This window comes from Ochotona curzoniae, unplaced genomic scaffold, assembly GCF_017591425.1.
Source record: "Ochotona curzoniae isolate NIBS_2020 unplaced genomic scaffold, NIBS_Ocur_1.0 patch153, whole genome shotgun sequence".
Classification (NCBI taxonomy): domain Eukaryota; kingdom Metazoa; phylum Chordata; class Mammalia; order Lagomorpha; family Ochotonidae; genus Ochotona; species Ochotona curzoniae.
This window is the reverse complement of record NW_024466699.1, coordinates 115-288,472: the sequence shown is the minus strand read 5'-3', so window position 1 is coordinate 288,472 and position 288,358 is coordinate 115. Positions and strand designations below refer to the sequence as shown.

The window sequence follows — 288,358 nt, the reverse complement described above, 5'->3', positions numbered from 1 at the left end:
ACATATTTTACAAGTACAAAAAGGAGACACAGGTACAAGATTTATAAGATTCTTATGGAAATATGTATAAAATTTGGTTCTGAGTTATTAAAGTGGTGTGAAAGCCAAAAAGTTGCATGAGCATTAAATAAACTAGGAAAACTTTACATTTCATTGCATGATTGCAATAGCAGCAGGAGACCAATTCAGCTCCTCTATGGAAACAAAGGATGATAATTTTTTAAAAAGATTTATTTGTTTTTATTGGAAAGGCAGATATACAGAGAGAAGGAGAGACAAAGAGAAAAAAGATCTTCCGTCTGCTGGTTCACTTTCCAAGTGGCTGCAACAGCTAGAGCTGAGCTGATCCAAAGCCAGGAGCTTCTTTTGGGTCCCGCATGCAGCACAGGGTCCCAAGGCTTTGACCATCCTCTGCTGCTTTCCAAGACCATAGGCAGAAATCATGATGGGAAGTGGAACAGCTAGGACATGATCCTGCATCCATATGGGAACCCATTGGATACAAGGCAAGGATTTAGTCATGAGGCTATCATGCCAGGAATGAGAAAATTTTTAAACACTTGGATAAGCTGGCAAAAAAATTAAAAGATAATCTCAGTACAGAGGTTAGTCTATAAGATGTGTGGAGCAACGTGATCTATTTCTGTGTATGAAAATACGTTTCTCTGAAATTACATAATTTGTATTTGTCAATGGAGACTCACAGAAGTTAACCTTCTAACATTACACAGAGACTAGAAGAAAGAGTTGCTATCTCCTATGATTAAGAGATGGTTCTGGGTTTTAATAGCGCGTTCCCAAGGTTATCAACTGGCAAGACGTTGTGAGATTGATTTCAAGAGGGTAGAGAGATGTTCCAAGGCGAAAAGCAAGTCAAGGTCCTCAAGTTCACAAGCAGTCAGTCTAAATTAGTCAAACTGATGTTGCTATTAAGGCCCTCTTAATTAAAAGATACCTAGTTTCATGAATTTATTAATAAATTTATACAGCTAAAAGAATGCTAGTTTCACCGATAGTTCTTTACACTAAATAGTAAGAAAATTAAAAATATCCTTAATAGAATATTTATGGTCATTCCTATCAGAATTACATAGAGATTTTCCTCCAATATGGTAGGGAAGAATTAGACAATAAATGTCAGTAACTAGAGTTGAAAAGAATGGGGCATAGGTGACCGTTTTCAATGGTTCATCAGATAAAAGTGAATGAAGTTCCTGTCCCCAAAGAAACTTTTAACATTTTTGCATAGCCACATGTTTTAGAGCCACACTCCTACAGACTTTAGTGTTGGCTACTAGTTATGTGCTGAGGCTGATACTTCTCCATGACACTGAGAAGCCAAGCCACAGACATGCCTACAAAGAAAAAGAGCATCACTGCACTGAAGAAGAAAATAGATCATCGCATGGATGCAGGAAATATGTACACAACATTTCCTCGGCCTCAGACACATTGCAGATTGTGTCCCTTAATACTCACAGGAACCCGTTGGGTTCAAGTCTTTATGGGGCACCTCTGACAGTTTCTCTTAGATACTTCAAAGCAAAACAAAGTCGCATGTTTTCATTGAAATACTGTTATCACCTGGTCAGTAAACATAAACTTGGATTTGAATCCAGATCTTTCAGACTAATTTTGTTTGATTCTCCTCACTATAGGGCATCACTATTGGAACCATGTAATTTCAGAGGAAGGTCAGCAATATAAACACACATTGTCAGCCCTGTGCAAGATACAGGAAGGATTATGAAATATTCCTTTTTCCTTGTCACAACAATAGCAGAAATAACAGTCTGCAAAACATCCACAGTCAGTTGTCCTCAGTGTTAGGATGAAATAGAGACTGTTGGGACTGCAATAAACCGTAGGAAAGATGACCTCATATCAGCCAAGAAAAGATCCGCCAGTGAAAAAGACAAGTCCGTTATCTACCAACAAAATGAAGTCATCCAGTTCCAATTAAGAATAAAATATTGAGAATTTGCAGGCAAGCATTGTATGAGTCAAAATATATCTGTGAACCATCTGTGGCCATGCAGCTGCCAGTTTGCTACCTCTGTTAGGAAAAGTCACTCTATAACACTTAGGTTTACTAATGATAAACACTTCACAGTGAGCCAAGCAGAGTCAGCATTGGGATAAATCAGCTCAGTGTTCCAAATGTATCCTTCCTCTTCACATTATTCAACAGACAAGATGTAAAGCAACAGTTAGCATCTTTTAATGGAACGTATAAGTACGATTCAGTAGATAGTTTACAAATTAAAAGCATTTATATCCCAGTTAAGGAACACATTTAAAAAAAAAATAAGTATACAATTTTGAAGGTAAAACTACACAAGGAATGGCATTGTGGTAGGCTTGTTATTAAATGCTTTCAGCAATTCTATTTTAAATAAAGACAAAATTCCACAATCCATATATCGTAATGATTTCATATAGACTTTAAAAAGGCATAGAGGCTGGCCCAGCATGGTAACTTAGTGGCTAAAGTCCTTCACTTGAACACGCTGGGATCCCATATGAACACCTGTTTGTGTCCTGTTGGTCCTGCTTCCCATCCAGCTCCCTGCTTGTGGCCTAGGAAAGCAGTCAAGGACAGCCCAAAGCCTTGGGATTCTGCACCCACAAGGGAGACCTGCAGGAGGTTCCTGGCTCCTGGATTCAGTTTGGCTCAGCTCCTGCTGTTGCGGCCGCTTGGGGAGCCAATCATGGGATGGAAGATCTTCCTCTCTGTCTCTTCTCCTCTCTGTATATCTGACTTCCCAATAAAAATAAGTAAATCTTTAAAAAAACAAAAAAAGAGCTAGAGGTCTTTCTTAAAATGACCATGTTACAGAAAGAGTTTCTTACATATGTCAAACAACTAAATGGAAATATATGCTGTAGCTGCAAAAAAATCAAGGAAACATGATTTAGAACAGTCTCTTTTGTTCTAAAAGTTATGAAATCCATGCATTTTTAAAATTTTGTACAATTATAGAGAGAAAGATGTTGCATATTTCACAGAAACAATTCTAAGAATATAATGATAATTGTGTCATGCTCCCAACCTTCCTTTTTTAATATTTATGATAACATGCTAATTACTTAATAATCAGTAGCTTAATCCTCCACAAAATAAATATTTCAACAAGAAAAAGAAGGATCACTGTTACACAAGAATATAGACAAAGGCTTAATAATTTTCCAAATTTCACTCATATACTGAAGGATATTCTGGTACTCTATAGTGTACCACAAATTAAAATCAGAGAAAATATTTGATATTTGTCTTTTGGGATTTGACTTATTTCGCTTAACTTAATGGTTTCTTGTTGCATCCATTTTGTTCCAATAAAATTGCCTCCGTTTTTGTGGTGATACTTAGGATCTTGTTCTTGTTTTGTGGTTGTACATTATTATTTGGGGTATACATATTATATTTTCTTTATTTATTCATCAGCTAATGCAATTCTTGGTTGATTCCAAACCTTGGATATTGCAAATTAAACTGCTGTAAACATGGGGAACCTTTTCATATGTTAATTTCATTTTCTTTGGATGTATTCCAAAAATGGAAGGATTGCATCATGTGGTAACTTCAACTTCAGATTTCTAAAGGATTTTCATACTGCCTTCCGTAAGGCTTACGTCAGGCTACAATCTCACCAACGCTACTTTAGGGTACATTTTTCTTCCTCTCTTCACCAGCATGTGTTAGTTCTTGAGTTTTGGATGATAGATGTTCTAACTAGAGTGTTGTAAAACCTCATCGGAATGTGCATTTGCATTTCGCTGATGGTTATGTACCCTGAGCTTTTTTGTTTTCATGTGCCTGTTGGTCATTCGCATTTTTAACCAAAATTCCTGTCCATTATTTTTTTGCCTATCCTTTGTTTTGTTGCTGTGGAGTTCTTTGAACTCCTTAAATATTAACTTTTTCCAGATGCAACATTTACAAATATTCTCTACTCTTATGGTGGTTACTTTCATCACTCTCTCATGCATTCCCTTTGCTATGCAAAACCTTTTTAGCTTAACATAATACCAGTTATCGAATTTTGGTTTTTTCTGTATTTTCTTCCAGTACTTTGATGACTTTAGTCTTGGGTTTAGATCCCTGACTTTCTGTGAGTTGCTTCCTGTGGAGGGTGTAGAGAAGGGATCTTATTTCCCACTCTTGCATATGGTGATCCAATTTTCCCAGAATCTTTTGTTGAACAGACTGTCCTTTCGCCAAAAGGTGATTTTATCTCCTGTGTCAAGTATGAATTGGTTGTAGACGTGTGATGTACTGTTGAGGCTTCTGTTCTTTTCTATTGGTCCACATGTCTCGATTTTGACTAGTTTTCTCACAAAACATACTCTCCGTGAAGTTTCTGAATATCTTTGATGTACACATATACCATTTGTAAAATCTAATTCCAACAATTTCTAAATATTTTATGACATTTACTTTATACCTAAAGTGTGTTACTTTAATAGCCTTATAGTTTTTTAAACATTTACTTATTTTAGTTGTAAGAGCTGGAGAAACGGAGAGAGAAATCCCACACATTGATTCTCCTTTTAAATGGTTACAACATCCAGAGCTGGATCAATCTAAAACTGGGGACCATTAGTTACTTCAAGATATCCCACATGGGCACAGGGGCCCTAACATAGGGCCATCCTCCGCTGTGATCCCAGAATTGGAAGTGGGGCAGCCAGGACTTGAAAGAGCAACCATATGGGAATGTTGGCACTGCAGGCGGCGGATTCGCTCGTGTCTCACCACACCATACACCTGCATTATATTATTTTATGTATGTGGTTTGAAACTGCCACAGCTGGCTTACAGTGCAGTAGCAACAGTTCAAGTCTGGCTGACTCTCATACATGTTCAACAAATCCTGTGTCCACACATTTCCACATTTTATGCTGCATCATGGCTGACACAGAACAGCTACTCAATAGCTATCAACTAATTGAATAAATAGTTATATCACACGTGTGCAAATGCTTGTCTCACTGTCCAGCCATTGAAAGATTTGTGTCAATGTCAAAGACACCATGAAACAGGGATGATGTATACACATGGATATAGATTTTGAAAATTTTAACTATATGGAAGTCAGGTTTAGTATACATAAGAAATTTGCTTTTATAAGTAAGTAAGAAGATTGTGGTGAGGACATGGAAAATGTCACATTTCAGCATACAATTTTTCCTTCCCTTTTCTCTGAGATGATCTCTCTTGTTTTAGATAATACTTTTTTATTATTAAATAATGCCTACAGCATTGTTTATGATCTGGCAGCATGGATCACTATTCAGCCTGAAGACATGTTTATCTTGACAGCTGTTGACTAGAAATGCACCGTGTAACCTTGGCACATCACAAGATACACTGTGCAAAAGTTAGGAGCCAGCAGTGTCTTCCACTCTCACAGTCCTGTCCCTTTCAATGTGTGTTCTTCTTTTTTAACCACATGTCTAGTGCAAACCTTAAGATTGTAGATTCACAATCCCAGCCAGCTTTTGTGAAATTGAGATTTGTTATGCAGCACTAAGTTCAAAACACCAAAAGGCCCATTATTTCTCATATATATCCACCATGTAACTGATGGAAAGAAAATATTACATTTCTTAATGTTGAAAACATACAATCCCATGTGTCTGATCTCAGAAATCCTGGAAATTGTTGGGAATCCCTGGGCTAAATCAGTCACCCCGAGCTTTAAAACCAACAGATTCATTGGCTCAGGTCATTGTGATCTCTAATAAATGCTTACTGGGGGAAAGGAATGAGGAAAGAGAAAATCAAAAGGTGAGAGGAAGTAACCAGAGGGGAAACAGAAGTAGAAAAGGAGAATAGAATTAAGGAAGGAAGTGTACTTATGTGAAAATTTGGGGTTCACAACCACAAAAAATATTTTACAAATATTTACTATAATGCACATAGTAACAAACTTAACAGTTTAAGATTGACATAAAACATGTATACTGGGCACTGAGTGTGTTAGCCTAGTGGCTGAATCCTCACCTTGCAAGCAGCAGGATCTCGTATGGGTGCTGGCTCATGTTCTGACTGCTCTACTTCCTATCCAGCACCCTGCTTGTGGCCTAAGAAAGCAGTAAAAGATGGCCCAGATCATTGGGATTTCACACTAACTTAAGAGACCCAAAAGAAGCTCCTGGCTCCTGCGTTCTGATTGGCTCAGCTCCAGCGCTTGAGGAAGTAAACCAGTGGATGGAAAAATCTTTCTGTCTGTCTCTCCTTCTGTAAATCTGTCTCTCAATAAAAATTAAATAAATTATTTTAAAAACTTTTGTGGAGCATAGAACAGCAAGAAAATCACAAGAGAAAGATTTTTTCCTTTATAGTCTACCATCTTTCTTCTAAGCACAATCATGAATTCTACAGTAGGCTATGTTATTATAGAGTCAATACACTACCAATAATATTCATTGGGATTCTGAGTTGAAGATAATATATTAAAAATGTGGTTCTCAGGGTTTAAATGTTTTGAAAATTTTTTGCCTTTGTGGATGAAAAAGTAATTTTGCTCTCAGGTTTTGGGGGAAATGAAGAAAATCTCTATACTGGCTTTGAATTATTTACAAACAAAATGTGCTTACCGTCTCGAGATAGCAAAAGTATGTTCCAGTGTGGAAGTAAAGCAAAGACTGTGTTTATCTTTCCTGTGAAGACAGAAGATATGTAGGCTACACTTGTTTCTAGTTTTCCTTCCTTCAATGCTCCTTCAACGTTATATTACTTAAAGGACACACTGTATGTGCAAACACAATCTGTGAGGCTTTTCAAAACATGTGTCTGAAACAGAGCTGTTTAGTTTGACAGAACTTCACATGCAGAGACCTTCCTGCATGAAAAAATCAATTTCTAAAGTGAGGAACTAAAAGGTAGTTGGACAGGCTTGAATATTGACGAGGCTCAGGCCAGCATTGTTTCCAGACAACTATCCACACACCCCAGACTCCGCTCAAGCTTCCCTAAGTGATGTCTTGGGATGTCTTTCTTTGACTTTCTTATCCTGTGTATGTTTCTTTAAACACATATATTACACATTGTGAATGTATTACATAAGTGATTTAATTTGTAAAGAATGGAAAATGTAAAAATGTTTTCTTCCATTAGATGCATGTGTTCCGGTCACACCTATAGTGTAATCGTTGGTGAAAGCTGGATAGAGAATGTGGAACTATAATAACTGTAATGCTGGCACACTTTGAATAAAGTTTAAAAAAATAGAGTATGTTCTTTTCTTTCATGTAACCCCCAGAGCCTACCACTAGGCTGGATTATAATCAGATCTTTATATATAACAATTAATTGATATAAATAAACAAGTCAGCATACAATACAACATAACATTACAATATATCACAGACATACAATAAATCTAGAAAAAGTTATCTCTGCTGAAAATTCACATGAATGTAGGTGATTTACCAAAAATGCACTTGGATTATGAATCTGGTGATGTGGGAAAAAGGATTATTCAACATCATGTCAAATTCTAAGGCTGACATTCTCATTTCAATTTACAAACACCAGGCCAGGAAGCACAAATTAACACACCATTGTTATTTTGCTTTTTAGGTTTTAGGTGTGTTGCATTACATAAAACTAGAACAATGAAATGACCACCTGCAAAGGATAACCAGTCACATTGCTCTTTTTGGAGAGAGCTAGAGTGGATGTCATTATTTAAACTTTCCTTTTCTCCCATGAGACGGGTTTTCCTGCCTCACCTACCCCACGCACCAACACTATGCCCTGTGAAATCTCGTACCTTCTGAGTCAACAGTCAAAATAAGAAAATTGTAGATTGGTGAGCCCACATCCCAAGAAACTGAGGCAAGACTTGGTTAGTTGTAAAGTGGAAAGACAGAAAGAAGAGAAAGTGTTAGAAATTGAAACAAAACTGAAAGAGGAGAAAAGGAATAAAAAAACAGAAAAGGAAATTTTCTGAATTGCTTGGATGAACCAACAGCTCTAAGAATATTCAGAGGAAAGGCGGGTAAATATTGCTATATAACATATCAGGTAAAGAATTTATTTTGATATATTAGGTAGCATGCTTTCCTGTAAGAGCTGATATCTATTCCCCAGATCTTCTGTTTACTAATTTGGACAACAGAATGCCTCTTATTGCCAGCACCCCACTGAGGAAATTGTATATAAACCTGTTCCTGAATGTGAAATAAATGGGCTGGCACATCATGAATACTTATCCCCCATCTCTCCACAATGCTGAGAATCAAAAGCTTCTCACTTCATTGGACAGCTTTAAATTTTCTACTTATAACTTTGCACACAGACAAATTTATATCTCAGATCTCTGAAGCCTAATTAAGCAAGGATGGGAGCAAAGGATATGAGTTTAAACTACAGTCAAATTCTTTTACACCCATTTGAAATGGTAACATGGCAGCAAAAACACACCCACTCTGACCACAGGCATCAAGGCATCCTTAAGGATAATGCAATTTATCTGGAAAGTTTATCCTTCCCGATAAACTAATTTTTCTCTGGCTAATTACAGGTAATTACATCACTAGTAAGAAATCTGTGAAGAGAGCGATAGTTCACATTGCAATGTCTGCTTGATGCAGCTCTGCTCATTTTTCATTTCTCTGAAGCTCTGACTTAACTGTGAAACTCCCACTTCGCTCCCTGTTTCCCAGAGGATGTTGGGGGAAGAGCCCCTTTCAGTGTACCCCTCTTGCACTGGGATACATCAATGCACAACATCACAATCCCACTGTGACTGCTCACAGCTGTGCTCCAGGGTCCCACATCTGGTTGATGCAAATCTCTATTTTGTAAAATATACCCGGGTATGAATGTCTGCAGGACTACCCTGTCTATACCCCATGGATAATGTTTTAAATATTAAAGAAACATCGAAATTATATTTCAGATTAATAACATTATTAAGCTAAATCTGTAACTGTCTCCATCAGCTTTCATGAAAGTATAGATGATACTATAAAGTATAAAATAAGTATAAAGAGTTTCATCTTTATCTGGTGCCTCAGATGAAACATTGCATTTAAGTATAAGAAAGCACAAGATATTAGTTCCAGAACCATCTAGCACTTAAAAATGATTGATATTAACACACACATGGGATTTCCAGTTTTAAAATTAAAACACTTTATCAAGATGATGGGACACTAGGATCCTTTGGGACACCTTATCTTGTTGTGGTCACACAGTGAATATTTTAGAGTGCCCTTTCCAGAATTAGAAATCTTTAATTTTAATTTTTGTTTCACTGTGTACTACTGCAAAAAATTGGCCAAATGATTTGACCTGAAGGCATATTTACTCACATGGAAAACAATGATGCTTATAGAAATCACTTCAGAAGACTGTTATAATGATCTAAAATTTATAAATTACAGTGACTGTGTAAATATGAGCAGGTTAGATTGTCTTGGAATAGAGCTCAAAATAATCATTTTAGCATGAGATGCAACCGTATTTTGGACTAAATACTAAAGATTCTATTCCTGGTCCTTGGTATCATCTTCCATAACAGGTGTTTGAGAAGATACTATTTTCCTTGCTATGGCAAAAAAATTGTCCTATATTTGCCTCTTCAGATAGGATGCAGATTGAATGGTGCGATAAAAAATCACATACAGAAGTTCTAATTCTCATGACTTCAGAATGAGACTGTATCTAGAAATACAGAATGGATGGACCCTTAATTCAAGAGGAGTGCTTCTTCCCCAAAATTAAGAATCTGGGTGAAGAGGCACATCAGAGATAATGTCACATAAAAAGGAAGGAGGAGAGCCCAGCACGGTCGTGTGGTGGTTAAGGTCCTCGCCTTGCATACACTGGGATCCCATATGGATGCCGGTTCTAATCCCAGCAGCCTCGCTTCCCATCTAGCTCTCTGCTTGTGACTTGGGGAAGCAGTCGAGGACAGCCCAAGGCCATCGGACCCTGCATCTGCATGGGAGACCCAGAAGAGCTCCTGGCTTCGCATCGGCACAGTACCAGCCGTTGCACTCACTGTTGAGGTAAATCATTGGACGGAGGATCTTTCTCTCTGTCTTTCCTCCTCTCTGTATGTCAGCCTTTCCACTAAAAATAATAAAGAAATCTTAAAAACGGGGGGGGGTGGGAAGAGGAAGTAGGAGATAATGCAGCAAAGCCAGGATGATCAGAGATGTGCGGCAGGCCTGCAGGTGCTCCCGGTAGAGATGCTTCCCCCAACCCCCGGCCTCCCAAGGAGCCTTGATGAGAGGATTCTGGCCTGACAACTGAGATAATGAACTCGTGCTGCTGAAATCTCCAAAAGCAGAAATATGTTTATGATCGCCTTAGAAACTTGCATTTGAGACTCTCCACATTTTAAACAACGTTATGTTAGCCTGGATTAGTGTTTTCTTTTTAAAAGAAATGACACATCCCTATTCCAGTTGACCAGCACTTTGCATTTAAATTTTCAGAAAGTATATGCATCAAAAAGGAACCCAATAAGAAACTGCTGAGGAAGTTTTTTATTCTTGTTTTGTTTTGTTGATGTTTTTGTGACAGAACTATCTCCACAGGATGGGCAAAGCTAGTATCATTTCTCATTAGGATAAAAAAAAGTAGAGTCACCCGTGCAAGATAGAAGTTGCTGTTAGGAGGCAAGAAATGGCCAAAATGATACTGCATCAGGGGTACAGTTGCTGGTAGGAACAATGTCTCGGATTTGTGAGCATCTCCCCCTTAACAGGTGCCAGTGTAGACAGCTAGGCAGGAGGCCCAGGCAATGGATCTTACCTGGTCAGCCGTCCAGACCACACGGTACAGGCAAAGGGAGAATAATGGCAAACCAGCACACTGTGAGCTGAAAAGTAACAACTTCCATGACTTCAGCCAAATATAATAATTTTTACAATTTGTATTTCAAAGTCTGGTTGCAGAAAGTTTCAGAATTGGGTCAGAAACTCACTGATGATAGATCACTAGATCTGCAAAGTCTCCCCCTTTCTCTCGTTGATCAAAGACAGCTGAAGTGTTATTTTTTAGAAGATATATCACTTATTGACAAGATTTGTGTCACATTAACCACCACCAATATTATCATTGCCAAGGAAAATGAAAGCATCGTATTTGTCTTAATTATTCATATTCTGGATTATGGGACTCCTGATTCAGGAAGGAGATACCTATAATATAACAGTGCAAAACTGAGGTGAGAAAAACAGGAAGAAAAGGCAATTATCATATTTCCTTATTTCCAGGCATGCAAATTCAGAACCTAACTAAACCTTCCCATTATGGATAATACCTCCAAACTCTATTCTTTGTCTTTCAAAGCTCTTATTATCTTGAAGTTCAAGTTGAACATTCATCATGGCCCCAGAGGCAAAACCAAACCAAAGTTAAGTAAAGTAAAATACTACTTTGGAGCTCATGGCCTTAGCAATCAAATCGTCTCCTTCCTTCTTGATTTGCTTATTTTTGAATATAAAGAAATGATCCAAATTTTCACAATAACTCCACAGATTTTCTTCTAGCATTAATATATATATATATATATATATATATTTATATATATTTTTAAAGCCACTCAAAGCTAGTGAAATGAAAAGAATTACAAGATAAGTAGCCAAAACCAAGCTCTGGTGTCATTTACTACTGACCTACAGTGTAACTTTGATTCAGGAAAGGAAGTCTTCCAAACTCTCCAAGCATACCCATTGATTAGATGAAAATGTTAAGTTAGAGTGCCGACTTCCAACTACCTAACAGAATATTTGTTAGCACTTTTTGATGTTGTTGACACTCCGGAACTTAGTATTTATAAATAAAAAATAGTGGTTAACATTTGTTTACCGCTTTTAAGCATATTAAATAGTTCTCAAGAGAAGAGAGGAAGTAGGATTGTTGATTTATTTTTTAATACCTTCAAAATCGGGAGTTCTACCTGCCTTGAGATTTTCCACTGTTCCATTTGGTAAATATTAATGGACCAGTATGCTTGCCCTAGTTTCCTAAAACACAAGCTAGCTTAGATGGGTTAGGTTTATTTTCATTTGATGTGTTAACCCCTCGATACTTGTAGGCTATTAACTTGAGGCTTACACTAAAGAGCAGAGACTATGAATAGAAAGCCTTGCTCCATACTGGCTGTTATTTCTTCAATATGTTCCAAAACCCAGAGGCCAAATGGATGTCCTCATTTTGAGAAAAGGTTACCATGAATTTTTGGTCTGATGGAAATTTAACCTCAGAACAATTTAAATAATTGACTTCTATAGCTACATTTTGTTTTGAAAAGCTTGAGAAAGTTGAAAGTGTTCTCAATTGCATATTCCTAAGGTTTCCTGAGTGAATGCACTTCCAGTTCCTTCAGAGCTTATAATATTTTCATGCTATTAAGCTAATAGACTCCAAAATGGTGTAAGGGAAATACTTCCTTCTTAAAAGAGTCTTTAGGGTGATCAAACATGACTTCCTGCTAAAATGACAACTGATTCGTTTATTTTTACACAAAACAAACTACGTGTAAAAAAGCAACTGAGACTGTCATATTTTCTCATCAGAAATCTACAGTGAAAATCAGGATATACATAGCTTAAAACATCATTTGGCACATCCAGTAGACAGCTGAGGCTCCATCATTTTTCACAATAAGCCCAGAAATACGCACATTGCATTAGTGGACTATGTGACAAATAGAGTTTTATAAGGCTAGGGGATCTGCTCATTGCCTGTGTTTCGTAAAATATGGAAATGAGCATCAAGCAGGATAACTTACGTAATCTTTAAATGATGAAAAAAAATTAAAGAATCTTTAACACTCAATGTGGATATGTTTAACACCCTCTATACAGACAACCTTGGACTGAAACAATTTAGCTTCATATATGCATGATCAGAATTTGTGTTCCAGAGGTATTTCTCAGACTGAACCTAAAGAAAATTTGCTGCATAGTTAAGGCTTCTTATAATAAAGGATGCATGTTTATCACTAAATGAATTAAATTTTCTCACTGGAATCATGCCTGACATTGACCAGCGTGATACAGAGGTGAGCCTGTTGTGACAAACATGTCTTGAATCCTCTGTAGAGAGGGTCAGCATCATGTGCTCAAGCATCACGCACAGTCTGTGCAGTTTGACTAAGTCACTACTGGAGTTGTTGGAAGATCTGAATAAATGAGCTCTAAACTCAGTCTATTTCATTTTAATATCTTTTTTACGCCATTAAAACAGTAATGCCTACCTATAACTCTATATGTCTTAACACTCCTCCTCTCTAACTACAAAATGAGTGAATAGATCACTTCAGGAAGGGAACAAATCCGTTTCTTATGCAATAGAGTAGGTTCAAAATCCTCTTACTGTGTTTGATCATCAAAGGACCTGCTATGTTAAAAGAAAGTCAAAACTGAAAGATGGAAAATATGTGGAACTGTCGTTATGCAACACTAAGTAATAAATGAGATTCCTGTGAATATTTCACAGTTCCATAGATTGTCCAAGACGCTCCACTCAAATATGATAAATAAACTAACATTATTAGTCCTTGGGGTTTATTTTCTGTTGAGGACCACAAAGCTAGGAAACACAAGTTGACAACAGAACTGCCAACAGCAATCCACACAAGATGAGCGTAATGAGTTGCAGTGATCACAACATCCTCTCATGACTTGCTTGCCTACACCCTGGTGTGTCATCTCAGAACACACGTGCAGAGATAGAGAAACCAGGGCTTGGTGGTGAGTTGGCTCCTTTCTTTCCAACACAGATGTTTGGCAGCACTCAGGAGACGGCTTTGCGCTAATACTGCGCCACGTTTATTTTTGTGTTTATCTTCAAATATATCTAACTGGTTTGAAGCCATGAATTTTTTACCCATAATCACAATTACAGCTCTGGGTGACATTGTAGATGTTTTGCTATGTTTCTAAAAAGGTGGAGAATTTTGCTTTTGGGAATTGGTGAGTGAATATAATGATTCTAGAATCAGCAGTATGCATCATAAAGAATCCAAATCAATATTTTTATGGTGGAAGTTGATGTGTTTGTTGCTGTTTATGTTTGCTGCTGTTTCTGTTTTTGTTTTTGTCCCAAGTTAAAAAAAAACAGCTAACATTTGCAAAAATGGCTGAAAAATATAAATGTACAAGTGCTTTCAAAACATAACAGGAAGTTACAAATTTGAGAATCCACACAGCAAATACTCTTATTTGATAGAAAATAAATCACAGTATTGAGGCCTCCAAAGACCCAGACAAATGGATTCTTCTTGAATACCCAATGTGTTTCCAGAGTGACTTGAGACTTGGAAGAACAAAACAACAAAGAAATAATCTGAGAATTGATTTTTAAAAATCATAAAATTTAGGTATCCAGATCCTTTCGCACTACAAGGACTTTAAATAGACACATTTCGAACGCCTTCGACAAATATCTTTAATGCTAAGTGAAGCCAACCTGTGCCACATGAGCGCTGTGTAGCACATGTTGGCCATATTATTAAGACCTGTCTCTTTCCTGAGTTTCTGGCAGGAAAAAAACAGGCATCACAAATGTTGAGTGGATCGTCTAAGAATTCAAAGTTAGTAATACTAAATGGGTATATAAAATGCCAAAAGATTTACTCTGAACAGTTTTATTGAAATCTTCCCAACCTATTTAACCACCTTAGCCATTCAACTATAAAAAAAAAAATGTGCCTCAGTGTCCAGCACTGTTTAGAATATTGTATGCATCCCAATTTAATAAATTAATGAAGAAACAGAAAGCAGAAGTGACATAAAAATTCAGGAAGCATTTGAGTAATTAGTGGGAGCTGATGTCATCATTAGAATACCTTTCAACCTAGAAATCTTACTGTGCTTTTCCTTATGATTTTCTATAGTTAATTGGCACAACTTTGGAAAATCATAAAGGAACTTCAAAGAACTCTGAGTGAAAAAAATACATATTATATATATATGTGTGTGTGTGATTCAATCAGAATTTATTTCACACTATTTAGACAATTCGCAACTTTCTTTTTTCTTTCTGATTTCTGACATGAAATTTTGTCTGAATTGAAATTGTTGGACACCTGTTTTCTTCTGAATTTTAACTTTTCCTGGTTTCTATGTTACTATTAAAGATCATGTCTAAAGTGTGTAGTTATCCAAAGGAGAAATAAGTACAGTTGAATCTGAATGCTACTTTATTATTTACAGATTTCCTTATGTATACATGTGTATTCAGTTATAGAAAGATTTGTGTGTATGTGTGTGTGTGTTTCATTCTCTTTCCCTTCATTTATTTTCCTATAGAGCACTATAAGTGAGCAAAACCAAAATTTTGAAACAGAAAAATCAGGAATCTTTGAGGATAAAGTGTGATTTTTGACCTTCCTATTTCTTTGAAGTACTCTCAGTTCAGGAGGGCTTCCACAGGTAACTCATCTATCCACTGGTACAAAGTTGCACATTAATGCTAGCATTGGTAATTTTAACTAGCTCATGAATGTTTTAACCTTTTTCATTTAGTTAACAAATGACTTAACCCAAAAAATGTGGCTAATAAAAGGAAAAGTCAGAGAATAAAAGGGTGTATCAGAAATTATAACAGCCCAATTCCATCAGAAAAGATACTTTCACACTGAAACAAAACTATGAAATAAAAAGATACCTGTTGAGCCTGGCGTGATAGCGTAATAGTTAAAGTCCTCACCTTGCAAGTGTTGGGATCCCATATGGGCACCAGTTCTAATCCCAGCGGCCCTGCTTCCCATCCAGCTCCCTGCTTGTGGCCTGGGAAAGCAGTCAAGGACGGCCCAAAGCCGTTGTGCTCCCTTGGGAGTGAACCATCGGACGGAATATCTTCCTCTCTGTCTCTCCTCCTCCTCTGTATATCTGCCTTTCCAATAAAAATAAATAAATCTTAAAAAAAAAAAGATATCTGTTGAAACTTTTGAGGTTGAACAATTTTACATTTTTGAAGAATCCTAGTTTTCAAGCTTTTACACTGAAGTTTCAGGATAATTCCTCTTGCAATTTCTGGAGCCTGATATGAATCACTTTATATACCAAAGAAACAGGGAAAACTAAAACAGGAATTTGTCAAATATATTAGAAACTATAGAAATTTTCAGGATATGCATCAGTCTAAAGAGTCCAGAAAATTTGTTTTCAAAAGTAACTGCTTACAAGAGAACATTTTCCTTCCTAAATCACCAAGAACCAACTTTATTGGATCAGTTGAAGCAGCTCTTCATTTTTTTTTTTTATCCTGGCTGATCAGAATTTCATTAAGCTGTTCTTTAATACTCCATGACTTTGTTTGCTCTGGATTTACATTACTCAACCATTTCCCTTAAGCTTAATTAAGTTTATTTGTTCATGCTTCAAGTCCTTTTCTCAGCTCTGCAACAAAAGCAGGTAAAATCAAGGGACACACATTCATCTGTAAAGCTGTCAGTCCATCATAACTTGAATATTGATCTTGGGGGAAGTTGTGATGTTCCCTGGGTGAGCATGTCAAGCTTGTTGACAGAGAGCCCTCTACTTAATTGAACATGATGTCTGTATGGGAAGCAGTGAAATATGTCAGTGATGTATACATTTCCATTCCCACTGTGTGTGCAGTGGAGGGCACCGTTATTCCATCGCGTGCTGACCAGAGTCCATTTGCCTTGTCATACTGCTTCAGTACTTTGTCTTTTAAAGACCTGGGAACAATACAGTTATTCAACCAAAAAATGATTATGCATTAAAAAAAAACTTGAAGCATGAAAAGTAAGGTGGGGATCATCATAAGTGATTTGCCACATGAGTAATAACTTTAATTTGGTCACTAAACTTGCAGGGCCATTTTACTCATCTGTAATATGGGAATAATGATCATCCTTGCTGTCATTAACTACTTCTCAGCAGTGTTGTAAAGATTCATTTATGGTCATTAGTGGCTTTTCAACTGAAAAGTGCAGTGTAAATGCTAGTTTCTAAAGCCTAGCCCTTTCTGGCTGGAGCTGGCTTTGTCTCTAATTATCATGTAAGATGCTATATGAGAAATCAGATTTTGCTTGGATAATAGCAAAAAATATTTTATATAATTTTGAAAGAAAATAAGAAACAATTCTCAATATTGCAACAAAAATGAAACAAGAGGTTAGCTATATTAACTTAGCAAACATTATCTAAATAATTACTTTGTCATTTATTACTATGTGATGGAAAAAAAATAATAGCTTTGAACCTAAGAAATTGCATTTTATTGCACCAATCAATTATAAAAATTAGCCTGAAACCTTTCCATCTTGTAATGTATGTAAAAATATTCTACGGCAATATTTTGTAGTCTGATTTTCCAAGTTTTCATTTTGTTCAAATAGGCATTCAAATGACTGGTCATGATGGTCTCTGGTTATTTCATATCTGGCAAAATAATACAGTGCAGATATACATATGAATAAAAAACAGAGATAATTGTCAAACTGATAATCATTAGCATTGCTCTGCTACCAAGTAACTGAGTGGTTCTTAAGAAATGATAACATCCAAGCTGCCTTCCTTCTTGCTCCTTTTATGATTGAGGGAAAACCAGTGGAATGTTGGGTCTGCCTGTCACTTTAGCTGAGTGAATATGTCCTTACAACTTTTCTCCTACTTCCGTGAAGAGTGGTGGCTTACTTCAATTATTGTGTTTAGGAGATTTGTCTAGTAGAAGGTCCTTAGGTCACTGGGTGTGGCCTTGGAGGTAGCTTTTGAAAACAAGTCAGTTATATAAACCCAGGATGGCATCACTTCCCTCTGCTTCCTGCCTTGCCACACGGTCTTCTTACAGATATTCTGACACTCATCACCTTCATCACATACTAGAAGAATGGAGCCACCCATTCCTGGGCTGTGCACCTCCTTTCCTAACTTCCTCCTCTTTTTTTATTTTTGATAATTTTTACATATTTGATTAGGGTGCGAAGGGTCAAGGGCTAGAGGAAAGTGGGTGAGACCATTGTTTTGACATTCTCTTTTTTCCTTCCTGTATCTGGTAGAAAGGGAGCAATAAGAGGAAAAGCCACACCCAGCCTCCCACCTATCCCAGGGTGATGTGGCGCATGCTCCGAGAGTCCTGCTCAAGTGGTTTTGACAGTTTGTTTTGAATTGCTGCTGATCTTGCCACTCCAGTCTCGATAAAATCTCTCTAGACTCCACCGGCTGACATAGTCCACCTTAGAGTTTTCGTTTGCCCGGGTATTCTCTACCAACTCTGCTGGGGTAATTGATTGATTTGTTCTGTCCTCCGTCCTCTGTTATGGTGCCATGTGTCCTCTGCAGGCTAGAGTGTACTGCCATATTCTCCATTTAACTTCCTCCTCTTGCGCATTCATTCTAGCAGCAAAAGCTGACCAATAAAGTTGTCATAATAAAATACCCAAAGCAAAATGTTTTGTAAAGGGAAAAAAAAAATGTTTATTTGGCTCACAGTTCTGAAGGCAAAACTCTAGAGGTATCATCTGTTGATGGTGTTCTTGCTGGCAGATTCCCAAGGTGGGGCAGAGCAACACACACCCAGAGATAAGAGAGGCGCCTGTCTCATTTCAGTTATGCTTCATAGACACAAATTTCTTCATTCCTCAAAGAGTTCTACACCCATCATTGTAATTAGTGAGGGAGAGACAACTGAAGGCCCACTAATTTTTTTCTGCTCTGTGTATTAATACCATTATCTCTACCCCAGAATCTTTATGACCAAACATTTCTAAGACAAAAAGGGAGGTTAGAGACCTTAGCAAAACTAGCTGTACGGGTAGCAGCTCTAACATCAGACTCAAGGCTAGTTTGCCAGTTAATGAAGAATTCCAATGACTGATGGCCACACATTTGCCTTGCCTGTCATTTCCACATCTCCTTGCAAATCAAAACCTAGTGGAAGATGAAAGTATAGCAGAGAACAGTAAGTCAATATCTATTAAGGGCCAAAAGAGTAGAAATTAGATAAAAATGAAAGATTCTGAGCGGAAACCTGGTTCTAAATTCAAAGCTCTCAAACTTGTTAGGAAGGACCATATTTCCAATTATTGCTTCAATCAGCTTTAATATGAAAGATCCCCCCTTCTTTTATAAACCTACACCATATACCCAACAATGCTGCTACACACACTCACACATTTGCCCCTATATTAACAAAGAAAAAGAGACTTTGAGGGAATAGAAAAAGCAAATGGATTTTTTTTTTTTAAAGTAGACAAGTGGAAGGCAAGAGGTCCGGGTCATCTGTAGTACTAATGAATATTAGACAAAAGTTTAAGACAAAAATAAAGAATCATGAGGTTCTTTTAGCCAATCTTTCAGGGAGAAAGAAAAACGAAGTAATTTGAAAATAAGCATAAAAATCAAGAAGTAATTTTCCTGATTTTCATGCTTGGATTTAAATTTAACTTTTAAAATTTTCCCTGCTCTAATAGTTTTGACATTTCAAAAAAGGAAAGAACTTTTACAAAGTACACTCTTTCTTATTGCCTTTCCGGCACCCTTTGTGTTCCACTGAATGTCATAATGCCATTAAGTCCCTCACAGACATGCAATTGCATCCACTTACTGCGGGTTCTTAAAGCAGTCAGTGTTTCAGGCAGCACAAGGCAGAACAGGAGGATGGGAGAGGAGAGTTCACACCCTTACTCTTCAATGTTAATATTACATCATTACGAAAATAATTCTCAATTAGTATGGTATTCACCTTGATTTAATTCTTACGAGACCCTCTCTTGAAAATTTTCACCCGTAAAATACATTCTTTTCATTGGTAATATGTTTAAAAATTAATACCTGAAAAATAGCATTTTATCATATTGCTTTCATTATATGACACAAGCAACTCTGTTGCTAGGCAACTAGCTTTTAGAAAAGCGCATACTTTATAATAGATTACTTTAGAGGCACTTTTTCAAAACAAATAGAACACAGTTATCTGAAAGCATCTTCTGAAAATCTATGTGGAAAATGCTTTTAAAAAAATTATCTCCCAAAACAAGGAAATGGTCCTGCTTTCAACATTCACATTGACAAATCTTAAATTTCTTCTTGTAAGTATCCAAATTGGTCATGAGAATGTTCATGGTAGATTATTCAGTGTGTTTATTTTTCAATCAAATACTTGTATGGTAAAGAGAAATATAATTATTTAAAGGAACAAGAATTATTATAATTATTTAGAAAAACCGAACTAAAAGCAAAAAATACACTTAAATGAATTTAATTGGTACTACCTCAATGCTGTCTACTGGTTTCCTAACTGCTCATTTATATACAGAAATGATTGTCCACCTTAAAAGAAATGACTCGCAATGACTAGCGCCAGTCAGAACCATTTAATTGAGCCTTGGGGGATAATTGCATTGGGTGGAAGTTTAGAATGTGTAACATCTAAAGTCTACTGTAAATTTAAGTTCCTATGTTGCACTTCATTCTTTAATGAAATACTTTAAATTGCAAAATGTTATAGCAAAGAAATTCTATGAAATACAGAAGACTATTAGAAAAGTTTTATCATTCTTTATTTTAAACCTAGGAACGGATGGTTTTGCTGTGTTTCAATACAAACAGAGCAGATTTCATACATTCTTTAGGTACAGTTCCAAGAGACAGGCAGAACTAGCTCCATCCTTCCTCCACTTCAGGCCCCCTCCCCCACTGTCTTCCATCAGGTTTTACAGATACATAATTTTAATCCAGTCTATATTCACATTAATATTTGGATAAGCATCTTAGAATTTATTTATATTTTGTATTAACTGGATTATTTATTTTTGTTTTTGTTTTTATTTTTCTCTTCACCAAATTAATATATCCATTGTATATCACAGAATCCTAGCTTTATAGCTGACTTCTATAAAGTCAATGTTATAATGTAAACATTCTCGCCTGTATATGCATTTTGGAAATATATTACTTGGTAAATGAGTGGCAGCCCACCACATGGTTATAAGCATGATTTACTTAGTGATTCACTCATATCTAAATTTTTCCACCAATTTTTCATTATTGTAAATAATACTTCAATGCATGTCCTTCTTCATAAATTATGATTCATATCACTGGAAATTTCTTTAGGCTGTCTTGCTGGAAGTAAATTTACTGAGTTAAGAAGTATACATTAAGTCTAAACCTACATATTTCCATACTGTTTTTCAGGAAGACTATAAAGGAATTTATTTACTTGAAAAATTTTTTAAAAAGTCCAAAAGGCAAGTATACAAAGGTCCATATAATCTTATTGAGTATATTTTAAGCAACGTTTTGACATTTGAAAAGGAAGGAATAAATTGCATTTTATGATTTTACTAAAATTTAATATAATTTTTCTTATACTTGGATCCATCCTTGTTTTTTTTTTTCCTTTTGTGAATTTGAAGCCTTGAACTATTTTTCAGTGAAAATATTCATACTTTCTCTTTTCTGGTAAATTCCATGGGTTTTTAGATCATGCATACATCTTAGAGCTAGGATCAACTTGGGGTCTTCTCAGTGAAAATGAAATGAAGATTTGAAGACATTTTAGGCTTTTCTATAACTTAAGCAAAGGACAACTGTCTGTCCAGCCATCGTTGTGGTTCCAAGCCCCCTTTACATGCCACCAATATCTCATTTTCAGTTCTGCTGATGGAGACACTCTCATTCTCCACTTGCCAGTTGGGGGATAACTATGATAAGACTAGGAGAAGTCAGAACCAGGAGGCAAAAGTGTTTCAGTGCCTCAATCTCCAATGGAAATACTGCTGCCCCACACAGAGTCGCACCCTCTTTCAGTTGAAAACTAACCTTCTTGACTTTTGAAGTTTCACAGATACTGGCTCTATTCTGGAGCAGTTTTGGCTATTTCACTGATGCACCGCCCATCTTTCATTCCCGATCAAAACTCATCTCTCCTATCTTCCAGTCTACACAAAGGTAAACCTCAGTGTGCACTTGACCTTGTGTCTCCTATAGCTAAGCTCTCTAACAACACAGTCGTCTAAAAGTGGGAAGGTGTTATGACTTCTTGTCCTATTTGACCCTGTGACAACCATTCACCCTCATTTTATGATAATCATATTGTAGATCCACTATGAGGTCTTAAAGTTAATCTCTCTTAACTCAGTAATATTTTTAACATCTTAAAAAATCATGTGAGAGGCATAGCTACAGAGATGCAAACAGGCAGCAATAGCGCAGACCCTTTGTTTCATTTGCTAAATGCCTACAGTGAGCATTGCAGAGCCAATACCTGGGAATTTCACCCAGGTAAACCACATAAAAAGAATCCCAGTTGCTGGGGGCCATCATCATTGCCTCCCTAAGTTAAGTCTGCAGAAGGTACTAATCAGAGCCAGGTATCAAATCTAAGAATTTTCAGGAAAAACATGAACATCTTAACCAGTGTTTTAAACCATTCAGCAAAATGCCTAAACTCCTCGTAACATTTTAAGAGAGAAAAATAATGAATGGGATTTTGAAAAAAATTTCAAATGCTTTATGTTCTTGCCTCTAACATATTATGCTAACTTTTGCTAAATTTTAAGTTTAATAGACAATGGTCCCAGTTTTCCCACGGGCTTTCAGTTGCTTAAGAAAACAATGAGAGAAATAAATGGATATATAATAGAGAAGTAAGCTCAGTTCTGCTAAGAACAGTGTGATTGACCATGACCAGAACAGTTGAGAACTGTATTAAGCTATATGTAATTGTTGCCTTAAAAAACATCACAGTATCGCTTCTTGGCTTTTTGTCTAAGATCAAGTGTAGAAAATACCACAGCAAGCATTTCAAACTATTTGATTGGAGGAGCTATACTCGAATTCTCTCTGCAAAAGTCTGTTATATGGCTTGAAGACACATATTCTTCATAACTTGTCCAGATATTTCTAATGTGCATTTAATTTTGAAAACCACACGCTTTGTTATTTTAAATGGTATCAAGTAATGTTATCGACTTGTGCTAGTACTTGAGAATTGCTGTATCTCTATGCCATTTTTATTGAAATAACTAATTTCTAGTTATACATTAATAGCCTTGCTGCCCATCAAAGTTCCTCTTATAGAAGACTGTTTATCATAAATCTCACAAAGTTTTGTTACTCAGCAAGCATTATTTGAATGTCACTTTATCCTGGATTTCCTGCTCATTACACCTGGTTTTTTTTTTTTAATTTTAGATCATGTGCTTTCCTCCTTGAGGTACTTACCCTATTATGTTTCCATCAGCAAGACATATCTCCAACAATTTTGTTTCCTGTGAACATCCAGGTAGTATGATTTCCATGGCCTTGGATGTCAGAGGGCATCTTTCCCCTGGCCTTGCGAATACACGATTGCTGGGCCTTAATCCTTTATAGCTGGTGATATTGCTGTATCGATTTTGACCCTTAGTGATCACACAAATAAAACCTACACAAACTTAATCATGTACTTTGCAAATAATCTGTCCTCCCTGTTGGATATGTGAGATGACTTTTTTTTTAACTAGATTTTTTTGAGTTTGCTATTCTTTCTGATCTGATATCTCAAATCTATCTTCAAATCTGAAAATTTTTACATGCTTAATTGAGATTACTTCTTCCCCACCTGTTTATATCCTTTTTAAATTCTGATTCAGCATATCAGTATATTGCTTCTTCTGATTTCTTATTCAATATCCCTCAAATCTTTCTTTCCAAATACATCTTTTTTTTCCTGCAAAATTCAGTTAAATGATTAATATCTCCTTAATGTAAAAAGTATATTCTTATTCTCTGCCTTTTTGCTGCTGATCCAGGACTCATAAAATTATGTTTTCATGAGTGATAGTGGTGATAAGAGCATCTTCTGTTATGATGTTTGATCTTGGTCTCTGGTACCTTCATTTCTGGTACAAGAATTTTACAAATAATTGGAATTTCCAGAGTGATACAAACATCTGTTGTGTGTTAAATGAGAAGACTGCTAGCTGCGGTCCATAGACAACTTCAGGATAGGAGTTTTTGTGAAAAACCAGAGTATATGTGATGGCCTAAAAAGTTTAACCACATCCATTAACCATTAAGGAGGGTGAGCTAAACAGCAATGGCCAGTAATTGAATCAGCCATGCTTAGGTATGAAATTTACACTAAAACTCTACGTGATGGGTTTCTGAGAGGTAGCAAGTAGGTGAATGCATTTGTTTCCTGGGAGCTTGCTATGTCCAACTCCATTGTCCTAAAGAGAACACTCAAGGCCCTCTCAGATTTTACCTGATAGAATTCTTATGGCTGCACATCTCTAACTGAAAACTGGTAACGTGGCTAAAATGTTTCCCTCAGTGCTGCAATTTATTGTTAGAAGCTCCAGAAGGAGTTCCTGGGAAGCCCCACGCTATGGCCAGCTCAGATAGGAATGTGACCTAGAAGGCCACCAGCCCTTGGGACTGTTTTCTGAGTGTTGGAGGCAATCTTGTGACAGTGAACTCACACTTGACCTGTGGAAATGAGTTAATATGAGTAGCCAACATCAAAGTCTGATAAAATTGCAGTAAACCCAGATGTTGCTTGCAGAAAATGTGAAAATCATTTGGTGTGGAAGCCCATACATTTTATGAAAGAAGTGTGAGAAACAGTTTTCTCCTATGCCTACTTTAAATTTTACCATAATAATTTTTACATGAAGGTTTTATTTGATGATTTTAGATTTCCTTCTTTTGCATGTTAATATTCCATATTTTATTTGTGAAAAAGACTGGACATTCTATTTCAACCCCCTAATCCTTTTAGTGATTCTGTTTAAATGTATCCACCCTGCCATTTGTGCTGTTGAATTTTCCTAAGGTCATTCTATGGATGCATTCAAGTTTAATTGCCATGCCTTGTTTGGTTTTGAATCATGAATTTAACAGATGTGTTGACTCTATTATGATTTACAAGTATGTCCCTAATAAAACCCAGATGCACGCATGCCCTGGTTGTTGCCCAAGCCAAGTCTAAGAAAAGCATTACCTGCAAACAAATAATTCATGTTTGGCTATTGAGAAAGCATACCAATTACTCTTGTGAATGCTTACATTTAATTTTTGGTAAGTTTTTCAGTAATCAACAGCAACATAAAGCAATAATCACTGAAAAACTTTCAGATTTGGGTAACACAGAACAAAGGTATTGTGAATAAAATTTGATGCATTGAGGTAAACATCCTACCATTTTAGAATATTTTATAATCAAGGATTCAACACTTTATTCAAACCATTTTTAAATCAATATTCCACAATTAACAGCTCTTCTGAAAAATGACTTTAAGAATTTGCATGAAGAATATTGCTTATGTAGATGAGCTTGTTTATTTGCATTTGTAATTGAAAGTTAATATTCTACAAGTACTATCTTCCCCTTTGTGTAATGGTTAAGAATAGTGTGTTCATGGAAACAGACCTAGATTAATATTCAAGATGCAGTACTTACTGGTCCGTGTAACCAGTAACAAGCACCTAACCCCTCTGAAACTCAACCACTTCATCTATAAAAGCAGAAATAATAAATTATTTTTAATGTGCTGTTGTGTGGATTTCTAAGACAATGTCTGTCAGCACTTGTCAAAATCCCTAGCATTTAAAAAGAGTTCAGTTGGCAGTAAGTCTCTTTATTATAGAACAAATATTAATGGGATCTACCACTCAAGATCACGTACAAAATACTGTAAACAGTTGCAAGTGAAAACACATCACCAACAGGTATATCAATCAAAGTGCTCAATGTGCTAAGAAAAGTTTTAAGCCAGTAAATGATTTTTTTATTCTTCTAAAGGAACAATTATTTAAAATTTTGAGCAATACTTACTTTTGCACTTATTTAAAAGGCAGAAACATGAGACAGATAGACAGAGACAGAGATAGCCACTGACAAAAAGACACAGTTGCCGTTGGGACTGCAACCACTGAGGCTGAGTCAAGCCAAAGCCATCTGCTTGCAGCTCAATCCAGAGCTGCCTTGTGGTTTGCAGAGACCTGACTCCTTGAATCATCTGCATCACAGTGTGAGGTTAGTAGGAAGATGAAATGAGAGCTGAGCAAGACAGGAATCTAGGTTCTCTGATAGCAGGTGACCCACCCAGTATCTTGATGACCACAGCAAACATTTGCTCCAGGGCAATTTTCTATCAAAATTAAAATATAACAAAATAGAATGACACATTTCGCTAGGTCTTTCATATCTCTTGGGAAATTTTACTTATATTCTTTTCTATCCACAAATGGCCACAATCTACTAAATTTAAAGAAAGTTTGGAAATAGTTTTATTTTTGTAATTTGCTAGCACTTAGAAAGAAGTATCTAAATCCAAAAATATGGTGTTCTCAGAGACAAAATTCTAGAATCATAAGTTTTTATTTCATTTCCTCATTGTCTCATATTTATTTTAAATTGTTAATGCAAGAAATGGACAGAAATAAGTATCTGTGGGTGAAAACATCATGGTACATTGAATACACATACTAGGGTTCCTAAGCTTTCACTATCTCCTATCTTCCTTCCTTAGTTTACTCGATTGAGAGAAGAGCAGGCAATACAAAATCCATAAACACAAGGAGAAGCAAGGTCTTGTATCTCCCCTACAGATGACATGCTGACATTTGGTCTTTTCTTGAGGAATTTCTTTTCCAGAACCACAGACTCCAAAACAAAAGTAACTACCACTGGAACAGAGCTCCCAGGTAGGGGAGTCCACTTTGCCATCATCAACATTCACCAAAAGACATGATATAAGAAACTTCATGGTAGAGAACCATCAGCGCTGCAGATCTACCAGGAACTTGGAATCAAGCTGAATAGACATTTCTTGGCCCCAACTTCAATTCATACTGACTGGGGAGAACCTGGGAAGTCATTGATTGCTGCCTGGCTCCTGACTACATTTTTAATGTGCACATGCTGTCTTCCATCGCCCTGCCGTCAGTGATTGCTTCACTGCACATTGCTGAACTGATCCAGTTTGGGAGGTTTTACAGCAACTCCTCCAACCAGTTTTGAGGGCATTCTATGACATGAGGAAGAATGGTTCATATATTGCTGAAAGTTAAATCAAATAATATTGACTTATCAAAGTAACAAAACAGAGGTAGAAATTTCACCTGCAAAGTTGAACCAATTTTTTAATTAGAATGGAAAAATCATTTTAAAAATATATGATAAGTAAAGTTTATATACCTTTTCAAAATGTTTGGCTATGCAGAGAAAAAATGAATAGTGGAAATAGACTTCTTATCTCTGGAAAACACATTTGTTAGGCTTAGAAACAAGATATAAATTATGTATACCATTGCTGCAAAGAAAAATGTACAATTGTTGCTTGAAAATTTTAATAGACTGTAAATAAATTATAGGTAATATGAGTTGATTACCTAAGAAGTTTGGGGAGATTTTAAAGTATAGGTGATAAATAGAGCTAAAGTAGGCCATGTTTTGACAATTTGTCCAATACAAAGAGGAGAATCACACAGAAAGAGAAAAGGGAAAGGATGGGGAAACACAATAACATTGTTTAAAAGTAATTTCCAAAGGAAAACTACACAAACAATAAGTGAGTATGAATTAAAGTTACAATTTTCATGTAATCTGTGCCAAGTAATCTAACACTTTGTCTTTAAAGGAGAAACTAAAAAATTGGAAATTGATTTTAGGGAACTAAAAATTACACAAAGCAATGCAAAGAGCTTAAAAGGCACAGCAAATGTATAAAAGGCACGAGCTGTTGGCATCCTGCCCTCCTAGCACGCTCTCGTTTCACAATTAAGTGGTACAATCATAATGATGGTATCTAGAACTGTCATAATCTAGACCAAGCTGCCATATGGCCCCCATCATGACATTGTGCCTATAAAGGAAAGCTACACAAGTCACAATATTTTAATTTCACAGTGTAATGGCACAATCCCTAGGAGAGAGGAATGAACAGAGCAGAAAACAGAAAATAAAGATGACTGCTGAAAACGGTTAGAGACAGGCAACAAAAGCTGAAATGCAGAGGAACAGAGCTACTGAATCCTGACACTTGGAGAATGATGAATATTCTTTTCTGCATCCTTTGCTGGACAAAGTCTGCAATTGGGACCATTAATCACGACTTGATTACAGAATCTCATGAACCTTAAAGAGACATCAAGAAAGGATCAGAATCACATTTATAGTTCTTTTGGAAGACACGGCCTTTGGATGTCATTTCTGTTGAGAGATATCCACTGCAATTTATCTTTAAATCTGTGTTGTTTAGAAGCTGACATTTAGATTTTCTTAATAAATATAAATCGCATTTCATTTTGACAGTTATCACATTAGCTTTTCCAGAAATATTTTTCAATTATTGATTAGGTTTCAACAGAAGAAAAGCCAAGTTTTCTGTATCTATGTCCAGATTTTAGTGCATAGTACGCTTGTGTTTTGTATTTTTCTTGCTTGAAACAATTTATATTGAATCTTTGAAGATCTAGCATATTTATCCTTTTAAAGTTTTTCACTTCTTATCTTATCATATCATCCATGTTATAAAATTTCAGTAAGAAATGAGAATTTCAATTTGTGTCTTCTGTTTCACAGAGGCATAAACACAAAGACATATTACACACTTTTAAGCAAAGCATCAAATAAAGCAATATTTTGAACGCCCTGATAGCACATCAAGATTGAATATTTCATTGTGGGAAAAAAGCATTATAATTCAGCATTAAAAAATCTTTATCCTTTTCCTGTTGTATCATGTTGGGCAAGATGTTTAACTTTTCTGTGTATATTTTTTCTTTGATATAAAGCTATGCCATCTTTTGTCTGTTGTAGTTGTGGAACAGTAATGAAATTCATGTGAGATAACAAAAATGCACTTGGAAAAACAAGCACAAGGTTACTGCTATGTTATGAAACTTACTATACACTGAAGACTGTAGAGCCGTCCTCTCTAAAAGAAAACATAAGGCAAGAATTCAAGTTTGTGTTGACCCATGGTCTGCTTGAATGTACCACTGAGGCCTCAGAACTGGAACTTTGATCTAAGAAAACCTATTTCACCATTTTGTTTGTTCCTTCATTACATATCTGAGTTCCTGCTTAGAAATTGTGTTATCTTTGGAAAATATTCTATTCATAATAACAAATTGCTTCTTTGTATGCATGGAAGACCCAGATACAATTCCTTTGTATCTAGTGCCAGAATCTTTCAAATAAAGCACAGTCCTCAGTTACTGCCAGCAAGTAGGACACACCAGAAGAAAGTGCCTTACCACCATTGAGCTGGTCCTTTAGATTAGAAATATCTCATCTTCTAGTCATGATGTATGTAACTTAACAATGACCTTCAGGGCACCACACCTTTACTGTAGAGCTAATTTTCTTAATAACAGCTGGAGATTTCGCTGATTAATAGGTTGTTTACAACAAGCAGTGGAGAATCATGAGCAAATAAGGTCAGACACAGAGTCAGCATATCACAATGGCCATTCCTTATTCTGATCATCTGTAATGGGAATTTATAGGAGTAACTTGCCAGTAAAAAGGAATCACAAATATGGACAACTATGAAATTCCTTATTCTTTGGCTTTTACTTTAAAGACAGAGAGAAAGGTGCAGGAGGCGGAGCAAGGTGCATATGCTGATAAAGAACCAAAGAACCAAGAGAACTTAGTCTATGGTACTGAGGCTTAAAGTTCTGGGTCCATGACAGTGAAGAAGAAAGATTAGATTATGGAATGAGCACTCCTTAAAGACAGTGTGGTTGCTTTGGAGAAAAAAAAATTAACTTATCTCTTTTTTAGATTTCTTGAATAACCTTTTGATACATAGTTTAATGAGGTCTATAGCACAATAAGAGAACAAATCAGGGGAATAGGTTCTCTGCTATATACCACTACTCAGCAACCCAATCCAAAATGGAAGAAAATGGTTGTAATGTGCGTCATTGGTTTATAAGTCAATAAATGGTTAGGACTAAGCTAGGTGATTTTTTGTTAGGATGGGCATCCATTAAGGTTACTTAACGGATTTCAGCTATTGCCTGAGTTGGTCTTGAGGGTACAAAATTGCTGGATGGAATAAAAGTCTGGGGACACCTAGGCCCTTTCTCTCCATGTCACATCAGGGTTTCAGCAGATGGTCTTTAAAGTAGGATTTACTGATTCATTTATTCATTTGAAATAGTGGTGGGGAGAAACAGGTAGAAAGACCTTGTACCTGCTTGTTTACCCTCTGAATGACTGCAGTGGCCATGGTTAGACCAGGTCAAAATCAGGAGCCATCCAGGTTTCCCAGGTGGGTGGCAGAACCAAAGGCATCATCCACTGCCATCTCTAGCACCATACAGGCAGCTGGATTACACACAGAGCAACTGGAACTTGATACACAGTGATATGGAATGCTGGCATTGCAAGAGGAGGCTAAACTAATTGTGCTGCAATGTCGGGCCCTGCACATGGTTTTTCTAACAAAATAGTTTGAAAACTTGTATGAAAACATTTGGTTTCTTAAAGACAGGGAAAATAAAGTGTCTGGCATCCCTTCCAGAATATTTTAATGGTCAAACATGGAACCCAGTGCAATTCAAAATGAGAGGACATAGACTACTCCTTCAATAAGTCAGATTGGCATTTTGACATTTGTTTGTTTTTAGCCTATATTTACCCTCTTGAAGAATAGTAGGGTTTTTTTTTCACTCACTATTTATTGATTTATCTAATGGCGTGTTAAGTCTGTGATTGCTGAAAGTATGCTATTGTAAAATATTTTTTATAAATAATGAAGAAGGAGAATGGATGGGGAACATGAGCAGGAAAATAAAGGTAGGTAGGATAAAAGCATCAACTTACTCCTAAAATTTGCTGCAAAATATATAAGTTTGTTTACATAAATAAAAGTTTTTAAAAAGAACATGTAGTCATCTTTAATTGTCACGTAGGGAGGGTTCTTGATAGTATTTCTTCTTGTCTCATCATTAGGAAAGCAACAGCACTCAGAAGACATTGCCATTTTTCTGTTAGTCCTTATAAAAATATCTAATTTAATAATCAACTTGCAATGGAAAAGTTACCTTTGCTATTCCTTGATTTCAATCAATCTCTTGCCCTTTCCAAAATATTAAACCATAATTTCTCAAGTCAGAGATATTTGCGTTAAAATGTCAGTGACCCCAGATGACTTTTTGGCAAAATGATATGTAAGAGAGTTCCCAGAGATCAGAGACAATAAAATATGTTTTCTAATTTTAACTCTATTATAACTTAAAGTCAGTCTTTCAACCTGATTTTTGTTTAGTTAATAAGTCATTTCCTATCTAAAACAGAAGTGTGGCTAATTTATAAGGTCATGTTTATTACCATCTGTTGAATTTTACGTATGAGGGAACATTATGAATGAATTCATTAAGATTTCAATTTCAAACATAATAAATTTACATATGAAGCTTCAAAAGATGTGTTAAATGTCCAAAGTGGAAAAATACATAAGAAAATGAAGTTCCTGATGCTTTTGCTTTACTGTTTCTGTTCAGAAATGTCTTTTTTACACATAATATTCCTTTAGATTCTCTTTTGCTGTCTTACTCAATGTAGACACATGCAGTAAAAATCATTTGGGAAATTTTCTTAAGTGCTCCTTAAAGCAAGAGAGATGTTTTTGTATAATAATAATTTTTCTTCTTAGACATATGAAGCTTCTTTCTGTTCTAAGCAGAGAATGTTAAATTATATGCAGTTAAGTTTCTCAATTTTTGGCACTCCAAATCTCAAAAAAAAAAAAAAAAGCAAATTATATCTACTATGTTGCTTTACCAATGTCCAAACCTGTGGCTAGAGAACTACTTTTTAAATTATTTGTTGCACCATAGTGGGTTAGATATGTGTTAAGTAAAATATGCCTAGAACAACTCCCCTAGACATATCTAGTTTATATAAAATTTCCCTTTATATATTTAGCTTTCATTGATTTATCACTCACTAATAATACATTATCTTTTGAAAAATTGCTTCTCAATATAGACATGCACACATCTCAAATCCTTCTCATATTTTTCTATAGCTTCTCTTCTTCCATTGTTTCAAATGACTAATAATATTCCATATAACTTAAATATTTAGTAAATTGCTTACTACAATTCTCCTGTCCTTTCTATAATGACATGCCATGAATTCAAATGTACAAAAAAAAATCTTTAGAATCATGAAAAGAATATGATCTATTATTGTTTAGTAACAAACATGTGTAAAGTAATCATGGAATAGTTTAGGCCAGAAATAATTAAATAAATACAAATGAGACCATAGCATAATGATTTAGAATGTAGTTTGCTATGGCTGCCATAAATCTAGAATCTAATAATTTATTCATAAAAAATATTCCTTTTGATCTCGAATTTCGTTATAAAATCCATTGTACTTGGAAATCATCATTCTAAATTGGTGCAATAAGAAAAATTAGATAAGCTGAAATTAATGAGTTTTCTTGAATCTGTCAGAGAGTTGGGACTATGGGACAAGTTACCATGTTAAAATCTTGAACTTCAAAAGTCTCAGCCAAAATCATCTTAATTGTACAGATGTCCCTGGAGCCACAAGCTCGTGAGAAGACTTCAATGGCAATGTGGACAATCTGGTAGAAGCTGAGCATGGACTAGTGAGAAAATGAAAATTTCCTAGTGCTGTAACCTTAGAACATCTTCCTCACTTAAGAAATGTTTTGCTGTAAATTCCAAAAACAGAAGGAAGGGAAGTAATCATTGTGGGATATTCCTGATGCGTTTTTCATAACAAAGAACTACTTTCTAGAAGGGGAAAACTCTACTAGAGCTTCTTCCCAACTGGGAGAAAAACATTTTTATAACTCCAGTCCATTGCAGCCTTCGTGACTCATTTAAGACAGAGGGAAATGAACAGACATACAGGCTTCATAGAAGTTGACTGGAGATGTTATATTCATGGAAGAGAGTAAAGATCTGGGAGGACAATAAGCCGAATTCCAAAGAGAGATGAATCCAGCAGCGCAGGGAAACATGTCTAAGAAAAACTCAGAATGCAACAAAAGGAGAGAATTCTTCCCTTCCTGACAATTTGCTTCTACACAAATATGCAGATCCTGAGGATGAATCACCACCCAAAGAGCTTCATGACTTGGGTTCTTCCAAGAGAACCGTGGAGACACCTAAAGCTAAGAACTAAGACACACGCATACATGAGAAAAATTAAAAACTCCAACACTTGATATTCCACTAAGCACTAAACATGGTCTAACTCCTAATTCCCATTTAAATAGCTATCAATCCCCATACAAAAGGACTACTTAATGCAGTAGAAACGCAATGCAAAATATCCACATTTCAACAAAAAAAAATGATGAGGCATAACTAAAGGACAAATAAAAATACATTATCGAAGAGACTAAGCAAGTAATAGGACTAGACTGATAAACGGCACAGCTGTTATGGTTGTCAGACAATTCAGAATACTATGATTTGTATTTCAGCAATTCTGATGGAAAAATAAACAGCATTTAAAACTAGGTAGGTTATATAAACATAAAGACAGTAAATTTAAGAAATTATGAAAAGGAAATATATGGAATTAAAAAATGACAACAATATGAAAAATGCTTTGGACAGACATCAGAAGGTTGGAGATGACACACACAAAAAAACTTCAAAAATAATAATAAACACCTAAACAGCTCCAAGAAGCTCAGAAGATTTCAAACAGGAAAATGTCAACAAAACTCCACAGTGGCACTTATAAGAGTCAAAGTGGGTATGGGACAGGCTGGCCTTGGAGTAGCCCAGGCAAGACTGGGCTATATCACCCACTTATTAGAACCAGAATGCGTGCAAGCTGGTCAGGCAGAGTTGCAGTACCTGCTGCTGAATTCTGAGACTGGAGTCAGGCCATGTCAGGCTGGGCCAAGCATCCACCAGTATGCACAAGGTCTGCTTCTGGGACCTGGTCTAATAAGAGAACTTGGGGAATGCCCTTCTTATGTTGCAGATCCTGCTGGTGAGTGTAATAGCCAAGACTGGGGGTAGCCAAGTCCAGGCTGGGCTGCAGTACCCTTTGATATACATGTGGGCTGGGTCTGGGGGTTAGGGGTGGGTCAGCCTGGGCCAGTTCACAGCACCCACTGACAGGTGCAAGAACCAGGACTAGCACAGGCCAGGTTGGGCCGCAACACCGACCAGGTCACATGAGGGCTGGGACTGGGGGCTGGTCAGGTTGAGCTAGGCTGCAGCACTTGCCAGCATGCGCTAAGGTAGACTCTGTCAACCGATAGACCTTGGAAAGATTTTCTAAAACCAGGAGCAATGAAACCAACATGTCAGAACTATCAAAACCACTCAAGTAACATCCTTGGAACATTCTTCCCCACATCAAGGTATTTACGGCGTCATTAAATCCCTATCCCCCATCCCTTGGGTGCTCATGTAACTTGGCAGAAAGGGGAGGTCTCCTTCCCCTTCGCAGATACAGCAAGAAAAGACAAAAAAAATAGAAACGTGTTAATTTCACCTTTCTCAATGCCTCACACCTCCACACCCTAATTAGTGGCCCAAATGGACATACATCCTTCTCAATTATGTAATCAGCATTGACAAATAAAACAAAATGAAAAAAAAAGAAAATTGTGCAAGCTTGAAAAAAATATAGAATGCTATTTGAAGGGTTGAAGGAACACACGTACACAATCTAGAATTCGAAGTCCGGAAATGTCATCTTCAAAAATGAAAAGGCAATAGGTTCACAGACAGAAACTGAAAGTTCATTGCTAATACACTTCCCTTGTAAGAAATGTTAAATAATACTAAACTCAATGACATCAAACAGGAAACCCATGAATTTAAAATGCCACCCCCCCTGCTTATACAGTAACATATGGATCTCTGGTGAAAGTTCCCAAGGGATGAGCTCATTATTTTGAAAACTTCATATTAAATGGAATAAGTCATTCTTTTATATTGCCTTTCCTGAACAGATTCAGCTATAAGAAAATAGAATTTGTGTAAGAACTTCTCTTTAAAGAAGTATTCCAGCTAATAAATGCAAAAGGCCTGGTAGAGTTGTTTAATTATATCTTGCACCATGTAACAAGGTAAGAGAGCTTGATAACGGTGATTTACTAAAACCATGAAATGAGATTTTCCAAGAAATTCTACAAGAAAGATCACTTGGCATTGTCTGAAGCTACGAATCAAATAAAGCATCTTTAAAAATAAGGAATTATAGCATGCAACTCCTGGTGTGATGTTATATTAAACATTCTTATTTCCCTTAAATTGAAATAAAATCTAATCAAACCTCTCTATCTCACTTCTAGTATCCAGGCTTTAGAGGTGATAGTAGTGTAAGATAAATGACATCACTGAAAGCAATAAGCCGACTTTGGGTTACGTTACAAGGATAAATGGCATAGTGTCTCCCAACAAATCAATGACCTGAAAAGCAACAGAAAAACAATGTATATTGAGATCCTGATTTTAACACATTAATTCCTAAATAATAGCTTTCAGACAATTGGGTCAATTTAAGTACAGGTTATTATTAATAGAATTAATCAGTTAGTTTTAATTTTGCCTAGGCAATCACACAATATGCTTGTTCTGAAGGCTGGATAGGTGCATGCTGAAAAACTCAGGCAAGAATCGTATGTGAAGTTCGTTTATAAGTACTTCTGCTGAAGAAGGAAAGAGTGAGCAACAGGGCCCATCACCTGTCTACTGAAATGATAATCATTGCTCTGGCAAGGTGATAGACACAGAGCTGTAAGTACTATTTTAGTATCAAATATGTTACAATATGATGCTTATTAAAGATTTCTAAATGATTCTTTTCAGAAGAAACCATAGAGTATTTATTTATCTAGTAAAGATTTAAGGGTCAAAATGCAACTCTAACTTCTAGGCAAAAGCCTGCCATATAGCACTGAGAAACCTGGAAAAGAAATGGAAAAATCCTGTACTTCTATGACACAAGAAAAGTGAACTTCATTTAAGTCTCATCCAGCAAAATATACTAATGGAAATCAAGAAGTCTGAAAAGCCAAATCTGTCATCCTTTGCTTTTCTCTGGTTTGAATGTATGCCTCCTGCAAATGCAGGATGACATTTATTTGCCAAAGCAGGTGTTTGGCCTGGTATTTATGCTTGGGAACCCACAAAGTGCCTGGGTTCGCGTCCTGATTCTGTTCAATATTCCAGTTTCCTACTGCTGTGAGTTCTGGAGTTGAGCATGTCACAGATTATTTTATTTTGTCCCATCACTCACCTGCAACATGTGGACTGAGTTTTAGCTGACCAAGTCCTGGCTTTCCACAAGCATATTATGGAAAGTGAAATAATAGACAGAATCAATCTCTCTCCCTCTCTCCTTCTCTAATGCATAAATCTTAGAATTTCATATTATGCAAAACTACATTAAAATGAATAGATTACTTTCAGAGACATTTCCACATTTCCTAATTTATACGTGAAAGTCAGAAATACTTACACAACTAGAATCCAAACTTGTAAAAACAACAAAAAAGGTATAAATAGATGTATATCAGGTATCTAAAGACATACAAAATACATACATATATACGTAATTCCTTTTGAAAAATGAAACTATATAGTTGGCATTGTATTAAAATGGCAATAATTTTTGAGTAAATTAATATTTCATATTGCTTTTTTCTATAGTACAAACTGCTAAATAAAATTTAGATATTCCTTCATTTCTTCATATGCCAGAGATAAACATTCTTTTTATTTATTCATTTTTTAAAGTTTAATTTATTTTTATTAGAAAGGCAGATCTACAGAGAGAAGAAACAGGGAGGAAGATCTTCTGTCCTCTGAGTCACTCCCCAAGTGGCTACAAGGGCTGCGAATGAGCTGAGCTAAAGCCAGAAGTTTCTTCCAGGTCTCCCATGCACGTGCAGGGTCCCAAGGCTTTGGGCCATTCTCAATTCTGCCAGACAGGCAGACAATGGCATCCCAGAAGAGAAAACTTCATTTTACAGATTAGAAACAGAAAAACAGGTATTTTTTTTCTTAGATCCATAGTATTTTTTATTTGAAACTATAAGTAATAGATGATATTTATTTAATAATTCATTTTATGCTCCATTCAAAAAACTATCGGAAGTGGTATATTAAATACCTCCTGTTTATAACAATCTTGGGGGAAAATCAGTTCCATTTTCAAGAGCGAAGTGTTGAAAGATAGAAGCAACATTCACAAGGTCAGAAACAAAATTAAAGCTGATCCAAATAGTACTCAGAGAGGTTCAATCTTTTTATCCTTTGTTTCCAATTCTAATTTTTTTATTGGAATGGTGAAAAATTATTCATTGTTTCTTTCACTCTTCCTAAAAATGTGTTCTGAGCTAGAATTTAATCCCTACATGATATCTTGTGAAGTTTATTTCATGTTTTTAAATGCCTGAGGATATTAAATATGTATCAATTGAATGACTTCTAAACCACAACCTTCAAATACCCCTTTAGATTCTTTTTTTTTTTTTTTTTTGAAAGGGAGTGAAAGAGACTGTCAGGTGGATCTCCCATCTTCCTTTTACTTCTCCGACATCCACCACAGCCAAGGCTGCATGTTCAGGAGCCCAGAACTTGATGCATGTCCCCTCCACTGGTGGCAGGAAGTACCTGGGCAGTCATTTGTTGTTTTCAACATGGGCAGGAAGCTGGAATCAGAAATGAATCCTGGATCTAATCCAGGTGCTTCAATATGGAATACAGACATGCCAAGTGACATCCCAAGTGACTCTGCCAAGTGCTGATCCTTAACACAATTTCAGAGAGAAAAAAAAAAAGACAGGATGTTATTTAGGGATTTTATTAAATGAAGATGATTTCCCATTTGTTTACACAGGTACATGTTTTTATAACTTCCTTCATCCTTTTTTTCCTTTCTTTCCATCAGATTTTCACCAAAATTGACACATACTTTAAATGTGTTCAGTAGTATTTCACTGAACTAAACCAGATTAGTAAATCTAAGTACAAAATATACAGACTTAATTCAAGTTCTTTTCCCAAGTGGAGCACCATTAGCTACCCACTTGGCCACTCAAATCCAAGTTTATTGTTCTCAAACTTTCCAAGGTTCAGCTCAACCCTCTGAAAGCAACCAAAACCTTCAATTCAATATTCACTTCTGGCTTCCATTCTTTCTTCTCATTTTACCATGTTACATTGGGCTTGATTTTTAGTTGCTCAGTTCTGAATTCTTGATGCTTTTGCTGGGATTGAACAGCAGCCCATGCTTGGAAAAACCTTACAGAACATGTTGAAAAGTTTTTGCGTTTGCAGGGGATTCTAGTCACGTGAGTGAATGCAATTTTGTAGCTCCTTCATGACATCCTATGAAGAAAAATTAGGTGTAATTCTTCCAACAGTGTGTATATTTATGTGTCAATAAATGTGAAGAAAGTCCTGAACGGTGAGTTAACTTCAAGTATCAGTGATCGAAAGGAACATTTGCCACCCATACTGAAAATTAAATGGGGAGAAGCTCTAGATAACAATATAAAGCTTAGTCTCTTCTCTGAAACTTCAGAGTGCAATTAAGGTATTCTGTAGGCTGGAGACTGAAGATAGCAATAGCTAAAAGAAGGAAATGCGAGATTCCTTATGTAAAAAGATGAAGCTGCTAAATCTGGAAGTGTGAACTTTCTTTTAAGTATAGGTATATGGATTTCTAATGGTTTTACTATTTTATTTCTTCATATTACCATATAGTATTAATTAAACCTGTTTGAAAAGGACTAATACTCCAGATTTTACTAAAACAAATTTAAAAGATCATAATTTGAGGTGGAACAATTCTACAAAATCTCCAAAGATGAGACAATCAGAGGAACAGCACATGTACCAGAACTGTTCCATTGTATCATTCTACTATCAAGGTAAAAATAAAAACAAATAACCACACCTCGATGCAATGAGCATTCTGAATGCATACATGTTGAAAAGAGGTCAAGAGCTAAAGCAACATATAGCCCTTAGTTATAAAATGCCACTGTTTATAGACTGAGCATGGAAAAGCTGTATGGGCATTCACATAGTAATGATCAGGCACCAAGGAAGCAACCGTCAATGTCACTGCAATTTTTATAAATAAGTTTAGCTTCTGAAAGTTAAACCAGCAAGAGTAAGGACACAATGTATGAGAACAACTGTGTTCAAACACCATTTCAAAAGCAATTTTCAATACCAAGGTAGGTATTTGGTGTAACCCCTAGGATGCACTGGGAATGAGCATATCCCACATGAAAATGCCTAGAACATGTCCTGTTCCCTCTGCTTCAAATTAAGCTTCCTGCGGTTGCACACTCTGGGAGAAAGCAGGTGCTGGCTCAGTACCTGTTTCCTTGCCTCCCACGTGGGAGACCAAGACAGAGTCCTGAGCATCTGACTTCAGTCTGACACAGCCCTAGTTCCTACAGGCATTTGCAGCATGAATCTTTGTATGAATATATCTCTCTCTCTCTTCTTCTACTCCTCCTTTATATCCCCCATTTCAAGTAAAAGAAAAATAAACCAATAAAAATTATTTTTAAAAAGATACATAATAATGGCTGAGTCCTAGGACAGAAAGATGGGGTCCAGAAATCTAGTCAGAACATACAAACATCTTACGTGACATGGCAAACATATGCCTAGTCAAGATTCATAAAAGACTACACATGGCAGATGAAGTCAAACTCTAAATTATCCTGTGGTATGCCATAAATAAACCAATGGGTAGTTGGTTCAAAATCCAAAACAAAGATGCTTTAAAAATGGAGTTTAGAAGTACATAGGTGGCACGTGACTCTCTCCAAGTCAGAGGCACCCTCCTGATCCGCTCACGAACCAAGCAAGAGCAGCTCAGCTAGTGCTAGACATGCCAGTCAGCTCTGATCTGCTTGCTGGCTCAAATTCAAACTTGCCTACCAATTTCCAGAGCTCAGCTTGGTTTCCTGTATAGACTTTCCAAGTGTCACATTTAGATTCTTCCTGAGGAGGTAACATAAATGCTAGAATTTCTTCCCAGTCATGAAGTGTGAGAAATGACTGGATTGACACGAGGATTACACCTTAGCCTTTCATGAGTTTTATTTAAGTGAGTCATGGTTGATTTCTGACTCACTCCGAAATAAGTGTCTCTTGACCTTCATGTGCAAAATTGAGACTGGAATTGCCAAGATATACAAAAAGAACCTTCCTGGAACACTCACCACTTTCCATTTCTTATTTCTTCTCTGTTATTCATAATGGATGTCACAGTTACACTTATGTAAATCAATATTCATTTCTCGAGCACAATAATGGTAAAGTGTAGAGAACAAATAGATGACATAAGTTGCCATGTATTATTAAAAGGGTTATTCTTGTAACTTGAGGAGCTGAATATGTAACAAATAAAAGAGAAAAAGGTAGAGAAGGAAACCTTAAACAGGAAGACATTTCTCAAGAAATAAGTGAAGGCCTAATCTGAACATGTGTCAACAACCTCAAATATAATAAAACACATAAGAAGTCAAATGTGTTAGTGCTACTTGACAATTCTATGCTGAAATGAAGCTTCCTTCTACACAGAAATATTATCAAGTCTATTATGCTCACTCCTTCATAGGGCTCAGACACAGGATCCTCAGGACAGGCAGCACTCAGCAGTATTTTGACAGCAAGAGATAACAGATAGCAGGTGAATATTACTCTGAAATGAAATATAAGAATGAATCCCGACATTATTTTCTCAGAGTAGCTCCTAATTTCATGTGCAATCAAGTTGCCCTTGGCAACTCAGGGAAAGTTAACTTATCTCCCTGAGTTTAATACAAAGAATCCTGTAGGGTTTTCTCATAAAACATGTATTGTCTTGCTACCAGAGCAGATATTCTCATTTGGTTCTAAGACATCACATTCCATAGCCAAGGGTAACACACAAGGATGAGAGAAAATAGAGCTGAACATTCTTTTCTTTTTTTTTTAAGATTTATTTTCTTTTTTACTGGAAAGCCAGACATACAGAGAGGAGGAGAGACAGAGAAGAAGATCTTCCGTCCGATGATTCACTCCCCAAGTGAGCGCAACGCCGGTGCTATGCCGATCCGAAGCCAGGAGCCAGGAACTTCTTCTGGGTCTCCCACATGGGTGCAGAGTCCCAAGGCTTTGGGCCGTTCTGGACTGCTTTGCCAGGCCAAAAGCAGTGAGCTAGATGGGAAGTGGAACTGCCGGTATTAGAACCGGTGCCCATATGGGATCTCTGGCGCATTCAAGGCAAGGACTTTAAGCTGCTAGGCCACCATGCTGGGCCCTGAATATTCTTTTCTAAGCTCTAAGCATTCTAAAGATGTAAATTATGATGTTAAACTAATTTTTCCTTTGATATCACCATGTATATTCCTTTCAAACTAGGGATAACAACCCACAGTGACAGGGGCACAGAGTCCCCAGGAGAGGATCTGTGTTCCACTCAGATGCCCTGCATTCTCAGTCATTTCTCTGCCCCTCTGATTTCACTGCCTGTAATGGTAAAGGTTTCTGATGCCAGTACAGCCAGCAGTCTGCAGGAAAACCACTGTGCTACTCCCTATGCTGGAAGACACAAGTTTTATAAGATTCAGAATGCAAATAGGGAATTTTCAGGAGTGTTTCGTACTGCTAAGACAGCAAAGATACTCAACATTAGCAAAAAAAAAAAAAAAAAAAAAAGACTTAATTAGAAGAAATGTGGAAGAAATGAATGCAAGGCTTCATTTACTCATTGGAAAAATGTCCAAAATATGCTGAAGAAAATGATCATTTCAGAGAATGTCACCCATATCTGACCCTTCTTCTATGCATATTTAGTTGCATTTAAGCCCATGATCAAGAAGATAAAAGTTTTCTTTGAGATTTGGAACTGAAATGAAAAAATGTAACAATTTAGTCCCCTGCAAAAACTCCTTCAGCTGTTGGCAAACTTAGGACATTTTCCTTGAATTTCAGCTTCATTGTTTAGTAAACCAGTGTGTATTGAAAGTTGTAAGATTGTTGCATTTTATGCAAATGTCCTCAAATGAGCTCTTAACTCCAGTCTCATAAATCAGGTAATAAATTCCTAATACGAAATTTTTATTTCAAGCTGGTTAACAATCAGGATAGCCTAGGTAACCTCTAACAGTTCTTAGGCCTTAGCCTAATTTCACTGAATAACAGTTAACCACGTTGAAAACCAGAGAGTTTGCATTTTTTAGAAGCTCCTCTAGGGAATTTCACACTATTACAAGATCTGCAGACTTGCATTGAAGACCCAAAGTCCAAGCGATCCTTACAAAGAAGAAAAACAAGTATTACTACATATCCTCGACCAGTTACTAACCATGTGCAACCAGGTGAAATCACAGAGATTCTACAGTATGGAAATTCAGGCTATCAGATGTCAAACATTTTCATCAGAGCACACTTGGAAAGTGACTATTTTCTCTTACCTAGCTGTCTGCACTGAACACCGTATACTTCATTACAAAACCGTCTGACCTGGTGCAGTAACCTATTGACTAAATCCTCCCTTTGCATATGTCGGGATCCCATGTGGCCACCGGTTCAGATCCTGGCCACCCTGCTTCCCATCCAACTCCCTGCTTGCAGCCTAGGAAAGCATAAAGGAGGGCCCAAGGCTTTGGGACCCTGCACCAGTGTGGGAGACCTGGAAGCAGAGTCAGGCTCCTCGCTTTGAATCAGCTCAACACCGGACAGAAGATCTTCCTCTCTGTCTCTCCTCTTCTCTATATATCTGGCTTTCCAACAAAAATAAATTTAAAAAAAAAATTTTTAAAAACCCTGTCACTTCTGTCTGTTATCCTTCCTGGTACACCTAAAAATATTTTCATTTAGTGGCGGGCATTGTGTGTGGCATAGACATCTAAGCCGCCTTTTAGATCCTTTCCTGTCATTTGGGAGAGTTTGGTTAGTGTGGGCTTTGTCTGTGATCAAGCTTCCTTGTAATAAGTATGATGGTGGCTAAAGCACTGGGAGCCCACGTGGGGGATGCAGATGGAGTTCTTGTATGCTGACTTCACGGTGGCCCAGCCCAGATGTTCCATGCCTTTGGAGACTGAACCAGTTGGAGGAAGCTCTCTCTCTTTCTCTCTCTCTTCGGCTCTCTATTTTCCATCTCTTGCTGTCATTCTAGCTAGCAAGTAAAGAAACTAATCTCATTTAAAAAGAAAATTGCATGTGATCAAATGTATTATACATCATATACCATCTCAATTATTAGTGGTGGAAGAGAAGGAAGCAAGTTCCCTGATTTTAGCACAATGCTCATTTCTTTCCCTTAGCGAGGAAAGCTGCCCATCTTCTAAAATGTCCAACTTCTTCAAAAGGCAGCTAGTCTAAGCCTTCTCCAATTCTATGGACTTTCCCATCGGACATGTACATGCTGCTCTGCACACTTTAGAAGTGATAGGTAACTTTTATGTCCATGCCAACTAAAAACAGTATAACCACATTAACATAGCACCTCCTCCATGGAGATCCACATAGGTAGATTTTAATAGTTTATGACAACACACATGATTTTCGCAAAAGGCCTGAAGTACCTATGCTCTTTTTTTCCTTGAATATTTATTAGAATAATGCACCCCAATAAATGAAAGCTAATTAAGCAGCAGACGCGGGACGTGTGTTTTTTATTCCCTGTCCAATTTTACAATGGAAGTTCGGAGTGCAAATATCAGGTCACATGCCTGAAATTCTAATATCTAGAGTGGTGGCAGTGATAACAATTCCATTTGTGCAGGTCATTGATTGAGCAATTCCTTGAAGGAATGCCTATGAGAAGACTCCCTAGTACCTTGTGTTTGGCACCCATGATTCAAAGAAGTGATAGAATGAATGACGGATTTTGTAAATTTCACCATGAAAAAAGGAATGGGAAGAGATTCTTGGCGTGAAGAAGAACTGCAACACTTTTCAAATGGAGTGTATTTGTCACATTTGTGGACTGTGTTTCAAGAGAAAACACACGGGCATGCAATAAATGGAAAATGATCACAACACAAAGCCAATTCAGAGGCAACTCATGGAAGAAATGATTGTAATAAGAAGGGCCACTTAATCTGTGAGAGAAGGAAAGCTAAAATGGTCTCACATCCAGCTGGCTCTGGAAGGCAGCCTTAGTTCAACAGGGAGAAAGCCAAGAAGGAACAAACTTGCGATCAGTGTGAATACATTATCTTTCAAATAAGCTGTTCTAAATTGGGAGAAGCTACTTACCACGTATTACGTAGCACATTCTTGTCACTGGGAAGGATAAACTGAGAATGACCTGCAGTCAGAATAGAAAGCTCAACTCCACTAGATGATTTCTTTGGTTCATTTTGAATACACATCTATTCTTTGGTGGAGAGTTTGGAAAACAATACCATATGTCGACAGAAAACATGAAGGCATGGGATTTGCTGTTTCACAGACACTGGCAGAAAGGATGAGACACTGGAGTCAGAGACAAAGGCAAAAGGAGTAACGAAACCCTTACATTTGTTTGCATACAGGCCCTCTGTGCTCCAAGGCCCACAGGGAGGACGCCAAGGACCAGAGATGGATGCTTGCATCACAGAGGGAATATGCTGAGCTTGGAGGAATCGCCACTTTGGTGGTAATTGAAAGTACACCAATTCTTTTTCAGAGTGAGAATGCCCTCATCACTCCAAACACAGTCTTGAGAGATGGCCCCAGGTGGGCAACCATTCTTGGGATTCCAGGAAAAATGTGCAGGGCTACTAGGCCTCATGGGAAAATGCCTGTCTCCACATACTTGGAAAAGCCATTAAAATTGTGTATCCCTTGGCCCAGCTGGACTCTGATTATCAAAGAATGCAGATAACAGGAAGAAAGACAAATTCACTAACGTAAGTCCCATTTAAGACAATCCCCAAACAGTGAGAAATAGATGAGACAAAAATAATTTGCTTCTAAACCTATTGAATCCAGATGCAAGTTACACGTCATCAACCTTCTTGTTGTTATGCCCAGAAGAACTAACCTATTTGGTGCAGGCTTATTTATAAGGTTTCTAATGGCAAGAAGAATCCATTTTTCAAGTTCAGAATTGCTCAAATCAGCTCTTTCCTATGCAAGAATTTTCATTAGATTAAAAAAAGAAGAAAAACTGGAAAACTCTTGCTGTTTTCAAGAAGATAAAAATTTCTGTTCAAACTGAGTAGATGAACCAACATTGCCACCTAGTGGAAGGATTAATTCAGCCGATGACAACATTTTCTACAACTCTACTTTTCCTAGGGTTTTTGTCAGGTAAGCTGTTTAAAAGCTTATTTTGCTTAATTTGTCTTAAAAATTTAATTATACTTTCCTTCTTATATATTTATTCTGATGTATAAATTGTGCTTCTAGAATAGATGAACTTTAAGAAGTATTAGCCTTAAGTTTGAAGTTAAGCTTAAAATTTCTGCGAAACTATGAGGAAAGCAGAAGTTCATTAGAGAAGAATTGAAAGTCTAAATAAGTATTCGAAAACAAATCTTTATTTCGCTGAAACTAATAACTCAAAATGTTTCTGCAAATTACTGTAATTATGAGTCATATGATTTTCAGTCCCAACTTTCTGTGTGATACAAATGAAGCACTTCAGAATTAAAAACAACATTTTCCTAATCATTTCCAACTAGAAAAATAACACATAATTTCAGGTTTTTGTCTTTAAAAATATGGGAATTATATTTCAGTTCAAGCAATATTCATCTTGCAAAAAAGCATGACAAGGATTACAGAAATTAAAACCATTTTAGCACCTGGATTTTCCAGTAGTTTCCTTAATCCTTTTGGCATCATGGTCAAGTTCCTCAGGAGAAAAAGGAGACAGAAAAATGAAAGAACAAACAGTTCAAGCAAAATGTCCAGGATACGAACCGATGCCCAGTTGGCATCCTGGCACATGCAAGGCGAGGGCTTTTACCACTCTACCTTCACACCCAGCCCAAGTTGATTTACTTCAACAAGGTAGAGTGTTCTTATATTTTCAGTGGAGACAATAACACATTTCACTAGATGATCACAAGAAATTAGTGGAAGAAGTATCAGCTATTGCCTAGTCACGATCCAGCGTACCACAGAGATACAATGAATGAATGCTGGAACGAATACCTAGTTTCCAAAATTTATTTTGATGAATATGGAAGAGAAATGCATTTTTCTGACTGTAAAATATGAAAATATGTGAGCAGTAAATAAGAAGTTCACGGTCCCTCAGTGCCTCTTTTTGGAATTACTCTGTCTGTTAGAGTTCCTCCCTAAAGCCTTCTTCAACTATTTGCATCAGCCATATAAACAGCTATCCATGATAAATTGTTTTCCAGCAAATTAGATTAGACACAGGTAGGATGGGTCCCATTTGGTGGTTGCTTTCTTTGAATTAGATTTCTTTACCTTAGCTCTGTGTTCAAACTGATTTCTTCCTTTGATGTGTAAGCACATGCCAATAAAATGTGCTTCTCACCACTCTGGTTTTCAGCAAGAGTCCATTAAGAAGAAATAGTCTAGAGAAGCTATTGCTCTGTATCACCAGGTTTTAAAACAATCTACTATTGACTTAAAACAACTTAAATCTGTTTGTGGGGCTGGCACCATAGCTTAACAGGCTAATCTTCCACCCTGTGACCTTAGTAACCTGATTGGGTGATGGTTCATGACCCGGTTGCTCCACTTCTCATCCAGCTCCTTGCTTGCGGCTTGGGAAAGCAGTGGGAAACAGCCCAAAGCCTTGGGACCCTGCACCCACGTGGGAGATCCCCAAAGTAGCTCCTGACTCCCAGGTTTGGATCAGCTCAGCTCTAGTTATTACAGCCATTTGGAGAGTGAAGCAGAAGTCAGAAGACCTTTCTCTATCACTCCATCTGTTGTGAATCTTCCTTCAAATAAAAATAAGTAAATCCTTTTTAAAAAATGTTAATTCCATTCAACATAGTGATTGAATTAATCATATCAAAAGAATCACCTTCATTCATAAACTTTTAGGACAACGGAGCCATTTCACACATGATACCAATTTCCTATATATTTGAATATATGGAACCTGTTTCTGGCAATAAGGTTTTTTTCCTTATTAGAATATAAACAAGAATGATCATGGGGAAACAGAAGATGGGTAAAATAGAACCAATGCAGTTTGGTCTTTGAACTAGAGCTGAAAGTAGGAAGAAAATTTATTTATGATAGTGCCCAAATATACCACTCACTGGGAATTAATTTCAGCAACAAAGGAGGCAAAACAGAAAATCTTAGCAAAAATACCCATTACAATTAGCAATTGAACTTGTGATCATTCCAGGATATAATTGTTAAGACCTTAATTGTGCTCCCCTAAATTTACAAATTGAAGCCCTAACCCCAATACCTGACCAGGGCTGATGTTGGAGTTACTGTTAAAAGTAAGATGAGGTTATTCCGGATTGGAATGAGTACTTAATCCAACATGATTGTGGCTTTGTAAGAAAGAGACATAGATTTACAAGGAGAATTCTGAATGAACTGAAGGCAGAGATGCAGGTGATATGTTAAAAACAAAGGGAAACCAAAGATCTTCATCAAACTATCAAAAGCCAGGCAAAGGGCACAGGACAAACTTTTTGCCAACCCTTTCAGAGGAAGCCAGTGCCTGGCAACACCTTGATTGTAGACTTGTAGCCTCCAGGCCTCCAGGAACATAACACGCTTATGTTTAAAGCATTTTGTTCATTATACTTTGTTACAGCCACCCTAAAGAGCTGACATAATAATTGAAGCATTTACCTATTGTTATTATCGAATATAATGTGGCCTTCACTAGAAACCTGGAATCACAAGCAAGGTCAAGAAACAGGAGTCCTGAGTGAAATCATAATGTTGATGATATTGATTCAGTCACCCAAGCTTCATTCCTTTCTTTCCACTATTGATGGGGCCCATCTTTTCCTTTACAGTCAGGCCACTTTTCTCACACCTGGAGTATCTGAGAACCAAAGTAAGTTCACGTTGGGGATAATATTTTTCCCTGATTGGACAGATCAAGCTGGGTAATCACAATAGCCAAGAAGCAGAAATCCTCTAAAAATCAATCCCCTAAGAAATATATAAAGTGTAAAATGTCACATACTTCTTCATATGGGCCCAAGCTGGTCCCTGAAATCACACTCAATGTGTGCAGTTAGCTCCCCCTAAAGGCAGTGAAGGGTTAAGGCAAGGATGAGGGTTAGGGTTAGGGTTAGTTAAGGTGAACTGAAGTTTTATCTAAACACCATGCCATCTTCTTAGGCAGTGAGTCATTTTTAAACGCATTAGCCCTGAAGTACGTGATAGATGAAGCAAAGGAAACTGCCTCAGGATTGGAGGATTAAGCAGAAAGTGTCTTTTCAGAGCAATGGCTCCATTTTCAGTTTGCTGCTTTCCAGGTTTGCAATGATCCCTTTCCCATATGGGGATGGATATAGTAGAATTTTCGGGAAAAAAAAATGAGGGAACTAAAGCAGTTGGGTAGCACCCATAATGATGCCACGTGAAGATGATCTCTCCTGCATTTTCACAGCGTTACCATCTCAACAAGACTATCTGAGGAAAGCACTAGCGCCACTGTTTTGCAGTGCTTGCCCCATCACGCTGCATCAGAGCCTGTGTTCCCGATCCAACTTCCTTGGGTTACAGATAGGAAAACTCGGAAAAAGATTTTCAGTGTATTTACGTGTTCTCATCAAGGCCATCCATACAGTACCCAACAAAGGAACACTGATTTTCTTATTCCACTCCAATGCTTCATTGCCAGAACAAATTATTCTGCCAGTAATGGAAGTGCCACCCTCCTATTTGGTTCCCTCTAAAGTCGTTGACCTGAAAATGTTGAAGCCATTAAAAGCAACAGTAAGTATGGCAAGGCATTTTCTCATTGCATCTTAAAAGGATGTAGGCTACCTCCCACATCAGTTATACAAAAGGTCACCTTGTAAAACCACTGATTCACTGTTGGCCAAGCCACGTAACTACCTGTTTCTTTGCCCTACACTAGTTTCATTACAAATACTCTGTAATAAATGCTGTGCATTTTCTTCAGAAGTACGTTTTAGTTATCATAATTATCCACTTCCTGTAAAGCCCTTTTGTATTTTTATTCTGTTTCTGTCGTTTTTTCTAAATCACCTAGTTGATAATGTGAGTTTTAGAGGGCAACATATAAACAGCAATGGGATTTTGAGATAGCTCGACCCCAACAAAGCCTGACAACCTCGGGGAATAGGAAGAATATCCGTTAGCTATCACTATCTTCCACCTGTTTAATAACTTTTGGTTTTCATCAGATGGGACATTGCTGTTACTATTCTTGTTTTATAATTTTATTATAGCATGTGGAAAAATTCATCAGAAATTAAGATATTATTCAAAGTATATGGTTCATCTTATTGCACATACAGTAGGCACGGGAGACGTGCGAGAATGTTTCTCTATTCAGCTGTCTCACTGTCAAATTCCGTAACTAAAACCTTAGCCACACCTTCAAGGCAGGTGCTTTTCCTTAACCTCTTTTTGCTACATCCACCTCATTACTTGTAAATAAAACTTCTCTGTCTGCAACTTATTACCACTTTTTCATTTTTATACTAAATTTAGGAAAGAATTCACCATGCTTTACTTTTTATCACACACCATTTGTGTCAGGACCTCATAAAGATAACATAAAGAAGTGACACCCTAGAGAAGAATATGTAACAAACTATACAAGATGAGCAGCATGTTTCCCAATAACATAGCTTTATTACTATGAATACCATTTTCCATCAGTACAAAAAAATGTGTGCATTGAATCAGTGGAAAACTTGAAGTAGTGAAATCTAGCAAAAGAGGCATGGGCGGGACACAGGAGTTGTTAGATAAGCATAATCAGCTTACAGATCAACTACAATTTGTAGACAAAGACAATAATCAATATCTATAGATGGACTTGCAACCTTTGCAATCAAAGCATAAGAAGACCTAAAACAAAGAGCAAGTTTGCACTGGAGTTTAAGCTACAGCCAAAGTCAGAACTTTTGGAAGAGCTACAATCAGATCTCAAATAGAGTTGCACCTCAAGCATGTCCTATTCTCCTCATTTAAAAAAATAAAAATCACAAATCTGAAACAACCAATCTCTAATCAACTGTTAACAAGTAAAAATTTATGCCCACATCTCTTAACTCAATAGACTGCCATACCTGCTGAGGTTCCTTCTAAGAGCTGGCCCTAGGCTTCCCCTCATACAGCCTCCCTGCTCTCAGAATAACGACCGTTTAACTCAGGGCTAAAATTTTTCCCACAACTTCATCAGTGCTACATCCACATTGATAGAAATAAAAGCCCTGGGTTGGAATGGAAGAGGTGCTTTCCATATTTTCTTCAGGGAAAGTGCTTCCCCAGCCAGGATCCAAGCTGAAAATACCTTTCCCAATGGGAGTAGTTTCTGGGACAGAGAAAATCCAATCTTTTCTGTCTAACCTCTGTTTTTATTCTTTAATATTCCACTGGTGGGGAGTAAAAATGATATGAACCATAGCTGAAAAACAATGGAACAAACCAAGTATTAAATACTATTCATACCAGATCTGATATCCTAAGAATTCATCAAATTTGGTATTTTTCAGTCAAGAACGCATAACCTGAATCAAACCTAGGAAATATCAGAAAGATGCAAATTGAGAAACATTCCACAACAGCTAACCCGGACTGTCACAGAAGGCAAAGAGTAAGGAGCTCTTCCCCATTGGAGACTAATACAATGCGACCACTAAGTACAATATATGATCTCCAGCTTTACTGGGGCGGTAGGAGGGACAGCTACTATAAAGAACATTGCTTTAAAATTTAGAATATGACTTATGGAATAAAATGTCTGTGTTATTAATTTGGGGGAAGAAACCAGACAGCTGCATAGTCATTGCATATATATTCTTCTAGGAAGAATTCACATTGAAATATTTAGGGACAGTTGGCTGTGATGTATGCAAACTACTCTCAAACACATTCTTTAAAAATGTTTTTCTTTTCTTTTTTTGTGGGTCTGACATTTGGCACTGGAGGTTAAACCATCTGTTAGGGCTCCCGGAAGCCTCGTTGAATCCCTGCAGCTCTGCTTCCCAACCAGCTCCTTGTTAGTGCACCTGGAAACAGCAGTAGACGATGACCCAATTCCTTAGCCCCTTCCACCTACAGGACAGATCCTGCGGCTTCAGCCTACCTCAGGACCGTTAGAGGAGTGAACCAGGACATAGAAGAGCTTCCTATTTCTCTCTGTCCTGTCACTGCCTTTCAAATAAATAACTGTTACATATGAAATAAGAGAGTTACCTTTTAAAACTCATGAATTCAGTGTGACTTAACAGATATTATGACATTCTGTGGGGTTTTTTGACACGCATTTCAAATCCATTTAGAATTTTGATATTTTAAATAGTTTGAACTTACAGAAAAAGAACGCAAGATTGCAGAAATCTTCTGTGTTAATTATATACATTCTGTGCAATGTAAAAGCATTCTGTATAGACATAAAAATTTTGTCATGTTTTGTCATCTTCTATCCATTATATGTTACACCACTTTATATTATGATAATGTATTTGTTACCTAATATACTTAATAATATATAGCAGTTAATGTATGTTTTGTGTCTCCTCTCTGTTATGTAATTTTCAAATATTTATGTTATTTATTTGAAACACAAAATCACAGTAAGCAAATGAAAGTGAGACATATCAGGAATCTAGACTGGAAGTGGAGCAGCCAGGACAGAAACCCTTGCTTACCAACCATGCCACAATGCCAACTCCATTGTTATGTCTTTTTATTGTACCATTATACATTGCATTATACATAATATATACCATATGTTGAATTTCTATTTCATGTAATTCCTTGTAGCACAAAGAGAAGATACACACATACAGAATACCCTCTTTAAAGAAGGAGCTCAACTTTCTTTTTGGAGGTTTACTTAAACAATTTACAGAAACATGAAATTAATTACACATGGTTAGCTGTTCATTGAGAAAATGAAAAGAATATGATCTCAACAAATGTATGTTTGCAAAAAAAAATCTATCCAACATTAAGATGAGGATGGGGAAGTTGAGCATATCGATAACTGCGTTTATATGGTCAATTGCACTTGCTCCACTAAGGTGAGTCTGCATGCAGTTATTAAGAGAAAACAAAACAAAAAGCCAGAGCTGTAATGTCAAAGCTACTTACAAATCCTTCCAGATCAGTGAAATGTTCACTGTTAGGTGTCTCGGGTGCCTTTCGTTCGAGGAATATAGAAAAGCCCAGCACATGCTCAGCAGCGTGTAAATGTTCATGATCCAGCTGTTTCTAACCAAATCTTCATTTTTTCTCCCCATTTTTCATTTCCTCCTTTGAATCATTCCATTGCAGTCCAGGTTTGCAAGGTTGAACGTGCCTGCCAGGCAAGCTTAATTATTTCTTTTATGTCTTTTAGCAGATACTGAAAAGGTTACTATGTTGAAAATGTTGGTGTATAGGGATTGAGACAATCCTTCCTCGGGTGTAAACCAGAATGTGGCATTTCTGGAGGTGACACAGCCGGCTAATAACCATAAATACTGAGTTATTAACCTGTTAGTTGTCAAATACACTCCCCGGAATGTATTATTTAAAGGAGTTAACTGACTCATACCTTAAGTAGCATTCAGCATAAGTATGTTGAATAAAATACATATGGATGTTTGAAAATGGTCATGGAAAGGTGAAAATTTAAAAAGACAAACTTAATTTGATACAAAAACAAAACCACACACACATATTTTCCCAGAAACATTTCAAGGTGTTCTCACATAAAACAAAATGGTCTGAGTTTCATCTACAATCTGAGATATTTTATACATTGCAAAACATGTATCTCAATCATAGCAGGACCTCATAGCCTGACAACTGTTCATGTGATCCTGCTGTGCCCTGCTTCTCTGACTTTCCTCAGTGTCTTGTCCCACAATTTTTCTTTGTCTTGCTGAAATTAACTAGATTTGGATTTCAGCGTTTGGGATCAACAAACTTCGGAGAAAAAGAGTTACCATCATCATCAACCTCTATGGATTTACTGAATGACTAAACAGTAAAGATAAGATTGTGGCAGCAATTCAACTATCTTTTATTTAAGGTGACTTCTGCCCTGGTGGGAAAGTGACAAGCATTGCTAATACCCTTCAAAAACTAAGACTGAAATGCTCCCTTGATTATTTCCTTTGTGATACTAGCTCCCATTTCTAAAATATTTTGTCCAGAAAATATGTTCATAGCCCCAAAGTAGATTTTTGGAAACTACAAGAGAAAATTCTTTCTCCTATTTCAAAAGATGCTGTATTTGCATTTGAAAAGTTACTATTAACTTCACAGTATTTGAAATAGCGTTTGAAAAGGTTTTGATTTTTGAAAAGATTTACAATTTGAAGAAATAAAATTTGAAAAGTTCTTAAGTTACTCAGAACTGAATCAATGAGAACCTAAAACAGGGCATATTTTATGAGAATATTTTTTCATCTAACTCATCTACTTACTACAATTAATTTCTAATTGCGGAACATCTGGACGTAGGGTCCAAAAACTATAAATTTAGATTATTCTAAAACTACTAGCACAAAATCATGACAATACATTTTTAAAGATATTTATATTTTTACATTAAGTGGCATTTGCACACAAGTAGATGGATTATCAGTGACACTGTCCATACAGACATAACCTCTTTGTAAAAAAAGGTTTCAAATTCTACCCTCTATTGATCCTTCTTAACTACAAATTGTGTAAAAAAAAGGGGGGGGGAGGAACTAGAATACATGTTGCAAAAGTATTTTGCAGGTATTTTAATATATTCTTCCAGTGAAAAAATATAAATTAATCTAAAAAAATTTAACTCATATGAAACAATATAAATAAAAGCATTTTTATTTGTAGCTCGCTGGCTTATACTATTGGCAAATATGAAAATTCCACAATTTGTGCCTCATACATCCACTAATATACAATAGTATGCAGGGCAAATAGACAAAAGAAAGTCTAGAAAGTATCAAACAGATGCTAAGAAATTAATCATAGCCCATAGCTAATGGCTATTAGACCCCAAAACACGCATTTCTAAAGAACCGATATAAAACAAACATCATAGTTGGGAACATACACTCCATGATGACCTTAACCTTCTCATTTTAAAAGAAAATGGGGCCAAAGTGGTAGAAATTTATTTATTTATTTACCTATTTATTTGTTTATTATTTTTATTATGTTATAAAGTAATTTTTTATTAAGAAGGAAAGCATGCAAAATTCATTAGAAGTTTTTCCGAACGCGGTGGCAAGATTTCTTAAAAATAAAAAAAAAAAAAATCAAACTACTAACTGGGTATGGGAGATTTTCTTTATTTTTAGTTCAAAATCTGTTACGAAGGAAGAGTTCCAGGGAAAAGAAATATAAATGGCAGCACCAGCTCTCCAAAACATTGCAGACTTCTAACACCTCGGGGACTGCACTTGTCTCTTCTGCCTACAGATTTCAATCATGTCTACAGTCCCTGTCTTCAACCATCTGAGGACAACTCATCAACATAACTGATAACACACCCAATCTGTGTTCTGGAAGGGAGAGTTAATGGTAAATATATTCAAAATACCATTTATTCCAGAAGACACGCTGACACCCTGGAGTTAAGAAATATGGTCTCTTCTCACAATATCTCTTCTCACATTGTGAAAAATTGTTGACTACTTTGGAGTTTAGCTTTTTGATTGCAATTTGAATGATAAATTGACAGGTACTATTGGAAGGCGTCTAGAGGTTGTACATATGAATGAAGAACTTGCCATGTCTATAGTATAGTATATAGATTTGTATACCATTTACATGATTTATAAACTATTATATCATTGTATAGATTAGAAAATCACATAATGTTCATTGTATAATAATTTTATATATTATATTGTACTTAATATAGCAATTATCAATATTTAAAATGTACCTTAATGTGATATCAGTGTCTTATTCTGGTTTTGTATTACTTTTCCGATGCAAGGAGCTGTGAATGAAGCAGAGAATGAAAAACTATATCAGAAAGAAGGCAAAATAATTTTCTATCATTCAACTCAAAAATCACTACCCCACAAAAGAAAACACTGATGCATTTGGAATAGATAATACTCATGTTTTGCTACGATTCATATACAAATTCATAAAATGAACCACACAATGTGCAGCCTAGATGAGGAAAGCAGGGCCTCTGGGCAGCTGGCACTGTGGCACAGAAAATTAGCCTGCTGTCTACAGTATGGGTTTCATTTCGAGTCACAGCAGTGCCACTTCCAGGCCTGCTGCCTGCTAGTGTGCCTGGAAAGAAGTAGAGAATGTTCAAATCCTTGAGCCCCTGTGGGAGACCCAGAAGAAGCTCCAGCCTCTTGGCTTTGACCCAGCCCAGTTCCAACCATTGTAGGCACTTGGATTGGATGGGAAGTGGTGAATCCACAGAAATCTCTGTGTGCCTGTGTGTAATCCTGACTTTAAAAAATATAAATAAACCCTTCTTAAGATTGAATCTGGAATTAGTTACATAGATTGCATTTGGGTTGAATTACTTACTGCTGTATAACTTTGGTATTAAATCTGTAAACATGCAATTTAAGAGTAGTAATGGACATGCTGTGACAGCCTAATGGCTGAAGTCTTCACCTTGCATGCACCAAAATCCCATATGGGTGCTGCTTCATGTTCTGAATGCTTCACTTCTCACATAGCTTCCTGCTTGTGGCCTGGAAAGCAGCACAGGATTGCCCAAAGCCTTGGGACCCTGCACCCAAGTGGGGGACCCGGAGGAGGTTCCCCAGTTCCAGCCATTGTGGCTACTTGAGAAGTGAACCAGCAGATGGAAGATCTTTCTCTTTGTCTCTGATTCTCTCTGTAAATCTGAGTTTCCAATAAAAATAAAATTTTGAAAATCTTGAAAAATAAAGTAGTGATATTTCTAAGGTTGTAAAAATGAAGCAATGAGTAAATACGTTTAAAGCAATAGAAAGCACCAACTCACCACCACAGCTACGCGGACATTTGCTAGCATATTGCATATTTGCGCACACATGCAGATCAAGCAGGCTCTCTCACAATCCTACAACACAGACATACCAAGTACAATTAGTATCACTGTCATCTGGAAACAAAAATTGTGTCTGGAGGTATAAGATCCGAAATAGCTCCTGAAATCAGCAGTTTGTACACGCCGAAATCCAGCGTGTCGTGATTTCTGCCTATTTCTCTCTGTCCTATAACTGAAGTATGTATTAGCTTCACAAATCACAAATAATTCTCTCTGATTTACTCTGGATACTTCAGTATCTTTTTGGCAGGAGAGCTCTTCAAAGTTTATGGCTATTCAAATACTATATTAGCAAGGTAAATCCTTCAGGTTTTACTGTCATCTTACTAGTTTCATTTTAGAAGTTCATTCAGAAACAATGGGAGGCAAACACTGAGACTGAGACAGGTTAGTCTTGCACATGGAAAATGGTTTCAAACTGTAGGGTAATGGAGGGAAAAAAACAAGCAAACAAAGCCAGTGGGTACCGTCAAATGTAAATATTCCCAAATACTCTTTTCACCTTCCTTTCTGCCTTTCCTATTTGTATTTCTTTTCAAGGATGTGTTTACACACAGAGCACAACATTACTGATTGTATGGCACATATCTATTGAGAAAACAACTGACCTGTTTATCTTTATAGTCTAAGGGAAAGCCAAGATTTTTAGGTATTTACTTTCCTGACTTTGCTAAACTAGTCAGTGTGTCAAGGAACGTTTTAAACACTTAGTACATTGAAACTATAATGAGAAGTGTTTTCCATGGAAAAAGGGGAAAGGTGACAGAATCAAAGGTTAGAATCAGCAGTAAGACTGAGATTTCTAGGAATAGGAAGAGATGGATATGCATGTATCCAATGATGAATGGTTAACAATGCTCTAAACCCTATTCCCTGCACTCCAGCAGTGCCTGGGAGAGAAATGCTTCGGTCCTGGGGTAATGGTCTAGCAGTCTGTCTGAGATTCTACACAAATTGAACAAAATCAGCAGAGTTACAGTGATCCTAACACATCCCACAGTGATGAACTCACCCAAAGGATGCTCGGGGGGGTGGGGAGGGTTACACGCACATACCAGATCTTCTTAATGCTTTGGGATGATATGTGACAAACTATTACTGTATCTTACCGAGGACTAAAAGCTGCAAAAAAAGATTGTAGCTAGAAATCCCCTCCCTACTTTATTTTTTAAGTTTATTTATTTGAAAGAGTGTAAGAGAGAAGGAGAGGAGAGAGTAAGAAAGAGAGAGTACCTCCATCTGCTGGGTCACTCCCCCAAATGCCTCACCTGGACCAGGCCAACACCAGGAGCCAGAAGCTCCACCTGCTTCTCTTATAGGAGGTGGGGATCCAGATACTTGAGCCATTGCCTGCTGCCTCATGAGGATGCATCCGCAAAAAGTGAAACAGAAGCAGATCTCAACTCTATCCCAGACACGCCAATAAAGAATGTACAGGCCAGCTCTGCATCACAGCACTTAAACCTCAAAATTCTGCACTTCAGAATACTGGAGGTTAGCATCATACTTAGTTTGAATCAGAAAGAATTTTAATGCATTCATGAAAACATCTGTTTCAGTTCCAATATATACATACCACAGTAACTCTCTTTTTAAACCTCACAATAACAAAATGCTAAACAAACCAATCTTTAATGATTTTACTTAAACTTAGAACTGAGTTTGTGGGCGACCTACAACTGTAAAAACTTGGAGAGATGGCTGAATTCAGAGAATTGCAGCAGGAATGTAATTAACTTGGACAAATGCCACTGAAGCTAGAATCTGATGTATAGCTAATATGGTCATTTTAAACGAATTGCTGGAAGCTGAGGGTATTTAGCAGGAATAAGAGAAATTAAGACCATGGTACTAAGCTAGCCCCAATATTTTCATTCCCCTGTTCAGAAGCATCACCAGGCTCTCACAGTGAGAATTTATGAATGCCCCCCTTCTCGGCTCTGGCATGGAAAAGGGAAGAATATGTAGTTGGGAAATGCACACAAAACCTTCTTAAAAACAAAGGTTTTCTTTAAGGAAAACCTTTATCAGTGGTTGGGCCAAGACCATGAGCAAGGTTCCCTCTAGTTCTTTTTCACCTTTCTCTTGGGGCATAATAAAGAGATTATAAAAAATTCTCTTCCAATAATATACTACCATACCAACCTGCCTCCAGTGTAGGGAGGCAGAAGATAGACACAGGTGTTACATACACAGGATTTCTCTGGGGAGTACTTAGAGAAGCCTGGAGAAACAGTACATGAGAAAACTCTGAAGCATCCAGCATATATCAAATAGCAAACATTAAACACAACCCGATTTCTCATTTGATTAGTTCTTGAGTTTAAGCCTCATTCTCTTAGCTCCTAATTTTGGAAAAAGTATTTAATAGCCCTTGGGGCAAAAAAATGCAGCATCTCAAAGAAGTTACAGATGAAGAGACAAAAATTCAAAACCAAACATGATTAAGACACAGATATTATCCGTTAGGAAATTTAAACCATGTATGATTCAAATATGAAGGGTTAAAATGGAAAAAGTAGATAACATGCAAAAACAGATATGTGATGAAAGCATACAGATAGAAATTAATCAGGAATAAAAAGTGATGCTACAAATTAAAATTTTCTTATAAGAAATTAGGAATCCAATTCTTACTGCACTTTGCATAGATGAGGGAAAAAGCAATATCTTTAAAGTAACATCAATTGGAACTTACAAAGTAAAATACAATGGAGTTTAAAAATCAGGGAAATCATAAAAGAACATGAAAGAACTCTAGAAGCATTTCAAAATATATAACCATAATTGGAAATACTGAAAGAAGTAGGGAAGATAGGGTCGAAGGTCTATTGTAGAGATAATTGTCAATAATTTTTCAAAATCAAGAACCTACAATAAATAAAATTAAAGAGCCCGGAGAATACCAAGTAAAAGAAATATGAAAAAGAATTTATCATACTCCTGCACATCACAGTCAATCCCGGGACAACTAACAGCAAGGAGGAAAATGTGCAAGAAGCTTGAGGATGGTGATGCACCAGATCCAAAGAGGAACAATGGTAAGAATCACAAACAGAGAAAAACATTGAAAATCTTGAAAGAAAAAGACTGTATTTATGGAAATAAGCCTAGCAAAGATATCAAGCAGTGAAGACGCTTGTCTTCCACTAGTCCCTGGGTTTGATTCCTGGGTTTAACTCCTGGCACTAGCTTCTGGCAGGTATGATAAAAGCCAAGGTCACCCAGGTGGGAGTCTGGATTGAGTTCCGGCCTTGTTGCTTTGGCTCCAGTTAGGCCTACTGTGAGCACTTGGGGGTGAAGTAGCAGGTGGAGTCAGTGTGTGTGTGTGTGTGTGTGTGTGTGTGTGTGTGTGTCTCCCTTCCCTTCATGTGAGCTTTTTGTATGGAGGAAGATTCTAGAGCAAACCAAAATCATAAAAAGTTCATCAGCAGTAGCCATTTGAAGGAAAAATATTATTCTTTCTAGAAAACATTCAGTTGACCTGAAAGATACCATTTCAAAACAATGACTTATTATAAAAAGGAAGACTACTTGAGAATACTCTGCTATATAGTGTGCACTAAGCATGAAGCAGTGCAGTAATATTGGAAAATAGATTTAACACTAGTTATAAATGTACATTAAAAACTTTTTAAAACCATTAAAAATTCTTGCGTAAGAAGATAGGATCTGAATGGTATATAAAATGGTAAGCTAAAATTAAAGAAGGCAGAACAGATAGGGGTATAAAAACAAATAAAAAGTGAACTTGTTAATGGTGGTTTCTAACCTAAATAAAGTATTAATAACTCTAAATGATAATAGTCTAAATATATCAGTTTAAAGAAAGATAGTCTCAGGGATATGAAAATACCAAAAACCAAATATGTGTTCTTTATCAAAAAACCCATATCAAATATAAAAGCCAAAGAGGTTAAGAGTACATAAATGGAGACAAGATATATCAGTGTTAACACTAACTGAAAGAATAGAATGGCTATGACAATTTCAGGCAAAGGAGAACCAGAAAAATAAAATTTCTTTTTTAAATTTATTTATTTCATTATTTTATGATACAGTTCCATGGGCTCTGGGAGTTCCTTTTCCCCTTCTCTAAGCCTCCCCCCTCCCATGATTTCCTCTGTATTAGTATGATAGTATAGTCCTTCATAATCAGTCATAAGTCCATCACTCTGCTATGTAAGTGTATCCTGCCACTGTAGCTATGGACAATGGCAGAGACTTCAGCATTCTATTGTCAAGATTCATTTAACAGTTTCATTAGGAGTCCATCTTTAATTTGGAAGTAGAGATGCATTGTGTATTGTATCTTCACATCTGGATATGATCATCTCTATTACATAGTCATAAAAAATCATAAAACTTTTTACAAAGTCATAAAACAAAATCAACATCAGGAACAGCAATTAAAAATTTACAATGCCATTAAGTTAAATAACATGCTACTGAATGACAAATATGCTGCTGAGGAAATGAAAAAGAAATGAAAAACTTCTTGAAGCAAACGATGCTACTGTATGACCTATGAGTCAGTGAATAAATTAACAAGAAAAGTGTTCATTTCTCTGGAAAAATAAAATTTTCAAGGAGAAACAGTGGCAGTGCCTAATCAAGAAGTTGTCAGTTCTCCAAAATAACACTCCTGTGAAACTTACAACAGAAGCTCAGAATACCTGAGACAAAAACTGTTAGAACTGCAAGGAGACTGTAAATGGAAACATCATCAACTCTATTTTGGTAACTGACAAATGAACATGAGGTAGCAATGAGGTCAGAGACAGCTGCAATAGTACTACAAATCAGCTTCACCAAGTTGACTTTCAACAATAAACTTCCTTCCTGTGATCACGACAGGCCAAAACACTGCTTTGCACACAACATATCATTGTGTTTCAACATGTGTATAATTAAATCCATTATAGACATAAAGAATCATGGCTGGTGCCATGGCTCAACATGCTATCCCTCTACCTGCAAGTACCAGCAACCCATATGAGTACAGGTTCATGTACACTTGCTCCATTTCTGATCCAGCTCCCTGAGAAAGCAGAGGAGGATGACTCAAATGCTTGGCTCCTGCACCCAGGAAGAAGCTCCTAGTTTAATATTAGTTCAGCACCCACCATTGCAGCCATTCAGGGAGTGAACCAGCGGATGAAAGATTTTTCTATATCATCTTCTTTCTGCAAATCTGCCTTTCTGATAAGAATAAATAAAATCTTCACGATTTTTGAAAGAACCAGACAGAATAGTTTCAATGCCCTAAAATTCCTATGTACTTCATCTTTTTATCTAACTAACCGTACCACAACCCGAAACAGTTACTGATATTTTTCCTACTTCCGCCATTTGGCCTTTCTCAGAAAGTCATTTGACTGGAATTATGCAGCACGTGTCTTTTTCAGATTGACTTTCTTTACTTTGTCACACATCAAGTTTCTTTTAAGTTCTTCCATGGCTTGCTAACTCATTGCTGTATGGTGCCAGATAACATTCCATTGCATGCAGGCACCTCAGTTTGTTGTTTGTTTTGGGTTTTTGTTTTGCTTGTTTTGTTAATTTGCTCATCTACTAAAGGACACATCAGTTGCTTACAAACTTGGCAAGTATTAACACATAGAAAAGAGACTAATTTATGAGACATACGATAAGGATAAATTTATCTTTGTAAGAAGCATCCAAACATTGTTTCCACAGTCTGTATCACTTTACATTTCACCAGCAATGAGTGATAGTTCCTGTTAATATATAGTCCTGCTAGCATTTGGTGTTGGCAGTGTTCTGGACTTTAGCCATTCAAATCAGTGTGCTGTTGTGTCAAAGTATTTAATTTGCATTTCCCTGATGACATATGATGGAAAGTATGCTATCGTAGATGATGAGTTCTTAAACACGACATCTAACCATGAAAATAAAAATTTATAAGTTGTAATATATTAAAACTAAAAGCATCATCTCTGCTGAATATGATGATGTAGATAAAAAAGACAACCACATGATTGCATAACAAATTTCAAAGGAGTCATATCCAACCTGTATTAGGAAATTATAATTTTATCTAGCAATAATACCCTACATTTTTATCCAACTAATTTGAACATTATATCCATACCAAATGCAGATACAGATGCTGTAGCAACTTTATTTACAAGCAATACAAATTTTTCAATAGAATTAAAAAATAGAATAAAGATAAAATTAAAAAAATATATATTCTCCATACAGAAATGGAGAAAAAAGTGTCACTTTGCAGTGACAAATCTGGCAATCACTGCCTGAAGTCAGGTAATTCCAGTTAACACCAACAGTGATTAGTTCCATTGCTGGTATGTAACTCTTGATGTGAAATGATAAGGAGAAAGGTAAATTACCTTCGTGTTGTTTCTCCCTAAACCACATTGTCCAAGTCTATTCCTGAGAAAACATGCCCCAACTGAGGAGGAGTCTTGCAAAATACCTATCATTCCTGAAAACTGTCCAGATCAGGAAAATCCAGGAACACCTGGGAAAACAGCAGCCAAAGAGGACCCTAACACCTGACTGCGGGGTGTAATGGGGGATACTTGATCGCATCCTTGGACAGAAAGGGGAACCTTTCTAAGTGGATAAAGTGTGAACACCAATCAATAGGAGTGCTTTATTAGCTCATTCATTACAAAAGTTTCCATACTACTAGATTAATAATAGGCAAAATTGGTTGCAGACTATGTTGGAACCCTGCGCACTCTCTCAACAAGAATTATGTAACTGTTAAACTGTTCTAAAATTAAAATCTCATTTTTAAAATTCCATAGAAACATATATGCATGCGTGTACTGCATGCAAGCATGGCGAAGTTCTCATGCGGTTCATTCATGTCTTGCCTGTTTTTCTCCAAATACACTACACAGCACAGCTCAGAACAAGCAATCTTTAAAATATCCTCCACTGGACAGGTCCTCAAAATTCTGCATTGCCCCGGTAAACCTTTCTTCCTCCCTACTTCCCTACTTCCCTTAAGACTGCCAGTCCTTCATTGAAGAGTTTAGAAAATCTTACTCTAAAACCAAGCAAATCAATCAGTATTTTCCTGCCAATTAGCACATTTAGTGTTTTTGTCCCAGTTCTCATGGTTAAAGGAGAAATCAGGTGAGACTTCCAGGTTTTGTAAGAAACACTTTTCTGTCTCAGCAAACACATCTCCTTGCACCTCGCACCACCATGTAATGTTTGTAACTGATGCAAAACTTACGGCCAATGTGTGAAGTCATGGTGAAGATGCTGCTTGGGAAACACATCCCGTGATGGAGAGCCTAGGTTGGACTCCTAGCTCATTTACATTGCCAGCTTCCTGCTGCTAGCCATGTGGAAGGCAGCAGGTCATGGTGCCGGTATTTATATCCGTACTACTCAGGTGCAGGACCTGGTTTTAGTCCCTGGCTCCTGACCCAGCCCCAGTTCCTGAGGACATTTGGGAAGCAAATGAGCAGGTGGGATCTCTCCCTTTTGCTGTTTTTCAAATAAAGTGAAAACCTGTAGTTAAAATGAGTTAAAAAGGAACAGAAAAATTCAAATACACAGGCTTACACACACAAGTATATACAGTTTATCTGGAAAATCTTCTTAATCTTTCAACACTGTTATCTTGTTTATTGTTGACTTCTTAGTTCAGGGGTCACATGATCCAAAAAGTTTTCCTTGAATTCATGAAGCTTTTAAGTGAGTCCTTACCATCCTGTGTCCTTGAACAAAAAATTATATTTGTGTTTATCTCTCCCACTGGTCTGAAAGTGTCATTCATTTTTGTGCTTTTATAATTAAAAAGAGGTCTGATATATAATAGACTGTCAAGAGATACTTAATGAACTGACTTGAACTGGACTAGCCAGCAATTTTTCTTTTGAAGAAGCAGACTTAGATTGGAGGTTCTATTTTTTCCCAAAAGGGAATGGATTCATTTGGAGACTGAAAGAACAAAATTTCAAAGAAAGTAGCAGCAAATGCCCCTGGCAATTTCACTTTACTATCAAAAGGACTAACCACCTACAACTAAATGCTCTAGCGCTTGCTTTTTAGAAGCCATGCATTTTCATCCAAAACCTGAAAGTGTGTGTGAGAGAGATGGAGACAGATCTACTAAGAAGTAATTTCAAGGTAATTCACAAAAACAATTGGCATTTGCATATCTTCTAAATCTTACATCTGCAAAACTAATTTAAAATATAGTAATATAAGAAAAAATTTAATTACTAAGATATTTATTCTGATTAGGGAAATTCATGAATTATTGTTTTTATTGTTAATTTGACCCTGATTTCAAATACTGCACAAATAAAGTACAAATGCCTAATATTTTAAAGGACATTTTTATCTCTCACTTTTCATGCTTCCAGGATAAAAATGATGTGGTATATTCTAACTTGCTAAGTAAAATTTAATGTCCCTAACATTAACTTCAGGCTTATGTAATGTTAATAGCTTTCTATTTCATTTTCCGATACACTTTGAATTAAATATTAATTTGGGAGAAAAGTTTACCAATGTCACATAAAATACTGATTTTTAAAACTAAAAGCATCAGCAATGACTAAATAAACCTGGATATTGTGCCAAAAAAGATTTTAATAACAGTGTCATGGTCACAGAAGCCTACTGTTTAAAAATTAATTTTTAGCTAGAAAACATTGCTGGCAGAACCAGGAATACACGAAACATATTCCCTCAGTACCAGCGATGCTGCTTAGAGCAATGCCAAGTGTCCCCAAAGTAAGGACAAAGAATACTTTGAATACTCGAAGAAAATTGACATATGGCTGAACATAGGCACAGATGCCTCCAAATTATGTTCTAAGCAAAACTTTTGACTAAAATAAAAAATAAACACTTACTTGTTCTATAGATCATCATAATCTATAGATAATCTTGAGGGTTTTTTGTTTGTTGAGTACTTGCATTTGAGAAAGTTCTTCTAGAGAGAAAGAAAGTCTTGTCTACATTAGCATAGGATCTTTAGAATAGTTGTCTCTGAATGAATGCCTTCATAGGGCCGTATCTGAGCACCCACTGTGAACCAGGGCTCGGGCTGGGGGAAGGATACAAAGCAAAGCCATTGACCTCCAAGAGCCCTTACTTTGGTGCAGGGCCAGTCAAGAACATGAGACTCAGCTAGAGACAACCCATGCTGTAGGGCCAGTTCAAACCAGCCTCTGTGACAGCAATGGCACACCACAAAGAAGGATATTTGCAAGACAAAAGCATTTATTACCTACTTTAAATATATGAAGTGGGGCCTATAACGTATTGAGATATGCTTCGCCCCAAAATATTTGCAAACTTTTGATTTTGCTGAATCCACTGACCATTAGCTCATTGATTCTGTTTTGTTTTTGTCTCTGATCCAGATACTTTATTATCCTACACAGATGAAATAATTTTACAGTACACTATACTTACATAAATAATCCTTAAACATATGCATTTCTAAATGTAAATTATATCTGACTGAATGAAATTGATTATGGCCCTGTAGATATTCAAGGTTTCTGCCAATTTACAACCATTTGTAAATCTGTTACAGCATCCCTCATCTGACAGCAAATACGCATCTCCTCAAGTTCCTTAAAAAAAACCAGTACTGATACTGCATTGGCTTACTGTGTAATTAGTCAAATAAAAATCTCAGGCATACGCTTGCCTTATCAATGCATGGAAATGAGGATGATCTCTTATTTTTTGTAAAAAGATTATCCTTTAACACGTGAATAAAGAAAACTTTAATCAGAGTGTCTCTGTGTCCTGGAGTTCCTTGTACTCCAAGAGTGATTCAGAAGTCGCACAGGGTTCATCTACTGTGATGGATGGTGCTGGTTGGCATCTACTCCATTGGAAGCTGAGAATGATGAGTTAAACCCATGGGTTCCAGGAGAAGTCTGCCCCTAGCCAAAAAAGAAAAATGTGGAGACAAAACAGCATGGTAAATATTTAGGATGACACTCTATGATTACCAGCAAAATTTATTCTGACCAAAATGATCCAGAAGACTGTGTGTGCTGAAGGATGTGAAACATCCTTTTATAAGCATTCCACAGTGCTGTGCCATGTGTTCATAATTCACAGAGCCATTTTAGGGATCTCCATTTGTTGTGAGAGTAACAACACTTTTTAAAATAAATTAAAAGTCTGGCTATTTAAATTAAATCACTCTGTATCTTAAAATACAAGGAACCGGATTTCAAAACGGAAGAACACAGGTTTTGCAAGCTTCTGGAGCTCAATGAAGCATCCAACTACCAGCAAGTCAGCAATATGGTTCAAACAGCTATAGATAGGTGTAGACAGAGACACAAGCAACAAGCACTTAAAATGAAGTTTAGAATACATAAGAACCCGCAGTTTCCAACATAATAATGAAGTTAATGAGATATTGACAAGGACGAATTAAAGGACTTTTAAGTGCCATGCCACATGAGGAATATGAAATGGTTGAGAGATCAAGGGAAAATAAGAAGAATGTTAAAGAAAATTCATTTGAGAGAGCTGTTCTGGGAGAAGCATCCTGCACCTCACAGAGCAAATGCTAATGATGCTTCCTGCAAACTACAAGTAAACAGAGGCTTTAAAGAAAATACCATTCACATGCTCCTTTAGTTTGAATGTCCCAACTGAACCTCATGTTCAAAGCTAATTCCCATTGTGAGGTATAAAGGCGGAGGATGGTTTTAGGAGATGTGATCTGTGGGGGGAAAATTAAGGTTCGATAATGTTGTGATGATGAGACCCTCATCCAAAAGAATGGTGGCTTTCTATGAAGAGCTGGGATACCCGAGTTGTGAGAGACTGTCACAAGTGGATGCCCTGCACTGCCCCCTGACTCTGCAGAGAATCCCGCACCAGCAAGTAAATATTGACAAGCACAGTCCCTAGCCTTTAGAACTTTCTAGCCTACTTGAAACTGAAAAGTGACTCAAATAAATCTTTACTGTTCGTAAATTACTTAAGCTGTGGCAATCAATCATAGCCACAGAAAATGGACTAAGATGAAGTTTTAATATGTATCCCCCTAGGAAAAACACAATAGATTTGTGTCAGCCTTACCTGGACAAATACAGGCAAGAGGAAGGCTATCTGTATTTATAGTGAAAACAAAAATGCATTTCAAAATTTGTCACTTGTTGGACTCCAAAGATTTTGGGAGGGAAAAATACCATTGCTGGAGCCAGAATTGTGGTACAGCCTGGGCACTTGCTACACTGACGTCCATACAAGTGCCCAGTTTGTGCCTCAGTTGCTCCACTTCCAATCCAACTCCCTGATAGGGCCGAAAAAAAGCAGCAGAAGATGGCCCAGGTTTTGGGATCCCTGCAATCATGTGGGAGACCTCAACCTGTCCCAGTGCTATTCCTTGCAGCCATCAGGGGAGGGAGCCAATGGAGGCAAGAGCTGCTCTTCTTGGTTTCTCCCTCTTGCTTTGAGTATCATTGCTATTCCTGAGGATGACAGGTGTGAGGGAAAGATGACCGACATTAACTTTTATTATGTCCTGCTGTCCAAAAGAGTCACCTGGAAGATGAGACAATTCTCAGAGGACAGAAGACAAAGGAAGAGATATTTTGCAATCATGATCAAAGGAGTAGTCTGAGTTTAGAGGATAATATTTTTAGGAAAAGAACAGAAAGAATCTTTTCAATTTTATGATTCTATCACCAAAAAAAGAACAATACACACACACACACACAATTCTTATATAAACATGTCCTAGGACAGGTTTAATTCTATTTTCATAAATACCATGCAAAATAATCTCCTTTAAAAACAAAGGCTCAATGGGAGGGCATACTGGAAGGTTTGCGATTACAAAGTTTTGGGGATAACAGCAAAATGAAATAACAAAATAAAGAAATATGCATTTCCTAGAGAGAACATATGGCCAAACCCAGCCGAGGGGGATAATCTGAGGTGTCTGAACACTGTACTTTATCGCAATTAAGCTAATGGTATACCTCGTATTCAACTGCTCTCATGGTGGTTCAAAATATGAAAATACTGGAAGACAAAGCCTCATATAACGTCTTAAAACTTCTGTTATGTTGACACCATTTTGCCGCTTACCAGACCGTGCTACTGAAAGGTGTTACAGAAACATTCTTTCCAGTACCACAGAATATCTTATTAGAATACTAGTGTCTGTGGGAGGAACAAGCAACCAGTGGCTTCAGCGTGTTCACCACTCCTAGTGAAGCTATAGGAAAAAATGAAATACAGAATGCTTTTCAAACTCCCAGGTTTACAGAAATCAGTATCAGCTCACAAAAGCAGCCATTACAGGAAAATTTCCCTTCCCCTTTTTAATTTCTTCTGCCTCTTCCTGCTTCACACTGGGAGAGGAGGACGGCTGTTCAGATACTTCAGCATACAAAACGGGAGAGCAAAAGCATTACGTATCTATGTTTGAAGAAATGCCCTTCGTGACTTTGATGCTTCCTTATATATTCCAAAAAAATCTAGGCCAGCACTCTATACGCTATCACATAGGTCTTAACATTTTAATTACTGCCTGCACATATGATGAGCATAAAAGTCACTGAGCTGCTCCATCTGGGAACAAACGAGGATTTAACCTCACTAAATTAATTTAGCAAGATAATCAATGACAAAATAGTGGTACTTCATGTTGGAACCTATCGGCCCTGCTATATGTTTCAGGAAGATCACTGGGGATGACATTCAAGCTCTCAAGTTGTCCGGATGGCATTTTATAATATATGTACAGCCTTTAAAGGAAAAGCAAATTCATTCTTTATATTACTTTTCTTGTAGACTATTCTGTTCTTCCACTGGCTTCCATAAAAAAGAGCAAAATTTATAAAAATGTATTAAATTGCTTGTTGTAGAAAATACTGCTATTGAAAAATTATAGAAAGAAGAAAATGGATAAACAAATCAAATGTTGCAAATTGGGAGTATTTCTTAAACTGCATAGGACACATAATCTAAATGCACTTACCCAAAGCCATTTCTCAAGAAAGTTTAACTCAATTAAGTAAGCTGAGGTGGTGAAAGATTTTACTGAGTCGCATCTGTGGCAAATTCAGGCTTACACTGGCTTCAGGCATCAATTGAACCGGATAATCAGAAGATAGTAGCAAAAATCTTATTTGATCTTTCAGCACTATTGTTCATTGACAGAATTCATTATTGATAGAAGGAAAAAAACAAGGCAAATTAGAAAATAGTCTTATATCCATCTTACAGTTACTAATTCCTGTGAAATAATGGTACCTTTCATTTAGTGGTTCCGCCAAAACCCCAGAGAGATGTTTATCCATTCTAGCTGTCTTGTTTCATTTGTTTTTCTTTAAACTACTGCAGTCACTGACTGTGGCTTATTCATGTATCCAGAACTATGGGAGTGAGTATTAACTACTTGCAATGGACTGTACAAATATAAAAGTATCTATTCACCAAAGAAAGGAAGAAAAGAAATCTTAAAATACTGCATAAACAAAATCATTAGTCATTCTAATCCACTACAATGGCTACAATAATATTTGCAAACATACTTGAGACTGGACAATCAAGATATTTTTAAATACATAAGATGATCTATTACATGCATCTATAAATAACATGTTTTTTCTACCAATAAAAATATGAATAAATAGATGACAATATATTAACAGGCTAATAGGAAAAAAAAACATGTCCAAAGTAATAACAGAGGTTGAGTCTGGTATTAAACTTGTGAATAATCTATTTCCCTTTTCATTCTGTTTTTCTTCATGTTTAAAATTTTGAACATACATGCATTTCTTTCACAGCCAGGGAAGTTCTTAACATAAGTAAACAAAGCAATGAATCAATGAAAATAATTTGTTATGTCTTGATTGTTGCCATCTTGTTTGTTTATTTATCTGGGTACCAGAAGCTTATAATAATAACCCCTCTTCTTTCCTACAGTTTCATTTTTCTGGCTTTCTCTGTTTTATGCATTCACAGGACCTCACAGCTGATAGGGGATTTTGAGGACATCTATTCCCAAATCATTATTTTATAAATAAGGAAAGTCTAGCCCAGAGTATTTGCAAGAGCTGGCCATCAGTCAGCAGAAACCCAGTGGTGGAAAAAGGACCAGGGTCCAGCTCTCCTACTTTGAATCATGTTACCCATTCATCAAAAGGCTTACATTTGGACCATTCATTATTTCCACATTTGTACGTGGTGTTTAACATTTGTAAAAAATGGTGCTAATGTACTGTGGGATGTAAAAGGGCAAATTATATCTAACAGAGAAATCGATACAAATTTACACATAACACAAATACAACATCAGGCGAAAAATGCTAAGGCTCTTCATATGAACTTATTTTAGCAAGAAGAAGAGAAATTAGAGAATGATTCTCTGGAGACACTGAGGAGCTCATTATTTGGGAGACTTCGTAATCTGAAACCACAATACACTGCACAGAATATACAGCTTCAAAACCGACAAAGCACAAACCGTATTCCTTGAAGAATTGAGTTTTAAAAAGTGCTGCTCAATAACTATTATAACTTGTACTGTAAATGAATATATTATCTCTTTCTGAGCCAAACCTCAAGTAGGGTTGAGTGGTTGCTTTTGGAATAACATATACACTTAGTCACAGGTCATTTCCTTATTCCCTAGATAAAAAAAAAAAAAAAAGATCTCTAAACTACTCCACCACAACACCAAATGCATTTTAAAAAGGGGTTTTTTGATGTGAAAATCAGAGGTAAGGCATGAAACACAGATAGAATCATACATGCATTGGTTCGCTCCTTAGGGGAACACCATGGCCAGATCTGGGCCGACTTGAAATCAAAGGCCAGGAACTTCATCCATGTGCCCATGGGCACAGGGGTCCAAGCAGTTTGACCAACTCCTAAGCTATTATCAGGGACCTGGATGGGAAATGGAGCAGCAGGGACACAAACTCGGGCCCATAAATGTGACCCAATAATATGCATACTGGAAAACTCAAGGGCAAGAGTTTGGAAATAAGAATAAATCTTAGAAATGAAAGAAAAAAACAACATAGACAAATAAACAAGAAGCACACAGGGGCCGGCACAATAATCTGATGGCTAAAGTCGTTGCCTTGAACGTGCTGGGATTCCATATGGGTGCTAAGGCACGTACCAGCAGCCCTGTTTCCCATCCAGCTCCCTGCTTGTGCCCTGGGAAAGCATAGGAGGACAGCCCAAAGCCTTGGAACCCTGCACCGCATGGAAAACCTGGAAAAGCTCCTGGCTCCTAGCTTTGGATCAGCTCAGCTCCAGCCGTTGAGGCCACTTGGGGAGTGAATCAGTGGATGAAAGATCTTCCTCTCTGTCTCTCCTCTATGTATATCTGACTTTGCAATAAAAATTTTAAAAATGTTTTTTTTTTAAAAAAGCACACAAACGAACTCATGATCACAAAATATGTATGTAAATGCAGGTTCATCTTAGGCACTAAAAATATTTAATATATAATTATACCTCTATCAGATATAAGCTATAAACATTCTCTCATAACATTCTCTTTCATGCAAAAACTGTAGCTTGCCTTAGCATGAGAAGAGGTTTCAGATGAAGAGGACCTGAGGACTCAAATACTGAGGCCATCGTCTGCTGCTTTCCAAAGTGTATTGTCAGAGAATAAATCCAAAGAGGAGCACCCTAGAATCAAACTGCAATTCCATTGTGGGATATCAGTGTTATTGGAAATGGCACAATGCATCACCCACTGAGCTGCAGGCAGGGGTATTTGACTGCCAGCCGACCCCCTGGAAGCTCGAGTGGAGTTCCAAGACAGTCCTCACTGTTAGTCACACGGATCTTCCGTGCAACACACCAAAGGTCTCAATCTCCCTCTCTCTTTCTGCCAGCTGTTCAAATATTCAAATAAATAAAACAAATATTTACTCCTCCCTTGTCACCAAAGGAGAGTAAAGTGAGAAAATATTCTTAAAAATATTTTCACATCTAGGGAAAGTTCAGATTGAAAAACATGGTTAAATATTTCTGAATTGTTATGATAGGTGATATTTTAGTTCTAAAGTCGATTTATTTGAACTTCAGAGGAAACTAGCTTCTTAATAACTTCTTTGCTCAAAAGATTGTTGAGAAATTTATATAGTTATGCATTTCCAAGCAGTATTTTTTTTCTCATTGGAAATTATGTTCTCTTCAGTTTTAAAACTTTTGCTTTTAGAAATAGATATCCACTGTTTTAAGAATAATTTTCACACTCCTCCTTCTCCTACCTGCATCTCTACATTTAAAAATAAAGTTATTTGGGTTATATTCTCACTTGACTTTTGTAAGTAAGCATTTCTCCCACTAGCTCTGGGATTATAATACTGTTTGTCCACAGTTTGCTATTTTATCATTTTCTGATTTCGTGATTTTCCTATAGCTAATGATGCATTTCTTTCCTACTTACTGTGACAAAACAAAAGTAAACCAATTCAAGCACATCACTCAATAAAAGCTGGTATGTACAGTTCTTTGATTATATAGATGATTAATATGTCTAATCCTTTCCTGTTTTATAATTAATTGTTGAATCTTTGCCATTTAAACTTTAAATCTTTAGTAAAAAAAAAATCTATAAAAGGAAGTAAACAAATTTCTTCAGGACCATGATAAAATACAAAGTCAAACGGAAGAAAGCAAGAGTAGAGCAAGAGGGATGAGAATATGGAAACATAAAAGGGAGGACGAGTAGATGGGTAGAGGAAAAAATGGGTGATTATAAACCTGTCAAACCAGAGGGAATCAAGTCAGAAGGAAACAACTGACAATGTAAGACAAACTACGTGGTTTTCTAAGCCAAAATTACATGAACTAGCTCTCCACAGGGCAAGTTGGCCAGACATGTGGCAGCATCCTCATCTACAAGTCACTGTTACAGTGAATGCTACAACCACAAGGACTGGATCATAACCGCATATGGGCATCAGTGAAGCAGAAGAGTAAAAGCAAGCAATCTCAGCAGGCGTGAACTTTCCCACAACTGGCAGACGGATGGAATCACAGAGTTCGCATCTTACTACTGAGATCGGTTGCAGAGATGCTCATCAAGTTTCTGAATCAGTTTGTGGCTCAGTGGCCTCCCTCGTGAAAAGTCAGTAAATACTAGGAGCTAACTTTTAGGATCTGGGGACATAAAAGGGTCATGTTTTAGGGAGCAAGTGCACACTAATAAATGCAAGCTCCTGTTGTCTATTGCACATAACCTTTTACCTGATGAACTTCAAAACTTTAAGGAACGCGTTTCCCAGGTTTCCTACGGAAAAAAAAAAAACTGCAAATTTTAGCAAAAAAAAAAAAAATTGTCCTTAGCACATGATGATGTCAGGAAACACTAGTAGCCTGGAGAATTCAGAAACAGAAAAGAGAGCAAAGTAGGGTGTGTAAACAATGAGATATCACACAAAGGTCCCTGAGGCTCAGTCCGGTTTGGGACCTCAAAATAGCACTACACGTCTTCTCATTCCAGTGATCTTACGGGTGTTGTTCTACTGACTCACACCTGACAATGCACTAAAAGATCCTATTCTTCCCAATTGTCTTCCTGCCTCCAAGGAGCATCCCTTCTCCCAAAACAGGGGAAATGCTCGATATAGAGAATTGCAGGAGTTTATAATATGATGGAAATACACAGAGAAGCAAGGGAGAGAGGAGTGTAATGACAGGTCCCTAGAAAGGTCAATGACATACTTCTGTATGACATAGGTATTTGTGAGCATTGATTATACTCTGACATGCATGGTACTATGCCTAGCAAATAGGAAGTATTCAACGAATGACCATTTGTCAGCAAGGCAGATTTTCAAAAGCTGTTATTCTACTGCCATGGAGATTATGGAGTTCAAAGTTGGTGGAACAAAATAGCTGATTTTTATGAGAAGAGACTTTACCGATGAAAGAGGTGGGTTTAGTGTTTTCTACTATCCCTCTCCTCTCCACAGTTGGGTCAGTTATTTTAATTTTATCAGCATCGCTGATGCCCGCCTATCTCATTTGTAAAACTAGGATAAAAATACATGGGAGGCAAGTGAAATCCACATAGACAGAAATCAATGAGAAGTATGTGGAAGGGTATAATTTATGCAAATAAGAAAAGATATGTGTCTTCTCATCATCTATGATGTTTCAGTCAAGATAAATCCAGACAAAGGCCATCTACTTCATGAATATTTTATCAGTGTCATAAGAGCTATGGCACAGGCTGAGCTGGAGAAGCCACTAAATATAAGCCATGAGTTTATTATCATAATAAAGATCAATTCAACACAAAATTCTGGATTTCTACAGAAAAAGGTTCATATGGAACCATTCCTCTCTCTTTTTGTCTCTCTCTCTTTCTCTCTCCCTCTCTCTCACACACACACAAATCTTCCCTCATTTTCTCCAAAACTCCTATTTATTTATTTAGTGAAAAATTATAGAATATAGAAAATTGCCCTCAGCAGATGTGTCAGTCCACTCATGTCGCTTTTAACAAGACATAAATTCCTCACAGTTCTGGAGGTTGGAAAGTGGAATATCAGGGTGCCAACATATGTGACTTCTGATGAGGGTCAATTCTAACTCACCAGTTTGTTCTTCCCTGCTGTCTACACACTGGAGTAAGGGGATGATGATGGAGGAAAGGGGAAGGGAACTCTCTGGGGTTTGTTTAAAATACTTGGGGCTTTATGTTGATCTAATCACCTAATCACCTCCCAAAGGTGCTGCCCTTTTATGCATCATTAACCTTGATGATTATATTTCAGTAAAAACTGTAGAGGGATATAACACCAAAGAAACCCAAGTTTCCTGCCTGTTGTTAAACTCAACCTCAACTCAACACATGTTTCCAAAATGGACGATTATTATCTGTGCTTCAGTTACCTTGGAAGTCAAACATATGCTTGACAATATATACAAAAGTGAAGTACATATAGCAGACAAGTATATATATACAAATACATATATATGTGTATATATATATCTTCAATTTAGTATAGATAGTATAATTTACATATAAGCCCGGTATTGTAAATTAGAACGACTGGGCTCCCCACATGCTCATATGCTAACATTCTGTCATTTTTCTCCTGGAGCATGTAATAAAATATAGTGATCCTTCTATATCTATTGGTTTGATACCTGGAGATTCCAAAAAAAAAATTGATAATAGTAGTTTTGAAAGATAATATGTGTCTATAGTACATACACAGGCTTTCTTATCTTCTTATTTCCTAAGAAGCATAGGAACATTTATATTATTCACATTGCACTTGGTAGCCCAAGTACTCATCCTGTACCTGGCCCAGTGCTAGAGGGAGAAACTATCTTAGCAGAGAAATGAGCAGCATGTTGCTTGCTCTCACGAGGCTGCAGGTCTGGGGAGGACATGTTTCATTTCAAATACTAAATGAATTTCTGTAAGTAGCATTGCTATGAAAGAAAAGCGTAACTTATCATAACAACAAGCAATTAGGGAATTACTGAATCTGTTCACTCCCTTCAGTGTTCTGCTAAACTGCTACTTCCTCAGACAGGTTTAGTCCTTCCTTCCCAGTTCCTTTCCTTCTTGGGGCTGCATCATGCTTTTGATTCATCAGCTTTACAAATGCTCTTATTTGAGGGAGTGGTTGGTATTGAAACCAAAGTTCCATGAGTAAACATGAAAGAAAAACATTTATAAATATGTATAAATATTTTATCTGTTTCAAATAACAACTTGCTTGTCACATAACATGTTTTCTTTATACACCAACTGAAATGCTTTTTTATTTTAAAATGAGATTCTAGAATGCCATTTCAAGCATGAACAATTCCAAGGAAGAGTATCCAAAAATGATATTCCATCAGGCTTATTCACAAAAATACAATTTTTTTCCCTGCACATTGTTCTGAAACTCTTTCACATAGTCTAGAGAAAACATAGAAATTGCATCATGCAACCTTAAGGAACTAGCTTCCCCAATTATTTAGGTTAAAAAGATAACTAATCATAATTTTCCAATTCATTGATCAGGGTTTCACCTGGACAACGAGAATAAAAGAGAAAAAATTTTAGCTGTATTGTGAATACCATTTCATGTGCTTTCCTGACATCTTTGAAAATGAGTTCCTGGAGTAAATAGAACCAGTGCGCTAGAAGTTCCCTAACCCTGCGAGAGCCAGGGACGTTAAATCGGTTCCTAGCCTTCCATGCTCCTCCACTTCCTTACTGGAACTTCTTGCCAGTTTTAGAGATTATGCAAGAATGCCATCATCTCTTCCTGTTTTTAAAAGCTACTATTATTTCCACGCTGTTCCCAAGGCAATCCCCAAGCGGTCTTGCATGAAATGAGGCGACCTTCTCTCCCAGGTGGGCAGCAATACCTGACTAATAAAATACCACCTAATCCACCAAGATCTGGGGTTCCATGCGTGCTCAGCCATCTTGCTGAGTTTAAAGATTGTTTTCTCCACAAGAGGGTGAGTGGGACATGATCAAAATAGAAATCGTGGCTTCTTCAACAAAGAAAGCAAACAAACCAAAAACCAGAAGTCCTTTATGTTTGCAAAGCTCAATGTGTCTACGCTTTGTCTTCTACCTAAACCATGTCCAAGTGTACTCAATGACACCAATAGCACCAGAAATATGCATCTAGGCTGTTGCACACAGATCCCAGGGAGAAACTGCATAATGACAAAGACATTTTTATCTACAATGTTACAGTACCACAGTACAAATGAAGTTGAATTACAGCTAGAGATACAATTATTAGTTTTAAAAGTCACCAATTAAAAAACAGATGCAGTAAATTTTAATATTACAAAATACTTAGCCCAAGTTGTATAAAATTATTGTCATTGTGTAATCAACGCTTAGAGAGTCTTGCTTACTATTGTCTCCAGAGTTCAGTGTGGTAAGAAAATATTTAGCCTAGTGACTTAAGGACTCCAGAGACTCTGGTGTGACTCCTGACTCGAGCTTCCCGCTGATGTACCTCCTGAGATGCAGCAGCTTTATAACTTCAAATAACTTGCTTTCTGCCATCACATGAGAGACCAGGAGTTCCTAACTTTGATTTAGTTCATGCACAGCCATTGCATCCTTGTGGGAAGCTAACCGATGGAAGAAAATGTTTCCTTGCACCTTTTTCCTGCTCTCTCTGCTTCTCGATTACATAAAACTACAATTCACTATGTGTTGAGCAATACCTCTTAACTTTGCTAAGGTCCATCTTGAATGTTGAGTAAATACATAAAGCAGCACTTCCTAGAACATATTTAGGGAGAATCAGCTAGAATTCATATTTCAGCTCCAGTTCTTAGTTCTTACAAGCAATGCACATTGGGAAATTCTCCAACATGACTGCTCGGTTTCTTTCCATGGAAAGATGATATTCATTTCTGCTTCACTGTGTGGTTTTTAGAAATAAATGAGTTAGTGCTTAAGAATAGTACCAGACATTAAAATTTGTTAAGAATCTATGAATGCTACAAATAAGTACAGCTATAACAGGAATACCACTTTCTTATTTTAGTTCTATTTTCTTTCATTACTATGTGTGGATGGAATGGATTACAGTTAATATTGATGAAATTGTAGACTATAAGGATACTTTCCTTTACATAGATGCTTTCCAACTAATCGGATTGTAATTAAATAATATCTGATCAGGTTTTGCATCACTTCTTCCCTGTCAATTTTGTGACATAGTCAACAGTCAATGTATTGATATTCTGTCATTACACTTAAATACCTGAAGCAACTAAATCATCAATAAAAAGATGTATCTCACCCACAAGTTTGGAGGTTCAAGTCCATGACTGGACAGCACCATTTGATGCCCTAGAGTATCAGAGAGCAATGCTGCAGCATGAGCAAAGTAAGGATCATATGACTTGCCAAGAAGCAGGGAGATAGGCTAGACCCACTTGTGCTTTATGAAAATTACATCTTTATGAGAACCAGCTCTTATGCAAATTATTGTGTGAGGGAACAGCCCAGATGCCCTGAGTCTTTCCTCACAGGCCTTCCTTAACACCATATTTGAATTAAGTTCCTACCATCCTACTACCATGACAATGTAGCAGTTTTAATATTTGCATAATTTTGGGAGAAAATATTATTCAAATCACAGTATCAAAGCTACTTGATGTCCTAAAAACTCAGCTCTCTTTTCTACAAAATTGGATCTGCAAACTTCTTGCTATTCCTATGCTATTCAATGATGGTATACTGTAAGGCACTCATACAGGGCTGTCCCTTAATGCCAGAATTTCAAGGAAACTTATATCTCTGTATTCAATTCTTTTCCTTTTCTGTCAACAACTTTCACATTTTGGTGTGGTCATTGTTTACACAGAAATAAGAACAATTTGCACTGCAACTCTTTTTTATTTTATTTTATTTTATTTCATCTGTTTATGCATTTAAATGTAGATGCATGTACTCATATCCAGAGATGCACACACAAAGATTCAAACAGACGTATACAACTGGCAAGACTGGTAAGGAACATCTGGCTTGAGAAGATACTATCAGATCAGTTCAAGGGCTGTTTCATTGTTGGCAGATGAGAGAGAGAATTTAAGTTGTTCGATGATTTCCTCGGTCACATTTGATTTACTGAAATGGTTAAAAGCAGAACCTGAACTAATGCAGGTCATTACATTCTGTTTGAAACTAATTATAGCGCCTCAAAGTTCTTACAGCCGTAAAAACTTTCTTCTTGGGTTTGTACCAATTATATGATATTCATTTTGGAGTTAACTTCTAATGAGCATCTACTTTGGGATTTTTAGATTTCAAATGTTATTGTACATTGAGTAAGAAGTATAAGAAAAAATTGAAAAGACTTGAATGTATTCCAACTAAAAGAGAAAGCTAACTGGTATATACTAAGTAAGCCTTTAAATAAAATCTTAATTGTAGAAATTCATGCTTTTAATATATGAATAGATCAAGAAAACTATTAAAGTATTTGTGCTTATTACAATTAACATGAATTATCCAAATATCCTTGAAATAGCAGTTTACATCCTGGTGTATTTCAGTAAAAACCATGAAAAATTCAAAAGGGATTAGTTCCACAGATTAAATACTGACACTTTTAACAAATCTAATTTCAATCTTTCGCTAGTCAGCACTGTCAACCACTAGATACATTGTCAGTATATAAAGTCTTCCCTTGAGGAATCTGCACAGCACATCTTGTTAGCACAGGAAATGATACATTCTCAAAATAGTTGTTTTAAAATACCTAAATGTTTCATCAAGATTTATGTAAATAATTTATGAATGAATTGACCAATCTAGGGGCAATGGTTCTTGGTTATTTTTGCTGGTATACTTCATTCTGATCAATTCAAAATGTATGAACCTTCTCCTTAAATCTTTCGCTTCCCAATTTTAATTTAAGGTAAATAATTTATGATTAACACAGACAAATATTGCAGACTTTCAGTTTTACTAAATGGCATTGACAAACTTGGAAGAAATATGTGCATGTCATGAACTATTTATAGTAAAGAAAATATTAAAAATGTTAGTGATTAAATCATTCTTAACAATGTTGATCTAGAAATTGCTATATTTAAACAACCATATATGTGTCATGAACATATACACACAAATGCATACATTGTGAAGAAATGACAGTGAATAATAATGCTTTGTTTCTTATCCCAAATATTTCTTATTGGAAAGAGTTTATATGTGACCACATAATTTTAAAATGTCTCTTACCAAAATTAATATCTTGAGTGAAAATAAATATATAGCATTATGTTGTCAGAAACCCTAGACTAGAAATGTAATACCATGAAAGGAACATTATGTAATCATTTGATACACACCAGACACCAGAGGTATCCAGATATCAACACAGCACATAGGAAACATAAGAAGCAGGAAAGCATGGTACCTCCAAAAGAGCACAATAATTCTCCAGAAATAGATCCTGATCTGAAAGGAACCTGCGGAAGGCCTGAAATGAATATAAAATAGTGATTATTAGGAAACTAAACAAGATGAAAGAACACTCACACTGCTTAACTAAATGAGGAACACAATCTATGATACGAATGAGAAAATCAATAAAGAGATAGCAATCACTAAAACGGACCAAAGGGAAATACTGAAATTGAAAATGTCCATTGGTAAAGTTAAAAATATTTAAAAGTTTCAACAGCAGGGTAGACCAAGTGAAGGAAATTTCAGAAATGAAAAGTATGGATAAGCCTAGACAAGCCCAGGCCAGGAGCTGGCAGATAATTGTACTTTTCTGAGGAGAAACTTGAAAAGAGAATGAACTATCCTAAAATACAAAGAACACAATAAAAGACCCCAAAGTTTTAATCAAGGAGTAGGTTTTGATTCTATTTCTATTGCTTATTCTAATCAAATAGTGTCTATTTCAGGAATTCACAAAGATACTGATACATTTTTCATAGGAATTACTGAGAAATGCAAACAATCTCATTCACAAATCCAAGTTACCATTGTAAAGAGACACAGTGAGGTCCTAGCCCTTGAGTTATGTCACACCAAGATACTTTACTTACCCCCTCACCCAAGACACAGTATTGGATCAACTGTTACAAAGTCCTTCAAATGTTTCCAAGAACGTTATTTAAGGACATTGAAGGATTGCATTTCATAGCTCTTGTGAAATCCCAAAACTATCCAAGCACCCTGAAATGAGCACTCACTGTCTCATGCTTGTTCATTGTACAATACTTAGATCTAGGACACTTAGTTGCTTTTCTTAAAATTAATTTCTACATAAAGTTGAATTTTGTTACACCTATGTTGGCTGGCAGAAAATTAGCAGATTATACATGTGTAATTTTATCAGAATTTAAGTGTTTTTTGATTACGTGCAACAACCAAAAGTGACTATAAAAGCTATTGAAGAAAAAAAAATAACTTTAGTTACCTGAAGAGTATACACTTCGTGGATTATATCTTTGAATTTACTTAGCTATCTTCTGCTCTCCAGTAGTAAGTAGTTCAATGAGGAACAGATTTTGCAAAATAAATAGCATGAGTTTACTGAGTGTTTATCATTGTTTTGAAAGATTTAATAAGATGTTTTGAGTGGTGAAAACCTTTCAGAAAGAGCTTAGTGAACAGGAAGGATTAGATAATATTTGCTCTAGACTCATGGCTAAACTGTTAAATAAATAAAATAAGGTGCAAAAATCTTGTTAGATTGGTGTAATGCACAACCACCTACTTCTGGCAGAGGATAAAGCAATGTCATACATCTTGCATAATTCTTCCTCTCTGGTAAAATTAGTTGATAGCACAACAGATATCCCTTAGCTTTACCTGACAGAAACTTGATACATCTTCCAGCAAGAGCAATTTTTCTGCCATCTTCAGCAAGAGTCGCTTCTGATGGGCTTTCTTGTCTCATTTCTTATTCATCAATCTCCAAAAGACATGTTGGAAACAGCAAAATGTAAATTTCTTTATAACTAAATTAATCCAATTCTTTTCATTTGTCTTTTCTGGGACAGAGTCTTGTCATCAGCTGAACACATGTAACAAATGTCTGTCATTTCTGAACTCTCAAAGAGTGGGATCAAAAAGAGAGATTATATCTTTTGACAAATGTGTGTCAACATGAGAAACTACCTTTTCCTGCATCAATGTAGTTGTCGTGCATTTTTTACTTAATAGTTACCCAGAATCTGTGGGAGAAACCTGTGAAAAATCACTGTTGTTATTATTGTCCCAATGTGTGTATTTCTAGTTTCTTTATTTAGCATGTTGTCAAAATGGATTTTAAAAACATAAAATTATACACATCCAGGATTTTTTTCTTAAATATTCCTTTTAGCATAGTAATTTTTACCCCCAACTTGGTTTTAAACCAAAGCCTTGTACCACAAAACATAAGCAAGTGACATATTTCATAAAGCAATATTTCTGTAAAAACAAATTTCTGTAAAAGATCATGCTAGGTCTGTGGCATATATTTTTTAATATTTGACACTTAGAAATTTTCCTAAGACAGTGTCTATAGAAGAATTTTACATGCATGGCAATAATTTATAGATACTGAATATTAAAATTCATTGAAAAGGAAATTAAAATGCCACTATTGTGTAAGTGTGGTGCTTTTTTGTATTTCAAAGACATTAAAATGTTTTATATGAATAATTTTTAATATTTGATAATTATCAAAACAAGATAAGCAAAATATTGAATTTTAACTGATTTTATGATAGAGCCTATAAACTAAAATTGCTTTATTGACTAACACAGATTAAACTTTGTTTCACCAATTAAGGACATATATTTGATTATTAGCTTTTCAATTAAGCTTGAAGAATCTTAAAATTTGGGCTCAGCATAATGGCTCAGTGGCTCTGCAGTTTCCCCTACCGCTGCCCAAATCCCCTCACTGATTTACCCCATATTATTCTGAAAGTACAGACCTTCATAGACAGTCACATGTCCATCATTCTGCTATTTAAGTGTAACTTTACATTGTAAGTATGGACAATGGCAGAGAGTCCAGCATCCTACTGTCAAGACATATTTAACAGTTTCTTTGGGAGTTCATCTTTGGTTTGGAAATAGAGATGCATACTGCATCGTGTCTTCACAACTGGTTATGATAGTTTCTATTACACAGTTACTATACTTCCTCTTAAATGAAAAGCCCGAAACGAAATTAACAACATGAGCGCTAACAACAAATTTACAACACCATTGACTTAAATAACATGCTACATACTATTGAATGGCCAATATGTCGCTGAAGAAAAGAAAAAGAAAGAAAGAAAGAAAGAAAGAAAGAAAGAAAGAAAGAAAGAAAGAAAGAAAGAAAGAAAGAAAGAAAGAAAGAAAGAAAGAAAGAAAGAAAGAAAGAAAGAAAGAAAGAAAGAAAGAAAGAAAGAAAGAAAGAAAGAAAAAAGACATGGAAAGAAAAGAAAAGAAAAGAAAAGAAAAGAAAAGAAAAGAAAAGAAAAGAAAGCTTCCTAAGGAAAGCGTTGCTACTGTGTGTCCTTTGTGTCACTGAAGAAATTAATCTTAAAAAAAAGTTTTTGAAGAAATGAAATTAAAAACAAAACTATCAGATCCATTAGATGTTTCAAAAACAGTTTAAAAGGACATTTATAATATCTCCCCTCCATTGTCCCTTGTGTTTTGCAGTAAAATAGTCCATGGACTATTGTCTTGACTCCCAAGTTTCAACTCTACATGGATCATGGCATTTTTGGCATAGGCAGTGGTAGAAAGTTTAGTAATCTATTGACTAGGTTTACTTAGAAGTTTCATTGGGGGTCTACTCATATTCAGTTGTAGAGATGTATTCTGACAGATTTCTTTGATTCCTGTTACTCTGGGACCATTACATCCTTCATTAGTGTAATTACAAATGTATGTTAGTTATGTTAGTTTATGTTTTACATTCCTGATAGAGGTTATCCTATATTAGAGCAAGCATATGGTATTTGGCCTTTTAGGATAGGCTTATTTTACTGAGCATAATGGATTCCTCTCTGTATATCTGACTTTACAGTAAGATTAAATAAATCTTTCAAAAAAAAAAAGAAGAAAGAGATAAAGAGGAGCCATAGTTCATGTAAAATTAAGGCAGAGATTAAAGTTGATAAAAGTAAAGAATGTCTGGAGCCACTAGAAACTAAGTAAAGAGGAAGAAAGACATCACCAGATTTTCTAGAAAGAACGAAGTTTTGCCAAGTGTTTAAGCATTCCTATCCTTCATAATTTTATATCAGATAATAATTTGTGCTATAAGTTACCAATTTAAATGTAACTGGCTCTATTGGCCCAGGATAATACAAAAACTTTCTTCATAGATTTGTCAATATGCTGATGAAAATAATAAGGTCCACTAGCACTGGAGTCTCAAATTAAACATGATTTGAATAAATACACCATACCTAATTTGCTGTGCCACAGTGCCAGCTTCGACACCACACTTTCTGAACAAGTAAAAATAGAACTGAAATAATAACGTGCTTCTACATAAACAATCCAATGAAATCAATCATATTTAACTGAAATTTTCAGCATGAAAACATAAATAATCAGAATAAAAGGCATAGTCTATTGAATTCATCTATAAAGAATCTAAACTCTTTAAAATGGTACCTTTTAAGTGTTTGAGAACATCAAATGCTGTTCTAACAGAATAGAGCGATAAAGGAACTCCTTAGAGATGAAAATTGATTCACACAGTAAACCTCCTCCTCCTTGTTAATACAATTTAGGAGATCCCTTGAAAACATTTGCTTGTTCATTTATTAGTGATTTAACAGGCAGACAGGTAGCAGGGCAGACACAGCTCCTGTTTGCTGCTTCACTCTTCAAATGCCTGCGGCATTTAGGACCAGGTCAGGTCGAAGCCAGATCAAGAACTCACTCCAGGTTGCCCATGTGGATAACGTGCACCCAATCAGTTGAGACCTAACCTGCCGCCTACTAGGTTGTGCATAAGCAGGAATCTGCAATCTGAGAAGAGCTGGGTACCAGACTAGCCATTCTGATATGGAATGTGGGTGTCCTTACAGGTGGCTTATCCTCTAAGACAAAATACCATCCCTCACTCTCTTTTTTTTTTGTGATCATAGATGAAAAACTGCTAAGTAGCCCAGACTCTCACATTCACATTCTTTCTTCCCCTGGGATTGTTTTTAAGGTTATTTACTTTGATTTGAAAGGTAGTTACTATATATATATAGTAACTCTATATATATATATATAGAGAGAGAGAGAGAGAGAGAGAGAGAAAGAGAAACTTTTACTCACTTGGTCGCTCTCCAAATAGCCATTGGCCATAGCTGGGTGGATAGGAAGCCAGGAGCTTCTTTCAGGTCTTCCACAAAGGTTCAGTGCCCCAGACGTTGGCCCATCCTCCACTGCTTTCCCAGGCCATTAGCAAGGAGCTGGATCAGAAGTGAAGTAGTAGGCACTTGAACTGGCACGCATATGGGACACAAGTGCCACAAGTGGAGACAAAACCCACAATGCCAAAGCATCTTACAGTTTATTTTTTCTCTTCTGTTAACTTTGTTGTTGCCATCACCTTGGTCTTCAGTGTGCTGTATCCACAAGAGCTCTTTTTTTGTGCTTTGATCCCAAAATCAGTAGATAGGAATTTCTTCCTTTGCTGAGAAACAAAACTGAGATTGGGAGTTTTTTCAGCAGAATAGTAGCATGTATACAGTTGGTTATATGTTATAAATTATATGTTACTATCAAAATGTATATATGTTTTGTCTATTAAATAGATACTGTACATAGCAATTGAGACAGGTAAGCATTTTTCACAAGAAAACAATATAGACATTATTATATGAAGCTTGTAATATAATACATATATAGTATGTAAACACAAAATGAAATACAGAAAAGGTAGTCAAAATTAACCCTTGACATTATTTAGAATAATATAATCCTAATATTAACTAGTACCATTTCCAGAATTCCGCAGACCAATTCAATATGACCTTTTGTTGATTTGTCTCTTATGTCTTATTCTTAAGAGAAATGACACTAATTTGCCCTCAAACACCAACTTCCTAGATATCAAAGACTTTAAGGTTTATAATAGATGAGAATTCTGTTACCGTGGTGCTATTCTGGTGCTCTTGCATCCAAATTATGTGACACCCAAATTTTTTTTTCAATCCAAACTATACAATAAATTCTTTGTCCTTCCAAATTCAACACACCATATAGATTACTGGACATATCTCTGAGCCTCTGAGAATGATCATTAATTTTGTCTCCAAATATTTCTGGCTTTCTTTTTGGGTTCCTGCCCTCTTGTGCTGGAGTCGAAAAAACAGATTGTGTATATTTCATAGATATCATTCTAAAACAACCACACTTCCACCCTCTTCCTCCTCTCTCCTTCAACCCATCTCCCTCCTTCCTTTTCTCTTTAATTTTTGCAAAAACATAATTCAATCAACTCTATAATGATAGATTTAATGCACCATTAATCATAATATTCAACAAGTGAAAATTAGACCACAGTTGCTCAGAATATTTTTTAAAAAAAGGCTAAAAGGAGCAATCAATTCATCTTTGTTTGATGTTCTCTATGCTGTTGCTTTATCCATATACATATAAGTGTGTCTGCATATTTCAGTGTAAATCATAACATTTTTTAGTAGTTTGCCTTTCACATCTTGATCCCAGCCCATGTCATGTCACAAAATCTACCCCAGGAGCACATGCAGTCCACATGAAGTTTCCCATCCACCCTTATTTTTTATAAAAATGTTAAGCTCCAAAGAGATCAAAAGAACTGTTTCAAAAGGCTGTGTATTCTTTCACTGTATTTGTTGACATTTCCAAAGGGCATGCTTCTTCATGCTGTACATCTGGTTCCCCTCCAGGAAGAAAGGAGATCGCAAGGTTTCAGAGCTGAGTGCACACCAGGTGGTGCTGCTGGTGATCAGAATCCTCTTGGGAATGTATTTTTTTTTTCTTCTAACCTTGGTTCTTTCCTGTGAAGGACCTGGATCATTTTCTCAAACACTCAGGCTACAAACCTTTTTTATAACATCATGAAATTGTAGATAATTTTGTCTGCCTCATTGTGATAGGTGTGTGGATTTAAAATGAACATAAATAAAATACAACAATGTCCTAAAGTTTCCTTAGGGAATACTTTCTTGTTGCAACAAAATAATATCTTATTTTTAAAACTTTTGAAGCGCTAATACACACATAACATGTCAGGTATTGAACTCATTTGTAATTTAAGACAGGCTTATTCTCCATAAATGATTATTTTATTGATTTATCAGCATTGTGTTTTAGGGCACAGAAAAGCATTTTTCAGTGAAAATCCTCTCTGTAAGTTCATATTTTAAAGTATTGAGCTGTTTTGAGCACAATATGTTTTGTAATAAAATCTGATCATGTTATTATTGCTATAGCAAAAAATATGAAACACAGGACAATGTGATTCTCATTTATAGGACTTGAAAGAGTTTCCTTAGCAAGTTTCTTGCAAATTTCAATTTGTCACCTTTAGTTTTCTTCTTTATTTTAAAGGTGAATCAAAGAGTGAGAGAGTAAGAGAAAGAGAGAGAGAGAGAGAGAGAGAAATTCCCATCTACAGCTTGGCTCTCCAAATATAATACCAGCCATGGCTGGTTCAAGGTGGAAGCTGACAGGCAATCTAAGCACACACAAGTTGGTCAGGCACCCAAGTATTTGAGTATTTGAGCACTCATTGCTTTCTACCAGGCACTTTGTCCCGATTTAAAGGAGAGACAGATGTATATACAACACTGAAACAAACCTCAAAATATACTAGTGACTATGTACTGTATACAAACAAGTTTACCAAGCATTGGTTACACAAATTTTATAATCTCCAAACTAAAACTAAGGGTAAATGCTACATTTTCTTTGCTGCTTTGCACAGTGTTTGGCTTACTAGTTATCAGAATATGCTCAGAAAATTAAGGCATAATAATTGTCCCCACCAAAGGAAATAAAATCAATTTTATGAGCAGATGCTACATGTTAATTCTTGCAAGAAGCAACAATAAAAATTAGTAAAGTAGCAGAATATAAAAAATCTTTAGAAATCAAAGGGCAGGACTCTCTCCATAGAGTTAGTATTTTATAAGATGAAAAAGATACCAGGTCATCTTTTTTCTTCCTGTCCCTCTCTCTTTCCTTTCCCAATGCAGTGTGAGGATACAGTGCAAAGACAGCTAAGAGAACACTCACTAAAACTTGGTGTGCTGCAACTCAGATTTCAATTTCAAACCTCCAAAGCTGTTTAATCCAGCCTGTCTATGGCATCGCGTTCCATTATTCCAGACTTCTTTGGCTATGCAGGATCCACTGTGGTTCCACAAAGTATTTATCTATTTTGTTCGTTCATTTTGGGAGAATTGTCACGTGGGTCTGATGGTTTATATGGAACCTGGTTATATAACTTGGAGCAGCACACACATTCTAATGATGTTGATTTTTCCATTCCTTGTGTCCCTTTCAATTTCTTTGGTTGATGATTTGTACTCTTCCATGTACAGATCTTCCACCTCTTTGATTCAATTCATTCCCGGCAGTCTTTAGAATCATGAGAAGTGAGCATGCCTTCCTGACTTCGTTTTCAGATTATTCACTATTTATGCATTACAACACGTCAATTTTTGAATATTGACTTTGTATTCGGAAATTGTGCTGATTTTGTTGATTAGTTCTTACAGCTTCCTCACAAAATCTTTAAGGCTTCCTCTATGTACTAACATGTCAATTATAGCCATCGACGATTTGACTTCCTGCCTTGCAATTTAATGCTCTTTATATTTTCCTGCTATCTAATTGCTGTATAAAGGACTGCCAGTTTTATGTTGAGTGAAAATGGTGAAATAGGGCATCCTTGTCTTAATCCAGATCTTAGAGAGAAGCCCTTCAGGGTTTCCCCCATCTGATATCACTAGCTGTTGGCTTATTACATTCACACTTTATTATGTTGATACATGTTCCTTCCATACCTAATTTGTTCAGTTTTTGTCATGACAGGATGGTGAATTTTATTAAATATAACACTTGTGCCTCCATTGAGATGATAATATGGATTTTGTCATTCTATCTGCCATGTATCATATTTATTAATTTGTATCCTTAGAATAAATCTCACTTGATCATGGTGAGTGATCCTTTGACTGCATTACTGGTTTAGATTTGATAGGGTTTTGTCCAGGATTTTTGCATCCATGTTCGTTAAGCATTTGGCCTTTGCTTTTTTTGCTGGCATGCACCTCCCTGGTTCGTGTATCAAATTTATGATGATCTCACATAATGAAATAGAAAGAAATCTCTCCTTTCCTATTTTGAAATAATTCAAGCAGGACCAGCATTAATTGCATATACAGTTTTGGGTAGAATTTAAGAGTAAATCTATCTGGTCCCGGGATTATCTTTCATAGATTTTTAAAAACAGATTTAATCTCATTATTTGGCATTCAGCTGTATTCTATTTTTTCATAATTCAGTCATGAGAAGTAGACATCTAAGAATTTGTCAATTTATCTATGTTATCCATTTTTTGCCATCAGTTATACAAATTAATATCCAACCTTATTTTGTATTTGTAGTGTCAGTTATAATGTCCCAATTTTCCTTTTTGATTCTATAGATTCTATATAATCATTTTAGGATATTATAAGGGTTAGTCAATTTTATTTTTTTATTCAAGCTCTAGCTTTTCATTCCGCTTATTTCTGTGTTGTTCCTTTAGCTTCTATATGATTTTGTATGGTCCAAGTTTTATTATTTCTTTCCTTCCACAAATTTTATATTATATATTCTTGTTTCTCTAGTTACCTTAGGAGGAGTTGTAAAGTTTTTTTTGGAGTTTTTTAAATATTTATTATCTTTTTTATTGGGAAGCCATATATATGAGAGAAAGAGAGACAGAGAGGAAGATCTTCTGTCCTTTGATTCACTCCCCAAGGGGCCGTAACAGACAGAGCTGCATCGATCCGAAGTCAGGAGCCAGGAACTGCTTCGTAGTCTCCCATAGAGGTGCAGAGTCCCAAGGCTTTGGGCCGTCCTCAACTGCTTCTCCAGGCCCAAGTTATAAGGTATTTATCTGAGATTTTGTTCTGTTCTATTTTGTTTGGTACAAGCCTTCATTATTGTAAATATTCCTCTAAGTAGGTTTTGTTATACTTTCATTTTCATCCATTTCCAATTATTTTTTATTTCACCCTTGATTTCTTCCCCATGCCATTGATTGTGCAGGAGAAAGTTTTTTAATTTCCATGTATTTGAAAAATAAACCAGAAATGGATTAAAGCTCTAAATCTGAGACTTGAAAGCTTGAAATTACTAGAGCAAAACAACAGGAAAGCACTATAGCATGCTGGAATACATAGGATTTTCTAGATCAGACCCCAAAATAGGAAATGAAAACCAGAGATAGGTTTTCATCAAACTTAAGAGCTTCTGCAAAGCAAAGAAAATGACAGACATCATGAAGAGAACACCTAGAGGATGGGAATAAATATTTTCAAATTATACACATGGTAAGTGGTTAACATCCAGACTATATTAGGAACTCAAAGTCCTTACCAGCAAAACAGAAATTGTTTGTTTGTAGGTAATAGCTCTCAGCAGATGTTTCTCAAAAGAAGGCACAATGGCCAATGAATATGTGTAAAAATACCTAACATCACAAATCAAACCACAAAACACTGCCTCACTCAGGTAAGGCTAGCTGTAAGAAGAAGTAAAACAAAGCAACAAACAAAAAAAATAGCAGGATAGGGGAGGATATGGGAAACAAAAGAACCCTTGAAAACATAGGAGGGAAAATACTAGTACAGCCCATCTTGAAAAACTAAAAATGGAACTAACACATGCTCTACCAATGCTTGCCCAGGTATGGATATTAAAGGAAAATGAATCCATAGGCTTGAGAGACAGCTGCACTCCCATTTCTATCGCGCCAGGTGTCAGATTATAGTTAGATAGGAGTAAGGAGTTCTGGGGGTCTATTTTTGCAGATTGATAATAGTTAGTGAACTGTATCTCTAAACAACAGCAAAATACTACAGGATAGGATTTTGGCTGCTTCCACCATGAAGAAATGCTTAACAACTGAAAGGCTAAATGTATTTATGTTGATTGAACATCACATAATATATACATGTAGCAAAACATTATATGAACAAAGCAGTGGAGGCTGGTCCAAAGCCTGGGGACACTATACCCTTGTGAGAAACCCAGGAGAAGCTCGTATCTCCTGGCTTCAGATCACTCACCTCCAGCCATGGCAGCCATTTGTGGAATGAGAGAGACAATGGAAGGCCTTTCTCTGTCTGTCCTTCTCTCTGTAAATTCTACCTTTACAATAAAAATAAATAAATGGTTTTAAAAAATAGATTCTACTTCTTAAATAACCCAAGATTTATATATCATGTATTTGTATTATATATTACAAGCAATCTGGTGACCATGGAAAGTTTATACAAGATGTGTGTAGGTTATAATCAAACATTAGGCCATTTTGTGCAAGGCATATGAACATTCTCAGATGCTAATCTCAAGAACAGGGTGACTGCACACACTTACAAATGCAAACATAACTACAAGGATGGAACGTTAGTAGGATAGACTCGCACCAGTCTCAGGAAAATCTCTAGCTCCAGGAACATAAGGTGTGACTGCAGTACGGTTTTTAATGGAATCCATAGCACTTGGCAGGGATTTGTTTCTTTTTATTGCACTGGATTTTTTTAAAGTTATTTAAGAACTATACAGAGGACAGAGAGCTTCCACCCAGTGATCACCGAAATGTATGCAATCGGCGGGTTGCTGGAGATTGAAGCTGAGAGCTCAGAAATCCCACCTAGGTGGCATGAGTTTCCTAAGAGCCGTATGAATGGGGCTTAAAAACCTTTTGATTTACTTTCATACATACAAAGAGCATATCACACAATATTAAAGGATCTGTTCTATACCCATGTAGTATATGCCTGCTTGAAAGTTTTCACAAAGGAGTAAAGTTTAAATAAAATATAATCCAGGGCACAGCGCAGTAGCCTGGAAGCTAAAGTCCTCATCTTGAATGTGCCAGGATCCCATATGTGCTCCAGTTCTAATCCCGAAAGCCCTGCTTCCCATTCAGCTCCCTGCTTTTGGCCTTGAGAAGCAGTTGAGGACGGCATAAAGCATTGGGACCCTGCACCTATATGGGAGACCCAGAGGAAGTTCCTGGCTCCTGGCTTTGGATCAACTCAGCTCCGGCCATTGGGGTTGCTTGGGAAGTGAGCCATCGGACAGAAGAACTTCCTCTCTGTCTCTCCTCCTCTCTGTATATCTGACTTTGCAATAAAAATAAATACATATTTTAAATATATAGATAGATATGTATATAATCCAGACTGTGTTTATACATAAAAGTTTCAAAAATTGATAAATCTAATTTTTACTCATGGGTATCTTTGAGGAAAGATATCAGAGTTAAAAGATAGAGAATATATATATATTTGATACTCTGGATTTTTATAACATGATCATGCATTATCATTTAAAATGTATTATTTATGCATAAGGATCATGCCTTGCTTGAGAATGTGAGATAAATTGCACAACTACTTGACCATTCCTGACTTGGATAATCTAGATTAAATATTCTTTGAAAGATCTGTCCATCACTCTCATTCAATAAAAAAAAAAACTTTCAGCTGATTCCTCACATCATTTGTGAAACACTTTTTTTGACCTTCTCCGGAGCTGGTAGAATTTTCTATTCTCATAAGAGTCTGACAAGGCCACATTCATTCTGCCCTTTCACTCTCATTGTCATTTAAAGGTCAGGTTGTGTCAAATCCGTGCTCATTTGTTTTACCATACACTATTCAAAATCACACAAGCCTGAAAAGCCTGAAGCCCAGGACCTAACTTGGCAGTGGAAACTTTAAAGAAAAACATTAGACACATATTTCTTGCAGCTGATTTTCAAATGTACATTCAATTTAGCATAACTTGAAACTTGATATTTATTTCCTAACAAATCGTTAACATTGATATGATAGTTATTCATTCATGCGGTAAACAAATACAGTAGAGGAATTAGAGCAAGATGGTGACTGAGTAAGATTTTTCATCAACTGTCTCCCCACGGAGACATCAGTTTGAACAACTACTGACACATCAGCCTACATTTTCAACAGTTAGGGTTAAGCCAGGTGACAAATGAAAGTGCCTACATTTAGTTTGATAATAATAAAGATACACTAAAAAAAGAAGGATGGAGATGTCCACGTTGATGCTTGGCCAACTCCCAGCTGCACAGCATGCCATGCGGACAGACACCTCATGCTGGGGAGTAATAAAAGGAATTAAGTCCACTCCTTGTACCAGGCTCAGTACTAGGGTCACCATGGTGAAAGCCAGTGCTGGAAAGAGCTCATGGTCCTGCCCCCACGTCTCTGAAACTGCATGATCTAGGTGGGGGCAGGACTTCCTCCGCATCCTTATGCCAACCCTGCAGGAGACCATGGAGGAAGATCCCCCCCCCTCATGGGTAATGGGGCTGGAAAGAAAGCATAGCACCAGAGGCCACACACAAGGAAACACAAAGATGCCTTACAAAGAAGAAAATAAAGCAGCCGCTCTCATCAGTGTAGCCAACAGCCACCAGGGCCTCAGCCATTCTCTGATTGCTCCAGGATAAATTAAGGCCATCAATGCCAAGCAGCTTGGCACGCTGAAGCCTGCAGAAAGCAAAAGAGCTGCGTGGCCCCACTTGCACCCCTTAGCCCTGAGATGAAAACAGACAACTAGGCCTGAGCACATGGCCCTCAGAGATCTAGGGAGGGAGGCAGCAGCTCTGCTCACCTTCCTGTGACCACAGCAAAACACCTGAACAGACTTTCCTGACTAGTTTGGCCCACTGAAACACCCAATCAACAACCAGGCGCCTCCATCATCGTCCTTTGTGCTTCCCAAGATGCACATGAGCAGCCCATTATCAAAACCAGCACTCTTAGGTTCTAAGGAACAGAAGCACAGACTCATTCATCATCAGTTCTCATTTCCATGTGCAGGAAAGAAGGACCTCGCCGAAGAGATCAGCCCTGAGGAGTTCCCATGAAATTAACCTGTGCAGCCTCTGACATGGCAGTGTTTTATCAGGATCTATTGTCGGGCTCTGATCCTGAAAAGCCCTACTACAGAGTGGCTGGTGTTTCATGTTCGTGAAGAGTCACTACTAGCTGCAGTTAGGATAGTAAACTGGATGAAAATGATATCTGAGGGACAGAGATCATAAGGTGGCTGTGAAATCCAACTTAGATAAAACAATGACCCAGGCCATTGGTAGTGCCATTATTGTTTGAAAGAGTAAATGATTCAAGAGCTAGAAAAACCGTAAGATTTAATAATTGATTAAACGTATGTTTTGAAGGGAAGAGATTTCCAGTATCTAGAGAAACTAGGTCAATTAGTAAAACTCCATTGGATTTGGGGAGAAAAAAGAATTGCAAAGGAAAAAAATAAACAATTTGTTCCTTTAGACATGGTGAATTAGGTAACAGTGGTCGCTGTACATGGAGGTGTTCAGAAAGTTCAAGGCACATGGATTCATAGTGGTACAAAGATCTTCATCACCTTTTTCACCAATCATTTTGCGCTCATGTGCATACAAGGAGCAGGTCATTAAATAAAGTCAACCATGTATTGTGGTTCCCAGTCAAATGAAGCAAAGGTTCAGGAGGCAAGTATGTTGAGGATGCTACAAAGTGAAGGCTATGATTTAAAAAAAAAAATCAAACATGGAATATATGAGACAGTGAGAAAACTAGAGATTTATAAGTAAGTAAAAAGAAACTACAGATTTAGGAGTAAATGCATAAATGAGTTTGACGAGTTGACATATATAATAGAAGGAGTTTGAGAAGTAAATTTTTTGAGAAATAAACTTTTTGTCTGGAAGTAGGCTTAATGTCTTTTTAATTTCCAATGTGGAACAGTTCTAAGTTTATACATAAAGGTTACAACCATATACTAAGGTGTTGGGAATATAGTAGAGATTTAGATCATTTGGCATAGAAAAATTAAAGAATAAGAGACCAGAATGTTGGATAGATCTTATCCAAGACGATGGCAGAACTTGGCAGGCAAGAGAGGACTAGTAGCCAGATACTTACGCTTTCAGTGAGTGGGGGAGTAAGCAGCCAATCAATAAGTGACAGCTTGGAGAGAGTTAAGATGGATGAGGAAAAAAATGCATTTACATAAGGAGGAAGAAGTCAGAAATTAGATTAAACATAGGAGTGACAAAGCCACAAATGATACATTTCAAGACGGGCTCCAGAAGAATTCTCTTTTCTCAAGAAAGACATAGTAAATGATCCTATCTTCTCCTAGAAGAAAGTTCAAGAAAACAAAAGAGAAAGGTGGTTCTGGAAAGGAAGTTTGGGCATTTGAATTTAAGTGAAAAATTATTTCCGGCAAGTACTATTTTCAGATACAAGAAGGTGAAAGGGATACCAGCTAACCCAAGAAATTTCATTTTCATTGGCGAGCTACCACAATAGAAATCTGTCATATTATATTAGACTAAGATTGTAAGAGAAAAAAACCTCAAAACTTATGAAACACTTTGAGGGACTGCTCTCTTTGGGCAACATCAAAGAACAGACATAGAAGAAAACGCAAGAAATTACACATAAGTTCCATAGATAGGCATTTTAATCTGACATTTTCTTGGATTTGTGTTTGCTATAAACCTCTAGGCAGAGGGCTGCAGCTCTGTTCCTGCCGAAACCACTCAGGACACAGCTGCCAGTATTGCAAGCACAGCTGTTTATATCTTGCCTTTAAACAGCTCAAAAACAGCTACTATAACCCATGGGCTCTGCTTGGTAAAGCTTTAAATGTCCTACATAAGCTATTCATGATCAGACTAGAAGGTTTTTCTCTAGGCACTATGAATTGGGAAAAAGTAAGATCAAGGCAAAATAAAATGTCACTTGGGTACCTGTTGAGTGTGATGGAATGGATAAGCTGAAATATTTACTGTGTATCCAAAGTAAATACTGACATTCGCTACATTGAATAATAGTGTTTTCTATCATGTCACATGAACTGTTAGAATGTGAAAATGGAACATATTATCGCATGCTCATTTGCATCTTGTTGACATGCAGCAGGAGGTTAATGCTCAGATTTCCCTTTGTATGTTGTGGACATCTGTAGAAAACACAACTAACATTATGGCAGGCCACAGTACAATAAACTTTTAGTTTCAACCCAAGTAAAATTAGGCATGGTAACCAAATGTTTGCTATTAACCTATATAGCCTGATTTGCATCTTGCTGTGCCACACGTTAGTGCTTTTTCCAACTGTCGTTGCCCGAGCATGATAATTTGATATTTGCTGCACAGCAACAATGAACCTGGCTACATGTGCACGTCCTGAGATGTTTTATTAATAGAGCGTTTCTGTAGACAGTATTTAATGCAAAGAGGAAAGTGAAACAAATGTTGATTCAAAATTTCATTAAAATCATTCCTTTCAGTAAGCTGAACTGAATTGGAAAGTTGGATATTAAAATAACGGAAAGAGGATGTTTATGAAAGAATGTCAAAAGTGAAATAATGATGAGCCGAGAAAGAGGGTTGCTGCGGAGGAGCTACATAATGAGCAGGGTTGGCTTGACTATTGTTCTCTGCATGAGATAAATACACATTTAAAGAAGTGATCTGGATGCCTAGCTTGGAGTGTTCCTCTCCATTCAAGCTATGAGTCAGGAGGAAAAGGGCAAATAAAATAAAATTTGTACACATAAGTCTCCTTTGTTACTAGCAATTCTAACGGGAATGATAAAAGAAATCGGATGATCCTCACCTTCCAAAAACTGTGCGAGTCTTAGGACTTTGTGACTATATATGGCATTCATTGCCAATGACCTTGGACGCATAGTTAAGCAATTCTAATTGACACCAGCCCATCAGAACATGAGGTATGCCCAATAATTGAATTTTCTTGACAACTGAAACTCATGCCCCTGCTAATACAGTAAGTAAAAGAACGTATTTACTAACTAGTAATATATTTTGGAAACAACGTTAGGTAACATGTAGCATTCAAATAATATAGCAGATACACTGTGGGAAAAAAAATAGACCCAGGAGTGGGTATTTAGTGATTTAAGGTGCCGGTTTTGAGTCACCCATCCCATATCAGGGTGCATGGGTTCATACTGTGGCTTCACTTCCTATGCCAGCTTGCAGCTGGTGCTGCAGAGAATCAGCAGATGGTGTCTCATGCAGTAAGGGACCTGCAAATAATCTAGGAGACCTGGATTAGGCTGCTAGCTTCCAGCTTCTAGCTGTTGCCTGGTCCTTTGCGGGTGTTTGCAAGAGAAGTCACAAGATGAAGCATTTTGTGTCCGTCTGTGTATTTCTCTCCTCCTATCTGTAAAGTATGGTAGTTTTGTTTCGTTTTTTTTAAAAAAAAAAAAGGATGCCAAAATTAGAATCCAGTCCTTAGTACTAAAGTTCACCCAATTTCTACTACACTGTCATTCCCCAGCCCAAAGAATTAGACATTAATTAAACATGTTTTAAAGCACTTTCATCATACGGAAGTTAGGAATATTCGGTATATACACCAAGCTGTGGAATTTCTTGGCCTGTCCAATGTGTAGCCCAGTCTAGCTCTCAGTAGAATTTAGTGCAATTTTCCAACACCATCTCTATAAATAGGGTAGAATTATAAATATAAAATCATGATAAATGCTGTTTCCTGTAATTACAGGCAAAATTAGCTTCCTACTAATCCTTAAAAAAAACCACTGTGCAAAGGCAATTTTCCCATCGTATGTAGGGTGCTGATATTCTCACCCGTGTCATTATGTTTATAGCAAATCAAGTCAGAGAATTTACTAATCCCTTCTATAATGAGGACAGTTGTAAGATTCACTTATCTACCACATGTTCAACTGGGAAGATGCGGAAGACAATTTCATAGTCAGAAAAAAAAAATTATTAAACAGCAAGCATCATTTTTTTTGCCATTCCATTTTGGAGTCTTTAGAGTTATTATATTTACATGAGTTAGACTTTAAAAAGCGAGTGTCATAGGAATATTTTAAACTTCTTAGAGATTAAGCAAGAAAACAGCTATTGACAAGTGAAGATAAGCACTCACCATATGGATTCCAGCATTTTAATTATTTTGTTCTTTTTCTTTTTAAAGCAACTCTTAGTGGTAATAATTTTCAACTAATTAAAGACCAGCTGCTACTTAGCAAGCTAGACGCCCAATTAAGAATCTGAAACCTGCTAAACAACCTTTACTGCCAGCCAGCTTGCTGAATCACCTCCTGTCACTGGCATGGGATTGATTATTTTTTGTTTTCTTAAATACATGTTGTTGCCACACAAACTGGATCTCCAACATGTTTTCTTTCAGAGGAATTGAACAATCTGACATCCTGTTCAATCTCATTTTCTGGAGGAAGTTGAGTTCTATAGCAAGGTCCTTCATCTATCTCTGCAAATATAATTATAGAATGGCTGTGGGAGAATTATATTTTGCAGAAAGAAGAAAACGTGCAAGACAGAAGCTAGCCACCCACAATAATTCTATATTATTTAGTGATTGACAGTGAGATATTAGTATTACATAAACCAGTTTTTGTATATGCAGGAAACAATTGTAAATAAGAGAATTCTAGTTCTACTTAGGACAAAGAGGTTTGAGTTTAAATGACATTTTCCCCCCTTAAAAGTATCTTCTACACAGAAGCAAACTTTCTAAATGTTTCCAAAGGCAGGAAGGTGTCACAGTTGTTCTTCAACAGTTCATTGGTCCTGCACTGCCTGCAAGATAATATCCAGGGGTTCAGCATGACAGGCGAATCCTTCAGTGAACTGGTCCTTGCTGCCTGGTTCTCTCGAGTCGTTTTGTGGATCAGATTAAACGTGGTGTCTAGGAGTCCAAGAAGATTGATGAGGTGAGAAGGCATAATGGTGAGAAGAGGAGTGAAGCTTTATTAGGCACGGAATAGAAACAACTCCCCGCTATGGATGGGGCCCATGGGAGTGGCATCAAGCTACAGTCCAGGGATAGTTACACAGCTCAAGAAAGTCAATGTTTGAAGGCTTACCGGTAGTCATTTATTGGTCCCTACTGTGACCAAGTAAAAGGTAATTTCTGTATGTCCAAAATTACTCATTTTCTTGTTTTGACTGAACCAGTCCTCTCTGGGGTCTGTTGCAGCTGGCCAGTGGTCCCACACTAATCCTCTGCATGTGGCTCATGTAGCCCATACAGGTGCTGGTTCATGTTCCTGCCGCTTTACTTCGGATCCAGCTCCCTGCCTGGGATGTGAGAAAGCAGCTGATGTCTCAAGTCCATGGGCCGCTGCACCCACTTGGGAGACCCAGAAAGAAGCTCAAGGCTCCAGCCGTTGTGGCTCTTTGGGGAATGAACCAGTAAATAGAAGATCTCTCTCTTTCTTTCTTGTTCTCTCTGTAACCCTGCCTTTCAAATAAAAGTAATTTTTCCCCCAAGGAAATAGAAACATACATATTACCCAAATCAAACAAGTCTCCAGCATGGGATAAGAGGAAAGGGCTGTTGTCATTGATGTTCTATTGCATTACTTCCACTTTTTTATATTCTAGTCTATGCTTTCATTTCTGGATTAGGGTTTCATTCCTGGATTAGAAATAATTCATTCTTTCATTACTCTCTCATCATCTTTCTCCAGATAATGGGTTAACATGATCCATCAAGGTCACATAATTTTGAGCGGATTTTATGACTTAACTATTACAGAATAGTCTTATTTCTCAAATCTTCAAATTTTTAGGGCGCATCCCTTAGCATTTACATGAATTAACACAGCCAAACATTGGGGTGATTATTATGGAAACTGTGACAATCTGACTACATGTGTCTGTGAAATACAGTCTGTGTAGCTTTCTGGATGTCCTGGTACCTCAATGGGCAACTAAGATCTCAGCCTAAGCCCTCATGGCCTACACAGTTTTGCTCCCTGTAGTTTCTAAGGTATATTCAGTTATACTTGCACTCATCTCAAAAGACTATTGAGGGTCACGTCATAATGGAGGTAATAGGAACAATTTAAAAACCTCACATTGTCCATAAATATTCAAAGGGAAATTCTCTTGACTATTTGTCCTTGGTGTAAAGTAATACCTGTATTTCTGAAGGTTTTTAGGACCCGCAAAAGACTAGAAGATTTGTCTTGACCTTACACATTGACTAAAACATAACTTTGATGAACTGGGCAGTAGTTTTTATGTTTTAATGCCCTTATGGAATTCTTCAACGGAGCAATACAAGTAGATGCAGAAGGAGTAATCTTTTTTACACAGCCACTTTGAAGATATGAATACAAATTGGAAAGTAAGGTGAAGATGAGAAGCAATGCCATAAGGAAAGTGTGTATCATTGTAAAAGCTAATTGTGATGATAATTACTTTCAGCTTTGAAAAGCACATGGCTGATGTTGGCTCTTACAATGGAATTTGTTCAAAGAAATAAAATAGATTGGGCTATTCAACAGTGACTGAATTGTTCATTATATTTAGAATGTGAAGCAATCTTGTAAAATGTCATCTTTTGCATTGATTTTAATTTTCCAAGAACGTTTATGCCAACTAAATGGAAAATTTCCTCAATATCACCCTTACCTCATTAAAGGGCAAAAATACTACAGCTAAATGCTTTTTGACAAATAGTCAGATATTTAACTAATTATCACTCTGTAGTTTTCAGTAGAGATACTGACAAGAAAAAATCAGGTAAGGGAGTAAAAGGGGATACAAGGTATCTGTCAAGGGCAGGCAGATAGACAGGGAGGAGAAGCTCTGTGAAGAATTCACTGTGATGCAAACAGAAGTACTTGCAAAGTTCTGTCTCCCTCTAAAAGTATTGTGCACCTGCCATGCCTAAGTCACACACTCAGAAAAGTGAATGAAAACAGCAGCAAGTGAATCATGTTCTATGCTGGATTCACCACTCCATAATATTTTATATAAATCTGTGTATCTCTTACAGATGCTGCCCAGTTCCCACTAGTCACCTGATTAAACATAGGCTTTCTTTATGGGTTGGATGGTCATGACCAACACAAAGGCTGGATTAGTGCACATTCATTGAACATTCATTCACATTCATTCCTTTTGAACAAGAGTTGTTTATCAGTTATGAACCTGGTCTGTACATTTCAGATCCACTTCTGCTTTTTGTCCTAAATTGGTTCAAAACTATTGGAAGTCATCCCTGACATGGGCCATCCTCATACCTACATTCTAATCTGGCTTTGTGCTCAAGTCTTACAAAAGCTCTTTTGCTGCTTCCCTTAACAAACTGTGTGACGTGACTCTATGCCTGGGGTCTTTAGCTTGAAATCATTCTAGGCCTTCCCAAAGGTTTCTAACTTACAAAATCACTGTGATAGGAGAGGAGGTGTGCTGAGGAAGGACACGGAAACAAAGTGTCAGGCAATGATGGACCTTTTCTTGAGGTAGGGGTGGGGGATGTACGCTTTAAAATCTCTTAAATTAGCAAAAGTTTGTATATAGAACATTAGATGGTGCCAAGATAAGAAGCCCAAGTAAGAAAAGAGCACAATGGGATTAAAAAAAAAAAAAAAAGGTAACAGGAGTTTCCAGCTGAAAGAAATTTGTTCTCAAGGAGCCAGCCTCTATGGAAGAAGTTACAGACTCATACCTAGAGGGATTTGTGCTGAGAAAACAGGTAATGTAAAACGTACAAGCACACTTCAGGGGTTATTAATGCACAAATGAAGAAATATTTTCATGCAAAATTGATACTTTTTGTCCATGGAAGCCCAAAACATATGCTGCCTATATGTATGAACAATTACTAAACAAGATTTTAGGAGACAGCAAAAGGAAGATCCAGTAGCTGGTTGCATATATATTTTCAAAACATGTAATATGATAAAACACTTGTTAGTCCCTTTTTCATGCATATTAATCATGTAAGATTAGAGGTACTAAGAGTGGGTCATTAAGTGCTGATTAGACAATAATATTATGAGTTCTGGCAGCACTGGTAAAAGGGAACTGTTTACTTCCAAAGGGAGGAAAGATCATTAGAATTTTAATTTGTTTCTCAACAGTTTAATTATAACATGCTTAATGTGGTGGACGGTAACCTTAAGGGACTTAACACAATTATGGGACCATTCAAATATACTTTCATCTCTTGTACTTATTTTCTCAAAAGGGAAGGTATTTATAATTGCTTAAGTTTATTCTTGGCTCAAGTCACAGGATGTAGTTAAGAACCTGCATTTTCCTATTAACATATTGGTTAATCAATACCATGTCAATTAATGCCATAATGTTGTAAATTGTTGTTGATGTTATGTTGGGGCTTTTAATTGATTGGGATGATACTTTGCCGGCTTTACCTTCAGACCAGAGATGGTCTCACCAAGAAATCATTGAACTCACTAGGATAATAAGATGCTGGACTTTATGCTTGGTAAATACTTCCAATGAAAGAACCTCAACTGAATTTGAACTGTGGTAATGCAACAAGGTGGAGAAATCCACCATGGGGAGAGGGTTCAGGGAGGGGTGGGGGGAATCCCAGTGCCTATAACACTGTGTCACATAATGCAATACAATTAAAAAAAACAAGTTTATTCTTGGCTCTAAAATGCTTTATAGTATCTTTCTTCCACTCTTTATACTTTTCCTGAGCCTTAACTCCTCAGCAACGAGAACTGTTTTGCTTGCCACGATAGAAAACTCTAAGTACTCTTTTACATATGGCTCAACAGAGTCTAACTTAATGTCTTCTTTATGTGTGTGTGTGTTAGTGCATATATATGTGAATATATGTGTATATTTTATATATATGAAGTAAACTTCAGAGAATTTAATTTTTCTTCCCATATGTCACTTGTATGTTTTTTTTAAAGATTTATTTTGGGCCCGGCACGGTGGCGCAAGTGGTTAAATCTTAATAAAAATAAATCTTAAAAAAAAAAAAAAAGATTTATTTTATTTTTATTGGAAAGGCGGATATACAGAGAGGAGAGACAGAGAGGAACAACTTCCATCCAATGATTCACTCCCCAAGTGAGCGCAACGGGTCTCCCACGCGGGTGCAGGGTCCTAAAGCTTTGGGCCGTCCTCAACTGCTTTCCCAGGCCACAGGCAGGGAGCTGGATGGGAAGCGGGGCTGCCGGGATTAGAACCAGCACCCATATGGGATCCCAGGTGTGCAAGGTGAGGACCTTAACCACTTGCGCCACCACGCCGGGCCCCACTTGTGTGTTTTAACCAAGACCTTCAGCTGGAAATTTCCTACCTGTCTTAAAAGGCAGCTAGGAATTTTAGCCCAGATGTGATGAATATCATGCTCAGAATGTTAATTAGGCAATTAGGCAACAGTATTTCAATTTTGGGTTTACAATTACAGAATTTTTACAAATTTATAATAAGAACTCATATACATTTTCCAAGAAGCTAATGACATACAATTTGAAGATTGAAAAAATTATCCCAACTGTAGATCCTGAGTAATTAGCGAATATATGTATTTAAGGCAATTACACGGGATGAAATATTTTGGAAATGAGCACCAAGACAGAAGACTGTAGGTCCAGCTAAACTAGCACGGTAAGGTTAACGTTGCATTTATTTGGCATGTGGTTCTTTGTAAAAAAAAAAAAAAAAAAAAAGCAGATCACAGGCCTTTGAATTTCAATCCAGTGATGAAATGAGCTTGCTTAAGTATGAGAATGGCACAATTTATTTGATGTAGGGATGGGTGATCCCTGACCTTAACTAGATGTTGTTACATGCTTGTTTCTTTTTTGTTTTTGAGTATTGGTAGGAGGGACAGTTTAGTTAGAAGGGGCACAAGAGACAACAGAAATCAAGAAGACACTAAAACGAGGGTTTTGAGCTTTGAGAAAGGGGACGTTCAAGCCCCAAATCTCCTTGAAAATGAAATGGCCGCTGTAGACATCAGGTAAGAGTCTGCCTTGCTCCTGTGACTGCCTGGTTCTGTAAGGTGGAGTTGTATGTGTGTTAATGACCTATTCATTCAGTTTTTTAACATGGGTTTATGCAGTATGTACATCATGCGAGTCTCCATAGAAACAGGCTTTTCAAGTTACATAGGCGATGATCTGACAACTTGACTTGGTTTTCATGCTTAGAGAGGAATCTGTTCACTTCGTTCTTGTATTGAGGAGAACCTTTGATGTTTTAGAAGAACCTGCTCCTTCAGTGAATATTCAGAGGCATGTGTTGGGTAGGACCAGGGAATTCAGAAAGTGCCTCAAGAGTCCAGGGTGATGCTGAAATGGGGCATGGTCGATCTCCCTTATTGACAGCAGGGAGCAGGGTATGAACACATCAGCTGGTATGATCACAGCCTCACATCCACTCACACACCATTCACATTCACACCATTCACACACAGCCATTCACATCCACTTCCACTGCCTAGGAGATACCAACACTCTGAGGCTGCACACCCCAGCCACACAGGCTTGGGAACCGTACAATTGCTCTGTGCATGCTCGGTGTGAGTGTGGAACCCTCTGCAATAACCCACCCCTGGCACTCCGGGTGAACCTCTGAAACCAGACACAGAGATTGTTCAGGCGAGAGATCCAGCAACATCCCATACTCTATTGTGCAACCATATTTAACAACCTTCACCACAACACAAATTGTTCAACTGCTTAATAATGAGATAAAATTTCTTTACTTAAGTCATTATACTAAATGCAGTGAGATCCTTTGTAGGCACCAAATTCTCCCTTTCAACAGTGCATCAATCTTGGCAATTTTGCACCTTGGTTTTCCTTGGGAGTGTTTCTTGGTATATTTGTGTGATTATGCAGATTATTTAAGATTCAGCTCAAATTGCAACCTCGTTGTTAAGCGCATCCCAGATAACTAGCTTTCTGTCTTTGAAATGCTCCGATCTTTGAATGCTGTACATATCCTATTCCACTTCATCAACTCAGTGTTCTTTACTATTACAGTATTACTGTACATGTATTTTTGTTGCTGCTGTTTTTTGGGGAATAATTAAGTCACTCAGAATGTGTTCTGTTAAATAAAGATGATCCATCAAAAAAAATTATCCAAGTGCTTTGTGTTCTAAATGTAGATAAGTGTTGGCATGGAGGGTTCACAGCCAATAACCTGACTGGAATCCATGATTGGTAGTGCTATATTTCCAGACTTAGGCAATTAGTGTAAATGTAACATGATCATAACTTTTGAAGCAATTCCTCAACATTGTTTCACAATGCTAAAGTATTCCTTGGTGACACACACAAAGCTAGAATAACATCCTGAACCTAAGGAATTTGTCCTAAAGAAGAGCACAATGACCTTTATGTGTGATTTTTCTCTCACCTGGAATTGTCTTTCCATTCTCAACAGACACTCCTCCATGCACAGTTACATCTAAATAAATCTTTAAAGAAAACAGTGATCTTATTACAAGCATTACTGAAAATCTACTTTTGCTCTTACACTCTTTTGGTTGCACAGAAAAAAGTTCATGATGTATGAGTGCAGTGGAACCTAGAAAACATCACAAATTGGTACAGACTTGCAATGGGGCTGCTGTCACCCAATCAAATACCACACCTTTCCCACAGAGTCCCTGTTTTAATTTTACAGCAACGTATTTTTGTCTTGTTTTAAATGTAATACTTCAGAGATCTATTGTGGGAAGGTTAAGTGACTGTCCAATTAGTTTTTGCCTATCATTTTAAATATGTCTTTGATGTATTTTGTGAGCAAAACTTTGTAATGTCTGATATTAAGATCCAACAATTTTAGATTTAAGATTTTTTTTTTTTTTAGCACAGGCCTTGCAGGTCCACGGTCTAAGATTGGGCTTCACAGTTGAGCTGCTTTGTGAGGTCAGAGGACGGTAATGACAGATTTGTAGGGGAAGCACCACTGCAGGGCAAGTCAGAAAGTGACAGCTGATCTATCCTGGGCGCTGAGCCCCTCTGAAGAGCCGCTCTCCAGAGATCACAAGGCCAGTGACCCCAGGACTTGGTTCTCAGCTTCCTAGGATCACTGAACTATGATTTTGTGATTCAAATATCTGCAACAATCCAGGAGCCAAATCTTTTTCATTCCATACCAAAGCCCCTTTTCGAATATTCCAGAAGTTTCCCTTAATTTTTCCATAAAAAATAGCTCTTTGGTTTGATTATGATGATTTCATACTATCATTAAATAATATTATAACACCTAAAATTATTTCTTTAGTGCCCTATGCATCATTAATGGTAGCTGATAACTGCAGTTTTGGGTACACTTTTGTTCAGATCACTTCACAACATTGTGTTTAATGCTTAATGAAGCTGAGAGGTTTTTCCATTTTGAGCTCAGGAAGAGAAATCTATTTTGAAACTGTTATTTATTTATGCCATATTATCTTTGATCTACAGTATTCCTTTCTGCTATCTTGTTATGTATTTATAAATCTTTTAAACCAATTAGCTTTTTTTGTCAGAGTTAATAGTTCAGGTTAGAACATATATATGTATCTTAAATGAACTAGCAATGTAATAAAATAAGATCAACAAGATCAACTGTTAACTTTTCATGTTGTAAAACTTCCCCCTCCCCAACACACATACACTTTTTTTTTCCTCAAGGAAATTAACACATTGCAGGCAGGGTTGGCATTGTACGCAGAGGATTAAGCTGTGGCCCAGGAATCCTGTCTCAGCGTACAACTTGGAGTATGGCTACTCTGCTGCTGACATAGCTCCCAGTTAATGTGCCTGGGAAAGGTGCTCCCTGTACTTTGACCCCTGTCACCCACAGTGGAAACCTGGTGTTGGAGCAAGAGATTCTTAGCTCCCAGCCCTGCATGGTCTCACTTTGATTTAGGGTTCGATCCGCACTAACGCATTCTGAAAGTCTTTCTTAGATAATCCATAAAATGTTTATTGATCAGGGAGAAAAGAATAAGCAAAGATAAAAGAACTCAAGGTAAGAGGAGGAAGGGGAGATTAGGTAAAGGAGAATTCGTCCGCCTCAGTAGTTACCGCCATAAAGCCCCCCAGCATCAGACCAGCAACGGCATGTCCCTGGGCATCATGGGCAATTCAGCACCAGACTGAGAACTTCAAGTCCCCTGGCATCACGGGCAATCCAGCACTGGACCCAGAACTTCAAGTCCCCTGGCATCACGGGCAACTCAATACGGCATGCTTCTTCTTTTTCCCTGGCTATTGGCTGTATATATAATCCTTTACACAAAAGTGGCACTGGGCCAGCTATTCTGGCCTGGTACCTTCTCCCTGACCCATACACACATTCTTTCCCAGGCCCGACCGGGGGTAGATACAGAACATGTGTAGGCAGGGGAACACTATCTTGTGTAAACAGTCTTGCAAACCCGCACGCCCTTTTGGCCCTGGCCAGAAGCTTAAAGGGAGTGTGTGCAGTAGATGTCCGCATCTCAAAACAACCTTCCTTGTCCTGGTTCTTCCCAGGGTCGGTCTACCCCAGACCTGCACCAAGAGAGGAAGTTCTTAACTATGTATCAGCCACGCCTCATACAGCACCAATTTTCCCCATACCTGGCTGGAATACTTGGCTTGGGGAATGAACCAAAAAACAAAGTCTCTCCCTCTCCCAGTCTCTATCACTCTGCCTTTACAATAAAGAGATCATCGCGGGAGAGCTAGGCTGGGCTAAATGACTATTCACTGGAGCAGGTATGAGCCAGAATAAGGGCACATCAGTCAGGCTTTGTAGCAGCATCAGCTGGAAGTTTTGGGACAGGGGACAACAGCAGCTGGTGAGTGTAAGATCCATGTCTGTGAGTAGGACAGTAGGGAAACTGCGGGCACCCCTCAGATGGGCTGCAACTCCCACTGGTGTGCATGAGGATCAGGACTGTGGGTGAGCCTGGCTAGACAGGCAGTGACACTCACTGGCATAAGTGTGGGCTGGAGGATGGAGTTGGTTGGGATGAGTTACACTTCAATGTCCATGTATGTATATGAGAGATGACTGGGAGGTGGGAGAGACTGGACCAGTCTATTGCACATACTGACAGACACAAAAACCAGGGCTGGAGGCCAGCCCAGTGAGGGTTATTGGGGGTTTCTCTCAGTGGGCTGCAGCTCCTGATAGTGTATGTGAGGGCTGACTATGTGGAGGACAGGGTTGGCCTAGGTCTCAGAAACCATGTCTTTGAGTGTCCCCCCCAACTAAACCACTGGACTCATAACTCCAACCATGGGGAGAATGGCAGGACCTGTGTTCTGACAATGGAGTGCATGTGTTGAAACTGGACTTTCTCTGGCTTATCCAGAGACACATGGAGGACATGTCAGACCATTGGAGCCTGCCGAGCACACCTGATACCATAGCAAAGGAAGCAGGGCAGAACAAATTGATCAGCCACCCCAGTGAAGTGTAACAGCAAATATCTAAGCAAACGGAGACTTGGAGATGGACTGTGTCAACCAATGGGCCTTGGAAAGATATCCTCATCCTTGCATCTGCAAGATCAACAGCATTTCAGAATTATTGAAACCACTTGAGCAGAACCCTTGAGGCATGCTCCACATCAGAGACTTTGGGATGACATTAGGTAGCTGTTCCCCATCCCCGGGTATGGAGGCGAGTGGGAGGTTGGGTGTGGCTTCTATCCTTGTCTCTCCCTTTCTGCCAGATACAGGAAGAAAGAAAAGAAAATGTGGAAACAAAGGTCTCACCCACTTCCCCCTGATCCTGGATCCTTCCTACCCTAATCAACTAAACATCATCAAAACATCATCAAAATAAACATCATCAAAAATAAACATCATCAAAAATAAAATTTGTAAATAAATAGATAGATTTTTTAAATTTCCAAAAAGCAAATAACCTAAATAAAACATTGCGATTTAGGACTCTCTGATAACATGTGTCCAATTCAATCTCTACATTAAATATTTTAAAAAAATTTTTTTAATAAACACAGATAGTTTTATAAACCCTTCTGAGACCCCTCAATGAACATAACCATTTTTTGGGGGGGTGACTGTCCTGGTGTTTGCTGTCAGAACAGTCCACGTCTGCAACATAGGACATGTTTGATTTCTAAGCTATGAAAAGATTTGAAGTTCAACATCTGACTAGCATCATTTAACACTTAAACAGAAATAGCAAACAATAAAAGCTGACAATTACCCAGAAAAATATATACATCAGTAGCTAATGAGAATACAAAAATAAAATTAGCAGGACACAAACATCATTAATATATTTGAATTAGAACACAACAGAAAGGAAATAGAAGTGGAAGCTGGAAGTTATTCATAAGGCACAAACATTAATTTATTCTAAGGTGGTTGCCCTAATATTGTCTGCAGCAGTGGACAAATCAACATTAATTGAATACTAAAAGGAACACATGCAGGAAACAACTTTCACTATTATGATAGTGAGTACAAATGAAAAACAGTTTTAAAATTAAATGCAATTTAATTTAGCTCTGAGTACTTCTATTGACATAAAAAAATGCCAGGCACAGTGAATAAATTACATGTACCCTTAATGTTGAATTCTTTTCATCTTATTATGCAAACACTTAAACAGCAGAGTTGAAACAACTATTTAGTGAAAGCTCAATGTCTACCAGTAATATTTTAGTACACATGTTCAGTTTATCTATCCTATTATCACTCCATATAGCCAATGAATTTGTCTTATTTCTTTTCATTTAATAAAAATTGAGTTATGCAAATGAATTTGTCACATCCTTTCTTATGAAAATTTTGCCTAAAATTTATACAAGATGAAATGCACATTTTCCAAGTGCATAATCATTGAATTTGAAACATGCAAACACCTGTGTAGCCTACACCTATACAAAGATACAGAACACTACCACCCACTGCAATAAGTTATCACGTCATCTTCTCTGTTATTGTCCACCCTCACTGAAGGAAACCATTACATTCATTACCTACTACAACTATTCACTTTTCTAAAATTGATCTACTTAGCAAAATGGAATTACTTGCGTATTTGATTCCTGGGCTTTTAGTTTCCAAACACATTTAAAATTGTGTCCTTTTCAATAGAAATATTTCAAATTAACATTGTAAGATATTCATGTATCTATCAAATAGTTTAGCAAAAAAAACTGAGTTTTCAAGTAAAAGTAATTTATTCAATGGAAGGATTTATTTACTTGCCTTATACAGTTTCTAGTGAAAACCAAGAGGTGGCTAGTTATTTGCATTGTGGAAGAATAATGGCCACTTTTTAAAAAGTATTATTTATTTATTATTACCAGCTCTGCTTCCAGCTTTTTGTTTCCCCCTGGTGACAGGAAATATCTTCTAATTTTGAGATTCTTTCTTCTGCTTCCTTCATTCTATTTTGGAAATTCTCCATTGTATTTTTAATTTGCTCCAATGTATTCTTCATTTCTGATATGTCAACTTTCATTTGATTCATTTCCAGTGTGAAGTATTTCTTGAATTCCTTCAGTGCCTGCTTAATATGCTTCTCATTGTTGATCAGAAGCTTTAAAATGAGTTTTCTGAATTCTGTGTTCCCCATTTTCTCGATATCTTCCTCAGTTAACTCTGAGGTTGGCATAGGGTTTTGCTCCTTTGCAGGGGAGTGCTCAGTAATATTCATTGTGCCTCTGTCTCTTCTTTCACTCTTGGTCATTGTATGTCTGGTTATCAGATTCTTCTCCTTGGGGCAGGTTTCTAAGCTCTGTCACTCACATGTCTACAGTTCGATTTTGCTTATTATAGTTGGCACACGGCTCTTTGTTTGCAGTCACTTGTGCCACACTCTCCAGAGGGTTTCAGGTCTGGGTTCTTATGTTAGGATTCTGCCATGGTCTCCATTGTCCCAGCTCCTGGCTCACCAGTCTCCACCTGCTATGATACCTTACTGAGGCTGCACCATTTTCTGTACAACCTTTCTCCCACTTCCAGTTGTAGTAGTTCTCAGGAATATGGAGACAGCAGGTGTCCTATATAGCTAGGTTGTTGGTGGTGCTGATCTTGCCAGAACCTGTTGGTCTGAGGGCCACATGGAACTATTTTGACCGGTACGATGCCATAGTCTGTACTATATTCCTGTGGGACCAGAGCAATGCAGTGCATGCACAGCTCACTGTTGTCCCTGCAGTCTTAAAGTCTTTGCCACACTGTAAGAAATGGTGCCTGATGTGCCACTACTAGAGTTCTTGATCTGCTGGCCATCAGGTCTGAGGGCTACCTGGACCTGTCTTGGGTGGAATCTGTAGGATGCCACCTTGTTGCAGTTCACTGAGTCAGAAATGTGTTCATTCCCAGCTCTGTACATGCACAATCCTGCCTCATAGCCCTTGCCTCCCTGTCTTAAATGGTGTGTGATACGGCTCTAGGGGGTGGACTGGGCTGGGAAATCCACCCTGTTCTTGCACCACCCGTCTGGGACCTGACATTCTGCCTCTGCTCCTAGTCATATAAAACAGACCAGCAGGACTGGAAGCTCTTTGTCTGGGTTCATCTCTGAAGCTCCCAGCACACATCCCTTCTGCAGATGGAGTTCAGATCGCTGTTAGCTGAATGCTGCTGGGGTAGCAGTCACTGCAACACCACACCATCGTTTCCTCTGCTTTTCTGTGTCTGTCAGTCTCCAGGTGCCCCTCTGCTGTTGTTCTGTCCACTTCAATTCCTGAATGTGCCCTCTCTGCTTCACACTGGGTAATATTTCTCCATCTGTTTAAACGTGTCCTTACCCTATTCCACCATCGTGAATTCTCCTATGACAGCATTTTTTATTTAAAAGTATGACTCCCAATTTATGCTTCTTTTCACACAGCACATGGAAGATAACAAGGTAAGAATCTTGTTTAGTCACTCCTCTAAGATAACAACATAATGCGGTTAAAGATGTGGACTCTTGAGACAGACTGCAAGTTCAAATGCTACTTCTTTTAAGATTTATATATCTTTATTAGAAAATCAGATTTACAGAAAGAAGATACAGAAAGATCTTGCTTTCACTGATTTACTCTTCAAATAGCCACAATGGGTAGAGCTGAGCCAATCTGGAGCCTGGAGCCAGGAGCCAGGATCATCTTCTGGGTCTCTCATCTGAGTGCAGGGACCCAAGGTTTTAGATCATGCTCAATGGTCTTCCTAGGCCACAAGCAGGTATCTGGATGGGAAGTAGGGTAGTTGGGACATGGATTGGTGCCAAATGGGATGCCAGCACCTGTAGCTGGAGGATTAGCCAATTGAGTCATCATGTAAGTCCAAATGTTACTTCTGCCAATCACTAACTCATAATCTTGCCAATCTCTCTGTATGTGAGTCCTAGGTAGACAATCAAGTAAAGTTTTGTACATTGTATTCTTGAGATATTATTTGGATACTCAAGTGCAAATGTAAATTTCACAGCCTAGAACTCAATGGTAAAATTCAACCTAAGTATTGTCAGAAGTTGGGCTATATTTAAGGCCATGGAATGAGATAACTCCTTTCAGGAGCTGGTGTCTCCAGTAGAGATCAGAAGGTACTACACAAAGGAGCTGTTAGCTGTGTGGAATGCTAAAGATGGAAACAGGTCAAATATACTGATTGAAAACTACCCATATAAGCTGTAAATATTGTTTTGACATGTCTAGGGGTAGTTACAGCCAGAAAAAAACTTAAAAAAGATGAATAAAAAAAAAGAGTTCAAAGAAAGAAGGGGGAAAAAAGAAAAAGCAAATTTACATGTTTTCTAAGTCCTGCTGGCAAACAGAAGCAGAAAAATGTGGCAATCCTGGCAACGAGGTCCTCTTCCATGAGGTATGAAAGTCATTTTTACCCAACGAAGGTACTGACAATTTTCAGGCTGAAGGATCACAGTTCGCTTCAACTGAGTTAATGTGTCTTTTCAGACTAATGCTCAGCTTTGTAACTAATGATCTCTTGGTTATTTTTTAAAAGAGTAGCAATGGCTTCTAATAAGATGTAAAGAACTAAGCATTTTTACTCAACTGGAATAGTGATTCCTCATACTAGAAAATTTACAACTTTGTCAGCCTCCAACTCTAGTTTTGCCGAGCTGTATTCTTTTCAGTGTTGATGTCACTCAGCATGGTGTTTTCAAAGAAGGCACATATCAACCTGTGTTTTATTTCCTTTTAATCATTATGGGTACCCAAAACTGTGATATTCTTAAGTTATACTTAAACAAGAGATATTGATTTCTTTATAGATTTGGAGGCTGGAAGTGCAAGGTGTCAGTCGGGTTGATTCCATGTTTCTTCCCTGTCTTGCATAGCTACCTTCTTTATCATCCCATAGTCTTTTCTCTGTGGTCTGCATCACTGGTGTCTCTGTATGCTCAGTGTTTCTTACAATGATGGCCAGAGTGAAGTAGGACTCTCCTTAAACACTTGGCTTAACTTCATCATCTACTTGAATGCCCTATCACCAAGGACTTCCTGAGGTACCGGGCACTAGACATTCAATATAAAAATAATGAAAAGGTAATTCAGTCCTTCTTTGCAATGTTTCAGTAGTGGTACTTATTTTAAAAAGGCTAAAGGAAAAAGAATCCTACTAGAAGCAGCTTGACAACCAGGAGCAAAAAGCATTGATTTGGATCAAATCAGAGCAAGAAAAACAAATTAACATGTTGATTCTCCAATACTATGTGCTTAGTTTCTATAGGTGACCCAGCGTACATATGTGCAGGTATTTATAAATATACATACATACATGGCATGCTTCAAACATTTCCTGGAGAATGGAGTTCAAAGGTATTTATTTTGATGCAACTTTTTGAAATCAAAAGGTAGATGGGTTCCCCAAAAAGTTCATGAATCTAGAAAAGCCTAGTGGTAGTTATTACTCCAACTTCTCATCACAGAGGAGCATATTGGCTTCTGAATTTAAACTAATCCTAAGATCTCTCAAACCTATAGACATATTTGAATGATTGAGTTGCAGGAAGAGTTCCCACCTACCAGGGCAGTCTCCAAAAACCACCAAAGCGGTTTGTCCAGAGCAGGAACTGAGAGCAAGTTATGTGAGCTAAGAAACCTACATATAAGGCAGGAACCCAATTACATGAGTCATGAGCATGATCTCCCAAGGAATGAACTGGCACCAACTAGGAGTTGGATCTGGAATGTGAAGTTTTCATTTTATGTGAACAGAATACATAATTACAATATAACAAATATTTCAAATAAAAAATAAATTCATAAAATAACTGTGGGACTCCAAATATGAGCTTCAGTTAACATGAGTAACTTCTGTGCTCTGTATTTCTGCTTAGAAATAAATGTGCCTATTAATTTCTTTAGTGAAACATAGGTCATATGGTAGCATTTTTTCAAGAAGGATATACGCAGAGAAAGATCTTCCTTACGGTGTTTCACTCCCAAAGTGGCTGTAATGGCTGGAACTGAATCGATCCTAAGCCAGTGGCCAGGAGCATCTCCCACACGGGTGCAGGGTTCCAAGGTTTTGGGCTGTCCTCCACTGCTTTCCCAGGTCACAAGCAAGGAGATGGATGGGAAATGGAGCAGTGGGATATGCACCAGTGCTCAGATGGTATCCCATGCACGCAAGGTGAGGATTTAGCCACCAGTAGATTGTGTTAGGCCCTTCACAAAGGTTTTGATTTTCCTTTTCATTTCTTCAGTGACTCATTGGTCATTCAGTAGCATGTTACTTAACTTCATCTTGTTGTGGATTTTCTATTTTTCTTCCTCTTGTTGATTTTATTTTCTGGCCTAAGGGGACGCATAGTAACTATGTAATAGAGACAATCATATCCAGGTGTAGATACAATGCAGGATGCATCTCCACTTCCAAAGATGGATTCCCAATGAAACTGTCAAATATATCTTGACAACAGGATGTTGCACTGTCTATACGGACAATGTCAGAATGCACTTAACAGCACAATGAGGGACTTAGGACTGTTTATGGAGTAAATTACAATAATATAGAGGAAATCAATGGGTGTAGGGGGCTAGGCAAGGAGAGAGGGCAAATCCCAGAACCTATGGAGCAGTATAATAGATTTAAAAAAGAAAAAAATGTATTACACACATGCTAGAAAAACGTTCATATTTTAAAAATTTGAGATTATTTGACACAACTGTTTTAAATTTTTTTCCCAAATAATTGGCAATGCACACATCGTGGTTCATATTCTGATGATATGGTATATGCACTGATTATCTCTTCTCTGTAGTGCTTAAAAGAACTTTGATAAATAGGCAAGTATCTGGTGCTGCACATTATTAAAAATGCATTTGAAGCATGTTTTTGCAAAGCACAGCTCTATTTTAGAATTTAAAAAATTGTCAGAATAATGCAGACAGTACGTAGTATGCAGTATATAAGTCATATTTTTACTTCATTCTTATTTTGAGTCACTTTCTCCATGTTCCTTGAGGAATCATAAAGTAACGATTTATTTAGAAATCCAATATTTGCAAAGTCCAACAACTATTTTTAGCACTATAGGAATGAAAGAGTGTCATCAATTTATTCTGTGTGAACAATATTCATATTTCTGAGTTTGGAAAAAATGATAGGACCAGTTTGAAGTATTTATTAAATGGAAAAAGAATTTTTAAGGAGGGAAGATAATATTTTCACAGTAACCTTCCACACCTGAAAATAAGAGAAAAATAACAACCACATACAAAAGGTCTTGTGAAACAATTTTAATTTTTACTCAAAATATATGAGAGGTCATTAGCCCTTATCTTACACTTGAAAATGGGAAACAAGTGATCAGGGAAGGGAAGGAAACAGACACTGTTAGAACTTACGCTCCAGTTTCCAGAAAAGTCTTGATAAGGCAGGTTAAAAATTCTGGATACATTCCTACTGTCCACATTTCCAAACATTAATTCACATATGACTTTCTTTCATAAAAATATAAATATCATTCATTAGCAATGATAGTTAAGATCAGTTCTTCTTCCTAAATAGCACATTTTGCTTTAAAGGAAGGCTCCCTAAAGTGCCACCTCCTTTATAAACTGTCCTGCAGTTTTGCTTTTTTTTAAATTCCAATTTATTGGGATTTAATGAATAAATACCATCTATTCTTCATAAAATATTTTATCACCACAAACTACCCATATAAGTGGTCAGAATTTTACAATGTTGAAATTCATATATTTATCAGCACACTACTATACTATGATTTGATGGCCTAATGGATGGGCCTTTGTGTATACATAAATCCCAGATACAAAAGCATGTAAAACAGACGGGAGAGAGAACATGCACAGAAAAAAGCCCAGCCACACGAAATGCTTTTAATATAAACTCTTACCAAGCCTGAAAAAAGTTGAAACTGATGAAATGTGATGCTCCTAACATGAACTAAATGATACTGCCTCCTTAGAAAAATTGCCAATCTAACTGCCTCGTTAACGTGGAAACAAAACTAGAGCTGTGTCACTATTCCCAGATACATGGAAGAAACCACTTCATTGCTACAAAACAAAGATAATGATAGCCAGGTTGAAAGATGAACAAGTGGCTCTTAAATGTGCAGAAGTGTTAAATTATCCTCAGAGAAAGACACTACAACTTTACCTAACGAGAAATAAACATAAACTACATAAAAATCACACAACAACAACAAAACACTGTGATGATTAGATTTGCTCGTACCAAAAGGATACTTATGAACTTAAAAATGTTGTTTGCATGCAGAGACCGTGCAAATGGCATCGGGGGCATATTCCATGCACACGCAGTGTCCAGTTCCTCTTAGCAGCCATTACAAAGAGCTCAAGTGTAGTGAACGTAGAACTGGCTGATTCGCCAATACCATCATACTATTTTTTATTTTTGTTTGCTGAACACGCTTCTCTGGGGAAACAGACACTGAACTTTTTCTCAACAACCAATTTCTCGTAAATAGGTTTTGGGACAAATCTTAGTTTGCCTCTGTGGTTTGTTGACTCCTTGACAAGTTAGAATGCTTGTATCATTTGCTAGGGTAACTGCCTGAACAAATTCTTGCTCTTCTCAAATGGCTTCCCTTTCTCTTCCCTAAGGTATACCCTATGTAAACCTAAAAAAATTATGGTAACTAACTATACAAGGTTTCTCAAAGTGCAACATATGATACAGGCAGTTTCATAAGCTTCATTTGAACACAGCGTTTTATACAATACAGTACAGCTTGAGATTTTTGTTCATAAATTATAGCACTTAACAGACAACTACTTTAAAAGGGTTGACTATTTGAAGTAACCCAACACATCCTTGTTCAAGGTTAATAAGGCTGAACTTTACAAGCTTTGTTCAGAACAAAATTAAGTTAATCTTGCACTTACTCACATATATACATCGTTTAAAATGTTCTTTTAAATGTTTAAGTATGCACAAATTTCCCCTAGGACAGGTAGACGAATGTCTGAAGTATCAGACAGCCACATTTGCCTACAGACACATTGTCACCAATCATAGCTTGGCTTCTGGTTTACACACGAACACTGTACACAACATCTAAAAAAATAATTTGTGTGGCGATTCATTTGACTTCTTTCTGTATCATCTGTTCATCCTGTATGTCTTTTGGAAGGGTTCTAGACCGCTGCAGGACCACACTGAGCTCTTCGATCACTCTGGAAGGTAACTTATGATCTGAGTCCACAAGAATCTTGCTGTTTCTCTCCTCGGTCTTCTTGAGCATCTTCATGCCTTTATGGCCCTTTTGCTGCCCAGGGACCTCTATCTCTGTGTCCTCCAGGCAGTTGAGGCTCCGATGTTTCTTAGTGCGACTTCGGAGCTTGTCGTCTTTGTGCTCAAGGCAGTGGGCCACCATGGAGGCTCGATCCCTTAAGCTGGAGTCCATGGACTCTTTATCATGCCTCTCACTGAGCCGCAGCCTTTCCATTTCTGCTCTTGCACTCTTAAAAAAAAAAAGAAGAAGAATGCATCATGGCGAAACTAATATGAGGTGTGCTTTTAGTTGAAAGTTTATGTTGGCACATAAAAGTTGGTGTTTCCTATACAAGAGCTCATTTCTAGATGCAGCATCCAACTTGACTTTGACACAAGTGGCATGTTGAATTTATATCTCAGAGCCACAAAGTCATATAACATGTAGGTCACAAAAAATTCACTTTAACAGACACTTAACACACCATTTCAAAGATGTCTATCAAATTGACTCTCAATTCACACTTGTCTCTTCCAACTCATTTCTGCTTGGATTACATCACATGGGTTTGCATTCACAGCTTCTTCCACTCTACACACAGCACCCAGGAAAAGGTGATCTACATGGCCACAAGACCTAGGGAAATGCTGGGTGGCAGAGACCCTTCTTCTGGAATTCCAGTCAGTATTAGAAATATTGAAGAGGATGAGTAGTAGCATCCAGAAGATACCCAGTAAAAGGTTTTGCCTGCATTTTTCTCTTTCCAACGTATGCAATTAGTGAACCATCTCCCTCCATGAAATAGAGGTGCCCTAGATTCATTTTTAAAAGGTAAATATAGAAATAAATAATGTAATACATACATATGCATGTAAAGATTTATTATATACACTCACGTATGTGTGTGTGTCACTTCTGCATTAGTGGATGAGAGCACGCATTCCTAAGAGCTCACAGATACCAGAAGCTTACTGTGATAGGATGCCTGCAACTACATACTGTTGGGCTTTGGGATTTGTATGCATTTGCTCATTGTCTTTTCTAAAATGTCCAATATCCAGGCTTGGCCAGGCCAAAATTTGGCACATAATCTCTGTATCTTCCACCCACTGGTTCACGCTCATATGGGTGCAACACTCAGGGCATAGTGAGACTGCAGCCAGGAACACTTCCTGCCAGGTCTCCAAAACAGGTGATATGAGTACAAGAACTTGGGCCATATTCTGGTGCCTTGCAAAGAAACATTAGCCAGCAAGACTTTGGGACTTTCAAATGCAAAGTGTAGGGAGCAATACTAATACATAAAATGTTGAAATTTCATGTAAAATATACTTCAAACGATACATATTATCTGTAAAGGTAGGGACAGTTGGTAGCAGCAAATGGTTAGGGGACAGAGAATGGGACCGTGAGAAAGAAGAGAAGCCAGGAGTACCTTGAATGCTTTGGAAAAAACAAGTAGAGCCTGGGGAAACAGGTAATATTAGTTATGTACCATATTCTCCTTCAAAGACAAGGTACTGACAATTTAAACAGCAACAGATAAGTTATGAAATAAGGAGAGGCTTGCTTCAAGCAGTGCCATTTGACCTAACAGCTGCAGACAGAGTAATTCCTACTTTCCCGTCCTGAGCAAGGTGAAGCACTCGGGCTCCAGGAGCAGATCGTCCACATACTTTTAGTCTGGAGTCTCTTATAGCCCAGAGATGCAAGGCAATGGTTATGGAGGTCTCGTGATATTGAAAAGTAGTAAGACAGCATATTCTCAAGACACTAGAAGATCTCTTAAAATGACTCTAATCATGAAACTGTTAGTTGATAACCTTTGTATATGTGTGCATCTCTAAATACATACAAGCTCAACCCTCACCATAACGCTTTAAGTATTTCTGACTTTATTTCACTGGTCTTGGTTTAAAGTACATTACATTTTAAGTGGTAGAAATAGAAATACAAAGAACAATGTCCACGTTCATCTAAGGGAGACTCTGAAATGACAGCCAAGCTTGAGCTGTCTGAAACCAACATGCTTCTTTCCATTCCATTATATTATCCAAGAATGGCAGTAGGCGGGCAGGGGAGTAAGATTTTAGGCCACTTTTTTTTTTTTAATTCAGCCACATCTGTTTGCTTATTATTTTTATTTTATAGGTCTTCTTAAGGAAATGGGGATTTTTAAAATAGTTAATTCTAGCATATAGGCTTCTGAATGTCCTACTGTTTTGTTTCAATTATGTGCTAACCAAATACCAAACATTTGTCTAATAAATTCTCATGTATAACATTATTATCCAAAGAGTAGGACAGCAGATTCCACTCTATTCATCAGTGCAGATGGACTGAGCAAGGAAACCAAAGACCTTTATCTCTGACATTTTTGTCTTTCCTGAGATGGTGTATTACCATGGGATGAATGCTCAAGATCATTTCCATGCACGGGACATTTTAAAAATTGGGTCAACATTTGATTAAAATCACTTTAGATGTTCAATTGTTATTTCTGTTTGAAGGCAAGAAATTCAAACACACAAATCTCATATTTAAGCTTGGAAAACACATCTTTTAAGTGCTTTTCTATTGCTTTGTAGGATTCAATCGTGACACTGAAACATTGATTGCAAAATGGTCCATAGAGTGTCTTAAAATTATTAACCTCCTATGTTTTAATTGTAACTGTTTAATAGATTTTATGTGACTTGTAGCAAAAATTCTAAGGAAGCAATGACATTGCCATTGTCCCTCCTTTTCCCTCTCCTTGCTACCCTTTCTCCTCATTTTTCTTTAACTTTTGAGATAAAATATTTCAGATTTATACTACAGTAAAATGCTTAATACTTCACCAAATGAGAAAATTAACAAGTAAAAAGCAAAGGGAAAAAAAAAGATCTTAGTTTAGTGGAAATGCAGACAATGAGTATAAATAATAATTGAATACAAAAAGGCTTATTTCACCCATATACAGCAAACTATCAAGTAAGCACAGATCATTAAAACAGTAACAATATAGCTCTTCACCACTGACAAACATATAAAACCAAGTTGTACAAAACTATATTTGCAGTGACACTATGAAATGCTATACATGTAATCCCACCATGTGCAGCAAAATGTACTCCACTGGAGGACAACGAACTGAGTGAATTAAGACAGACTCAGAAAGACAAAAACTGCATGTTCTCACTCATATAAGGAAGCTGAAATTAAAAAAAAAAAGACAAGGAAAGAAATATCTATATGTTATGGGTATCATGGCAATCTTTGATTTAATGTTTATTTACATTTACTTGAAAGGGGGAGAAGGTGGGTATCTTTCATCACTGGGTCACTACCCAAATACACGTCGCAGTATCCAGGGTTGGGTTGTACTGAAGCCAGGAACCCAGAACACAATGTGGATCTTCCATATGGTTAGCAGGGACCCAAGCACGTGAGCCACCATCCGCCTCCCCGGGCATATCTGCAGGAAGCTAGATTAGCAGTGTAGCCAGAATTCAAATTGGCATTCTGATATGGTAGCTTATCACACCTCAGACGGAGGTAGCACACAACAGTTTTCTTGTAAGATGCCAAACTGTCTTTAGCAATGTTCAGCTGTCAGCTTACAGGTTCTGAGGTGAATGGAGACACCTCCACTGGTTCCCAAACGCCAGAACTTCATGGTGTTACCACAAAGAGTAGCCACCATGGCTCCTGACATACATGGAGTTCATTTTTAGTGTTGTAATGAAACCTAGATTAATACTGCTTTTTTTAAAAAGATCACCTTTGCAAGATTAGCAATGACAAATAAGTGGTGTTGTATATATGAAACTGAGCAGCTAGTGACATTAAAAATTTTTGGCACATAGCTATTTGCACTGTTTTTGTATGTAGGTTGTTAGGATTTTCAATGTGATGATTTTTGGACTTTTGAAGCCACTAAAGTAACTGATACACTTAGTTGCATTAAAGACATTTGAAAACAAATGTTATAATAATGAAATGAGATGATTAACTTACCTCAATATTTCTCTGAGCCTGGATTATATTTTTCTCCTGCTGGATGGGAATTAGCGGCAAACCACCGATTTTGGGATTTTTAGTTATTGAACGTTTTCGCTCCTTCCCAGCTGGTGGCCATATATCATTTTCATGCTGTGGAAACACAATTTCCTGCTGTTGGTGTTCAATATTATCCTGCATTATACCACGCTCGTCACTTGGCTCCTTTTTTTGTACATCCACACCAGACAAATCTGCTTTCCATGAATGGCATTTGTAATTATGATGTTGACTCTAGTGAGACATCGCTCGAGGACATGAAACTCATGGAACCAAGCTTTGAGATCTCAGTTCAATTTCAAGTTTCAAATACATGCCTTCTGACTACTTATCAAACCAAAAGGGGAGAAATACTTGAGGAAATCAACAGATCTCTTTGTGGGAGTAAAAAAATGATGCATGTCTGTATTTCCAGGCTCAGTACTAAAGCCAGAAATGCATTAATTTGCTCTCTGCAGCTAAGATGGTTGTAGCATAAAACTAACTTGCACATACATCCTCCAGCCAAGCTAAAAGCCAGAGTTATCAGAAAAATTAGCCTTATTTTTTTAAAAAAAACATCAATTTTTTAAAGATTTATTTATTTTATTACAAAGTCAGATATACAGAGAGGAGGAGAGACAAAGAGGAAGATCTTCCATCCAATGATTCACTGGTGCTGCTCCGTTCAAACGCCAGGAGCCAGGAACCTCCTCCGGGTCCCCCACGTGGGTGCAGGGTCCCAAGGTTTTGGGCCGTCCTCAACTGCTTTCCCAGGCCACAAGCTGGGAGTTGCATGGGGAGCTGCCAGGATTAGAACCAGCACCCATAAGGGATCCTGGTGCATTCAAGGTGAGGACTTTAGCCGCTAGACCATGCCATCAGGCCCAATTAGCCTTATTTTATCACTTTGTAAATGTGCTACATTTTCATCTAACTGAATTTCAAAGAATTGCTAACTTCTACATATTTACCCTAAAAATCATCATACAATATATCATGTGGCAATTTAACTTTTGAATTACTTTTGACACAACTAACATTCTGGCCCACTAAAGAATCAATGACATGATTGGGGAAATGGTAATTTTGCAATGGGATACACGTCCACTGATAAACGTACACACCGTTGTATGATTAATCCTTGAGAAGATCATTAAGTTTTGTTTCTACTCCTTGGACTAGATTAACATTTCAAAAGTTAGAAAAAGCAAAATGAATTTCAGACAATATATGAAATAAACACAGAATGCTCAATATCAAATGAGAAGTTTACACAGGTTCCAGCAAACTGCAAACTATTTGGGGAACTATACAATTGCCTATCTAGTGTTGAACTCTCCTCAAATCCTATGCATCAACAGATTTTTGCTTCTCTGTTTCAGTTACTATTCCAATAGTGTTTTATAGCAGAGATTTCATTTCAACAAATATTTACTACATTCTCATTATAACAATATAACGATTATTAACAACAAAGGGCATAGTGGTTGCCACTGTGTTTATTAATACACCTATTTTATTTCATTTATTCTTCAATGATTCTGCAGAATCTAATCATAAGACTTACAGTCCCAAATGTTGGAAAATTAATTTTCATATTGTATAATCAGAATGTTCCCCAACATCTAAAAGCTGAGAAAAAAAAAAACTGGCTGCAATGGAAACAGGTAATTCTGAGATTTTTATTTATACTTTTAGGACACTGATGAACAGTGTATATGGTAACTGATATTTTAAGAAACATATGAGCAAACACATCTTTTCTGAAGCAACATAAAATGGCAAGACTGCTAGCTAACTGAACTATACTGATTCATCCAATCCGTATTTTTCCAACAAAAGTCATTAGTTCTATGTTCTAATTATGATTTATAGTTACTTTAAGCTTTTTCAAAAAATATACATAATGGACTGCATAGTTGAGGTTCATGCTTTCATAATGATTATCAATGATCATATCCCCAACATTACACTTCTGCCTTCCACTTTCTAATCCCAACCTCCCAATCTTTTCAGCAAACAATCTGACATCAATCACTCCATGTACTCTCGGGACCTTTGGCTCGCCAAGCCATTTGCGACTTCACTCCTCTACTCACTTTTCCTCACCTCTCCCACAAGCAGGTTGAGATTTTACTTGCAATCAGTAAACTCTCTTTCTAATAAATATGTTTCAACTCTTTGCTCTTTCTTTGTCATAAGTTACTTGGCTAACATAGTGAAACATTGTTCTATATATTTCATGAATCATAGCCATTGATAAATGAAAAAAGTAAGATTCCTCTGTAGATTTAACTACCTTTAACTTTAGGGGGAAACAATTTGCCATGGTGGGTGGACCCCCTACATCCTGTGTCCCATTGGGGTCCCAGCCCAGGCCTAGTTCTGGATTCCTGATTATGTATTCAGGTAGGCAGCAGGGGATGGAATCATCAATCAACTTTTTAGTACCTACATGGCAGATGTGGACTGAGTTCCTGGTTTCAGCCCTCAGCTCATCCTAGGCCTGGAAGTTACAGGCACTAGAGGTGTGGATCAATAGATGAAACATGTCTTTTTGCATCTGTCTGTCTTTCAAATCTATAAAACATCTAAATTTTTCATACATTTAGCCTCAAGTTTCAAGCAAAGATTAATCGCAACCTTCAAGTTAAACCACAGGATAACTAGGTTTTTTCACCCTCAGGAGAAAATTCTTGCTTGTTCTACCTTACAGATGGTGAACTTATTAATTCCAAGTTATTTTTAATAATCAATTAATTTCACTTTCTCACTGTGAAGTGTATCAGTGTATTTGCATTTGTAGCTGTGAAAGCTTTTTCCCTTTTATTATAATCACAATTCACTCTGATTATACATGACTCTTCAATCATATCTGTAATTGCTCAGTACATTAACATAGGTAGTTAGTAATTTGAAAACAAGCATGCTGGTGTCTGTTGTACAATGATTTTCTGCAGGGAACCACCGTGTTCTTGATCATATTACTCCAAGTCTGCTTGTGCCTTCTGATTTAATATCGCTCTTTTATTATAAATGCAAAGTATACACTTCCTGAACTTAAAGACACAAATCAAAACCCCCAAACCTATCGCTGCTCTCTTGTTGCTAGCTAATTACAACATCATTTACTATATAGTGAATTACTTCACAGAATTTTTTTTAGCTTCCAATTTGATTTGTGTCCTCCTCATCCTTTCCCAATTGTTTTGGTATTTGTTTGCATGTTTGTTTCCTTTCTGCTTGAGCTTTAAATTTTGTAGTATCCTGGTGTTTAGTCATCGGCTTTACCTTCCACTTCCTCTTCTGTCTCACTCCCTTCTTTCTCCTCTTTCTCTCTTCTCTGTATTGCCCCTTCTTTCTGGTTTCACCCAAACTAAATAGTAACTTATGTCAAACTTACAATCCCCAATTCTTTGAGTTTTTAATCCACACATCTTATTGCTACTTAGGAGAACCACCTCTGTATCTATTAAGCATCTCAGACTTCATGTGGTCCAAACACAACTCTAAGTCTCCTTCTGTATCTCTCATAAGTCTACACATATATTCTCTATTTGCCCAGAGCTGAAAAAATTAAGATTCTTCCTTGACTCCTGCTGCTTCCTTCAAACTGCTAGAGCCAGTCAATCAGAGAGCCTCACCAACTATACGTTCAAACATTCCTGAGTAAGAATATGCCTCATTTTATCCACTGTAACCACCTAGTCTGAACTGAGAGGAGTTTCCTAGTAAAAACTCTTCTTGATTCTGTGACCTCCTACAGTGCAGACCCAACAAAGGGACCACAAATGTGTATATATATATTTTTTTTCTCAATTAAATTAACTGAAAATGTATCTTTTGCTCTGAATTCTAAAAGATGAACTACAGGATCTGTCTCCTGCCTTCCTCATCTCTCACATCATCCCACACATAGGCTTCATGATTTTCATGAGAAAAAAAATAACCAAGATTATAAAGATGTCTTAGGACCTAGACCTGCTGGCTCCATCCCTGGAATGATCCCTCTTGATCCCTGCATAAATCACTCCTCATTTCAGAGATCTTTCAGCTTACCTTTCACCTAGTAGGAAAGCCACACCCCCAAGGCTCCTCCCTCAATGACTGCAGTCATAGGCACTTCTTTCCCAGCTGGCCTCAGCTGTTACTTCATCACACTGATGTCCATAAAGAATTTCACCTGATTATTTGTGTTTTTCCACTTTCCTGCTCTCTTACAGATCATGGACTGTGCAAAAGACACTGGGCTCCAGGGAGCAAATGTGCTCAAGAGTTTAGTAAGACACACAAGTTCTTTCCTCTCTTGGAGTTTACATCTTAAAAGGAGAGGCAGACAGGGATAATTCAGGATACAAACATTTCTAAGGAACTGTTACAGTAGTAGAAAAGTGCAGGTGTGAAGGGTGATAAGCTGAAGGTTTAACTGCTCTCAAGGACAGAGAAAAATGTGCTATTCAAGCCGTAATCCAGAGGATTTCTGAGTAAGAAGCAAGCATGGAGATGAGTATTACCAAATATTTGAAATGCTGGAAGGAACTCTCCCTAAGGTATGCTTCTGCAGGAAGGGAGGGAAGGTGGGAGGGAGGGAGTGTGTGTGTGTGTGTGCTTTCTTATATTTACTCAACATTTGCTACTTTACTGTCTCCCTTTAGAGATGACCCATAAATCCCCAACTCCATGAGGGCCTCGGTGTTTTTAGTCAGACCCCATGAAGTGAGTTAGTGGAAGCATGACTGGGTCAATTCTTCGGAAGTAGGACACACACAGGCAGGAAGAAACCAGCTGGGTTCTGGTCAGGAGAGCTGTTAATTCCATGAGTTTCAACCACCAAGTCTACCGATTTCAATGACAAAAACAAGAGCATCCATTTATTGTGCCACACACAGCTTTTCAGTCCACGGCCTTACTTAACTAAAATACTTCTGGTCTAATTTTTCTAAGTAGACTTCGAATATCAGATTTTGTTTTTAAGTTGCAAAGAAAAGTCTCTTAAAAAGTTAACAGTCGGATTTTGCTACTATTCCCAGGTAGTAATAATGGAGACAGACTGAAAAGAGCCGTATTTATTAACCACTGGGAAGGTTAATAAATCAAATGAACAGAGAAAATGGTTTTCAAAACAAATAAGGACTAAATTTTGGGGTGAGTTAACTTCTTGTTTGTAAGAAACAGGAAAGTACCTCCTTGGTAATAAAGAGTGGCAACTTAATCGTTACCAATGAATTTCAATGTTCTGTGAAAACAGCTCTGTTGGGAATCAGTCAGACAAGGTGGTGAAACAAACCAACCCAATTAATGGAACTGTTTAACCCTTCCCTGAATGAAAAAGCTTTTTCCTTAGGAAGGAGTCTGACTGGAGAATTGACTACAAGCAATGTCTTTACCTCAACAATCCCAGGTTAAAACTGGTAATGAAAGCTGTGATCGTGAAGCAGTAAGGCTGCCTTTGCCCTGTAAGGCCAGGCAAAGCCAGGCCAGGTTTGTTGGGATGATCCTGAGTTAACCCTCAGGAAGCACAGGGTACACAATAAATGCTAAAGAAAGACAGGTCACTGCCCTTGGAAAGGCAAGTGTGAGGTGAATAGAAGGAATAGCAAATGAAGTCAGATACTTTTCTAAATGAAGATCTTCTTGGACCTCAAGGTGGCAGCTGGCATGAATTTCTCTTTCTTTCTGCATTCCCTTAAAGAACGCAGAGCTCACACCTGGCATTGATTGCCTAGTGGCTATATCCTCACCTTGCAATGCACAGGGATCCCACATGGCAACAGTTCATGTCCCAGTTGCTCCACTTCCCATCCAGATCCCAGCCTGTGGACTGGGAAAGCAGAGGAGAACTGCCCCAAAGCCTTGGGACCCTGCACCTGCATGGGAGACCTGAAAGAAGCTCCTGGCTTTTGGCTTTGGATCTGCTCAGCTCTGGCCACTGTGGCTACTTGGAGAGTGAATCAGCAGATGGAAGATTTGTTTCTCTGTCTCTCTTTCTCTCTGTAAGTTTGTCATTCCAATAAAAATAAATACATTTTTTTAAAGAGTTATTTTTATTATTTTTTTATTGGAAAGGCGGATATACAGAGAGGAGAGACAGAGAGGAAGATCTTCCATCCGATGATTCACTCCCCAAGTGAGCGCAACGGGCCGATACTATGCCGATCCGAAGCCAGGAGCCTCTTCTGGGCCTCCCACGCGGGTGCAGGGTCCCAAAGCCTTGGGCCGTCCTCGACTGCCTTCCCGGGCCACAGGCAGGGAGCTGGAAGGGAAGCAGGGCTGCCGGGATTAGAACCGGCGCCCATATGGGATCCTGGGCGTGCAAGGCGAGGACCTTTAACCACTTGCGCCACCGCGCCGGGCCCAAAATAAATACATTTTTTTAAAAAATGCAGAGCTCCTAAGCCGGGAAAGTCCTTAGGCTTTCAAAAATCCTCAGCGGAGAGAATAAACTCTGCTGCACGGAGTAATGGACAAAACTGGGCTTATACCTATTTTAAAGAATAAGAACAGGAATAAATGTTTGCCAATTCTACATATCCAAAACTCTTACTAAAAATTCTTTGAAAACCACTGTCAGACTAGCATTTCCTGTAAACAAAGTTATTATATCTTGCCCAAGAACTGAAGCAGGTATCATACCTGTACAATAAAGATACTGGCCATCCACTCCATTTGGGTTTGTGAATTGTCACAACATAGGTGCCTGTAAAACAGTTTATAAGACACATAATCAGAGACATTTGATGCTTAATGATTGAATGCCATCAAAATGGAAATATATCAGTACCAGCTGCTTTAATAATCTGATAAGCATATATTATATAACAGTTTAAATATGCACACTTAAAATATTACAGTGTAAGATTTTGACAGCTCAAAGAGGTCAACGATATTTTTGAAAAGATGAAAAGGGCAATATCACTTTGCTTTTCTAGTATGTGATGGCAAAATACCTTTTTCTTCGGAAAGTCTAAACCTAAAGGGAAAAAAAAGTTTGCACACTCTCTTAAGAGCAGATTTTTTCTTTTTTATGAGACTGACACCATCTCTAGTGTTAGTACTGTTAACACTAACACCTGCAGACTCATGACAAATGAGCTACATGACAAACCGGTATATGTTCAACAACATTGATTCAGTAAGTTTTGTGCTCATGAATGCTTAGTAGGCTTGTTAATTATCCATCTATTAATAAGTAAGTTAACCTAGGCTCAAGAATCTTTAAGATTCATGTAGTTTTTTAGGGTAACTGTGTATCTAAACAATCAAATTATATCACAGTCGGTGAAAAGTTAAGCAAAAAACAAGGAATAGTAGTTGGCAATAAGGTGAAGGTAGTTTTATGTAAAAGAAAAATATTGTAACTTATATCAGAATGACATAAGGGATATTGCAATATAATAGTACTTTTTATATTCCTTAGTATTAAGGTGATGAACTTAAAATGTTAAAAAATATTTCAAATAGTTGCTTGCTTTCTCCACTAGTCTCATAAATTCACTGTCCATATCCAATATCTTATTTACCTATGCAGACCATTTTAATTATATATACTAAAATAATATAGGTGCAAAGAAAAGTAATCATAGGACATTGGTAGCTGGTAGAGCTTTTGAGGTGTTCAGGTCTAATTTGAAAGAATGAGAGATGAGTCCACTAGATCCTCCAAGTGAGAAAGGAAATTCCACGGAAGTTGAAGCAGCAGCATTTATTACCGAAGAGGGAAGGGGACCTATACCAGAAGCACCTCTGTGACACAAAGGGGAGCAAGATATGGAAGGTGGGTTCAGGACAATGGAAGGGGAAAAGTTATGGAAGAGGAAGCTGATGATGTCACCTGTTAAAGGTCTGACATGTCATTCCAATTATTTCTGCACTTTATTCCATAGGCAACTGGATTCACACAATAGTTTTATAACAGGAGAAAAACATGAAACATCGTAGCAAAGTCCCATTGGTGACTAAAAAACACAGTGAAGTCAGAGGCAGTGAAAAACATTTAGAACTCTTGGAATACTCCCGACAGATGCTCAAGGCCTGGCACTCAGGAGCACGAGGGGACGATGCAGAGGTGTTGTGCTGTGGTTTGGTGATTGATTTGGCATAGGCAGGTGAGGCAGGGAGAGAAATGTCATATACTCTCAAATTGTACTTGGCCATTTTTGGTACCAATGTGAATAGGAGCATCTATGTAAAAAACAACTTTGAGACCGGAATAAAGTTCATTAAACGGTTACCTTAATTAGTTTTTGTCTTTAAAAACTGAGTTTTGCCTACTTATCAAATGAAATTGCCTTTCATGATTCTTTAGTACCTGTAGAACAAATCAGATGTGGCTTCTCTTAGCGGGTATTGCCAACTGGCTGGACATAAGGACTGGAACAATCTGACAACAGACCTATTGCATTTTTTTCATCCTCAATTAAAAGTATTTAGAAAAGACTTTAACTTCACATAGGGTGAAACATTTTCTGTCTATAGTTCTGCCTGCCATAAAGTGAAGGGATTCTTTTATTGAAGGGGTCACCAATACAAGAAATCCAGAAGCAACCAATTACTCACCAGTGATGCTTGTCTGAATATGCAGTTAAGCCCCAGCTGTATCACACAGGAAAAAAACACACACACACACAAACATATATTAAAATTGATACATTTTCTAAGACTGAGATAGAATCTTATGTTCACAATGTGGGATTTAAAGGTAGATATATACAAGTGATCACGCACAGAATGATTCGACTGGAAATAAATACTAAGTATGAAAGGATTTGCCTACAGATTTCAGATGGGCAGAAGGGAGACAGTTGAGGTGTGTTCATGGGGAAGAGCAGGAAGCTCTGATGCCTATTCAGATGTCAATGAAAATGGCGGAAAAAAAAAAACCCTTCATATACAGTGACCTACTGATACTGGAGGAAATTTGAAATGTGCCAATTGCAACACAAATACAGATACAGGGCTTCAAAACAAAGCCTATGGGGAAGAGTGAGATTCCACCCAGTAACTGCATCTTGGAAGTAATCACACACAGCTCATTAACACGATGTTTCGTCTGAGTGAGAAACGTGTTAGTTTAAAAATAATTCAATAAAAGTGATTTGTGATTAAAAAAAAAAACTGTGGTATAAACTGAATGCTAGAGTGAATCAAGTGTTAAAGAGATGCATGATGATATCCACTTCCTGGCTACCATTTACTTGTTACAGTATCAGATTCAGGACAACAGAAAGGATTACAGGGTCACGAACAACACACTGTAAAAACCAACTACCAAAAGAATGTAGGGCCAAGTTTGTTCTCCTACAAGTACAATTGCCCGGACACTTCATAGCACCCATGCTGTGACGTGACTGATCAACGAACCCATGTCCTCTCAGGAGATGGAACCTTCTGAGGATGGACTGGACACACGTGGGACTGCAGCCAAGGCAGACGGTGGTCCCAGTCAGAGGTAACATGACCCCTCCTTACCTGCTCAAGATACCCAGCCATAGTCAGGGCAACTTAAAGGAATCTGCCTAAAATGTAATTCATTACTAATACATGTGATGCTTCTGACTCGTAATCACTTAACAGGCTCATTTTCCCCTTATTTCTTTCAACAGTCTTTCCCTGTCTGTCAAATCTTACCTTGTTGGCGGCTTCATTTTCTTTTTCACTCCAAGGTAAAACTTCATGGAACTGAGGGTAAACACTTTTTCATGTTTACTACTCTATAAGGAAGATAAAATAATTTGTAATTGAGCAGTTTAGATACATTTTATTTTTCCTAGAGTATTAATGCCTGTGTTTAGAACTATTTAGTTTCTTTAAGGTTTTATGAACACCAAATGTAAGTAAGCAAAGAGCATTCTAGTCATAATGTAAACAAGCACATTTAAATACACAGCTTTAGACACATACATATAAACAGGTGCCATGTTTATAAATACATGTGCGTATATATCGATACATATGTGTATATGAACACGCATATGCACAGCTCCCTAATTCTTTATTGGTAACACTTCTGAGCAGATATGCTTCAAAACTCAGGTGTTTCTTCCTATTTTAAAAATATGAAATGACACAAACCACTCCTGTTCTCTGGGCAGCACTGAACTCAAATACATTCTTGTTTCTGTGGAGGAATCTGATATTTCATATACTATAAGCTAAATAAGTAAAGCCATACATGTGTACAGATTGGCTGGAGTGAGACTGTATGACTAAATAAAATAAACATTGGACTTCAAAATTATAGGAAGCAGATTAATGAAAATTGCCATCAATAACACATTAAAGTATACTACAAACAAGACTGACATTTCGCCCTGGGTCAATTATATATTCTTAACACCCTCCTGACATAATGCATTTAAGCTGACAAGTTAAATATTCTTAAAGTCAGCTTGACTATATCATAAGAAAGTTAAGCAACAGTGACAAAACTGGGATTATTATGCACTAAAATTTAAGAGGAAAGCCACACACATTTTCTCCTTTACCCTTGGGTATTCTGTGATAGTTATGACACACACAATAGGAAAATAACTTATAAAATATGCCATGTCTTAACACATTTCCAGGGAAATCTTGTGTTTTAAATTGAAAGGCAGACAGTATTCGCAACAAAGAGTAAGAGATTGAATTAGATAAAGATATTGACTTGCTCCATACTAGTTTGTCATTTCTCATTTCTGCAATATGCCTCTTTTTTTGTTTTAAATAGAGATGAGACAATACTGAACATTTCATTAGACTACTGCAAAGATTAAGTTCATGTAAAGGGTCACACTACAGATTAAAGTAAAAAGTGCCTATGAAAGGTTTAGTCTACTCATGGACATAAAATAAACTCAAAGGAAATTATACATGTCACTATATAAAAATAATTTTATATAATAAAAAATCAAATATTTTAAAAAGCTATTTTTATTTCTACAACAACAGTTTGCTGGGAAACATTCACAGCTTTAAAATTTTTTTTAACCCCCAAACCATTTGAAAAATACTATCAATTTATACTTTGGGGTAAATTATCAGATCATTTTTTACGGATTCCAAAAATAATTTCCTTTCAGATTTGAAATTAATTAGAACACAACTATTAAATATAACTTGGCTTAATATTGATTTATTTCCATTGGCAAATTCTGTAATTTTCCTAAATATAAATTTTCACTTCTTATTACAGCAATCTGGTAGAAGCTACAGGATTACCTCTTGTTTTCCAGAATTTTTAAGGAATAATACTTTAATAATTTGAACTGCCAATTATAGCAAAAGGAGGGAACCTAGGATGACACTGAATACCCTAGTACAGCATGGTATGGTACGGTGTGGTACGGAATAGAATAGTATGGTATAGGATATAGTCAAGGAGAGGACAGCTGGGTATCTTGAATGTGAGCAGTAGAGGTGACCCTGGCTACCTTTGTGGCAATTTACTTCATGTCCTTCCTAAGAGTTTAGATAGCTATTCCCCAGACACGGTCCCCTCCCCTCCCCCAAGGCAGCAGGGTAGAGGGAGGACGAAATCTGACACACTGGGGAATGAGAAATACTATGCTTGCATAAACAGTCTACATGGCAATAGGAATTCATAAGCCGAGGGCTGGCTACGTTTGAAGAACTTCTGGTAATTGGCAGAGTTTAAAGCAAGATAATCCCCCCCCCCCACCATCCACTCCTGTAACAAAAGCTCATCTTTTCATGCCATAGTCTGTCCAAAGGAATACAGTGATGTAAGTTGGGAGAAAAGCAATTACGGAAACAAATGTCTTTTCTGTTTTAAACTTCAAACTGAATGTTCCTAGGCAGGAACTATAAGGATACTAATGGGAAGTGATATAAAAGAAAACCTTGTTTGGCAAAACAAATTCATTGTGTCCTATTACAATCTTTTCTATTGATATTTTCAATTCCTGTAGGATTTCTCCAGAAAGTTCAATACGCTAGACTGTTGTGATATCTACGCTGTATTATTTCAGCTAGTATACTACAAAACAAAGATTCAAGCAAAGCTAATTAACGAATATGCTTTAAAAATTTATTGCAGTAGCTAAAAGAAGTTTCCATACTACTGCATGCAACTTTTAATGACAACCGTGCACTGACTCATTTGCTTTTCACACCAGAAATAATGCAACATTAATATTCTTTGAAACCGCTTACCTTTTATGTAAATCAAGTCCGAAAACCTTTTAATTAACATTTTCTATGTATGGAATACTTGAAAAAAGCAAAATATATTTTCCCCTGTGTATCATCCTAATTTGTTTTAAATGAGCATTCATAAATTATCTCTAATTAAGTCTCCATAAAGGCACATTGCAAGTTTGTGATTTCTACTACTTTTGTGATACAGTTCAGCTATGGAACCAGGCCTTTACTTTCCCGAATGCAAATCTCAAGTGCACAAATATTAAAACCCGATGTGTTTCATTCACAGAAACACAAACACTTTATATACGAATGATTTCTATAAAATTTTCTATTCCTCTACTGGCAAGATTAAAGAAGCAAAACAAATAAACGTGAACTCTCGGTCTCCAGGCATATTCCTTTCTTTGTCTATGCGGAATGAAACGGTGGGAGCCAAAGCACAGTGTGTAGTTCATCTCTGGGAATACGGGGTAAGAGCTGCTATTTTGTTATCCTTCAGCCTCGACATCCCATTGCCCTTGAAGAAAACAGCAGTGGGATGGACATACAAAATGGGAACGTGACTCAGATTCATCTGCATGACACGGAACTTTCCCTGCTGATGGAACATACCAGCAGAGTGGTGAAAACAGCTGCAGAGTTCAACACACAACAACAACAAAAAAAGGGGTGCAGCACCTTAAGAAAGCTGTCAGACTTTTTTTAAAATATATATATATGTATATATAACATGTCAACAGATACCTAATCTTTTCTTTGTATATCTCCATGCTAGAACATGAAATGCCACTCATTTAAAAGTTTAATTTCACATAAAACATGTCTCCAGGTTCTGCTGACTGCTCTTTTATGTTCAAAGCAAATTTTTTTCAATACCACTTCAGTTTTTAAAGCAGAATTGCAATTGTATAGCACACACCTACCTAATGACCTCCCCATCCAAGATAGAGTACACTTCCATACAGAAAGTACTCTACTGAGACTGCTCCCTAGAAATTCCACAGCAATTTTTCTTTCTCCCTTATACACTAACTTCTATCAGCATCTTAAACACTGTGTCAACTCTCAGACCTATGAACACGTTCGCATCATACTGTTTTACATCAAGCATTTTTTGTTCAATAAAGTTTTGAAAATTTCCCAATGTTCCTGTAAACAGGAGTTGCCATTCATTTTAATGGCTAAGGAGGATTATACTAATTACACCATTCTCCTTTAGTTGGGGAGCTAGGATATGTGCAAGCTGTAGATTTTACAAATGAAGCTGCTTATAGCATGGAAAGTATGTGACTAACCCTAATAACTGTATCCTTATATGGCACACTGTGGCAATGTATTATATGCATATAATGCATAATTATCATACAAGGGTAATTATAATTTATGTTTCCCTAAAAATGTCTCATGTTTTTGTTTTGAGGCTTTGAAGGCCTGTTGGCTCGAGCTTAGTAAAATACAAGCTAAAATACTGCACAGTGTGGACATAATACCTAGCAGCGGATTTATGGGATCCTGGTAGATGAAGACAGACTTAGTTTTTTTAAAACTTCTAAATTATAAACAGTTAATTGTGCGATTTTACACGTCCATCAACAATCTTGGACTTATCTAACTAATCTGCATCTTTACATACAATCAAAGTTTTCACACGAGGATTAAATGAAACCAGAAGTTGTAAAATTTAGTCTTATGGTTTTAATTTTATATTTTCCCATGACACAATACTGATGGCTTATTGACCATCTCTGTCTATTTATGTAGTCTGTTAAATCCTTTGCACAAATTTTTACTCGGTTGTCTTTCTTTTGCTGATTTGGAAAAATTCTTCTTTTCTGTATCTGAGTCCTTGTTCCAAAAAACCCATGGAGTTTCAAATGTCCATGGAAAAGAGAATTAAAAGATACATTTAGTACTCAACACTGTGGCTCAGAAGGCCAATTCTCCACCTGCAGCACCAGCATGTTACATGGGCACCAGCTCTAGTCCTGGCGGCTCCACTTATGACACCATCCACTGCTTATGGCCTGGGAAAGCAGCAAGAGATGGCTTTCAGTACTCGGGCCTCCGCATCCATGTGGGAGATCTAGAAGAAGCTCTTAGCTGGATTGGCACAGCTCAGCTATTGCAGGCATTTGGAAAGACAAACAGGATGGAAGAGTTTCTCTCTTCCCCTCTCCTTGTTTCTGTAAATCTACCTTTCAAATATAAAATAATTTTTTTAAAGAAAAGTTTACTTTGGTGCAAATATTTTTAAAATTTTGGTAATATGTATTTTTCATGAACTTACAGAAGATATATTATATGCATGATTTCAAAATTTATTTGTGCCAAAATGAACTTCATCTTTTTAAAGTACTCTCATTTGTACTATGGATATCTTTTTCTCATTCTAGGATTTTTCTATCCACAGCTCAATGAAGTCTTCTCATGAGCCTGCTTCTGTTGCTACACAGATTGGCCAAATGCTCCACATTCAAAAAAATGTTTATGAACACTGTTACTTAAGCATTTAAATAATCTGGCATATAGGACTCATGCTACCACCATAGTAAAGACTCAGAAATGGAGGTTGAAAAGTTAAGTTACTTATTCACACAACCAGCCGATATGAGATTTTTTTATGCTAATCTCAATATTCTTGCAGCTGCATCATTCACCTCCATCTTGCTTCTTACCTGAAGCTTTCCTATGACAAAATTCTTCCACAAAAGTCCTTAAGGAATTCAATATTATAGGATACATAACAGTAACATTCAATTAATAAATGTTACATGGATCAATTCATTTGCACATGTAAGAAAGACGCCGTCTCACTTTTAACTACCTTTTATTCCAGTTTTTATTAATTCCATTAATTATATTCAATTCTCTTTTATTTAGGGTACAATCCATTTGCTGCTAATTTTACTGGCTAAAATACTGACTTAGAAATTAGCTTATGCAATGCATATCAATCTTCGAGGCTTAAGTCATTCTGCCAAACTATTCAAGGTACTTAGGAAGCCCACAAGGAGTCATTCACTCTGTTCCGAATACTCATGTCATACCTCAGACAAATAAATCATCAGCTTACAGTACATCTTACTTACTGCAGGCAGTAATTTCTAGCAGAGAGAGCAGAGAGTGGTATAAAATAACAATGTTAATCCCACACAAACAAAAAGGGGTACATGTTCAATACCTTTGGGTCCTTGTACAGAAACAGACACCCATCACGCAGAACAAAATACCGGTCTTGAAACTTGTTTCCAGACAGTATCTTCGATGGTTCTTCTTTGATTTTCAAAACTCCTTCCTTGACACTTTCACAAGCACTCCTCTCTGTAAAGCACAGTGTTATTTTTGTTAAGTTGGACATATTTTCCCTTATTTGGAAAATGATACAGAAACATCAGCATATTTTCAGCTTTGATAATTTAATGTTGCAACTTGTTTTCCACTGTGAAGTAGCCAAAGGTGAACTGTTGAGAACACATTTTCTCACAGTTGCTATTTACCATACTTAGGCCTGCCGGTTCTGTCCAATTAGTCATGGGCTGCAGAGCACCTGAAATGTGGTTAGTCTGAACTGAGTTACATGTTAACCTTACCTATCAGATACTGAATACATTTTGCAAAAGGAAAATATCAGAATATTAAAGTTTGATCATATTGAAATATATACTTTGGATATATAATGTTAAATACAATCCAGTATGATTAATCTTATCAATTTTTACATACTGTTGAAAATGTAGCTAGCACATAAATCTTTTAAAGATTTTTTTTTTTTAATTGGAAAGTCAGATATACAGAGAGGAGGAGAGACAGGGAGGAAGATCTTCTGGCCGCTGATTGACTCCCCAAGAAGCCGCAATGGTTGGAGCTAAGTCGATCCAAAGCCAGAAGGCAGGAGCCTCTTCTGGGTTTCCCATGCAAGTGCAGGGTTCCAAGGCTTTGGGCCATTCTCTACTGCTTTCCCAGGCTACAAGCAGGGAGCTACATGGAAAGTGGGGCTGTGGGGATTAGAACCGGTGGTCACATGGGGTCCCAGTGCGTGCAATGAGAGGACTTTAGCCACTAGGCCTGCTATCACTTAATCTAAAATTATTTCAATAGGTTCCTTGCATGTTTCAGTTTGATGCATGTTTCTTTTTCATAGCACCAGTATTTAAGAAAGAAAACACATTCAGGAATTTTCACTCAATATAGAACTTCTTAAAGAAATGGAGAAATTGATATCAATATGAAACAGGTCAGATTAAAAAAGATAAATTGCTACGGTAGCACACTGAGCAATAAATATGTTTCTTACATAATAATCTCAGTGTGCCACTTAGAAATTATTTTAAAAGCACTTTGATAATACCAAATTTGCATTTATGTCTTTCATACAAAATTTTATCATTGGATCTCAAATCAAAACTTTGCAGATCTTGACAAACACACACCTGCTTACTTAAGAATTGAAGAACAGTAGAAAGGAAAGGAAAACAAACAAAAAGAACCTAAAGCCTGGTTGGGAAAGGTTTACCAAGGGGTTACACCTTGTGCTTCTCCTGTGAAGCAAGAGTCGTGACCACGTGCAGCAAGGCAATGCGGCCCATTCATACAAGACGTCATATTGCTGCTCCACTGGGCCTGACACCTTCAGCACTGCCCTACCACATGGGCACCATTTCAAATATCCAAGCACGGCTCCTGAAATTCACAAAACCTCTGCAGTATTTCATTAAAAACTCCTAGTTCTAAATCTAGCTAGCTTTGATTAATCTGAAAAAAAAAACCTATGTACTCTGCATATATTAATATTTATAATTATATTTTGCTTATAAAACAAAAAGTAATAGAAATATGAAATTGTTCCTTCTGACTGATAAGTGAGACTGGAACGACTATAAGCAAACAGATTAATCATGCCACAGATTCTAACCACAAAAAACGTAATACGAAAACCAACTATTTCTCATGATACACATTCTGATCTTAAATCATGCCATCATACCTATAGGTTCTGTAAGTACACTATGATTTTGAATTAGTTACTGTAAAATATGCTGCTGAAGTATGTGTTCTGGTATAATTTCTTAGTATTACTTTTGTGAAAACATATTATAAGAATGTTCTATAAGTATAAGAATAGCTAACCATTTAGAAACACTAAGGAAAGTTTCTGTAGTGTAGCAGTTATCATGTTCACCTCAGAATGTAGAAACACTGGTTGGATTTATGGATTTAGTTGATTTAAACAGTCAAAAGGAAAAGAAAGGCATTTATAATATCTCTATCTCTATATCTCTATATATCTCTATATCTATCTATCTGTCTATCTAGATATATTTAACTTAGAATGAAGTACTTTAAAAGCACCAGGGAAGATGTAATCAGCTTGTACAATACAGATAGTGGACACTGCGCAACCCAGGCAGATCCATTTATACATTTATTCAATTAGTTGAAAGGCAGAGTTGGGCAGACATGGAAAAATCTTCCATCTGCTGGCTCACTCCCATATGGCTGCAAAAGCCAGTGCTGGGTCAGACTGAAGCCAGAGCCACGAGCCAGGGTCTATATTATCTCAATAGATGCAGAGAATATATTTGACGATTTGCAACTCCACACCATACCAAAACCTAAACAACACAGGCATAGAAGGAACATTCTACAACACAATCAAAGCAATACAGGAGAAGCCCAATATCAGCATCATACTGAATGTGGAAAGACTGGAAGCTTTTCCATTCAGATCTGGAACTAGGCAAGGTTTTCTACTTCCATCACTGCTATTTGACCTTTTATTGTTAAGTCTTCACCAGAGTTGTTAGGCAAGAGAAAGAATGCAAATCAGAAAGAATGCAAATCAGAAATCAGGAATTAAAATTACCCCTGTTTGCAGACAACATGCTTCTATACATAGGATACCCAAAAGACTCAATCAAGAGACTATTGGAACTCGTCAGAGTATTTTGCAGGGTCACAGAGCACAAAATGTATGAACATAAATCAATGGTGCTAGCATACACAACGAACCCACTGTCTGAGATAGAGCTTGCAAGCAGAGTTTCCTTTAAAATAGTGGAGAACATTAAATATTTTGGAATAAATCTAATGAAAGAAATGGAAGACCCCTATGATAAAAATCACAAAAATTTTAAAGAAATAGAATAAGACATTAAAAATGGAGTAATTTACCATATTCCTGGACTGATAGAACCAAAATCATCAAAATGTCCATATCATCAAATGTCACATACAGATTCAGTGCAATCCCCATACCTACACAACCACATCACAGAAAATAATAGCAAAAATACAAAAAGTTGGTGATTTGCTCTTGAGAGCTTTTGTGATAAATTACCCTGGTATCCAAATGATTGATTTCTACTGTGTCCCAAGTTTATAACAGTAATATCTTAAGGAAAAGAAACCTTTAACATTATATTCTTTCTGCTTCTAAGAAAAACTATTTCTAAGATGATTCCAGCTTTTCTGCTAACAAATTGACATACGAATCACATTTGATTTACTTGCACTGTTTTCCTTTTAGATCCTAATTTTCAGGTAGAGTGGATGTAATGAATGGAGCAATAACTCTTGAGTAGGTGGTCATGGTGACTGATTTAGGAATCATTTGCCAAGACAGAGACAAAGTACACTGAATATCTAGGTTACCCAGAATCCACCTCAAAGAATACTCCACACAAGCAATTAATACATTTCAGGTTTCTGAAACAACCAGAAATAAAATCAAGACTTAAGAAATTGATTTTAAAGGCAGACCATATTTTCCTTAAGAAGGAACACCAAAATAAAACAAATTCAGAAACACTAAAATAAAACATTATTTTGGTTTGATAATGTAAACAAAAATTAAGTTGAGTAACAACACTAATAAAAATACTGGCTAGAGAATTAAAATATTTAATTGGGGTAGCTCTATTTTTCATCCAAAATAGGCAACAGCTAATAGAACATGGTATGAATAATGTACTTCCTGATAGGATTATTCTAAAATCTGAATATTTTTTATTGCAAGGAGACCTAATTTTCTAGCATAAATAATTACAGATGGGATAGCAACAAGTTGCACACTGATTTGGTAAGGGGTTGTATGCACAGTTCAGGGAGTTTGTTGTGAAGTTACTATCCTCTAAGTAAAGTGATAGAAATTTAAAAAAAAAAAATGTTACTTAAGTTTAATGACATTTTACTTCAAGCAATTTTTCACGGAAATCTCCGAAACTCTCTCCCTTTAGCTCGGCTACACTTCCTCTGCTTAGGCTGTCCAATGCTTGTCGAGGATGCCTGGCCTAGAGCTAGCAGCTTTCACGACAGGACCTGACATCCACTCACCCAGAGAAGGCCTGGCTTCGGGTGAAGCATCATGGTTGGATCTGATGTAATCTGTCACAGAGCGATTTCTACTTGCCCTGCAATAATGAAGATCTTACCAACATCTGAGCGCTCTAAGTCACCTCAGTCTGTTAACTGCTAATTTCATCTTCAAAGATGACCAACAGGGAGTGGTGCTGTTGGTTTGGGTTACCGCCCTACACATGCATACCACTCCCTTATATGATAACCATCTTACGTGCCCCTTTTTATTCATGCAAGCAGCCTTCCAACATCGAGGCAACAGCCAAGGTAGAAGAATATAAGAAAAAATATAAGAATATAAGAAAAAAATTATTATCAGAAAGATAAAATTGGTCAGGAAAAAATCACTAATTTTCTAAAAGCAAAGAAAACATGGGAATCAATCATATATACTACATGATGTTTATTTAGATGCTTGTAAGAAAAACATACCTAAGGCACCCTTTGTTGTAAGCACTTTGCACTTTGAAAAAATAATTTTTGAAAGATATAAAGGGCAATATAATGAGATGAGAAAACTGCCAGACTGGCAATGAAAAGCTAACTTTGCATTCCTACTAGAATCCATGCAATCATGCATAGAAGAGATGTAACACGTGTGAGAGCTGTTTCTCCTCACTTTTTTAATAGTTAGAAGAGCAAACTGTTCTTAAATCAAGTATGTAGTAACTAACTGTAATTAGAGGAACATTTTTTCAATTTCTCTTTTCCTCATTTGTAAGGGTCACATGACAAGATAAAATACAAAAATAACTAAGTGAGCGCTAGTATGTACGTGTTTCACTGATATGTGATCAATAAACATAATATTTGTTAATATTAATTAATATCATTATAAATGTCATCAACAAGTCTGAATTGGTTATATGTAATCCTAGCAGAGAATTTTTCTTAATTATTAATTGATGCCAACACAACAAGTTTGTTTCCAACAAGGAAAGGTGAAGACTCCATCTCAGAGAGTGTACAATGCTCAAAAAACTTTCAAACGGAAACTGAAAAAGAATCCTCAACATCAATCTTTACATTAGAAAAAAAAAAACCACATTTAAAACAGGTAGCAAATTACACTGCAAGATGTAAGTCACTCCCTCCAGAAAGTTAACGTTGGCACCAGCAACATTATTAGTTCTTTCTCATATACTGTTCACTCTTTTCTACAATGCTTTATCACAAGACTTGGCTTTTAGCTACTCATTTTCATATTTCCAAATACCCCTTGTGCCTCAATCATTGTCCTTGAACCACCTGAATTTTCGATCAAGGTTGCAATGTGGAATACAGGCACCCACCTCTGTAGTGTTTAATTGTGTCGACAGTTAAGAATCTCTTCACCACAAGATAGGCAGAGCCAGGCTCAGCTAAGGAACTCCACTGAAGCACCTGCTCCAACACATTTTCTCTGTAGTGAAGAGGACGCTCTGAAAAGACAACGCCCAAGATACGTTGAAAGGAGAAAGACAATGATCTGCAGGCAATAATACACATTATCATATCATATAATATACTAGAACTGCATACAAGACCCTTAAAATGAAACTAAGCACTTAATAAGCATTTTGTGTATATTAATCTGTGTTGAGCTTTTGTTGTTTAACTATATTTTTTAAAGATTTATTTATTTTTATTGGAAAGTCAGCTCCACAGAGAAACGGAGATACAGAGAGAAAATTGCTACACTCACTGGTTCACTCAAATGGCTGCAAATGCCAGAGCTGAGCTGATCTGAAGCCAAGAGCCAGGAGCTTCTTCTGGGTCCAAAGGCTTTGGGCCATTCTCTATTGCTTTCCCAGGCCACAAATGAGCACCCATATGGGATCCTGGCACATTCAAGTGAGGACTTCAGCCTCTTGGCTACCATGCCAGGCCCCTGTTATCTTAACTATTAAAATGAACATTTCAGAAGTTCTTTCATTGAGATAAAACCTCAGAGTACAAACATTTGCACAATGAATTGTGTCTGTGTCTTTTTAATTTATATTATATTTCTGGTTTGCTTATGAAGAAAAACCTATTTGCATATGCAACTGAATGATTTTAAAAGGAGCAGCAAATTAATCTTGATTAGAATTAATGAGTATAAATCAATCCTCTATATTATTTCCTATGACTAGAATCCCAGAGTTTTGACCAGTATTAGTGAACAACATACACCTCGATTTGTATGAAATTCTAAAATAGCATTTTTTTTCAAAGAACATGTGGAAATAAATCTAACACTAAGATACATTTGACTATTAGAAATATCATTTATAAACTTTATGAGGCTACAGCTTCATATAACAGGTTAACAAGCAAGAAGTAAAATGACAGCTTAACATTTCTCCTTGATGAATACTCATAGTATAATTTTTAAATTATATTGTAAACATGGATATCTTGAAAATTATTCCAACTAAAATTTTAGATTTTTTTTCTAATAAAATATATCAATCAGTTAATACAAATGTAACCATAGGAAGAAGTCAACTTATTGCAATAACAACAACAAAAAAAGTCTCTACAGCATAGAAACTGAAGACAAATCTGTGTCTAGTTAAATATTAGGTATCTCCTCTACCGGTGTAGCACTGCCACGTGATGTGTCATAGATTCTCAATGAATATTTGAAGGATTCTGCAGTAACTAACAGAGCTGGGCTTTCATCCCAGACACTCTGTTATGTGACATGGCTGGTCAAATGCCTACCCAGTTCTTAGTTTTCAATAACACTCCGAAACAGTCAGTATTATTTATATAAGTTAAGCCAATTCCCAGCATCTTATAGCTGGTAAAATTGAGGAGCAAACTGAAATGTCCAAGCTATCTGATTTTAAAACTCAGTTTCTCAACTACTACTCTTGGTTTCACTTTGCACAAATACATGAATTACTTCTTGAGTTTTTTCCTCACCTGTAATTTTATGGGAGAAAAGTATCAACACACTAAGGCTTTGATGAAGACTATAAATAACGAAACCTAAGTAAGGTGAAAAAACAGCACTTCCTCATACTCATCCCTAGTAAGATGGTAAGGAAACAGCACCAAGATCATTTCAAAGGCCAGAATGTGTGGAAACGAATGATACCACAGCAGGCTTAGAAAGGGGAATAATATTCTTAACTTGAATAAACTATCTGTGACAAAGAAAAAAACTTATAAGACTGGACAGGCAAAGAGGTTTGTAGATCATGGATAGTTGGTCACTACCACACACGAGTGGCAGTAAATACTGCAGTGATATCTCTTAAAATGTTCCTTGCTACACTGAAATGTACCAAAGAAGATACTGAGACTTATCAACATGCATATACTTCATCTTGATGGGAAAAATTAATCAAATACATTTTCCACATGCATACCATATGAAATACTTAAAAAGAATGAAAATCCTGCAGATCTGTGATCCTATACAAAAAACACAGCAGAAAGCTAGATAAAAGTATTTGTTACATTGTCAAGTATAATAATTATAAAAGGACACTGATATCCACATTAAGAAAGAGATATGAAGCATAAAAAATTAACTAGGCCATCAAATACTGTTCAAATATAAAGTCCTACAATTAAACACATTTTTATTTATACATATATTTGCAAATATTTGTCACAATTGGTGATACAGCACATGTCATCTGACAATAGGACATTACTAGAAATAAATAATTCTTTTGTATACTAACTCCAGTATAAATAGCCAAAAAAAAAAAATTAAGGGTGAGTATCAACTCAAGTAAAGGAGCTTTGGAGGTGGTCATATAGGTGCATGATTCATCAACTGCTTAACGTATATAAAGGTAGCCTCCCTCATTAAAGAGAAAGCTATTTATTTTCCACAGCAAATAACACCTGCTTTCAGTAAATTCCTGGCAATAATGACACAGCATTTCCAGACAATTATGATTCCTCCAAAAGTCAAATCTTTAGTGCCAAACTTAGAGCTGTGCATTCCTTTTTTTTTTTTTTTACCACCTACATAATCAGAATGCAGTGAAACATAAGTCCATTGCAAGTTGAGCTGGAAAGAATTCTGATGAAAATAAACTGATCTTCCAGGACCACAGCAGCCTTGAGGATGACAGACAATTGTGTTACTGCAAGACTGCATAGTTTAACTGGTTCACCCACTTGAAATCTCAGGGAAACTCAGTTAAGTGAGGCCCCTTAGGCAGTTAATTTTGTTTAAGGTCTTGAGGACTAAAGGGTATTTGGGCTACCTGTGCAGAGGTGGGTTTATTTTGAAGAAAAAGCAATAAAATACTGATACATTTCAGAAGGAATCCTACTTCTGGAGAAAGAAGCCAAGCCTTCTCCTGGGTGGGCTTAGTCCTAATGACTGTTCACAGCAGGTAAACAAAGTTTGAGATCCTTCAAGGAGAAAGACAAGAAACATCTGTTCTTTGCTCAGCATAAATTTTGAGTATTTCACCAGGCATTCATTTAAAAGAGAAACCTGATTGAAATGAACCAACATGGAATCAAACTCATCGCAATGTACACTATTCATGGTTTTAGTATAATTGCAAAATTATTATTTTTATATGGTTGTAACAAAGCTTATTTTTCCATTAATCTAACTACTAAAACATTATGCACAAGCAAGAATCTTATTAACAGTCATTCTCCACCTTACCACTGATGGTGATTCTATGAATACAATCTGAGTACACAATTGAAAGGCATGCATCAATCTGCATTTGTGACGGTCCCATCTGTGGTGACTCCATTCATAGTTTTAAGAAAACAGGTTCACAAATGTTTACATTGACATGAGCCTCAGAATTTGCACAGAAGATTGTACACAGTCACCTAATTTATTTTAATACAACAATTAGGGTAAACAGTTTTAAGATTTTAGTTTTCTTTGCTTGAAATGCAGATTTCAGAGGAGCAGAGACAGATGAAGACACAGAGACTGAAAGGTTGAGATTTCCCATTCATCAGGTGGTTCACTCATCAAACAGCTGCAACCAAACCCGTAAGTTTCTTCAGTCTCAGACAAGGGCAAAAGGTTCCAATCACTTAGAGCACCATCTCCTGCTTTCCCAAGGACATAAGCAGGGAATTTAACTGCAAGAGGAGCATCCGGGAACTAAAATCTCTGAAACTGTGGGATGCTGCCACTGCAGGTAGCAGCCTATCCCACTGCACAACAACAGATCCAAATTAAAATTTCCATGAGTACAACAATGTATATTACCATTATAAAGAGGGAAAAACAAAATATTTATTATACAAGGGAGACACTAGATATGACAAAACAGCGGACTACTGTTTTTAAAAGTTGCAATTAGCTAACATGTAATAAAATCAGGCAGTCTAGTTTGCTTATTTAATCCTGTATTTATTTTTGATACTTCATTACTTGGAATGCTAGTTTTGACATCAGAAATCTACTTCCCTGCTCAAATTCTTCAACTGCCATCTTGGACTCTTCCATTATGTTCATGGATTTTTAAGTGTATTTTGTCTTCCCATTAGGTTACTGAAGTTAACGGTTTGAACATTTTCTAAGGTCAGAAGGTACACACGGTTCCATCCACTTCAATAATAAAACTGAAGCATGGTTCCTTTAACTGTTTCCCTGCAATTACTGAGTAGCAGTAAAAATAAGCTGAGTTGTCTCTTCTGGCAGTTTCTACCTGTCTACTGTCATCATGATCATGTCTAATTTGAACCTTATCTCTAAGTATATATTTTTAGTGTGCATGGGATTTTTCTGTGGCTATATACTCAAATACCTATAAATTAAAACAAATTGATGTCCACTAGTTTTATGACAAATGTGTTAATATAAGCTTCCTCCTTTTCATTAGAAAGAAGGGCAACTAACAAAATATCCCACTCCAGTGTGAGCATTAGTGATATACCATGATCATAGGCAGATGGATTACCAGTCATTTGCTGGGTAAGGATTGCGTGGCTTTCTAAGCAATATTCAAAACAGAATGTAGTTTTACTCCTGGCTATTTGTGCTCACCCATTCTGCTCACTTCGGTGAGTCAGAAAACCAGGCACTGAATGCCAGTGCTGTCACAGGGGAACACGCTTTCATTTAACTCAACGTTTGAGAGAAGAAGGGCGGTAGGAAGAAGACGTCTGTCTACGATTCATTTTCTGCAGTGAATCTCTTAGGAACCAACAGGAATACAGCATGCACAATCAAGATTATTCAGTCCAGATAACAATCTTTATTGTATTTCAATTAAAAAAAAACTTTTGTGCAGCATGTTAACATCAAGGTGCTGTGCATGAGGAAATTCCTAAGGATGGATGGGCGATGTGGAAGTGATGAAAGGTTTCTAGCTGGTAGAACAATATGATCCAATATGTGATTTAGAAAGGAAATTCTGCCAGTAGTGCTAAAAGCTATCTTTTACTCAGAAATAAAATGAAGTTATACATCATTTTCTTTAAAATTAAACAACAAAAACAAAAAACCAAAATAATTTACCACCCGTGCACCACTTAATCATACAATCCTATGTTTCATATACTCGATGGATTTGAACCCTTGGATACTATGTACTAGGGACTGCAGGACACTAGAAACAGAAAGAGACTTCTTCATCAAGGTGCTTAGATGAGATCAGACAAACTCAGCATGGTTTTTTTGTTTTGTTTTGTTTTTGTTTATTGGGATTTAAAATTTGACAGGGAGGAAGGAAGAGCAGAGAGTCTGTGCTTCCGTCCACTGCCTCAAAGCAGTTCTCCCATTTAGAGGACAGGGCTGCCCAGGAGGGTGTGCATCAGCCAGGACGCAAAGGAGGCATCTTGACCAGCCTCTGAACCACAAAGCTGAATGCCCTCCTGTGATCTGGCTATTACAGAAGGTCATAAAGTGACCCAGACGGAGGTATAGCAAAGGTACACTCTGCAATCTCTGCTCACACACATTAGTTAAGCACCAAGACCCAAAGAGATTATTCATTAGGAATGCACAGAAGAAGAAAACAGGGCAAGGGAAAATGGAGCTTGGGAAAAAAAAAAGCTACAAGCGAATAAAATGGCCAGAGAACAAAGTGGAGAATCCAGGCATCACCCAAAATGGGCAGGAGGTCATCAAAGCAAACGGAATGGTCTTCCACAACAAATCTCTCAGAAAGAACAGCTGATGTAACGCCTGAAGCAAATGCCCCAGACTGAGGGTCCCAGGAATCATCTGAGCTTGACAGGAGAGATGCTGTGAATGGACATCAAAGCAGCAATCACTGGGCCTTGGCCACGCATAAGTAAAATATTTCAATATGGATTAAACACGAAAAAACCATTTACAGTAAAACGAAACAATGATGGAATAAAAACATCAAGAAGGACGGATGAAAAGCAAAGGACTTGATAGATAATCCCGTTTCATCTCATACTGATTACAGTATCCCTAATAATACACCATGGGGTGTTTTAATGTTGAATTTTAATTTCTACCCTGAGTTTGCACGTGGCAAGGTTTTCCTTTTGGCAGCTTGACAGCTTTACTTGAAAGGGTCCCAAGACCTTGCTAGATATCAGCCAGACAGATGGTCAAGGTACAAAGACATTCTGTCTTTTTTTTCTTTTCCTGGAGGTCTTTGAAACCAAATGCCATTGTAACAATGTTAAGCTTATTCAGCACTTGACTATTGGGCTAGTCAGAGTGTTTTAAAATCTCTCTGTATCCTTCAGGGTCTTTGAGATGGAAGATGACAAAACATTTGATTCATTAAAGGCACAGGAAAAGGAAAAATGTCAGAAAAAGTAGCTTCTGTTAGATTTAAAATGAATGTTTTGGGAAAATCATCTTCTAAATCAGTAAGAGCAAAGAGCATTCAGGAATAACATGCGTGATAATACGCAACATTTTGAATATTATTTTGGGTCCAGTGCAGTAGCCTAGTGGCTAAAGTCCTCACCTTGCAGGCACTGGGATCCCATATGGGTGCTGGTTCATGTCCCAGCAGCTCTGCTTCCCATCCAGCTCCCTGCTTATGACCCAGGAAAGCAGTCGAGGACAGCCCAAAGCCTTGGGACCCTGCACCCATGTGGGAGACCCGGAAGAAGTTCTGGGCTCCTGGTTTTGGATCAGCTCAATTCCTGCTGCTGCAGCTGCTGGGGAAGTGAATCAACAGACAGAAGATGTTCCTCTCTGTCTCTCCTCCTCTCTCGTATATTTGGCTTTCCAATAAAAAATAAAATAAATCTTAAAAAGTGAGAATATTATTTCAATTAGATTGCTTATCCTTACAAAGACCTCATCATGAGGTAGCAACATCAATGCCTAAGGTTTGGTACAATACTCATATTTTTGTAGTCAATCAAATAATCACTTTGATGAACAGAACTGCAGGAAAAAAAACCTCAGGTAGTGCTAATGTAAGAGGGTACTTGAAAATATATGTGGAAATTGGAACTAAAATATAAGTTTATTTTTGTGAAAAAAAAAAACCTTTGAAACTCCTGCATACAGCACTCATGGAAAAATGCACATTATGAGGAAACTATGAATGGATTTCAAAATTCCATTTACCAAGTGATGTAGAGTGAAAGACTGATCTATTTATTGCAGTTAGAAGGTTGAAGGAGGATGAGAAAGACAGGGTGGAGCAGGAGCGAGATAATACACCTTTAATTCACTGATTCACTTTCCAAAGTCACTGCCAGAGCCAGGTCCGGGCCAGGGGGAACCTGGGAGTCAGGACATCTGTTTGGGTCCCACAGACAAGAAGTAGGTCCCCAAGCATTTGGGCCATCAGGCTGCCTTTCTAGGAAAAGCGGCAGGAAACTGGATGGGAAATGGAGCAATACAAGACTCAAGAACAATGGAACATCCAGATTACACTCTGATTTAGGATACTGGTGATCCAACTGGTATCTTAACCCTGTCTGCCACCTCTAAGCTAATCTTTCAATTTTAATTTCCATGGACTTTTGAAAGTGATTTTTTTATCAACATATGTAATAAGCTTGAGGGGAATTTATAATGAGATATTATTTTACAACCAGAAAACTATTAACCACATGACACAAAGTATATTTCTGTATATTGGAATGAATTGTAAATTGCTAACACAAATCACTTACCTAGTTCTTCATTTTCAATAACTTCAAATGTGGCCCAAACATCACCTTTAACAGGAATGATATTTTTAATTGCTAATATGTCATTAGTTAATTCCTCCGCTTCCATTACAGGAGATATCTGTAAGAGAAGCAATATTTCTTTAAATGATAGGTCAGACACCACGGAGCCTTATGTTATGAGACAACATTTCCCATTTACTATTTTATGATACTCTACCTTATTAGTATGGCTAGACCTATTTTTTTCTAAACATACAAAGAAAAATGCCATATTCAAATGAACATGCAATTCATTTTAGCATATGTGTATAAAGAGATACTATAACACTGAAATAACCAGAACTTTTTTTCTCACATAGTGAGCAATTTAAATCAGAAGGGAAGGATATTTCTACTCATACCCAGAAAAGTCTTATTAGACACTGAATCCAGCAAATCTTGTCACCTGTCACTTCCGTAACCAAGTTTGCAGAGTGAGTTTGGTTTATTCAGTCTAGGCCCTAATTATACACAGCCGACTGACTCCTCTGAGTCATGCCAAGAAGCCCCAGGCTTTTGGTAGTGTGTGGTTGCATTGACATGCCAAGTGACAGATGGTGGCGTACCAAGGTATGCTAGCAGCAGGATTGCAAGGCACAGGGCAGTGTGCAGTGCCAGCCTGCAGTCCAGTTCCAGAACCTGAGGCCTGCTTAAGCGTATCACTTCTTCAGGGACTTATGGGATTTTTTTTTGCTGCGTTTCTTCTTAGCTTTTCAATCTTAAGTGCAAGTGAGCCAAAACTGAGACGGTTTTCTTCAATTAGCATTTGCTTGCAATGCTAAGTAAATGGAAGATGGCTTAAGCCTTACAGTATTGCAAGGGAAATTTAACTTTGCCCATTTTCAGTGAATAGATCTTTACCAAAAGTTTCTTAGCAGGGACAGTCCCTCATTTCCATCTTTCCTACTCAATACTGCTCGGAGCCTATCAGAACCACGTAAATAACAAAAGAGATTTCATGATAGGTAGCTCACATTGTCGGTCATTTAAACATCATGCAATGTAGCGCTTTGGGCCATAAGTTTATCACAGAATTTTAGAAAAATCCAACAAAATATAAACTTAACAGGGAAAAAAAAAACAAAAACAAACAAACAAACTAGCCTCCAGGAAAAGCAGAGAGTTTTAAACAGTACAATAGGCAGTTAAATCAATCTAATAAAGTTGCTGAACATCATGGAGTTAAACATTTTTTAAATTATAATTTTTTGAGGAAAGAAATAATATATTGCTAAGAAATAAAATTGGAGAAAGAGGTAGCATAGAGTACCCAATTTGCAGGTAAAAAGAGCAAACTTCATCATGATTGCCCCAGGAAAGGCCCACATTCCAACTTTAGATAACCTGGAACTCCACATTTAGAAAATATTTAGTCTATGGAAAACATGAATTAGTAAAACGGAACCTGGTTTTGGAATATGATAGGCCAAGTTTGTGTTCTGGTCTTAATTGTTGTTTTTTTTTTTTAACCTAAATTCCCAGTTTGTATTCTTACATACTTGGGGTGTCATTTCATCCCTCTCCAAGAACTGTAGTCACAATTAGCTGACTTCAATGTAACTGAAAGAATCATCAAGGTCTTACGCAGCAACTAAAATGTTAGTGTCTATATTGTTCTTCCATATTCAAATATATAAAGCTGTTTTAGATGGAATTGGACAATATTTTTCGAATAACATGAGAATTTATGTCAACCATCGTCATTTGCTATGCTGTTGTGACTATTATCAGAATAAGCTCTGAGGCAATTAGTGTACAGATTTCAATGTTGCCTCTAAACATCTCTTCTAGCACTAGTGATGGAGTTGTACTAATTAACGTGAGCTAGTTTCTCACATCCCCTATGATGTACACTGCAAACTCAGTGTAAAACATAATAATAGCACCGAAGAAGTGAGAACACAAATGGATCATGAGGAAAAATCCTATGCTAGAAGAATTTTGACCCCACACGCTGGGGCAAGTAGCTCATAGTAGAGTTAGGGCACAACCATTACTATTGATCTAAAATAATAACTCCAGGAAGTGTACCTGAGGCCTGGAAATATCTAATGTGACTGTAAGCTTGAGTTTTTAAATCTGAGAAGTTAATGGTGAGTTTCAGCTACAATGCAGATGTCTGTACCTCGCAAAGAAAAGCAGGATGCTGTACCATTTATACAAAGGAGACTAATGACTGAAAACAGTAACATGAGAGAGACATACAGCACAAATCATCGACATGCTCAAAGAACAGTATGATTTAATATGCAAGTAAACAAGATGATTGAATACTGAAATATATGGGAAACAAATGTGGGAGATCAATAATCGCAGCCCTAGCAGTATTAGTTATTAAGCGCTTGTTGCAGAACAATTTGCTGCTAAGCTTTACATGTGTCATCATATTGAGTCTTCCCATTAATGCCATGCAAAACATTCTAATTTTTTCACTTTTGAATAAATGAGAAGATTGAGGACTACACAGGATAAAGGAGTTGCCTCACGTTAAAAATCTTGGAGCGGATGGGGGAAGATTTATGTTCAAGATATTTGCAAAAACGTGTAGAAAATTTCAGTTGTAAGCTAAAGCACATGATGTGTTCTTTCCATATTAGCAAATATAAGAGTGCTCACAGGATACTGATACAAAAAAAAATCTTGTCAGCATTCACTGAAGGATAAAGATAACACAGAACAGAGAAATGCATTATCCTTAAATTAATGGAGAATAGCATATCGGAAAGTGATGGTCGTTGTAGTACATATCTCTACTGAATAAAAGGAAGACTCTAAATGAAACTGTTAAACATACCTTGACAATATGATACTAGATTTTCTACCATTGCCTATACCTGCAATGCCATGATACACTTAAATAACAGAATGTTGGACTTGCAACTGTTTCTAAAGAACTGTACTATTGATTGGGGAGTGGCAAATGAAGAGAAGGTGAAGTGGGAAAATCCCTACACCTACAAAATGGAAAAATAACAACAATAAATAATACAAAAACCATAGCGCCAGGACTTAGGATGCACAACAGTACTATGTCCATCTACTTGGGACTTACCCGGATGATAATGCTACAGTCAGGTTCCTTCCTTTCTACATACACTTCAATGAGCAAATCTCCAGCCTGGGAAACCTGCAAAGTAGATGCCAAGATTGCACATGTGAGGGTGTTGCCAAAAGTCACAGACACTTAAAAGACAGAGGTCAGATTTTGCAATGCCATATACCAAAGGAATCAGTTCAGTATCCTGTTTGCAACTATGGTATATTCCATTTATCAGAATGGTTTATGATGAAGAGGAAATCAAGATTTTTTTTTTTACTGAAATAATGTATCTGGATTCATTGGAAATGTGCTGACATTGAAAAGAGATGCAGCAAGAGCCATCACTACGTCTACCAATAAGACATAACAGGAAGAACTGAATATGTGACTCACGTAATTCTGCTTTAAACTACTATGCACAGACTCAAAAACTAAAAGGGAAAAGCAGAAGTAAACTTTCAGAAGCATGATAGATCCCTAATTTTTTAAAACATAATGAGAAATTAGTTCAGAGTTGTATTAAAACTGTAAATACAGAAAGTAAACCTGGTTAAAAAATAAAAGTGAAATGATATATTATGGCAGACAATACAGAGAAGTATTATTTTAGTTACCTTCGGCCAAGGATTAGAGTACAGTTACTTGGGTCATTACACTATGCCAGAACACAGATGTCATGAAGAAGATACAAGACAGAAAAGGAAAAGTACAGGCTATCTTCATGTTAACTCACACAACAAGATGTGGTGAGTTAACAAAGAATCAAATAGATGCATGAAAAATATTGAATATCTTTTTGCCAACTTTCACGTAAGTTATAGAAAACTACTTGGAAATTATAACACCATCTTATTAAAAAAAATAACAGAAAAATTATCCTGAAGCTCAATTTGCCTAAGTACAGCATTTAATCAAGTAAAACACAGAGAGGTGACACTTGAAAGACGTCCTTTGAAAAAGTGTTAATTATTTCACGCCTACAGTTTTAGAAAAGTTTATTTTTAAATTGTGTGTGTGTTTGTGTATTCCAGTTGCACTGAATTTCTAAGGAAGGAAAAGATACAGTTTACAATTTTGCTTTTCACTAGTGTTTGCATAAACAACTCTCCAGGAAGGACACATTTTAAAAATTTAAAAAGCAAACACAAAGAACTCATACAACGAAGCCAAAAAGATGAACAGGTAAGGAATTTAGAAGTAAAACACAGACATTGTCACAAAAACACTCCAGAGGAAACTTTGGATTGAATAGAGAAAAACTAAAACAAAACAATGTATTTTTTTCCAAACTCTCCAGTTTTCTAAGTATTAAGCTTTTAGATAATTATTTTCCTGTTCTACTTTATGCTAAATGTAAGGGTGTTCAGGACGCATTATTTTTTTAAAACATATGAATATAAAGGGTTAAAATGGAGCTGGCTCAGTAGCATAGCCAGTGAAACTGCTGCCAGTGGTGCTGACATTCCATATTGAAGCCAGTTCAAGTCCATGCCGCTCACTTCCAATCTGGGTCCATGCTAATGAGCCCAGGAAGGCAGCAGAATGTGGCCCAAGTCCTTGGGCTTCTGTACCCATATGGGTGATCCAGAGGAAGCTCCTGGCTCCTGGCTTTGGACTGGCTCAGCTCCAACATTTGCCAAGAAGTAGGCCAGTGGACTTCTGTTCCCATCCCTCTCTCCTTCTGTAATTCCCCCTTTAAACAAATCCATCTTTCAAAAAAGGATAAAAATGTAAAATGTAAAAGGTACGTTTATAGTACATCAATATAGAGGATGCATTCAGGCTCACACAGTGCCTTATTTCATGCATTCAACCCTTCGCCAAAATGTGAGAAATTAAATAAATTGTAAGAAGCCACAATTTTTAGTGATCAAGTGGATATCTCTGAAATTGTATTCGCTATGTTTAGTTAAGTGCAGTAATTGGTTAAATAACTACTATCACTGTGCTGGTACTAAAACATCTGAGCCTTTCCTCAACAACTTCGTCTGGGGGAACAGTGCCAATGACTACTCTAATTACTAGCAGATATTTTAGGACTGAAAGGGATTTACCATCTGACTACTGAAAAAGCATTTCCTCACTAGCTGAATGCTGCCACAAACATGGTATGTTTGAGTCATTCCTATTGTTTACAATAATGCCTGAATCCAGTACAACCTTAGCTACTAGAAGATGGTTAATGAATAGCCAGAAAACATTCATTAAACAAACTAATCTGGGGAGGCAGAACGCATGTTGCCCATGCAAATTCAATGTAAGACACCTGAAGAGAGCAAGACAGAATTCAGAATAGTCCACTGAACATGAAAGTTAGCAAGTGTTACAAAAATCACATTAGAAAAGTTCCCATTAATACAATCACCTGAGAGCATGCAGAGCGAAAGCACAAGGAAATAAATTTTCAGAATTACAAGGAAAGATTCATTAGGCTGTCGGAATTTTCAAGTAACTCTACTAATTCTTTGGCTTTAAATGCTTCCTTTTAAGTCTCCCAGCATTTCCAATGCTTTTTTTTTCTCATAAATCTTCATATATATAAATTGAAAATTATTTTTCTCTATTTAAAAGAATATGATTAACATATTTCACATGTATACATCAGGTTGTAGAACTACAGAACTGTTTTTTATCTAGGCTCTTTTTCACCATTACTTTTGTTTTGTTTCAAATGGGAATATGAAAGTACATGTACCAAAAAAATCTTGATTTACAATAGAAATGCTTCTTTATTTTTTGAGAGATCTAACTATTACTACTCACTTGAGTGTCTTTCCACTTGGTAATAAAGCTATTCTCTATGTCCATTTGTTTGACTTGATCTTCTTTAACCTGTTTAAGATATAATTTGTGACATTCTAATAAGGTGGAATACAGGGAGCAGTGTACTCATCCTCATGTATTCTTCAGGAACTTAAATATCACCAAGTAAAAGATAAAAAACGAATGGCTATCTTAATCAGCATGGGCCCACAAAGCAGGGCAGACAGAAATCCAAGACAGAACTTCATAGAGTTCAAAACACTTTTTGATGATATTGCTTCAGGCTGCAGAGCCCATCCATGAAAACCCCATTGCTAAGGTGGTGAAGGCAGCAAAGGGATGAGGCTCTTAACTCATTTTCTCAAGTCAAAGCTTTCATGAAGGGCTGATTAAATGTCTCCCATTTGGTAAAGTTGGGTTTAACATACTGTGAAGATAACCATGTTTCTATACAGGAACATTACAAAAATAAAACAAAAATAAAGAGAGCATGTAAAGCCACATATGACTTTTTTGTAATCTTTTCACAGAATCAGCTTATTGCAAAGAAGCTGCTATTGATCAAAAATAGTGGACACATAAAGAAAGAAATGGAGGGAAGCAAAGAACAAGGAAAATACAACCACTTTGCATCCACTACTACATGAATTAACATACACACTGTGAAATTTTACTGAATGAAGCATTCCCTTTCCCCTTGCTAAGGAAACATAAATTATTACAAGTAAATAAAAGCTCTTCAAGCAGTAGCGTATAGCATTAACCCACTTGGCTTCACCTGCTGCATTCTTAGCTCTGGCAAACAGGAATTCCTATAAACATCATTAACTGAAAGCCCAGAAATGTTATATGCAGAACTGGAGTTTATAACACATAAACATCATTTGCAAAGCTTTATATATATATTTTTTATTTTTCTGCTGGACTGAGAAACCATTCCTAATGTCAACTTTATGACAAACTATGTAAAGTTTAAGTCCATAAATGAACAAACTGAAAAAGCTAAATAACTAAAACTGATAATGGCTGAGCATTGTACCTGCTCCCCGCCCCCATATCTCATCCAGTTTCCTGTACTTGAGACCTTGGCCCTCATTTTGGAGACCCACAGTGAGTTTCTGGGTCCTGGCTTCTGCCTGGACCAGCCCTCGATGTTCTGGACAACTGAGTGCTTAACCAGTCAATTAAGGATTTCTCTCTTTTTTTCTCTCTTTATATCTTCTAGAAAAAGAAAAATGGCTTACCAAATAATCACAGAATAATGATAGGATTTCAACATTTTCTTTCTTTCCAATTGGGAATACAATTTTAGGATAAACATTGAAATGTTTCCAACTACAGAATTTAATAGGATAGTGTTTATTTTCGAGTTTGTTAATTTCATAAACTGCATCACTTTAAGCAGACATATGCAGTACTCAAATCCTAAGCAGGAAAGGCACAAATGCCCTATACAATGCCCTATACGTAGAATTAAGTTGTTTAAGACTAGAGACTAAAAATTTTACATAAAATAAAATTAAATAAATAATATAGCTAAGTTAAAAAGTTAGTTATATCCGGCCCAGCATGATAGCCTAGTGGCTAAATACTGGACTTTCATCTGTCAAGAACCCGATGGGAACCGATTTATACTCTGGCTGCTCCACTTTCCATCCAGCTCCCTGAATGTGGCCTGGGAAAGCAGTAGAGGATAGCCATGTGGGAGACACTGAAGAAGCTCCTGGCTCGTGGCTTTGGACTGGCTCAAAATTGGCCATTGCAGCCACTTGAGGAGTGAACCAGCAGACCGAAGATCTTTCTCCCTGGATCTCCTCACTGTATATCTACCTTCCCAATAAAAAAGTAAAAAACAAAATTAAGTCTTTTTTTTTTAAAAAAGCTAGTTACGTCAAAGAAGGAATACAATCTTTATTTTCTCTATATATAATACTGAAAAAGGTTTGAATAACATCCAAAACATGCATCCTTGCAAAGAGAAAAGAAAATGACCTTAATAAATGAAGAATGTAAAATATTTACCTCAAATATTTCAACATAGTTATTAATCAGGTCCTCAATTACACTCACTTCTTCACTCGTTTGTCCCTTCGTTTGAAACAAACATGATGAAAAGACTAAGGCCAGATTATGGGCATTCATGTGATTGATTTCTGAGCACTTCTGAACCCTGGAAGAGAAAAGCACAGCTCATTATGAAACACTTCAATTTAAAAACTGCATGGGACTCTAAATCAGAATACTAAGTTATCATTTTTCTCTGACATTAAAAAAAAGGGCAAAGATAATTTAAACAATCACCACCATTAAAAACTGTTAAGCAGGTGCACAACACAATGTAGTACTTGACAACTGCTTTCAGGAGAGGGATTGAGTATAATCTAACAATGAAAGAACTCAGCTCAAGCACAGATCTGTGTACCCGAGTGGCGTAAGATGACCTAGAACCACAACACAGAAGAAGGGACAGGAGCTACATAGGAAACAAAGCAACACAGGTGGATCAGCCCACACACAAGACAGGGCTGCATATTCCAGGATAAGAGTTGAGCTAAACATTTCAGAAACTTCACAGTAGGACAGAAATAGAGACCTTCAGTAGGTGCCAGAAAAATGACTTACTTTACAAATAAAACTAGAGTTTCCATGAGCAAAACGGAGGATTTTTGCAATGAACACATAAGAGGAAATACAGAATAATCACGGGGGTCTAATACAGCATTTAAAGCGCTCGCAAGTACAAATCCAAAATGATTTTCAAAAACACAGTCATCTCTAGGCCCAGTGGCTAAAATCTTCATCTTGTAAGCACCAGGATCCCCCATATGGGCACAGCTTTGTGCCCTGGCTGCTTCATGTTCCATCCAGCTCCCTGCTGATGGCCTGAGAAAAGCAGTCTAGGATGCCCCAAAGTCTTGGGATACTGCATCCACACGGGAGACATGGATGAAGCTCCTGGCTTCAGATCAGCTCAGCTACAGCCATCGCAGCCTGCTTGAGGACTGAACCAGAGGATGGAAGATCTTTCTCTCCTCTCTCTGTAAGTCCATATTTCAATAAAAATAAATAAATCTTTTAAAAATATATACAGCCATCTCCACAAAAAAGGGAAAGCTGCATTAGCAACATATCTTACGTAAGAATCGTTAAGTACGCACATGAAGTATCTGTTAATGGCTTCTATTTGTCACTAATATGTACTAGCTACTTGGTTGTTAATTTAGTTACCCTTGGAGATTTTAAAAAAATACATATTGAATGAAAGAGACCAAAACAAAGTGAGAGCAGGCGCATCTCTATACAGAATATAGATCCCAGCAGGTGCGAAAAAAAAAAGTAAGTAAACAGGATCATTACATACATGGTATGCAAGAAATTCAGAATAAAACACCAAATTGCATAACAGACACAGGACAAGTGAATGTGATGTATAAGGAATTGAAATTTAATACAGGAGGATGTAACAATTGTACACATCTCTCCCCAAATTAGTCCTGCAATCTCATCATAGCAGCCTGTAAACATCCAGGTAATTTATCAGCATGTCTGCCTCTGTTAGTAGAGTCGAAGCAGGTCACAGAGACCGCCACCTTCATCACACTGGAGAACGTAATGGTGAAGGGAATTAAGTGCGCATGACTGGTAGAGTAAGTGATCTCACACCTGAGGTAAGGAATGAGTTAAAAGCAAAATCAACCTGACCTTACCCAGACTGACTTTTCAAACTTTTGACAACACCATGAAATATTCCTGCTTTCAAGAGACTTCCTTTGATAATGTCGTTCTTCTTTGGCACTATTTCACTTCTGTTGTTTGCACAGCTGCAATGTCTGGGACGAAGTGAATTCAACCAGATCTGTTTCTTACTTCTTCCTCTGCCATCAGATACTGTGCCCAGGTATGCCATAATTAGCCTGCTCAGTCCTTTCATACTTATACCCTGCCATCAGAAATTCCACTAACTTGTTTTCTAATTAGTTTCTCTGTCTCTTCTCAAGGAGTCCGATCACAGAGGCTATCACAGAAGCTGCTGTGATCATCCTCTTGTTTCCATGCATCAGGGTGGGTAACACTCAGCCTCCAGGCCAGGAAAGGACACAGAACCACTTGGTCCGACCCTTCCCAGGCAACCCCAGGTAGGACTCAAATTTCAATAAATCTGGTCAGGCTACTTTTTCAGCTAATAAATCTCTCTAACATGAGTAATTGTAATAAATATCAAGGCATCATTGGCAGAAAAAAAAAGTTCCCTACCCTTAGACATGAATGAGATCTAAATGCTTTGCATGGTCTACAAAGCTTTTCTTTTATAATGTACTGCTAGCTAATTCTGTCTCATCATCTAATATTCGCACATCCCAGAAAAACATTTTAGTTCATTTCTTGTTTTTATCTTGCTTTCATACCCAGTCCATCTCTCCAAATCTGAAGCATCAAAGCATTCCCTGAACTTCAATGCATCATTCATTCCCTTACAGTACCCTGCCACAGCTTAAAATTTTCTGCATTCAAGCTTTTACCCACATCTCATAAGCATGGAAATACAAGTACACAACACAGGCCGCATTTGTGTGGTACAACAAAAGCATCCATTTTATAATAATGGTGTTTGCATGCCCAAGAATACGTTATTAGAAATTAGAGGAAAAAAAGGAAACTATGTAAGACTTTTAAATCTAGTCTCCAAACAATATATAGTGGATTTCAGGGTTTTATTTATTTATTTATTTTTATTGGAAAGGCAGATCAGATTTATCGAGAGAAGGAGAGACCAGGAGAAAGATACTCCATCGTCTGATTCACTTCTCAAATGGTCACAATGGCTGGAGCTGAGCCTATTCAAAAGCTTTTCCCAAGCCTCCCAGATGGATGTATGGTCCCAAGGCCTTGGGCCATTCTCCACTGCTTTCCCAGGCTACAAGCAAGAATCTGGATGGGATGCGGAACAGCTGGGAAAAGTACAGTGCCCACATTGGATCCTAGCAATTGCGTGGTGACAATTTAGCTTTTATTGTATTTTATTCAAGGAAATATGAATATTAGAATATTCCACACAGACATATTCTATCCATATGACAATTTTTTAAGAAAAATTTATACTTTTGTCATTTAAAAATAATTGATGAGATTAGAACAAAAGATCGGTTTTAGGCTTATAAGGCTATTTCCACATATCTTCACCTTTCACCTCTTGTTTCTCAAGTCAGATTACACTCTTCAATTCTTTCAAAAGTGGGATGACTTACTCCCTGACACAGAAAATCATTCTGACTTTCCTTATCTCATTGACACTATAATTCCAAAATATCAGGATTCAGGTAAGATGTCAATGAATAATAATAATAATAAATAACAGTCTGTAAGTATCTTTCTATGTGAAATTGCTATGCTCTGATTCCTGCTATAGAACCCAGGTCCCTCAGCATTCAGGGAACTGTGGATTCTTTCCAATATAATTTCATGAACATGCTAAAAGTGTTTACATCAAAATCTGTCCCGGTATATCACTGAGACACAGACAAGACTCGATAAGGTAGACTCAATGTGTATGCTACAAGAAAATCATTCCTGAAACCATAGCAGAGCAAACCATGACCACTTGCAATGGCATATGCCCTACTGGAGTGGCAACTGGAAGCGCAGCGACTCTGCTCTGATCTAGCATTCTGTGAGTGCTCCTGAGAAGGCAGCAAGTGATCTGGAAGACCTGGAAAGAGTCCCAAGCTCCTGACTCCCGTCGGTCCCAATTCTGACTGTGGCCATTGTCTGTGAGTGAACCAAAGGATGCAAGTTCCCTTCAGCCACAGTCTGGGACTCTATTAAGCAGAAATAATTTTATTTGTTTTCCCTTCTACTATTTCTCACTCAAATGAGTTTTCATGTATTTGCTATAGACAGAGATAGGCAGTCAGAGAGAAACCCTCTATTTGCTAGTTCACTTCTTAAATGACAGCAACAGCAAGACTTGGGCTATGCTGAAACCAGGAGCACAAACGTCCATTTATTATCATTTATGGGTGCCAGGGAACCAAGCATGTGAGCCATCTTCTATTCACTTCCAGGATCACATCAGCACAAAGCTGTACTGGAAGTAGGAGCAGGTACTCGCATATGGCACTCAGATGTGGCATATGGGCATCCCAAGGCAGCGTCATAACCACTCCAACTGAACTCTAAGATGATAGTTAGTGCTATTTGCATTTGAAGAAGTTACATATATCACCACCAAACATTTAACAAATGTTTCAGGGCCCAGTGCAGTAGCCTTGCAGCTAAAGTCTTTGCCTTGTATGTGACAGGATCCCATATGGGTGCCAGTCATTGTCCTGGCAGCCCTCCAGCTCCCTGCTTGTGGCCTGGGAAAGCAGTCGAGGACAGTCCAAAGCCCTGGGTCTCTGCACCTGTGTGGGAGACCCAGAGGAGGTTCCTGGCTCCTGATCGGCTCAGTTCCATTCACTGCAATCACTTGGGGAGTGAATCAGCAGGAGGAAGATCTTCCTCTCTGTCTTTCCTCCTCTGTACATATCTGATTTTCCAATAAAAATAAAAAATAAATCTTTAAAAACCTGTTCCAGTGTAGAAATAACTCGATGATATTAAATACAGAAAGAACAATGTGATATTTCATACAATACGGCAATAAATGGAGTCATGAAGAGGGAGAGTCTAGCCACAGTACTCAAAATAAAAACAATGACATAATGGGAGCCAGGTTTGAAACGTCTAGAAAACCCATGCGTGCACGGACCTGTAAAGGTGTTCAATGAGAGCTGCCAACGTTGCTCGGTTGACCCCTGGGAGAGTGCGTATAAACGCCCCATACTTCTTTATTCTTTCCTTGTCATCCTGTGCATCTGGTAAGGAAAAAAAAATCCTTAAGGCTAAATAATTATCAATTTTAAAGCAGAAATCATTCATATGTTTTAACAAATGGTACAAATGTTCAAGCTTCTAGAGCAACCACATGCATGTATTCATGTGCAAATGCCAAAGCTATCTGCTTTAGCTCTTACAATCCCTTGTGATTTAAAAAAAGAGAAAAACACTCAAAATGTGAGACTAGCATGGTTTTATTTTTTCATCTTATACTTTACAGAATAGCAACTTCTAACAGGAATACATTCAACTAATTTCTTAAACTGCAGTACAAAGTGGAGAGTTAAACCAAAAGCATTGCGTGTAGCTGTGGGAAGGTTTCTTTATGCACATGTGCAAACGACAAGTCTGATCTTTTTTCCCTAGGAAATCATAACAATCTCACCAAAGCTACAACACTTCCCAGAGGTGCAAGCTGTGCATTATCCCTCTGATGTAAATGCATCATCCTTTGCCAGCACTGGTACCTACAAGCCATTGGAAAGGATGAGCGGATAATGGATAAGGTCATACGCTAGCCTGAATACTACGGTCCAAATATAGACGGATGGATTGCCTTTGTCTTGAGCAGAAACTGACAGGACATTACCTTCAAATTAGCCAACTCTAAGATGTTAAATGGTTTTAGAATTCATAGAAAGGCACCTCAGTGGTCTAGCGTCCACAAACGGGGATCGTCCAGTCACCTGATTTGGCCTTGCCAATGCAACCGCACAAACAGGTTTCCCACTCCTGATCTAGATACAAGATGTACACTAATGGTTTGTTCTTACCTAGCTAACACAGGAAATAAAAGACTATTTTTAAAAAATTTTCTTTTTAAAAATATTTGTTTATTTGTTATTTGAAAGTTAGAGTTACAAAAAGAAGGAGAGACACAGGACAGCAGCTGGAACTAAGCTGATCTAAAGCCAGAAGCTAGGAGTTTCTCCTGCGTCTCCCAAAAGGGCAGGAGCCCAAGGACTTAAGCCATCCTCTGCTGCTTTCCCAGGCCACTGGCAGGGAGCTAGACAGGAAGCAGAGAAACATAATCTGGTGCCTATTTGGGATGTCAGGTGCTACAAGCTTGAGGATTAACCTGTTGAGCTACCGTACTGGGCCCCTTCCAATGCCTCCCTCGACCCCCAATTAAATATCTTATACCTACTTTGCTACTCAAGGGTATTGCACTTATATATTCCTTCTCAATCCTAAGCATCTTTCAAAAGATGGCTTTTTCATTTTCCACTTAGCTGTGTCTGTTCTTTGCAGAGAGGCAGTAGCACATTAATGATTCTGTAACAGTGCACAGTCACCTGCCGAGGGCATCAGAATCCCTGGGGATATGAGAAACACTGCGCCATATTTTTCAAGAACACTCCTATTCAAAACTGCAAGTGATATCTCTTTTGTGTCAATTTAGTCTGCACATGAGATCTGTACAAGGAAACAGGGTCATATAGACTTTTGTGACCTAACAGAGCAAGAAACGGAAAGACTCGCGTGACAGTTAAGATACTACCGGAGATGAGCCATTCCCTGTACAATCCAAATATTTACCCCTGCATTATCCAGGTTCTAACTATAGGGATAACAGGTTATATTTAATAAAATTAATACTACTACAGCTCCTGGAATAAGACACCACATTACGATAGGATACATTCACATACCTCCTAATGAACTGGAATTTTAAAATGAAGACAAGCTTGGGGGGAAAAAGTAAAGCAACAGAAAATATAATCAGAAAACTGACTAGCCACTGAATCAGCTCATCTATCTCAGAGGGAATATGTGCATCATATGAAGAGCGGATTGCCCAGCAAGGCACCCTCAGCCACAGCGCCAGGATGGTAAAGAGGTCTCCTCTGAGGCCACTCCAAGGACGGACACCTCCTCTGGGGTCAGTCAGAGAGCTGTGGTTCATGCTTGGCGGATCCTTCATGAACCTCTTCTGAAAACTGACCGAGCTATTTCAGCTGTCAATGCAAAGGGCTTAAAGACCATTTGATGCCAATATTCAAAGTGTTCTCTACATAAACTCTCAAAGAATTCACATCCGGGTGAAAGGTGAACAGATACCCTTCTGCCACGGGCTCTCCGCGTACAGACTGCCTCCTCCTGGCGGACTGACCCGAGTCAAGACTTCTTTGTCTCTACATTTTACAACTTTAACAAAAACATATTTGTCACATAGTTGTTATAATAGATTTTGCAGTAAAGAGCCATTATCAGCTTTTCAAAAATAGAAATACTACAAATAACTTCATGGAAAATACAATAAAATCTTCAAACAAAAATGAAAACTACAAGAAAACTGGGTTTAAAGAAATGCATTTATGTATTTTCATATTTTAACTCCCAGAAAACTAAACAATTAACTGTGATTATAGTTAACTCCACTGGTTTGAGACATACGAGGGAGCAAACAAGAGATGAATGGATTTTGTAGATGAAGAGCTTTACATAATCTACTTGCTGACACTGATATGGGTCACTTGGGATAATTGTCACACTATGTATGATTTGTGGCGATACTGACAAGGAATCACTTCAAATTTATTTATTTTATATAGAATAAATCAATGTCTTCAGTAAGAATCTCATTTCTTGAAACAGGTTAACGCATAAGATACCAACAGATTACGAACTACAGTTTAATTCAAGGAAAACTGTTAAATACTGAAGATACAAAACTATTATTTTGGAAACATAGATGAGAAATTCTTGGTGTCTTATTAATAAAAATAATTGACATTAAGCAGAGAGAAAAATTGGAAATATGCGATTAAAAGAAGTATAATATTTCTTTTTAAAATCTTATGTTTTAATAAGAGGCATTGCTGTAGACAGATTACAGATACAAAGTGATATATTATTGAAATCACTAAGACACCAGTTGTTAACATACTATTCTTCTGGGTAATCTCTTAAAAATGTCTCATTACATTCTTGGTGTCATAAGATGGAAAGGAAAGAAATAAGAATGAAGTACAACAAATAAAATAAATACAATAAAAATAATAAAATAAAATTAAATTAATAGAATAAAAACAAAGAAAAGACAAAGGAGCAGCATGTAGAAATTTTATAAAGTGAACATTGATTTAAACACCTTGTTTTATTTTCAACAGAAGACGGTATATGGGGACTTGAATGCAATATTTCAAGGTAAAAGCAACATAAGCACTAAGAAATCCACCTAAAAGTAACATAAAACCAGGCCTAGAACGCACGCCCTACGGAGTATCACCGCATTTCTTCTCAGGTAGCTGCTGACACCTGCCGCAGGCGTTCCACTGTAACTCAGGCATTCATCCTGCTGCCTGTTTTGTGCCTCACCTAAAGCAGAGATCCAGTAAGGGTAGAGCTCCTTGGCCAGCAGCGCATCATCAACGTCACAGAGGAAGCGCTTCAACACACCCGTCACGTCTTCAAGCCGATGCTTTCCAGCCCTCAACTTAACGCTTCTTGCATCCTTTTTGAAACTTTCCAGGAGTTCGCTAATGTGCGAAGGATCACCATTCTTTTGATAGATGTACTTGCATCCCAAGCCTTTGTTAAAAAGAGGTACACGGAAACATTTAAATAGGAGATGCATTATGAAATCTGATGAAGAAAATTATGAAAAAAAACCATCAGGCTACCAATGATATAAGCAAGCATGGAGCACATGGTGCTTCTTGTCTATGATGTCAATCTTGAGAATGTCAAACAGATACACTGCTCCATCCTCAGCTTTCAACAAACCCTCACGCATCCCTTCCTTCAGTTCTCCATAGTATCTTTTAAAATTTTTCTTTGGGGCCCAGAGTGATAGCCTAGTGGCTAAAGTCCTCATCTTGCACATGCTGGGATCACACATGGGCACCAGTTCTAACCCCTGCAGCCCCATCCAGTTCTCTACTTGTGGCCTGGGAAAGTAGTCGAGTACAGCCCAAAGTCTCAGAACCCTGCAACTACGTGGGAGACCTGGAAGAAGCTCAAGGTTCCTGGTCTTGAATTAGCTCAGCTCTAGCCATAGCAACTGACTGGGGAGTGAATCAGCGGATGGAAGATCTTATTCTCTGTCTCTCCTCCTCTCTATATGTGACTTTCCAATATAAATACATAAATAAACAGACAGATAAATAAATAAAGTAATAAATATTTTAAAAACATATTTTTAAAAATTATTCCAAACTACACACTTAATTGTCTCACTGACCAAACTGAGGCTTCAATTTCGCAATCTCCTGACCACACCTCTGTCTATTCATTTTTGTCTTTTCCTATATTTATTTCCTCTCAGTGAGGAGATAGCTCACCTCTTTTTCATCTTTACTGATTCATTAAATACTCCGCAGACAGGGTGAGAGCAGAAGAGATTAGGTTGTTGAAGATCATGAGAACACAAAATAAAAATCCCTACCAGTCTTTCCCAAGCCACTCAGGTTTCTATTTTGTTTCCTTTAAAATGAAGTTTTGAGTTCTACAGTCTCATGTTTGCTGTTCTTTAAACACACAATCTTATTTCTGTGCACAGACCCCATGCTGAGACCACTTTCATCAAGAATATCGAAGACATCTTTTCCCATGATTTTCAGCTTTTATCTAATGAGAACCCCCTGCAGCTTCTGACACTCTAAATGAATCTGTTAAAGCTCTTTACATCTCGTTGTTTTCATAAAATCAGGATTTCATTTTCATCTCCTCTGTGTTCTGCCATTTATAATTTACTGGAGATTTCAGGAATCCATGTTTACTTCTTCTCTTCTCCCACAGCCTGTAACAGTCTCTGGGTGTAGCCATTCAACTTCATCATTTCGATTATTACATACACATTTTAAAATAATTTTCACTGAGAATTTAATTTCTAAGGTTTCATACACGCATATGTACTGTCACACCTACACACAACACACAGGCAGTGATTACATTAAGGAATCGATTGTTTTGCCTCATCACTGCCTTCACCCTCCAGTCCTTAAAGTTCTTGTTCTTTTACCTCAACCTATGGTGGTACATTTTCCCAAACCCCCTTTGCAGAGTTCCAACTTTAGGAACTTTCTAAGTCATGTAGACTTAACACCATCTCACTTTGAAAACTTTCTTCCCTTGTGTGCCATATGCTGTAATTTTTGTGACCTTGACTCCTCCTTACCTTTCCCTGACTCCCACCCACTTTCCTTCAACAGCTTTCGAGTCTCTCTTAAAAACGGCAGCTGCAGGATGTAAAGGACTCATTTGTTGGCGTCACCAACAACCTCACAAAAATATATGCTGTCCTCCCATTGCCTATAGGCAAAGGCTGAGGATGTTTTGTTACTGTATTTAAAATGCTCAGTGAATGGACCTCATTTCCTGACTTCTGTTTACACCCTTTCTCTGGCACATTAACTTCTGTCATGGAACTGATTATCAGAAAAAAGTCTCAGTTCTCCTCTTGGTATTCCTGTCCGCTTCTTAACCAGCTCCCTCCCCTTAGGGCTCATGACACCAATCATTATGAAACCCTCTACTACCATACTCACTCTGGATGAAATATACCCCTACCCCACTGATGACTGTGGCAACCCTACAACACAGAATTCTGTACTTAGATGCACTTGTTCACTGGTTTCTCTGTGATCCATACTGTGTAAACTGCTGCATGGGAAGAGTTATATGCTTTCTGTATATATCCAGTAGCTACAGTACCTAGGAGAACTCAGCAACTATTCAACAACTAACTTCCTAACACACAATTCTACACAGACAACACAACAACAAAAGAAACAACTGCAACTGCAGTCTAAGGCAAGAGGTTCCTACCTGAATGAACTTCTAATAGCTGGCACACAAATAGATTTAGTGAACTAAATGAACATGTGAACCCATTTCTGTTTATAAAAATTAAAATGCATTCCACAAGAATAAATAATAAATATACCCAAACTCATATTGTGAACTTAGTCAAGTTCAAACCCTGACATGATGAGCACTGAAAATCTGCTGTTTTCGCCCAGATATCAGTAAGTTTGCAGCAACTTCTTCTACAAAGGTTCTGAGCCAACCAACTGGCATCCTATGATTACCAAACATTTTCTAATTCATGTCAAATTTTTCTACTTGCTGCTAACAATGAGGTTCCCCTACACTTTGCTCATTTAAACAAAAAAAAAGCTTCAGCAGCTTTATACCTTTAATACACAAGTTAATGCACCTTGTGTTAGAGTTATAAAGTAGCTATAATGTATGAAATTTAGCTGAAAACAATCTAGTGCTTAATGGTTTTAAATTCAAATAAACAACATAAAGAAACTTCTGATTTCCCTAGAGAAGCATTAAATTTGTTACACTAGAGTTAGTCAAGTTATTTTAATCATTTGCCAGCTGAAGAAAGATCCTACGCCATTATGAAACTAACATGATGTGAAAATTCCTCATGAGGTTATACGTGCAATTCATTTATGCCTGCAAAATGCAACCATACTAATACTGAACGATAGCAATATGTGAAATAACCTCGTTTATTATTCTCAAATAAAGATTATTATACCTGAAAACATACACATATTTCATCATAGGAAAGAACTTCATCCATGAAGGGTCATCCACGTGAGAATGCACATATTTTCAATAGATATGATACAAACACAGTGAACTTATACCTTAACAAATAACTGTATTTGGATTACATATCAAATAATTAAAATACTCTCCTTGGAGAAAAGATTAATATATTCTATAAATTTAACTGCCAAAATTTATTTTTTGTAGCATTGATTTATTATGGGCATTGCCAGTGTCCCACAGCAGAACACAGTCCTTAGCTTTGTTTTCAACTTTTTTACTGTATCTTCTTTGTTTTCATTATTTGGACCAGTGGCTGACAGGCAGCAGGCACTCAATAAAGAAAACAAGGAAGAAATAACAGAGTTCTCGTCTGTAATGGTCTTACTATTATACCTTTTTTTCTATTGAAAACATGCAAAGATATTTCCAATATCAGGAGAGCAAAAAGAAATCCTATTTGAAAATATAGTATCAAGCATTTTATTCTTTTCTGCAGCTCTGATCTAAATAAGTTACAGATTGAAATCTGGAGTTGATCATTGGTCCAACAAATAAGACACTAAAATTGCAATATCCTGCATCAAAGCACCTGAGTGAGACTGTTGTTGCCATGTCCTAACCCTGGCTTCCTGCCAGTGAATATCCCTGGTGACACCATGATGGCAGTGACCCAAGTCGGGAACCTGCATTAAGTTCCTGGATCCTGGGGTGGACTGTAAGGCCAGGGCAAGTGCAGGAATCTGGAGAGTGTGCCAGGGGATAGAAGTTCTCTTTACATCACTGTCTCTCTGCCTCTCAAAATATAAATAAATGAATGAGTGAATCAATCAATCAATCAACGAACAAATAAATAAAAAAGAAAATCTTAAGGCAGAAATATTTGTATATTAGAAAAATGGCAAATTTTTTAACCCTTAAGAGTATGACGTATATACACAACCAGGAAGGAAAATAAAGATGAGAAAAAGTTATATTTCAGGTGAATCTAAAATACCATCATAACACATGAAGTTAAAATGAAGCTAGAGCATGTAGATACAGATAAACTTTTTTATCGGCAAACTCTCTGTGTTGCAAATAGCCAAAATTATTCAAACCAATTCTCATGCTCCTTAATAGGAACATTCAATTAAATACAATGTTGGATGAAAAATGCACACACAATTTGAGAGCAACGCAACAGAAATCAAAATCTTTTATATGTTGTTCCAATTCTATACATGTGCTAAGCGGAGCTGAGTTACTCTTTATGCTATGCTTGTAATATCAGAAAAATCACAGTCCTCAGTATTTTTTATACATTTTACAATGTAGATTTGTTCAATCTGTTATTTAACAATCCTTCACTCATAAAAAGAAAGGAATGAGAGAAGTGTATTATGCATTCTAGCTGACTTTTATTGAGAGAGCGAATGGCAGTCAGCTGAGCAGAGACATGCCTTTTATTCTCCACTGGTGCACTTACAAATGAAAAGGGCTTAACTTAGTCCAACAGAGGTACCACTGGAAAAACGGTAGGAATGACAATGTGAATAGTAGGCGGTGAATAAAAACTCTGTGATACATACCATACTGTGTAACAAATGCTATGCAGCTGTTCACGATAATGGGTACGTCATTTTTGCTGAGCTGCTGATCTTGTAATGCATTACCATCTGTACCTGCTGCTTTTTCAATTGCTGTATGCCAGACTGTGAAATCCAACTTGGTGTGCCCATGGATGTATAATGTACTGGAAAGTTAAAAAAGCATTTCAAGTCATAATTCTGCAATTTTATTTTAGACTTTTACTTCAAGACAGATTACCTCTATAGCCAAAAATACACAACCCTGTCTCACCCGGTGTAAGAATAACCCTGCTTTTTATTCCTCATCATCTCTGGCTTCCACTCACTTTCTCTTTTGCTGGGACAGTCACCTCTCTCTAGAGAATAAAGGAAGTTTTCTGAAATGACAGTCTCTGCCCTTACCATCCTCCAATGCCTTTCTTCTTCTAAATAACTCTCGTTTCAAGGATCTATACTGCTCTCTAGCAAACACTAACAGCTGCACAAAAGCACACAGAAGAGCCTACTGAAAAGGAGATCAGAGGATAAGATTATTCTGCTTGTAAAAAAAAAAAAAATGAACTCCATGATTCTAATCGATGTTCATGAAGTTTGTGGAAATTGTGAATTACGAAAAAGTCTACACATGAATTCCAAAAACTTTGGACCAAAAGAAACTTACCTTTTAAGCTTTCCGACATAAAATGCAGAAAGAACTTCAATATGTTTCAAGATTTTTGGACTGCTAGTGACTTCTATAGAAAGTAATGTACTACCATCTAATTTTACTTTTATTATAACACTCTTTCAAAACTTTCCTCCTAACATTATGGTCACTCATTTTCTTTCCCAAATTCTTTCTGAGCAACAAGGTGTAATCTCAGTGCTAACAGACAAGTCCAGGCTCTCCAGAGACATGACATTCAGGCCAGTGGTTTCATTCCCCTCATGTTAACGGCTCACATACAAATCCATGTCTCCAGGCAACAGCTTTTTCTGACAAAACCAATCCTGCTGCAAAACTGGAGCAGAGAGCAGTAGATGGGGGACTGTAACTAACATTTCCAAACTCAAAGTTTAGCTTCCTATTTTACCTACTTTGTGATGGAACATAAACTATCGACCTTATCTGTGTCTGAGTTTTGTTTAGATAATCAAGGTGCCCAGCATTATACTCGATAAACAGAGCATTATTAACTAGATAATACACTCAAATACTAAGGCACATTTGGTTTTTGGGACATTATCACCTTCCTGTCTAGCAAGTATCTCAAACCTTTCTTTCCCTCCATACCAAACTGCTCCGGGCACTCAATTTCTCAACTTACATGACCAGATATCTAATACCAATTGACTATTGACTGGTCTCTCCAAGTCACTGCCACACGAAGTCAACCACAAATTTCTGTTGACTAGTCCATTATATTTACCCTCCTCTTCTTCTTTGCAACACTGGCTGACATTGTCGTGGAACAGGTTAACAAACTGTATGCCACACTGGAAGCCATATGGGAACTCTGGTTCTAGTCCCAGCTCCTCTGCTTCTCTAGCTTCCTAGAAGGCAGAGGCAGCAAAAGACAGCCCAAGTTCTTGGTCCTTGCCATCCATGTGGGAATTCCATCCTAAGCATAGCCAATCTTGCCTGTTGTGATCATTTAGGGTATATGGAAAACTGGTTTTGGCTGGCCAACCCTGGCTGTTGTGGCACTTGGGGTGTAAACTAGCAAACAGAATCTCTCTCTCTGTCTATATTTTAAAAAAATAAAAGACTTTATAAAATGGTCTATACTTATCTTTCCTACTTGTACGTTACATTCCCCTAAACTCAAGACATGATAGGGCAAGGTGACACATCTTTACATTTTTGTCATAAACATCTTCACCTTTTTGACTGGCTATTCCACTCTCCCTCAAAGTTATATTCCACATACTCCTACCAATTATCTCACTCTACTTATTGTGTCACCAGTTTTCTTTCTTAGTCTTCTAATAGCTACATGCCTTCAATTGTACAATCTGTTGTGTCTAAGTGAATGTGCTGATCATTAGCTCTCCAAACCTTACATGATCAAATTGCAAGACCTAGAGGTGGGGACTTCTGTTGTAGTGTGGGAAATATACATGATAGATAAGGACATGACAAACAAGATGAGAGGTTACTGGCACAGTGTCAGTGAAGGGATCAAGCAAGAGAAGTATTTCATTCTCTCTCACCAATACACAGGGCCTGGCATTTGTAGACAAAGAATCACCTTGAAATCCTATCATCAAATATAAAATTCCACTTGAATTTGGAATTCCAGATATGTAACATAATTACCAATGAATTTCACATATAACTACATTGGGGTTAAACTATTTGACAAATGTTTTCATGCTATGAGGGGGCTACCAGGAATTTAATCCAACAAGGGAAAAAAAAATGGCTAGAGGAGCCCTGGGATGTAGGGAAGGCAGAGAAAAGAGAGGTGTTCCCTTTGAACTTTCTGATCATCACTGACCCTAATGGAAAACAAATACTAATAAAAAATGACAACAATAACTTTCTATTTTTGTTTCCTTACAGTGTTCCTGTAAATTTGGTGAAATACAAAAATGTGTTCACATCATAGAATCTAAACATTATTAAAACAAAAAAGATACAGTGACAAGCATTTTACCAAACCTATTTCTGACCTTGCTATAACTACTTTTGCTTCACTGACACTGTAATCCTCATCTTTCATTTTCTGACAACTTTATCTATTGTTTTTACATTTCCACAACACAACAGCATTCCTGACCTGTGGGTCTTGTAATTTTGTTTCTGAAAAGTTCTGACACTTGTTGTAATACCCCTGACAAGTTTAGCCTTTTCATTTATCTTACATCATCTTTAGCTTGGAAAAATTCTAGTGCAGGGCATATGTGTCTAAATGAAATCATATAACTCAGGACCTTTTCCTTGATAAATATCAACCACTACACTTCATAAACAACATTAGAACCTGATGAACTCATAAGTTTGACAGACTTAACATTTCCATGACTTTTATTTATTTATATAGTTTTTTACCTGATAATTAAGTTTTAAATGTGAACTGTTTTCTTAACAACAATAACCAAAAAACCCTATGGTGTTGAATATTCCTGAAAGCAGAGAAATAAAGACATAATTTGTTTCCCCAAACTATTTCTGTTACACTCTCACCAACAGGTGCACATACACAACAATGCACACACTGTAAAATGAGAAAGAAGCTTAAGTTTCAAGAAACTGATGAAGGTTAAGTAACTCGGGGCGTATCCTATATATGTGTGTTTAGTACAATGAGCAGAGAATACAAAAATGCACTGTATTGGAAAATATGCTAAAATGTCTCTAGCTAGGAAACTCATGAACATCTGATTTCCTTCTTTATAGATGTTTATTTGCTTTTAATGTAATTTGAAAGAGCAACCAAGTCACCAGAAAGGAAAGATCTTCCAAGATCACCCAAAAAAGAAAAACCACACACAGCTTCCATTCTGCCTTCAAAGGCTCTTTTGGTCCATAAAACATATAAGGAACAGGATTTTTACAAGAAAATCTTGGAAATGTTCATTGTATATTTTGCTTGAATGTCTGAGGATTTATTTACCAATCAATGTGAAAGGTAGTTAAAGATATCAAGACCTTCCATCCACGATTTCATTTCCCAAATTGCAGGAACAGCCTGGGCTGGGCCAATGCAAAGTTAGAAGCCTGAAACTTTTAACTATCTCTAAATAACCTCTCCACTCTAGCTGGAAACTGGAAAACAGGAACTGGCAGGAAATGTTATAAATCTGTCAGCAGCTTCAGGGTGCCTGATTCCTCAAGAAAGGAAGAGCTCTAATGTTTTGAATCAATATCAGACGAGTACTGCCACTGGAACACACGGGGAAGTCTTGTTACAAGCCTGCTCAAAACCTGTAACGTTGCTCTTCTGACCACAGAGGAAATCCTAATCTGTACTTTGCAAAATTGTTTTTTAAAAAATTCATTAAAATGTATTATCTTAAAATACTTTTAACTTTGTAAAAAGCCTGAAATTTTTTTCCAGAGTCTGACAAGTCATGAATTAAACTCAATTAAAAATAATAATATAAATGTCCATCAATTTTTCAAGACACACTGTCCTACAATTCCTCTTAAGAAATTAAAAATTAAGTAAAATTGGACTAAAGTTGTTTCCAGTTCATCTTATTTCCCTGAACCCACTATTTTCATCTTTCAAGAAATCTTTGAGCTCAATAGTTTTTCATGCTGAAATTCTCTCTAAGATTTCAGATCCAGATAAATACATCTAACCTTTGGAAAAAAAAATTATTCTGACCCCAAGATAAAGAGATCTAGTTTTCTGCATATGTAGTCACAACATAACATTTATTTTTCATTAAATTTATGTCTCAGTACAAAGCTATATTTTGAGTTAAATGAAACAATGTTTGACATAAATAATATAAACTGTACAATACAACTTTTGCTAAATACCCATACATTCCCTTTATTCTAATACTCTTCAAACTAACACTGTCTCATAACGTATACCTGAAGAGTTCCTTTATTTATGTAGCATTTGTGAGTGTGATGAGAGAAAAGGCTCTTTCCTTCGCCTTGGCAACACTGAGATTAAACCATCTCCAAGAATTAAATCATCAGAAAGTTACAAAAGCAGTCAAGCTGATATTGTGGGCAATTGGCTACTGTTTAATTTGCAATTACATGCACAATTTAGAAACCAATTTAAGATAATTTAGCCTCCAGAGGATTGCTAATGTATCAGCTCCCATAAAACACAATTCAAGGAGGACAAAGGAAGAATCATAGGGAGTAAGTTGATAGAAAGCAAAGAATCTTAAGAGTATTAATCTCTCAAATTGAGAAAAGTAGTCTGTTCTATAATTGTGAAATATAATGATAAAGTGTTTCTTCCCCAGTGTTTACGTCTTTATATCTAGAATTTGCAATTAAAACTGAAATGCAGCCAGCCTTGGAAGTGCATCATGCTTTACTGCATAGGTCAGCCAAGGAATCTAAAAGGAAATGACAAACAACTTAGCAGTCTTTTCTGTGTCTGATAATACGGCTGCATTATTCCTTATGCTGATTGTAACCAGCAACTTTGGAAGAACGGCACAATATACGTCCTTGGCAAATGGCCATGCAGTTCTAGAATGAGGAAATAGTGAGCACAGCAGCCTATTTATTAGAAACAGACAAATGGAGATGAAGGTCAAAGTGCAAGAACAGTTTTCAAATTTGGAGAAAAAGAGATTGTAGTCTACTGAACACTTCAGTCACAGTGGAGATAAGATCCGCAGTCCAGCAAAATGACTTCTAACCTCTTGGTGCAGAGTATCTGCTCACAACAGATATTCAAAAATACAATTTTTTAACATAAAGAAATCCAAACCAAGGCCTTAAAAAGAAGCAGACTCTAATCCCAATTACAGTATCAAACACCATGCCAGGAACCCTTATAATCAAGAAAGCTTTATTTTCCAAAATAATAATTTTAAAAACACAAAAAAAACACACATTAAAGGGACACACCATCTGGAACACCTTCTGTTTAGAGTTATTCAGAGCAAAAATGCTCTGTGTGTAAAACAGTATTGCAATACTTTTCTGTCTAAAGACACACTATAAATATTAAAAAAAAAAAAACATGTATACTGAAATATTTATCTAAACAGGGGCTCCATGCAGTGATTAGCTACGAACTTTTCTTTCAAGGAACATTTACATAGTTTTGCATCTTATGAAACATACAGTTTAGCAAGGTTGACAAGGACAAGGAAAAAGCTGTGAAATTAAATTCACCTGATTCAGTTATGATTTACAATACTGTATCAAGCTCTTGCTAGCAAATGTTAAAACTTATGGTTGGTTAGTTTTTCTCTTTCAATTATTTTCACTATTTTTGCCATCAAAATGAGTAACCAGAAGCTGTTTTATTTCCCAAGGCCACAGTTTCATCTGTCATTGACAAATCTACCACAATCAATTTTACTTTATAGTCATTATCTCCCATGGGGATTAACATTAAAAGAGATAGAAAAGAACAATGCAATGACCTTTTTCCATTTTAACATTGTGTTTCATCTCTTCAGCAATCACAGGTAACACTAACTGGTGACTCTTGGGTCCTGGGGAAGCAGAGTGAATTTCCCACTTAAGTAGATGACATTTCTTACCCCATCCATCCAGAAACTCAGCAGTCATCCTTATCTCCTGCATCCCAAAGCATATGAAAACCATCTGACTGCTACACCATTCAACACCCCATACCAGATCCAGGAAGATCCCAACACACAGCACCCGTCGATACCTCACTTTTTTACAAGATTAAATTTGACGGATCCTGTCCCTTTCAAGGTCTCTGTTTTGCACCATCAGCTTCTCCTTTTTTACCCCTCTTCTCCAACAAACCATAATCTTACACAAATTCAAATTACTCACAAACTGTACAACTCCTCCCTTCCTAAGTTAATCGTCTTACTTCACCAGTTCCATTAACCTTAACAGACTGTCCTCACAAGTTTTAAACCGGTCCGCTATCTGCTATCACTTCCACTAGCCTCCAAATAATCAGATTGACTTTATACTATTCATGCATCCTCAGTCCTTGGCAGTGCTTAATACTCTTCACTATTCTCTTGTTCTTACAATACAATCCTTGCCACTTAGTTCTTGCCAATTCCATTAAACAAAAACTTAAACAATGGAACCACAAGTTCATACCAGAGCTAAAACAAACAAACAAACAAACAAACAAAACTCCCCATGGTACAGTGGCATTGTAATCATTAAAATGCCATAGAGAAATATATTGCTCATGTGTTTGTGGTCATTGTGGTGTATAAAAGAATTTATTGTATAAAATATTGTCTAAAACTACAGAACACACAATTATGTATACTACCTAATCCTTGTTAATGACAATACGTAACTATATGATTGATGTACACATTTAAATTCAATCCCCCAAACACCACAGCAGTTAGGGAGTGGCCAAGGCTGAAGCTGGGATCTGGTACTTCAATCTAGGCCAGATGTAAGTGTCAGAGACCTAACACCACATCTGATTCTGCTTCCTTCTAATGTCCTTAAGATGAAGGATGAAAAGAAAGATGATGCCCAGGTGTTTGTGTCCCTGCCTCTTTCGTAGGAGACCTAGCTGGAGTTCCTAGCTTCTGGCTTTCACATAGGCCTGCCACAGATGTTGTAAGCATTTTAGGGATCACTCAACTAATGGAAGACATATTCCCCCCACTGTCACTCAGCTTTTTAAATAAATAAATCAAAAATGCTTCCAAATGATTGGTTACTTGCACAGATATACAAAGATTTTTAAATTATCACTGGAAACATGAAGAATCTGTGACTATTATCTTGGAATTCTCTTAGTGTTCCATTTTTCAATTAATTCAGAGACCACGGTTTTACAAATGGATCTTATCATGTAACTCCCATAAACTAGTAATGACAAAATAACAAAAACATTTATTCTTCTGGCTTCCATATCTTGCATTCATAACGGAGTGTACTCCATACAGCACACATTAAACATTAACTCATCAAACTGATTAGGTTTGATACATGTCTGCTACATTGCAATTAACCTTCATCCCATTGGCCAAATCCACTTAGATTTAAAAGGGTAGGAAAATAAATCTTAAACTATAATAACCTGATACAATAATTCAAAGTGATACATGTAGTGAAGTCAACATCAAAATGATAGCTGCTTATCTGTTTACAAATACAAGCTCTGTGAGCGCAGATGCCAAATCTGTATTATTGAACACTGCCCTCCTGCCTTGGACAAATGACTGTCAAATTGTATTCTTGTTTCGATTTAATTCTACTGTACTATCTACACATAAGACTATTTCTGAACATATAATTAATAATACTCTTCACATCAGAGTGAATATATCACCTGGTATTAAAAATCAAAATCAAAGGTATCATTAACCATCATCATCCCAGGAATAAGTAAGCGAAAAGCCAAGTCCTAGCCATGCCTGGAAGTTACAAAACACACTCTGACATAAATGTCTAATCAGCAATATGCTAGCTGTGTGGGGCTGCTGGTGTCCTCCCACGGAGGAGGAAGAAAGACAGGTTCAGTTAACTGTTGAAAGTCATTAACCTTGTCATGAGCAAGAAAAATTACCAGAGGGAAGGCTGATTTTGCTAAATTTTTTACACAGGGTTGGCAAATTATTTTTGCACTATAACAGTGGCTAAACATTTTGGATCAATGTTATTGGGGGGTTTGCCTTAAGCAAATAATGAGAAATTAAGGAAAAAAAACGGCAATTTGTTTAAGAAATAGTAATTGTTCCAAGAAACTCAAGCTATTTCTTTTCAGGTTTCTTTACTTAATCACACTCATATTTTCTTTCCATTTGTTTTTGTTTGTGAAGACTTCTTTATTTAAAAGGCAGCTTACACAGAGGCAGATGAAGAGAGACGGGAAGAGCCTCCATCCACTAGTTTACTCCCCAGATAAACCCCAAAGTCAGAGGCAAGCCAGCCCACAGCCAAGCACCAGGAGCACCACCTGGGTCCCCCCCGTGTTTGGCAGATCCCAGACACCTGAGAATTATCCTCATCTCACAGACCTTTACACACCCGAAGTCCCGGGGCTGCTATATCCTCAAATCTCTTTTCCATCCTTACCCTTTATTTTGGTAAACCCACCCAGTGCTGTAGCCAAATCACCACCATGAACTAAAATTATGTCTCCAGGTGTAACTACTTCATGCCATGCTTCTCTATGTACCCCCCAGCTCCATTTTGCCATTCAACAGACATCTCCTAGCTGCCACTGCTAAAGCACGACTCTTGATCTACTGCCTGAAACCTATTAATATCTTGCCTCTGTTATCCCTGTTGTTAGTTATCTTCCCTTAGTGGGGGGAGGGGGGAAGAAAAGCACAATCACATATTGTTCAGACTCTGAACTTGAGGGTTATCCTTGGTCCTCACACTCATCTGACCCATCAGCATACTCGGCGACCTCTACTTCCACAACGTGCCTATCGCTCATCAACCCTAGAGTCTTGGGGAAATCATCTTTCTCCTGGTCTCTGTAGCATCATCTTATCTAGACCCTCACTTTCTCCCTTACTTCTCCAAAGCTTATACAACTGGAGTCACACCATGCCTTTAAAAACAGATAAAATCACTCCACGTCCTAGCTCTTTGCGCAGCGTCCCATCACACGTTGTGAACAGAATTAAAATCTCCTCACATACTGAACTTTAGGCTTCTTTATGATCTGGACTGAAGATATTTATTGCTAAATTATTTCTTCCAATTCTCTGATTTTTTTTTCAGACCTCCCAAGCCACAGCCTTGCAGACCAACAATCTTGTAAGGTTTTCAGGAACACTATCCACATACAAGTGTCTTCCCTGAATCAGCTCTCTCATCACAGCCTCTCAGATTGCCCTCGCTAGCATGGAATCCTATTCGCAACCTGTTTTCCCTGCATATTTTTCTTCTTGGTATTTAAAACTGATAGACATAATACTGCATAACTATTTTGTGTCTTCTTAGGTTGTTTCTCTCACTAGTGTTCATACTTCCTGCGGATAGCAACATTGTCTATGTATTCACTGCTTTAAACTTCAACACCTGAAAACAATCCTCCATGCAGGGTAGGTCATTCACAACAGTTACTGAGAAACTAAATAAATGGAGAAAAACTGAATTCTAGTGATAGAATTTCCATATTTATACACAATTCAGGATTTTATATGTATCATATGTCTCCAATGAAAATACATTTACAATTAACAAACTGCTTCAAAAATACATAAATATGTATGTTCCCTAGGAACCTGGGTTCTCAGAAAACTAAAAATCTGAGCACAATGAGGAATTCATGCAAGAACGTAAAAAGTACAAACTTCATTGGCGGACTCTTTCTGACATATATTTTACACACATGATTCAGTAGATTCCCAACAGGTTTGACAGTAATGGTTTCTTTCCCGATCAGACACTGAAAATAGCCCAATCTCCACAATTGTTAAAATAAAAAGAGCAAAAAGGCACATACCGGCCTTTTTCCACCAAGAGTAAGACATCCAATTTATCTCCATTTTGAACCATTGTGCTGATTGCTAGGGAAGGACAACAAAAAATGAAAGCATAAGTACATGTGTAAAAAATACTAATCTAAAACACACATAATTAATACTATAGCTAATTATTAATATTACATGGTCCCAAGTTATAGAGTAAGCCATAATTTAGTGTAGAAGCTACCAGTACTGCACCTATGAAGAAATGCATCCCTAAGAGAGAAGCTTCTTACTTAACTCTTGAAGTCTTCTTAAGTGCATCCTGTCTTCCTGAACTTCTGGATTCTGAAGGCAAAAATGCAAATTGCATTTGTCCATAGCAAACCAGCCTTTTCTCCACTGATCCAGTGCCTGGCAGTCTTTGTAGAAGAGCTGGCCAATCAAGTCGTAGTCAGTTTCTGTTAAGTTTTCAGCAACAAAGGGAACAAAATGCTGTTAAAACAAATACAGAAAAGTAATATAGACAGTGAAAATAGGAAATCCCTTCCCTGACAACAGACCTGAGGAAAGGCGAAACAATTATCTTGGTCGCCCCAATTGAAAACAACTTGCTCCGTGTCTCAAAGCTAACCAGTAGGAAAGCATCTAGAAATGGCAGCATCTTAAACCATGTTTCTGCCTCCATGGAAGCTGAGACATGAAGATTTTCTCTTACATTTGTGGCCTTTTCAAAAACATCAACATTCACTGTTTTCTCCATTTACATGTTTTACATATTTTTACAGATTATTTTCCCTTCCCCTTTGAATTTACATACAAAAGTTTATACAAAATCAGCAACCCTGAAAATAATTTCATTAGCAAATGATTGGCTTAGTTCAAGGAATGATTTTTCCAAGATCACCGATTGATTAAAGCTATAGAAAGGTATCAATTAACCTCCTGTGAGCATAACCTATGAACACCCAATGAACAGACATTTAGAGCACTAGATGAAATGTTCATGGAACCCTGAAGCTCAACCTCAGACTCTAAGAATCCTTTCTGGGTTTCAGATAATAAGATAACATTTAAGTACCTTGGATATAGCCTCTGTCCACCTTCTTTGAGCTTGAGATGTTTCAGCTCCAAATAAAAACACACGCTCAGAGGGTAGGTAGATCTCAAAAATAAAGACAGGCCTGTAGCATGCATGAATAAATAGACACCATCAACCATTGTACCTGGTTCTCACCGAACAGCATACAGGTGACATTTTTTTTAAAGATTTATTTATTTTTATTGCAAAGTCAGATACACAAAGGAGGACATGCAGAGAGGAAGATCTTCCATCTGATGATTCACTTCCCAGGTGGTCACAATGGCCAGAACTAAGCCAATTCTGCAGCCAGGAGCCAGGAGCTTCTTCTGGGTCTCCCAAGCGGGTGCAGGGTCCCAAGGGTTTGGGCTGTCCTCGACTGCTTTCCCAGGCCACAAGCAGGGAGCTGGATGGGAAACAGGGCTGCTGGGACTAGAACCAGCACCCATATGGGATCCTGACGGTGCAGGGATCCTTTAGCTGCTAGGCTACTTCTCCAGACCCACAGGTGACATTTTTAATTAAATTTCTTTTTAAAAGAGAAAAAACCATAAACTCAACCTCCTCATCCATCCTAATACCATTAAATGGGAAAAAAAATGTGAACTCAACCTCCTCACCCTTCCTAACACCACTTTGCTGATGGGTCTGGATTGTTCACAGTGATTCAGATGACTCACTGGATGACCCTGCCGATGCCCTGGATGGTCTTTAGCCGGCTGATATGGCACAGGGTTCCACTGGTGTCCTCTGTCCTCTCCAGACCATTCTGCCTTGACTAATACCTAAAAGGAAATCTATCCAAAGAACAAGTAGCCCTCTTCTGTTCTTAGCCAAAAATTATCTTCTGTCATGCCCCCCAACTTCATCGCTTGTTCCACAAACACAATTAGAGTGATACCCCATGTCCTGACATCGGTCCTGTTTTGTGGAATGTGTGTGCTATTATAATCTAAAAACATAAAATCTCAAAAGACCATCTCTGCTAACATTTGTAATATTTCATAAATAAATTTATATTTTTGGTTGTATTATATGTTGATATGAATAAATGTCAATTCTCTTTAGGTTCCAATTTATTTCTCAATTTAGCAACTTAAATATGCAGTGCATTTATTTCAAAATTTTATATTCTGCCATATTAAAGTGACTACTCATTAGAATAGCACTATTGTGTTTAAAGTAAATCAACTAACAACCTTGTTCATACCAAAGAACAACTGCATTTGCTAGTCACTTTGGCTTGTATATATTCTGTGTAACGTTATGTAAATATATAGCTTTGCAATAAAAATTTCATTAAAATGTTATGATCTTACAAAGCTAGTTTTTCAGATTTAATACTTATACTACTTTTCATTAAATATAACACAAAACATGATAGGAAACTTTCAGACCAATGATCTTAGTCTGTGTCCTAAAGTCCTAAAATTTAGTGAATTATTAAGTCAAATTAAGTCAAACACGCTACATAAATAACACTTTCTGCTTTCTAAGGATTATTGTATTTATATCAAGAAAAAGTTTCAGAGAAAGAGCAAGTGAAGAGAGATGGTCACAATGGCTGCAGCCAGGGCAAACCGAAGCATAGAGCCAGTAACTTTTTCTTCCATGTGGGTGCAGGAAGCCAAATTTTTTGCTGCATTCTCGGGCACACTGGCAGGGATCTGGGTTAGAACTGGGGTAGAGAGAACTCAGATCACCCATGACGTCACAGTTGGTGGCAGCAGTTTTATCCCTATGTCACAAGCCACAACATGGACCTCCCCAACATCCCACTTCATTTCTCAAGTAATTCTTTCAGAGCATTAAAAATTTCAGCAAAAGGCCCGGCACGGTAGCCAAGCGGCTGAAGTCATCAACTTGCATTTGCCAGGTTCATTCCCGCTTCCCATCCAGCTCCCTGCCTGTGGCCTGGGAAAGCAGTCGAGGACGGCCCAAAGCTTTGGGACCCTGTACCCGTGTGGAAGACCCAGAAGAGGCTCTGGATTCCTGGCACAGCTCCAGCCATTGTGGCTTCTTAGAGAGTGAATCAGTGGACAGAGCATCTTACTCTGTCTCTCCATCTCTCTGTATTTCCATCTTTGCAACATATTTTTTTAAATTTCCAGCACAGATTCTTAAGAAATTTAGCATTTCTATATGTCATTGAATTTGCTTAATATTTCATTTCATTGTGAACAATTCATCACTGAATATTTCCCATTTTCATCTATTTTACTCATGATACTCAGATGAATTCAACAATTGTCATTCATCCACTATTTAAAGTAATGAATACATACTGTAAAAGAACTATTATGATAAAGAGAATACTATAAAGTTTCTTATGATTAAATGCAAATATTAGATATATACCTCATTTATTTCATTTTCCTACTTTTTGTGAATTTTCCTAAAGAACTTTCAGAAGCAATTAAAGAAATAAAATGACAACAAAGTCCTTTTTACCTAGTGTGCCAATTATCTGAAAACATCTTGCATTTTGTGCTAATGACAGACTTACCCAGTATTTAAATAGAAGTCTTCTTTGTGTATAGCCAGGCAAATCACCTCACTGATATTAACGGTGCCATTAGGTGTGGTAGATTTATCATTTTCATAGTAACTCAAGAAGCCTCCTTCCAAAACACACCACTTCTTACTTATCTCTATAAATTTAGAGCAAAACAAATAACAGATGAGCCATAACATAAATCCATTTTAAAAAGTATAGTTTGAAATAGTAGCTGCACACAAATAAATGCATTCCATTGTAATGAGCCTGTTACCGTCACATGGGAAATAAAGGTGTAACACTTTCTGCTTTAAAAAATTTTGCAACCTAACAAAAAAAGAATGTACAAGGCAAAAATGACTGTGATCTTGATAGCCAGAGGATCCACGAACCACTTGTTGCAAATGAACTCTGAAATTATAAAACTGATGTCTGTAAGAAGGATTAGGAAGAAAAAACATTTGTGTTTGGAAGAAGACAAGGGGCAGCAGCTGATCACAGGTGGGTATCCCAAAGAAGGAATTGCCACCTGCACTGTTCTGAATGGCTTGGTCAGGGAATATTAAACTCCTCTGGCTTAGGAAGCAGTTCCCAAAGCTTACAGGTCACGTCAGATCATCTCTCATCGTAAATAAAGTTAGTTATGGAGAACACCAACACACACACTCATCAAGTGGCAGCTTTGCCTCTGAAACGAGACAGACCATCTGGGCCCCAAAATCCATATTGACTGTTAACTGGTTTTCAAAACCTGCCGATTCTTGTTGAGTAAACAGATGATGTTGAGCTTTTGAAAATGGTCCTGGTAGTAAAATGACATCAGATTTTAAGTTCTTGCACTTTTCTTACCAAGGCAAACAGATGTGACAGCACAAGGCCATAGGCCTCTGTTGACAGAGGTTTAAGCGAGAGATTTTGAGACTAGCGATTATGAAGGACCAGGAAACACAAGGACACGTGTGTTTTCAGGAAATTAAGCACACTCATGATTACAAGAAGTAAAGAGAACTCACTAATCACGGTTATCATTTTTAGCTTCGATTACAAGATGGACAATGATACTCATTATGTACAAAAATCTGCTAAAGGCAAGTGCCCTGCAATAACAGCTTTTATTAGCAACAATGAATCAGAGAGTAAAAATCCAATTCAAGTATGCACTAAGAAGCCAAGGAAAGGTCTTGATAACCACAATGACTTCAGGATGAAGGTGGCAGTTCAAAATATATCGTAACTAAATGTAACGTCTCAAAAACCTTAAAACTACAGCAAGTGATAAATAGAGAGGTGTCCAAGTGAACTACAAAGCAAGCAAGAAGAGAACAAGTATAAAATAGAGTAGAAATAGAGTGTTCATTTTTGTTTTTAAGAATACAAGTTTTGAAAGTTGGAGGCAGAGAGATAAAGGTAAAGACAGAGACATCTTACATCTGCTGGCTCATTCCCCAGAAGGCCACAACAGCCAACAATGGGGCACAGAGAATCCAGGAGCTCCACTGAAATGTTCCACATGGGTGCAGGGGGAACAAGCATTTAAGCCATATTCCAGTGCTTTTGCACTGGGAATGGGATCAGCCTGGGATCAAACAGGTGCCCAAATGGGATGCCAGCATTACAGGTTTTATTAACTTCACTACAACACAGGCCCCCTCTATAAACAACATTAAATATAGCAAGCTATCCAATAAAACGATTGTGGAGAAAAACACCTGTGGGTCTTGATAATAAAGCAGCTGTCTGCTTTACTATAAGGGCAGTGCAAGATGCCAGGCTACAGCGTTTTGAAGATTACATAAAAAGTAAAAGGAGAATCCACTCAGAACAGAGAGCCAAACCTTATAATGAAAGAATGGCTATCACATGCTCCAGTGCAGAAATGAGCCAGCACAAGGTAAACAGCAGACAAGGAAAAACGCATATGTGTTTGAATATTGGTGTGTGTATACATACATACACACTAAGAATGAGGATAAAAGTCACTTCGAATAGTTAAGGTTTGAGCTAGCTGGGCAAAAGATACAAGACAATTCTTTGCACTGTTGTATTTTTCTATAAGTCTCAAATGAAGTATGGATAGTTTTTAAAAAAAATCGTAAGAAACAATATGTTAAACTGCTCCTTAAATTCTCTTTCATCACATCATCAGAACCTTAGGATAGGGAGGTCTTCAAATCACAGTGTCCAGGAGAGATGTTCAACAGGAGGAAACTCTAACAAACATACATACACTATGAAAAATAGATCACCACGTGAAGTGCGAAGTCAACGCCAAGAGGCAAACAGCACAAAGAAATCTTTTATTGGTCTTAGAAAAGGAGAGTTTAAAATCACAATAATCTTCCTAAAAGAAGAAGACAAAACCTCCAGAATTGTCAACACACACAAGTTCACCATTGGTACAGATGAGGGTTCTGTCTGTCCTCACTGGTGGCTTGTAATCCCATGCGAGGCAATAGGTGTCTGGAACTATAACCATCGGGCAGTACGCGCAGGAGACCGGCAGTTTCAAGGACAAAAGCCACCCTCAGAGAGGAAACGTCAGAAAAATCTTTACAGCAAGAAACAGCTTTAAAACAGTCCATTATGACTGGGAAGGCATGCCTCTAAAACAGCAAAGAGTGTATGCAGAGCCACAAGCATTTCCTGATTCTGAGAAAGAACAGCGTGAGCAAAGTCACAGAAGGCGAAATCCAAACTCCTATTTGGACAGATAAGATTACACACCAAGTGGGGAAATGGTACACAAGACGGCAGGTTCATGACAGAGGCCAGGCCTCCAGGGCCTCACATGACAGGTGTTCCAGAGTTTGTGCCTCTTTCAGTAGACAAGTGGGAGACATCTGAAAGTCCTAACAAACAGTGCCAAATGAATGATGCATAAAATAAATGTGGATGCAGAATCTAATTATGCAAATTCTAATGGGAAACAAATGACAGAGGTGCACACAAACTCATTTTAAGTTAGAAATATGGGCTTGAGGAGATTTAGTTCTGTCATATTATCATTTCTATAACCATTTATTAGCTTTAGTTTCATAAGTGAAACGGGCCAGAGGTCGGACAAGGTAGGCACAGATATTACCCTTGAGGATTTATAGCAGCACAGCTGTGATGGGAAATCTTGACATTTCTATTGATTTGGGAAGCAATGAAAAGCTTTGGCAAAATTATCCTGGATGATATCTGTCTGCTTAGGCCAATTTAGACGTGAACTCTTGACTCTGACTTTAAAAAATGTCAATAGCCCCTGTGCGACCCTCTGTGCAGCACAAGTCTTACTGTTAATCAGTTACTGCATGATGTCCACCGCAGTAAAAGTGGGGCATGCAATGGATACCTCTCAGGACTCGGGCTTTCAATAGGCAAGACCTTGGGTGCACTGGCAGAAGGGTTATTCATTTCTTCTTACTCAATTTTAAAAAAATCATTAGCATAAAAAGCACAGTTTTCATCCATCTCATAGATATAATTCTAACATAAACATACTTCCTTCTCCTATTCTCCTTTCCTCAATCCCCTCCTTTAGTTTTTCTCTAATTTCTGCAAAAGCATAATTATAATTTACTTTAATCACAGGCTTATGCACCACTAACCGTAATATTCACCAAGCTAAAAGGAAAAAGACCACTGTTCCATGGCAGTATAAACAAGGAATTAAAGACAAATTGCAAGATACTACTTTGGTTTTTACACATTGTTTGTAAGATATATATATATTTATTTATTTATTTATTTAAAAGATGTATTTGTTTTTATTGGAAAATCAGATATATGGAGAGGAGGAGAGATAGAGAAGAAAATTTTTCATCCATTGATTCACTCCCCATGTGGCCACAGCGGCTAGAGTCAAGCTGATCTGAAACCAGGAGCCCAGAGCCTCTTCTGGGTGTCCCACATGGGTGCAGGGTCCCATCCTTGACTGCCTTCCCAGGCCACAGGTATGGAGCAGGGCTGCTGGGACATGAACCAGCGCCCATATGGGATCCCAGCACATGAAGGGTGAGGACTTTAGTCAGTAGGCTACTGCACTGGGCCTGTATTCTACATTAACTACCATGTGAATGAAAACATGTAATATTTGTCTGTTTTGACTGGCTTACTTCACTAAGTATAATGGCTTTTGGAAGGAAAACTGTAGGATTTACATAAGCATAAGTAAAGAACACCAGAAGTGATGTGCACCAATATGATTATGGAATCATATCAACATCCAAACATATTAGCATGGTTTTCAGAAACAGCCTACTGGACAACACAAACTCAAAGACCATCTAGAAGCCCAGAGGCAGCCATGTTATATAACAGCCACACTTATTGCCACTCCTCTTCCTTTTCTTTCCATTTTTGCATAATGCACAATTCTCCACATTTTATTGGAAGACCATATCAAAACAATCTATTATGATGCCACTTCCCTATAGCCATTCCTACAGCACAGAACATTTAATTAACCTTCACAAAGTCATACAACGACTTAGCATCAAAGCAAGTGGCAGAACCCAAGGCAGCTGGGGTCTAGATGTTATAACTGTTAATTTAGGAAGATACACAGTGTATGTCCATGAATTTTAAATGTTGAGCCACCGATGTCCTTTTAAGAGAAACATATTAGGACACAGAAGTCACACTTTCCAATACATGGTATATAATACACTGAATGTAGTTAATGGAAAGATAGTTTTACAAAGCCAAAAAACAGGGCCCGGCATGGTGGCGCAGTGGTTAAGGTCCTCGCCTTGCACGGCTGGGATCCCATATGGGCGCCAGTTCTATCCTGGCAGCCCTGCTTCCCTTCCAGCTCCCTGCCTGTGGCCCGGGAAAGCAGTCAAAGACAGCCCAAAGCTTTGGGACCCTGCACCCGCGTGGGAGACCAGGAAGAGGCTCCTGGCTTCGGACCGGCATAGCATCAGCCATTGTGCTCACTTGGGGAGTGAATCATCGGATGGAAGATCTTCCTCTGTCTCTCCTCTCTGTATATCCACCTTTCCAATAAAAAAATAATAAAAATAAAACAAAGCCAAAGAACTATTTTCTGATGAAGACTTTCCTTAATTGATCACATTCAATAGCCACTGAAAACAGGAGTACACTTTTGGAAAACATTTATACGAAAATAAGCTCAGAGCTGGCACAATGGCTCAATTGGCTAATCCCACATCTACAAATGCTGAAATCCCATACAGGCGCCAGTTTGTGTCCAAGCTGTTTCACTTCCCATCCAGCTCCCTGCCTGTGGCCTGGGAAAGCAGCAGAGGATGGCCCAAAGCCTTGTGACACTGCACCTACATAGGAGACCTAGAAGAAGCACCTGACTCCTGGCTTCAGATCAACCAAGCCTTGGCCATTGTGGCCGTTTGAGGAGTGAACCAGCAGATGGAGGCCTCTTCTCTCTATTAATCTGTCTTCCAAGTAAAAATAACAAAGCTTAAAAAAAATAAAAAGAATATAACCTTGGCTTTCCATAGAACAAAACTGTAAAAGATGCCTCAACATTTACCCATGACAGTAAGCACAAACAAGCCAAAGCAAAGCTTCTGATAAACCACATTAACCACTTTCTTTTTAAAAATCAAACACTGTGGGCACTGGATGGTAGCCTAGTGGCTAACCCTCACCTTGCACATGCCAGGATCACTTATGGGCATCAGTTCTAATCCTGGCAGCCCCACTTCCCATCCAGCTCCCTGTTGTAGCCTGAGAAAGCAGTCGAGGATGACGCAAAGGCTTTGGGACCCTGCACCCACATGGGAGACGCAGAAGAAGCTCCTGGAGCCTGGCTTCAGATCGGCGCAGCTCTGGCTGTTGCAACCACTTGGGGAGTAAATCAATAAATGGAAGACCTTCCTCTCTTTCTCTCCTCTCCATATATCTGACTTTGCAATAAAAATAAAATAAATCTAAAAAAAAAAAAAAGATCTGATGTTTCCTTGGGAGTAAGTAAATGTAAAACAACAAAGTTTGAAAAAAAAAAATCAAATGCCATGGAACAAAATACAGTTGTGCAGAAAAAGCAAAACAAAACCACGATGCTATCATTCAGCTCTGGCTTTAGGTTTAACAACAGCTATTACTCTTTCTCTTCATGACCACTAGATTGAGGAGAAAAAAGAAAAAATACAGATCAGTCTTGATAACCGGAGGCCAGAAGAACTTGAGATCCAGAGATCCTGAACTGATAAAAGAGCACGTGCATTTTCCTGCCCCTCTCCAGGTGTTTGCCTTTCAGAGGCAAAGGTTTCAACTGGACCCTAATCTCAGAACGTTCCCAACAATTCATCTTTCCCACAAAGCTTATGCTTTCCATTAGCAACACTACTAAGAATCCCGGACAGAGGATGGAAAACAGAGAAAACAAAATATTGCTTAACAGTTTAACATGTCATATTTCAATGGGATCTTTTATACAAGATATGCTGTGTGCTAATAACTGCATCATTAAAAATAATAATAATTTATTTGAGAGGCAATGTTACAGAGAGATAGAGAAGGAACACCCATGCAAGGGGAATGAGGGAGGGAGGGAGGGAGGGAGAGAGAGAGAGAGAGAGAGAGAGAGAGAGAATTTTACCCACTGCTTTACTTCCAGTATGGCCACACCAAAGGGTTGTATCAGAAGGAAGACAGCAACCAGGGTTTTCCTTGAGGTTTCCCACGTGGATGGCAGGGGGCCAACCACTGGGTCCATTGATGCTGAATTTCCAGGCTATCGGCAGTAAGGAGTCAAATCAGAAGTGGAGCATCCAGGATGTGAACTAGTTCTCACTAAAAAAAGTTAGTACTACAGGTGGTAGTTTAACATATTCTGCCAAAATACTGGCCACAAATGAATCACTTCATACCCAGATAAAAGCTGAAATATAATTGTGTAACTTGCATTTTCATACTGGTAGTAAAATGCATGAAGAAATGGCCATTCTGGGGCGTGCATGTTAACAGGTAAAGCTCCCATTTTTGACACTAACATACCCATATGGCAATGCCAGTTGCAGGACAGGCAGATCCACCACCAATCCAGTCTCCTACTTAGCCACCTGGGAAGGGAGCAGAAGATGGCCCAAGTACCTGGTTCCCTAACACCCGGTGCCTGAATCGAGTTCCTTGCTCCTGGCTTTAGCCTGGCCAGCCTCCGATGGTCACTTGAGGTGTAAATCAGAGGATGAATATTCATTCATTCGTTCATGCATTCAATCATTCTCTCTCTCTCTCTCTTGCTTTCAAAAAGACATACAGAGAGACAGAAACAGACATGCATTCAACAAATGGTGATCACAGGCGTACCATGTATTGGCATTGTTGTAGGCAGCATTCAATAGTCCAATATCAAACTGGCAAGTTTTCAGATTTTATAACCACAATTGTCTAAAAAATTTTTTAAGTGTTTATTTGCTCCAGAGAATATAAGAGGCTTTAAGAACACAATTTTGCTTTTCAAATGTCCTATTTGATCTTTTTAAAGTCAAGTGGCTTGAAACATGAGGCTAAGATCTCTCAGTGGTTACGGGACACATTCCAGAAAGCTTGTAAGAGCTCGCAGACAAGTATATTAACAGCTTTATCCAATTATTTTAATAACAGCTCTAGTGAATTCAAAGGTTATCTAGGTTCTGCCACCTTTCCTCTGATCAGTTATGTTTGAACTACTTACAGGTTAAACAGTGGCAAGAGCAACAAAAGATGAAAAAAAAAACATTCTCTCTAATATTTGTCATTTATTATCAGACACAGTAAAGGAAGAATAAAAACTTTTTTTTTTATGTGCTGAAAGAACCAGCCCATCTAAATTTAAAGGTAATACACATTGTCACTTTACTCTTTCGTAGCCAACAACACTTTGATCAAGCCTGAAGTGTTATCTTAACAATTAGAACACTAGCCATGTGTGAAATTCTGCTTCATGCTGAGTTTCTTCTTTTGCGATAAAGCTGGTTTAACATCAACTCGCCCGCAGACTTTGTGCGAAGATTACAATCATTGTTCATGCAGTCTCTAAAACAATGTCATGTACAGACAGCGTGGGCTCACCCAAGGGCTGTGACTCTTCGGGGAAATCTGACAGAGTTCATGCCAGTGCCATTTGGCTCTGGGGGTATACGGAGAAGACAAATAAAACTTTGATGATGAAGTAACCACTTCAAATGCACACGTATCACAGCTGATAACCTAGAGTTAGTTTTCTATCCTCCTGCTCTTTGATAAATTAACACTGCTAAATTCCACCAGTTAATGAATGAATGAATGCTAGGGCTACTGAGGTTCGTTAACCATCAGTGCACTCAGCAAATATCTCCTTCCTCCGTTGGAGCCGGACAGGTCTCACTGTCTTTTCCAGCAGTTACGTCACAACTTCCTACAAATGTACTACACTGGCCATGAAGTCTGTGTCTTGATTGTTTTTTTTCAAAGATTTATTTTTATTATTTTCTTATTGGAAAGGCGGATATACAGAGAGGAGAGACAGAGAGGAAGATCTTCCGTCCAATGATTCACTCCCCAAGTGAGCTATGCCAATCCAAAGCCAGGAGCCCCTTCCGGGTCTCCCACGCAGGTGCAGGATCCCAAAGCTTTGGGCTGTCCTTGACTGCTTCCCCGGGCCATAGGCAGGGAGCTGGAAGGGAAACGAGGCTGCCAGGATAGAACTGGCGCCCATCGGGCATGCAAGGTGAGGACCTTAACCACTGCACCACTGCGCTGGGCCCTTGATTGTTTTTTATAAATTCAACACCCAGCACTAGGTTGACTCAAGAATGTAAATGAATAAATGCCCACTAAGAAGAGACTGCTCAGCTAATTCCCCAAACCTGGAGTGCACTCTGAAATCAAACTGATTATCATCTTTCTCTTAAACCTTGCTTCAGTTTTCATTCTGCTTAAACACAATCATACACTTTTACTCAGAGCATACTAAATTCTGTCTAGTATCACCTGACTATTCTTTCAGCTGACCATCTCAAATGTGAAAATGTGAAATGCTCCCAAGCCCTGAACCTTCTGGCATGCTGACAAGATGCCACAAGCAGAAAATTTCAAACTATGAAACGTTCTGTGCACAGAATTGTTAAAAACACTGTATAATTGACCTTCAGGTTATGTATATATGAAACACTAGTGAGCTTCACTGTCCCGACTCAAGTCCCATCCCCAAGATATAATAATATATATATGCAAATATTCCAAACTCTGAAAAAAAATTCAAAATTTGAAGCCTGGTGAAACTGGAAACGCTCAGGCCGGCTGGCACCACACGTTTTTGTAGGGTATGCTTAACACGCACGGAAGAAGTCACCGATTTTCCTTAACACGGTCTCACTGGGTCATGTCAGGGTGTACATCCCTAGAAGCAAGGGGTGACTTTCAGGTTCATTTTGGAAATGAAGTTTAAAATCTGAGACCGAGTCACCCAGAAAGCACACATCAGTGAACTCTGCCGGGAATCTGCTCAGCATTGCAGCCCAGCTGCAAGTCCCTGTTGCAGGACATGAAATACCATCTTTGCCTGGAAGCATCTATAATCCTCCAAAAATATCTCTCCATTGTAAGATCAAATCTAACATCTTAAGGGAAAAAAGAAAGAAAAATTTAAACCCAATTGTTTTGCTAATGGAATAAAGTTTTATCTGACAAAAAAATCTAAAAGAAGAAAAGATACCTTCCAGCAGTTTTTTCTCGGAAGCCAGTTTAGAAGCCGCAGTAGGAGCTTGATACAGAAAGTCACAAAGGAACGTGGACTGGGAGGCCTCCTGACTTAATCCGCCCTCGGAATGAGTGTCATGTTGGGGGAAATCTAGAAAAAGGTGCAAAATATAAAAGTTATTTTTCCTTTGCTTATAAATATGGAGATGAGTTCAATAACAGCACCCTCAACTTTACCAAAAAATAAATATAGACACTTTTATCTTTCTTTGCATAAAAATTACAAATATGCACTTATGTAACGCTTAGTATTCATATATGAAAATCGGATTTAATTTTAGTGGAAATGATTATGCAGGATTAACTATTTTAATCTTCCATTTATAAGATTTGACAAATATAAAAGATGTATGCCTAAAACTTTTTCTTGACATGATATAAAAAAGGTCTCAAGTATCCTCTATCATTTGGGTAATTATATTTTTCTTCATTCTAATAGTTTCGTGCATTACAGAAGCAAGTGAATTCGTGCGTCCATTTTTATAAGGATGTATTAGAAAAGAGCAGGTTAGTGCAAGGATGGGCGCAGACCTGAGAATTTGTTGTGGTAAAGAAATTCCATCTGCAGACTCTGCCCAGCCTTCTTGGCCAGCAAATAGGGGGTGCTGTGAACAGGGTCTCCAGTTGCACACATGACGTCTGCTCCACTGAACAGCAAGGCCATCGTTTCCAGAACATCAGGTTTCACAACAGCAGCACAGAGAGCCTACTCATTAGAAGAAAACAGAGCTTGAAAGGCAAGAAAGTATGATTCTAACACTTCCCATCAGTGAAAGTCTGGTGGCACAGTCATGGAAGAAGGCTGCATTACTTCTTCCTAAAACACTCATCATGACTATGGCCTGAAGGAGGTAGCAGGCAGACAGCCCTGTACTGTATGGACTGAGAGGTAATGTAAGACCTCCAAGTCCCAATGCATTGCTTTGGGACTGTGAAATCCCTTCTAAGCCCTCCTGTGAGCAGTAGAAACACTGTTACACTTAGCCAAGTTGATAATGGTTGCTACTCATCTCAAATGTAATAATAACATTTCCCCTAACTGTGAATATTTTCTGAACTATTCGGGATTGGTAAACTATCCAAATTATCATTGTGCTTTGAGAATGTGAACTATTGAGTGCAAGGAAAATTCAGTATCTTCGTTTTGTGGGGAAGAGAGTAGAGAGAAGAGTACATGGAGGCACTGAAACTAGCAAATGCATGGACCAAACCATGCATTTTTTGCTTCAAAATAATAAGCTGCCCTCTCCTTTCTTCCCGTGATGTCAGTCCTCATCTGTCTCATTGTTGGTTACTTCCGTTACTCCCAGGAGTACGTGGACAGTCTGCTGGTGAAGCTGTCTGCTGTAATGCAGCTATTGGGCAGTCATTAGCCAGCCCCTTGAGCAGCTGAGGGGTCCCAGGATGAACCGCAGGCACTGTCCAGAAAGCCCATCATTACGATTCGTACTGTGGTGTAGCTCACCTCCAGAATTCACTTCAAACCAGCATCCAAAGGCCTGAATTCTTCGTTCAGACTTCACGTTAATCTCCTGGCTGAACTAGGACCTATTGTTCCTGGAACTGGCACTACTGTCATCCCTTTCAAATGCCTACAGTCTCACTTCATGTATATTTCCTCTTACTCTGTCTTGTCATGTTATACTTTTCCTTCAAGTTGTTGGATTGCGACTATTTCCATTTAACCTTTTGATTTTACTGTTGTTACCATGAATAAAGAGGCAAATCTATTTACTATCAGAATTGTATCTCCAAACTAAGCATACAACAGTTACCAAATACAGTTCTTTAAAAAAAAAAAATTTAAAAACAGTCAATTTCAAAGGGCCTAATTGGAGATAAGGGCTGATACATTAAGCTCCCCCAAAATTGAGAGAGATGTGTTTGACTGGTACATAATTTAGAACAATCTAATGGCTTGGCTCTTAGTAAATATGTGGCAGGCCAACAGGATCCCAGTGAGAGAATCAGTAACTAGCCAGTTATAAGATTTGTATTAGCATCAAGTAGAAAAGGAATGTAAGGAACATATGGCCTTGCTCTCTACCAATTACCTTCCCAAATTCATAATTTAACTTCTTAATTTTATTTATTTAAAAGAGCACCAGAAAGAGAAAAAAAGCAATGAGCTCATCCATCAGCTAATTCATTCCCCAAATACTCATCATTTCGGGCCAGGCCAAAATAAAGAGCCAAGAATTCTATCCAGGTCTTCCCAGGCATGGCAGCAATTAGAGCCTCTTCCCAGAATGCACAGCAGCCAGGATCTTGGTAAGAAGCAGTGGTAGCATCGTATCCCAGGCATGCTGAGTGCAATGTCCTCTACATAGTTAAGTCATCGAACTCCAGTAAAGAGGATTTGTTTAATCATAGTCAATGACATCTTCTTTTAATTCTACAGCTTATAACCAGACAGTTATTTTAATGGTGCAATCAGCATCCTTCAAAATGCTACACAAAAAGATTCCATATCTTTTTTTTTAATTTATTTTTTATTATCTTTATTGGAAAGGCAGATATACAAAGAGGAGGAGAGACAGAGAGGAAGATCATCCATCCGATGATTCACTCCCCAAGTGAGCGCAACGGCCCATGCTATGCCAATCCAAAACCAGGAGCCTCTTCCGGGTCTCCCACGCGGGTGCAGAGTCCCAAAGCTTTGGGCCGTCCTAACTGCTTTCCCGGGCCACAAGCAGGGAGCTGGATGGGAAGTGGGGCCGCCGGGATTAGAACTGGCACCCATATGGGATCCCAGGCATGCAAGGTGAGGACCTTAACCACTGCACCACCGCGCCGGGCCCAAAGATTCCATATCTTAGTAACAACCAACATCTAACCAAATGATTTCCTGACATCTTGTTTCATTCCCTTCCCAGCTCAGGAACTTATCTATATTTACTGTCCTGTTTAAAATTAGCTAGTGACCTGATTTTACTAGAACTCTCACATAAATGAAGTGGGAAAACTAATTTGTGGAGAACTAAGCCAGAATACAAATACAAATCAATTTGATACATTTTATTTTCATAGGGGCACAACAGAATTTATTTTCAATAATGTTCAGCCAAATGCTGCAAGAATAGGAATCCTTATCCAACAGCATTATCATTAAACTTATAGAAAAGAACTGATAAATGTGAAAACAAAAACAAAAACCATGTGAGGCTTAAAAAATCCTGCCATGACTCCACTGGATAAACCATAAGTTGTTAACAATAAACTCAGTAAACTATGGCAACACTGGTGACATTGTCAGCAACATATGAATGAAGTTATGACTGAACTCTTAAATCTAAGACATTTTGATGTTTGAAATTTACTTATTTATTTATTTCGACTTACTTGAAAGGCAAAGACCAAGCCAGAGGCAGGCAGGCAGCAACAGGTCTCCTAAACCCTTGTTCACACTCCAGAAATAAAAGCTGAGGCTCGACTAGTCTGATGCCAGGAGCCAATAACTCAGTCTAAATCTGCCAACTAATTTGAGTTGTACAATAGAAAACAAGTTGTACATTAGAAGAAACACAGGATTTGAAGCAGGCAAGCCCAGATTCAAACTTGGGCATTCCGATATTGAATGCAGGTATCCAAAGCAGCATTGTTGAGTCAAAAATCTATCCCACTTTTTATTTCTTATCAGACATCCTGGTACATGTTTAAAGACAATCTAGCTGAGGTCTAAAACTATGGTGGACTGAATACCTTATTTAATTCTTCTTTAGTGAGAGATGCCAAAAGGGTCCTTCTGAATTTGCCTTCTTTGTATTTCTGAATAATGAAGTTTTTTCTCTTTTCCACTGGTGAATCCATGTGTAATTCTTCATCCTTTTGAAGATTACCAGCCCAAAAATCATTTGCTCTTTTGTTTCCAATGATGATAAAAAGCTTAATTGTCAAAAAATAATAAAAAAAAACAGTTCATAGACATATTTTAATCTGCAGAAAATTGACTCACGCTACAAGTTAAAGCATAAACCAATATAAAATACAAGAAAATACATGAAAGATCCAACTCATTTGAAAAGATGAAGTGTGAAAGTCATACAGTAGCTATTTTTAATACAACTTAGCTACTTTCCATACTGGTAAAAACTTAGGCTAGAAAGTAACTACAAGCAATGCCAATTTCAGCAAAGTATTCTTCGTAACTTAAATGGAGACAGATTCATGTACAAAGGCTGAATACGTGGTTTGATGTGCTAGTGGGACAGGAGCAAAAATGAAATAGCAGAGAGCCAGTTGGACTCAACCACAGTAACAGAGCGCAGCAAATGAATCGTGTCTTTTGCTCAGTATTTACTCTCCCCTTTCTAATGTTTTATCAAGTCTGGGTTATAAAGGCTTTTAGTTTAATTGTCAGAAAGCTGTCACATCTGTAAATGTAGTTTTTACCTTTTTACTTTTAAAGAAAAATTATCATATAGTGTAAAAGAGTCATGACTATCAATCAGGCTATAAGCCATTTCATAACGTGCTAACAGCTCCATCAAAGAACCCCTAGAGCTTCACATCACCCCACGGCATTCCTTTCCCACAGCCTCTGTGGTTCTGGCCACACACAGTGGAACTCACCTCTATGAGTTCATTGCTCCAAATGCTGGCATCCATTTTTAGACTTCTCACCTTAGAATCTTTTGGTCCCAACGATCTATGTTGTCCTGGAGTGTAACAGAAAAAGTATTCCTATTTCAAAGTGTAGGTAAACTTTAACTTTCTCTAAGAATAGTAAATATATTTACACATATGTATGTGTGAATGCACTTTCCCACTTAAAACACCAATATCCACTTTCCCACGTGACAGCAACACTAAGAACAGCAGTGGCCAATTACACAGCAGTCATCACTACACATAATCATATACCCTACAATGACATAAAAGTACACTTTAAACGGAACATACTTGCATTAGAGATACATGACTATGTAGGAGTCTGAACCTCTGCATAGGCACAGGCATATATACATACATATTAGTACCACAGGTCATTGAAAACCTTTTATACTGAATTTCTTTACCTCCCAAGATTTTAAAGGCATGTGTTTAAATCACATATTTACATAAAAATAATTCCAGATATGTTCCTCTTACACCAAACCAGCTACAACTCTACTAAACATGAGTGTAAAAATATGGGAATCTGGGCCTGGCAGCTAAAGTCCTTGCCTTGAACACACTGGGATACCATATGGGCGCAGGTTCTAACCCTGGTGGCCCGATTCCCGTCCAACTCCCTGCTTGTGACCTGGGAAAGCAGTTGAGGATGGCCCAAAGCCTTGGGACCCTATACCCACGTGGGAGAGCTGGAGGAAGTTCCTGGCTTCCGGCTTCAGATCGGCGCAGCACCAGCCATTGCGGTCACTTGAGGAGTGAATCATGGGATGGAGGATCTTCCTCTCTGTCTCTCCTCCTCTCTGTATATCTGACTTTGCAATGAAAATAAATAAATCTTAAAAAAAATATGGGGGTCTATTTGGCATAAACTTTATGAATGGGAATATCTGCATCTGATCTTGGAGTGCCTAAGTTCCAATTCTGTCTCCATTCCCAACTGCACCTTCTTGCTAATGCACATCCTTGGAGGCTACAGGAGATGGCTCCAGTAGCAGGATACCTCTCACCTATGTGGGATACTGCAATGAGTTTTTAGCTCCTGATTTTGTGCCTGCCGCCACCCTGGATGATCTGGGCAGTTGGGGAAACAGTAGATGATATCAACTCATACCTCTTTCTCCTCCCTGTCATTCATAAATAAGATACTGTTTATTCTTTATACTACATTTACAAATGGAAGAGAGTAAGCACCCAGTATTCTATTATCTTTGATAACCCTATTCAAAGCATCAGTAATTCCTGGGCAGCTAGGCTGCATCTCAAGATTTTCATGCTAAGAGAAAAACAGGTACACAAGATATAGTCCTGGGTCTATATTACAAATCATTTGTCCCATGAGCAGTAAGCGTTCATTCCTCTTTCCTTGTAAGCAAAAATTTCTTTCTTTTCCTCCTCTAGGGTTCAAATGACTTTAACACAGAAAGCCCTAGAATCCTGAAGGCAGAGATTTGCACAGGTTTGCATTTTTTAAAGATGATTTAAAGGTTATACCATGAATGAGAAAACTGGACTCCTGTAGGAAGAGACAAAAGGGACAGCAACCACAGTTCATCAAGAACATACAGAGCCTGGGCAGAACAACTAAAGGGAGGGGACAGATATGAAAAACAAAGAGCTGGGGAGATGCCTGCGGGCTTTAAGCAAAGTAAAGCCCAAGGGGCTCTGAAGTTTCAGACTTGAGTACAGGACAGACAGTACTCCTTATGATCAAGTAGAGAATGCATGAAAATGTGCAGCTTCAGGAAAAGGGCTGAGGGCAGCATTTTTTAGTAAGCCTAGGAGGTAGATTAATTACATGAATTTTGTATCCAACAGTGAGAATCATCTGCTTGAAAGAGAGAATTGTACTCCAAGTAGTGGCATTGCTCAGAGGCATCACAGTGAGAGAGGGCTCAGGAGGGAATCCAAGATAGCACACTGCCTTCATGAGCATGAAGAGTCAAAAATGTGACCTGAACAACAAGGACAGACACCACCGTACACTCATAGAGGAAGGGATCTTGGAAAGCGAGGCAGGAGGGAAATCCCAGGCAAACATGCCAGTCAAGGGCGGAAACACAGCTGAGCAGGCAGAAACGGAGAAGAAGCAACAGATACTGGAAGTGCAGTGAAAGTGCTTCACTGGGAAGAAAAGATGATTGAAGAAAGCTGAAGAGAAAGTGCATATGAATACTCCTGGGAGGATACCATCTGTGAAAGGAAAAGGAGCCCACAACAACAACGCCTAAGGAAGAACAAAAGATTTTCAGAAAGCTTGCCAATGTCAAAAGACAGAGATAGTGAGCAAATTCACATCACGAAACAGAAGAAACCACTTCTGTATATTATGGCAGAGAGAGGCCTGATGGGATGAAATCCTCAGGAGAGGGGACAAAAGGACAGGAGGACAGCAGTGCCCTAGGACCACGCAAACACTCTCTTTTATTTTTTTTAAAGATGTATTTATTTTTATTTGACAAGCAAATTTTACAGAGAGGAGAGACAGGAAGACAGAGATCTTCCAGCTGCAGGTTCACTCCCCAATTGGCCAAAATGACCACAGTTGAGCCAATCTGAAGCCAGGAATGAGAGCAGCATTTTCTGGTTCTCTCACAAATGTGCAGGTGCCCAAAACAGGAGCCATTCTCCATTGCTTTCCCAGGTCCTACACAGGAAGCTGGATCATAAATTGGAACCCATATTGGATGCCAATGCCGAAGGATGGGGATTAGCATTCTAGGCTACAATGCTTGCATCAGCATGTCTCTTTCAATAGGCCAGGCAAGAGAAAGGATGGGAAAATGCAAAGCAAAGGATGATAAAATGATGTTGTCTTTGTCGATACTATTAGTTAGTTGGTAAAGAAACTCATCTTAGTAAGCTAAGATATGGAGACTAGAACCCTACAGAAACATTAACAAAGCTATGAACAATGTCATGTAAGCCAAATGCCTTGTCTTTGCTTTTGCTGAAATAGATGTTCCTCTTTTGTGGTCTCTCATTGAAAGTTGAGCCTTGCACTTAGCTCTACTATAATTACTATTTATATATTTGAGAAGAATGCGTCACAACTTATGGTCTTGCCTCTTTAATTCTCTGAGTAATAGAGCAGCTGGTATTGTAGGTGAGTTCTTTATGTATAAAGAGGAAGAACAGGTGATGGTAGTACTGGAACTTTCTCTAAGGTCTCTAAACACATAGCTAAACTGGGTCCACTTCTCTCTAATCACTCAAACACTCATCTGAGCTCCCAAACACACCTGAGAAGTTAGGTAGTCAGGGAGAAGGACAAAATAAGAGAACCAGCCATGGTACCTATACTTTTCAAAAATGTCTATAATGTGTTCAAATACTTCTATGTACATATTTTTATGGGAAAAAAAAGGAAATCTGGTAATAGGATGTTTATTGTACAAAACAAACTTGATATGAAAAATAAGTATTAAAAAGAGAAAAAATGGGCAAGTGTTCATGGAAAGGTTCAAGCTTGATCAAAGTGTATTATAAAATCCCAAAAGCACAATATTGACGTTTAAAAAAAAATCTTATGGAGGCCGGCAAAGTGGCACAGTAGGGTCAGACATTGTCTGCAATGCCAGCATCCTGTATCAGTGCTGGCTGAGGTCTGGCTGCTCCACTTTCAATCCAGCTCTCTGGTAAAGGCACCTGGGAAAAGGCAGAGGATAATACAAGTGCCTGGGTCCCTAGCACTCGCATGGAAGATGGGGATGGAACTTCAGGCTCCTGGCTTCAGCCTGGCCCAGTTCTACACACGTGACCACTTAGGAAATAAACCAAAGAATGGATGATTGTTATGTCTCTTCTTCTGTAATTGTGCCTTCCAAATAAATAAATAAAATCTTAAAAAATTAAAAACTCATACACAGGGCCAACACGATAGCATAATGGTTAAGACCTTCCCTTGAAAGTGCCGGGATCCCATATGGGTGCTGGTTCTAATCTCGGCAGCTCCACTTCCCATCCAACTCCCTGCTTGTGGCCTGGGAAAGCAGTTGAGGATGGCCCAAAGCACCCATGTGAGAGACCTGGAAAGAAGTTCCTGGCTCCCGGCTTCTGATCAGCGCAGCACCGGCTATTGTGGTCACTTGGGGAGTGAATCACTGGAAGGAAGATCTTCCTCTCTATCTGTCCTCCTCTCTCTACATCTGCCTTTCCAATAAAATAAATAAATCTTATATAAAAAAATAGAGACTCACACATGTACCAGCAGGCAGAAAATATTACATGTTTAACAAGTTATTTTTCCACACGATTCATGAAGAAGAGAACGTTAGAACAAGGCTTTCAAAATTGATTTAAAGGGACCAAGCTTGTCTTGGCTTTACTTTTCACAGTCATAAGTAGGATGCATTATAGAGGACAACAAAGAACATTCAGTGCCAATCTGCCACAACGTGAAGAGGAGCATAACCTAGCACTAATTACCTGCACACTTCTTACAGATGACAACACAGAGATTGATGGACGCCCAGTCGGGATCTGGAGCCTTGCAATCTGCACAGCTCCTGTTGGATTCATTGAACCAGATCTTCTCGGCTACTTCATAATCAGAGAGAGTTTCTGCTATTGATTGCTGCACAGCTTCAATCCAGTCTTGTTTCTCTTGTTCAGACTCTGCTGTAAAGCTGAAACAATTAACGCTTCTGCATTATTGATCTCCCTTATAAAGGTCAATTAAGCAGCATGCTCGGTTTGCATACTCATTTCACTCACAAACTAAACAGTAGCGGAAAAGAATACCTTCCGGAGAGATCGGGGTTGTCTTTACTGTTAAAAATCATCTAATTTACCAAATCCTTTCTTTTTTACTTTTTTAGTTTTCTATACTGCTTATGACTTTGTTCGTATAGTTTAACCAAGATTAACACGTTTTTCTAATCAGGACAGAAAGGATTGCTTTGTTAAATCAAAAGCTTAAATGAGGGACCAATGCAGTGGTAGAGTGTGCTAATCCTTTGCCTGCTGCACTGGCATCCCTTATGTGTACGGGGTGCAGTCCCAGTTGCTCCACTTCCCATTCAACACCCTGGGAAAGTAGGGGGTGAAAACCTCAAGTTCTTAGGATCCTGCACCCACATGGGAAACAGAAACAATCTCCTGGCTCTTGGTTTCGGAGCAGTTCAGCCATTTGAGGCCACTGGGGGAATGACCCCAGCAAACTGAAGACCTCTCTATCTCTCCTTCTCTCTCTGTAAAAGTTGCCTCTCAAATAAAAATAAATCTTACAAAAATACTAAAATAGAGACTATAGTTCCACAACAATGATTATTAATGCAATCAATAAGAGACTGGCATAGTTTCAGGACTACAGCAATATCTTGCCAACTAATCAGGCCACAAGAGTCAAAAACTTGCTCCATAAACTGATTTTTTTTAAGATTTAAAAATATATATATTTTTTAAGTTAGAAGAACATCCATATGGTTTTAAGAAACCGAGAAATCAGGAACATTTTTAAGTGATTGCTTTTCTAACAGATTTCTAACTCATTTTTAGACCTGTTCAGATGTGTTCAGATTCTGAGTGTGCATTAGGTGTTTAATTAAAGAGATACAACTTCAAAACAATACTTCACCTCCAAGAGCCATTTACTAGTATCTACAATAAACTAGCAAATCCGTTGTGGTTTACATTCAGTGCCCCCCAAAAATTCTCACTCACACTAAAATGTTCCAAAGAAAAGAATGCTTTAAAATATATCAGTGCTTCAGAAAACCTATGAAAATTTTGAATTAAAACATGTGTTCCTTGTTGCCAAATGTCCTGAAATCCTTGCTGTGTTTGTTTATAACACACAGTTTCCAACTGGTTTACATGTAAGCCAACATATTAATGGACAAGATGGACTGTATGTTTGAAATATTATATAATTTCATTGCTATTCTAGTGTTAATACACTCATTGACTGTGTTCAGTTCTCTCCAACGATACAGTTAAGGCCAGAATCTGCAAACAAACAAATACAGCTCATTGTGCTTCAAGTGATCATTTTTCTCCCGACTCTGGCCACTGGACATAATCCAACACACACAAATATGTAACAGGTCTGATAACATTTTTTTACATTGTTAATCCATTATTAGTCTTTCAAAGTCTTAGAAAAATAGCCTGTGATATACACACCACTGTATTATGTTCACCATTTGTGATAAATTAACATGGTTGAACTCATAAGAGAACCATTTATGCAACCTGTATACTCAAGCTATGGGAAACATAATAGGACATTAAAATACATTAAGTACCTTAAATTTCCTGTTTTCTTGTTATAATGATTCAATTACTAAACTGTTTGTCACAAGATCTATAAGATAATGCTAAAATATCTGAAGCAGATAGTACTATGAGGTCCATTAAATTCAGTACAATTCCAAGTTGGGCTCCCTGAAAGAAACTCTGAAGCAGCTGTAATTAGATAAAGCTTAAAGGAAGGAGTACATTTGATGGGCCTAAGAAAGAGTAAATAAAGTGCCAGTGCCATGGCATAGCTGGTTAAGCTTCTTCCAGGAACAACCCAAATGGGCACTGGTTCGAGCCCCTGCTGCTCTACTTCCAAGCCAGCTCACTGTTAATGGCCTGGTGCTTGGGCCCCTGCACACAAGTGCGACACCCAGGAAAAGCTCTTGGATCCTAGCTTTGAATCCATCCAGCTCCCGTCATTGCTGCCATTCGGGAAAAGAACCAATGCATGCCCTTATCTCTCCATTACAGCTCTGCCTATCAAAAACAGTAAGGAAATCTTTAAAAAAGAAAATGTAAATAATAACACAATGATAATACAGCATCCTTTTTTATTGTCCTCCTTCTGAATATGGAGGAATCTGACACATATTTGCTGAGAAAAAAAATTAATACACTAAGTCCACTAAGAAGAAATAGCAAGAACAGACACAACCCATATTTCATGTGAAAAATATTTTTTCCAGGTTACTCAGGTCACTTTTACAAGCTATTTTAATATGCTGGCTAAAATTAGAGAAGAAATAATTTGGAAAACAAATAATTTTAAGTATCTCACAAAGAGATATATGTCACCATGACCAAAATAAAATCAGACTGCCCCAAATACTCTTGTAGTTACATAAACACAAAATGTTTAAAATTAGCTTACCTAAAACTCCTATAGGGAGTGATTATCTCAAATGATTGTTTTACAGTTTTGTCCACTTGTTTTACATTTGCCACATTCATAGGAATGACAGTAATGCCCAGTCCACTCTTAAAATCCTAGTTTGAGAAAAAACACAAAGAAAATTATTTTAGAAAGTGGGTTTTGGGAGTCAGCGTTGTGGTGCATCAGGTAAACCCAGCACCTGTGTCAGCATCCTATGCAGGTATTGATTCCTGTCCTAGCTACTACACTTCTGATCCACCTCCCTGCTGGTGTCCTGGAAAAAAACAGCAGAGGATACCCTAACTGTACCACCCCTGCCAATATTTGGGCTTTACCAAGCACAAGGAAGACCCATAAGGAAGTTCCAGGTTCTAGATTTTGGCCTAGTCCCAACCACGCAGTTACAACCATCTAGAGAGTGAACTAACGTGTACAAGAGCTTGCTTGCTCTCTCTTGTTCTCTCTCTCTCTCTCTCTCTCTCTCTCTCTCCTTTCCACAGTAGCACTTCCAAAATAAACAAATCTTGTAAAAACTTGATTTTGAAATTACAATTTGCATTTTCTAAAATTCAGCAGATCCTATGAAATCTTACTACACATACATATATGTAATGAATTCATTAGAAGATGGATTGAGAATTTTTTTTTTCTCATTTTAGGACATCCTTTTCAATACAAGATAACATACATGGCATTCTACCTTTAGCAGTAGGGATATGGGTAGAGTAAGGATTTCTGTGACAGATAAACTAACTGGACTATAGATACTTGCTTTTCAAAATAGGAATTATATTTGCCCTCATGTACTCAATAAAGGAAATCACCAGTTAGGCTCGACCTAGGTACAAGAGTTCCCACATGGGGGAATAAATGACATGGTGAGCTCAGCATAATTACTGTTCATGTAGAAAGCTGGGACTGAGACTCAAGGACATAATGTTAGAAATTGAAGCCAAATTTTCTCTTTGTTTTCTGATATGAAATTACTTCTGTTCTGTCATATACTTTTTATATTTTAAACAAAAGCACTGCTTTTTTGGTGAAGCTATAATTTCATCACATTCCCAATATTGTATTACTCTTCAATTCCTTCTTCAGATTCTTAAGGCTCCTAGAATACTAATTGGGTTTCTATGAAAACTACCTTTTGCTTAACATCCTTACCCACTGTGTTCACATTCTCTGGAAAAAAATGGTTGACTATCCAAAAGGCTACAAATAAACTTCATTGTAACAGCGTGAAGTTTGTGTGATCTCCTTGCAGGATTTTGAGAATTTAACTAAGGAATCTCAACACTTTATAAAATATAATCCATTATCTCAAAATGAATGTTATTACACAGTGAATTCACATACCATGTATGGAATAATCACACCATATCAAAGTTGAGTATGTACAACTATTATGTGTCAACTTGTTTTACAAAAATGAGTTACCCTAACAATAGAGTCTTACTAAAAGTATTCTGAAATCCTACATTGTCATCAGGAAAAATTACAAACACTGTTTGGATGTTTCCAGTAGGAGATTATGAAGAAGCAGTACACCTATCTCCTTTGCTGTATAGGTTACAAGTGCTATTTTTCCATATCCCTGACCCTTAAGCACAGTCATGTACTGCAGTTTTAGTTTTGGTACTATGACACCTGTAACTCTGGATAGGGGGAGGGAGGGAGGCAGCACAGGGATAGGGCAGGACAATCTCAGAGGCAAAAGGCCATTCACCCTTTCCTCCTTCCTAGCAAATAACTTCTAGAAATCCAGAGGCTGTTTCAGTGTGTGAGAATCCTTGAGATGAGACATTTCAGGACAAACTTTCATGTCAGAGCATTAAAAAGGAATCCAAGAACTCTATTCCCTTCTAGTATTAACTTTCTCCTGCCTATGTGATTTATTAAAATAATCCTTTTCCATTTGAACCATTCTTTTGAGCTTTTGTTGTTTAACATTAATATACTCATGAGTGGTAAAGTAAGTGAGATAAGACATTTTGAAGCAAATGTCCTCCTACTCACACAGGTATTGACTGTCATAACCTGTGAAAAAGCCTATCTTGTTTTTTTAAAAAAAAAAATAGACAATTTTAATTAACATAAGAATATGACTTATTTAGAACAAAAATCAACTGAATGTTTTTTTTCCCCTGAGGAGAGAATAAATGGCTCATTTATTAGCATATACAAATCAGAAAGTGAGAATCATGATATAAAAGATGCAGAGAAATATTGAGTGTTATGTAGAGCAGAAGTATTCCACTTCCACTTCCTATACTTAATGGAATCTATAAGGACAGACAGGAAATCACACTTTCCTAAGCATCCACACTTAACAAGCTATAGCATGTCAGCACATGGCCACAGTTACAACAACTCATTAAATTCAAACCAAATTCCCATTAATACAGGCCAGTGCTACTCATGAATTAGGTAATCAGTGCATTAACCACCCCACCACTCCATGCCTAGTTTATGTCACCAAGAACCCACGCTTGTCTTTGTAAAGGAGGCAGTGGTAGGGGTAGCAAGACAAATATCTTTAAAACCACTTTCTGATGGCTCACCTTGAGCAGGGATAAACCCTAATATAAAATACATGGGCTTCTCGTCCTTCAAACAATTCTCCATAATGAGACTTTTGACAAGAGCTGGGTATCAGACCATTCTAGGCTAGATTCTGTGATAGGGGCCTGACCTGCAAGTATTGCCAGTTACTAACGGCAGAGGCTTCAAGCACTTTCACCATCAGACTAGCAGATGGCAAGCATGACAACCTTTTATGGAAACGGATGAGGCTCATCAAGGTTACTGCTTCAATAGATACGGCTTCATCTCTACAAGCAAGAGTTGAAGCGTCCATTTAGAAGGCTGTAATTTCTGTTAAAATAAGTACGGGCCAACTACATACCCCAAATTTCTCCCATGCACAGCAAAGATAGTATTTTTTAGGTCTGGAAAATTGTATCCCATTCATCAGCTGCTTGCCATGGCCATATGGTTTTGAGTAATTATACTACCCACAGTGCTCACCAGCACAAATTGACTGTAAAATATACACCAGTGTTACAAAATAAATGCCAGTGCTCTCGAGAGCTATTAAATATGAAACAAGTGCATTTTCTATTAAAAATATTTTTGGAGACATTATGCCACTTTTTCAAAAGCATTTAGGGCATGTTTAGATTCTGTCCCACATGTTCATTGAAATCACCTGGAGTAACATCTCACCCCACCCTGAGATTCTAGTTCCACAAAACTGAGCACAGAATCTAGGAATCTTCAATTGATAGGTCTCTGACTCTCCTGTGTGACCAGCACTGAGACATACAAAACTACCTTAGATAGCAAGAGCAGTTGGAGAATTTAGAGGGTATGTCTCTGCAATAGCTAAACAGCAGAACACTAACATTCCTGTTTGCCTTTTTTTTTTAAAGATTTATTTTTATTATGTTTTTATTGGAAAGGCAGATATACGGAGAGGAGGAGAGACAGAGAGGAAGATCTTCCATCCGATGATTCACTCCCCAAGTGAGCGCAACGGCCAATACTATGCCGATCCGAAGCCAGGAGCCTCTTCCGGGTCTCCCACGCGGGTGCAGGGTCCCAAAGCTTTGGGCCGTCCTCGACTGCTTTCCCAGGCCACAGGCAGGGAACTGGAAGGAAAGCGGGGCTGCCGGGATTAGAACCTGCGCCCATATGGGATCCCGGGTGTGCAAGGTGAGGACCTTAACCACTTGCGCCACCGCGCTGGGCCCCCTTTTTGCCTTTTATTGAAGTTTAAAAAGAAAAAGCATTCAATCGGGATATGTAAAAAAAAAAATTCTGAGTCACTAATACCATTGATTAAAAAGAAGCAGACCAGAACAAAATGGCACGTTAAGATTATCAGGATTATATTTGTCCTCAGTGCAAACGTCTGCATCCAGAGGTTTTAAAAGCAATTACCCTCATGAAGCATCAATACTCCTTCAATTATTCTGAATATCTATTTGTACACTGCTCTGAAATTTATAAACACTTGGGAACTCTCATGTGATTTTTTGAATAATTCTGAGTAGGCAGAAGATCTAGAAAAATTTCTCCTAATCAAGTCACATTTATTCATGGCCTAGTCTGTGCTAAGTTCTCACACTGAACAAAAGGCTATGACAGAGTACCTGTTCTGGGAAGGATCATAATCTAAGCAGGTTAAATGTGTGAAAGGTATGAAATGAAGCAAAAAGACTTGGTTGAGGGGGAAGTATTGAATCCAGTACAGAAAATGACAGCAACATTCATAAAATGCTTTCCAAAGGAGGTGACACTTGATTGCTTTATGCACAAAATGCAGACTCTCTTAATGTTTGGGTTCACCTCTTTGGCTCCAATTCCTTCTTAAGCAAGCACATATATTTACAACATCTTAAGTAAGTACGTATTATATCTACAACATCACTTTGTTGAAGATGAAGTCAATTTGGTTAAAAAAAAAAGCTTAAATTGGACAATTTAACTATTGTTATCATTCCTTAAAATGTTGTGTCTTTTTAAAATTTTTTGGATTTGGGCTCAACTGAATGTATTACCTAATAAAAAGGTAATTATAAGAAAATGTATATCCCCAAATAACCAAGAGGTAAAACCATAAAAAATAGAACAAGATGTGAATGCTAAACATTAAAGCAAGTTAAAAATAAATTTCACATTAACTACTGCATGATCATGAGCTTTATTCTCATCCTGAGAAACAGACCTGAGCCAGGCACAACTGGGCTTTAAGAGGCTATAAACTATATTGAGTAGACAGTAATGCAGAATTTCAGTGTCTAGAGCTATATTTTTATAGCGAGTACAAAGCAAAAGCTGGATTCTGGAGTATTGAGCACTGTTTTACATCTAATGCGTTGAATGTAGCGGCACCCAGGCTTGATTCAGCAGATCGGAACACACCCAAAGGGGCAATGCACAGCAGTGTTACGTCTCAGACCCGGCAGAACAATCTTGGTAAGCTTTTTCCTGATTGTCTATAAGCCCAGTTTACCAACGTATCTAGACACCAATGTTCTCATTTACCAAAAGGGAATGACATTCATCTTACATAGCAATTAAATGCAACTTGAAAAATAAGGCATCTGAAAAATAGTTTTGAGGGTTCTGAGCACAAAATGTGCACTAAAATAAAATACTTCCACATCATCTGAAGTAATTCACATTAATGATTTCATGCTAAACTTGGAGTAGAAATAATGGCAAAAATTTAACAAGATGTTGAGGTGGTTCTAAATATCATCTATAGCAACAGAAGCTGGCCAAAATTACATCCAAAAACTATGTATAGAAAGAGCAGAATCAAAGAATGATTCCTACAAAGAAAGTGAAGGAAGGGTTTTTAACTCCAAATCATCTCAAAACCTATTTGGGAGAAACTGATTGCCAGGGTTCCACGCCAGGGACTGATGGACTCAGTGCTGACACATTTGTGGAAAACAGATGTGGCTTTGTGTGACACTGGCACCAGGCTTCCTAGGAAGCACCAGATGCAGAGTTTGGCCAGAAACAGAACCAGAGAATCTAAGGCCACCACCTACATCCTGCTGCCTCTGCTGTGCCACATGACCCAGAGCCCTGTGAGGACTATTTAAATTCTATTAGCATTTCATCCCCATGCCAGAACACCAGGGTACATTATGCTGGAGAATGAAGGGGCATGAGCCTCTTGTTATGCCTTGATTTGGAAAAGTTTAATCAACAGTTTATGTCGTTAGCTGCTCAAAGTTGCAATTATCATCAGATGGATACCCAGAGCCCACAAAGTAAGACAGCTGCCTGTAATGAATTCACTAATATTAACTTGATGTTTTCAAAATTCATCACAGAGATATGGGATATTGGCTGTCAGGACATTTAACAAATGAAAACTAAGGCCAATTCTCTTAAATGTATCTCATAGCCATTTTTTGAAACCCCATTGAACGTCACCTAAAAAGCTGAAAAACAGCACGACAACTAATATTTTATTATATAAAGACCTTGAAAAAACTGGCAAGAAAGAGAACAAAACCCAAATACGAAAAAAGAACAAGAAGCAAAAACTTAAATAAAAATAATTTTGAGAAGACTGTCATACAAACTTCACAGTATGAAAAATCAGCTACAATCATCAATGCAGCAAGTGCACACTACATGTGATTACTGAGTGGCAGCGTTTTGCATGGAAGCTCCTGGAATACAGCAGCAAGTAAACATTTACACAATCTGGGAATATAAAAATCATAGCTGTCAACATTTTCAAGGTTAAAAACCTACTGATACTCATTCAGATATCAGTATTCAAAATGTTAACATCTCTTTAAGACAAGACCATGGAAATTCTTATCAAAAATAAATCAGGAAGAGAAGGCAACCTGCAGTATACTACCAGGCAGCTCAGCATGCAGACCTGCTCATGGGTTATGCTAACCAAAAAGGTTTCAGAGGACAGATACCTTCTGGGTCACCCCTAGACCTTACATCCTAGAGCAGCACCCAGAAATTCAACAGAGCCAATTACACATTTGTTAAACGGACAGATGAATCTGGAAACATGACTGCAGTGTAATCTGTAATAACTGAATTACTACACAACTCACTTTGTAAACACAGTTGAAGGATGATGTGATAAGGGTGCCTTGATTATAACACACTGCAGGTATATAAAACATAAGCTGAGTCAAGAACTAAAACAAGAAAGAATTAAAGAATTAAAACAGAGTGAGATGATATTATGGTGCTAAATATATAACAAGTGACATTTAATTTACCTAAGATGAAAACCACAAGATTTTGCAACAGGGTAATAAGAATTTAAATGTCCATTTCTAGTATCCAATTTTCCTCTCTAACAAACCTCTCCATATTTCTTTCATACTTCCTAAAGCTTAGCTATATTAAATAAATAAGTAAATAAGTAAATAAAGTCAAACATGATAAATACCTAGGTAATAGCTAACATAATATCACCTAAATCCTTTCTCCTATACAAGTTAGAAAAAAAATAATGTTTCAGTTCCTAAAATGTGCCAATGAAACAAAGGAATTTTTGAAAAAATTAGAATCTTTTGAACTGAGCAACTAGAAAAAGCAAAAGTCCCTGATACATCCCCACCAGGTATACTAGCAGCAGACTAATCAGAGAGTTTAGACCAGTGAGCAAACTGTCAACCAGAGCAGTAGAGGGGTCAATGTCGGCCTTACTTACAAAGAAACACTATTGTTTATGTGTGTGTTCGTGTACAACATATTTACACACAAAGCAGATAGAGCAAAACATTAGAAACTGCTACCTGTGATATTCTATATTATTTGAAATATAGCAAAGTTCAGAAAAAGAAGAAATTTCAAACAAACAAAAGGTGTTAATGATGGTCATCTTTTAACAGCTCTTTTAATTTTGGGAAACATCAGTGCTCAAGTCAGCAGAAGAAGCAGACACCAAAACAAAGGAATGAGCTGCTAAAAATACGATACAAAAAATGCTTCGCATGAAATTTTACAGATACCTATTGGAAGCAGAGAAGAAGTTCTAAAAAAAAAAAAAAAAAGATAAAATACTCTGCAAACTTGGTGAGAATTTCCAGTCACACACACAAACTTAGAAGTGATAATGGATCAAAAATATCTCTACCAACTTTCAAAATCTTTTCTTCTCAGGCACATTTTGCAAATTTTCTTTAATTCCTTCAATAAGACATATCCTGGTAATAAAAGCCTAGCTTAAGATAAAGAAATTCAATAGCTACACAGGTTGTATAAACTGAAAAAGTAAAATTGCATATAAAATTTAAGATGCTGGCAAAATAAAGTAGCTATAGATTAGTTTTAGAGTTACACATCATTTTTAAATAACAGATATTCAAAATTTTAAAGTGCTTATCACTAATAACAATTTTTTAACTTTCCACTTGTTGTCATCTGCATTTAAACGTATTTCAAAACGTTCAATCACAGAAGATATATTTCCAAATTAAAGATAACCACAAAAGGCATTGATTACATTAATATCATTGCCAACTGTTTTCAAGCATTTACCATCACCACAAATAGCTTATTCCACAGACCTGTATGGTATCACTTATGAAAAAGTAAAAATCCTAAAGCCTTCTTTTCCAGAGTGTAGCTTTTCTATTTCATATCCCTGAATCATCTGGAATGCTATTTATGGACGTATATACAATACTCTGTTTTCAAATTTCAGAGACAGGGGCCCAGATATCTGAAAGTTTGACATGCAATTGAAATATCGGCCTGAGAGATGGTAATTTTGCTTGTGCAAATGATACCATTAAAATCTACAGATTAGGGCCCAGCGCGGTGGCGCAAGTGGTTAAGTCCTCGCCTTGCACGCCCGGGATCCCATATGGGTGCCAGTTCTAATCCCGGCAGTCCCGCTTCCCTTCCAGCTCCCTGCCTGTGGCCCAGGAAAGCAGTCGAGGACGGCCCAAAGCTTTGGGACCTGCACCCGTGTGGGAGACCCGGAAGAGGCTCCTGGCTTTGGATCGGCATAGCATCGGCCGTTGCGCTCACTTGGGGAGTGAATCATTGGACGGAAGATCTTCCTCTCTGTCTCTCCTCTCTGTATATCCGCCTTTCCAATAAAAAAATAATAAAAATAAAAAAAAAAATCTACAGATTAGTTTAGATGCCTGAACCTCAGAGCAGCAGACCAAGGACAAAACAAACAAAAACATCAAATAGGAGAATCAAGACGGCGAAATAGGGTAAGGACACGTATAAACGGACAGAAAAAAAAAAACATTTAATCAGGATGAGGCAGCGAGGACATATTTCAGGAAATAGGAAAGGACAGAACAGCAGAGGGGTATCTGGAGACTGACAGACACAGGAAAGCAGCAGACACAATGGTGTGGTATTGCAGTGACTGATACTTCAGCAGCATTCAGCTAATGGGCGATCTGAACTCCACCAGCCACCAGGTGGGAAGGGACTTTCACTGAGAGCTTAGGATGTGAACCCAGACAAAGAACTGTCCGTCCTGCTGGTCCATTTGATTTGACCAGGAACAGAGAGCAGAGCAGCAGATTCCAGACAGGCAATGCGAGAACAGGGTGGATTTCACAGCCCAGTCGGCCACCTATAGTTAAATGGTGTGCCATTTTGAGTAAGGAGGCAAAGGCAAGGGAAAACACTGAGCATATGTGGAGCTGAGAGTGAACTCATTTCTGACTCAGAGAACTGCAGCAACATGGCATTTTACAGGTTCCACTCAAGACAGCTCCGGGTAGCCCTCAGACCTGACGGCCAGCAGATCAAGAAACCATGGGGGAAGGGTTGTGGGAGGAGTGGGGGAAATCCAAGCACCTATAAAACTGTATGTATCACATAATACAATGTTATTAACAATAAAAAAAAGAACTGTAGTGGTATGTCAGGTGCCATTTTGCACACTGTGGCAATAGCTTTCAGGGACAACAGTGCAGGGGACAACAGTGAACTGTGCATGTCCTGAGCCCGTGAGAATCACTGAGTTTTGTGCATTGCACTGGTCCCTCAGAAAAATAATACCGACTGTGGCATTGTACAGGTCAAAATAGGTCCATGTGGCACCCAGACCTAACGTCCAACAGGTTCCGACAAGATCAGCACCACCAACAACCTAATTATATAGGACACCTGGTGTCTCTCTAATCCTGGGACCTGCTCCAACTGGAAGTGGGAGAAAGGTTGCAGAGACAACAGTGCAGCCTCAGCATGGTATCACAGGAGGTGGAGACTGGTGAGCCAGGAGCTGGGGCTGTGGAGACCACGGTGGAAATCTGACATAAGAACCCAGACCTGGAACTTGCTGGAGGTTGTGGCACAAGTGGCTGCAAACAAAGAGTTGTGTTAACTGCAATAAGTAAAATCGCATTGTAGACCTGTGGGTGACACAGCTTAGAAACCTGCCCCCAAGGAGAAGAATCTGCTAACCAGAAGTACAATGATCAAGAGCAAAAGAAGAGACAAAGGCACAATGAATATTACTGAGCACTCCCCTGCAAAGGAGCAAAACCCTATGCCAACCTCAGAGTTAACTGAGGAAGACATCGAGAAAATGGGGGACACAGAATCCATAAGACTCATTTTAAAGCTTCTGATCAAAAATGAGAAGCTCATGCAAGAGTTCAAAGAATTTAAGGAAGCAATAAAGCAAATCAAGGCTGATATATCAGAAATTAAGAACACAGTAGAGCAAATTAAAAGTACAGTGGAGAGTCTCCAAAATAGAATGAAGCAAGCAGAAGAAAGAATCTCAGAACTGGAAGATATTTCCTGTCATCAGGGGGAAGCAAACAAAAAGCTGGAAGCAGAGCTGGATCAGGCCAAAAAAAAGTATTCAAGAATTGAAAGACACTATTAAGAGGCCAAATATAAGAGTTATGGGAGTCCCAGAAGGTGCAGAAAGAGAAGCTGAGTTTGCAAATGTATTTAATGAAATAATCAATGAAAATTTCCCTAATCTAGAGAAAAAAATGGGAAACAAGATCCAGGAAGGGCACAGAACTCCTAACAGGCTTGATCAAAAAAGATCTTCACCAAGACACATGATCTTCAGGCTCTCTTCAATTGAACATAAGGAAAAGATCCTTAAATGTGCACGTGAAAAAAATCAACTGACATATAAAGGAATGCCAATTAAACTCACAGGAGATCTCTCATAGGAAACTCTACAGGCAAGAAGAGAATGGAGTGACATATTCCAGATTCTCAAAGAAAAAAATTATCAGCCTAGGATAACATACCCTGCAGAGCTTTCTTTCGTCTTTGAAAATGAAATAAAATTCTTCCAGAGTAAAAAAAGCTAAAAGAATTTGCTTCTTTCAAACCTGCCCTACAAATGATACTTCAAGATGTTCTCTTGACAGAGAAGAGGAATAGCACCTACCAAAACCAAAGGCAAATGGGAAGAACATCCCAGTAAAATGACAACAGAAGACTAAACCAATGAACAACCCATTCCTAAAATGACAGGACCAAAGTACCACCCATACATATTTAACTCTGAATGTAAATGGCTTAAACTCAATCAAACGTCATAGATTAGTAGACTGGATTAAAAAACAAAACCCATCTGTTTATTGTCTGGAGGAGACACACTTCACCAACAAAGATCAGCAGAAACTGTATCGCATGGGTTTTGTTGTTTTCTGTTGGTTTCATCTCTTCAAAACACTTTCTTCTGATTAAATCATTCAGTGACTCGTAGATCATGCAGTGGCATCATTTTCTTCAAGAAGGTTCTTGATTTTCATTTCTTCAGCTACACGTTAGTCATTTAATAGCATGTTATTTAACTTCATAGTGTTGTTAATTTCTTTTTTCTCCCTGATGTTGATTTTGTTTTGTGGCTCTTCATTTAAGGGGATGTATAGTAGCTGTGTAATGGAGACTGTCATATCTAATAACATGTCATTTAACTTCATGGCATTGTAAATTTCTATTTTTCTTTCTATTGTTGATTTTGTATTATGACTTTTCATTTAAGGGGATGTACAGTAGCTGTGAAATGGAGACTAACATCCAGATGTGAGGATGCAGTGTAGTATGCATTTCTACTTCCAGACAAAGATGGACTTATAATGAAACTGTTTACTATATCTTGACAATAGGATGCTGGACTCTCTGCCATTGTCCATGCCTGCAATGATGGACATATGACTGTGTATGAAGAACTATATGTTAGTAATGATATAGAGGAACTAGGTGGGGGGAGGGAATTGGGGAGGGGATAAGGGAATATGGAACTGTATCATAAAATGATAATAATAATAATAAAATGTAAAAAAAAATTAAATACACCTTCCAGACTTACCATCCTTGTGGGAAACAGAAGCTTCTCTTTAGCACACACTCCAATAGCTACTCTTCCAGCTCTACCTAATGTCTATTAACCCTTTGTAGTGACCATCATAATAAATCAGTAGAACTACCTATAAACTGGAAGCAAAAGAAGATAATTCTATGATAGGACAGAATAGGTAAGTCTCTATTTTTTTCTAATCTATTCATGCTTTTAAATCATATGGGGACCAAAGCATTGCCTTAAAATAAAACTAATATAGGGTCTATTGTTGGGATAAAGTCTCCTAAACCACTGTGCAAAAAACCAGGATACCACACAAGTGCTGATATGAACAACAGAACCTCTGCTTCCAATACAGCACCCTGCCAATGCTCCCGGGGAAAGCAGCAGGAGATGGACCAAAAGCTTGGATTCCATGGGAGATCAGGATAGAGTGGCTGGCTGCTGGCTTTGATCTGCCAAGCCCTAACACTTGGCCAGTGAGTGAATCAAAGTCATCCAGTGAATGATTCAAAGGGTGAAAGATCTCTCTATCAAAATGAAATAAAAGCAATTAACCTTTGCTGAATGTCAATGTATCACATCCAACACAAATTAAAATACAGAAGTTCAAATCAAGTATCTCTTATATTTTAATGACAGATTTTGTTTTCAATTGCCTTTTAAAAAACATATTATCCTGTATGTATGTCTACAACCGTTAAAACATTCCCATTTGCTTGAAAGAGAGCATCCACAAGATGGCATGTACCAGAATGACAAGAAAGCTCTTTGATCTGTGGGAACTCCCCAAGTACCTGCAACAGCTGGACGGTGCCCAGCTAAGCCAACCTGACCCAGAAGCTAGGGACTCTATCTAGTTCAACCAGAGTGCAGGAACCCAAGTACTTGAGCCATCATCTGTTGCCTTTAAGGAGGCATTAGTAGGGAGTTGAATGGGAAACAGAGTATCTGGGAATTAACCAGCATTTGCACATTAATGCAGGCATTCTAAGCAATAGTGCCACAATGCCTGTAACTTTTTTTATATATTTTTAAAATTCTTTCTATTACAAAGTCAGATATACAGAGAGGAGGAGAGACAGAGAGGAAGATCTTCCGTCCAATGATTCACTCCCCAAGTGAGCGCAACGGCCGATGCTATACTAATCCGAAGCCGGAAAACAGGAACCTCTTCCAGGTTTCCCACACGGGTGCAGGGTCCCAAAGCACTGGGCCATCCTCAACTGCTCTCCCAGGCCACAAGCAGGGAGCTGGATGGGAAGTGGAGCTGCCGGGATTAGAACCGCTGCCCATATGGGATCCTGGCGGGTGCAAGGCAAGGACTTTAGCTGCTAGGCCATGCTGCCGGGCCCAATGCCTGCAACTTTTTAATGAAACTTTTAGCTGCTGCATCAAACTAAGTTAGTAACACACAGCATGTTTCCTAAAGCACAGGTTGGTTCCTACACTGGCATACGGCTATTTACAGCAGAGAGAAGATTCCTTAATAAAAATGTCAACAGGTTCATAGCACAACATGCTTCACTGGATGATAAAAAAATTTTTTTATCTGTCCTATGGAGAAAACAGTGTGTAACAGAATATGAAGACAAAACAAAACTGGAGTGGTACATCAGAATGTGAACACAAAAGGTCCACTCTATCCACTCAGTATGAAGCCAGACAGTTCTTCAAGATAGGTTCCATGACCAAGTCCCTTAAAAGTTGAGTCCACATAATACGATACAACTGAAAATGAAAACCAGAATTGGAAAAGATAACCAATATCAAAATTGTAAGATAAACTATTCAAGAACACACAATTAATTAAGCATATGGAAAAGAATCTGAATAAAGCAAAGAAAGCAATCCAAGAAATGAATGACACCATAAAAAACTGAATATCAGAATTATAGGAATTCATGAAAGCAAGAAAGAGAGGAAGATTTAAAAAGATACTCAATGCAATTATAAAAGGGAACCTCCCAAACATTGGGAACATAATAGGAAGCCAAATATAGGAAGGACAGAGAACCCTAATCAAATTCAATCCAAAAAGACCCAGACACATCATTGTCAAGCTCCCATCAACTGAACCAACCACCAAAAATGAATCAGATAACACAAAGGGAAAACCAATCAAAATCACTGCCAACTTTGCAGAAGAGATCCATCAAGAAATAAGAGAATGAAGTAACATTTTTAAGATCCTAAAACAGAAAAACTGTCAACCCAGGATAATATATCCAACAAAGCTCTCATTTGTGTTTGAAAACAAAATAAAATATTTGCAGCAATCATCAAACATTTAGAATATGTAGGATATAAGATATAAGCACAAACAATTCCTAGAAAAATCATCAAAAGCAAATGAAGTCAAGACTTTTATACTAAGTGAAATGAGCCAATCCCAAAAGGTCAAACATCATATATTTGCACTAATACAAGGCAACTTTCATCAAAAATACAAATAAGTAAATTGATAAAGGAGAAAAACACATGTGTAACCCCACAAAGGATGTAATAGAGACCAGACTACCAGGAATCAAGGAAAATCAAGAGTGCATCTCTACTAAGGAATGAAGGTTTGCTCCCAATGATACTTCTAAATATACCTAGACATCAAAAAATATTCTCTTTGCCAATAGTGTCATGACCCACATAAGCAGCAAAAAGTTGGAACCATTTGTTTTTCATCTCTAATTTTAAGTGTCTGCTCCCTCATGATGTTCATTGTTAACATGACTGAAGAGCTGCTTTGTTCATCTTTCTTAGGAATGGCCCTCTCATGTTTTAACCTGCAGGGTTTTTTTGGTATTAAGTCCAATTATTATTGCTGTGAATTTTACCTTTTTGCACTTCCTAGTCATTTGTATCTTTTTCAATAAGTCCTTGTGGTGCATGAATAGTTCATCCGTAAGAGAATTTTGAATTTCTTGTAAGCAAACCACCTGATTCTGTTTATGTTCCTTTCAGCACTGTTTTTGCTATATCTCATAGGCAATAATATTCCTGTTTTTATTGTTATTCCTTTAAGCTCCACATGGGTCATGCAGTAGCATCAATTTCTACAAGAAGGTGTTTTGATTTTTTTTTTTTTCATCACTTTAAAGATGCATTAGTAACTCTGTAGCAACAACTCTGTTGTTTTTCTGTTTTTCTCCCTGTTGTGGACTGTGTTTTCTGGCTCTGTATTTAAGGGGATGTATAATAGAAGTGTAGTGGAGACTGACATGTCCAGATGTGGAGACATAGTGCAGTATGCATCTCTGCATCCAGACCAAAGATGGACTCCCAGTGAAACAGTTGAATATATCCTGACAGTAGGATGCTGGACTCTCCGACATTGTCCATGCCTACAATGTTGGGAAACACTTCAATAGCAGAATGATGGACTTATGACTGTTCATGAAAGACCATCCATTTTAATACTAGAGGAGAAATCAAGGGGGGTTGAGGGGATTTGAGCCAGACAGAAGATCCCAGAGACTATGGTACTGTATCATAAAACAATTAAAAAAAAAAACCACAAATGCAAGCAATAACATCTAAAATTTAAGGTATGTTTATAGGCATGTTAATACACAGAAAAGTAATTTATAGATACATATATCAACAACATGCTTACATGTCTAAAAGATGCACAGAGGTTCAGCCTTACTGTTTTAATTTTTGCAATTTTGAGCTTTGGTTGTACCACTTCTTATCCAGCACCCTGCTAATGTGCCTAGCAAAGCAGTGGAAGATAGCAAAGCACTTAAGCCCCTGCTACCCAGAGGGGTAACTTGGATGGAGTTCCTGGCTCCTGATTCAGCCTGGACCAGCTCTAACTGCTGCAGATATTTGGAAAGCGAACCAATGAGTGACATGTCTCTGAGTCTCCTTTCTTTGTTACTCAGCCTTTTAAATCAATTATTTATTTTAAAAGACTTGTAGTGATTAGAAGCTAGGTTTATAGTTACCAATTTTGGCTTTTCATTTCAATTCTGCATAACTTACTATAATGGCCATACTCCATTTTCCTCATCTCCCTCCTTTACAAAACCCAGATGAGAATATCTTCCTAGGGAAGATGAACAGTAAATGTTCAAAATTAGTAGCACAGCACCTATTAGCCAACAAATGGTAACCATCGGGGTGCTTTTCCTACCCTACCACTCAAACAAAGGTCACAATTCCAAATCATCCTTTTGCTAATCAGTAAACCTCTAAGTAATTTTTTTTTTAAAAATTGTATTTCCGGAGAATACAATCTAGTGAATGTGAACAATCAAGCTAATCATGTGAAGTCCACCAGGCCTGTGAAAATTAAACAAACCTTTAGCTATTTGGTTAGAGTAACTTGCAACTGAAATACAAATGATGTAGTTTTAAAGAGAAGCTTTAATCATCTAACTTCATGGAAAATGTCCGTATTTGTTGGTTTGTATTTCAGCATACTATACTCAGTATAAATTATCATTAAGTTAATGCATCTTATGTTAGATATTCAATGCATAAATTTAAAGTGACAATTAGGAATCATCTAGTATGGTCCAATCTAGACATTTCAAAAGCAAAATCTTATTCCCAAAACAGATAAAGATAAAAGCAGAATTCACTTCCACATATTAAAAATCACAGCAGTCATAGAAAAGTCTACAGAATAAATGAAACTAACAGGATTTGAAAAACTTTAACTTACTGCCCATATTCTTAAACCATTTAAACCTTCTGCTGACATTTTTAATATTAACCAAATGTCATATCCCACCAATTAAAGTCCATTTTACATATGTGTATTTGTGTACATGATATTGTGGGATTGTTTGTGTATGTGTTTGCACTTATACAAAAACATACATGTGCGGATATTTAGATTTTGTTCCTAACAAATAAACTTTTCTACAAGCATCACATCTGTTTAGAAAAACTAACGGCAAACCAACAGAATTTGTAGACTCAAGCAAATATGCTACCTGGGCTTACTCTATAATTTTTATTACAAAAACAAAAGGACAGCAGGTGAAAAACAGGGACTTTTCCATCAACAGCAGTAATGGTTGACTGGTTCTCAAATATTCTCCCATGTGGCTTTATAAGGTTATTTCAACTAAGGTATGTTTTTCCAAAATTAATTGCAACAATTATATTTCCTTAGACTATTAAAAAGGCCATGACTGCAACATGAGTATTATAGCTACTATTCTGAGAGTGGAGTACTGAAAAAATTTAACAAAACCATTCCTATTTGTTATATTTAGTGGAAAACACACCAGAAAGACAAGACTATTAAGCTGTAAGTAAAAACACCAATAATTTTAATAAACAAAGCACAGTTGGTACAATAATCAAAACACATCAATTTGCAATTAGTATAACAGAGCTCACCTGTTCATTTTTGCATAACAGCACGCTGCTTCCCCTTAACACAGTAAAAATTTTGGCTTTATAACCTCTCAATTCAAGATATCCACATTTCTCAGGTGCAACGACTGCTTGAGACTGAGAAGTAAGGGACTGTGTTTTCAGTGCATTTAACAGTATACTGATCCAGTCATTCCTCTCCTCTGAAAACAGGACAAATACATAATATTAACATTACATAGACAAGGAAATGTGAGCAAGCCATCTATTCTCTTTGCAATGGATCATTCACAATTTCTTTCTTATACCTTGATCTAAATGTTAGTGTAAGAACAATGGTCCAAAACTAGGAGGGGGAAAAATACTATTTAGTTGATTTGGAGCCAGTACCACAGGCTTCATCTAAGAAGCTATCAGAAATGCAAAACCTCATCCACACTCCAGACCTGAAGAAAAAGAATCTGCATTTTGAAAAAAAAAATTCAAGTGATCTGTATCCATGTGAAGCACTCATTAGATTATCCAGGAGATCGGGTTCTCTCTCTTCATGGAAGAAACTCTTACAGCTATCCAACAATGAGCAGATTCTAATTGGCAATTCCAGGTACTCAAATACTCAAAAACTCTTACTCCCTAACCAGCAATATCATTTCTGCCAACTAATTAAATCTGGATTTCTATTCTTTTCACAAAAAACAAGTGACCGTCAGGTGTGTACAATACAATATGCTATCTTTATAGGAATCTGATCTAGTTCCTAAATAGCATTGCTTTAAGTCAACTTAGAATTGAACATCTGATGAACACAAACTGACATGATAAATGTCATACAACTGGTATCAAAAATCTTAATCAGTTCATTCAAGGAAAGTGATTTGCTCAAGGCCAAATAGCAAGTTAGTATTAAAATAAAGAGAATTTCATGTTTTAACTCTCATGCAACTGTTTCTGGCACCACCACAGAAGAGATATTGGGCCAGATTTTGAGAAGAAACTCACAGAAGTCTTGGAAGGGAAAACCAGACAAGAATAAAGAAAAAATTAATATATGTTCAGAGACTAACATACAGATTAGCATATTCATAACTGTTGAACTTACATGAAAACTAATTGTAACATATGAACAAAGATAAACAAGTGTAAGAGAAGACCTGTGGAAGTGGATAAGTGTTCAATGTATGAAGAAGCACTGGCTTTATCATAAGTAGTAATTCTACCTATAAGGTTGGAACACGCCTACCAAAACAAATGGAAGAGGCAACTAGCAAGTTAAGAGCGGACCAGACAAAAAGACTGGAGTTCAAGTGAGAACATTTTTTACAGAGGGAAAGACAAGAAGAACACAGCTCAAGCACTGGAAATGGAGCAATTTCTCATATTTGCAAAGACATCTACCGAAGATAATTGAACCCAAATTGATTTTACTGAGTCTTACCCTTCATTCTTGCTCTATTTTCAAAATTACTAAAAATGGTTGGTTGTGTCTTTTACTGACCAAAGCCAAAGTACGTATTAAATCTCATTCAGCAATTATTTATGTAAGAGTTTCATAATCTCCAAGGAACTAGTGTTTGATCCTACATGTCAGAATGAAATATTTACCGAAAGTCCCAGAATTATTGTATATTATCACCTAAAGTATAGGAAAATGTTGGGGTGGCTATATCAATATCAGTATGCACCCACTACTGTACATTTTCATGTCTAGATAACACATCCAGGTGACATTATAATGAATTGTGTTGTGTGTTCATCACAGACAGACCTTCCACTTATCTTGATTTATAACTGTGATCGTTAATTTCACACAAGAAATTTATGCCAAGTGAGTACTATATAAAGGTTTCATTTATTGGCTTGTGTCAATCTATATTGGCTTGAGTTCACAATATAGTTCATAACTTAGTGAATGAGGCCAGGTGTTTGTGGGTTTTCATACTATTAGCACATATCTCAGGTTCTCAAGAATTAAAGTAAAACCAGAGATTACAGCTGCTGAACATATTATAGTTTTATCTCAACACAGCATTGCTTTCAATCCTATGAGAATTATCTAGTTCCTGAAGTCCTCAATCACTAGCAGGGAGTAAATAGTCTTGAAGAAAATAGTAATAACCCAGTTTATTCTATATTGTCCATGCCAGGGAAGAAAAAGAAAGCAACAATCCAACTGCAATAAACTAAATTACAAGTGTCATTTGTATTTGGCTACCTGTACATCCTCAAACATGGGGGAATATGCTTTGCTAAATCAAAAATTCAAAACCAAATAGTGATTTTCTCGTCAATGAATGTGCTGGGCAAGTCAGCACAAAAAGTCTTAGATTTACCCTGCTCTTCACAACCAAACACTTCATCCTTTACAACAACAACAACAACAACAAAACCTACTGTGTGCCCATCTTGGACTTGACATGGGCTCAGTACTAGACTAGCCTTTCTGAAAAATGGGCTGTGACACAGTTTTACTGCAAAAAGGCATTCCAAATTTATATTTAAAAGAAGGAAGCAGAGAAGAAAAAGAAGTGTTAAAACTGCCACTTTTTGATGATGCTGGATTATGCTAGAAGTAAATAAAGACAAAATTCTCATCAAACCTCACATTAGTTCTTGAGATTTGGGGGAATGCCAGATTATATAAAGAAGTTAAAAAATAAACAGGAAGGGGACAATATTTTCTGCACTAAGTGGTTTAGCAGTTGGCATATTCATTAGTAACAAAAGATTAATCATATTAAAAATTACAACATAAGGGCTATGCAAATTTCCTAGAGCATAATTTAACAAAGTTTATCTGGGCCATTATTTATGATACGATGCATGATATGACTAAAGACCCCTCAATGTAACTCATGATTAATATTTGAAGAGGAACTATAACACTCCAGTGCCATTCTTCAAATCGACAGCCACTTGTGCATACAAATATTTACTGAATGCCCACTATGTTGCAGGATCTATTCTGATACCAGTAATGGAGCAATGAACAAGATATATGAAGCCGTTACTCTCCCAGTGTTTGTACTCTAGTGGAAGAAGGAATGCCATAAGTACTCAGCTACATAGTATATTCACAGTGGCAGGTGTAATGGGGTAATATAAAGCACAGAGGGAGGAGTATAGAGAGTGCTATTTTATATAGCATTGTAGAAAAGGCCTCATAAAAGAGGAATGGTTAAGCAGAAGTCTCAAGGACATACAAAAAATAAAGCAAGGCTGGAGGGTGTCCAGACGAGAATCCCAGAATGGCAGACTTCACATACTCAATGAACTAGAGGGCTCTGCAGTTAAAAGGTAGTGAATAAGAGAAAGCATGGAAGAAAGTAATGACAGAGAGGCCAGGGACAGACCATGGAGGGACTTTGGACATCATAAGCACTTTATTCTCAGTAAGACGGAAAGACTGTGGAGCTTTTGAAGTGTGCTAAAATGATCTGACTTTCTTGTTGAATAATAGAACTTACAACCATTCTGAAAATACAACTGTAGTCAATCAAGGGAGATGATCAAAACATTTCAGGTAGAAGGGATAGCTTTTAGGAGAGTGGAAGGTGTTGAGAATTGAGAATGAGCCTTCATACATATTGTCAAGGTCAAACTGACAAGTTCTTCTGATAGACCAGATATGAAATGTGACAGAGGGGCAGATTCAAGAAAGACCCGACATCTCCTGGCCTCTGCACTTGGGACTTACTGAGATGAGGAATAGTACATGGGAGCAAGGTTTGAAGGAAGAAAACATGAACTGGAATTTGATTACATGAAGTGTGAGACACAGTTAACCAGCCAGGTTGCGATGTCAAACAGGGAGCCAAATATGAGCATGGATATGGGAAGAGCTCAGTGGTGAATGCACATACTTGGGCCCAACGACCTAAAGTCAAAGCACTGGCAAGATCCAGAGTATCATGATGACACTAATGATGAGCAAAGCATCATGAGTGATATTGAGTCAGAGCTCAGAGCAATAGTAACTAATTCAGTCTTTGTTTAAAAAGGAATGTCAGGCTACTTTTTCCAGCGAAAGGTATTTATAAAATGATATTATTCCAATATAAGTAACTTTCCACTAAGAGAATAATATTGATTGGGAAAGATTCCAGGAAATTTCCTAATGAACATTAGGATAAATAAATAATATAATTGTTGGGGTGGGGATTTTGGATGTGTGGTGCCGAGGAGAAGACACCACCTGTTTGAATTCACATTCCGTTTTGGACAGACTGGATTAGAGCTGCAGCTCCACTTCCAATTCTAGCTTCCTGCTAACGCACACTCTGGCAGGCAGGGAGTGATGACCTAAATCTCCAGGCTCCCTATAGTCTTCATGGTATGGTAACGTTGAGTTGTAGTGTCCTGGCTTCAGCCAGAAGCAATCCTAACTTTCACTGGTAATTAAGGGGCAAACCAGAAGACATAAGATCTGTCTACATCTATTGATCTCTGTTTCTGTCTTTGTTAAATTTTTAAAGACTAAAATAAAAGATTTAAAATATCATGTGAAAACCATCCCAAAGTGTAATTGTGTGTTAGCCGTGCCAGTGATAATGAGCAATTTAGGAAAAGTGACATGAGTGGCAAGACAAAAAATGACAAAAATACTGTTGTTATATTTACGTCATTCAAAAACTTTTCATCACAAATGAAGAATTTATCTCTCTTACAATATCAAACCATTCTTGTTTCTATTCTAAATCATGATTTTGTTTTTCATCAGATCAACACAAATTGAAGAGATCTTTCCATTTGCCTAGATTGTCATTTGGTTTTTTTTTGGTTTTTTGGTTTTTTTTGTCAAAGATTATTTGGCTGTATCTGTGTGGGTTCCCTTCTGTTGCTTCTATTCTACTCCATTGATCCTTCTTTCTATCTTTGTGCCAGTACCAGTCCATTTTGATAACCACCCAGGGGAATTGAAATGCCCTCCTAGGCCAAGAACTCTTAAGTCATCCATTCCCTATTGGATCCCCCACAGGGATGGAAGAAACCCAGACCCTTCCTCACAGGATCTAATGTCATTGGAACAACAGCTGGAAGCCCTGAGCGGTCCTCAGAAACAGAACAATAAACTTCCTTCGGGACTCCAGAGGGGAACTTTCTCTGGTCCTTACTTAGTTCCAACTTTGGATCCCCAACCTCTCTTGAAATGACCATCAGGGTTGCACTGGAGCCCCGCCCCCCAAAATTAGATCAGATAGACAGAGACCAATAAGGAAAGCTTAGAACCAGACAAGAAACAGCTTGGACTCACATACACCTTACTAGGTAGGACATAAAGATTAATTACTCCTCACTAAGACATTGAAGATTTCTCTGCACACCTCTCCTAAAACTGTTCTGCACCTCAACATACGCCTTGTTAGAGTTATAAGCTGGTTTGGACTAATCCTAAAATTTGCCAAGTTCAGTAAAAATTATGCTTCAATATTATAAACTGCTAAATATAAAAATGAAAATAGACACAAGACAGCTGAATAGTACCCTATAACCATTCTAAGGTGTATAGCAGCCAGTTGTGTATAAACTAAAATTCAAAAGTCAATGAAGTAGTCACAGGATGTGGTTAAGAACTTGCATTTTCTAACATATTGGTCACTCAATACCATGTCAATTAACTCCATAATGTTGTAAATTGTTGTTGATGTTATGTTGTGGCTTTTCATTGGACGGGATGATATTCTGCCAGCTCTGCTTTCAGACCAGGGATGGTCTCCCCAAGAAACTGTTGAATTTATCTGGACAATAAGATGCTGGACTCTATGCATGGTACATGCTCACAATGAAGGAATCATGACTGGATATGAACTGTACTACTGCAACAATGTGGAGGAATCCATCATGGGGGGAGGGCACGGGAAGGAGTTGGGGGAATCCCAGAGCCTATGAAACTGTGTCACAAAATGAAATTAAATTTAAAAAATAATAAATAAATATTTATATAAAAAATTGTAATTCAGCTCAAAGTTAATTAAGCCAAATTTACCTTAAGCCAGTGTCATTGCTTTCCTAATTCTAACAAAATAAAAATAACCAACTGTTTGTGTACATGGAAGGAAGACAACTTAATAAAACACATTAGTATCTTCTTGAAGCATTTCACACTAAATGTAGACACATACACACTTACACACCTGTGTACACATTTATCTTAAAACATACTAATACAGAAAAAACAATCTGTAACCAAATTAACATATTCAGTCATTCCATATGGATAGCCTCTTTTCAATGAAGCTGAATTTCCAGTTTCAAAAATTAAACCTGGGAGTTTAACAAATAAATTTCTAACAAAGTGAAATTGTTATACTAGGTTTACATAAAACAATGAGCTATATACAATAAAAAGATTTCTTGGTCCATTGTAAATATTGAACATTAAAATGTCATGGTGGGGTGATACAAACTTTAATCAATCATTAATTTGAGAGCTCCAGTCAATATGGCTAAACAGATTTCATCTAAGTTGGAAGCCTTCAGAAGGTCCTTTGATTTACAATGCAGGCCATGTGGCATATTCGAAATTCACTACCAAGGGCCCAGCCCAATGGAAACACTACCTAAAAGGTTCTGATGAGTAGGAAAGATGACCATGATGCTTAGTCCAGAAACAACACCTGTCCAGAGATGAAGAAACTCCCTGTGTTACCCAGCACAGCAGTGGACAACGTTCTGAGTTTCAGCCAATGCTTCAGGAAGGGGATTCCTCACTGAAGCAACCCCTTGGCTAAATGTTCCAGGGCAGGGATTGGCATTCTTTGTGTTAAAGACCAGAGAGTAACTAACCTGGGTCAGAGGGACCACTTTCCCTACTACAGCTGCAGATGTGGCCTCAGGCAGCCAGGGAGAGTGGCTGTGCTCTGAAAGACCAGTCCCCTCAAAGCAAGCAGCAGCCAGTCAGGTTACAGGCCACAGTATGGTGTCCTTGATTCAATACCTACAGTTTTCAACATTTTTATTTTAATTCTAGCTCTCAGGAAATATTTTTTTTAATATTATACAGATATCACTATATGAGGCAGGGCTTGAAATTCATGAAAATGGCCCATTAAGTTTTTCACCAACTATTACAAGGATCCTCATATACACAGTTGTGTTTCACAATGGAACAGTTTGTGATTGTGATAACTTCGCCGTTTCAAAGTGTATGGTTTTGCAGGTTTCTTTTGTTACACCACCATGTTTATCTCACAAATGACTAATAATCCACACTTCGAGAACATCAGCTTTAGAATACAGGGTAAATAGGACACTATCTTTTTATAAGCAAAGATGGAAATTTCCTCATAATCTCTAACACCTACTAAATTCTATTTGTCATGGACTGACCTATGTTCTAAGTAATGTAACAGTTTACAAAGAGATGTTGTTTCCCCATAGTAATCAACATCATAGCAACTTCCAACCAGTGGTAAACCCCATTCTCTGCAAAATGCAATGCTGTAATTTTAACGTATCTGATAAGACTACCCTGAACATTAAAACCTTGGCAGTGTCTAGATAGAACAAACTAAGCAAGTTTTCAATCATTGTTATTCTGATAATTAAGCACCAATAAATCCTTTTGAAATTGAACTCAAGGGGCCAGTGTCATGACAGGGAGTGTTAAGCCATGGGCTACAGCTCTGGCATCCCATGTGGGAGCATCAGTTCCAGCCCCAGCTGTTCTGCCTTTTTTTCCACTTGCTGCCTACGCAACTGGAAGGCAGTGTAAGAAGGCCCATGTGCTTCGAGACCACAGGTAAATCCAGGACCCCGGCTTTGCACTCCTAGCACAGCTATGTGACCATTTGCTGAGGGAGGTAGTAAAACAAAAAATCCTCTCCCTGTCCCTTTCTGTCACTTCTCTTTTTCTCTGCCCCTCCTTCAAACACAATCAATACGTTTTTCAAGAATTAGCAATACAGTTATATTATAATAACATCCATTTTTAAAATAAAATCCAATTCTTTGATTAATGAGAGATTACCTCACCTAATGTATTTAAACTAGGGAAGCTCATAGTGAAGATTCATCATGATAGTCAAGCAAAACAGTGAACTGTTAATGTCCCTGGCTCCTCCATCCCTCACCAAACAAAAATCAGAAAGGACCCCTCTGTACAACTTTAGCCTCAATACAAAAACACTTGCATGCTGACATCAACTTTTACCATTAAGTGACCTAGAGAAAACACAGCAGAAAAGAATTCAGGAAATAAAAAAGGTATTTCAAATATCTACAATTACTCTGCCTGAGCATTCAGCTAAAATCTGACACAAACTTTCACAAAGCCGTTTAATCATTAGGAATAAGTCTGCATATATAACAACTATTTTGCACATCAAAATAGAATCTCAAAGATAACACACTGAAGTGCTTCTTAACATATCTAGTTTAACTAGTTAATTTACCTTGTCAGAAATTAACAACCATGGGTACATTTGTAAGAAGAAATGTTTTTACCTTCTTTTTCTACTCTGAAGACAAAAGTTCTCTGTGTTGTAACAACTTCAAATTTGTTGTCACCTTGAACTCGTACTGTTGATACGGCAGACAGGGGAATTATTCCCTTTGAATACATCTCCTGGGTGGTTACCAAAAAAAACATAAAGACAACACATTAAAATGAAATTATTTGCTCTTATCAAAAGTGGTACAGTACTTAAAACAGCTTCTGCTTTCCAATTTCATTTCAAATTTAAAGCTATATACAAATACTATGTATTTTATAACATTGCTTTAGCTCAAAGAAAGAATTATCAAATGCTCCCTTTCTTTTAATGATATGTTTGTCTTCATCTGCAATTAAATAGGAAAGAATTAAACACAGACCATCCCACTACACCAGCCAAACAGACTTCCAAAAACCAGCAGCATGTTCTTTACAAACTGCAACAAACCCTTTAAGATAATCTGCTCAAAATGATTTGACGGTGTCTGCAGGCATCTGCTGGCCGCAGCAGGTACTGTAACTGAATCATTTCTAACACAACTGCTACTCATACACGGCAGACGGAACCATGCCTAAGCAGCCTGCTGGATCCTGAGTTAATCATACCACTCAGATCTCAGGCAGGGAGGATCTTCATCTCAGTCACACTCTATCGCTTTACTTGTTGTATCTCACAGCTTAAAAAGACAAAAACAATCCAACAGGGATCGGCTTGCTGCCAATTAGTGCACAGACAATTTTACTCAAGATGGCATTTTAAAGACTTCAATCGTTTTTTCAGTTCACATTTTCTCGGCCTTAACAAATCACTGACTATGATCAGCACGTAATCTTAACCACTTATTTAAACCTTAATATTTACGGAGTCTTGTATTGAAAAGAAAATTTAAGGTCCTTGCACATCCTAATATGATTAATCTTTTGTTACTAATGAATATGCCAACTGCTAAACCACTTAGTGCAGAAAATATTGTCCCCTTCCTGTTTATTTTTTAACTTCTTTATATAATCTGGCATTCCCCCAAATCTCAAGAACTAATGTGAGGTTTGATGAGAATTTTGTCTTTATTTACTTCTAGCATAATCCAGCATCATCAAAAAGTGGCAGTTTTAACACTTCTTTTTCTTCTCTGCTTCCTTCTTTTAAATATAAATTTGGAATGCCATTTTGCAGTAAAACTGTGTCACAGCCCATTTTTCAGAAAGGCTAGCCTAGTACTGAGCCCATGTCAAGTCCAAGATGGGCACACAGTAGGTTTTGTTGTTGTTGTTGTTGTTGTAAAGGATGAAGTGTTTGGTTGTGAAGAGCAGGGTAAATCTAAGACTTTTTGTGCTGACTTGCCCAGCACATTCATTGAAGAGAAAATCACTATTTGGTTTTGAGTTTCTGATTTAGCAAAGCATGTTCAACATGATATTAAAATAACAGCACAACATTAAAGATCTTGAAAGTGAGACTATAGAGACATCCTTAAGGAACATCCTCTTTTCTTCTGTTCCAAGTATACCAACAGTCAGTAGCACAATGTAACACACCTGACATACAGATCCGAGTCCTCACTCTTCTATAAACTCTTGCCTCAGTAGATAGTTTTGGTAGTCGTCGTCTACATGGCACTCTATTAGATGGAAGTCCCTCCTCAGACAGTTGAAGGGAGAGAGGATCCACCATGTCTTTCTGGTATTCCTAATTCTCCAACATTTTTGTCTCTTTCACCGGTTCTACTAATAATCTCCAATCTATGCATTAATGTACCCACAAAACCCCTAACCATTCTTCAATGCTACCTTTTTTTTTTCATTCTTTTATTATTATTTTATGATACAGTTCCATAGCCTCTGGAATTTCCCTTACCCCTCCCATGCCAATCCCTTTTCTGCCCCCACTGATTTTCTCTATATTATCACAATACTACAGTCCTTCAAAAACAGTCAGAAGTCCATCATTCTGCTGTCTAACGTGTATCTTGATATTGTAGGCATTAATAATGGTAGAGAGTGCAGCATCTTACTGTCAAGATACATTCAACAGTTTCAAATGAAGTCCAACTTTGATTTGGAAGCAGAGATGCATATTGCAAAGTATCCTCATTTCTGGAAATGACAACCTCTATTATACAGCTACTCCATAGCCCCTTAAATAAAAAAGCCACAAAACAAAATCAACAACATTGACAATTTAAACATAAAGTTAAATAGCATGCAAGTGAATGGATTGACCAAAGTGCTGCTGAAGATAAAAAAAAATACTATGGAAATTAATGACAGAAGAAAAAATTTGAATAAATTAAAATAAAAACAAAAACATCAAAACCCATAAGCAAAAAATAGCATTATAAGGGACATTTACAACAACAGGTGATTAAAAAAAAAAAAGTATCTTAAAGACAGATACACAGAGAGAAGGAAATAGAGAAAGAGTTTCCATCCACTGGTTCATTCCCCAAGTGGCTGCAATGGCCAGAGCTGAGCCAATCTGAAACCAGGAGCTTCTTCCAGGTCTCCCACACTAGTTCAGTGTCTCTACACTTTGCACTATCCTCCTCCACTGCTTTCCCAGGCCACAAGCAAGCAGCTGGATGGGAAGTGGGGTAGCTGGGTTATGATCACCCATAGGAGATGCTGGCACATTCAAAGGGAGGATTTAAGCACTAGGCTATTGCACAGGGCCAACAAGAGTTGCTTACAAAAAAAAATTGAAATATTTCAAATAAATTATCTAATAATACATCTCCAGGACTTATTAAAGGAAAAATGTACAGGAAAAAAATGATTTTAAAAAATCACAGCAAAAATAAACAGAATTGAAACTAAAAAACTACACATTGCAACAAGAATGATTTTTAAGAAGATGAACACAACAAACTTTTAGCCAGACTAGCAAAGAAAAGCAAGAGAGAAAAACCAAGTAAAATTAGAGATGAAAAATAAAACATCCTAAGAAACTAGTAAGGTGATCTCTTCTTGCTGAATGGATCCTTTGATCATTATGTGGTGTCCTTCTTCATCTCTTTTAATATTTTTCACATCAAAGTCTGTATTATCTGATGTAAGAATGGCTACAGCACCTTTTTTTTTTTTTCCCATTAACCTGGAATAGCTTCTTTCATCCTTTCACTTTAAGTTTCCTCAAATCTTTGTTGGTGTGATATGTGTCCTGTAGGCAACAGACAGCATGCTAATCTATGACACTAGATTGCTGAGTTTAAGTCGCTTACATCCAGGGTTAATATCAACAGGTAGTAACTTGGTCCTGTCATTTTAGCAATGGGTTGTTTGTTTCATCTTCTGTCAATTTAATGGGGCATTTTCCACATTTCTCATCGGTTTTGGTAGCTGTTATTCCTTTTCTCTGTCTAGAGAACATCTTTAGGCATCATTTATAGGGCAGGTATTAAAGAGGCAAATTTTTTGAGCTTTTCTTTACTGTGGAAAAATTTTCTTTCATTTTCAAAAACAAAGGAAAGCTTTACTGGGTAAGTTATTCTGGGCTGATAATCTTTTTTTTTTTTTTTTTTTCCTTTTAGAATCTGGAATATGTCACTTCATTCTCTTCTGGCCTGCAGAGTTTCCACTGAGAGATGAGCAGTGAGTCTAACTGGGGTTCTTGTATATGTTAGTTGATTTTTTTCAAATGCATATTTAAGGATCTTTGCCTTTTACTCAGCTAAAGAGAGCTTGATTATCATGTGTAATGGCAAAGATCACTTTTGCCAACACTATTGGGAGTTCTGTGCCCCTCCTGTACTTTGTTTACCAATGCTTTCTTCAAAATTAGGGAAGTTCTCCTTTATTTCATTATATATCCTATATTTCAAATGAATACATTGTTAAACCCAACTTCTTTTTCTGGGCCTTCATAATTTCTTTTTATTTTTTTAAGTGATTTGTTTGGTTTTTTTTAAAGATTTATTTATTTATTGGAAAGTCAGATATACAGAGAGGAGGAGAGACAGACAGGAAGATCTTCCGTCCGATGATTCACTCCCCAAGTGAGCGCAACGGCCGATGCTATGCCGATCCCAAGCCAGGATCCAGGAACTTCTTCTGGGTCTCCCACATGGGTGCAGGGTCCCAAAGCTTTGGTCTGTCCTCAACTGCTTTCCCAGGTCACAAGCAGGGAGCTGGATGGGAAGTGGAGCGAAATGGAGCTGCCGGGATTAGAACTGGCGCACATATGGGATCCCGGCGTGTTCAAGGCGAGGACTTTAGCCATTAAGCCATGCCACCGGGCCCGGCCTTCTTAATTTCTAATGTATCAGCTTTTATTTGATCCACTGCTGTTTCGTGTATATTATTTAAATTGCTCCAACACCTGTATGTGCCCCTCATTATTGATAAAAAGCTTTGAAATAAGTTTTTAACTTCCTTATCTCTCCTTGCTTGATGTCTTCCTCAGTTAATTTTTGCTCCTTTTTGGGAAAAGCATCAATAATAGTCATTGTGCCACTCTTTTTTTTCCTCCTGGTCATTGTTATCTTGGTTAGCAGAGTCCTCTCCTTGGGGCAGGTTTCTAAGCTATACTGCCTATTTCTACATGTAGATTTTACTGATTGAGTTCAGTATCAGTTCTTCATTTGCAGTCACTTATGCCACTCTCCCTAGCAAGCTTTAGTCCTGGGCTCTTGTGCTAGGCTGCTAGCATAGTCTCCATAGTCCCAGCTCCTGACTCACTGCTTTCTCCTCCCTGTGACCCTGTGCTATGTCTGCACTATTGCCTGAACTCCCTTTCTCCCACTCCCAGGTCAAGCAGAGCCAGGGATTGGGGAAATGCCAGCTGTCCTAAATCACTGGGTTTTCAGTGGTGCTGGTCTTGCTGGAACCTGCTGGCCATTAAGTCTGAAGGCCATCCAGACCTATCTTGGGTGGAACTCGTAGGATGCCAATTCAGTATTATTTACCCTGTGAGACTAGAGCAATGCATTGGGCCAGAAATAAATTTTCTCCTGGCTTAGCACCTGTGCAGCTCACTATTGTTCCTCCAGCCGCTCTGCAGCCTTTACTTCGGGTGTACAAAACAGTGCCCAATGTGGAACTGGTCGGGGGGCTGAGAGGGAGGGGTAAGTGTCTGAAATGTGAAATCTCCCTGTTGTTGCACCCCTGCTTGGGCTCTGCCACTCTGCTTCTGTTCATGATAGAATTAAGCAAATCAGCAAGACAGGCAATTCTATGCCTGTTTTCAACTCCTTGCCAACCACTGACCACCCAATTACTAAGGTATCTGATCACTGCAATATCACTCTGCTGTCTCTGCTGCTTGCCCGTGTCCACAGGTCTCCAGGTGTCCCTCTGCCATCAGCCTGTCCTCTCCTATTTGCTGGGACTGCAACCTCTCTACTTTACCCTGGCTATGATTCTCCATCTGTTTAAACATGTTCTTACTCTATTCTGCCATCTTATTTCTCCCACCAATGCTATCTTAAACATCCAGAAGGCCTAAAGGCTTTCAGATGTCCTTTCATGTAGCCAAAAGTGAATGTGATATTTTAAGTATGATTTTAAAAGAATTACTGAGTACCCTATAAAAATGGAAAAGGATGTTAAGAAACAAAAACTTTAATAAACTTTTTCTTCTGGTTTACATTATTCTTGTCTTATCTCCTCTTTACCAAATCCTTTTCTCATTAGTTCCAACTACCAATTTTGTCAAGAACAAATAAAATCTCTACTTTCCTTCCTTCCTTCTCTATCCATTTTTCTCATTGCCACTCCCATACTTCAAGGTATCATTGGTATATGAAATCAGCAACTAAATACCTCAAATCATGGAACTAAAAATTTCCTTCTACACAAGGCCATTAAAATCTCTCTCTTCTAGACAAAAAATAGGACAAATGGCCTGCCAAGTGTTCATGGTTTGCCTTCCATGACTTAGTCTCTCACACATCTGCAATGTCCACTTACTGGCTACTTCCTGCCACCACTGATTCTGAACTCTAATTACAGCGGCCTTCCTGAGGTTCCCTGACCACACATCTGTCCAAGCCAACATGTCTGCTTGCACTGCTTGCTCTGCAGAAAAAGTTCTTCACACACACCCATCATCACTTGTTACTGCCTCCTCTTACTTCGCCACCAACATGCCCTCCCAACCAAAGCATTAGGAACCAGCGTCTTCTCTTTGGCCCTCTTCCTGAACAGTTGAGCAACTCCACATTAAGCTCACTGCAATCTGCACATTTCCTTTAGAGCAATTACTGATTGCAATTTAAGGAGTAACTTTATTTATGTCTGCATGATTATTTGATCCATATTATCCCCCCCAAACAGACTACGGATGATTTATCTGTTTCCATTAGCATTTTCATAAAACTGGTTCACCACAAATATTTTCTGAATGAGTGAATCCCATGCCCAATCAATCACAATCAAACCAAATCCTGATGGGACACTTTTAATATTTTGGAATTTTTTTTATTACTTCCACTGCCAGTATATAGGTCTGCACCCTGGGAAATCAAGCTTCTGCCTTATGTAACACTCTCCTGATTCCTCAACTTTCAGCCTCTTTTGCTTCTAACTTTCCTATATATAGTTGTTTAGATTGCATAACACTGGAGAAAAATGTAAGCATTCATTGAGGTAGATCCTAAATTTGCCCAGGACCTTGATGGATACAAATGGTCAGAAGCGGGTAAGAGGAAAGATCATGGAGGAGAAAATTACGAGGAAAGAGTTGTTCCAGTCCCCTGCCAAACCAACCTGTACACAGCCAGACACAATTACAAAAAAAAAAAAAATTACAAATATATGACATAAATGGTATAACAAAAGAAGCTCCATGAATGCATGAAGGATAAAAGGGTAACATGAGCCAAAACTAAACCACTAAGTCCTTTAGAAATCGAGAAGACAAAGAGAACCTCACTCAACTGTCAGGGAATACAACAGGAGAAAGGAAAGTCAGAGCGTTTTTAGGACAAGGTCAGAGCCTCTCTGTTAAAGGTCGAGATTGTCTATGGTAGCTGAGATAAAATGGTAGAAAATTTAGAATATTGAAACTCATTTATAGTTTCTTCCTTCAGCCATTTGTTTCCAAATTCAGTCTTCAGAAAAAAAAAAATTATTTGGGGCCTGCAATATTTGGCTCAATAGGCTAACCCACCACCCTGTGGCACCGGCACCCCACTTAGGCATAGCTCATGTCCTGGCTCCTCCACTTCTGATTCAGCTCTCTGCATGTTGCCTAGGAGGGCAACACTGAATTACCAGAAATTATCTCTCCACTAATAAGGATGCCACTACCAACAGAGATGCACTCGTGGTACAGAAACCACTTTCACTCCTGAATGGTCTGTTTCCTACCTTCACTTAAAAAGCACAGGGACTGAAAACAACCAGTTGTCAGATTCCATCACTTACACTGGACTCAGCCAAAGCCAACACATGCTGTCTCCACATTGAAACACACTGGCAAACCAGACCCATTAGCTACAAGGCAAGGGCAGCTTTTAAAAAAGATGCATCTCAGCACCTTAGAAACCTCCAATGAAGGTGGATCTGATGCTTTATCTGGACCTTCAAAGCTCTCGGCAGCCCAGCAGGCAGAGTGTGCTTGGCTGCAGGATACACTACTTCCCATCTGAAAGCACACACTTTGCTAACCTGCAATACTGAAGCGGTAATCTATGAAAGGAAGTCTCAATCTCTATTCGGGTCACAAATGTCACCATTATTAGGCCCTGACAATCTCTACATAATGAAGACTAAGGGTAGACCATAAGTTATGAAGTAAAACAACTGGCTAAGTCTTAAAATGAGTATGGTAAAACAACAACAACAACAACAAAAATCATTGGGAAAAAAATCACCTGATTTAACTGAACTAAACAGAAGGAATATTTCTTAGTTCCAACACTTAATTAGGGAGATGTTCAAAAACAGACAAGTTGAAAGTAGCACAATGAACAACCCAAAACTTCAATCTACAGTAAACGAATTCCATCTTCAGAATTTGCTTTATCTAACTCTGCAGGCGTTCAAGTTTGTGTATCTGCAGAGATCAACACAGCAAGCAGGAATATTTGAAAACCATTTGCATGTGGCACCACATCCTTAAATATTCCAGACTACATCTCTGGAGAATGAAGACATTCTCACACCAACTCAGACACGCTGAGGACTACCTCATTCCATTAAGATGCCATTTGCCAAAGAATACACAATACGGACTTCAAAAATTCACACACACACAAAAAAAGCTTTACTAAAAGAATAAGCTTTTTGATACAAAGAAAAGTGTTCTCTTTAAAATATATGAAATACACTGCAATCCAAAGAACTACACCTGGCTTTTAATTTTAAAATATCTGCCACTGAAATATTTAATTCCATTTTCCATGAACTTTCTGAAACACACAATGCATAGATACATTTATTTTCATTTGAAAGGCAGACTTTAAAGACAGAAAAGGAGATACAGAGAGAAGTCTTCCATCCAATGAAGATCACAGCAGAAGGAGCTGAGCTGCTCTAAAGCCATGAGTCAGGAACTTCTTCCAGGACTCTCACATTGAGGGTGGCAGGGCCCAAGGACTTGTGCTATGGTCTGCTGGTTCCCCATGTCATAAGCAGAGAGCTGGATTGGAAATATCCACTGGGACACAAATCAGCACCCATATAGGATGTTGGTGCCACACATATAGGAATAAGCTGCAACACTAGCACAGAGCCCCCAACAGTCAATATTTTCAATGAGCTCTAACTCCAAAAACAGCCTACTTAGTCTCTTATGAGTCTCTTTCTCATCTAGTCTACAATTAGAAAAAAAAAATTTGTGCAGTCAAATTTGCAATGAGGGTTTCAAAAGTTCTTTGAGAAAAATGAAATGAAAAAATAATTAGCCACAAAAATTTTGAAATCTGTGAAGAGCTTTTATTTTTCATGAATTTCATGAAGTCTTCATGTATACGCATTTCAAAGTGTTTCACATCAAAATAAACAGCTTATGTTTATCTTAAAGACAGAGTGAGAGGAAAGAAAGAAGGAAAGCTTGATCTTCCATCTCTGGTTCACTCGCTGAATGCCTACAACAACCAAGATTGGGCTGGGCTGAAGCCAGCAGACAGGGACTCCATTTGGGCCACCCTTTGGAGAGCATGGATGGCAGCATGTGGGCTGCCAGTCGCTGCCTTCCCTGGTGCAGGCTTAATGTGTTGCTCTTCAATATCTGTCTCAGGGAATATCTTCTAATTAACTTCCTATAAACCAAAGTGCTCTTTTACACGGGCTGCACTTCCCCTCTGGGACCCTCACTGTCCTCCTTGATAATAACCACTTTGTCCCTGCTTCCCCTTTTCTTCAAGTCCCAGAACATATGAGATCTCAAGCAAGCCCCACCCACTCCTGGAATACAAACGCTATCTCCTCACTGTGCACTTTTCCCCTTACAGAATCGTTTGTAAACCCTCCTCGCCACTGTTTATGAGGATGGCAATTTCTTATTCATCCCTATCTTGTTCACAACAGTTGCTAGAGTTTACAGGAGATCCTCTACAAATAATTGTAACCCTGTGAGCTAAAAAAAAAAATCTCAATTTTATGCCTCAGGAAAAACTTAAATTATGAAAGAGCATTTTATTACATTCGAATTCTTTTCATGTTGATAATCCAACTCCTGTTCTTGAAAAATCAAACTGCTGGTTCAGTACTGAAGTACATTTGGCTTGCAGAAAGCAATCTTTGAACACTGTAAAATGCACTTACCCTTTCATTGTTGTAGTAAGAAATGCTAAGGCCATCAAATTTCACCCATCTCTTCTGAAACATGCGTTTTCTGTAAAACATGATGAAATTATTTTACACTTAAGTACCACAGACTGGGATTTCAAATGCATTTGTAATATAGTCATGTTGAAAGCATTCCTATTTGATTAAATAACACAAACAACAATGGCTTATGTTAAAACAGTTTTTGCAATGGTAGACAGGAAAAAAAGATACGCATAATGACACTATCTAGTCAACTGACAATTGTAGTTTAAAAACCAAAACTGTCAACCATGTAGGCATACCAAGGATAAGGTAAGACAAACTGTTACGTACACTGCACAATGAATCCATTTCCATTAATGAAAGTAATATATTTACATAGACATCCCTTTCTCATTAAGCTTATACATTTAATTTTAAAAAAAAAAATTTTCCTTTGGGCCATGAATAATGTTAGGATAAAATTACAAGGCTTTGTCAATTGGATTATGTAGGCAGTTATTTAATTTTAATTAAATGAGCAGAAAAGCCTTCAAATCTAGACAATCATTTCTGATCAATCAAAATTCAATCTAACATTAACATTTTTGAAAGAATAACATAAAAGGCAATTGCAATTTAAAATGGTTACAATATGAAAACTGAAGGCGTAGTAATATCACGATGAGTTTCACGCATAGGCTCAAAGACACTATCACTCAGACTGTATTTGGAAGCATGCAGAACCACTTCTGCTTGGGGTTGTTTTTTATTTTCTTTTCCTTCCCAGAGATCGGAAAATCCTGCAGTTTGAATATCCTATTTTCTATATGGCTCCCACTTCAAACAGATGCTATCTAAAAATGTTTAGCCCTTAACACAGATAATATAGCGGAAAACACTTCCTGTTTAACTTAAAAATACCATTTCTAGACCAATAGGTAAACATCAACCATGTTTACCCTCTTTTTTGCACGTCCCTAACACATTTCAAGAATTGGTATAATTTCCTGTGACTTTCAGAAGATTTCAAGAAAGAAAAAAAAAAAAAGAACTTCTGGAAAAGTGGAAAAGCAGCGAGCTTGTCTCACAGCCTCTTCCGCCAACATAACACAGCTGTTACTCAAGGGAGATACACCAAGTCTCCCACATGAATCATTAGCAAAGTTATTCTGCTGAAGATAAAATTAAACCAAATCTTGAAAAAGGGAGAAAACTTTCACAGCTCACCAGTGCAAACACCATTTTCACAGGTAAACTCTGAAGTAGTAGTTACAAAGCAATAACAACATGTAAGGACAGGAATATCAATAAATGTAACTGCCTGCCTGCCCTTCTTCCATATTGGTCTTTCATCTTTCCTCATCTTTTTAACTTCTCATTTCCTGCCTGCACTGTGTTCTCTTCCAACAGCTTTACAGATCTGTTTTTTCACTTCTTTTGGTAGTCCAAAGAGTTCTTCAAATTCTCAACATTCAAAGTTGAAAGGCAGGGCTAATGTGGCACAGTGAGTTAAGCTGTCAACCATGGGAACACTACCAATGCCACCTGAGAGTTAATTCAAGTCCCAGCTACTCCACTCCTGATCCAGCTCCCTGATAATGTGCCTAGCAAAGCAGCCAAAGTTGGCACAAGAGCCTGGCTCCCTGGAAATCCAGGCTGCTGGATTTGGCTTCAGCCTGGCCCAGCCCTGTCCCTTACAGTCAGCTTGGGGGTGAACTAGTGGATGCAAGATGTCTTTCTATTTCTCCATCTCCCTACACCCTTTCCATAACTCTGCCACTCACATAAATAAGTCTTTGTTTTTTAAGTTTAAAGGTAAGAAAATATTAAGTAGAACACTAATTATACACTGAATAAATTTAGCACTTAGCATTCATTTCTTATTTATCTTTGTTACATTTACACATGGACAAATATACATCTGTCCACACAACCCTGAGCGAAACTGGTTAACTGCAAACCTGGATTTTCTTTGTGCCTTCACCCTACCTGTATTTTGAATGGTGGTCAGCTAAGGGATTAGCAGCACAATCTTAATCCAATCCAAGTTAGATCATAAAGCTCTTCTTTCTCAAAGCCCCCTCTACTTTTACTCATAGGGAAATAAATGACTTGACAGAGTCTCCAAATGTATATGACTGTTTTGTTTCCTCTCTTTCTATCTTCAACCAGCCCTTACATTCACAAACTCCTAGAATGTTCCCTTCTCTACCATATCATTTGATTGGTAACTAGCAGAAAAACAAATACAGCACCAAGAAAGAATATGCTGAGCAGATTAAGCACCCAGGCAGGGAGAAAAAAAAAAAACCTCAAACAACCAGCACTGATATTATCAGATGCTCTTCAAAGAAGGTTGAACAGAGGCAGGAAATCTTCTAAAAATTCAGAATTAGGGCCTAGTAGTGCAAGATCTTAGTGGCTAAATATTTGCCCTGCATGTATTGGAATCCCATATAGGCACCAGTTCATGTCCCAGCTGCTCCTCTTCCCCTGTAGCTCCCTGTTTGTGTACTGGGAAAGCAGTGGAGGACAGTCCAAAGCCTTGGGATCCTGCACCCATGTGGGAGACCTGGAAGAAGTTCCTGGCTCCTAGCTTTGGCTTAGGATCGGCTGAGGTCAAGCCACTGTGGCCACTTGAGAAGCGAACCACTGGACAGAAGATCTTTCTCTCTGTCCCTCCTTTCTATAAATTTGACTTTCCAATTGAAACAAATAAGTCTTTAAAAAAATTGCTGCCTTACAGATTACACAGTGGCATCATTTTTTCCAAATGATTTTTGTGTTTCCTTTTTGTCACCCATGTGTTGGTTACTCAGTGGCACATTTTTTCATGGTGCTATAATTTGTTGTTGTGGTTGTGGCTGTTGTTCTAACTCATACCAGTTGTTGACCTTGCTTCATGGCTTCTCATTTATGGAAATGTATAGTGATGGAGTACTGGGGTCTACCATATCCAGATGTGGGAGTATAATGCAACATGCATCCCTGCCTCCAGACAAAAGATTGATCCCAATGAAACTGTTGGAAATGTGTACACAATGGGATGCTGGAGTGTCTGATATTGTCTGTACCAACAATGTCAGGATATACTTCAATAAGAGACTGATGGAATTATGATTCCTTACGCAGGTCTATACCATTGTAGCAAGATGGGGAAAATCTGTCAGAGGGTGGGGGTTTGAGGGGGTGGAATTCCAGTCTATACGAAATTGTACCACATAATTTAAAAAATCAAAATAAAAATATCAAGAAAAAAATAAATTTAAAAAAAACCCTCAGAATTAAATTCAACATTTCAAATCCTGCCAAGGGTCCAACTGAAACTACTTTAACATATCTTACTTGAAATTGTTTAATCACAATCAATTGGATTTATGAAGCTTTCTCAAAATCCCATCACAACCTGGATAATTTGCAAAAGGAGAGACATCATCCAGGCACTAAACAGTGACAACCACAAGAAAATAGGGAGAGGAGAAGATGTTAAATAGCTTAGTATCTGTAAGGATTACAGAGCAAGTACACCACCATCTGACTCCATATACATTCCCACTCAGACTGTGATACAGTAAAATACATACTCTTAAGATATTTTTCTACCACTTTAACTTCTCAACTCCCAGATGAATATTTTCACCTATTTCAAACTCAACTTTTAAAAAAACGAATATTGCATTACTGTAATAATACAGAGGGAGAGGTAAGCATGACAAAACTCAGCCAAAAAGAAATGGAAGTGAAAGCAACATGGTAAGTGAAAGTACATCTTCTCTGCAGGAAGCGAGTGTTGTTTTGCAATCTATCATTCAGACTATGCTCTCAGTCACAGCCAGCCTGTGTGTGGGCAAGTGACCTGACACACACTGGCTGCCTCTTTTCTCTATGCCTTTTTTCAAATTCATGACAATTCCAACTGCTTAGAATGCTCTCCCTCTGTGCCCTGGATATGAGCTGCTTCTTTTTCATTTAAAAAACTTAGTTTATTTTTATCTGAAAGGTAAAGTGCAGAAAGAAAGGAAGACAGAAAGCATTCTTCCATCCACTAGTCCACTGGTTCATCTGGGGACCATACAGTGGTACCTAATGGCCTCAACAGCTAGAATTAAGCCAATCAGAAGCCAAGAATCAGGAGCTTCTCCCGGGTCTCCCACATGCATTCAGGAGAATAAGGACCTGAGCCATTCTCTGCTCCTTGCTCAGACCATAAACAGGGAGCTGAAATCAGAAATAGAGCAGTCAGAACACAAACTAGTGCCAATTAGGATGCCAATGTCTCAAGTGGAGAATCAGCCCAAAACACTACAGCACTGGCCTCAAGGTGTTGCTTCCTATTTAGAACGTCTACTTAAAAGTCATTCCCAGCAACCAGTCATTTCTGACTAACACACAGCTTGTTTAGCTCCTTTATTTTTAAGATTTATTTGTTTTTATTGGAAAGGCAGATCCACAGAAAAGGAGAGTCAGAAAGAGCATCCATCTTTTTGTTCACTCCCCAAGTGGCCTCAATGGCCAGAGCTGAACTGATCTGACGCCAAGAGCTTCTTCTGGGTTTCCCATGCGGATGCAGGCTCCCAAGGCATTGGATCATCCTCCATTGCTTTCCCAGCCATAAGCAGGAGTTGGATGGGAAGTGGAGCAGCCAAGACATGAACTGACACCCGCACGGGATCCTGGCACTTGCAAGTGAGGATTTTGCCACTGAGCCATTGAGCCAGGCTCACTCCTTTATTTCTTGCTCCATATCTTTACTTATTGAAATTTACCAAAATCTTTAATTATATATTTTTGCTATTTCATCATTCAACACTAGATGTTAATCTTTGTGTACAGAAACCATCTGCTTTGTTCATCAAAGTAAAACCAGTGACTAAAATAGCTGCTTACCAAATCAAATGTGCTTAATAAATATTTAGTACAGGGAGCAAGCATTCAGCCTATTGGATAAGATGCCTGGATCCCCACATCAGAGTGCTTGGGTTCTATTCCAGGCTCCAACTCCTGACTCCAGGCTCCTGCTAAAAGCAACCTGGAAGGCTTCAGTGATAACTCAAGCAATGGATTCGGTCTTCTCACCCATGCAGCAGACCTGGATGAGTTTCTGATTCCTAGCTTTCATGCCAGCCCTGCCCTGGACTTTGTATGCACCCGGAGACTGAGTCACAGATGACAGCCTGTTCTGTGGTCTATCTCACTTCTTCTTTCTCTCTGGATCTAAGCAAACAAATACAGTCATAATTTAAAATAAATTTTGTAAGCTTATATACACACTGAAAAACAAATATTCAAAAGTATTTTATAAACACAGATAAACTGAAATACTAGCTAGTCTTATTTTTGTATTATTTTTATTTATTCAAATACTAAAGATGAAGGTTTTTTTACACGACAAAATAAAAGCTGTGTAAGTTTATCTTGTTGTTCAAGAAGGAAATCTCTAACATGCTTGAAAACTCACCATACTTTTCTACCTAATTTATGAATGCATTATATAACGAAACATAAATATTTTACAAACGTTTCAGATCCTGGTATCCACCATTATAGAAACCATCTGTTGCTGAGTTGAGTATTAGCAAATCAGATTTCACATCTAAGTGATGCTGGTCAAAGCGGTAGAAGTTCACTTATAAAAAGAACGTTCAACATAGTATATCGCAACCTAGGTATCCTCCTTCCAGGCGGTAACTAGGCTAATTAGCATGGTTGTAGAAATCATTTCATAGTGTCAAATCATCATAACCACACATTTTAGAAATACATCTAAGTCTTTGACATTCCTACTCCAATTAATCTAGGCAATAAGAACAATAAACTACATAATTCTTTACATTTTATACTCTCCTATATAAAATGCAAAATAATCTAAGATGTTTTGAGAAGTAAATTAATTTACATTAGAACCATCTACCTTTCTAATTAAGTAAGCTAACATCTACCTATTTTCTTGATGTGAATGCCAATACTGGATTTTAAAATCTGGTTCATTAAAGATAAGAACACACACTTAGATCACTTTTAACAATATTACCACTTTTTCAAGTTGATGGAAACTTGCATTTCATATTGGTAAACCCTACAATTTCATCAAAACTTCACCTTGAAAAAAAAAAAGGAGCATTGGGGCCCAGCGCAATAGCCTAGTGAGTTTCCACTAAAAATGAATTTTTAAAAAAAGGAGCTTAAGGACTGTGTTTCTAAATGCTAATTTTAAGTTAATACCGATGTTACATTTTTAACTACTATCTTTTCTATTAACAAATTTAATCGTATTCATCTCATGCATTTATAAAAGTCTGTTAAATACTTGGCAACTAATTCCATTGGAATTATGTTCAATTAATACGCATATTCCTAGAGCAAGCTAAAACACACTACATGCTTTCTGAGAGACAGCACTGCGGCACGCCGAGATGGGCTATAAGCAAAGGATGTCTGCATTCCACATCAGAGTGCTTGGAACTGAATTCCCACATCAACTTCCTGTCTAGACACCTGTTCAAGTGCACCCTGGAAAGCAGCAGGAGATGACTCCGACACTTTAGTTCCTGATCCCCATTGAGAGTTCCTGGCTCCTGACGTTAATCAGTTCAATTTCAGTGTTGTGGAAATTTGGAGAATAAACTAATGCTTGGAGAAAACTCTTGTCTCTCTGCCTTTCAAATAACCAAATAAACCTAGCAAACATTATCTGAAGGCTGTTTTTCCCTAGATTTCATTTAACAATTTGCTTCAAAATCTTTAAAATGAGATTTTTAAAAAGACACATTGGTCTGTGATCTCACTATTAATACAAATTAGGGACTGCAATAACTATACATTATTACACAGATTTTAAAGTTTCAGTAGTATAAATTAGAAAAACATATTTGTTAATAAAATTGCAAATATATATGCCATGCTTTGTTTGATTATACACTGTGCCAAGGCATGCACAAATAGTAACTCATGTAATCCTCCCAGCGACCATATACTCCCACTTTACAGATCAACACACTGCGACAGAGGTTGTTAAATAATTGGCCCAAGTGATACAATTAGTGCAGGACATAGCTGGAAATCAACTCCAAGTGTTTTGTTCCCAAAGTCTAAACTCCTAAACATTCACAAAACAGATCCCAGTAACTTTGCAAGCAGAGCATCCTAGATCCCCTCTCCACCTCCAACCCCAGGGAGTAATAACATTTGACCACTACACATTTTATATGAGAGTTCAATTTTACAAAGAGCTTCACAGTTCCCATAGGAAAAAGTACAAGAATGCAAGAAACACATTAGCCTGTATTACAGTCTCATTTTGTGTAGGGTTTTGAAGGGAAACATTTCTTTAAGAATCTGTTTTAGAATAATTTAAAAGAGTTGTGCACCATCACTGAATGGATTTCTACAAACTCTTCCCTTGGGCGCTGGCAGGTCAGGTGGCTTACAGTTTCAATAGCTTTCCTAACACCAGTGTATAAGTAGTCAATTAAATCTTAATTTATAGAGAACTTACATAGGAGTACTCCTAGTTACCACCATTCCTAAGAGGCAGTTATATTTTTAAGATTCACCTTTAAGCTTTAAAGCGAAAAAGAGAAAACTCAGTCCAACATGCATGCTAAACAATTATATTCAGTTAAGGTATCAGAGGCTATCAAATTGTCAGCTTTAAAAATCGCACAACTCTGCTTGCTTTGGCAGCACACAGAATAAAAATCGCATGACTGAAAAGTCAGTCAAAGGCACTAGGTCTAATTTACAGCTTTAATTAATCACAGTACTGAAGTCATCATACATGTTTTCCTCAATAATCTGCAAAATCCTGAAGGAAAGTGCTGTCAGCGTGTGTCAAAGCCTCCTGTCTTGCTCAGTTAACCCTCAAGCACGGCAGCATACTAAATCCATGCTCCTTCAACCCTAAAGAGGCCCAGCGTTTCTTAGAATTATTAATCTCTAGAAGTACAGATATCTGCTTATTTTCTTAATTACCTGTTTTTCTACCTAATAATTGATTTTTATCTAATCTTTAAGTATGTTTTTAAGCACTGCAATAATGACAATATAAGGCATATATACACGCATATACATGCATACTTAAGGAATTACTAAAATACTTCTATAAAATGCTAGTATTCATCAACTCTACATCATGTGTTTTCAATTTTAAGAAAATAAAGAGGCATTAAATATAACAGACTATGAGCAAGCATGCTTAGGGGGAAAAAAGAGAGAAACATTTAAAATGTTAACTCTCAAAAAACAGGTCTCCTATAGCCACTTTATTCCTGAAAGGTGCTGTTCTTCACCCAAAGGTATTTTGGCAGGGCTGCGTAATGCTGTCATAGCTGACAAAGATGAAAACAGGAGCACCATGGAACCCCCAGAGAACGATGGAGGGAAACCAGGATGCTGATTTCAAGGCAGACCTGGCACTCAACCGGCCAAAACTAATCATGTTCTCCTAGGATTGTATGAGGACAGAACAAAAAGCTTAATATCTTTGGACTACTTCAGAGATTTAAACTTTTGAAACATAAATGGACAGTCAGACGTAGAGAGAGGAGTAGAGACAGACAGGAAGATCTTCCATATGGTGATTCATTCCCCAAGTGGCTGCAATGACCGGAGCTGAGCTGATCCAAAGTCAAGAGCCAGGAGCCCCCTTGGGGTCTCCCACATGGGTGCAGGGTCCCAACGCTTTGGGCCATCCTTAACTGTGTTCCCAGGCCACAGCCAAAGAGCTGGATGGAAAGGGGGCTACCGGGGTTAGAACCGGCACTCCTATGGGATCCTGGCACGTGTGAGGTGAGGACATTAGCCACTAGGCTATCACACCAGGCCCGAACAATTTTTTTGATGAATGAATAAGCACATACAAGCTCAGCAAACAAAAAGGTAATTATTAACTCCAAGAAAAAAAGTCAAAATTGCAAATCAATGGAAAATTAGCACTACAATGCTACAAACCCAGACATAAATTGGACTTAGGCACGAGAATATAAAACTGAATTATACACTCCAAATATTTTATACATATGTGCTTAAAGGATGCTATTGGGTCTGCACTAGAAGGAAATAAAATTGGTAAAAATGAGTGCACATATTTTTCCAGGGCACTTGCTTTAGGGTTAAGTTTTAATGCTGAAAAATTAAAAGAAAAATAAGAATAGAATTAAGATATACAAAGTAAACAATAAAATAAATGAAGGAGCTACCTTAACGGTTTAAAGTGGCTGCCTCATGAGAAGAAGTTGGAAGGAAAGAAAAGCTCTCATTTTTTTAAATAATGTATATGGAACTTTCTGACCCTTAAACTATGTGATTTTAGAACCAACCAAAACATTGAACTTTAAAAGTTCATTTTGAACAAATGCATTCTTTTTCTAAGCAAAGTTCACATCAAGGTTTGAAAGGACTAGAACTTAACTTGCAGTAACAGGATCAAAGGTCACCTGCTATAAAAAAGTATTCTTCTGAGAAGGAAAACTGAAGTTTATTGGGCACCAATTAAATGTCAAGCCGAAAGTTACCTAGGTCTCTTAATGATCCTACAGAAGAAGTCTTGATCTCACACTAGGTAGGCAATGGAGATTTAAGAAATTGAGCCGTACACTAAAGGAATGATAACTCTAATCTCAGATCGTCTGATCTCAATGCCCTTATTTATTTCTATTAGCTAATTTATTTGAACAGAGACTAAGAATGTGCTTTTGTCAAACCAAATAAATAAATAATAAATTTATGAAGCTACCTATTCCTCGGCATAACCATTATAAGCGAAAGTAATTTCACAAGGAGTTACCTAATATATTGGTATAAAAAGATATACTTGATCAGGCGTTTAAGATTTAATTCAAGCCCCCGGTGTGCACATGTTACACCTTGCTCAGACAGAGATGTGTTACTTTCCCATAACATTTGTCTTTCAGTGAAAAGTGAGCTTGGAATGGCAATAGCAGGAAACTTGAGACACTCAGAGGGCTGAGTCGCAGCATAGCTTAGAAACCCTGGAATATGACTGCACAATCAGTCACTGAGGAAGGTAAAAGCTGTATTAAGCTACAAGTCATGGGCCGCGGGCTTCTGGATAGCCCACAGGCCTTCACCTGGCATCCAATCTTTTCTTGGTATTTGACCTCTGGCTTTTCATTTTCCCTAGTCCTCTGTTCAACGTGCGCATTAATCTCACTGGCACTTTCTCTCTCACCTGGTTCTAGAGCCCACCCTTTCATCTTCAGTAAAATAATCCTAACCTCTGCATTGCTCTTGACCCCTGTGCACTGCTTTATGCTTCAGGACACGTAGGTGTCACCCACCTCAATGGCTTTCATTCCCTCAAGCCAGAACAGTATTACAGCTAAAAGCGGTACTTCCATATTCCAGTGAAAAACGGCAGTTAAAATGTTATCCATTTTTGTCAAATCAACTGCCACCTGTGACTTAGCTAATTTTTCAAGGGAAAAACTCTCTCAACCTTAAATTCAAATCTCTGTAGGCTTTTCTGAATAAATTAGTTTACCCTGGTCTTTGAGTTTTATTGTTTTTGCATATATTTCTTGCCTTCCTAAAAAACAGGCAAAGAATACATCTTGCTCCATTTGCATGCCCCATCCATTCTTTAAAAACAGTATATATCCTGGAAAGATGTATGTATTATATAAATATAGAGAGAGAGATTTATATAGATTTATATATATATATATATAGACATACATATACACACACACACATGCTTATTATATGAAAATTGTTGAGTTAACCTCATGTGTTCAGTTTTGGCTGTCCCAGTCTTGTAATATCACATCGGTTTTCCCCATAGTAAAAAAAAAAAAAAAAAAAAAATACTGGAGAAAGAGAGAAATCTGGATTTAGCTAAAGAAATAAAACTGAAACATCTTGTCACACAAAATATAAAATGTTTAATATGTGTATGTGTGTGCAAATATGTGTGTGTGTTTTATAATTTCTATAAATATGCTCAGTGTGTTGTGCTTGGCACACAGCCATCTTTTGAAAACAGTTATCTCAAAATCATGTAAAGGATTTCCTTGTCTCAAAAACTCTAGATTTCAACTTACGCACCTGTAGAACAGCACGCTCTTGAGCACAATTTTGCTTTACAGAAACTCACAGGGCACTTCCTCTGAGTTACTTACTTAGGAAATGCTATAATAAATTACATCTAGTTTTTCATATTTACATCTGCACAGATCTGAAAAGTTTAAGCTTATTAATTTCAGATGAGAAAGGGTAGAGGAGGGAAATTCTTTTCAGTATCTTAAATTCAGCAAAAAAAAATTAATTTCCTAGCTTTATTTGACTGCAACTTCACTAAATTTTAATGTTTATTCACTGAAGCTATTAAATTTGTTTTATTAATTGTATCTATTCTATTAGACTTATACTAGTTTCTTTTACTGCATTCAAAAGGCAGAGCAATAGACGTTGATCTCCCACCCACTGGTTCATTGCTTTACAGGCGCCAAGGGCTGGAACTGAGCCAGGTGCAAACCTGTGGGTGGCAGCGACTCAATCAGCTGCTTTACCTGCTGCTTCCCAAGGTTCACGTTAGCAGGAGTTGGAAGTGGGTGTGCAGTCAGGTTTCAAACAGGCACTCTCTCACGGGATATGGGCAACTCAGAGTCAACCAGTTTGCCAAATGCCTGTCCTCCGTGAAACATTTTTAAACCAAATATTGCTGATTAAACTATTCATCTGCTTTTATCTGTTTGCAATACTGACAACAGACTCAATTTCAACATATTATCAAATTTCAGGCCATTCTTTTTAAAGTTTCACTTTAATTATTTGAAAGGCAGTGTTACAAGAAAAGAGCAAAAGAGAGAGGCAGGAACTTATAGCCACTGGGTCACTCCCCAAATGGCCGAGACCAAGTCTGGGCACAGCCAGAAGTCCAGAGCTCCATCCAGGTCTCATACACAGAGGCAGAAGCCCAAATACTGGGGCCATCCTCCATTGATTTCCCAGGTACTGTACCAGCACGACGGATCAGAAGCGGAGCAGCTGGGTCTTAAATTGGCACTGATACGGGATGCCAGCATTGCAGGTGGTGGCTTTTACCTACTATATCACAACATGGGTGCCTCTTGCAATGTTTAAGCCAATGTTAAGGTTCTCACCAATTCACTGGACAATAAATGTCCTATGCTAAGCACTCTACTACAGAAACCACAGTAGATAAAGCAACATACTTGGTAGTCCCCACTGGAGCTTATAAGACACAAGCCAATCTTCTGGCACTGAACCCTGTTGAAGAACATTAAGGAAGTGACAGGTGACACAGAAGAGGGACACCTGCAACATTAAATCTGGTGCCAGGATTAATACAAAATAGATTAGAGCAGAACTGGGGAGAGGCGGAATCCAAATCACCCTGCTCTCTGGAGGAAGAGTATTCCAGAAGGAACAAGCACGGGGGACCACACGAAACACTCCAGGTTTTTATTCCTCCACATTTAACAGAATAATAGTAAGTGGCTGCTTTGTGATCTATCGAGTTATCATTTCCTGGAGCCCAGGAGAGATTGAAAATAAAGTCTATAACAGGAAATTTTAGTCAACTAACCTGGTCTGTGCCTTTATGGCCTCTTACCATAAAGGTTTACTGGAACACAGCTGCATTCATTGGTTTATAAATTATCTATATCTGCTTTTATACCACAACTGCTCAGCTTAACAGCTTCAACAGAGACCATTTGGCTCTAAAGCTTACACTATTTACTATTTGACTGCCTGCAAACGAATGCTCTGTGGAATTCAGAATGCTGCCTCAATCCATGCTGTCAGCACCAGAGATGTGGCCTTGACTTAAGCAAAATTTAGCAGTTTCTTCACAATTAAAGAGTGGCATTGCTTAATATAACTAACGAGCATGCGCAACACCTCCAACAGAATACAGAATCTGACCAGGAAAAGGAAAGTTTTAGATTTCACTTCTGCACTAAGCAAAGGAGTTTCTTTCTACTCAAAGCAACGTAATAAAGCAATGTAATACATTTCTTTGTGCTGTAACAAGCTCATTTGTTTAAAATCCTATTTCCACCCAGCCTGATATCCAACAGAAAACCTCTAAGTCAGCAACTAAATCATTTTACCTAACATGACAAAACACAAATCTAGAAAACTAAGAGCATCTAACCTCAGGCACCTTCAGAACAGAAAGGCTTGAGATTCAAACTTAACTCTTCTGAATGTCCCAAGGGAGGCCATGAAGGGTGAGGCTTTCTCAGAGTGCCTGAACTCCAGCACACTAGCCTTGCAGAGAGAAATACTACCACGAACCATCTGAGACACTGCTAGGCAGGTCTGTGGATTTTTTTTTTTTTTGATGACAAAGAGAGAACAACACTTAATGTTTTACAAAAAGAAAAAGTTCTGAGAACATTCTAACTCACACTGTCATTCCAGCAGTGTGTGCGAGGCTGAGGGCTCATGCTTTGGGGAGAACTGATTGAAAATAGACAATATACAACAGACCATTTTTTATCGCAATGTCAACCGAAAGGAGTGATGAGAAAGCCTTGATGCTAAGTACCCCACTTCAGTTATCTAATATACAAATGTCTAAAAGAATGAAGTCATTGCAACTATTGACCACATAAGTACTAACCATAAAAAAAATTGGGGTTTTTACCCACTTTCCTGTAGCCCTTGAACCTTTTTACCCAAATTAACTATGTAAAGATTGTCAAAATAAAAAAAAAAATTGGGGGTTTTCTCCATTTGCCTAAGAAATTCCACCAGTCATTTGATGGTATGGTATTTTTTTGTTAGTAAAGTTATTTTGGAGCAAATTAAGGATTTTAAAAAACACTACACATTGTGAGAGCAACAGGAGAAGAAACCTACAGGGACTCACCACATTAGCTACATCAACATGAAAAACTTAGTCCCAGAATAACTGAATAAATCATGAACAACAATCCAAGTAAAGAATTCAAAAAACTCAGGATGCAAGAAAACAATTCTAAATAATTCCTCCTTAAATTTGTGCCAGTAAGATAAACTACTGAGAGATACACAAGTTTCTTTGTAAATATCTGAAATAACAAATCTGTTTTTTTAAAAGACTAAACCTAAAAGTATTCTGGCTTTCTGTAAACCATTAAAAAAAAAAAACCTTTAAGTAGCAATGAAGATCTAAATCTAACAATACCATTCTTTTCTCAAACAGAACACTGTTATGATACGAGCAGAAGCCAACCACAGTGGGCTGAGTAATACAACTCAGTCTGCTGTGTTGTTCTTTGCTACACAATGGGACACAGCACAGTACATTCTAGTGTGAAGTCAGACTCTAACATGGGCATCTAGTCATGAGATCACAGCTCTGGACTTCAATTCACTCTTCAGATCCTTAGTTGCAGCACTGCACTACATACATCCTCCCCAGCAATCCAACAGTGGCACCATCCAAGGGGAAAGGGTGTCCCTGAACCTCATTTGTCTTGAGGCAAAGGGTATCAGGGAAGTGGCAACTTGGGAGACTTAGAAATGAATGAATATGGGCACAGAGCACTAGCCAACTGGCTAAAGTCCTTGCCTGGCACACGCCAGGATCCCATGTGGCCGCTGGTTCTAATCCCTGCGGGCCCTGCTTCCCATCCAGCTCACTGCTTGTGACCTGGGAAAGCAGTCGAAGACGGCCCAAAGCCTTGGGACCCTGCACCTGTGTGGGAGACCCAGAAGAGGTTCTGGGTTCCTGGCTTCAGATTGGGGCAGCTCCGGCCACTGCAGCCACTTGGGGAGTAAATCACCGAACAGAAGATCTTCCTCTCTGTCTCTCCTCCTCTCTATATATCTGACTTTCCAATAAAAAAATAAATCTTTAAAAAATGAGTGAATTTGAGTATTTTTGAAATATGCAATGTATTAAGTAAAATCAATGAGTAAATACATACCCTTGTGGGGAGAGCTTATCCAGCCACCCGGATTTCACCTTCCTGGCAGATGTACCATAGAAGCAAGCATAGGGAGATATGGCGTTGGAGGAAATGGCTGATGAATCCGCATTTCCACTTGTTGAGCTTAATGGGTAACTGTGCCTATTAACTGGGTCCACATTCACTGATTTTTGCGTCCTCAATTTTGATGCCTTTGAATTTTTTCTTCTTAAACTCTGAAAACATTCTTCCACTGTTGAGTATTCTGATTCGGAAGCAGGCTCTGTCGAAGGATTGCTTTTGTCCTCTCGAGGTATCCAAATGTCTTCCACTTTAACTTCATTTGTATTCTCCTTCCTGTTATCATATATGCTAAATGAAAGGGAATGGAGTTAATATTTTCAAGTGCCATGTGTGATTTAAAGCATCTATTGGCTTTTCATGTAAAAAAAAAAATAATCAGACATTTAAAGCCAGGACAGTCTTAGAGGTCAAGTAACCCTTTTGATTAATTCCAAACTCTTCAAGGAAAATTAAGCATAGACCTTTTATTATCCAATGACATATCTGAATAATACTATGAGGTTTTTGTTTATTTGTTTGTTTGTTTCTTAAATAGAATCCAACTTGTTCCTTTTTGGCTTTGGGGATTGGGCACAAGTAGCAACAGAGGAAAATGGAGAAGGACTGTAATATTACCTCCACATTTATACATCTTCAGTAGCACAATCAAGTGGGCAGGAAGTGGGCAGCTTCACCTTTATTCTCTGGGTAACACTATGAGGTCATGTGTTCTTAGAGATCTTGTTTCCAACTCGTTGCCCATTTTCTATTTTCTGGTAATTGACTCTATTAACTCCATGTTTCATCATAATGTAACAAAGCTGAGAGCATGACTGCTCAGTTTCAGTATTATTTTGCATTGCTAATGAAAAAAAACACTGTACCACACTGCAAGCCAGAAAACAGGCTCGGGTCAGTGCATATTCAGAATGTAAAAGCTGCATAATATACACTATTTACTGGAATACATTCACATTAGCTAAGCACATTCTACAGATTTAAGGAATGGCACAATGGAGTTAGTCACTGATGTAAAATTAAACTAACAGATATGCCTAAAGGACAAATTACACCCTCCTGAATATAATGTTCTGAAAAAATCACTATTTCTCTTAAAAAATGTTTGAGCCTATTCCTTGCAATGTTTTGCATTATCATCAATTCACATCAAATTCTTACTGAAGTCATAAAATTAAGAGGTTTTCGTTTGTGCTTTTTTCTTTATTTGAAGGCAAAGAAACAGCCCTAAATTGTCACAATCATTGGATTGGGCCTGGCTAAAGCCAAAAGGCAGGAACTGAACTGAGGTCTCCCACATGAGCAGAAGAGACCCAAGTGCTTGAGAAATCATCTGCCACGTCCCCACAGTCTGATCAGTAGGAAGCTGGAATCAGAACTAGGATTGGAATGTGAACCGAATTACTCTGATGTAAAACGCAAGCATCTTTTGCTAAGCCAAACACCTTTCTCACGGATAAAGGAAATCTCTAACAGTATTAACAATGGAAAAATTTTTAAATTAAAATAAATGTCAAGTAACCATCTAATATAACAACTCCCAAAATTTTATTTTATTTTTTTTTATTGTTGTTAACTCCCAAAATTTTAAAGGAAAACGCAATTTAAATTGGTACCTATAACTTCTGTTTTATTTCACGTGATTTCACGTCATCAAGGGTCGTATAAAATCTACACTACACTTGAAAATGTTGCAATTTCCAAAAAAAAAAAGAAAATATTGCAATTCCTGTAGGGAAATTCTGCACGGCCCCCTTCCTCCTTATATTAACATCAGTTTTTGTCTTTAAGACGCAGTCATGGTAACCACATATTGCCACTCTGAAGAGGTAGCTGTCATTTCATTTAGGAAAAGGCAAATATAGCGTTATCATGTACATGATGCTACCTGTTCTAATAAAGACTGCAATTCAGTTCTAAAAATGGATGCTGATGTAGAAACACACTAGAGAGAATATCTGAACTATACCAACGCAAATAATACTCGCATAAATACAGTTATACACAAGAAGTAAAAGTCAACTTTTTTAAACTTTTTAATCTAAAAAATTAGTCATCATCAGTCACAATGACATACCTTGATTTGATGCATACAGAGGTCCCCACAGTACTTGTCTCCCCTTTGAGTGTTTCTTCATGAGCCCAAAACTCATTTTTCACACATCTCTTCTATTACAAGAAAAAAAAATTACGAAACATTTACAATTTTGCTTTTTTGGTTGTGGCATATTTTTAAGTCTGACAGCATTTTTTAAAGATCCACAAATATTTGAATTTCTTTTTATTAAACAAATACATAATTACTAACTCAAGTTTCAGTCTGAATAATTTAATCAGGGAGAATATTAAACAATAGCCATGTGATTCTTTTTTGTTTTACTAAAAATATTAATAGCTCATAATTTCAGCTAAGAGGAGAAAAGGTTGTTATACAATAACAAAATTCCATGGACTTTTGCTCTCCTGCATTATTTTTGTCTGCCAATTTCTCTTTTAGCAAGACCAAGAAAAAACACAGCAAAAGGGCACAAGGGCTGGAGTGGAACTATCGAATGATCAATTGAAATAAAACCATATTAATAACTAGAAGTCTATACACACACAGTTTACAGTAAGCAAAGCAAAATATAGCTGAGGTAGATTATGTCTTAAGGAGATAATGTCGTTTCTTCATTAAAGTAACTTTATTTTATGGCAAATTATTTAAGACCACAAACAAAGAGCTTTCACAATTTATATTTAAAGATATGATTGATCATCATTTTAATGAACAGAAATCCTACCAACTAGAAATCTGATTATTCTATAGAATACATTCTTCAGAGAGCTCCCCGGAGAATGAAAAGACACAGCAGGTCAGAAAGAGTACAGCACAGATCACGGTCAAAGATAAAAATACAGAGGACTAACCTTGGAATGTTCCAGTCCCTGAGAGAGAAAGGTCTCTCCATAAGGAAAGATGGAAGATGAATTCTCCTCATTTAAATTTTCTGGAGGAATGAGGATAATAAAAAGATGTTAATAATTTGGCACTAAAGTTCAAAATGCATGTGTTTATTTTATACTAATATTGTAACCTAAGAATCATTCTATTAGAATCCCAAACTGTGCTAACTGTTAATCATGCATCAATTTTTCAGGGGTCTTCTTGATACAGTATTTACTATAATATCTCTGATTTCAGACCAGACGAGATCGGGCACATTCAGGGTGGTATGGCCATTGACCATATCTCTGATTTCAAACATGACATACATTGCTTTGTTAAACTGTAATGGTCACATGTGCTCTTACTAACCTTAAAGTTCCACATGAACCAAGCACATTGCCCCAGACAGTGGACACTGTCATAATGTCCTCTTTAAGCTAATTCCTAAATAAAAGACAATTCTAATTGTCAGAAAATTAACCTTAAATCTTACATAATTTTTGATTGATTCACCAATATGACAGCTAACCAATCATTTAAAATTCCACAATTCATTGAAAGAAGTTCCTCTATTACCAGAGCCACCAACATATCTATAAACAATTTCCAAAGAATTTCCATCCTCTCTGAATTACCCTGGTTTATATGACAGTATTCTCATAGCTCTGTGATTTTGTTTTATGGCTTTTCATTTAAGGGGATATATAGTAACTGCAGAGACTATCACATATAGATGTGAAATACAATCCAGTGAGTATCTCTACTTCCAAATCTAAGACGGACTCCTAATGAAACTGTCACATGTTATTGTGACCTAGGATGCTGGACTTTCTACCATTGTCCATGCCTACAATGTCAGGATACACTTACATAGCAGACTGAAGAACTTATGACTGGTTGTTAAGGACCATCCTATTTGTAATCACACTGGGGGAATTAGTAGGGGATGGAGATTTGGGAAGGGGTGAGGGGAAACCCCAGAAATTTTTTTAAATGCTTAAGGTGCAGCAGCCAAGCCTTTGCAAGCATGGATGAAGAAACAGCTTGCAGAACCCAAATCTGCAAATGAAGGATGAGCCTCTGTCAAGGATCCACCTGCTTAAGCAATATCAGTCCTGGCTTGCAACCATGGTAAAACCGCTTTCCATATTTCTTTGTGCCATCAGAACAATATAGTTAATACTTGTGACTGCAGCCAAGGATAAACAAAGCCACATTATCAAGTAAGCACAAGTCAGAGTGGATGTTAATGTCTTTTGTTCAATCACTTTCAGAAGACTTTGCTGAAGTACCCTGACTGCTGATACACAGTCACTCCCATTATTCCCTCTATCACAGGTGTGTTGTCACCTCAATTGTCATTTTAACACATGGCAACCAGCAAATGAGTGCTAACTAAATTATGGAAACTTTAAGCACACAAGACTTACTCTGCTGTGTGGCAGACTTTCCAGGTGAGGTAGCAATATTTCTTCTCTCACGGAAATAGCTTAAAACAAAGGGGAAATCAATGATGAGTTACGACCTTGACAAAGAACTTAGGACACTTTTGGGAGAGAATAAAAACAGATATGTCAAAATAAGTGTGATTTAAAATAAAGATATAATGGCCGAAGTCTACAAATGTGTTTTTCCTAAATAGATTTAAATGATGAGATTTCAATGGATTTACAAGTGTTTGCCTCTTACATGGATAATGCAGAAAAACAAATGAATCGTCAAATACTAGTCTTCCCATAATTTCAAGACTATTAAACATTTTGTTTAATGTTTCTTGTTTTGGGGGTTTTATATCTTCATTAACTGAGTCAAAACATGTGTCTGACTGCAAAAACAACACGAAAATACACAGAAGACCTATCCGGTATCTCAGTGTCAATGAGAGATGGCACAGGCGGCAAGGTAACAGCAATGACAGGCAGACGCCACTGTAACAAGGGGTACTACGTACTATAAGCATAGAGAATATGCTAGTTCTCCTTTTGAAAATATCTTCCTAAATATACTTGGATACATAATGTGAAGCAAGATATATACATATATATGTATATATGTATGTGTATATATATATATCATACCACCCAAGTAAAGTGCAGCAAGAAAATAACAAAACTCCAAAAAAAATAGAAAAATGTTCTAAATCCTTACAACTCCAGTTGCTTTTTTTTTAAAGATTTATTTTTATTATTTTTTATTGGAAAGGCGGATATACAGAGAGGAGAGACAGAGAGGAAGATCTTCCGTCCGATGATTCACTCCCCAAGTGAGCACAACGGCCGATGCTATGCCGATCTGAAGCCAGGAGCCTCTTCCAGGTCTCCCACGCGGGTGCAGGGTCCCAAAGCTTTGGGCCGTCCTCGACTGCTCTCCTGGGCCACAGGCAGGGAGCTGGAAGGGAAGCGGGGCTGCTGGGATAGAACCGGCACCCATATGGGATCCCGGGCATGCAAGGCAAGGACCTTAACCACTTGCGCCACGGCGCTGGGCCCAACTCCAGTCATTTTTAAACCAATCAATAAATCAATAGAACTGAAAAACCTCAATGAAGGAAAACAGAGGAGAGGCAACACACAGAAATTACCAATATTACAAATGAAACAGAGGACATCATTATACATCTAAATAATATGAAAATTATACAGTATTAAGAAAAACTTCATGTCAATAAATTTAACTTAGACCAAGAAAAATTCCTTCAGAGACAAATGAACAATTCTAACAATATTAAGTGGAAAATTTTAATAGCCATATGTATGTCAAACAAAATTAAACTAAGGTTTAAAAGAAAGCAAAAGTTTTAAATTTTTTTATTTTATTTTATTATTTGCAAAAGAATGTTAAAAGGGTACATGTACTTTAATAAAGTGTTTGATAATTGCTTACAAACATTTACCTACATTAACAGCAGTCATACTTCTAGGAATATATTCAACAGACAAGCATGTTGGTGTGTTTCAGAAATAAATATCCAAATGCATGCCCACGGGCAAACAGAAACAAAATTATCATTCAATAATATAAAAAACAAATCCCATGCAGTAACGTCAGAAAGCTACGTTCAGGCATAAGGCATATGGCGTAACAGCTAAAATACCACTTACACAATGACATCCCACGTGACAGCGCCACCCTCAGCAGATCCCGCTGCACTGATGATCCCAGGAGCTCACTAACAGGCATCCTCGTAGGTATCAGCTCATCATCCAGGCAGATCTCATCACGCACAGTGGAACTCAGAGTGAGTTCCTGGCTCTTGGTAAAGCAGTACATGAAGGGGGATGGGGTGTGTGTGTGTGTGTGTCTCCAAGTTAAAGAAATTAATCTTTTAAAAAATGTATTTATTCATATTTGAACGACAGATTTTATAGAAGGTGATGGAGAGATAGAGAGGTCTTCCTTTTGCTGGTTCACTCTCCAAATGACCTCAACAGCCAGAGCTGAGCTGAGCTCCGCTCAGCTGAAGCTGGGAGCCGGAAGCTTTCCTTGAGTCCACCACATGGGTGCAGAATCTCAAGGACTTGTATCACGCACTGTGGCTTTACAAGCCCTTGAGCAGAGAGCTGGTTAGGACATAAAGCAGCTGGGACCAGAATCAGTGCCCATATGGGAAGCAGGCGCCCCTGAATAAATTATCAAAAAAAAAAAAAAGACCATACAGAGTACAGATGTCAAGATACAAAACACTACCTACTCTATGTTTTGACTTATATGAAATTCTGCAGTAGAAAAAACTGATTTAGAGTAACATGAATGGTTGCCAAATGCAGGAATTAGAGAAACTTACTTCAAGTGTCACAAGATAATTTAGGTGATGGGGAGAGCAACAGGGAGACTGTATGTCTTAATTGTTGACGTGAGCAAATGGTAGAACAGGTTGAATACCTTTTATCAAGGACACTGAGAGCTGAAATTTTCAGATTTCACATTTTCTTGGGTTCTAGAATATTGTAAACGCATTCCCAGGTGAGCATTCCTAAGCAGAAAAATCAAACCTAAGATGCTCCCAGGGGCTGAAAGCTTTGAAGTAGCAGGTGGGAAATCAAACAAGTTTTAAATTTTGAAGCATTTCAGATCTGAAGGCTTTAAGTTAGATACAACCAGCCTATTTATGCCTGGTAAAACTCATCCACTCGCATCCTCCAAATGATTCTATTTTACACTATGTGAATTATATATATTGTATATGTATTATGTATTATATATGAATATTGCATATGTAGTGTATATACATACAAGTATGCATACATATGTGCATATATAAACACTTATAAGTAAATATTAAAATACTCAACAAAGTTGGAAACATGAAACATTACCAATAGTAAAAATGAATGACAGGCTATGTTCATAAAAGAAATGTAATATAGCAACGAAAATGAATAAATCTTCAGATTCCTGACATTTAAAAGTTTTCTAATTATTTCCTTAAATTTATATATTATTCAAACAACTACCTAATAATCATTTGAACCCTTGAGTGGAATGTTACTCAAATTTTCTACATTTTTTGCCTCTTTAAGGTAATAATATTATTATAACTCTGACACAATCATCAGCATTTAATATTTACATACTATATATATATACAATTACATGTATATTTACACACAATCATATATAGTCACAAGAAAGAAGAGTATCTGTGTTTTTCAAAGAAAAATTACTACACAAAGCAGTTACTATCTCTTAAGTAACTGACCTGAGATTTCAACACACGTCTAGCTCCATAACCCATTCTAAACCACAATGTTCAGATTTAAAAATTCTTGGCTATAAATTTATTTTTTTCACCTATTTAGACGAGATCGGGGGCGTTCAAGGTGATATGGCCATAGACTATTTTTTCATCTATTTATAAGTAAATGATCACAAACTCTCCACTATATTCCTAATAAGGGCTGAAATGCCTGCATCCCACATCAGGAATGCCTTGGTTCTATGTCAAACTGTGGCTCCTCTCTCCCCCTTGCCGATAATGTAGCAGTGAAGGGACCTGGCATGGTTTCATAGCAAGCCAATCCTCCTCCCATAGCACTGGCATCCCATATGAGCACAGGTTCCTCTCCCAGATGTGCCACTTCCCATCTAGCTCTCTGCTTATGGCCTGATAAGGCAGCAGAAAAAGACTTAGGTCAATGCATAAGGCCCCTGCACCCATGTGGATGACCTGGAAGAAACTCCTGGGTCATGGCTTTGAATGACTCTCACCATTGTAACCTTTTGGTTTGTGTTCTTTCTTTCTTTCTCTTTCTCTCTCTCTCTCTTAAGATTTATTTATTTATTGGAAAGTCTGATACAGAGAAGGGAGAGATAAAGAGGAAGATCTTCTGTCCAATGATTCACTCCCCAAGTGAGCGCAACAGCCGATGTTACACCGATCCAAAGCCAGGATCCAGGAACTTCTTCCAGGTCTCCCACATGGGTGCAGAGTCCCAAGGCTTTGGGCCATCTTCGACTGCTTTCCCAGGCCACAAGCAACGAGCTAGATGGGAAGTGGAGCTGCCGGGATTAGAACCGGCGCCCATATTGGATCCTGGGCACATGCAAGGCGAGGACTTTAGCAGCTAGGTCACGCCACCGGGCCCTCTCTTTCTCTTTGTAAAAACTTTTTTAAAAAAAATAATAAATACATCTTTAACTGTGTTCCTGTCACAAATGTGAAAGACTGGGACTGTATCCCCAACTACAGCTATGGCAGATACTTGAAAGAATGAAAAGATCACAGCATACATTCTTCCTTTCCATTTCTACCCCTAGGATAAATTAATAATTTTTTTAAAATGCTGTACAGTGAATATGGCATAAGATATAAGCACTGAGAGGAACAAACAAATCTCAAGCACTCTGAGTAAAACGCTAAGTTGAAAAAGAGTATCATTTTCACACATTAAGCACAAAGGCATGAGTAAGAAAAATATCCATTTCAGAACACTGATTATTTCTGAGAATGGAAAAACAACAAAAGAATGTACGCTGATTTTATTTTTCAACAAACTAATCTGAGCTCATTAAGATTTCTTTTAATGCAAGGAGTATTATGATTCTTGCTACTGTACGGACCTTCCTCTGCATTTAAGATTTCTCAAAGTATGGATAATTTAGTCTTAATGTTTTTGTTGTGGTTTTCAAACTATTTCCTAAAGATGACTCAATCCACAGCCACTAACAACGAAGGTACAGCCATTAGCTTATCTCCAACAACACAAGCTGCCTCCTCTTTCACATAAACTCGTGAGAGGTATGACCTCATCTTCATCTCTGGCTCACAACCCCTCCACTTCCTCTTCAGTGATCTAGACAAGCACAAGGTTCAACAAGCTAGGACTTGTTGAAGCCATGCCCCAAACACTGTAACCTAGCAGAGAACGTGTGTTATTAAAGATAGATTCAAATACCAACTAATATGAAAATGAGCTGACAAAATAAATTATATATATATACATATACATATATATACACACACACACAGTATGAGTTACAGCCTTTTAAAAATTGGAAATTCAAAAATAAAAATTAAGCTCAAATACAAGTTTTCAAAACCCAATTAAAACAAAATTTATAAAAGTTAAAATACAAATGATTCTATAAATAATTTGGTAAATGCTTTGTGATTTTCTCATGTTATTTTCATTATTTTAAAAACCCCAAATCAGTTTTCTCTAAAAACGCTAGGAATTTGCAGGTGTTCAGACTGGCTGACCTTCGGTAGACACACTTTGCCTGCACAATGTAACATGCATGTGGGACCTTTGCAAGTATCCTAAGCTCCATAAATACAGAACTAACAAATTTCTGGAAAAGTAAAAATATAACCAATGTTATTATTATGGACAGAAATGTTTCCTCCTCCAAATTCATACACTGAAATTCTAACCACAGGTAACTGCTTTGCAGATAGGGTTTTTCCAGCATGATCACAGATCAGAGAGGGCATACCCCAGAATGGCTGAGGACCTTGTAACAGGCTCCCCATCACAGAGGGCCCTCTCTTCACCCAGGCACTGAGAAGTTCTAGCAACAGACTCCACAGGTAAGAAACCCTAGCTCAGATCAAGGCCCTCAGCAGAACTCCATGTGGACAGCCTCTTTGACTTACAGCCCTAAAACTGAGAAAATAAATTCCTACTGTTTAATAATTCAGATGACGATATAGTGTTAAGACAGCCATAGCAGACAAACAAGTTTTGCTATTACAGTGAAAATGGTATTGCTACAATAACATGAGTAAAAATAAAAGGAATGAATAACCGATGGCCAAAATGGATGGTCAGCATAATGACTTTGTCACTTTTTTATCATTAAAATTGCCAAGAAAAGTGGTGGCACAAAGTACAGAACCAATAATCTCCTTTTATGACTTTCACTTACCTATTACTTAGGCAAAGCTATACCATAAAAAATTAACAATAATAACCAAATATATATCATATCAGTTCATCATTTCATTTATTTTTTTAAATAAACATGCAGTTCTCACAGTTAGTAACAGACTATAAGTCCCTGTACAGAGAAGTCAAAAGCAAAGAAAACCCACCACAACCAGCAGGTAGCAGTGGGAAAGTGCCATGAGCTTTAAACCGCACGAGATGTGCTAAGTATGGTACAGATGCCAAAAATGTGAAATTTACAATGCATGGATAATGAAGTTATACTCAGGAAAGAGGCTGCAAAAACTGGCCTTTGAATATGATGATTAAAAAAGATTTGCAACATGTTGGCCTACAGAATTATCATGAAATTCTCATGATGTATTAGCGAAAGTTGAGCTTATTATGCATCTTTTTTCCAAACAAGATTAAACTTTTCATTAAAACCAAAGTATAAACATAGTTGTACTTCAGCTTGTCAAGAGCATTGAGCAGATGGATAGCCTCACCTTTGGCAATAAATCTAGTAACAATTTAGATTTATTGTGATTATACAATATTTTTTTCATTTTTACAAATACAAAAAAATAACTGAATTTTAGAATTACCAAGCCTTTTTTTAAAAATGTGAAGTGGATGAATTCCTATGTTTTTCGTATTTAGTACAAAAGAGAGACAGAAAGCTCTCATCCACTGCTTCACTTCCCAAATGCCCATGACCCCCGAGGTCAAAATACAAACACAAATCCCAATCTCTCGCCTGGGTGATTTGAGCCATCATCTGCAGGCGCTCAGGGAGCACATTATTAGGAAGCTGAGTCGGGAGCTGGAACCTAGGAAATGAGCCCCATACTATGCAAGCAGACACTTACATAATCACTAGATTAGACATACATCAAAATTTAATTTTCAATGAAAACCTAAAGGAAAGCCAGAGGTTCAGACTTAGATGCCACACGTGTACTCCCATCACTATGTGGATTTGCACAGCATTCCTTCTTACGACCTGATTCCCTCTCTTCCCTTCCTCAAAGCGTTCCAAGGCCCTACACCTAAAAGCAGGCGACTGTCCACTTCAAGCAAGGATAATATTGTTGCATGGCGATATACGAGAATCACTAAACCAGTAAGGAAAAGAGGAAAGATCCTGCTATAGTAACTGCCAGACAATTGCTCCTTCCTGCCTCAAGTATTAAGAGTACGTCCCTGAGAAGGACCGTCATTCCCATGGAAAGGGCCAGGTGCTGAATTCACTTTCTACTTTAAAGGCTCCAAAGAGGGCCTGATGCCGTGGCCTAGCCTAGTGGCTAAAGTCCTCGCCTTGAACACGCCCGGATCCCATATGGGTGCCAGTTTTAATCCTGGCAGCCCCGCTTCCCATCTAGCTCCCTGCTCACGGTCTGGGAAAGCAGTCGAGAACAGCCCAAAGCCTTGGGACCCTGCACCTACATGGGAGACCTGGAAAAGGATCTGGGCTCCTGGTTTTGGATCGGCACTGCACCGGCTGTTGCGGTCACTTGGGGTGTGAATCAACAGACGAAAGACCTTTCTCTCTGTCTCTCCTCCTCTCTGTATTTATATATCTGACTCTGTAATAAAAATAAATAAATCTTAAAAAAAAAAAAACACTCCAAAGAACTAGGGAGACCTCAAAGGGAGAAGAAGTTTGCTTTTAATTTGGCCCTCAAGAGATAGGAAGTAAAAAGATACCCTAGGGTTCACTGTCTAGCATAGCCCTGCCCAGCCCAGCCCTCCAAAGTAGCGGACGCAGCTAGAATCCAAAGAAAACACTAAAGCAAGAACAAAGGCCAGTCCACCCGACTTGAGGTGCAGCTGTGTCAGATACAGTGGGAGGAGGAAGCCACACTCAGGAGAGAGGCACAAAGCTCCTGCATCCAGAAAACACTATACTACTCCCTTAACATCTGGAAGCAATGCTTAATTACCAAGCACTTTAGAATACGGGCCATAATTTTTTTTTTACTTTGCATATCAGGGTTACACTAAATATTAAATATAGGTATAACTGAATAGAGAATCACAGATAATAAAGCCCATAGTTTATCGGAAGTCTTATTATAGCATTCCAAACATCTTACAATTACTATTTGCAATACAAGGGAGGACCACAAGTAAAAATAGTTATGCCTAATTTACCTGCCATTTTATGAGCTGAGCAGCATGACTGCATAGTTTCCATTTATTACCATAGTCAGAGGAAAGAAAAGTTATTGTGAGTAATCTAGCCAAAAAGCCCTCTGAAAATAGTGCTATGATACAGACAATATTTAATTACTTACTACCAGCTTTAATGTTAGCACTGTTCTTACTTGCAAAGATGCATAACCATAGCATGAAGAACAATTCTAAGATGTAAAGCTTACATGTATAAACAAAGAAGCTAAAAATGTACCACCCTATCATATTTTGAACTACAGGCACTTAATTCCAGTGTTGAAAACAGCAGGTACAAAATGATGTTTTTTAAAAGCAGGAGATGGCATTCCCATGTGAAAGAAACCACAAAACCTTATCCTCAAGGACAAAATGCAGGCACTCAAAAAAACTCTGTACAAGTCATGGGAAAACAACTCTTATCTTTTCAAGCCTCCCCATGTAATGCAGTTACTTTTTCACAATTCACTACTCTGTCCAATTCAGTCCCAAGTGCCTCGGGAGTGCATCTGTAGATATTTATCTCTTCGGGGAGTTCCTATGATGCCACATAGAACTTTTATTATTCCTATTAAGCAAATTTTCTATGTTCTTCTTCTATTAATCTGTCTTAATTTAATTAACAGGTGCAGCCAGGACTCTAACAGGAAGTGGTAAAGTTCTGTCACCCATCACAACTAAATAGGCATCCAATTGTTTTCTGTAAGATACATAAAAAACGGTACATAGCATCTGAAATTTATACAAAGCTTTTTAGCTGAAGCTATCCTTGTGGTTTAAAAAAAAAAGTCTTATTTTGACAAAGACTCAGTTTCAATACATGTGTTCACAGTGGTCATGTCTCACAAGGCAAAAACTTTTGACATCGGAAAACATCTAACTTTTCACTTACATTCCTTTCATTGTTCACACTTGCTAAAATATTTTAAAGGTAAAGTGTCATGCAAAAGTTAGTGGCCTACAATCCATAGTAAAAATCCAACCCTTACGCACGAAATGAACATCTTCAAAATAGTCTTCAAATGAGTTGTAAAGAAAGTGGGTTCAAAAGTCAAACGGACTGCGCTTAATCCCCAATTCAGTACCCTGGGCAAGTTTTACCTAAGACTTAGCTTCCTCAAAGGTAAAATTGGATAAACATTATCTATTTTGCAGGGACATTGTGAAGATAAAATAATCCATGGAAAATTACTATCCAAATGAGCAAACACGTAAAATGTTTTACAAATGGCACTATGACTTCTGATTCACTCGATAACAGACATGACTATTGGCACTATGAAAGAGTTTATGCTGTAGTAGGGGATACTGGGTTAACAGAGTCCTAGAGCTCAACGTGTTTCTCTTTCAGCTACTACACTGCTACCTTCTCCTTGAACAGACAACTCATACTGCAATCGCCAAAGTCACAGGATTATGAAGCAGTCAAAATTCAAGAGGCAAACGGGGGAATGCTACAATACACCAGCCCGAGGCTCAGGCAGGAAGTTGGAGGGATACGCCGTGGCACTGCATTAGCAGTCAAACTTCAGCAGTTTCCTGCCTGCCAGCAGGGATGAGTGTCAGTTTTGAGTCCCTAATAAAAAACCACAACTACGTATCTCAGTGGAACTTGGAAAAACAGCTGAAGACTCTGCTGGGTTTGGAATTCAAAGTTGCTTGAGTACATCAGAGGGGTTCTCTTTGGGACACCATTTCCTTTAGATCCGGTTTCAGCATGCACCTGCTAACATCTTTTGCTATGTGACTTCAATACTGGACTCCAGAGTTGCTAGTGGGCTTGGTTTCATGGCTTACATGTTACTGTCTATTTACGTTGGTTTCAATACTAGACTGGAAATTCTTAGAGTGGATCTCTTTATGCCTTTCCCACAATCACTGCAATTGGTAAACAGGAAAAATTGATGTGCATTTATTAAATATTGCCAAGGACTGTGTGTGTGTGTCAAGCAGATACAAAATGCAAAGACTGAAAATGTGTTCCCTGCCAAATAACAAATAATTTAGTCGTAAATAAATATCAGAACTGCCGGGATGGAAGCCTATGATAATGGGTGTGAGGGAAGGACGGGAAGGGACATGTAGCTAGAATCAAGGAAAGGGAAGTACTTCCAGTTAAACAAGAGAAAGCTAAAGAGCCCCAGGCATTCAAAAGTTGAAAACGACTCTGACATATAATAGCATGACAAATGTCATTGGGGAAACATTTTAAAAGAGAACATTTAAACAAACATTTTAAGAGAACAAAGTAAACATTGATGGCAAAAGTCAATAAATGAAAATATATCTGACCAAAAAAAAAAAAAAAGCCTACTCTGCCCCCAAATTGGATATGACAGTATACCATAAAGAACCTTACCTCCCTGAAGCTCCTTTTGTTGGCCCTGGAATCTCAGGTACAGGCCGATGCCTTAACAGAAAAGAGCGAGATGGTCTTGAAACCAACTTACTGCGACTTCTCATGGGTGCCAAACTTGGCGATGATGGTATATACAAATCATTTATAACCATTTCCCCTTGAAATTGAAAGAATGAGGATGGTGTGGATGATTCCAATACACCGTTGGATCCATTTACAGAATTTGTGTCTGATGCTGAGGAGCCAAGGGGAGAAAGACACTCCGAGTCCATAGTAGGCAGCTTTTGGATAGTGTCCGACATCAGCTCAGCTTTTTCTGCTTCCTGCTGTTCAGTTGCACAATCCACAACCTTCTTTGCCATCAAAGATGCTGATTTAATATTTTCACTACCAAACATAGAATCCTGAGAAGAATCCAAATTCAGGTGCAGTTCTTGATCTGGAATGGGAAAGTCATGTTGAGGAAGTGACAGCTTACTGTCTGACTTAAGAGACTGGCTCTTTCCCATAGTAATGTCATTTTGCTCAAGACCTTTTGTAACAGTCTCCAACTGCGCTGAGCCATGTGGGTGAACACTATGAGAGTTGGAGATTTCTCGACCAACGTTCTGAGCGGAAGATGGAACACGACAATCCTTGGAAGAGTCGTCACTCTTCTTTGTTTTATGAACATTCGCATAGACCGGGATATCCGGCATCTTTGACAAGATCATCTGTAACTGTTTCAGTATTCTCCTGCGATGTCCCGTGGGTGATATTCCAATTCTGAGTAGCACGCTATCATCAATTGCAGCACAGGCCTTCACAGTATGAAAGCCAGACTTGTGGAAATGTAAGAGATACTGCTCCAAATTGATACTCATTAGGAAATCTTTGATATCAACATTTACTTCACTGACTGAGGACATAATGGTGGCTTCATTCCTAAGGTGAGTTATCAAAAGGAGCACAATGAGATATAGAAACAAGCAGATACACTTCTCCGTTTGCTTTTTGCTTTCACTCAGTACAAAATTAAAAAAGCTTGTCCAAGTTTTGCTGTTTCCACGATGGCAGGTTTATGTCTTTAAGCCTATAAAAAATAACAAAAAATGTGTTATAATATTTTAATTACTATAACCTGGGCTCACACAATCAACTTTCTCGGTAGGAGCACACTGAAAGTAGGACAAGCAATGCTTGGAACTTATGCGCACTTCGCACGCCCTAGAAAGCCAAGCCCTGGGCACAGTGCAGAGAGGACAGAAACAGAAGAGAAGTATCAAGCTATCATTTTCAATAAGCTAAAAAGTGACTATGAGACAATGACAGAATGAACCATGAGTTAAAATGTTATTCTACTTGTGAAATAATAGGGTGGTAAGGATACAGCACCTGTGGGACAGGATTATACTGCACCCCAGAAGTTGTTATTTCAAGTAGAAGAATTAGATAGCCAGGTTAGATTTCTCTTTTAAAGGGTTAACGTTGGGGCTAGCACTGTGGCACAGCAAGCAGGTAAAACCACTACCTGCCCATGCCAACAGCCCCTGTGCACGTACACCAGCTTGGATCCTGCCTGCTCTGCTTCTGGTGCAGCTCCCATCTCAAGGGCCAAGAAGGCAACTGAAGGCATATTAAATCCTTGGGCTGCTGCCACACACATGGGAAACCCAAGAGAAGCTCCTGGCTCCCAACTCTATTCAAATCCAGCTCTGGCCAGGGAGGTGATTTGGGAAGTGAACCAGCAGAGGAAGATGTCTTTCTGTGTCTGTCTGACTGTCTCTCTATCGCTCTCCAATTCTACATTTCAAATGAACAAAATCATTTTTAATGGCTAATATTCTATTGTCCAAAAAAATTAGAGCATTCAGAGTTACCTTTTATCCTGCTCAGAAGTATTTAAGCTAACTTGCCTAGTGACTGACTAGTCTCAAAAATAAATATCCAAGTAAAACCTAGGAAGTAGAACTATACATCAAGGACGTAGGCCCCAGCATGCACCTGGGAGACCTGGAACAAGCTCCGGAATCCTTCCTTTGGTCTGGCACAGCCTTGACCATTTCGACCCTTTGGAGAGTGAATCAACAGATAAAAGATCTCCCATATTCTCATTCTTTCCCTGCACTTCCTCTCCTCTCCTCTCTTCTGTAACTCTACCTTTCAATTACACACATACACACACACACACACACAAATCTCAAAAAACTGTGTCCCAATAGGGCACTGAAACATATCTTGACTTTCAGAATACAGTTCATTTTTCTTATTTATGCGCTTATTTATTTGAATGCAGATTTACATGGAGAAAAGAGGTGAGAGCGCTTCCATCAATCGATCCACTGCCTAAATAGGTTCAACGACCATGGCTGGGACAGGCCAAAGCAAGGTGTTTCACTGGGGTCTCCCACACGGGGGCAGGGACCCAATCATTTGTATTATCTTTCCTACTACTTACTTGTACAGGTGCTTCAGCAGGGAGTCGGATTGTAAGTAGAACAGTCAGGAAAGGAACTGAACCAGCAGTCATGTGTATCACTGACGTCGGCAGACTGACCATCCACTATGCCATAGTGTCAGCCCAATTAGGTACTGTTTCTTTTTTAATTTATTTATTTTTATTAGTAAGGCAGATTTATAGAAAGAAGGAGAAAAAGATAAAATGTCTTCAGTCTGTTCCCCAAATGACCACAACAGCTGGAGGTGAGTCGACACAAAGCCAGCAGCCAGGACCTTCTTCTGGGTCTCCCACACAGGTGCAGGGTCCCAAGGCTTAAGACCATCCTCTACTGCTTTCCGAGGCCACAAGCAGAGAGCTGGAAAGGAAGTGGAGCAGCCGGGACACCTACTGGGGGCCATATGGGAATCCCAGCATATGCACAGTAAGGACTTAGCCACTGGGCTATCATGCCAGGCCCCTCTTAGTTTTTCTTAAGAGTAACTAAATATAAATAACTTTCTCCTTCATTACATTTTCTTTAAAAGACTCTTTTTTTTTTAAAGATTTATTCATTTTTTATTGGAAAGTCAGATATACAGAGAGGAGGAGAGACAGACAGGAAGATCTTCCGTCCGATGATTCACTCCCCAAATAAGTGCAATGGTCGATGCTATGCCGATCCCAAGCCAGGATCCAGGAACTTCTTCCGGGTATCCCACATGGGTGCAGGGTCCCAAAACTTTGGTCCGTCCTCAACTGCTTTCCCAGGCCACAGCAGGGAGCTGGAAGGGAAGTGGAGCTGCCAGGATTAGAACTGGCGTACATATGGGATCCCGTCATGTTCAAGGCAAGAACTTTAGCCGCTAGGCCATGCCGCCGGGCCCACTTTCAAAGACTCCTTAAGAGCAACTATCATATATTTTGCAGGTCATATTTTTCCTTATAAAAAAGCAGTTCTCTATATAAATGGCATAAATATATAAAACCAGTTGAAAGATCAGTTAATTCTCAAGCACATTTCACAAGAGGAAACATGCTAACACGAAAATAAATGGAAAAACTTTAAAGGTCACAATTTCCTTCAAGAAGCAGAGTCATTAATGCCGAACAACAAAATTAAGAGAAAAAAGAACAGTCAGTGCATCTAGGTGGTAGTTATATGAATGTGTTTAGCTAACGAAAATATATGTATACAAATTCAGTACAGTGTACTTCGATAAAAAAACAGATAACATACAGACGACTTACACACTGAAGCAATAAATTGAGACACACCCAAATAAGTAAACGTCTCCAATGCAATGGCTCTGCAAATCACGTCCTGTAACAGCTTTCCAGAAGGCACTACCAAAACTCTGGGCTTACAGGCCAACTGCTCATAAACTAATACTTCAACTGCTTAGAAATATCATCAAACTTTGACAAACAGGTACAGAGTCAGAGAGGAAGCAAATATCTATAGGGGCCACACTGTAGGAACACAGAAGCAAAAACACAAACAAGAAATGAAAGGCAGGAAATACCTAAACTGTCAAATGTAAAAAAAAAAAAAAAAACAAAACTAAGCCTCAGCCTCACACACACATCCAATCCTCAGATTCAAACCACTCCAGTAACAATTATTTGGTAAATAAATATATTAAATTTATTACACATTACAAGAGGAAGTAGTCCTTGTCAATGGAACAGTAGGTATAAGGTTCATAGAGGATGAAGTTAAAAGATGTTTCATTTGCTGAAATAATGCTTGAAGCCCATGCATACAGTCATTTATCATATTTGTGATTTCTTAGGAGAGTGAATGTTGCAGAGGGGTTTCAAACAGTTCATGGAAATGGAATTGGAAGATGGACCTTTTTTCTTGGGTAGAATAAACAAAAATTCATATTCTGGCTCACTAGTCTTCAGAAAAAAAAAATAACTATACTATAACAAAAGCAAGTTTAAGAGACGTTCTCTATGGTAACAGTGACAACCTCTCGCTCCAAAGTCTGAAGTCCAGAGTGCTATCGCACAGCCGCCCTTACGTTCCAAGTCAGCAGGCTGCTACTGACTTTGTGTTCCCCAAAATCTGACTCCTGAAACCATACCTCTTCAGTGTGACCCTGCTTAGACACAGGTTCTCCCAGGAAATAATTAAGGTTAGACATAATGAGGACAGCACCTTGCTCTGATACAACTGGCTCTTTATAACAGACTCCAGAGAGCTTCCTCTCCCCCTCCCAGCCTCTTAGTGAGGATACAACAAAATAGCAGACTTCTGCAAGCTAGGAAGGAAGCTCTCAGCAGGAACCAAATCAGTCATCAACTTGATTTTGGACACCTCAGCTATTACAATTATGACAAAATAGGTTGTTGTTTAATCCAAGTCTGGTATGCCTTTTGGCGACGACATTGTCTAATACACTCCTCCATGCACCATCCTTACTTCGTGCACTTCATCCTCTCTTGCCTAGAGAACAGTAACAGTCTCTGGCTAAATCTCTCAGACCAAGCTCCAAGTTATCAGTAAACTATCACCAGTCTAACCATAACATATCACATCCCCAAGAGATTTAAAGTCTAAGCATCTTAGTGCCCACATCACATCTCTATCCACTAATAGCATCAAGTAGGGTTGACAAAAACAGCAATTATGTGCCAAACACTATACCTGATTTTCATTTCCTGCAAAACAGGTGCTCCTATGCACTAAGTCCAGGTTGACATTCAACAGGTGAATCTGCCAACACCCTTGAGTCACTTTAGTCATTATTATCATTCTGCTGGAGCAGCAAGCTGCTCAACAGCCATATTCTTCCTGTATATGCTGTGATTTCCTATAGACCATGTAAAATCTGATGCCAAGAGTTACCTCCTCTGTGAAGTCTTGCAAATGCCCCCCTTAAAACACAGTGGATCTCTCTTTTCTCTGTATGTCAATAGCTGGAATCCTGCAACTTTGCCAAGTGCTTGGGACATGTATTCAAGGTGGGGAGAAGTCAGCAGAGATGGCAGTGGTTGAAAAATCTGCAGTTTGTTTTTCCTGCATGTGCCCTTTGTAATAATACACAAGGACTTCTTCCTGTGACTGTCCCTGTATTCTTCCTAGGGCAGACAGAAGGACATAAACACCAAATGCTCTACCCAAAACCGTCTTTTTCTACTCTAACTCACCATGCTGAATATGGCTAGTGAACCAGATTCCTTTTTGGAACATTAAGACACTCTCCCCTAATAGGCTGTCACATCCTGTCAGCACTGTACTGACAGCTCCAACCTCCAATCACATGACTTTTTAACAATCAAGGATGTTTTCTGGTCTAGTTCTTTCCACAGAGCCTCTGCCCCTCCAAGTACATCCTTATATACAAAGAAATAGGAATGTCTAACTCAATTTAAAAAGTTAAAGGTGCAAATTCTAATATAAAATTACAGTCAAGGGCCTGGCACAGCAGCCTAGCAGCTAAATTCCTCACCTTAAAAGTGCCAGGATATACGTAGGCACTGGTTCTAATCCTGGCAGCCCTGCTTCGCATCCAGATCCCTGCTTGGGGTTTGGGAAAGCAGTCAAGCTTGGCCCAAAGTCTTGGGACCCTGCACCCATGTGGCGAGCTCCTGGCTTCAGATCAGCACAGCTCCCGCTGTTGTGGCCGCTTGGGGAGTGAATCATCGGACAAAAGATCTTCATTTCTGTTTCTCCTCCTCTCTGTATATCTGACTTTCCAATAAAAATTTTAAAATACTTTATAAAAAAAACAGTCCTTCACATTTTTACGCCCATTGGTTTTGCAGGTGCCACTGCACGGATCTGTGTGTGGTATAGCAACAACAGCAGACAGCAGTGCCCAGCAATCTTTATGTATATATCCCTTCAATGGCGACTGAGATGCTTATTCAATTTTGTAATTACTAAGTAAATTACTTACCTCCCTCCGCCCCCGATACACTTTACATCATTCCATTCAGGTCTAAGCTCATTACTCTCCTATCCTTGAATAAAGAATGTTTCTAACACATTGCACACAAGTCTGAAACCAGCTTAGGTTCAAATCTCACCCTCTCCATTTCTAGAACCACATGACCATGATGGTGTCTGCATCTCTCTTCTGACAGAATGAAAACACCCAGATACTTCAGCATTGACAAAGATGACATGAGATAACCCAGCTAAGTGATGCCCAGTAACATGTACTCATATTTTTTTAAAAAAGATCTATTTATTTTTATTGCAAAATCAGATATACAGAGAGGAGGAGAGATAGAGAAGAAGATCTTCCGTTCGTTGATTCACTTCCTAAGTGAACGCAATGAACAGAGCTGCACCGAACCCAAGCCAGGAGCCAGGAACTTCCTCCAGGTCTCCCACATGCGTGCAGGGTCCCAAGGCTTAGGCTGTCCTTGACTGCTTTCCCAGGCCGCAAACAGGGAGCTGGATGGGCAGTAGGACCACTGGGATTAGAACCAGGGCCCATATGGGATCCTGGGCGCGTTCAAGGCAAGGACTTCAGCTGCTAGGCCACCATGCTGGGCCCATATTTCTACATTTTTCAACACCAGTTATGTCTTCATAGCTGAAATTTTCTGTATTCTCCAAGCTCTAATACAAATATAATTTCCTTCAAAAGTCTCCACTGAGCAACAAATACACATTATCTTTCCCCATTCCAACAACATTTCTTACTTTATCTTAACCCATTTGTGTTGCCACAATAAAACACTTTACACTGGATCCATTTATGAATGATAATTCTGGAGGAAAGTCCAAGATAATGGCCATGTCTGGTGGGGGCCAATTCCTCACAGATCAGGGTGTGTAAGTGTTTTCAAGGCAAAAACAGCTACCATTTATTTATTTTAATTTTATTTTAAAACACAAAGACAGGAAACAGATAAAGAGGTTTTCCAACCACTGGTTCATTCCTCCAATAAACCCAACTGCTGAGGATGGGCCAGGCCCAAGCCAGAAGTCTAGAATTCAGTCTGAGTCTCCCACATGAGAGGCAAGGATTCAACCACTTGAGCTATCATCACAGCCTACCAGGGAACGCATCTGTAGGAAGCTGGAGTCAGGGGCAAAGCCGGCATAATATTTTAGGAACTCCAATACAGGATGTGGGCTTATAATGCTTGCCCAGGGGGCTAATTCCTCATGCCATCAGCATGGGAGTTAGCTAGAAGTATACAAATTTTGAGAGAAAACATACATTCATAAGGATTCTTAAACATATGCTGCTTCTAACATAGAATGTCGTGGTATACAAAAGTAGGACTTCAATGCTAAGTAATTTAGGTTGAATCCCATTCACTCCATGTACTAACTTTTTGAGTTAACATGATTACCCAAGCTCTCAGTGTTCTAGTTTCCCAGAGAAAAATGGGAGTGTAACAGCATTTACCCTATATGGCTGGTATGGGAACTAAATGAGTTATTGTAAAAAAAAGTTCATAGGACACAGACTGGCACATAACAAATGCGAAGTGTGTGCCTTTATTATTTTATTACCCATAATCTGTTCCGCCAAGAAGATGACCAGCCCATACAACTTCCCAATAAATGCCAATCAAATTAGTTGTTTATATACATGGTTCAGAATGTTTACATAATACATCTTTAGAGAATATACAAATATTTGAAATTTAAACGTGGTTGTATATATGCCTATCTCATCCTGATCTATTTACATTGAGAAGTAAAAGTTAACAGGGATGTTCTTTAATAATCATTATCTCATTGAGCTCTACCTTCAAATACATTTCGAATTCCAGTTCTCATCTCCTTCCCTGCTCACACCCCAGCTAGAGACACCATCTTACCTTAGACCACTAGCAATAGTCCACAGGTCTGATATTCCTAATTCTATCTTGATCCCTTATCTCTGAAACAGAAGAGTCTCAATAAAAGAGTGAAAAAATTCATTTTGTAACAAAATGACTCGTAACAAAATTACTTCCTAACCTCATCTTCCTCACTTTTCTCTCCATTACATGACAGAAAATGTGCTGGCCTCAATCTTTTCCCATCTCTTTCAAATCCTCTTCTCTAACACAAACCTAAACCTCCATTACTTTCATAGGTCTACCCAAATGCATATTCTCCACGTATATAAACACACCCTGTGACTCACAATCTGACATCTAGCAATGACCCAAGAGAGTAAAGATCTTATCCACTCAACCACATTCTAGCCTGAGAGTTCAAATACTATCAGGCACATAGCAGACACCCAATGAAAAACTGCTGAATTAATTCTTCCTGGCTTTGGAGGTATGCAACATTAACATTTTGTCTATACTAAGTTACCATATTGACAAAGAACAAAAAACAGAACTTTAAGGCATATTTTGGGGCTCTCGAATCTGGAGTTGGGAGATGAACTAGAAACTTTAGAAACTATATGTGGCGTTTTTTAAAACTCACAGGTTGGGACAAGCCTCACTGCCTGAATGCCTCAAATAAGGAAAACCATCATAAGATGCCCACTCCACCACTGCCAATGGGATTTTGTCAAAGATCCCTTAGTTAAGCTATATTAAAAAAAAAAAAAAATAGCCATGGGTCACTTGATTAAAGCACACAGTCATTCAATGGTCAAGGTTATGTCCAAGTCACTTCTGCATGATTCTAATGATTTACAAAGAAAAAAAAAAAACTAGCACAATACAATGCAATTCATTCAAATAATCAATTTATTCAAAATAAAGAGTATGTTATGTACAGTTAAAAACAACTTTAAGGATGAAACAATAGGCTTAACAACCAGTGTATCACCAAGCTGTAAGAAACTTTAGAAAATATCTACCCCAAAAAGGCTGGCTGTTAATTAATTAATTAATTAATGCTAAATGTTACCAATACAAATCTTACAGATCATAATAAGCAGAGCTTACTATTTTTCACAATCATCAATCTGAAGTTCCACAGTGGAATTACTACTTCCCAAGGTTAGATTCAGAAATATGAAAAAAAAAAATTTTTTTTTTTTTGGTGGCCTCAACTAAGTGGTGCCAGCCAACAGGAAAAGTACTTGTGACATCCTACAATGATACCCAAAGTAGAAATCCTAGGTACAATCTTTAACTCCAACTCTATTCAACCAGTTGGCTCCCCATATGGTACTTTGTACTACAGATGACTAAAACCGTTCCTACCATCAAAATGGCCCCAAATGTATAACACGCTGAAATACTTAGTCCAAGGTACAGATATCACAGAAGTCCACCTTTGCTTCAGTACAAAACACAGTCACAAGAAATACTGTTACTATAAATCCAGCAAAATCATTCTTTACTGGTAACACACTAATTTCAGCAAGGACTGAACTCATAAGGACAATCCATTCTACTCCGACTATTCCCCACAACCACACAGAGGAGGAAGTGGTTTAGAGAAAACATGCTTGCTTGTGTTATTACTTCATCTCATCATAGAGTAGACTGCAAAAGGTTGAAGGTCAAGACTCCTCCTACCTTATTATTCTAGCCTGAATTTTTATCCCTCAACAGAAGTGTGAAATGGGTCCTTTGGTAGCTTCTCATCCCCCACCATCTGCCTTATCATGTGGCAACTTTGACCCTAGCTAAACGCCTACAGGAAGCTCACTACCCTTAACCTGGCCATCTCTCTTTATCTGTGGTTACCCACAGGCTCTGGTCTTCTCTTGCCATGTCCTCTACCTTGACCACCACTTCCCCACCCATCAAAACACATCCATCCTACTTCATTCTTCCAGACTTACATTACTAATACTAACCAATAATTGTGATATCTGAACAAACATCTCTATTGTACCTCATCTAATCCTCATGGCTGCTTCGGACAAAAATCTCACACCCACAGTCACACAGTAGAGAACCAGTGGAGTCAGAATTCTACAATTGGATGTGGATTGGGCAATGACTGCTAATAATTATACAACTGACTTCACAAAAGAAAAATAATAAATACTTAACAATTTGTCTCTCCCTTATACAGCTATGTGCAAACATGGGTCACTTAAATGTGATTTCACATTATGCACAGCTTTTAGTTTCATTATGGGTGTATGTGTCCAAGTAAGTGTACAAATATGGAAACATATATTAACTTATGTGAATTGCCTGACATTTAAATGTCAGTAACAAATTAATGGAGAATATCTTTGAAGCTACCACAGAAAGCAATGTTAGCATAACATTTAGCTTACTAAAGTTTATTTCACATCTATCACTGCAGAAAGGCAAATGAGGTGAGATTTCAGTACAAACAATGCAGCGAAATTCTATAAAACCAAAGGAAAATAATCAAGTATGGTCAAAACAAGAATTTATCATCCTTGTGAGCTGTGTGAAAACTGCTTCACTAGAGGAAAGAGTACTGTTAAAAATAATACACCTGGCATACTGGCAGAGGTTTAACTCTAAGTGTGATACAAAAGAAGCAGGGGAGTGGAAGCAATCCAGACGTTCCTCAACCAGCGAGAAAATAAACAGAACACAATATTTAATGGATGTAACAGCAGAGCACTGTGGTAAGAAAATAAGCAACACTCTGAACGATAAATATCATATTTTCTCTTCTTTGTGGGAGCTGATATACACAGCAAGCATAGAAACATTGTGGGTGACATATTATTTGGTATTTTGAAACTTTTGCTTTGTTGAATCATATCATTCAAATAAGAATACACCGTCCTTTCCCCAATATTAAAAAATGGAGACTGAAAAATGGTGAGGACTCTTTGGGTACTTATGATTTTGTTTTTAATTTGGGTATTGCTTGTGGTTGTTTTTAAGTTGGGCATTGTGCTCAGAGGACAAATAACTCCTTTATCTGTGTTTTCTAAGTATGTTCCTTGGTATATATATTGTAAATCAGTAACGTATAAATAAAGGAAAATAAATCATTAAGCCATAAACAAAAAAAAAAAGAATAGGAAGAAAATCCTGCCAAATGTTATCACAAGAAGAACTCTGGTGAGATTATGCTAAGTGAAATAAGCCAGTCACAAAAAGAGAAACACTAAAGGACTGTATTTCTATCAGGAATCTAAGTAGTTAAAATCATAGAGGCTAGAATGATGATGACTGGGCGTGAAAAGAGAACTGGGCTGTTGATTAGTAAGCGCAGAGTTTCAGCTTTGCATGACTAAAACAGTACTGGAGACCTATTTCACAACAAAGAAAATACAGAGAACATCACTGGATTGTACATTTCAAATGGTGAATATGTGAAACTTTTTGACACATAATTTTTACCACCACCAAAAGAAGGGAAGCCAGACTAGGCGATTTGGGTCAGCCTGGAAGTTTTACTCAAATTGAAATTCTTGTATATAATTCATTCACTCCTTTGGGGGAATCCAAAAATCACAGTGCAGACCATCATATCCAATGTGACTTCTCTTGCTATTCTAGTCATTATTAATCCCTCATTCATTTCTACCAAGAAGCATTGTAGAAAGCATGACATGTGAATTCCAACCCAGGCTTCTCCACATTTAACTCTGAATCTTGACTTAGTGACTTAATTTCCATAAAGCTCTGTTTCCTCCTTTGTAAAACTAGGTTTGGACCAGTGTTACTATATAAAAGGCAAAGCTACCACCCACAAAGCAAAGATACAATAAGGGTGCCAGTGTCCCAGCTGCTCCTCTTCCTATCCAGCTCTCTGTTAAAGGCCTGAGGAATTCAGCAGAGAATGGCCCAAGTGTTTGAGCTCTTGCTACCACATGGGAGATGGAATAAAACTCCCAGCTTCAGATTGTCCAAGCCCTGGCCATTGTGGCCAACTGGGGAGTGACCCAGCAGACAACACATCTCTCTCCCTCTCTTCCTCTCTCTCTTTCTCTATCACGCTTTTGCGCGCTCTCTCTCTCTCTCTCTCTCCCCATTTCCCTCTCTCCGTCTTTTCTCTGAGACTCTGATTTTTAAATAAATAAATACATCTTTTAAAATATGATTGCATGCTTCATATTTAAAATTTCATCTCTTAGGATTAAGCAAGTGAAATACATAAGGCTTATAAAGCAGTATGCTACATGACTTGCAAGTATACAATTCAATTCTATTATGATAAATTCATCTCTTATTTATAATATTACACTTGGTCATATCTATACTTTGTCATACACTTGGTTTGAACAGCACTATTTGCACAGAACTGTAACATTTCAGGGCTGGTACTGTGGCATAGCCCCTTAAGCCTCTAACCTGTATAATTAGCATCCTTTATGGTAGCAAATCTGTGTACTGGCTGCTCCACTTCCAGTCCAGCTCCCTGCCAACATAAATGGGAAAGCAATGTAGGATGGTCCAAGTGCTTGGACCCCTGTACCCATGTGGGAGACCTACTAGCTCCAGCTCCTAGCTCCTGGCTTCAGCCTGACCCTGCTTTAGCCATTGCAGCCATGTGGAGAGTGAACTAACAGATGGAATATTTCTGTGTCTTTCCATCTCTTTAACTATCATTTCAAATAAAATAAATAAATCTTTTTGAAAAGAGAGATATAACATTCCTCCTATAAAATCATTCTTTTCATAAACCCACAAACCATTTAACATAGAAGTACACTAAGTTTTATTAATACAACTAAGGCTAGAATTTGGAGAATGATGGCTTTACCGAAACTACTGAAGTCTAATGTCCTAGGCCACAGGCCACAGTGATTACCACAGATCCCGAGTTGCCATGTGCTTGCTGCCTTGTGTGGGTTTTGGCTAAGTCTCTTCCTGAGCCTTGCACTGTTTTCTGCGAGTAGAGATGATAACAGTGCTTACCTAATAAGGGTCTTTGTAGAATGAAACGAGTGACCATGTAAAACGATCTTAGAACAGTGCGTGGCAAGCAATAACATTTCATTAGTTACCTGCTGAGTAGAGGATAACCAACCGAGGTTTGAGCCGAAAATAACAAAATCATTTCATGGCTTGCATCAAGGAGAAAGGGTTGCTTTAAGTCACATTTTTGAAACCATAGTTCTTTTTCTTTTTTATAATTATTATTTCTCATGATACGGTCCCATAAGCACAGGGAATTTCCTCTCCGATATCTAGTCCCCCTCCCCGCTGTTTTCCCTCACATAAACACAGAAGTACAGAAGGCAACAACAGTCACAAGTCCAACACTCTGTTTAGTATACCATGACTTGTATCCTATTGTCAAGATATAGTTAATGGTTTCATTGTGAGCCCTCCTTCTATTCCACAGGAGAGATGCATACTGCAACAATTAGTTTCATTTACTGTGCAATCTGAAAACACAACTCTCAAAGTGTACAAGGTACGATCTATTCCTGTATCCAGTGAGGCCAAGAGTGGTCACTCCTGCTCTTGATCTAACACTTAGGTGGGAGTGTTTCCGATGGCATCTTCATAGAGCACTGCTCAGCATTCTCCCTAACTTCAGTAAGTCTTTTGGTTTTCAAGTTATCCATCTTAAAGTACTTAAGGTTTGGGGCCTGCTCTAAATTCTGATGGACAGATCACTAAGGTGGAGCCACTAATTCTGGGGATCTGGAGAAAAAGTTCATCCTCTTGAATTTCTAATCTGCACAGAAGTGGGGCTAGCGGAAAGACATGATCAGCTGATGTTTGCATCACTAACAAGGACTCCCATCTGCATTCCCCTGTCAGCATCTGACAAGGGCCAGTCCTCTCTTCCCTCTCCACCACAGAGCCACACCTACAACCTAAGAGCTGAAAGAAAGAAAACCCGGCCTGAGCAAGCACACATACTCTCTTGGCTCCTACACAAAGCATCTTCCATGCTAAACAAAAGCTTGTATTTATTCTAGTCAAAACGAGAGAATTACCTATCAGCATAAAGGGTTTCTTTAAATGTACAATAGGTACACACACACAAATATTCCAATTTTAAAATCTTAGCATAAATGTATACTCCACTATTTCTTTGTATCTAAGACTCACAGTTTTAGACTAACAACCAGATGTTTCAAAATAGCCTACTGTGAACACTTCCTCTCTGCATTTATAAATAGCACTCTGACCTCTTTTCCAACTGAATTTGAGGACTTATTCCTATTGGCTCAGTAATTGTCAAGGTCTGTTTTTCTTACGAGAAGAAGTTATCTTAACAAATACCACCTGAAGAACTGGACCCTTTATTTACATCTGTTCTTTCAATAAATATTTAAGGAGTGCTATTCTCTCCAAAATAACAGTAGGAAACGTTTGTAATTCAAGATAACAGAATCTATTATCTGATTTGAGAATGGAGCTAAGGCCTACAAAGAAAAGGAAGATCCAATGTCTTCTTGCAAGGATTTAAAAGAGGCAGATTACACATGAGTAAAAGCAAAAAAAAAAAAAAAAAAAAAAAAAGACATGCCTATCAGCCATCAGTCCTACTAGTGAAAAAAATTGGTGAAAAAAATATTTTTGTGCTCTATATTGCACACATTTTGCATTCTTAATATTGCTTTTATTTAATTCTACAGGTTACATTACCCCCATCATTCTTCATGGATATGTAGAAATGCCAGAAATCTCAAATCAGCTCCATGAATACACTGAAAACCAGCTTTGCAATGTAGGGACCAGTGTAGGTGCTCCTCCAAGAAGGGTTTTGGGAAGGGTGAGCTGTAGCAGGTGGAGGCAGCAACACTCAAGCTGAACGAACACCATCAAGGGGACATGGAAGCAGAGTACCCAAGTTGGACTTAGGGCTCCAGATAAACAATGCCAGAATGACAGGCTGCCATTGGCTGGCAAGGCCTTCAGTGGCAGACTAAGTAACCAGTGCTTCCAGGCACTACAGCTCCTGTGAGTCTCTACACGCCCTCTCACCATCACCACTCTGAAGAGCCTGACGACATCATGGAAACCACGCTCCTGCTCGTCCTGATCATCTCTGCCTCCGAACAAACTATTCTCTCCTGCCCCAGACGCTAAGTACTAAAACCAGCAGTCTACCTGCCCATATCTGTATATAACTGGAATAAGATGGAAAAATGCTTCTTCCCACCTCTTCCCCTAGTCAAAAAAAAAAAAAAAAAAAAATGACTACCCTATCCAGATTTCTCGGTGCCCCATCCCCACCCCTGCAAAGGAGGGGTCATACCAGCTAATGCTAGGTCACAACTAAGAAAATTTCACAAGCCAAATGTCTAACTAAAAAAGGGTCATGTGTATGATTTCAATGGAGAATAGAAATAATCAAGCAAAATGGCTTAAGCATCATTATTTAAATCCAGACATTACTTTAGAAACACAACTTAAGTGATAAACCACACTGTCCAGATTACACAACAAAAAGTCAAAATGACATCTCAGAAATTATCAACACCAAGATGTAAGTCCAAAACCATTAAGAATTTCTCCATCTAATTCATATTTTATGAAGCATTACAAAAACCCCTATAGTTTAGTATGCAAAGGTCAGTCACTCTATAGATGACTCAATTAATAAATGGGGGACATTAAAAGACAGCTGTTAAGTGAATGAGCATACAGCTGCAATTTTATACGTACTCTCATCAAACTGTCAAGAGTTGAAGGAGGTGGCTTTAGGAGCAAAACTTCCTTCTCTGATATCATAAAGGCCGTAACCCAGAATCCCAAGCAGGTTTTAAAACGTCACAGTTTCAATGTGATAACACAAAGTTCCTAAGAAAACTGCAATGTGTAGACCCCGGGTTTTCCAATGAACCACAGTAGGCAAGAAACTGAATCGGAAAACCATTCACTGAACACCCATGAGACTCACGAGGCCGGCAACTGGTAGTGACATCAGAAAAAGAAATCATTTTTAAATGTATCATCGGTTTCTGTTTCCACAGACAACCCCTATAAAACCTGACAAGCTTACAGAGGAAGCGAACAACACAAACACAAGTACACCCACATAAGTAAGTGTTAACAAGCCGTTGCACTTACCCTCTAGGTGCGTTTTAATTTAAAATCTTTGGTGCCTGCAAACTCTGACTCTATAAGCCCCTCTTGGCAGGGCACCTGTGTAAGTACGTGTGTATTAAATAGTTGCACGATGAGCAGCCAGGGAAAGATTTCCAGTTTAGATTCTAGCCTAGTTCCATGACCTACTTCATCGCTCTTGTGAGGTGAAGGAAAATCATGAATAAAAACTTGGTGGAACTTATTTTTCTTCTCTACTGAAAACAGTTTATTTGAAAACAAACAAACAAACAAAAACAAACAAAAGCCCGTAACTTCATTTTGCAATCACTTGTGGGCAATGTTCCATAAATTCCGGGTGCACAGGGCTTAAGTGCAGAGGAATCAATACGGAGCTTGTAAGTACAACACTATTATTGGTCATAACAATGACAGCCAATTAAATGTACTTTTAAAAATAGCTGATTTTCAATACACTTTTTTTAAACCCAAAGGATATATTCCACTGAGTAGCCTGTTTCAAGGACAAAGTTGATCAAAAATTAAAAAAAAAAAAATTTGCTACCACCATACAAACTTGCAACACCTTGAGCTGTCAGTAACCCCTCAGAGCTTTGCATTCCCTTGTCTTTTTTTCTCCAGCTATCAAAGCTTAAAGTACACCACCTGACATGATGGAGCCTTCTTCCCAAAACCACCCAGTACCTCCCCAAGGAGGTGAGAGGAGTGCCTAATAAGAGAATTGGCCAAAATCAAATAAAATAAGACTTACTTCACTAAGTAAGATGGATACCAAATTTTCCAAAGTGAACCATCTCTCAAAGTGAAGGAGAAAGATCAGTTCATTCACTGCCGACAGGTTCCTGCGGATGGTGTAGGGTTCGGGCAGGTGGAGGCCAAATGGCTGTAATTAAAGTTAATTAACAGGCCTGTCGTTTTAAAGTGCATAACAAGCAGAGTGCAGGGTGCACTGAGACCAAAGCGAACTCATTATCTCCACCAAGTAAATAAGTTGGTGCCTGGAACTCGCTACAGCTCCTTTATTCCTGAGGAGGTGGGGACGAAGGGTGGAGATTAATTCCGGGGGTGCGGGGGTCTGGTTGTTGGGCCGGTGGTCACCCCTGTTATGTCAAATCTTAGAAGTGAGAGGAGTTTCTCAATCGCTTACTCGCTTATGGTTTCCTTTTAGCCGCCCACACGCGCGAGCGAAATCCAAGGGGCAGAAACAAGAGCGGAAATTTACCCGGAGAAGTACAGAAAAGCCCCAGCCCATCCCGACAGGGTCCTCTCACCCCGGGGCCCCGTCCACGCCGGCCCTGCCCACCCGTGGCCCCGGGTACTCGCCTGGCGCGCGGCCGCCGAGCTCGGCTTGGGGAGCACCCAGCGTTTGGCGTCTCTGCCT

General features: G+C 37.8%; 1 protein-coding gene across 3 annotated transcripts; it reads right to left on the bottom strand.

The window, feature by feature from the left end:
- Positions 1-115,285: 115,285 nt before the first annotated feature.
- On the bottom strand, positions 115,286-287,389 carry LOC121166504 (arf-GAP with Rho-GAP domain, ANK repeat and PH domain-containing protein 2). Of its 3 annotated transcripts, none has more exons than XM_040995670.1 (33): positions 286,981-287,389; positions 270,708-271,779; positions 260,237-260,295; positions 258,788-258,867; positions 257,955-258,043; positions 255,815-256,168; positions 240,924-240,993; positions 231,230-231,350; positions 222,812-222,990; positions 205,642-205,757; positions 202,956-203,155; positions 198,489-198,574; positions 197,619-197,801; positions 194,448-194,622; positions 193,873-194,007; positions 184,236-184,380; positions 181,730-181,832; positions 180,945-181,143; positions 180,687-180,750; positions 170,626-170,789; positions 165,863-166,075; positions 162,414-162,519; positions 157,688-157,835; positions 155,666-155,734; positions 152,915-152,989; positions 149,824-149,941; positions 142,080-142,208; positions 136,613-136,752; positions 130,915-130,997; positions 129,844-129,879; positions 127,921-127,984; positions 121,264-121,398; positions 115,286-117,513 (listed from the first exon to the last, which is right to left on the bottom strand). In XM_040995670.1, the coding sequence occupies exons 2-33, from the start codon at positions 271,613-271,615 to the stop codon at positions 117,133-117,135; spliced, it is 5,127 nt and encodes a 1,708-aa protein (XP_040851604.1). In that variant the 5' UTR covers positions 271,616-271,779; positions 286,981-287,389; the 3' UTR covers positions 115,286-117,132. The 3 variants fall into 3 exon arrangements, with proteins under 3 accessions (XP_040851604.1, XP_040851603.1, XP_040851605.1); XM_040995669.1 differs by having other exon boundaries at positions 257,955-258,046; positions 286,981-287,386; XM_040995671.1 differs by lacking the exon at positions 155,666-155,734 and having other exon boundaries at positions 257,955-258,046; positions 286,981-287,384.
- Between the last annotated feature and the right edge of the window lie 969 nt (positions 287,390-288,358).

Coding starts and splice junctions, on each gene's coding strand:
- LOC121166504 (XM_040995669.1), bottom strand. CDS start 271,615: ATGTCCTCAGTCAGTGAAGTAAATGTTGATATCAAAGATTTCCTAATG. Junction 198,575..202,955: donor CATCTGTAAGAAGTGTGCAG/GTAATTAGTGCT, acceptor GTTACACTCCAG/GACAACATAGATCGTTGGGA. Junction 194,623..197,618: donor CTAAAGAAGAATTAAATAAG/GTATTCAGTCCA, acceptor TCTAATGAGTAG/GCTCTCTGTGCTGCTGTTGT.